This window comes from Meriones unguiculatus, chromosome 12 (genome assembly GCF_030254825.1).
Source record: "Meriones unguiculatus strain TT.TT164.6M chromosome 12, Bangor_MerUng_6.1, whole genome shotgun sequence".
Taxonomy (NCBI): Eukaryota; Metazoa; Chordata; class Mammalia; order Rodentia; family Muridae; genus Meriones; species Meriones unguiculatus.
In genome coordinates, this window is record NC_083360.1 from 35,383,930 (window position 1) to 35,672,287 (window position 288,358).

At 42.7% G+C, this 288,358-nt stretch overlaps 2 protein-coding genes and 2 long non-coding RNA genes across 5 annotated transcripts; 2 read left to right on the forward strand and 2 right to left on the reverse strand.

The window, feature by feature from the left end:
- Nucleotides 1-2,227: 2,227 nt before the first annotated feature.
- On the reverse strand, nt 2,228-10,062 carry LOC132646735 (uncharacterized). Of its 2 annotated transcripts, none has more exons than XR_009584986.1 (4): nt 9,940-10,062; nt 5,291-5,728; nt 3,797-4,013; nt 2,228-2,526 (listed from the first exon to the last, which is right to left on the reverse strand). It is a non-coding gene; the product is annotated as an uncharacterized LOC132646735 (long non-coding RNA). The 2 variants fall into 2 exon arrangements; XR_009584985.1 differs by having other exon boundaries at nt 9,827-10,044.
- Nucleotides 10,063-18,733: 8,671 nt separating this feature from the next.
- Igfbp1 (insulin like growth factor binding protein 1) lies at nt 18,734-23,106 on the forward strand. The gene is made up of 4 exons (XM_021648222.2): nt 18,734-19,291; nt 20,652-20,836; nt 21,707-21,835; nt 22,447-23,106. Exons 1-4 carry the CDS (start codon nt 18,919-18,921, stop codon nt 22,576-22,578), a joined length of 819 nt encoding a protein of 272 aa, XP_021503897.1. The 5' UTR covers nt 18,734-18,918; the 3' UTR covers nt 22,579-23,106.
- Nucleotides 23,107-26,663: 3,557 nt separating this feature from the next.
- Nucleotides 26,664-33,237, reverse strand: Igfbp3 (insulin like growth factor binding protein 3). The gene is made up of 5 exons (XM_021648238.2): nt 32,723-33,237; nt 29,738-29,964; nt 29,171-29,290; nt 28,659-28,815; nt 26,664-28,089 (listed from the first exon to the last, which is right to left on the reverse strand). The coding sequence occupies exons 1-4, from the start codon at nt 33,126-33,128 to the stop codon at nt 28,690-28,692; spliced, it is 879 nt and encodes a 292-aa protein (XP_021503913.1). The 5' UTR covers nt 33,129-33,237; the 3' UTR covers nt 26,664-28,089; nt 28,659-28,689.
- Nucleotides 33,238-55,534: 22,297 nt separating this feature from the next.
- LOC132646736 (uncharacterized) lies at nt 55,535-187,822 on the forward strand. Its single transcript, XR_009584987.1, has 6 exons — nt 55,535-55,672; nt 76,288-76,407; nt 78,384-78,593; nt 143,044-143,195; nt 185,897-186,073; nt 187,618-187,822. It is a non-coding gene; the product is annotated as an uncharacterized LOC132646736 (long non-coding RNA).
- Nucleotides 187,823-288,358: the final 100,536 nt, after the last annotated feature.

The window sequence follows — 288,358 nt, forward strand, 5'->3', positions numbered from 1 at the left end:
GAACAACTGGGAATAGACTGTGGCAGGCAAAGGGTCTAAGGTGACCCTCCACCAAGAGGGACTTGTAACAGCATGCTACGAGAATGAGAGATCCCACTCTCATCACTTGTGACGGTATGCTGTGTCGTTCCTAACTGTGCCAGGGGTTACATAGTCTGAAACATGGATCTTCCATGTTGTGTCTGGCTGGTGGCTGGAGGATAAGCTGCAGAGAGCTGAAGGATGATGGGTTTTGTCCAGCCGTTAGTGGCTTAGAAGTTTAGCTAGCTGCATGACTGGGAGAAGAGGGTCAGCATCTCAGAGCAGAGAGGCTCTCCTCTGGCAGACAGCAAGAGAAGAAAACCTCAGACTACAACCGCAGGCAAACAGACTGGAAGGACTAGCTTTCCCTGGGGCCCTGGAGCAGGGGCTAACCTGGGCTTCAGGTCTGCTGAACACAGTTAAATCACTCTCAGTGTTTGTGTTGGCAGTTTTTTTTTAAAAAGCACATCTTTTCAAAAGTTTTTATGTCCTTAGACTTTGAGGACATAATTCTAAGTTCTTAGAATCTTCCCAGCTATCTTGAAAATAGGGCTATCAGCTCTAAAGAGCCTTCACTCTACCCACAGAGCTCAGAGCTGCAATGCTTGTTGCTCTCTTCCTGAGCGTCCCAGCCTCCAAGTCTTGTTTGAAGGCTATGATGCTAGAAGGCATACCTGATGCCATGACTGCTAGCTACTGCTGAAGGCAACAGCCCTAGCAATAAGCCCACAGCCCTAGTGCATGGAAAATGGTCTCCGGCTTCTACAGCCTGTAGCAATAGGCCTTGGCTTGGAGTTAGTTGGTTGTCTGTCCACATCAGAGGTGCTTCCCCTTGTCTACCCATGATTCTACCAGGGTAATGCAGAAAGACCCCAGCCAATTACAGGTAACCTGAGGAATGGAATCAGCCAACACGAACAAACCTGGAGGTAGATTTCTGTCCAGCAATTCTAGGTAAGAAGTTACCTCAATCTCACCTCAAGAGATCCCTGAGAGGACCACAGCTGAACTACCAGAGCAGGGATGTGATAAAAGGGTGTGTCTGTGAGCCATTGTGTTCATAACACTTATCATTCAGCCATGGGAAATGACGAGGCAGTAAGAAGCACTCGCCTAACAGTGGCTTTTAATCAGAACAAACTCCACAGGGAAACTCAAACCCGACAGGCATATCATAGGATTAGAAATTAGTTCTTCAACGATACTCCATGCAAAATGGGTGCTAACACTGAGGCACTGTGTGGAGAGAAGTGTGATTGCACAAGATAGACAGGGGGAAAGACCTCTCTGCGACTGAGGGTACTGCGAGTTGGAACTGCTGGAAAGCAGAATGGGTTCTATTTTCCTTGCGGGTTTTAGGACCGCTGTGCTGCAAAACATGGTCTTGCAGACTCAAATAATCCGTTCTTACCTCTAAGCAGCCATTGTTGGCATCATCCCCAAGGACCATTACTCATCAATTCTCACAGTTAACTTAGGGATCCTGCTGTCCTGAGCTAGCAGCACCAGCCTCACACGTCTCAGTCTGGAAGGCTCCATCTCCGGCTCTCGGTTTCTCTCAAGCCAAGGCCTCCTTGTAACCCAGAGAGTGTCAGAATACAAAGGGGACGTTGCTCTAGCTGAATGGCCTATCGGTATATTGTTGCAGACAGAGTGTGGACTATTTAGATGGCCTTATCCTCCCAAATGGAACACCTTAAATAACCTTTAAAAAATATTTGTTTGTATGTGAGAGCATGAGCAGGTATTTTAGGTCAGAGGACAACTTGTAGGAGTCAGTTCTCTCACTGTATAGACTCCAGGGATCAAACTCAGGTTGTCAGACTTGACAGCAAGCACTGTTACCCCACTGAGCCATCTTGCCAGCCCCAAGGATGACATTTTAATCACTTCGGCTGGAGTGCCCATGAGTAAAGTGTGCCACAACTAGACAAGTACACAACAATCCAGAAAGAACAACATAAATATCCAGGAAATGATCTGTCTCCTAAGCCCTTCCTCTGGGGCCTACAATTCTTTCTTTCAAGAACACAGTGCCCCAAACTGCTTCTCTGAACTTGTTCTGTATTTGAATTTCAGTCTTTAAAAAGGGAGGTTGAAATAGAATTCTCTTGGCTCTATATACGAATTGATTTGCATTCCAGCACAAACTTTGGAAATAGTTCTCATGAAAAGAGTTTATTTTTAATAACGAAAATTGGAAGGACTTTTCTCTGATGTATTCAATCTCCATGTCACACAGTTCTAATCAGGTTTTAAAAATAGTACCCTGTCTTATTTGAAAAATTAATAAAGCTCTGACACTTTCACAAGACTGCTTTTATAGCCAGATAATTACACAAATGAAAATGGAGGCTTAGTAGGCAGTGGCTTGTAAAGCATGCAGATGTTTAAATATAAAGTAAATGATCACCTATAGAGAACATCACGTCACGTGAAATCTAAAGTTGCCCTTCACAGTTGCAGCTGCTGGAGTTGCACAGTGGCAGCTTCTGGTTTGCAGTCCTGGAGGCAGACAAGGAAACCTGTTACCTGTGGCTACAAGCAGACGGCCCTAGACCTTACATACACTAGACTTTATTATGCCCTATTCCTATTCTAATTCCTTGTGATTAGAAAGCCCTAATCACATGGGCTTTCTCCGTGTGATTCCACTATAGCACCAACCTTTTATCTGCAGCCAACCACTGCCCTACTGTGGACAGAGCAGGTGGGAGGTGGGGTAGACTGCATTGGAAATATAAACATCCATCCATCCATCCATCCATCCATCCATCCATCCATCCATGTATCCATCTATATTTTTTAGCAGGACAACAGCAAACATTTCTAAGACTAAAAAGGATCTCTGTATTTAAGTGGCCATATCACGTCCGCACAAAGAGGTCAGCCTGAGGGCACCTGCAGGCAGTCCGATGTGAGCCGAAGCTCCACGGCACCCATCTTGCACCTTCTTCCTTATGCTGTCTGGGATGGGGACAGCCACCACCCAGGGCTGGGATGCTTAATGGAGATAGAACATGGGGAGAAAGTGGAGAGGGTAGCTACCCGGGCTCTATTCCCCTTGCTCCATCCACAGAACAGCCTTGAGTAGCAACTGCATCTTTCCCACTGTCTAGAAATCAGAGCTTTCTAATCATGCTGCCCTGAAGATGAGTAGGAAATCAATCCAAGATATTCTTGAGGGGACCCTAAACTGTGCCCCTTTCCAGTTTCTCCTATCCTCAGGAATTCACACTAGTCCTCTCTCGCCATCTGTACCAGCCATGGTTCCGCGTAGCAGATGACCTTCCTCTCCACTATAGGCCTAGTTAAGTCCCAAAAGCAAGCTCAGAACCTCCAGTCAAACCAAGCTTGTACCTGGCCTAGTATTTCAGGATCTCCCATCCCATTTCCTTCTGTTCCCACCTCACAAAAGCCTGAATGAAATCAGCCCAAAGAATTAGGAAGTCCCCAGTGCACATGGCTTTTCCAGGGCAGAGGGAGCTGGGCCAGCAGCTGGGCCCATATGCTTTGTATTGCAGCTGATACCTTTTGTCATTTTTCAGATAAGGGAAACAAGGGTCAGAGGAGCATAGAGATTGTCCCCGAGGTCAAAGCCAGAGTGTAGAGGGCACAGGGCTCAATCAGGCCCAGTGACCTTTACAGGTTGCAGAACAAAATCTCATTCTCTTTCAAACTGCCAACTCTGTTCCTTGGCTTACTCCACCCTGACCCAGGCTGAGGCCATTCTTTCCATCATTTGGATAGCAAGATCTGCTCCCACCTTACTCACCTGGACCAGCTGGTGTGCACGAGTGGTGTAGACAAGGAAGTCATGCCAGGGCACCAGGGTCTTGGGCATCTACACTGACTGTGCTGATGTTGAATGGTTCCTGGGCTTGGTCAGGGATCCCAGTACTAGGGACACCTTCTTGGATGGTAAGCTCGTGATGAACCGCCTCCTCAATTTCCAGAAGCATCTGGGCCTCCCATTGCCGCATGCGTCGCATCTGTGTAGAAAAAGACAGCAACCTGCAGAACTGTTCTCGCTATGGGCAACCAGTGTGCACCCTGCACTTGGGAGGTTGGTGCCCAGCGGGCCTAGACTCCCATCCAGGTCTGAGACACCAGACAAACCCACAGGTTTCTCCATGACTTCTGTGTTACCCCGTGTGTGGAGAAGGGGTGGAGCCCAGACTCAGGCTTTCTCAGCCTCGGTAGAGGTCAGCATCTGAGGCTTATCAGAGTGAAAGACCAAAATCTGCAAATGGTGGGTAGGAGCAAAGGGGCTGGCTGTACTGACTTCTGCTACCCTAGAGGTTAGCATCCTCAGGAGGGATACAGGGAAGAAACAAGCAGGAAGATCCCTCCTAAGCCTCTCTATGAAGCCCACACATGCTACAGGCTTCCACTGGTCAGTTAACAGGTGTTTGGAATTGGGGTCTGTTGACAGGAACTGGAAAGTGGGCAGATAGCATGTTTTTGTTGTTCGAGACGGTTTCAGGCTGGCCTCCTGCCTCTGCCTGCCAGTGCTGGGGTTACAGCTGTTCACCACACCTGGCCTAAAGGTACACCTTCTTAGTGCTGTCTCAACTTTGGCCACTGTTCCTGTCAGGATGCTTTCTGGTACTCATCTGATCTTCAGGGCTCTGGTCAAGAGTGGCGCTGGCATCAGGAGAGGCAGAAGCACCTCAAAGAGAGGCAGGGTTAGGTGTGACTCATAACTGTCTGTGTGAGGGTGAGCTATTTGCAGTTAGGGAAGAGATGGGGCAGCTTAGCCAGCGCTGACCTAGGACCCTATGGTAACAGCATCCTGCTGTGTCAAGGCACAGTTCAAAGGGAAGTAAAGAACATAATGGCCCTTTAGGAGAACCTATGTAGTGATGTGACAAATGGGACAATTTCTGCCTACAACTGCTCTCCTGAATCCTCGGTGCTGAAGACTGTTGGTACCTGGAAGCCTGTGAGCTAGAGACCTGGGACAAGGACCAGCCAGAGCCTGCACTGGGGACAAGGCTTTCAGAGCCAGGGCTGGGAGTCATGGTGTACATGGGCAGCAGCATTCAAAGCATTGCTTCTGAGCAAGAAGCCATCTTATGACAGCTGAGCACTGGGTGTCAGAAAAGCTGCGGGGCCTTGTGACCTCATATGCTGCAGTGGGTACCCAAGCACAGGGCCAGAAGAACCCAAATGATGGAAGGTAAATGTCCCCATATGAAATCTGGAAGGCACACAGGGACTTGGAGCTCCCTGGGGACAAGGCTAAGTTGGGAGTCAGAAGACCTACTGCAGCTGCTTGTTTCTTTGGGTCCCGTCTCCTCTGCCAGGGACTGTCTGGAATCCCAGGCATTCCTGAGTTCCTTGGCCGGCTCGCTGCCTGCAGGGCCTCTGTCTTCTGAAGCTGCTCCTTGTTCAATGAGGCTGACATGCGTGGTTCTTCCTCTGCAGCTAGATGGTCTGAATGGGGCTCCACCTGCTCACTGGAACTCTCCAAGTCCTGAACAGTTGAAAGCCTTTTTCTGAAGGTGGCTGTGGGGCTGACCCCTGCCAGCTGGGACACAGAGTCCTGGAAGGAATCTTCAGATATCAAGGACTGGTGGTGTTGGAAGGTCCTTCTTGAGGGCCTTGGGCTCCAGCCCATAGCCATCTCCTTGGGAGTGCTGTGAATGGCAGGTTTCTTCCAGTCTGGCCTCTTTTTCACTAGAGAAGAGCTCAACTCAGGAACCTGGAGATAAAAACAAAAATCTGGGTCCTAGATAGTTGCACAATTTTCACAGGAAGAGAGTACACTCTTATTGAAGCACAACCACCCAGAGACACATACCCTAGAGTAACCCTAGAGGAGGGAATGTTAAGCACCCATGGCTGGAGACTTAAAGCACATACATGGGGGGACACTACCCCCCCCAGTTCCTTTACATTGATGGTTAAGCACAGGGAGCAATAGTCAGAGATGGGTCACCAGGATAGGGTCGAAGCACAGAGAATGTTCTAGCAAACTGCCTATCTTGGGGGTTGGGGGATAGTTAAATGTTATCAATGAAATGATATCAACACAGAAATCTCAGCCTAAAAAGACTAATGATGAACAGGGGAGGCCAGCTGGGCTGGAGGCTCCCTTGGGTGAAGGAATCAAACGACTCTTTCACAGGACTCACCTGTGACCTATTGGAAAACCAAGATATTTACATTATGATTCATAACAGCAACAAAATGACAGTTTTGAAGTAGTAACAGAAATAACTTTATGGTTGTAGGTCTCCATAACATGAGGAAGTGTATTAAAGGGCCACAGCCTTAGGGAGGATGAGAACCACCGCTGTAGCTGATCGCTGGAGGTATGTGGGCCATGCTGTCATTGGTTATCATATGCCAACGCCAGTCATTTGGATTGAATTTCTCCTCCAAGATAAAACCTAGACTTAACAATATCCTGTATGCACACCCTTTGCTTAGACACTAATGATAGCTTCCCACAGCCTTCGTATCCACAGGCCCTGCATGAGTGGATTTAACTGAGTGCAGGCAGAAAATAATCAAGAAAAAAAAAAAACAAAACAAAACTGTCCAGTGTAGGTAATTTCCAAAGTAGCAGCACGCATGTGAGCATGCAGGGGCTTTCTTATGGTAATTCCGAACACAAAGTGGTAATTTCCATGGCATTTGAGTCGTTTGTGCTCTCTGTTATGAGGAAGCAAGGTACGGCTAGGTTATGCACAAACACTAAAGCATTTTATGTAAGGAATTTGAGCATCAGCTGGTGGATGCTGGCATTTTGAAGAGAGTTTTGCAATTGACCATCTGAAATTAAACACATTTGTGTTTGCCATAGGGCATGCTTCTCTCCACCACTTGAGGCTTTAAGTGAAATGACCTGATAGCAACTAGCACTTTGTTTTCTGTACGGCTTGAGGATTTAGACAAATCCTTCATGCAGGCAGCACAACAACATTCCAACTGGGGTCAGCTTGATAGCAGTACCAGGTTGCCATTTTGCCCTAGTCCACCTTTATAAAGCAATTTCTTGCATTTTTGTAGTGAGAGTGACAGTGTCCAAGGCAAGTATTGACAACCCCCAAATGCTAAAGAAGCCATTGTTACTCAGGGGGTGAGAGGAACTGGAAGACTTCAATAACTGGATGTCGTAATTTTTTGTTTGTTTGTTTATTTAAGAAAATGAGTTTGACACTTGAGCCTGGACAGTCTGCTACCCACGGACAAAGCCTCCATCAGTAGGAACCCAGAGGGCTTCTACTCAGGAGCAGGGAGTGCTCCTGACTTCTCAGCAGTAGGCTGGGGAGACCTAGGAGGGAGCAGTCCAGAGCTGACCGCAGCGTGTGGTGTTGGGGCTTCAGGCCAGGACGCGATGCTATGACCCATCTAACGTAGAGCACACCCAGGGTCCGCAGCAGCTTCTCACAGGATAGGATAGGATTTGCTAGGGGCCTACTTGGCAGGCAGCCTGAGAGCAATCTCCAGAACTGCTCACAGCGTCTACGGGACGTCTCCTTCCACGTGCCACACTTTACTCCGAGCTCTCACTCCCACCAGCACCCCTCTATGCCTACCCGTGCATCTGACTCCATCCTGTCTTTCCTCTGGGCGTGCTTAGGCTGTTACAGCACCTGGTTCTTGGGACTAGAGAGCTTAGAAATACGCTTGGCAATACTTCCCACTCAGGCCTGGACAGGTGCATATGAACACACCTAATGGCCACGTGGCAGTGCAGTGCCAGGGTAATGTTCTCCTCACCCTGAGGGCTTTCACCTGGCTGGTTTCTTCTTCATGGACTTGAGTATTATCTTAGAATATCTCTGAATTCCCATAACACACTGTCAGGGCTATCAGGGCACCTAACCCAATAGAGACTCAAGACCTTTTCACATTCAGACAAGCCTAGAGCCACCAGAAAGTGCTAGAATCTCAAGTATGTCTGTGGCAGAGGACGCCTCCCTTCCCTTTCAGCTGTTCTCAGATTTAATTTGCTAGCTCCCAGAGTACTGGTGCAGCTAAATTCCCGATTAAGCTCATCTGGGTGGGTCTTATAATGGAATTTCTAAGGGTTCTCAGAAGATGACAATGAGCGGAGCCACAGTGTGGCCTCTACACCAGGCCATGAGAACTGCTGAGAATGGCAACTGAGTCACTCCCAGCCTGCACCAACACTGGGTTCCCAAAGCAATCATTAAATACCTGAGGGAATTTGCATGGAAGTAATAAGCAGATTTTCAAAATAGTTAAGCACAGCACACTAGTAAGCTCTGCATGGTGGAGCCTAGGTGCCTGGCTTTCCTGTTTCCCAGATTCACCTTGAAGTCTTTTTGTTTGTTTGGTGGTTGGTATAATGTTCTTTTGGAATGTATACAATTAACCCTTGTTCATTCAAATGCTGATTTCTCTCCCCCACTATCTGGCTTCAATCTGGACATTGCATTGTGATGCTTGCTCTAAGCATCACCTGTCCCAGGTTTGTGTAAACATGCCACCATTTGTTCTCTATATAGTCAATTAAACAACCACCCAATGCTGAGCAATGGAGAGGATAGGGATAGGGTGGGACATCTTGGTCCAGGAGAGAGAGAGAGGAAGCAGGAGGAGGGAAGGAGAATCCAGAGGAGAGGTCTTGGAACCATGTGGAGAGATGGACCAGACCTAGAATATGACTAAAAGCAAGTATAATGGGTGAAATCTAAATGTTAGGAAACTATGTGGGCTTGGAGGTTTAGGATGGAGTAACTATTGCCCACCATTGTGCTCTAGACTAAGTAAATAAATCCCAATCTCGATGATTTGGGTATACATCTAGTTTAGGACTAACCACTGATTGAGTAAAAGATATATCAATAGTAACTATTAATAACCACAACTTTTTTTTTTGAGATAGGGTTTCTTTGTGTAGCCTTGGCTATCCTGGACTTGCTTTGTAGACCAGGCTGGCCTCGAACCCACAGAGATCAAACCTGCCTCTGCCTCCCTGAGTGCTGGGATTATAGGCATGTGTCACCCTCAAGGCTTCACCTTGACTCTTCACAAGGAATCTTCTTGCCCTTTAGTCCCCTGAGTTGCTGAGACTACTGGTGTGTACCACTAGGTCCAACTAATAATTTTTAAATGTACCCATCTTCCTGTATCCCAGATACTCTAGATATTTTGATGAAACTAACTTTTTGATTTTTTTAAGGTTTTTTGGGGTGGGGGGAGGGTTGGAACAGGATCTCACTATGTTGCCCTGGCTGGCCTGGAACTCTGTATGCTGGTGTTAAAGACCTGTAACACCACTGGGCATGCATCTCTCTTTGAATATTCCTTTCTTTATCCTGATTTGCTCTGTGTCTTTCCTGGCTGTGTGCATGGCATCTAGTTGGGCACTTAAAAATGACACACCCTGAATCTAAGAGACAACTCAATCTGGTTGTCCCTGGCACGTTCAAGCAAGTAATATTGCTGGTTCAAAGTCAGGCATACTTGGAGGTTTATAGTGCATTAATGACAGATTGTACTCTCAAAGGGCTAGACCCCCGAGCTCCACCAGCAATAGAGTGTCAGCCACACACAGCTGTGTGTGGCAAATTAGCCAGCTGTGCTGTGCTGTGCTATGTACAGGGCAGATGAGCCCTACTTAATCTCCTACCATTCCCCTTCTTGCTCTCTGAAGCCTCAGGAAGACCTGCCTTGAGGGCTCTTGGTCTCTCTTGTCATAGATGCAGTCCCCAAAGGGTAAGAGTGCACACCACAGTCTCAGCTCTGGGCTGGTGCTGACTCCATGCAGTATCCCACAGCTGTATTTTTCTCAGGATTTCAAACAGGGAAAGCCCTCACTTACCACTTTGTTTTCTTGAGAGAGGAGAGATGAAGAAATTCACTCCGCACCTTAGGGACAAACCTCAGGTAAGTATAGATCAGGCAACATTATTGGGGTGAAAAGCATGGGCTCACCTTGGAAGTCCCAGGATTTTAACTTGGTGCTAAGTGCCCCCAAGTATGGAGCAGTGAACCCCACTCTCTGACCCCCTTCTCCCCCATTAAGCAGCAGATGATCCTCTTTGCTCCGGAAGGAACCAGGAAGTACATGGTATCTAAGAACAACCTGTCACCGGTAAAGCCTGGATGGCCACTAGCTACAGTTTTCACAATCACATTTGGTCCTTATGTAAATAATGTTTTGAAATTGCCTAAATGTGTTCTTCTGAGCTGTTTCCATTGAGAGGTTTTTAAGTTTTTGGTTGCTTGCTTTAGGAGCAGTGAGAGAAACATAGTAAAACTATTCTTCTGAGATGATGGAAGGAAGGAGGGAAGGAAAAAGGAAGAGAGAAAGGAAGGGAGGGGATGAGGGAGTGAGGCAGAGAGGGAAGGAGGAAAAAGGAAAGCTGTATCACTTAGTTTACATGTCCCTGGAAAGATCACGAGATGAGCACATACTCTCTTTAAATGGTGAAACTCCCCGTCTGAATAACTCAGGTCAGGGCTTTCCTGACCCCCACTCTCTGCTACCCAAGACTCTGCTAATGTGACTCAGTGATGTCTTTCTGGACAGTCTTGAGCTCCTGACAGCACATGAGTTTCAGAAAAGCCACCGTGACTACGACAGGCCTTAACAGTCTAAGGCAACAATGAGGCAGAGCACGTGGCAAGTGTTTGTCACCAGTATGACACGTGGCCCCAGAACTAGCCATCTGTGTCTCGGTCCCACCAGCTAAGATCTGCAGGCAGGGGACTTTGCACAGAAGTAAGTGTCAGGCCTTCAAAACAGTCAAGCACACTAGCGTGGCAGATCCGGAGGGGCCTGGGGAAGGCAGAAGACAGAAGTTGGAGGTAGAAGAGGCAGGCAGCCCACCACTCCCAGGGTGGGGCCTGCAGTCTCACAGGGGGATGAGAAGATGTGATGGCACTGAGACCCATCAAAACAGAGTCCAGCCTGGGAAAGGAAACAAATGCCCAGCTTCCTACACATAGCCATCCCGGTTTTCTGGAAGGTGAGCATGACCTTTTATGGTTTAATCATATATATATATATATGTATATGTATATATATAATTATAAATTTATATATATGTCTTATGTAGCAGGTATTAGTCAATTTGACAAAGGAGCAATTGAAGACATGTCAAGTAATTTGTTCAAGGTCATAGAGATGGTAAGGACCCAGCCTAGACCTCACCTCAGAGTCCTCAGTAAAGTACAAGGCTTAACATACCACGCCATGCAAGGACCCCCTCATATCCCAACTTTTACGATCTTTCAAGTTCTGGCCCCATGGCTTCTTTCTTTAAAATATAATTAACATATTAAATAACACTATAATAGAATGATTTGATATGGTTTGAACAGATTTGAAAAAAAAATCACTTTTAAAAATGGTCGACATGACACATGTACTCAGTGACTTGACTGGTCATACATGATTCCTGTTGCACTAATGGCTGACGGGATTCAGAAGCAAGCCTGGCTTTCACACTCACTGCCTGGAAGGGGTTACTTGCACTGGATTCTCTCGGGATACACAAATAGTTCTTGCTATATCAATACTGAAAATGTAGCGCTCATTTTAAGCTCTATTTGGGGTGGTTAGGCCTCAACCTTCCTTCCAATCCTCCCACCTAAGTAGGAGAGAGAAGGGTAGTGGGGGGAGGGGGCCCAGACCCCTTTACTTCTCCCGGCTGTTTAGGGTTGAGGGTTTTTTAGGGCTATACCGATCTCCGTCAACCGCAGACACAGCTAGTAGTCTCTTCCACGCTGCTGTGCTCCAAAGTGTTTCTCGCTGTCTGTCTGCTCCAAACGGCCACAGCATCAGTCTCTGGTCTCTCCAAACTACTACATGCCACACGCCAACACCGCCCATCAATCGTTCTCTTTCTCAGCTCTCTAGTTATAGCCTCAGAGTCCTAGGCCACGCCCCTCTCCATGCCGCACACGCACGTGGAAGGCCGTGGAAGGCTGTTACCAGCTGGCAAAAGCCACGCCCTGCACGAGACGATGAACAAGTGTGGACAGACTGCAGCCCAACTAAAATCCCACATAAACAATATTCAATCCCACTAAACAATAAACAATTCCACTAAAACAATAACATATTCATACAACATAACTGACAACGTTGAATTCAAATATCTGTCTCTAAAGAAAAAACTATGATGGATTTGAAACTAGAAAAAAAGAGGTTTATATTTTTCCCATGAGTCATGTGTCCTTATACCTACAGTCATTCTTTCCTCGACACTTCCTGTGTCTCCCTTGTACATTTTTAGAATTTGCTTCCACTCACACCAACTTATGTATGGACTTGAATACACTAGAGGCTAGGCTCCCCACACAGGGAGGCAGTACTGTTCATTTCCACCCCCTCCCAACACCCAGATGTAGCCATTGCTGGGTGTTGGGTGTTGTTTCTGAAGAAATGCATCCATTACCCCTGAACACTCCACTCCGTCCTCCCCTAAAGAGGTGGTTTCCAGTGAGGGTGGGACCACAGGGCTTTGTGAGCTGCTGACTCTGAACATGAGCTTGTGGGAACCCTGGACACATGTTAAAATAGAGTGGCAGGTACATCCCTGGACACCAAGCTTTGGAGGATGGCCTTGCTCTCCAGCTCTTGGTAGCTTTAGACTGCCTAGACCTCCATATACATTACAGATGTGAGGGAACAGGGTGCCTGAGCCCAGGAAGAAGACCATGAGTGGTTATGTTTGTAGGCTTTCCGAATGGCACTTAATCTCTGCCCTCTCAAACTGATCTCAACACACCCCTCAAATACACTGGAGGGGGTGACTTGGCTGTCAATGCCGAGGTTGAGGTTGAGGTCTTTTGACAAGGTCCCTGCTGCTCACAGTCTTTGGGAGCGTAGGTGTGGGCTAGCATCCCTCCCCGCTTTCATACAGTCCACACAGCGGTGCCTTTCATCTGCCCGGGAGCTAGCACAGCGGGCCAGGCCTTTGCATGGCTTTACATCATCCCCACGTTAATCATAGACTGTGGGCAGAACATCTTTTTTGTGTTTTTCTTCCCTCAGCTTCAAAACAACCTCTTCCGAGGTTTCCCCTGGATTGCGGCACTTTTCACCTTTGAAAGGTTCCCTTTTGCCCTTGACTCTTGTACCATTTTTTTTTTTTTTTCTGGAGCCCAGATTGCCTAACTTTGTAGCTGCCTGTGGGTAAGCAGCACCCTGCATGAAGGGAACAGCATGTGATGGAAGGCCTTCTGTGCTTTCATCATCCTCAGGCCCGGCGGCTTCTGTCCCTGGCAGCTGGGGGAGCCTGCAGGCAGCCCCAGTGCTATCCGCTCACATTTATTTAGCAGCCACTTTGCCAAGCAGCAGTTCATCTCTTTACAGCCTTGGCTATGCGATGCACTGGGGTGGGAGGATGGGGGTGGGGGTGCGGGTGGGGTGTGTGTTGTGTGTGTGTGAGGAAATCCGGGGTGAAAATGCAGACTTCTGCTCCCACATGACCCCCTCTTCTTCTGGTGCTAATAAAACTGTCAGAGATGGCTTCTTCGCTTGTGAGACTCAACACTGTTGTAGAAGTTGTCAAAACAAAAAGGCAGAGGTGTGAGGAAGCATCGCTGGTTGAGATGCTGCCGTGGCCTTTCACACAGCTCCCCCTGGAGTGCAGGCTGGGATTGCCAAGAGAAGGGCTCTGTCAACTTTCCTTCTGTAACAGAGAGTTTGCAATGGAGTGGGAGGGAGTGCCTCCCGAGTGTACAGGAAATACACAGGCTTTGATTTGGATGAAGCAGGAGTGGCACCCTCCATGCCAGACATCCCCTTTTGGCACCAGCTGTGTGGAAAAAGCACCTACAAGACACCGGGCATCAGGCTGGCACATGCCTATAATCACAGTACTTGGGAGGTGAAGGCGGGAAGATCAGGAGCTTGAGGCTAGCACTGGCTGCGTAGTAAGTTCAGTGGTAGCCTTGACAATGAGTGACCCTGTCCCAATCAAACAAAATATTGAAAACAACAAAAACAAAAACCCAAAGCATTATTTTCCTGTCCCCCTGCTAGTCCTGGTTGCTCCCAGCCTGGTCTTCAAGAATCTTAGCTCCTGGGATGTACAGTTGCTTATAGGACACTTATCATGTCCATTCCTGGTGATTACTCCAACTTGAAGTATTTCAATCATTATTAAGGCTTTCCTCATCAGCACACTTAGACCCCTGAGTATTCTGTGCTTCCAGGTGGAGAGAATTGCTGGCCATTCTCAGGGCACAATGAGCTTGGTGGGTTCTCTTGCTTTCTGCTATCTGTGCTTGGTCACATCACGGCAACCTTTGCTGCTTGGAGGATCTCACTTTCCCTCCAGCTTTTCCTAGAGGTGCTCAGACAGTCTTGATACTCTCTTCCTTCCTGCCACAGGCAGCACTGGATGGGCTTATGGGCCCTCCCTAGACTAACCTGCTTGCTGAGCTGTGAGCACGTGACTGTCTGGGACACCCCATTACCCCTTTTTCTCTCTGCCCGACCCTGTCTTCCTCACTCAGGAGAACGCTCCTCTCTGTTCCACTGTGGCGGGAGGCAAGGGCATGCAGACAGAAGCCCCGGGGAATAAACCATTAAGGAGCTGGGAGGAAGGGTCGTCTGCCACTCGAGGGAAGCCACAGGAATCTTGAAGGATGGCTTCTAGGGTATACTGAACACTGTGGACAAAGATAGAAAATTACCTGGAATATGGAAATTCCAGTGTGAAAATGCAAAGCCGGAGTGTGGAAGTGAAATTGAGTTGTTTAGGGCATCTCCTTGGAAAACGAGTGGGCTTCTAAGGTTCAGGATTAGAGCTAGGCATAGGCAGGTGGCTGAGTCAGGCTGTGACTCAGGAGAAGGGCCAGTCACCCCACCCCACACCGCACAGGCCAATGAACTGGCTGTCTACATGGGCCTGGAGTGGGGTGTGTGGGGGCTGGCTTCATGTGTGTTGACAATGTTGGGAATCAAAGTGGAGTCTGGTGGCTGTTTGGTTTGTGTGGCTGTGAGGTAAGCAATGGAAACATTGGGAAATCAATCTTTGGAAAGGAGGAAGAGCTGCTGTGCACAGGAGCAGGGAGGACCCAGTGGAAGGACAACTGGCTAAGTGCTGGGCAAGTGCGCAGCAGAGCAAACTACTGGGGTCCTGGCCACTGCCTGGCACAGAGTCCCAAATGCCTGGCACAGAGTCCCAAATATTTGTCTGTTTTGCCTTTCCTGTGTTTCATTAAGGAAACCTTTCAAATGAGGACAGTGAACATAAATCGAGGAAGCCAAAGTGAAACCTCAGAGCACAAATTCCCCATCCAGAAATGAAACTATTTGGGACTTACATTCAAGCTATCATTTAAAATAACTTAGAGTTAAGTGTTAGGGACTGGAGAGGTGGGGTACTGTTCTTGAGGAGGACCTAGATTCAGTTCCTGGCACTCTTGTCATCGGGTGGTTCACAACTGCCTGGAACTCCAAAGCCAGGGAGCTCAGAGACCCTCTTCTGGTCTCCAAGGGCCCCTGCACTCACATGTACACAAACCCCTCCCCCATACACATGATCAAAAATAAACTCTTCAAAAATCTGAATGTTTATTTAAAATAACAGTGTTTAAAAACGGAAATCACTTGATCAGGTTCTTCACGAGGTACTGAATTTGGGACATCTATGTCAGAAAAAAAAAAGTGGCATAACTGGGCATGGTAGCACGCTGTTGTGATACTGGCATCCAAGAAGCTGAGGCAGGAGGATTGCTATGTGTTTGAATCTGGTCCAGATTGTTTAGTGAGACTCTGTTACAAATAAATTAATCAGCAGAAATAATGAGAGACACACTCATGAGCTCATGAGTGTCCGGGAGCAGTGTGGTCACCTGACCTTACTCCAGTTACCCTGGCAGATGCTGGCCCAGCTGCTTTTTTTTTTTTTTTTTAAACTGTCCAAGTTGAACAAAATCCAGATTTGCAAAGTCTAGTCGCTTTTATGAGTCCAGGAAGCTGGGGAGGAAGGGGTATCAGAGTAATTCCATATTCTTTTTTTCAGGCCTGAAGTATGGAACCCAAGGCCTCGTGTATGCCAGGCAAGCCCTCCATCTCTTACTTAAATCTGCTGCCCAGTGTGATTATTCTTTATGTAACATAAGCACCTGGGGTGGATCCAGAAATCGGAGGAAGGGCATAGGAAAACCCACCTGTTCTCAGGCTCCTAAATCATACCCTCCTGTGGTAGTCATCCTGTCCTTTGTTTTGCATTCTTCTGAAGATGCTCAACACATTTAGAATCACAGCTGCTCTCCTGAAGCACATATCTTCTCCTCTCAACAATTTTTTTTTTTTTTTTTAGCATGGAGGAGGTACTGCTTAATTAAAGAATGCCTTAGTGTAAAGGTTTTCTATTAGGAAATACAGAACTTCTCCGCATGGCTCATCAAGGGCTGAGCTTTTCAGTGACTGCCCCAGGACTTCCTTATCCTGGGTCTACCTGTGGACATTCAGGCTGTGTTGGGGACAACTTTGGAGTGAGCTCTCACACTCATCATCCACAGCCACAGGCTTGCACAGACCCCTGGCTCCTGGACTTCAAAGTCCCTCTTTCTTCATACCCAGCCCCTTCAATGACGGCCACGGATAGGCAATGGCAGCACCAGAAGCAGAACAGGTTCAATTCCCCTGTCCCTCTCTGGTGACAAGAGGGGTGCTTCCCTGGTTGGATGGGAATGGTCAGCTTGCACCTGCTGCCTGCTGCTTTGTGATGGAGCTGAGTTTCTGAATCTGTTACCCCTCTGGGGGACTCTCCCTCAGCCCCTTACCTGACACGAACCTGTAGCACTTGTTTTTAAAACTCTATTTTGATAGGGCTGTTGAGGCCTCAACCTTCCTTCCAACCTCCCAACCCTATGTAAGAGAGAGAAGGTTAGTGGGGAGAGAGGGCCCCTTTACCTTTCCTGGCTCTTTAGGGTCAATGGGTTCTTTTAGAGATATACCCGTCTCCATCAATAGCAGATGTAGCCAGCCGTCTTCTCCACGCAGCTGTGGCCCGAACCGTTTCTCGCTGTCTGTCTGCTCCAAACCACCACACCGTCTGTCTCTCGGGTCTCTCCAAACTGCTACACACCACACACCAACACCGAACTCCACGCCAAACCTCTCCTTCTGGGATCTCAATTTATATCCTCAGAGTCCTAGCCCACACCCGTCTCCGTGCCGCATGTGAAAGGCAAAAGCCATGCTCTGCTTGAGACAATTAACAGCTGTGGACAACCTATAGCCCAACTAAAATCCCACACTTGGGATTAAAAACAAAAACATATTCATATAACATAACTGAGTTTACAAAGAAACCAAAACTTCCGTTATATAACTCCCCTTCCCCTCCCCACCCCCCGCATTCCACAACTCCCACCCATGAGTCCTCTCCTGGCAAGTGTTCTGCTGCTCACTGTGGCCTACTGGACAGTATCTCTTATCTCTGGTCCTTGGCAACCTATTTCTTATCTGGGGCTTTTTCTGTACCTGAAATTAAAAATCGAGTCAGTCACCATTGACATACCTGCTCTTGAGTGGGTGCCTGCACTGGCTTCTTCGAGTGTGAGAGCACACGTGTTTGGTGTGCCTTAGTGCAGTCACCCAGAAAGCCATTTCCCCAAGGCTCACACACAGAGAGCAGTAACGAACTGCCAGGTAACAGGAACGTCAGGTTTCGCCCAGGACGTTGCAGGCCAGTCTCTGTGCCCTTGACCTGAAATTTCCTGCAACCTTTGACTTCAGTGTCCTCCTCTAGAGCCAGGGGCTAAAGTTGAGATGGCCAAGACATTGAGGGGCTGGACAGGTGTGTGCCACAGTGATCCAGAACAGTTTGTACCTCACTCCCAAACAATACCACGAAGGGCAAAACAAGACGGCCCAAGCTGTTGCTTGGCTGTTGTTGGTTGTTTTGCTCTGAGCTAGCGCCTGGGTCAGGAGGTAGAGGTGAAGGTGGGTGGGAGACAAAATCTAGACCTGGGGGGGGGGTCACAGAAGACACTCAGGAGCAAAGGGGGTAGTCCCTGATCAGTTCCGTAGTGGGTGGTTTGGGGGAGATTCCAGGGTGAGTCCCATTTCTGATTGTCCTTAAAGGTTTCTGAAGTTTTTCTCGTGATATAAAAGAGTGAAAAATAGTGCAGAGAAAGCTGTGATACTTGATCAGTGATGAGTGTCTCACCTAAGCTCGAATATTAGACTGTCAGAGGAAGCTTGGGTCAGACTCCACGGCCACACAGAACAGGTCACTGAGGCCCTGGGCCTCTCTCCTCCTTGGAGGTACCATTGTTTTTGGGATTGCAGTCTTGATAGAGTCCTTTCCTTGCTGGCTAGGGGCTTCTTGGGGAGGAGGGAGAAACAACTATGGGTGCTGTCACAGAGAACCCCACTTCTGCCCCTCCCTTTGGGGCCTGGAGCATTCTTGGCCTAATCTGTCCTTTCTCCTTCTTAGTCTCTGAGGCTTTCCTTGAGTCCAGTTGAAGAGCCTGGTCGGCTAGGTCTTTGATGTCCCCTGAACAAAAACAAGTGCCCTCCCCCACCTGGCTACCAGCTTGCTGTTAGAATTGGACTTTAGCTCCTGTCCCAGTCCATCACAACAGGACAAACATAGTAGGAAATCTGATCCCTTTACCCCCTTTTCCACCCACGGTTTGTGCAGAGCTCACAAGCAAAACAAAGTTATTTTGAACACTGGGATCCTAGCACGCTGCCTTGACAATCATTAACCTATGCCTCTGAGCCAGTCCTTCATAAGGCTCTGGGTCCGACCAGCCAGCAACGTCCACTGCCCGCCACCACACGCCCAGCGAGCACTGAACACTGCACACGGCCATCTGCTCGGCGAGCTGTGAAGACTGTTGCCACTTAGCATCTACCCAGAGAGTTGTGACCGCTGCGCCACTGCTGCCTGCCCAGGGAGTCTCATCCACGGCCTGCCGCCCCTGGTTGCGATGCCTGAGTTCCTAACTGTTGTTTCTTGGCGGTTCCTGATCCTCCTAGCCTTCCAGGTTGGCGTGGCTACTGGAGGCCCCCAGCCGTGGCGCTGCGCGCCCTGCACTGCCGAGAGGCTGGGGCTCTGTCCAGCCGTACCTGCTTCGTGCCCCGAGATTTCCCGGCCTGCAGGCTGTGGCTGCTGCCCGACATGTGCCCTGCCACTGGGTGCTGCCTGCGGTGTGGCCACTGCACGCTGCGCCCAGGGACTCAGCTGCCGTGCGCTGCCAGGGGAGCCTCGACCCTTGCATGCCCTCACCCGTGGCCAGGGAGCCTGTGTACCAGAACCTGCCGCCTCCACCACGAGCACCTTGTCCAGCTCCGAGCGCGAAGGTACGGCAACCCCTTTCTGCCTCTAGATCTCTTGGCTGGGACTCATGTGCTACCTAGGCCAGCAGAGGCCTGTCCCAGATGGGACAAAGACCCACCGGGCCCACTAAGAGTTTTCAGCTGTGACAGGCAAATAAGTCACTCAATGAGGCCTATCATTGCGTGGTCTTAGAGGAAATATCCCAGAAGGGGGGCGGGGAAGGGGTCCAAGCGCTCAGTGCTTAGTGTAGCATTGTGAAGAAAGTTCACAGACTAGTGAGTAGTACTGATCCCGCCCGCCCGGTCTCTCAGTGGGAGTGGAGCGAGCTGCGGTGGGTGGGGTGGTGGCCCAGGCACCTCATGTCTCCTCCCGCGGGTCCTGCCCTTGGCAGTTCCAGTGGATCGAGGGTCCAGGAAGGTTTAGGATGGGAGCCCCCAGGAGGTTTGCAATGGCCTTTGTAGCATATATCCTGTCACACAGTATGTGCTTCCCAGATGTTTACAGAACATAATGTGAAAATTTAGGCCTGAACCTCCACTTCCATTCATTGCTATAGACAAACAGTGTTTGATGTGTATGTTGCCTGCTAGGAGTCTGACAATCAGGCTCTTTCCTGAATTTAGGCGCTGGTTTGTTTGTAGTAGGAAGCTTGGGAAATGCCTCTTCCTCCGCTCCAGCCCCTATCTCCCCATCTGGGCTGCATGCACGTCCTGTGTGGGTGTGGAGGAGCCTCGTGGTTCCATATTCTGCCAGCGTGTGACCCTTTGGAGTGAATGAAATTAGAGCTATCCCGATGGTCCTCAGAAACACACTTCCCCTGAGTCGGGTGGGGCCTCTCCATTGGTTCTCCCCCACGAGCCTTGGACTCTGTCTGCAAGGTGTCTAATGATGGCCTCCTCTGTGAGGGGCTGCACAGAGGTGACTTAGTGTGTGGAAAAACAGGGCTCCCAGAAGAGAGAAGGATGGTGGCGTGGGTGAGGAAGGGTGCATTCTAGATCTTGCTTCTCCTAAACTGGGGTCTTACTAGACTCTTATTGTGGATGGAGAGGAGAGCTGAGGGGCCAAGTCTCATCACTAGTCTGTTCAGGCATTGACCCTAGTTCTTGGCTTCTTCAGGGTTATAACCCTGCCTCGCCCCCAAGTGTGTATGATACGCTCTCTGCCACAGGGCTTCCGTTCCTCACCCTGAAATATACTATTTTCCCAGAAAAGGATTAGTATTGCCATTTGGTCATAATTGTTCCCAAAAGCCATTGGTGAAAAAGAAATCTGATCTCACCTGAGCATTCTAGATTGGTTTTAAGTGTGTGGGGGTATGTGTGTGGCTGAGTGCAGGAGTGATGCTTGCAGGGGAATCATGGGTCTGTGGTGCTTGTTTCTCAGGGGCAAAGGCTGCCGTGGGTTCTGAGGATGCGGTTCCTGAGAGCCCGGAGATGACAGAGGAGCAGCTGCTGGACAGTTTCCACTTGATGGCCCCCTCCAGTGAGGACCGGCCCATCCTGTGGAATGCCATCAGCACCTACAGCAGCATACGCTCCCGAGAGATTGCCGACCTCAAGAAATGGAAGGTGAGCGCCCTTCAGGCTTATCCCTAAGTGTCAGAGTAGACAGTTTCCAAAGGCACTGAGCTACAGCATGCCGAGGCTGCCTGAGCACAGGGGCATGCCTACCCCAACCCCTGCTGTGTCTTTGCCTTCTTAAAAACCTAGCAAAACATACAGTGTGAAACAGGCCATTTTTAGTCTAGGTCTCTTTCTCACTAAGCACATTCAGCAACTTTCACCACCATCCAGCTCTTAATCCAGCAAGAGCTTCTGTAGTTTAATGGCTGGCTTTCGTTTGACCACTTGGGGGTGACAGAGAACCAAAGTTAGAGATAAACTACTACAGAAGGGAAAGAATGAACATTTTCAGGGATGCTTTAGAATTTCATCTGGAAATTAGAGTAACTGTAAGGAACCTCATTCTGATCTTGAGCTATCCAGATCACGATCGCTCCACAATCAGTGTGACACAATGCCAGTTGCAAGGATAGTTGCTGAAAGCTCTAGGTATTCCTGATGCTAAACTCCACATATAGAGACTGAGCCCACTGTCATTTCTACTAGAGCTCAGGTGCCCAAATTATTCAGAATATACCATCAACCGGGAAGCATTTTACCCCATTGGCCAGGCTCTTGCCATGATGCTGTTAAGCAACAACATCTTCAGAAAATGCTCTCTAAGGAGGATGAGGTGTTCCCATCCTTTATCCATACAAGCCTGAGACCAACCTGTCCCACTCACAGATTTGGGAAACAAGGCCTGGAGAGGGCATGTTATTTGACCCGCAGCCCTATACTAGGTGGTGTGGGCCGTTCCTGCTCGGTCTCAGTCATTGTCTAAAATGATAATTCTCTGAGTCTTGTATTCATGCTAATATAAAATTATTGTTTTAGGAGCCTTGCCAAAGAGAACTCTATAAAGTGCTAGAGAGATTAGCTGCAGCTCAACAGAAAGCAGGAGACGAAATCTACAAATTTTATCTGCCAAACTGCAACAAGAATGGATTTTATCACAGCAAACAGGTAGGTGGCTTTGCTATGGCGTGCTCTCATGGGTCAGCTCTGCTCTTCTGGAGCCTCGTAAAGCCTCGTAGTTTTAGAGTCAAATGATTTGTGGGACCAAATACGCATCACGAATGGCTTTCTTAAGTGAGATCCACCCCTGTAACAGTTGGGAGAAGCTAATCCCAAGAAAAAAACTAGTGTGATGGATGAAGAGCACTCCAGCCAGGAGGGAGGACCGAGTATTAGTGTGATGAGTGAGGGGCCCTCCAGCCAGTGTTGGTCAGATTGAGCATTGGTCAGATGAGTGAGGAGTACTTTTAGCCAGTAGGGAGGATGAGGCATCAGAAAAACTGAGCTATGTGATAGAGGTGTTTGATCAATGAGACCTATTGCTGGGCTCCTTTGCTAGAAACAGACAATTGTCAAAACATTGTACCGTGGAATAAACAAATGTATGAGGTCATTGTCACATGTGCCACACAGTCAGTGTCTCCATTTTGTCATGACAACCAGAAAGGCATTGGCATTGCTGAGTCTTAGCCGGTGGGTGCAGTGTTGGGCCTCACTCAGGGACAGGGTGGGCAGGGCTCCATCTCCTGCCGCTCTTGACCTTGGTCCTGTCTTTGCAGTGTGAGACATCCCTGGATGGAGAAGCTGGGCTCTGCTGGTGTGTCTATCCATGGAGTGGGAAGAAGATCCCTGGGTCTCTGGAGACCAGAGGGGACCCCAACTGCCACCAGTATTTCAATGTACACAACTGAAAGGAGTTCTTTTCCTTCTTCATGTTCTTTCACACAAAATATTTAAGTACATAGTGTATTTATATTCTAGAGCACACCATTTTATATATGTGTATATGTATATATCCAGGAACTACTTTTTATACTCCACATACTGCTTGATATATGAAGCTGGTTTGTATTTATTCACTCTAAGTTTATTTTTTTCTACACAGTTCTTATGCTATATTAATTTATATATCATGACGTGCTTCTCATCACTATACATGTAAATACCATGTCTCAGCTCATCCTTGTGCATTGAAGGGGCGGAGTGATACTGCCTCAAACATGCACACGGCAGTCTGAAGTAGGGAGTTTTCCAGTGACTTAAAGGAGGGAAGTTAGCCTTCCCTTAGGGTGATTTCCTCCTTGTAGCCTACACATCTGTGTCTGATGCACATTTGCAAGGAGAGTTACAGTGTTGATTATGTGATCAAAGCCAAAGGTGGAAAGCTGCATCTGATACATTGTTAAAAATACATCTGGAATAAAGATTCTCCCTGGAAATACTGTGGTCTTTGTGGAATGCCAGCCTTATCTTTGTTCCTGCAGTCTGTCCTTCCTTCTCACCTGACTCTTAGTCTCTGCTTTGGGGATACAGTATGATATGTGGTGCTCCCTGAGCCAGACTAGAGACCCCTTCCCTCTCAACCCATCTCCCTTTCTCCCCAGGGCCCTCAGCCTGTCCCTTCCTTAACACTCTTTAACTTATTAGTAGGCCCAGACTTCCTCTAACTGAAACATACATTCAGAGAAGTAGTCATTGGATTGTTTTGCTTTTGAGATAGGGTCTTAATCTGTAGCCCAGGGTGATCTAAAGTCACAACAATTCCCCTGCCCCTGCCTTCCAAGTGCCTAGAGCCACCATGCCTAGATTTTGTATTGTTTTTGTTCTCTAGCCTTCTCAGGCTTCCAGACTCACCATCCACTTTTGCCCCAGCTGGTTTTCAGCACTTGCTCCTCTCACTCAAGTTTCCAGGCCAGAGCCCTGGCCACAGCTGTGTTCCCCACTTTCTATATTGCCTGTTTCTTGCCTGATGCTTGCGCTTGCCCCCTGCCCCCTGTCCCCAACTGATTGTTCCTGGCCTTGTGATCCCTGTCTTTCTATAGCATTCTGTCCATCCCAGATCAGATCATTGCACTCAGCCTGCCTCTAGGCCTGCCTGCTGATGTGTGACAGGGAAGCTGAGGCTTTTCCTCCCTGCAGGACAATTCCCCAGATGTTGTGGCTATTTCTAACTTCCTGGTCAGTGATATCTCTGAGCCAGGCCCTTTCCTGGAGCTGTCAACTTCTTCCCCAGCTATCTTTTCTGCTATCTTTTCTGTTGAGCTCGGCAGTCAGGCTTCTCATAAAAGTATAGCATCCATCTATCTAGGACAAAGCCAGGGGTCTGGGGGCTAAACACCCTTAAAGGCAGGGGCTCCTCGTGGCTTAAATCAAGCACAATATGGAGTAGGACCAGACTGGGGTCCTCAGGATCAAGTTTGGGGTAAGTTGTGCACCCTCACAGGATCATGGTTGGTTAAATCTCTGGGCACCTTAAGGTCCGGTCTGTTGATTTATAAAACTAGTCGTCAAAAATCTACTCCATGGCAACTTGGCATCCATACTCATCACTTTAAACCATACTTAGTCTCCAAATAAAGTAAAAAATAAGGTCGTAACTCACAGCATGAGACAACAGCCTCGTGTTCAACCAAAAACGGACTATACCCTTCCCTGGAAGAAGAAGCAAAGCTCTGAGCAAGGTCCACTCTTACCCGGATGTCACGCAGCTTAAATACTATAAAGTAAACGACATTCAAACCCTATCATGGAAAGCCACTATTTCATTCTTAGCAGTCCTCCTGTCTCTGCCCTGCCCCACAAATTCTGCAACTCTGAGCTTACAAGGTGCTGGGTTCAGAACTCAGTCCTCATGCCCACACAGCAAACCCTTCACCCATTGAGTCATCTTCTTGGACCCCCACCACCCCTACTGTGATTCTCCATAAGTGCCCCCGATGTAGCTCTGTAATTGGTGGTTCCTGCCGAACAGCTGGCGGCTGTAAACTTGCACAAACCAGATGCGGAGTATTATGCTTTAGTGTTTCTATCCCAAATGGATCCTGACTCAGCTTTCCAAAATGGAACCAGCCAGGGCCAGGCATGGCCCTAAAGCCCTTCTTCCTCACAAGAAGGAAGAGGCGGGCACAGCCTGACTCCAGGCCTGGCTGGTTGATCTTGATGTCTGGGTGTTGTAACTAAGAAAACACTTCACTTTACAGGATCCCAGTGTTCCAGACCCGAGCTTCCCTGCCATTTCTGCGTAGCAGCAGGACAGTTTCCTCGTGGTGGCTGGACAGATCTCTATTACCTGCTAGGGACTCTCTGCTGTATTTGCTGACTCAGACATGAGGATCTCAAAATGGTCACGTGGCAGCCCTAACTTCCAGTATAGTGAGCACTGTTGGGTCCTCTGGTAGAATCACTGGAACCAGTATCTCTAGGTCAATAGAGCACAACACTGTGGGAACAAAAAGCAAATGTGCTGTTGGTCAGGCGGAGCAAAATGAACGGTGCTAAACTTGCCCTGTGTGGCCGCCCTCCACCCCCAACCCCAAGCCTTGTGTTAGAGTTGAAATGATGTAGAGCCATCTGTAAAGGTCTGAATCTTCTTGTTCTTTGTCAGAGGAGACAGATGCATTCTGGCAGAAGGAAGGCAGTGGCGGGTACCAGCACTCCTGAATCTTTCCAGGTCATTGATGGCCGTACTAATGCTTAACAATTTTTGACCCAAACAGAGTTCCTTTCTCTCTTGGCATTGTGGCACCAAAAAAACCTGATTGCTAATTTAGCTTTGAAGGACTTTTATTCTTTTGTTAGAGAATAAGGAATTGCTGGGAGAAATAGCTCACAGATCAGAGGAGAGGGGGTAGCCTTAGCAGAGGAGGATGGGTAGCCTTTTGAGTCAGAGGGGAAGGGAATGGGTCTTAGATAATGAATAGGAGGGTTATTCATGACTTTCCAGGAAGAAGGTAGGTGTCAAGGTTATAGGAGATCCTTCATGGCTCAAACGGATTTTGCCCAGTTCTGTCCAGCAATACTGAAATCCCCTGCATCTGAGGGACTGGACAGGTGGCTCTGTCCCTGAAACCAAGCACCGGTTAGCAAAAATGACTTGTTCTCAGGTTTGCAAGGGTTTTTGTCTGATGACAGTTTCTAGGAATGTGCTGTTTTCAATCTTGTAATATACTAAAGTGGAGGCATTTCTCATAGCCTTTGCTTGGCCTGTTTGCAAAAGCCTCACACTCAAGAAACCAGGCTGCCAATAAAGCCAGCTGGTAAGTGTATCTTTTCCAATTATGCAGTCTGGAACTGGCACACATCCAGCCAACAGACAGGAATCTGCGCTAAATCTCAGCTGATCATCTGGCTTTCACAGGCTCCTACCTGTGATTATATTGTACAGCCCCAGATCTCCATGTGCCCATTGACCCAACTTCCTGTGATTCTGCAATCACTTCTGTTGAAGGACTTTAAACATGGCTCTAAACAGACAGTTGTATGTGGTTTGATGTCATGGTCCTAGGACATACTTGGAGTTATATTTGGCATGGTTCTCAAGTCATAGTGACTGAGGTATCAAAAGCTGTCACAGCATCCTTTGGGGTTCTCTGGACTCAGTCCACATCCCTTCTCCAAGCTCCCAGTGGCAGAAAGGCTAGCGACACCATTCATACCACCTGCACGGGAAGTTGCTTTGAAGACCTGGGGCACAAACTGGAAGGCCAGAACCAGAGTGTCATGGAAACAACCTACTGACCTTTTTTTTACCTGCCTAGACCATAATAGTTGCCAACACAACCTAATGGACCTAGATAGTCCTCTGCATGTGTCCTGATGCCGAATGGATGCCAGCGAAGGCCAAAGAACTGTGCCACTGAGTGTCTTCTCTTAGAGATGATATCAGCTATGATGTCTATTTATGTTCATGACACTTTTCTACTAGGTCTAGACTATCCTGCCCCCTCAGAGTAATCTCTTTAGTGACTCTATACCCAGAAGGAGACAAAAGAATGCATTTTTTTTCTTTTAAATGATAAAAACTTTATTTACTATTTATAAATACATTGCAAGACAAACTTTTCAAAAATACATTTTCCCCCAAAACTTAATTAAAAAAATAAAGAAAAGCTGATAGGCAGGCAGAATGTCTTGAGATTCCTTTGTGCTCTCAAGAAAAGCTCTGTACAGTTCATGTCCACCCTGTGGGATGCAGTACAGTCTCCTTGCACCCTGTGTTGCCAGACCTCCTTGGCCTTGGCCTTGGGGAGAGCAGCCCAGCCTCCAGACACGGGCTCCTTTCCTTGGGCGTGCCTGTGGTTACTTTCCCTAGCTTCTCTAACATTTTATCTAGGATTATCTAGTACAGATTCTATTATATTTGGGCTATGTCGTATACAATGTTAACAATTAAGAACATACTTTGTCTGCATATATGCGTGAATTATAAAGAAAGTTGAGAAGGACCCCAAGATTAACAAACAGGTGATTCTCTATGTATTCTTGCCAAGTTTTCCAACAAGCCAGCTCTCTTTCCTGTTTAGATAGGAAGAGGAAAACAAACCTTTCTTTTGAAAATCCCCCCCCATCAGCACTGCCCCACAATAAACTTTATTTTGAGAAATTGGACCAGAAAACACTGTTGTGATTTTTTTTTTTGAGTCATCTGAAGAGCTAACTGTACCATTATTTATGACATCTCTGAACTTGGAGGCTGACACTCACTGTTCCTCCCACCTGGGGCCTTCTGCTAGGCCAAGTCATTCAGGAAGCTGCCTGACAAAGGAAGGTCCTTGTCTTTGTCTTTATGGGCTCCCAGAGTGCCCTAGAACATTCGTGGTCATTTTCAATAAGAGAGGCTTCACCTATTCTCTCCCATAGTTCCCAAGGAGATCAGGTCACATGCAGATAGCGGGCCAGGCCCTCGATTCAGAGACGGCACCGTAAGGACCGTGAGCCTCAGGAGTACATGTCCAGAAGTCCGGGTGACTTGGTTAGGGGTTTCCCCATCCTCCATAGTGCCTGCACTTATTTACAGGGAATGGAAAGAGGGTTTTTCTCTATCAGCAACAGAACCTCTGAAATCAAGAAGGCAGATGGCCAGCAGCATTGAAGCTCATACTGGGTGGTTACGGGAGGGGGCAGATAGCATCCACGGCCCGGAGTAGGTGAGTGTTTTCATAGGAAGCAACAGGAAAATTCAAACCGCTTTTTGTTGACTATAGGGAAGTAGAAAGATGATCAAGTTTACTACTTAAACGACCAGAGGCATTTCAAAAAAATCTGTCTAAACTTTGGTTTTCTGTGTTTTCTTTTGTTTTTGTTTTTAATCAGTTCACCACAAAAAGAGAGAGAAAGAAATATAAATCAAGGCTGTAGCCAGCTGCTGATCACGTTGTTGCAGTCTTTTGTGCAAAATAAGGCGTATTTGAGCTCCACGTTAACTAAAAGAAATAAGGAAAAAAAAGTAAGATATACACTGAAATGATTACCTCCGAAATCCAAGGGAATGCTCTCCAAAATTGTGGCTTAGAGTGTCAATGCTACAATAGGTTTAAATAATCCTTTTTAAAATCATACTAAAGGAATGTTCTTAATTTTTTTTTTTTAAATTTACAACAAAACAAAAACTAGGAAAATCTCTAATTCACAAAACAGAGTGCTGATCAGTCCTGGATGAAAACAGTATTTTTTCCCAAAAGGCAAACCACAGGACTTCCTCAGATAAAGTTTTATTTAAAAAAGTCTTCACAGTGCTTGCTTGCATATGAAAGAGTGCATATTTTAAGCCATTTAGAGTAGAGCGGATTGCTTTTAAACCACACTGACTCCGGTCTCTGTCCTTGAGGGTATGGTTGCATTGGGGACCTTCTGCCTGAACAGTCCCTTTGCCTTCCTCTCTTTGGGCCAGTGAGCCCAGGTGGAGGGGTGGGCACCTGGTGGCCACAGTTGCTCCTAGCAAGTCCCTTTACCCTCCACCATTTTGAGAAGGAGCTGACCCCAGGTCCCGCACCTTTGGCTTACGTGGCGTGGCACAGCGGCATCTACTGGCTCTGCACACTGAGGCAGTGCACGTCATCTTTGCCCTTGGTGTCATAGCCCGGCAAGGGCTGTCCGTATTTGTCCACACACCAGCAGAAGCCCCGCTTTCTGCCTTTGGAAGGGCGGCACTGAGGGAGGGAGAAACAAGACCGGGACATGAATACCATGGGTGCTGGCTAGTTTTATGCCAACTCGACCCAAGCTAGAGTCATCTGAGAAGAGGAATCCTCAGCTGACAAGAGGACAAGCCTGTGACACGTCTTTTGATGGATGTGGGAGAACCTTGTTCACCAGACAACGCTACCCTTTGACGGGTGTGTGGACTGCCCGATTAGAGAGCCACTAGGTGATGCATAATGGTATCAGGAGAGGGGTGCAGTCAGAAGAGGATGCTGGGTGGGGTTCCTACAGGTAAACTGTGCAGCTGATTACATACAGAACCCGAGGAGACAGAGGAGGAGCACACCCTGGGGCCCCTCTCACCTGCTTCTTCTTATAGAAGCCCTTCTTGTCACAGTTTGGGATGTGGACACCTCTGGGACTCAGCACATTGAGGAACTTCAGATGATTCAGTGTGTCCTCCATTTCTCTGCGGCAGGGACCCTGAGGGCACAGTTGCTGTTTTGAGAATCCCATTGGAGAAAGGACCTTGTTGAGAGGAATCTGTGACATGCCTCTCCAGGACATTCTGCTTGGGTTCGTGAAAAGGTCCCTGGAGGATACTAACCATCACTCCCTGTCTCTTTTGCTCTCTCCAGAGTAAACAGAGGATCTGGAAAGTGCCCCAAGAATAGGCCAGTAGGCTTTGGAAAGCCCAGTGAACTCTACAAAGCCATCTTGTGGGAAGTCTAGTTCTTCCACTGTAGGGCCCACCACGTAATTTATTAGTGCAGTTCAGCGTGGACCTCCTAAGAGTCTCTGAGTAAGAGGCGGAGCTTGGAAGGGAGAGGCTGCCCACCCATCTGCTAGGACTCCTGGGACCTGCTGTATGAAGACTCTCTTGGGGTGTTCCCTTCTCCCCTCACCCCCAGCAAGAGGAAAAGTTCTCACGTATTCTGTCTCCCGCTTAGACTCAGAGGAGAAGTTCTGGGTGTCTGTGCTCTGTGACTCATAATCTACTTTGTAGCGCTGGCTGTCCTTAGCATGGCCTTTCTTGATGACATCCATCTTTGTATGGAGTGGATGGAACTTGGAATCAGTCACTCGGTGTGTGCTGGGGACAGCCTGGCTTTCCACACTCCCAGCATTGTGGTCCTCCTCGGACTCACTGGTGTTTCCTGGAAAAGAACATGGGGATAAGGAAATGATTATTATTGACAATGGAGTAATAATGTTTTCAGAACCAGGTCACACCTAAAAGGCAATGCCATTCAACAACTCTTAGCAAGAAAAAGATGACTGGATAAAGCATTCTAGAATATTACCTGTTGCACCCCAAATGCTTCGAACGTTTCCCTGTCAAGGGCTTTTACTATCCAGCTGCAAGTGAAGGCAGCTAGATGAGAAAGCAGCAGGCTCTACCTGCCACCAGCAGAGGGCAATCGTGCACCATGGAATGCTGCTGTCGAGGTGCCCAGAAACATCCTATAGGACTCCAAATATAGGACTCCAAATAGGACTCTCAGCCCCGGGGCACAGTTGTTGGGGGTAGGACAAAGCGGAGGAAAAATATATCATTCTCTACCCATTGTCAGCAGCAAACGGGCCTGGGGATTTTGACATTCACCCAGGTTTGCTGCGAGCTCCAGTTTCATCTTAAGTAGCTCACGTCGAGGACCCTGAACAGAATCATGTGGGCACTTAGGTTTGTGTCTGAGGTGCTGGTACACCTTTCGACTTCAAGGTCCACAAAGACTCTGCGCTTTGGGTGGGAGGGGCACCTTCTTGGGTGAACCTTTCCATCCTCAGCAGTGTAGCCCACAGCTTAGACCTCTTGGTGCCCAGGTGCATTCCTTACCTTGAAGAGGGGGAAGGAAGGGGAGGTGAGAAGCAAGCTCCTTCTTAAAGGGGCAACTTTCATCACCTAAGGGAGAGGGCCCTAACTGATACCGATGTTGCTGGAAGGTTAATGGATTCGTGTAACCAAATCTGTGGCTGGACAGGAAGCCAGACTTTGACACTCCATTTGCAGTAAGACCCCATGGGGCAAGGCCAGATGACTGGCTCCCAGTTCCCAGCTCTGAACTTTAAACCTTCAGGTTCAACCTTCAGGTTGCAGCCACAGAAGTCCTTTGCTCCTGAGAAAGGGGCTTTCATAGCTCTCCCAGCACAAAGTTTGAGGTGGCCATCCATCTGGTTGTGAATTTATTCTGTCTGGGTGCAAAATGCAGGTCTCCAGCTGGCCTCTCTTTTTCTATTTTGCGTTCTTCCCATCGGGAAGACATGGGTTTCTGGCTTTAGGTCAAGAAGAGCAAACACTCCATTCTCTGGAAACTGCCAGAGGGCTACAGACCACCCCCCCCCCCCCCCCCGACGCAGAGGAGCTGACCTGTAGAATCCCAGGGAGGCCCTCTTGCCTAGGAGCCTCAGCTTCTCACCTACCGAATAGCATTCCGAGTTCCGGCTGCAAACCCCTCAAGGAATTCTGTGCCCTCTCAAGCACAAATTCCCAGGGTCTAGCCCAGCGCCTGGACTTGAATTCAACTCTGTGTTAATCTGAGTGGCTGTTTGCAGGCACAAAAGAGATGCTAATATGGAAATGGACACATCTGCATTTGTCTTCCAGGAAGCTGGAGTAATTTCCTAGACTTCCCTGTCTTATTTTTATTTGATGTTATCCTTAGACCGAGGACTCTGGGAGAATATGGTTCAGCTTAAACAGGGTATTGTAAATTGTGAAATGGCCAGTTTTAAACCCCAACTCCAAATAGCAATGTTGTTATTTCTCGAGATCACTTCTTTCTGGTATACTACAGGTCTCACTAGAAATCAAAGCCACACAGGCGAAGGGCGGGGCATAGCTTTGCTTTTTGACTGAGTCAGCATAACAACTGGAGTCTTGCTTGCTCTGCCAGGAATCCGGTGTTTCTGGAGGCTGAATAAACCAGGACTTGCCCGTACCCACCAGAGCAGCTCTGCAGCCACAGAACTCATAAGAGGACTGTCTGCCCAGCTAGCCCTGGCCCCGGGGGCTCGCCCTGCGCCATCTGCCAAGCCTGATGTGGGGAAATCGGAGAATTCTAGCCTTCAGCTGTGCAGGGCACGAACTTGACTCATAACTTAGTGGCTAAGAATGCTGGACGTTTAGAGCAACAGCTGTCAAACCCATTTCATTTTTTTTTTCCTTTTTCTTTCCTAAAGAAGCAACGCGATGCCCCTTAGAACAGGCATCTGCTCGACAGCGCCTGCACTAGGAGGGGTCACTGCCACGGGTTTGCGATTTTCTTCGCCGGGCTGCCTCCGCTGCACCTCACTCCTGTGTGGGATTAGGAAGGGTGACATTCCCGGGTTGCATTTGTAGTCTCTGCTTCGGCAGAGACACTGCCTGGATCTGCATTTCCGGCAGCACGTGCATCTGGGGTGTGGTCTCCGAGCCTCGAAGGCGCCTAGGGCAAGGGAGGGTGCCTAGAGAGGGCAAACGGGGCTCTAAGGCTGCTGCAGCTCCCGGCGACGCCGCTTTCGGAACCTCAGGTTTCGCGGCCTTAAAGACACCAGCAGCTCAATTCCTAGCTAGTTTTTGGATGACCCGGGACACAGCGCCGCTTTGTCAATAGCCCACGCAAATGATAGCAGTTTTCAAGACAGGTACGGTTGCCAACAGCTCGCCTGCCCACACGTCTTCACGGCCCAAACCCGACCCGGGAGTCCCACGCTCAAGCTTCCAATATGTGGGGGAATGGAAACCCAACAAACCCAGGTCCACAGCTGGGCTCCACAGCCCCAAACCCAGGTATCCCCCCTCCCCCCTCCCGCTCAGCGAGGAGGCTCTGCAGAGACCCGGATTCATCCCCAGGCAGCCTATCTCGGTAGCGCTCGTTCTACCACGGACGTGTACCCATTCTCAACGGAAAGCCCTCTGTGGCGGGGCCAGCTTACCCGGAGCGGGCGGGGAGGGCAGGTAGGCGCTCAGGCTGCCGGCGGCGCTGGCGTTGACGCAGAGCCCGCGGCCGTTGAGCAGCGCCTTCAGCGGGTACTGCTCGGCGGGCCGCGGCTGGCAGCGGAGGCCGGAGCCGCAGCGCTCAGTGTAGACGCCGCACGCGTCGCCTTCTCGCAGCGCGCAAGTCAGGCAGCAGCCGCACCCGGGCTCTCGCACCAGCTCCGTGCACGCGGGCGCGGTGGGCGGGGGCGCGCACTGGGCCAGCGCGCGCGCGTCGCACGGTTCGCAGCGCACCACGGGGCCCGCGCCCACCGCGCCCGCGCCGGCCCGCGCCACCGGCGGCCCGCGGAGCAGGGTGAGGGCGGTGAGCGCGGCCGCCCAGAGCGCGGGGCGCGCGGGATGCATGGCGCCCGGCGGAGGGGAGCGGGGCGGAGAGCACGCGGGACGAGGCGGCGGGACGTGGGCGGCGAGCGGCAGGTCCTCAGCGCCCGGTCGCTGCGCTCGCTCGCATCTGGGCAGCCCCGGGCGCGCAGGCCGATATATAGAAGCCGGGGTAGCGGAGGACACGCCCCGGAACGGCGCGGGTGGGGGGTGGGCCGGCGCGGGCTGGGCGCCGGGGCTCGCGCCTCCCGGGAAAGCGGGACCGAGGGCGGGGGCGCGCTGCGCGCGTCTTCGCTGGGCACCTGCCTCCCGCGCGCACGCCCCGTCCCCGGGCCACCCCTTCGTCCCCGGGCACCGCGGGCGCTCCCTGGTCACCTGGATGTCTCTCGTGTCCTGGCCGCTCCAGGGCCTTCGAGTCCCATCCTCCCTCCCCCACCCCAGTGACTCCCAGCCAACTTGGCGCTCCCCACCCCGCAGGCCCTCCCCCTGGATGCCGAGCTTAGGTGGCTCTCCTGAGCTGGTTTATGTCTGGGAGGCTGGCGCGGACCCACTCAACTCTTGTGTACTTTTTGCAAAGTTGCTGCAGGCAGATTCCTCACGCGAGGCACCCTGCAGTGGGCATTTCCCACCGAGAACGCGCAGATCACGGTGGGGTCTGGAGAACCTTGGCGCTCGGGGTTTAAATTTGCACCGTCGGCCAGTTGGCACGTGACAGTCATGGGTTCTGAGGATTTGCTTTTCAAAGCGGTGACTCAAGTGCTCTTACTTCGCCGCACTTCCCCAGTTAGCAGAATGGTCAGAAACGGCGGCCTTTTCTCCGTTTTTTTTTTCTTTGGATGTGAAGTTACTCCCTATCACGTTTGGGGATTCATTTTAGTTAGCCTATACGTCTGCGATAGAATAACTGCCGAGACACCGGAGCGGGTGCCGCTGAAGCATGACTAATAGCCAGGCAGTCGTTAAAATGAGGAGTTTTCACCGCCGTTTTGTGCTGACCTTTCTGATGCGCTCCGGTGCGGACTGGGGCTCTTGCTCGTCAGCGCGCTTGCACTCTGAACCGAAATCCTGGCGGCAGGCGCAAGAGCTCTCCTGAGCTCTCAGCTGTCTACTTGCTCCTGTCTGGGTCCCTACACGCTTCTTCTGTGGGTGACCAACAGAGGACGCTGGTGGTCCAGGATTGAATGGACAAACCTCGCGGCTTTTTTTTTTTTTCTTTCTCTCTTTTTAACAATTCGTGGAGGAGCGGGCCGTGGTGGGAACGTGAGAGGCCGACTTGGAAGGAGACTTTCCTGGATGCCCTTGAATCGAGTGCTTATCACAGGGGCTGGAGACGTTGTCTTTGGGGAGACCTAGGCAATTTCATGCGGGAAGCGAATGAAGGTGACCTCCCCCACGTGTCCCTCTGTCCACCACGCAGCTTCTAGGGAGGCTGACGTTCACCCACCCATGCGTCTTTACGTCTACTTGTATCCGTGGTTATCTTTCCACGTATTTATATCCCTTTAAAAAAAAGTCTTAATTTTAGTTACATTTAGTTCTCCTTTATTTGTTATCACAAATAAGAATGATAAAATTTGGGTCTTTACAAAGGAAAAAAAAAAGATTGAAGATCGGACACGTGAAGGTTTGGGCTCCATGGTAGCCGGCCAAGGTATAGTACCCAACTTTTTGCACATTTCTTCCTCATAGCACTCAGGTGTGGCTAGACGTAAAACCGTCTACCAGAAACTGTCCCTTCTTGTCTCCCATGGGCTAACACCCAAGAACAGGGTCTCTGATTTCTTTGGAAAATCGAAAAAACAAAACAAAACACCCTAGGGTTACACTTGTTCTTTAAATAGCCACAAAGACCTTGTCTCCAAAATTAGAACAAGGTTCACTATCAAAAGTGATTCTAATGTGGCAGGCCTCCCCTCCGTTCGGTACAATGTTACACACAGAACCAGCCTAGCGCGTTTACCCAGCTTTCTCATCAGACTAGGAGACAGGGGATGTCTACAAGAAACAGCTTCTTGGAAAAGACAAGTCCTCTTGGTTCTCCCCATGATAAACTGAGCCCTGCTGTTTCCTGGTAGTTTTAGAAAATGCTTGTTTCAAGTGGGACTCCTAGGGGGCGCAAAAGCGCCAGGCCTCCATCTGCATTTAAAAGCATGACAGCGTTTTTTCTCCGGATGGGTTCCTGTGTTTTCTGTCGACTGTCATCACCTTTATCATAAAATCTTGCACTAGCCAACTCCATCCGTGGCACTGACATGAGGAGAATCTTGCTTTAAAGTTTAGCTGTTTTTTTTTTTTTTAGACAAAACTTCAGCCCCCCCCCAATAATTATTACAGGAAGGATTTGGACGGGAGAAATTGTAATTTAATGACATGCTGGTTAATCATGTCAAACGTTACGCCTGGTGTCTGTGGCTATAAATGTAACGTGCAGCAGGGAAGATGTGTTCCTCCTGTATGAAGGTACTTGGCATTCAGCTGTGAACAAAGACAAAAAGCAGAAGTCTTAACACCTCTGAACAGAGCCTCACCCACTGACCTGGTTATAATTAGTGATTCCGGCTGCCATCTTACCCAGATGACAGCAACTCCTCACTGTCTGGAGTCCATCTTCTTTAGTTGGACACCTTTGAGCATCATGTTGTTCTGCTCAGGGCTGACTAAGCAGAGACTCAAGTCCTTAGCCCTGTGGACAGCAGGCATTGGTTCCAGATGTCCCTTAGAAATGTGACTGTCATCCTTACTGATCACTATTCAGCTCTGGCTAGAAGGTCCAGACTCCTCGGGCAGGTAGTGTGAGAGACTTAGTTTCTGGGACTCAGTGTCACTCAGCCTAAAGCTTGAGAATTCCTTTAGGGTAAGTAGGTGGAAACAGGGAGCTTCATTCTCCCTCCCTCACATCATCCACTGGGTGAGCTTCCCAGAGCTACATATTCCAGACATTTTAGGGAACACTAACTACCAAAAGTTATTACCATTAATAGTATTTCATGTGACTTACCCAAAGAACACCACTAAACCCTGTGTCAGACACAGGGATTCACTGGCAGTTGAGAAGAAATCAGCAGAGACCAAAGGATCATGGGTTGTGTGGGTACAGAGTGAGCAGAGGAGCCTCAGAAGTGTGTTGTTATCCAAGCAGAGGAAGGACAAACCTGTTCAGATAATCAGGACAAGCTTCAGAGCAGTGGGGGTATGTGAGTCTCATAGAACAGAACAGGCTAGCAGAGGGGTCATAGGAGTAGGGAGCTCATATGATTTCCTAGAGAGTAGCTTTGTCTGGGAAAGATGGGTGGGCTTAGAAGAGTGTTGACCTTGGCAAGTGTACTGTGGAGTAGGTGGAATTCTGAAGTGTGGAAGAGAAGGTGGCTGGACAGTGTGAAATGGAGAAGATGACATTGGAAAGAGGTTGGGGATCCTCAGATGATTTGGAGGTTGTGGTGGTTTGAATGAAAATATCCCCCATAGGCTTGTTGGAGTAGGTGTGGCATTTTTGCAGGAAGTGTGTCACTGGGGCTGGGCTTTGAGGTCTCAGAAGCTCAAGCCAGCCCCAGTGTCTCTCACTCTCTCTTCCTGCTGCCCATTGGTCCAGATGTAGAGCTCTCAGCATCTTCTCCCACACTGTGTCTGCCTGCATCCAGCCATGCTTCCTGTCATGACAATGACGGATCGAACCTCCAAACTGTAAGCCAGTTCCAATTAAATGTTTTTCTGTCTAAGTGTTGCTGTGGTCATGGTGTCCCTTCACAGCAATAGAACACTGACTAAGACAGGGGTAGATGGTAGGTTTCTGGAGAAAGGGCTGAGACACGTTCTTTAGAAAACACAGTCTTTTCAGTGGGCTCTCTCCCTGAAAGGGCACTTCTGTGTAGTATCGTAAGGTCCTGGCTGTGATGTTTTCTCCCGAGCAGTGCAGCTTTCTACTCAGATACTTACAATAACACCGAGGCAACCTACTTGGAGACAGCTGTTTAATCCTTCTCCATTTGGGTAAATAAAGGCTATTCCTGTATACTTCACACCTCACTGCAGGCTCACAATCCCAAGAGAAGCATAGGAGGCTGGCAAATGGCTCAGAAAACACACAGGGGACTGCTGGCTCAGTTCTCCCCTTACTGGCTCTCTGCATGCAGCGAGTTCCAAACTATAGGATGCAGTAGATTCATAGCATGGCTAGAAGGAATGGCTCTCAGAATCATGTTGCCTGGTCCATGGGAATCAGGGTGTCATTTGTGTGTTCTAGTCACCTGAACAAATCTTTTTTTCCCCCATTTTCTTTTATTAATCAATTCAATTTACTTCTTGGTCCTAGGCCTTTTCCTCCTCTCCTCCCAGTCCCAGTCTCTCTCCTGCATCCCCCTCCCCAATTCCTCAGAATAGGGGATTCCCCCTACCCAGACACCTCAGCTCATCTATTCACATGAGGACTGAATTTGTCTTTCTCCCATGTGGCCTGGTAGGGAAGTCCCATCAGGGGGAAAAAAAAAAGCAGGCAATATAGTCTGTGTCAGAGATTTTCCTTGCTCTCCTAAGTAGTGGGCCTACAGGAATCCTAAGATACCCATCAGCTACTTACAAGCAGAGGACCTAGGTCCAGACCATGCATTGTCCTTGGTTGGTGCTTCAGAATCCGTAGGCTCCTCTGGGCCCTGGTTGATTGGCTCTGATGGTCTTCTTTTTTTTTCCCTTTTTTTTTTTCAATGCAGTTTATTCAGGAACCTTGAACAATCATCTGACCCTGGGAAAAGCCAGCCCACAGCTTAAATAGCCTCTGGGTAGCCAACCCCAGTGTGCCACGTGGGCAATGCAGATAGGTCCACATACATGGAAGCAAGCCAGATCCTCAGCCTTAGCCAAATGTGGAGTTGTTTGTGACAGAGAACACTCACTCTGATGGTCTTCTTGTGGAGTTTTGTCACCTCTAGGTCCATTTATCCTTCCCCCCCTCTTTTCCAATAGACTCTCTGTGCTTCACCCAGTGTTTGGCTGTGAGTCTCAGCATCTGTTTCAAGCCACTGCTGGGTGGAGCCTCTAAGAGGATGACTCTGGTAGGCTCCTGTCTGCAAGCACATCAGGGTATCCTTAATAGCGACAGGGGCTGGCTCTCTTCCATGGGGTGGATCTTAGGGTTGGGCCTGGCATTGGTTGGACACTCCCTCAATCTCTGCTCTATCTAGATGTCTACATGTAGAAAAATGCAAATAGATCTATATTTATTGCTCTGCCCAAAACTTAAGTCCAAGTGGATCAAAGACTTCAACATAAACCCAGATACACTAAATCTGCTAGAGGAGAAAGTGGGTAAGAGCCTTGAACGCATTGGCACAGGACACAACTTCCTGAACAGAACACCAACAGCTCAGGCTCTAAGATCTACAATTAATAAATGGGACCTCTTGAAACTGAAAGCTTCTGTAAAGCTAAGGACACTACCAATAGAATAAAATGGTAGTCAGCAGTTGGGAAAAGATCTTCACCAACCCTACATTCCACAAAGGGCTAATATCCAGAATATATAAAGAACTCAAGAAATGAAACACCAGCAAACCAAATAACCCAATTAAAAAATGGGATACAAAGCTAAACAGAGAATTCTCAACAGATGAATCTCAAATGGTGGAGAAGGACTTAAATGCTCAATGTCCTTAGTAATCAGGGAAATGCAAATCAAAATGACTCTGAAATTCCATCTTACACCTGTCAGAATGGCTAAGACCTGAACAAATCTTAAGTGTGAAATTTTGTTGTCAAGCAGATGCGAGCTCACAGCCTAGATACCCTTGTCTCCTTGTTTCAAACAACAACCTGATTATAATGGATGTTTCCAGCCTTGGAACGCCATGCTTATAGTCTTCACACTGACATGAATGTAACAGGTTTTTTCTTGATAAATCAATCTAGAAACAAGGACAAATTTTTAAAGACTGTATAACAGTCTTGTCTGTCCTGGAACCTTTTTATAGACCAGGCTGGCCTTGATCTCACAGAGATTTGACAATTTGAGAACTTTTTTTTTTTTTTTTTTCAATGCAGTTTATTCAGGAACATTGAACAATCCTCGGACCCCGGGGAAAGCCAGCCCACAGCTTAAATAGCCTCTGGGTAGCCAACCCAGGCGTGCCACGGGGGCAATGCAGATAGGTCCACATACATGGAAGCAAGCCAGATCCTCGGCCTTAGCCAAATGTGGAGTTCGTGACAGAGAGCACTCACCATCGGGAAGGTGGAAGGCGGAAACCAGCTCCATCTTTAAGGCATAGCATTCCGCAGCTCTCTACAGTTCCCCCTTTTTGTTTTAGACGCATCAGGCAAGAGTAGAGGTCTGATCTCTGATATTAGAAATAAATTGGGACTTTGTACAGATGTTCATTTAGGTGTCGTCCACCCAAAGAGCATCAGACCGCCCGATACCTTTTTCTCAGAGGCGGGACCTGGGGCATCAACCCGCATGCAATCAGACATGCTCTTCTCTGGGTCCAAAGCGGCTGACCCTGAGTGCAGTGCTTAGCCTCGCATCCTGAGCGTATCATTTTAGCTTTTTATGGTATCCAACCATGCTTGGGGAGAATGTCCTGCTTCAATGGTTGTAAAGGCCTGAATGATCATGGCTGCATCACACTGTTGTGAGACTCTAATCTTGCATATATACCACAGGCAAACCAAGGACACCAACACCAGAAGGCCTGCTAACGCTCCCATGCCCGCCCATTCCTTCAGATGATTCATGGCTGCAGCAATCCATGTTGATAATCCTGTGGCTAGTCCTGCGTCCACTCCGGTAGAATTTACTGTGAGAACTTTTATTTATTTATTTATTTTTAATCCAGCTGGTTTGCCCCTAGAACCATTTTTTTTTTCTGAGATCTTTGGGGCCTGTGTTCTCTGTCTGTCTTTCTGTATCTCTATGTCTGTGTCCTTCTCTTTCTCTGCCTCTCTCTGTCATTCCTTCTCTCCCTCTCCTTTTGCTCTTCCTCTCCCTTTCCTTTTGCTGGGACCCCTAAGCACAAGTCTTAGATTCCACGCTACACCCTTCATCTCATAGGTTGGTAGATAGAGTTTTTGTTTTTTCCCCCGATTAAATATAATCAACACAGATGACAGAATCAATGTATAGTCTGATATGCCTTGACTTATGTGACATTCACATGACATTTCTGAAGTCCTCCTTGCTGTTGATTTCTATCTTTATTCCACTGTGGCCTAATAGGGTATATTCTGTCTGTCTGTCTGATTATGGTTTATTTTGTGGCCTGTGATGGGATCAGTTTTGGAGAAAGTTCCATGTACTTCTGAGATGAATGTGTATTCCCTATTTTTTCAGATGAAATGTCCTATAGATGTTGTTAAATCCAGTTGGTCTATGATGTAAACTAGCTCTGAAGTCTCTGTGCTGATGTTTAGTTTGGAAGACATATCTAAATATGAGCAGGACATTGATATTTCCCCTTGTGTCAGAAACTATGTAATTTTTTAATGCCTTGTAGTGCTTGTTTTGTAAAATTCAGGATCTCTTATACTATGCATAAATAATTATAATTTTTAATCCAGTTGATCCACTTATTACTATGTAGTGGCCCTCTTTATCTCATCTGATTAGCTGTAGTTTGAAGTCTGTTTTACCAGTCACCAGGAGAGCTGTGCCTGCTTGTTTATGGCTTCCATTTGCCTACCAGTTTGGTTTCCATTTTTAGACACCTACTTTTTGGGCATCTTTGCTAGAAGTGTTTCTTGGAAAAAAAAAAAAAAACAGGGAATTGATTCCTGTTTTTATTTCCTTAAATCTGTTCTCTCTTGCTCTTTCTCTCTCCCCCTATATATTTTGTTGTGACATAGATGTGGAGGTCTTACAGTTTCAGAGGGCTAGAATTCATGACCATTATAGCAGGAAGCAAGGCAGCAGTCAGGCAGATATGGTGCTGGAAAGGTAGCTGAAAACTTATACTTTTTTTTTTTTTTTGCCTGAGGCTTTATTTGGCTTTAACATCAAAATACAAATTTGCAGAACAGAGAATGAATTTCACTGTTCGCTTATATGAAAGCACAAGGCAGAGAGAGCTAACTGGGAATGCAAGGTCTTTTGAAACCTGAAACAGTGCCCCCAGTGACACGCCTTCTCTAGCAAAGTGGTCGTACCTCTTAATCCTTCCCAAAGAGTTTCACCAATTAGCTATCAAGCATTAAAATAAATGAGCCTATGAGGGCCACATATTTTATCACAACAATGAAAAGGTAACCAAGACATTGGTGTACTACAAAATCCACTCTTTCTTCGTGTATAATTCAGTAGGTTTTGAATTTATTTTCTCTAGGTCTATTGGAGACAGACCTCTGAGGTCAGTTGATTACGCTCTAAAAATTCGTGCTAGTATATCCTTGTATCTTCACAGACATCAGCATCTCCTGTACGTGGTTTAAAGTGAAAATGATGCAGAGTTCAGTTCTGAATCTCCATAGCTGTCCTCATGAGGGTTTCATTGATGAAACACTCAGAACAAAAGCAACTTGTGGAGGAAAGGGTTTATTCATACATTTTCGGGTAACAGTCTATCAGTGAGGGAAGTCATGGCAGAACTCAAGCAGGGATGGAACTTGGAGGTAGAAGCTTATGTGGAGGCCAAGGAAGAGAGCTGCTCACTTGCTTGGATCCTCATGGCTTGCTTAGGCTGCTTCCGTATAGAATCGGGGTCCACCAGGTCAGGGATGGTGCCAACCACAGTGGGCTAGGCTCTCTCACATGAATCACTAATTAAGAAAATTGCCTTGCAGACTGGAGCCTAGCAAAGATGTTCTCTGAGAGGCAGCAGATAAAAGCAGATGCTGAGACTTATAGTTAAACATTGGGCAGAACAGAGGGAATGAATGTTATCAAAGAGTGGGAGAAAGAAAGAATAGAAGGACCTGGAGAGGGCTCCACACAAAGACCAACAGAGTCAACTAACCTAGGCCCAGGGGGGCTTGCGGAGACTGAAGCACCAATAAAGGACCATACATGGACTGGACCTAGGCCCCCTATGCATATGTAGCCAATGTGCAGCTTGGTTTCCATGTGGATCTCCTAGTAAGGGGAATGGGGGCTGTCTCTGACACGGATTCTGTTGCCTGCTTTTTTTATCTCCTTGGTGGGGCTGCATCATCAGGTCATAGTGGAAGAGGATGAGCTCAGTCCTGATGCAACTTGCTGTGCTAGGATGGGTTGAGGAGTAGGGGAGAGGGGATAGGGGAAAGAAGGGAGAGGAGACTACAGTTGGGATATGAAGTAAATAAATAAAAAAAGTAATAAAAGAGAGAATTTGACCAAGGGTAGGGGGATGAAAATGGCCTACAGACTTGTCTACAGTTTGATCATTTGGAGACATTTTCTCAATTTAGTCTTCCTCCTCTCAGATGACTCTAGCTTGTGTCAAGTTGGCATAAAAACTAGGCAGCACAACAACACCTTACAGATCTGCTTCTTTGTGTCTCACTACAATCACAGGGCTGCATTTCCTGCTTCCTGGTTATTTTCTTTTCTACTACTTACCAACACAAGTGATTCCAGAATGTATATGAAGATATAAAAGCCAACTCATGTTCTTATTTGGCAATGTGGACTCACCTGAGCACCCCAGAAAGCAAGTTGGCCAAACCCAGTGACCTTCAGATTCCCAAACTCTTTCATGCAGCGGTCTATGCATTGCATACTCCAGGAGAAACTCCAGTGCGAATGTGTGGAGACACACGTGCGAGTGTGTGGTATAGCGTGGCAGGCAGGAAGAAGCATTCCTCCATGAACAAACAGCTCTCTCTACTCTTGTCAGGATGTGTTGGAATGAAGAGGAATCTTAGTATGACAGTGGACATGGCTGAGAAGCATTGCACAGAATGAGCAAAACAAAATACTGAATGAGCATTGTGTCAGGTTAAGAGAGTGAAAGTGGAAAACTTGGGTGTGTTGTTTGTATCACCTTTGTGAAAAAGAAAGGAAAGAAGGAAGAGAGGAAAGAAGGGAGGAGAGAAGGAAGAAAGGAAGGAAAGCAAGCAGGTGGGTGTCCTTGTGGGCTTGGTCCTCTGAGCTGTGGTTCTGTTCTGTTTGGTCACTTCAGACCCCTTGTAGCCATGCCTTGATGCCATAATCTCTACAGCTCCAGATGGACTCAAAGAGCAAATGGTTCCCCTTCACACGTTTTCTTCAGATTTGTACCTAACTTTAGAGTTTGCTTTCTTGATGGAGATTATATTGACTTCACCAATAAATAAATTCAATTTGAATAGGCATTTTACACAGTCAAGCACCTGAAATCATGACCGTGGGACATCTGCCCATGTCTGTAGGCTTTTCAATTTCTTAGTAATATTAGAGAAATTTATTTTTAGAGGCTTTATCAGTCTTTTGTTCTACTTATTCCCTAGAGTTTTGGTGTGTGAATGGATGAACATATTTTTCACCAGGTTAAGAAAATTACCACAGAATACTCCTTTATACACACTGACATCCATTTTATCTTTTTTCTGCATCTCCTAAGATGGTCACTGAGATCCATCTTAGTTTGTTAGTGCTGTGACCGTGTCTTGTCCTACAGGTTAATTAGTACCGTGGTCCAGCTAGTATTCCAGCTCAGGACTCATACATGCTTCTTTGAAGAATTATTTGAAAATTTTATGTGTAGAGTGTTTTGCCTGCATGTATGTATGTGCACCATACGTGTGCCCGGTGCCAGCAGAGGACAGAAGAGGGTGTCTGATCTGTTAGGACCAGAGTTAGAGATAGTTATGAGTCATCACCATGGTTCTGGGAATTGAACCATGTTATAGTGCTCTTAACTGCTGAGCCATCTCTCCAGCTCCCACATTCTCTGTTTTTCCTCCTCTCCTTTCTCATTCTTCTCAATCTACCCCTCCTACTTTTTTCTCTTCTTTCTTCTCCTCAGTCTTTGAGTATTGCTGAATTAAATTTGCTAGCATTTAAGATGATTTGTTCATGGACTTGCCTTTTGGTTGACCTTTTTATTTTGAGATAGGGTTTCACTGTGTGCCCAGCTGACCTAGAACTAACTATGTAGACAATCTGGCCTTGAATTCATAGAGATCTACCTGCCTCTGTCTTGCAAGTGCTAGGATTACTGGCATACACTATCACGTCTGGATCATCATTTTTCAAATAAAATATTTCAATAATGAAATGACTTTATTCAGATTTGGCCAGAACTTTTTCTGGAGCACCAAGATCCCATTGTGCCATAACTTCTGTGCTGTCTTTGGCTTGTGAGTCTGTGATACTTTCCTTTGCTTAGGACTTTTTTTTTTTTTTAACTTTTGAGACAGGATTTTTCAATATAGTCCTGGCTGTCCTGGAACTTACTATGTAGAGCAGGCTGGCTTTGAACTCACAGATATCTTCTGCTTGTCTTTGCCTCCCAAGGGCTGGGACTAAAGGTATGTGTCCCTGAGCTCATCTTGTCGGTTTAAAGGTCAAGTGTTTTGAAGAGCACTGCTCAGTTTGTGTGTGTGATGCTTCTTATGTTAGAGAGAAGTAAAGGACACTTCTTGTCGCATCTTATCTGGGTGTCAATATCTCATCACAAGCCACATCATGGCGTGACGTCCGGTAGAGTGTCGACTGGCTGGATTTTATTAAAGCTGTCCCAGCTCTATCAAATATATTAGTGAATGTATTGTCTTTTTATTTTATTTATTGTGCAAGAGTTAGTAGAAAGCTAGAGTCATTTAAATGTTTCTTAAAACACTAATGAGCTTTTGGATTCTGAGTTTTCTTTATTAGAATATTTTATGACCCAATTTTATGCTCATTCTTACAACTTGCTTATGATTTTTCCTTATCGTCTTCCTTGGGCAGGATTTGAAATTGTGATCTCATTTTTTTTGGGTCATTCATTATTTTGCTCTCCCCTTCTCTGGTGAACAGTTTTGATTGTGGTTTGTAAGTTCTGTCATTAGTTTTTCCAAGACCTAGTATTTTCTTTTGAGGATGGAGTAGGATATTGTTCTGTTGCTTGTTTGCTATTTCATTAGTCTCTCTTCTCATTTTTATAATTTCCTTTTATTTTTTAAAAACTTATTTCATTGTACTGTAAAAAGTCTTTTTAGACAGATGACTGGAATGTTAATTGTTATTTATTTTTATTTAAAAAACAGACTTTGTTTTTTGTATAGAATATCAAATAATGCTAAAGTAGAGTGATCTGTTATAGACTTCAACAGAAGAATATGGGGAAGTGAAATGCTAAGGTTTAGTTGTTCTTTCTGACGTGCACATTTAAAATGAGATTCATTTTCTGTGAAGAGATGTTTTAAATTACAATCTAGTTTTGATATACCGAACTTTCAATATTTTCTCTGTTTTCTTCTTTGACACATATAATATTTAGAAGCACATCGAAAGGTTTTATGAAGCATGGTTAAATGTCATTTTGTCATTTATGTCTAGCATATACTGTGGTCAGAGAATGTGCTCTGGATGCTCCCACTGTACCATTGTGTAGTTCATTGATTAGATATCAGCCAGGACTTACATTGTCAGATATGTAAAGTTTGCTTTATTCTATTTTAAAATTACAATACACAATAAGATGTCTATGGTTTTTGTATGTTAGTCTTAAAAGCTCTTGGTTTGACTCCTGAGCATATACCCAAAAGATGCCCTACCATTCGGCAAGGACATTTGCTCAACTATGTTTATAGCAGCTTTATTTGTAATAGCCAGAATATGTCCCTCAATGGAGGAATGGATACATGGCATATTTATACAACAGAATACTACTCAGCTATTAAAAACAAGTAAATCATGAAATTTGCAGGCAAATGGATGGAACTAGAAAGATCATCCCGAGTGAGGTAACCCAGAAACAGAAAGACACGCATGGTATACACCCACTTATAAGCAGATATTAGTCATATAATCTAAGATAGTCATACTACAATCTACAGACCTAAAGAAGCTAAACAACAAGGAGGACCCTAGAGAGGTCCTTAAATCTCATTCAGAATGGCAAACAGGAAAGACACCAGAAGTGGTGGAAAAGAGGGAACAGGATGGAAGCCTACTATAGAGGCTCTGAAAGGCTCCACCCAACAGGGGATTGAAGCTGATGTTGAGATGCACAGCCAAACTTTGGGAAGAGTGCAGGGAGTATTATGGAAGAAGAGGGTGTAGAAGGACATGGAGCAGACAGGAGCCTCACAAGGAGATCAACAAAGCTAAAATAAAAACTGAGCCCAGGGGGTCCTGTCCCATTTATTAACTCTTGTTCTTAGTGCCTGTGTTATTGGTGTTCAGTTCAGAAAGTCTGTTCCTGTAAATTCAAGGCCATTCCTAACATTTTCTTCTATCAGATTCAGTGTATCTGGCCGTATGTTGCACTCTTTGATCCATTTGGTGTTGAGTTTTGTGTAGGGTGATAAATATGGATCTATTTGCATTCTTGTACATGCAGGCATCCAGCTTGGTCAGTGACATTTATTGAAAATGTTTTTTTCCATTGTCTATTTCTAAGCTTATTAAAAAAAATCAGGTGTTTATTGGTGTGTGAACTTATGTTTGGGTCTTCAATTTGATTCCATTGATCAACATATCTGTTTTTGTGCCAATACCATGCTGTTTTTATTACTATAGCTTTGTAGTACAACTTGAAATAGGGAATACCCCCAGCAGTTCTTTTATTGTTTAGTATTGTTTTAGCTATCCTGTTGTTGTTGTTTTTTTTTTGTGTGTGTGTGTTTTCATGCAAAACTAAAAATTGTTCTTTCAAGTTCTGTATTGGAATTTTGAAGAGAACTGCATAGAATCTGTAGATTGCTTTTCATAGGATGGCCATTTTTACTAAATTAATTCTAGTGATCCATGAGCATGGGAGATCACCCCATCTTCTGATATCTTCTTCAGTTTCTTTCTACAATGACTTGAAGTTTTTATCATACAAGTCTCTCACTTGCTTAGAGCCACACCAAGATATTTATATTATTTTAGGTTATTATAAAAGGTGCTTTTTTCTGATTTTCTTCTCAGTCTGTTTGCCATTTGTGTATAGGAAGGCTACTGATTTTTGTGTGCAAATTTTGTATCCAGCTACTTTGCTGAAGATGCTTACCATCTGTAGGAGTTTCCTGGTGGAATTTTTAGGGCCACTTATTTATACCATCATATTACCTGCAGGTAAAGATACTTTGACTTTTCCCTTTCTATTTGTATTCCTTTGATCTCCTTAGCTCCAAGTGTAGCTAAGACTTCCAGTATTATATTGAATAGAAATGGAGATAGTGGACAGCCTTGTCTTGTTTCTGATTTTAGTGGAATTGCTTTGAGTTTCTCTCAGCTTAAGTTGATGTTTGCTATGGGCTCTCTGTAATTTGCCTATACATGTCTCTTGTATCCCTAATCTCTTTAGGACTTTCATCATGCAGGGGTGTTGAATTTTCCCAAAGGCCCAGTCTCTATCCAATGAGATGGTCATGTGCATTATGTCTTTCAGTCTGATTATGTGGTGGATTACACTTACCAATTTATGTATGTTGAACTGTCTCTGCATCTCTGTGGTGAGGCCTACTTGATCATGGTGGATAAACTTTTTGATGTTTTCTTGGATTTGATTTGTAAGTTGTTTTTTTTTTTTTGAGAAAATTTCATCTATATTCATAAGGAAAATTGATTTGTAATTCTCTCTTTTTTTGTTGGGTCTTGTGTTTGGATATCAAAGTAACTGTGGTCTCATACCAACAATTGGGCAATATTCCTTCTGTTTCTCTTATGTGGGATTATTTGAAGAGTATTGATGTTAACGCTTCTCTAAAAGTCTGAATTCTAGCCTAAAACCATCTGGCCATGTGCTTTCATTGTTTGGTAGACCTCTAATGACTGCTTCTATTTTACAAAGGGCTATAGGTTTGTTTAAATTGTCTATCTGTTTTTTATTCAATTTTGGTAGGTGATATATATTGGAGAAAATTATTCATTTCTTCTAGATTTTCCAATTATTGGAGTACAGGTTTTTAAAGTATGTTCTTATGATTCTCTGGTTTTCTTCTATGTCTGTTGTTATGTCCCATCTTTTAAAATTTTGTTAGTTTGTATCTTCTCTCTTCATCTTTTAATTTGGATAGAAGTTTATACATCTTATTGATTTTATGAAAGAACCATCTCTGTTTCACTGATTCTTTTTATCATTTTTAAATTTCTGTTTTTATTAATTTTAGATACATTTTTTTCCAAAAGGCTTTACTGCTAATTATTGTGCCTAATTTCCTCCCTTCTCCCTTGCCCTTCCATCAATCACCCCAATTTAACCCTTCCTTTTCCAACATTCCCATTTAACCCTCTGTAGGCTATCTCCCCTTACTGAAAGCCTCTCCCCTCAAGGTCTCTCCCCAAATTCCTGATCTCTTGGATAATCAAAATGGGACACACATATCTGAGGATTCAGGCATTGTCAGATTTTATGCTTAAGTGCAATTATTGATTTTTAATACCACTGCAAAGTTTTTAATTTACTCTATTTTATTTTTCCCACTTTCACCATTTAAGTATGTCAATTAGCTGCTGATTTATAATTCAAACAACCAAACTATTTAGCACCTTTGTTGTTATGATTACTTACATATTAGAGGCTAACAAAATTAATCATTTAGTTACATCTTGTATGTGTTAGGGTTTTTTGTGTGTCTATTTTTTTATATTCTGCTTTTAGAGATGGTTATTTTTTTTTAAATCTCATTTAATATTTTTAAGCTTTTGTTTTATGTGTATGAGTGTTTTACCTGCATGTATGCACATGCATCATGTGTGTGCTTGGCACCTAAGGAGGTTAGGAGAAGTTGCCAGATCCTCTGGGACTGGAGCTGCAGATGATTATGAGTAACCGAGTAGGTGCTGGGAATTGAATCTGGGTCCTTTGTGAGAGCAGGAAGTGTGTTTATCCATGGAGCCATCTTTCCAGCCTTTTATCCTATTTCTTATTTGCATGCTGAAACATGCATGTGCAGTTCTGAGATGCACACACCTCAGAAATTTGCTCCCCCCACCCCAAGCTGTGTTGTATAGTAATCTTTCTCCCAAGCGCTAACCTCTGGTTACAACCAATTTGAGTACCTATGTTGAATTTTTCAGAATTTCATATGAAGCAAGTCATATTGTAGTTAATGTTTTCAGCAAAGCTGTTGTTTATTATAGCAATGTGTTTGAAATTTGTTATTTGGGGAATTTGTTTTATGTGTTTGTATCAATAGTTTATTCCTCTTTATTGAGAACAGTTTTGGTGATAACACCAACTTTGGCTATGTCATAGTTTTTTATTCCATTAACAAGGTGGAGATAATTAGGCAGTTTCTAGTTTCTTACAGTCAGGAATAAAGTTGATGTGAATATTTGTGTGGAGAGTTTTGGGTGAGCAGTGTTTTAGCTCTTCTTGGGTTAGAACTTAGGCATGGAATTCATGGGTCGTACCATAATCTGTGTTAAACTTTTTATAGGAATCTGTAAAACTGGAATTGAAAAAGAAGGGAGATGTCAGTGTGATGGCTCAGTGGGTTAAAGACCTTTGCTACCAAGCCTGGGACCAATACAGCAGAATGAGAAATCCAACTTCAGAAGTTTCCTCTGACCTCTACACACAGACACACACATGAAGGCATCCATCCCCACTAGAATAAATAAATGAAAAAAATGTAAAAGAATCTGTGAAACTGTTTTTAAAGGTGGCCAAACATTTCTTTGTCTATCAGCAGTACATAGAAATTCTACTTTTTTTTTTTTTTAACATTTCTTCTTTCATATATTACATCCTAACTGGTTTCTCCTTTTTCCCCTCTATCCATTATCTCCTCAACCGTCTCTTTCCCCGAGATCTATCCCTGCTTCACCTCCTCTCAGAAAAGAACAGCCTTCCCTGGGAAATCAACCAAATATGGCACAACAAGCTACAAATGACCAGGCACATATTCTCACATTAAGACTGGATCAAGCCACTCAGTAAGGGGAAAAGGGTCCCAAAGAGTCAGAGACAGGTCCTACTTCCACTGTTAGTAATCCCAAAAGAATACTGAGGTATATGACTGCAACACATATGCAGAGGGCCTAGGTCTGACACATACAGGCTCCCTGATCTCTGTGAACCCACTTTAGTACTGGCTAGTTTATTTTATTTCATGTTCTTGTGGTGTCCTTGATCTCTCTGGCTCCTCCAATCCTTCTTCCCCCTCCTCCACCTAATAGAAGCATACTTAAGCTTTTTTAGTAGCTGTGTAGATAGCTTATTGTGGTCTTATTTGATATTCCCTAGTGGAACGACCATCTTTTCATGTGCATATTTTACTTTCATATACGTTCTTGGCATATGTCCTTTGTGTATGTGTTTGTTTTGAAATTGTGTCATTTTTTAAAAATCATTGTATGTTGAGTGTTCTTTATATATTCTGGATACCAGTCTTCTGAAAGATAATCAGTAGAGTGGTAAGACCCAGGAAGATGTATGGAGCAGGGATATGATACTAGTAGGAGTCAATAGTAACAGGGAGGTTGGGAGCTTGAAATAGCTGACTACTTTTTTTCATTTGGGTATTAGCTGGTCTGAACTCAATGGTGGCGGTGCCCAGAAATCTTCACCAGCTCAGGAACTTGATAGCTCTCAGAAAATCTCAGCCTTTTTAGTGGATAGGGCTAGAAAAAGGCTCTTCAGGACAGGGACCAGGTGTAGGATTGTTCATTTATTTTCTCTTCTCTCCCATATCTATATGGGGTATTTGTAGTATATGGAAGAAAAGACAAAGCTGGCATCTAAAACTCTGAGGATCCAGAGAGCCCAAGAAATATGTTGCCACTGTTTGGGGCCTGGTTCTGGACATGAAGGCCTCAGATGCAGGGAGGCAATAGTGAGACCAAATGTTTGGCTCAAGGCTGACAGACAGATCAGAGAATGGATCTAACTGAAGACTTGGATGACCCCTCCCCCTTCTCTCTCTCTCTCTCTCTCTGTTTTTGTTACAGGATTTCTTTGGGTAGCTTGGCTGTTCTGGAACTAGGTCTGTAGAGCAGGCTGGCCTCGAACTCAGAGATCCATTTACCTTTGCCTTCTGAGTGCTGGGATTAAAGATTGTGCTATCCTCACCAGGCTGAACTTTTTCTGTTTAATGCTCTGCTATATCCAACTTACAAATAAGCAACAGTTAACATTGTTGTGAATCTGTAAGAATGATTGAGCAGTCTTCAGGAGCTATGCGGGCATCTGCCTCTTTTCCCAACTTTTTGTTTATTAAGCTGGTCCACTTAAGAAATTAAAAAAGGCATTCTTTTTTTAAAAACGTGTCTTTCCACGTATGCTGACCCCACATTCAGGAGTAAAAGGGCACAATACAAAGTGGATTTGATGAACTAAGACAGAGAGAGAGAGAGAGAGAGAGAGAGAGAGAGAGAGAGAGTGAGAGAGAGTAAGAGAGATACAGACACAGAGAGACAGAGACATTGAGATACACAGAGAGAAGATCTGATGCTGGGTGGGTAAAAAGATTGAGGAGGATCTTGGAAGAAGGATTGAGGGAGGGGATTAATATGATAAAAACGTGAAAGTATAAAAAAAATTAATGAAACATAAAATGTATCTTTAATTTTAGTTGACACACACAGGACTCACACACATTTATGAGCTACCAGGAGGCATATTACATACATGTAAATAATGGGTAATGATCAAACCACAGTAACTGGCATGCACACTTCCAGATATTTATCATTTTGTGTTGTGGCCATCCAATTTCCCCTCTTCAACCTATTTAGAAGTATTCAATTACTTGTTGCTGTCCATAATTACTTGGGTTATAGACTCTTACATGTTTTTTTTTTTCTCAAATTCAAGCATATCTGTTCTTGTTGGCCCTATTCTTTCTATGCCTGCCTTTTTCACTTCTCTCTAGAGTCTGATAATCATTGTTCAATTCTCAGTCTGTATCTTTGTGATCAATGTTTTAGCTCCCATGTATAATTGATATGGCATAATATCAATTTTTCTAAGAACACATTCCAGTATATTTCACATAATCCAACCTTCTTCAATTCCATGTTGCTGGGAAGGACAGAATCTCATTAATCTTTATTGCTAAATAGTATTGCTAAATAGTTCCTTTGGGCATATGTTCATCAGCAGGATGGCTGTACCAAATGGTAATGCTTTTTCTAGTTACTTAAGGAACTTCTACTACCTTTCATTTGTCTGTACCTCCATAAGGGCAGTATTTAAGTGTTCCTCTTTGCATCTCTATTAGCACTATATATAATGTATTATATGCACACGCAATAATTTATGTATAACTCACACACTGTTGTTTGATACTAGCCATCATAATTGTGTGGGATGATACCTTGTGGTTTTTATTTACACCACGTATGAACAAACATTTTCATATATTTTTGACTGTTGTATATTCCATTCAGAAAAGTCTATGCAGGTCTTTTGCCTATATGTAAATGGGATTGTTTTCTTTTTGTCTTTGAGTTGAGTCCTTCGTATATTATAGAAATTAATCTTTCAGTGGATGCATGGCTTCTCTCTTCACTTGCTAATAATTTCAGATGTGTGTTGAAGATTTTTTTAAGTTTAAAATTTTTTAATTTTTATTAATTACAGTTTATTCACTTTGTATCCCAGCTGTAGCCCCTGCTCCCATTCCCCTCTCAATCCCACCCTCCCTCCTTCTTCTTCTCCCATGCCCCTTTTCCCAGTCCAATGATAGGGGAAGTCCTCCTCCACTTCCATCTGACCCTAGTCTATCAGGTTTCATCAGGACTGGCTGCATTGTCTTCCTCTGTGGACTGGTAAGGCTGCTTCCTCCTCAGGTGGAGGTGATCAAAGAGTCAGCCCATGAGTTCATGTCAGAGATGGTCCCTGTTCCTATTACTGGGGAACCCTTTTGGACACTGAGCTGCCATGGGCTATATCTGTGCAGGGGTTCTAAGTTATCTCTATGCATGGTTCAACTGATGCAATACCATTTATCAGTTTGTTTTTGTTGTCAGCGCTTGCTTTTGAGTTCATATTCCAAAGGGGAAAGTGTGTTTGTTGATATTAATACCTGAATCATTTTTCTATATTTTCTTTTAATAGTTGTATTGTATTTTTAAGTATTTGATTGCTTTTTATAAATATTTATTATACAGTGGGAGAAAGAGCCAGTTTCTTCTTGTGTGGATAACTAGCAATTTCAAGAGAATGCGCTTTCACTAATGTATGTTCATGCTGGCTTGTTAAAAATAGCAGTTGTCTGTCAACACATGTATTGATTTCTGACTTCCCTATTCTGTTTTATTTTTCTGTCTTTTTTGTACCAGTACCATGCTTTTTGGTTTATTCTATTTCTGTAGTGTGCTCAAAACCAAACATTACAATGCTTCCTGGTTTCTTTTGCTCAGTATGTGCTTTGGCTATTCAGGTTATTTCATGGTTTTCATATAAATTTGAGGGCTGCGTGTTCTGTTTTGGTGAAACATACAATTGGTGTGTTCATAGAGATTATATTGCATCTATAGACTTCCTTGGATAGTATGGTGGCCTGGACATTTCACTGTATTGGTTTGGATATTCATGAGCATGGTATGTCTTATCTTCTAGGCCTCATCTTGCATTCCTCTCTCCAGTGATTGATAGTTTTCATTGTAGAGATCACTTACTTACTTCCTTGTCTAAATTTACTTTCAGGTTTTTTATTTTTATTTTTGTAGGTGTTGTGAATGGGATTGTTTTCATTTTTTGAGTATGCACCTATCTGGGATTGCACATGTGTGTTCTTGTGTATGGAGGTCAATGGGCAGCTTTAGATGGCACTCTTTAAGTGCTGTCTACCATAAGTATTTTGAAACAGGGTCTCTCACTGGTCTGTTGCTTGCCAAGTAGGTTAAGGGTCTGCCTTTCTCTATTTTCCTCGCATTGAATCACGACATTTAGCATTTTTTTTAAAATGTGGGTTCTGGGGTTCAAAATCTTGTTAATATGTACCTTATGCACTGAGCTGTCTTCCCAGCCCCATTTCCACAATTTATTCTTTTACAATTTTACTACAATATTTTTAAAGAACAAAACAAAAAAACCCATATTTTTTCCTACTATTTTTCATATGTTGAGTTGTTTATTACAATTTTACTGAATTTGTTTATCAATTCCTCCAACTTTTGATGAGGTATTTATATTTTTCTGTATAAAACATTATATTGCCTGTTAGCAAGGATATGTTAACGTTTCCTCTCCTTTTTGACGTCTTTATGATCAGTCAGTCCTACTTTTATGGGGATATATGGAAATGTTTTTTTCAAAAAGCAAATCTGGATATTTGTCTCATTCAATTTTCTGTTATTAATGAGATCTTTAAAAATATCACTGTCACCTGAGTGATTTTCAGTACTGGAGGAAATGTTTTAAAGCTTTATCTTCATTGTATAATATAATATAGTTCTTCTTAAAATATAAAATCCATATTTTTGTTATTACTATTATTGAGACGGGGTCACTATAGCTGCCCTGGAACTCACTAGGTCGACTAGGCTGGTCTCCTGCCTTCAGCTCAACAGAGATCCGTGTCCTGAGAGAAAAGGTGTGTACCACCCACTCAGCTTAGAACCATTTTAAACATTAGAGAACACTTTAACCTAGCGGACATGATAGAGTACTCCTATAACCATAGCACGGAGGCAGGAAGGCCATGAGTTTGAGGCCAGCCTGGCCCACATTGACAGGTCTAGGCATGCCTGAGCAGCATAGTAACAGCCTTTCTCAGAATGAATAACAATAGCCTGTAAGTGGTTTGTCTGAATAAAATTTTCTGTTATTTTTTAAATTAAAAATGATTCTTTTCTCATACAATATCGTCTAATTATAATTCCCCTCCCTCTACTCTTCTCAGTTCCTCACTACCTCCCATCTCATCCAGATCCACTCTCTTGATGTCTCATTGGAAAATGTCAGGCTGCTAAGAGATAAAAACTGAACATGACAAAATAAAATATAATAAGAGGAAGCAAAAACTTTCATATCAAAAGTTGGACAAAGCAACCCAAGAGAAGGAAAAAGAGTCTCAAGAACAAGAGTCCAGGCAAGAGTCACAGACCTGCTTGTTCTTATAGTCAGGGGGTCCCCTAAAAATACCAAGCTAATAGCCAATATATATAATTATATAATTATATATATAAATATATATATATTTATAATTATATATATAATATAATATAATATAATATAATATAATATAATAAAAATATATATAATTATATATATATTGGCTATTAGCTTGAGATATATATATATATATGTAGAGGACCTACTATGGATTTAGGTAGGCTCTGTGCTCATTGCTTCAGTCTCTGTGCATTCATATGTGCCTTGCTTAGTTGATTCAGGGCCATTCTCCTGGTGTTCTCCATCCCTCCTGACTCTTACAGTCTGTCCGCTTTTTCTTCCACAGGATTCCCTGAGCTCTGAATGGAGGGATTTGGTGGAGACCTCCAATTTAGACTCTCCCTCTGCATAATGCATAATGTGGTTGTTTGCATCTCATTTGCTGCCAGAAGAAGTCTCTCTAATAATGAGTGGATAAGGCACTGATCTGTGAGTATAGCAGAATATCATGAGGAATTGGTTGACTTTTGTTCAGACTAATTTTGTTTAGTTCTCTGGTTCTTGGTTATCCAAGCACTGTTGGGTATGTGCTCCTTTTTGAGGAGTAGGCCTTCAAGTCAAATAAGACATTGGATACTCACACAAATTCTGTGCCACTATTGACCTCATATGTATTGCAGGCAGGAGAGATTGTAGGTCAGAGGTTTTGTGGCTGCGTTGGTGCATATGTTTCTCTTTCAGTAGCCTACAGAATACATTCTCACACCAAAGAGAATAGAACATAGGGGTGAAGGCTCCAAGTAGGTACCAGTTCAACTTCTCAATAAATTGTGTGAATGTTGTCCTTGGCCATGGGGCCCAAGCCTGGATTGTTTGAGGATTTCCCTTGGCCAACAATTCAATTGAATGCAACCCAGCCTCTCCACTGGAAGCCTTGCCTGGCTACAAAGAGATGGCCAGTTGATGGGGAAACTCTGTTTACCTCATTGCTACAAGTCCTCATTAGGATCATTTTCCTAGATTCCTGTAAGGATCTACTGCATTAGATGGTCACACCATTCCCAAAGGTCTGCCATTTCCAGCCATCTATACCTGTACGCTCGCCTCTAACCTATCTCCCCAATCTGTTCCTTTTGCTCCTTGTTCCATCCACCCTTAAAACCTCTTCTATTTCCCTTCCCTAGGGAAATTCATGCATTCCCACCTAGATCCCTCCTCTTCATCTAACTTCTCTGGGTCTGTGGTTTGTAGCTTGGCTAACATTTATTTAATGGCTAATAGTAACCCATAAGTGAATACATATCATTATTTTTCTTTCTTGGTCTGGGTTACCTCACTCAGGATAATTTTTTTTCTAGTTCTAAACATATGCCTGCAAATTTCATGATATTTCCTTTTTATAACTGAGCAATACTGCTTTGTTTAAATGTACTACATTTCTTTATCCATTCTTCTGGTGAGGGACATCCAAGTTGTTTCCAGTTTCTGGCTGTTATGAATAAAGCTACAATGAACATGGTTGAACAAAATGTCCTTGAGGTAGGATGGAGTGCTTTTTGGGTGTATGCCCAAGAATGGTATAGCTGGGTTTTGAGGTAGATTGCTTCCTAGTTTTCTGTATCAATTTTTCATTCAATTCTAGAAAGTCATTTCTTTCTTGACCTATTTTTCATTAAGTAGTGAGTTGTTCACTTTTCATGAGTTTATAATCTTTCTTTTGTTTTTGTTTTTATTGATATTCAGCTTTAATCTGTGGTAGTCAATAGGAGGCAGGGTGTTACTCCAATTATTATTATTATTAATTATTATTTTGTATCTGTTGAGACTTTCTTTGTGTCTGAGTATGTGATCAGTTTTGAAGAAAGTTCCATGAAGTACTGGGAAGAAGGTATATTCATTTGTGTTTGTGTAGATTTGGTTTATGATGTCAGTTAGTTCCAAAATGTCTCTGTTTAGTTTTTTTTTTTTTTTTTTTTTCTGGATGACATGTCTTTTGGTGAGAGCTGGGTATTGAAGTCTACTGAGATCAGTGTGTGAAGATCAATATGCAGTTTAAGCTGTAGTGTTTTCTTTTCTTTTTTAAAAATTTATTTATTTATTTTATTAATTACAGTTTATTCACTTTGTATCCCAACTGTAGCCCTCCCTCATCCCCTCCCAATCTCACCCACCCTCCCTCATCTCCTCCCATGCCCCTCCCCAAGTCCACTGATAGGGGAAGTCCTCCTTCCTTTCCCTCTGACCTTAGCCTATCAGGTCTCATCAGGACTGTCTGCATTGTCTTCCTCTGTGGCCTGGTAAGGCTACCCCCCTCAGGGAGAGGTGATCAAAGAGCCTGTCTGAGATCATTTATTCCTTGTGTTTTATTGGGTGTGGTTAACCTTTTTAGGTTGGATTTTCCTTCTAGTACCATATGTAAAGCTGGATTTGTAGGTAGATACTGTTTAACTTTATTATGGAATATCTTATTTTCTCCATCTATGATGACTGAAAGTTTTTCTGGGTATAATATTCTGGGCTGGCATCTGTGGTCTCTAGGAGACTGCTGCATATCTATCCAGGCCCTTCTGGCTTTCAGAGTTTCCATTGAGAATTTGGGTGTAATTCTAATAGGCTCATCTTCATATATTACTTGGCCATTTTCCCCTTGCAGCCTTTAACATTCTTTCTATGCTCTGTATGTTCAGTGTTTTGGTTATTATGTGGCAGGGGACTCTTTTCTGGTCCAATCTATTTGTTGTCCTGTGTATTTCTTGTACCTTGATAGGCATTTTTTCTTTGGATTAGGACCTTTTTTTTCCTATGATTTTGTTGAAAATATTTTCTGTGCCTTGATCTGGGATTCTTCTCCATTTTCTATTCCTGTTATTCTTAGGTTTGGTCTTTTTATAGTGTCTCAGATTTCCTGGTTATTTTGTGTCAGAAATTTATTAGGTTTAACATTTTCTTTTACTAATGTATCCATTTATTCTACCATATCTTCAATGCTTGAGATTCTTTCCTCCTTCTCTTGTATTTTGTTGGAGAAGATTGTCTCTGTAGTTCTATTCACATTCCTAAATTTTTCATTTTCATATTTTCCTCAGTTTTGTTTTCTCTTATTGCTTCTGTTTCCATTTTCAGGTCTTCAACAGTTTTATTCATTTCTTCCAACTGTTTGTATTTTCTTGGCTTTCTTTAAGGGATTTATTTATTTCCTCCAATATTTTGTTTGGTGTCCCCCCTCCCCAGATTTCTCTAAAGGATTTATTAATTTCTTTTTTAAGGACCTCTATCATTGTCATATAATTTGTTTTGAGATCTTTTTCTTGTGCTTCATTTATGTTGAAATATCAGGGCCTGCTGTAGTAGCATACCTGGGCTCTAGTGAAGCCATATTGCTCTGGCTGTTATTGATACGTCTTTCACTGCTTAAGCATCTGGGTTTGGCATGATTATAGGTCTAGGTTCTGATTTCTTTGTTGGGTGTGTGTTTTGTTACTTGGTTTTCATTCCTTTCTGCATTTTTGGAGAGTGTAATGGTTGTGTGCTGTCCGTTTTACTGGGTTGCTCAGCTGGTGTGATTACAGGGAACATAATGGAGAGACAGAGAAAGCGAGAGTGAGAGAGAGAGAGAGAGAGAGAGAGAGAGAGAGAGAGAGAGAGAGAGAGAGACTTCTGACTGTATGCGAGTCTAAGGATACATTTGTAGTGTAGAGAGGCCAGTGGCTCTCCACTGGGACTCTGCACAGCTCACAGTGATTTTCCTGACATCCAGCAGAAAGGCTGCCGGTGCTTTAAACCTTCAGATGGACAGTGCTGTGAGATGTGATGCTGTGAACACCACCTTTGATATCAGAGCCTGCAGAAGTGCACATGGCATTGGAAGTGGCCGTGATAACAAGCGTCCACCTCCTAACTTCATCATATGGAGACTGTTGCATTTTCTGTGTATCTGGAGCCCATGGCTTCCACATTCTCGGGGAACATTCAGAAGTCCAATTTCTAAAGCTTAAGACATAAAGCTTAAGAATAACCTTGCAGTTCTGCTTTTGTCATTAGTGACAGGCCATGGGTCGAAAGGTCCCACATGGTGCATGCAGACATTGTGATAACTATTTGACCACTTAGAAATATTTCTAATCTGTGGTTGTCTTTCTAATCTGTGTCCGGAAATTCTCAGCCATTCACAGCTGTGTTCCATTTTAGGTAATGCGTTAGTCCCACTCTCCCAGAGCTTTAGTTTTTTTTTTCTTATTCTTTTTAAAAAATCTTTTGTTTTCTACAGCTTTATTAAGAAATGTTGAGGTTTTATATGGTTTTATCCCATTTAATCTTCCTTAATGTTCCCCTGCTTCTTTCTTATTGATTGAATTCATTTTTTGACATATATGTATATGATGCATTCTGTTTACTGTCATCCACACCTCCTTTATCCCTCCCTCCTTTCATCTCCTCCCTAGGAGTCCCTTTCCCACATTTGTCACTTCTTGATTTGTGACTCACTCAGTTTAACCAGGGCCCTTTGTGTGACCACAGGATTGGGAGTGTCCATTGAAGCCTGGTGGGCTCACCAGTGGATATATGATGGAACACAATGACTATCTCTTTCAAGAATCCATCTGTAGTCAATAATTAAGCAGGCAAAAGTGGGACCCCATGATCCCCTCCTCCATGGATGGTTGGCTGTTAATAGAGCCAGTCTTGTGTAGCCTTGTCCAAGTAGCTATGGCTGCTGTGGGTTCCTGTTTGCTCTGGCTGTGTCATGCCCTGACAATGGCATTTCAGAGCCACTCCTTCCTTTCCAGCTCTTAGGCTTCTTTTGTCCTCTCTTCTGCTGTGTTCCTTTGGGTCTTGTATGTAAATGCCCTCTTTAGGGCTGAGTACTCAACTGTCACTCTCCATACCTCTGGCAGCCATGAGGTTGACATCAGGTGTCTTCCTGCACTTGTGCTCCACTTTCTATTTTGAAACAGAGTCTCTTGCTGGACCTGAAAGTCACCTCTTTGGCTGGACTGTCTCACCAGATGACCCAGTAGCTTTGTGTTCCTGCATTCTCAGAGCTGCTGGGATTACAGGTGTGCTCTGCTGAGCCTGGCCTCTTCATTTATTTTTGGTTGGCAAATGCTAGGGGCTGAACTCGGGCCCTCATGCTTGTGCAGGAGGCATATTATTTACTGAGCTGTCTCCCCAGAGCCTCTTTTCCCTTTTTATATGTTCCACACACTTTGTTGGAGATTGCTTTTTAGAATGCCTTGTCATTTACTACTGCACGCTATCTGATGCTCACGGGTGTGATTTTAAAAGCTGCACTTAGTTTCTTCTTCTTGTAGATAATTCCTGCTCATGTGAAACACCGAAGAAAGTCAGAAAAGGGCAAATTGGAAACTGTTTTAGATGCTGTTGTGTAACAGAGGTTCTGTCTCACTTATGGTTTTAGCTTATGGGAAGCAACCTTGGACTCTTTCTTCCAAGTGACAAGTGTCTCTATTATTCTGGAAGAACGTAGAATTTGTGCTAATAAGTTATCTCATAGTGAGCACCCCTATTTGCTTCAGGATGGGACCTGGTCATGTTAGAAAGTCTAACAATGTGGATGAGGAGTTAGGGTTTTGAGCTGTATGACATTAGTCCAACTTCTAGGGAGGTATTGAGAGTGAAATTAAGTTCAGTCTTACTCCCACCGACACAATCAGTCATGACTGGGAAGTGACACTTGAATCTACTCCACAGCCCAGGTGGACCCCCTGGCGGGACCATACACGTTAAGGTGTCACACCTTGAGCGTGATGTGTCCTGGGGATAAGGACCTTCCAGATCTCTTCTTTTGACTGGCTATGATTTCTGTACTTGTACTTTTTTGGTGTGTAACAAATCTATAATTACAAGAAGTTTGCTTTTAGACTGTGAGTTATTATAATAATATTATAACAACATTATAATAACATTGTCAGACGGCTGTGAGAGCCCTTTGAGTCAGTCAGAAGTGAAGACTTGGGGGGAGTTTGAGCTTGTGGCTGGCATCTGAACCCAGAGGCAGTCTTATGAAGTCTTATGAAGTCTCCAGCTACACAGGGCCAGAATTGCATTATTGACACTTACCCCTCAGATGCCCTGCCTATTTGAGAAATTTTATTTTAGTCTTTATGGATTTTTCTTTTTCCTAGGTGAAATTATCCCACCTATACAATTTTGTTGGCATTGTATTTTTTGGTCAGTTGGAACTTCCCATATAAATGCAGGCATGTGGCATTTCATCGTGTTTCATTTTAATGTGCAATTTCAGTAGAGTGGAGGTTTGGGAAACCATGTCTGGAACACGTCCAACACCATTTCCCACTCTATGTACTCACTTCATATATGTTCCATCTTGCTGATTTTCACAATAGCTACCATTTTTATTCTTATATTGGTTATGATGGTCTTTGATGTGGCTACTATAATTGTTCTGGAGTTCAATACTATACTATTTAAGATGATGAACTTGACCAGCACTGTGTGTGTTCTCACTGTGCCTCTGGCCAGCTGTTTCCCTTCTTGGTCCTCCCTCTTCTCTAATATACAGAAATACTGAAATTAAGTCTGGCGAGAACCTTCTAATGCTCTCTAAGTTTCAACTTGAAGGGTCTTGACATCTTGATATGCTGAGGTTTCTATGGCACATCAGGCGGCATCTTCACCAGTAGCTTCTCCTAGGCTCTCTGCAGGGACTCTCATCCTGACTCATGCTGTCCCACCTCAGTTTCCCTCAATGACTCCTTAAAATCCTGGGGCCTCTACTACATCTGAAGCTGGGCCTTAATCAATGGCCTCTCTTAGTCTGTGATGGGATAGGCTTCAGGTTCTCCATACAACCCTCAATGCTTTAAAAACTACTACCATGAGAGAGAGACTCATTACCAAGTTCATCTGCCAGCATTCACTGCGGCCTTGTCCTACTTTGGACAATAGCTCTGAGGATATACATCCCACAAGGTTTTGTCTCAATGATGCTGGTCTTTTTTGAATCACAGTCTATTTCTTCAGCCCTAGCCAACCAGCATTCATTGTCTGAGGAGGCAAAAGTTTCACTTCAGTGGTGCTGGTCTCTTTTTTTTTTTTTTTAACCATTGCTGATTCTTCAGCCACAGCTTACTAGAACTAGATCCTTAACACAAATTATATGAACTGTCCAAATACAGTCTTTGAAAGACTCAAACCTCCCTCTGAAATTTCACATGCCAGGCCTTTATCGTCTATATTCTTCTCAGTAAGATCCCACAAAACATCCCATTTAACAAATAATATTCTGAACTCTCCAGCCCAAAGTTCCAAATGCTGCCATAATCCTCCCCCAAAATAACATGATCAGTTCTATGCCATCAACACTCCAATTACTTGCACTGATTTCTAGTTTGCTTTCTATTGCTGTGAATAACACCAGAGCCAAAAATAATTTGGGGAGGAAAAGGTTCATTTCATCTTAAAGCTTAAAGTCCACCAATGAAGGGAAGCCAGGGCAGGAACTCAAGGCAGGCACCCAGAGGCAGGAACTGAAGCCAAAACCAGGCAGAAACACTGTTTACTACCTCCCTTCCCATGGCTTGATCAGTGCGCTGTTGAATACACCCCAGGACCAGCTGCCCAGGGTGGCACATCCCAGTTGACTGAGCCATTTCACATAAATTATTATTAGTCTATAAATTATAGACTTGCCTGCAGACCAATGCTATGGAGACAGTTCTTCAACTGAAGCTCCCTCTTCTCAGATAAGGCCAGCTTGCATCAGGTTGACAAAACTGAGCAACATCAGCACCAGGGAGCCTATGATTCCATGCCTGGAAGTTCCAGACCTTCTCTATCATACGATCGATCATGTCTTTGTTGGGTACTCTTCAAGTATTTCCTTTTACTGCAGAAGAATTTTTTGTTTTTTAAAAAAAACTAAGTAGATGTATAGGTTATGCCCTTGCTTTCTGAATTTGTGACCTTGGATAAGAAAGAGGAGGCTGGCATTTGTTAGAGCCCAGTTCTGTATTCAAAGTTAGGGGTTGAGAGAAAACCTGAGAAGGTAAGAAGACAAGAGAAGAGGATGGTCCAGGTCAAAATCCAGGAAGATAATAGAAGGGAGGATGGTGGCCCAGGCAAGCATGCTAACCCAGAGGCTTAAAAGAAAGAAGCTTCTGGCATTGTGTGGGCATACTAGCTCCTTTTGAAGAGTTGTGTGGAATTTTATTGTCGGATAAAACTCCATTTCTACACCATTTAAACAAACTAAAAGTACATAGTAGGAGTATGAGTTTGTCTGTCACCCCTGTGTGAGTTTGTGTGAATGAATGTGAAGGAGATGGAAGTACATACATTTTATCACTTTATTTCATTTGTTTTTTTTTTTTTAATATTTGAGCACAGTATTAGCTGAAGGAATAGTTGTCAATAGTTAAGGAAGTAATTAATGTAGAATCTGGCATAGATGCATCAGTTCAATTTGAAAACAATTTTAGTGGCCAAAGAGATTGTATTTTATTGAAATGCAGGAGAAAAAGATTTAGTGAAGACTTCTGATTCTTTCTTTTTTTTTTTTTTAATGAAAGGTGTTAGATTACACAAGAGTTGTTTATAATGTGGTTGTTGTTAAGTGCATTACTTCTGAATAGGCAAAGTAGCACATGATAATGGGTGAGATTATAACAGTAAGAACAAGTAACTTCTCTAACAAGCTACAAACAAACAGCTGAGTGCCAGAAGCAGGGAGCCTATGAAGTCCAGTCTCCCCTTAAGATTTATAATGTGTTGATCCACCAGAAGGAAGTCACAGGGTTGGAAGCCCTTCCAATCTTGCCTAATTTGGCAATGCTTTCAGATTCTAGTTAGTTTGAAGAGGGAGGAAAAGATATTAGGCAAATCCTCCATCCCGCTGGGCTTTGGAAGGAGGAGCAGAGGAAACAGAGTGTGGACCCCACCTGTTCTTAGAGTCAGCTCCTGGCTCTGCTTCACTGCCAAGTGAGCCTTGGGCTGGCCCTGTTATCCATCCCAGAACGAGTTACCAGTGTACAGCATAGGGATCTAACCAGAAAAGTGTGTATACCCTCTTCCAGTGGAGACTTGCCATAGAGATAATTCTGAGACAAAGGGAATAAGGCAGAGATGGTTTGCCTTCGTCAACGGCCAGTCCCTTGCCAAGAGACCTCAGAGGGAGTGCTGGGTGCTTTTGTTGGGTTTTGATACCGCAGACCCTCGTGGGGAGACTGTCCATAGGTGGCTACCCGGGCTGATGTCTGGCTAAAGCTGGGAGGTCTCTAGCAGTTGGTAACTCTCAGCCTACCAGAGATGCAGTGTCTGTATGTAAAGCTTTTTCCTTCTATTTGTATTTGTAGGGTAGGTCTAGTCTTAAGATCAACTACCAAATGAGCAAAATCTGTTCCTGTGGAACCGAGTCCTTTTGTGCCCCTTGGTGTTCTGGTAGATGAAAAACAGTCATGAAGGCTTGGGAGGAGGACTAATTGAGCAATCCTATCTCCAGGAGAAATAGAAAATACGCCTTGGGGGCAGGAACAAAGCACCTGGAGCTGTCCCGTAAAATCCTGATCTAAAATTCCAGGATGGACCATAAGTCCTTTTAAAGTGAGAGAGGAGCGACCCAAAATAAGACCAACACTTCCTTCAGGCAGGGGGCCTTCAAACTCCACTGGGACAGGTCGCACCCCCATGTGTGGCATTAATAAGAATTGGGAGGTGGAATGGAGGTCCAGCCCTGCTGATCCTCTTGTTTCTCTACAGCTGGATAAACCCTCCTGTTGTCTGCCTGTGTCCCATTTTTTGGGGGGCCCTGAGACTTGGGGCCCTGAGACCCGTATTTTTGAATATTCTCATTCCTCTCATTAGGGGGGTTTTCATGCTGGATAAGTTTTCCCTGAATATCTCTAACTGAACGGCATTCATTAGCCCAGTGATTGCCTTTTTTACACTTAGGGCAAAGTCCAGGAACTTTCTTTTGCACAGACACACAACAGCCTCTTTTTAAATGACCCATTTTGCACAGTTAAAACAAACTTTATTGTTTCCAGAACTTGGGCGGTTATTGCTTTGTAATATGGCTGCCGCCAGGCCGGTGTTGGTAAGCGGGCCTCCGAGTCCTCGGCAAACTTTTATCCAATCTGTTAGTCCTTTGCTCTTTCTGGGGGTAATGACTGCCTTGCATTCTGGTGAAGCATTCTCATACACCAGTTGCTCTATCATTGGTCGGACCCTTTCCGGGTCTCCAAATATTCTGCCTGCTGCGTCTGTCATTCTGGCCAGAAATTCTGGGAATGACTCCTGAGGACCCTGGATAATTTTTGTTAAATGGCCCTCGGTCCCATCCTTCTTTGAAAGGGCCTTCCATGCTTTAATTGCAGCAGCAGATATTTGGCCGTACGCTCCCCAATCATAATCTGTCTGTTGCTGAACATGTGGACCTTGTCCTGTTAGTAGCTCAAATGTCCAGCTTCGTTGATTGTCTTCTGCATTGGCATTAGCCCAAGCTTGGGATTGACAGGCATCATGCCATAAGGCTTTCCATTCCAAATACACTCCCATATTAGGGAGGGCAGCTTTCACTACAGTCTGCCAATCATTTGGGGTCATTGCTGTAGAGCCTAGCCTCTCAAGCTGCTTAATTGTGAAATTAGCATCAACCCCGTACTTATTAACTGACTCTGTCAGTTCCTTGACTAGAGGGTAATCTACAGGTACGTGGACACGGCCTCCCTCCACATCTTCAAATACTGGAAAAGTCTGAAAAATTTTGTGTCTATCTTTTGTTGAAAAGAAGGAATCAGGACAGTGCCTCCCGGTGTAGGGTGGAGGAGCACTAGAGACAACGGGAGTGGCCGACTGAGAAAGTGCGCCCTTCCTGTTCCTCATACTACTTTGCTTCTGATACAACAGTAATGGCCACTCATCCGGGTGGTATCGTTCTTCCTCATAGCGGGCTGCTTCCCCCTCTAAGTCCTCTTCCTCAGAGGAATTTAGCTGCTCAGATTCAGAGCTATTAAGCCCCAAAGCCTCCAATTCTTTTATTGGATAAAGAGGCTTCTCTTTTGGGTTTCTCCTTCCCTTCTCACCTTTCTCTCCCAGGGCGTCTTTTCCCTTACCTCTCGCTCCTGTGGCTTTAACATCTGCAGAAGGGCCTTTTTTCTTAGAGATGTCTTTATTTCTATCCATTGGGGCCCCTAATCTTTTGTCACGTTCTGTTTCTGACATGCCATCTTGTATCTCCTCTAACACTCCCTTAGTGCCTACTCTTAGCCTTTTGTTAATCTCTTCCCTTCCGAGGTCGCCCTCAAGCTTGTACGAAACCAAAAGAAAGAGGGCGAGGGCAACAATCACAACAGGGAAAGCAATAAGGGCTTCTGCTAGCTGAAATGAAAGATGAGATAAATCAAGACCAAACATGCCTCTCAGAACTAACCTCGATGCTGCAGTTCTGAATCCTCCCCGCAAACGGGGGCTCTCTTTGGCACCGACGATGGCAGGCTCCCTGCTTCCCGGGTGGTTCAATCCCGGGTTTCGGCACCAGATGTTGCGAGCCGTGTGATCGTCTCGCCAGCAAGAATGCACACGGACAACAGGATCCTTCTGAAACAGGCTTTATTACAGTCAAGCAATGAAAGGAGGAGAGAGCGAGCCCCGAAATGGTGCTGTTTATATAAGCCCTGGTCGCACCTAAGTGACGTGAAGTGACGTGTCATAGCCTGATTGGCTGCTCACTCATCACCCCGTCTGATGGCCCGGGCTCGGGCAGTGGCTTGGTGTGCTTTCGCAACTCGCACATGTGCTCTAGAGGTTCTTTACAGTTCTGAGGGCGGATGTCAGCGCCATTAGATGGCGTCTGAATCTCAGCTCTCCACATCTGACAGCAAATGTTGCAGAGGATGTGGAGAGAGAAGAGCACTTATTTGCTGTTGGTGGGGGTTCAAATCAGCATTGTCACTATGGAAGCAAGCTGGGAGAGTCCTCAAACATTAAAAATAAAGCTACCATATCGTCCAGCTATTTCACTCTAAGGAATAGACCCAGAGAACTCTATTCCCCTCCATAGAGATGTTTGTAATCCCATGCTTATAGCTGACTTATTTACTACATCAAGGAAACAGAACTAACCTAGGTGTCTATCAATAGATGAATAGATACTGAAATTCTGGTACATATGTAAAATGGAATACTATTCAGCTCTAAAAAATGAAATCACAAAATTTGCAGGAAAAAGATGGATTTAGTAGGTATAACCTTAAATGAGGCCACATAACCTCAGAAAAAAAACTCTGCTCTATCTTGCATGCAGATGCTAGCTTATAATGTGTATACTGTATGTAGACAAATGTGCCTGTGGACACAGTATAAGATGCAAGAAGGAGAACCAGAAAGGGTAGCTGTTAGGGAATGAGGAAGGACAGAGTGCAGGTGAGAGACATGTATGTCATGAAAGAGGATATAAAGCTACTTATTTTTCTAGTTTTGACTCTATGATGGATTTTTTTCATTTTTTTGTGGTGTATAATTCCATAAAATATATTCGATAGTGAAAGTGTGAAATCCAATGGGAAGGTCCACAGCTTCAGAATGGGTGTTCTAGAAGTTCATTGAGATGCACAGACTTTGGGTCTGGTTAATTTTGCTCTGTGATGTTTTTATTTGCAAGTTAGTGATAATAAAGTTTAATAAATTAAAAAATACCCTAAATTTAAACAAGTAAAGAGGTGTAATGCTAGGTATTGGATGGGTCAGTCAGGGAGGGGCTAGATTTGATTTGCTGGAAAGTGTTGTGCAGGCTGCTGGGAAAAACAAGAAATGAGTAGTTTTACTCAGCTGTGGACCTTGCATACTGTACATACTGATTTGCTAGGCCAGATGTGCTCACTGATGCAATAGTGGCATGGGTGTAATGGGTTAACCAACTACTTTCTGATTGGACTTGAGGCCTACTCTACAAGAGAGAATTCACTGTAAACCTGGTCAAAAGTCTGTGGCGTGGGAAATCATAGGCCCTAGGGTGAAGCCTACTATTCTCGTTTTAATAAATAGTCATGTTGTGAAGCTACCTTCTAACCTTTTAAGTATTTGTTCATACTGATAGACCTGGGCTGTTCTCAACTTTAGCCAGAAACTTTTTTTTTTTTTTTTTTGCAGTGGGCAGCAATTATAATTATAAAGATGCATTACTGGTCAAAGTGCTGAGAATAACTGAGTGTTTAATTCTAAATGGAGCATCTTCATTAACCTTTCTGCCAAGGCTCAGGGGACATTGTGGAAGAGAAATCAGGAAGAATGAAAGTATTGGAGGATGCAGAAGAGTGCTGGGAAATATTGTCTTCTGAATGTGCCATCGGTATTATTATACTCATAAATCTCAATAGCTATGACTACCTGTACAAGGCCTCCACAAAGAAGCCAGCCCAAATTATAGCACAGGCTGGGGTTGACTTTGAGGTTCCACTCCTAACTAAGGAGCTCTTAGGAACTGACAGCCACTGGAGAGGGAGAATCATTATTTGTGTATGTTGCCGGTGATCCGGTGGATAGCCCCACATTCATGCAATTATGGGCAGCATTTATAGAATTAGTGGGTTATCGTGGGGGGAGATTTGAGTGTTGGACATGCCTGGGGGATATTTGGAAAGAGTTGGAGGGGGAAGGTGGGAGTGGGTATAATTATGTGTTATTGTATACACATATGACATTATCAAAGAATAAAAATAAGAGCTTAGAGGGTACTTTAATAGCATGCCAGTTTAACAGGATAATAGCATTAGAGTCTTCCCTGGAGGCTATGGCTTAGTCACCCACTGGAAGTCTGCCAATGGAACCATGATGGAAGGATACAACTGAACATACTGTGGCGTGGGTATGTGTTGTATACACATATGACACACAGACTGAGAGAAAGACATACACAGAGTGAATATGTGATGTGTGTGTGTGTGTGTGTGTGGTGCAAATGTGGTGTATGGGTGTGTATGTACATTGTATGTGTGGTATATGTGTGTTCATATGTGTATTTTATGTGTGGTGTATATATGGCATGTATATGGTATATGTATACGTGTATTTTGAGCATACATGTTTACATGTATTGTGTGCAAGGCATGTGCACATGTGAATGTGAGTATGTATGCTGCATTTGTGTTTGTGTGTATGATATGTATATAATGTATATATGTGTGATATGTATGTGTGTGTACAGGTATGTGTGTGCCTGTGTATGCGTGTGGCATGAATGTGTGAATATGCATGTAATGTGTACATGTGTGATGTATATGTGAGTGGTATATGTTTCTCTGTGTGTGGTTTATGTGTGTGTGATGTCTGTATGGAATATGTATATGTGATATATTTGTATTTCTGTGTGGTGTACATGTATTTGAGTGTATGTCTATGTGAATACGTGCCATTTGTGGCATATGTGTGTGTACCCTGATAAGACTGTAAATATCATGAAAGTGCCATTATGTCTATTCCAGTTTTGCTTGCATCCTAGGCATTACAGAAAATAAGTCACTCTAGATATGGCAGAGCTTTGAGCTTAGTTTGTGATTGTGTCCTTTAGTCGTGGTGTGACTGCAGGAAGTGACAACATCCTGAAGGAGTTTACCACATCTTAGCTGCACTCAAGGAGAGATCTCAAACTCTCCCGAGGGAGGAGGGAGATACTGTCTCAGTAAACAAGGGTGCTATGGGTGCTTTCCCTGGCCATTTTCCTGCAAATATTGGAAACCTACCAATCCTGCTTTTCCATACCACAGCTGCATATGGTACACCTCCACCATTCTAGACCAGACTGCTTGGACCTTTTGATGCAGCAGTTCCAGAAGCAGCCAGCCCCCCCCCCCAGAAAGTATCAGGGCTCAGTGACACATCTTTAAGAAGGGGTTGATTCCTAAGTGTGGGGTCGTTATTAATCAAAGATGCAGTTTGGAGCCACTGGCCTTAAGGAATTGCTTTGGAGAGAAAATAATATCTGAGCAATTGTCTTTGTATCAGAGCTTTGAATACTTCAGTGGACACTGAACTCAGCTGGGATTGTATGGTGCATAGGCCAGAGCAGGGTCTCAGGGCCAGGTGAGAAGGAACCTGTCCAGGAGGGTGCAAGACCTGGAGGAGAGCAGGTCAGACCATGCTAGGGGAGAGCAGTGCAGTGGTTGCCCAGAGAACAATGTGGCTGTGTTTGTCTGGCAGGTGTGGGAGGCTGAGCAGAATGGGCAGCTTTCTGCACTGGCCTTGAATAAGCTCAGAGTTTGCAAACTGAAGGGGCTCAGAGCAGACAGTCGACTATGCAGTGGGGGCAGGAGTTTAGAACCGGGAGGGACCCTTGCTAAGGTAGTGCCTTCCTTAGTAGCATGTTTTGCATGGAAACTCATCAACCAAGGCAGACTGACCTCCAGACTTCCCTTGACCCCTGTCTTCTGTCCTACTGCTTGGGATTGTGTGTGTATATGAGTGTACGTGATGTGCCCGTATGTTTGCACATGTACACATGTGCATTCATAGAAGCCAGAGGCTGCTGTCAAGTGTCTTCTTTTGGTCTTTCATTGAACCTAGAACTCAATTACTGGCTAGTCTGGCTGGCCAGATAGATCAGGGCCCTGTTGGCAGGACATTTTGATAGATTTATAAATCGAGACAAGACTCTTGTTCTGGAGGCCTTTGTGACAAAGTGTGAGTTTGTGAAGTACATTGTATCTGTAGGTTTCCATTTTAGCCAGTCTCCTGTTTTTGCTTGTTTTTTTTTTTTTTTTTTTTTTTTTTAGATATTAGCAGATATTAATTACACACAATAATGGACTTCATATATGCATATAATGTACTTTGATTATATTTACCACAGCCTCTCTTATAAACTCTCATTCCTGATTTTCTTTGCTTTCTTTCCAACCAACCCCCCCTGTACTATCATGTCTTAGTTAATTATGTTTTAGTCATGCTTCTGAGGAAGTTTTTACCAATGAGCTTTATTGGGGTTGGTTACATAAGAAGTGGCGTTGGTTTCTGTACAGGAGGGTAGTTACCAGTGGCTAAATCACTGACAAAACATCTCCTCTTTCCCAGAAACCATCAACTGTCAAAGGCTTCTCAAGGAGAAACGGAACCCTCCTCCTCTCCCCACGGCCATGTTAATAAGCCCAGTGTTACCGAGGTCTGTGTCCGTTTATGAGCAGAAGACCATATGAGCAGATGACCATTTGGTGCCCATAAGACCACATTGTACAGTACTCCTCTCCTTCCTCCGGCTCTTAATTCCTTCTGTCTTCTCTTCTGCCATGTCCCCTGAGTCTTGGAAGAAATGATATAGATGTCCTTATGGATGAGCGCTCAACAGTCACTTATTTTCAGCATTTTGACTGGTTATGCATCACTCTAGTAACCACTGCTTACTTCAAAAAGAAGCTCACCTGACCAAAGCGGAGAACAACACTAACCTATTGGCACATACATATATTTAGGCAGTTTGATAGACACAGCATGGCTAGCAAACCAACAGTTATAGTTTCTCCATTAGGCCTCATGCTTCCTCAGCCATGGGCTTCTATCCATGTTTATAGTAAGAGACATTAGTTCTCTTCTATGGAGTGGGCCTCAAATCCATCAGAACTTGGTTCTTTTTCCTTTTAACAGTAACCACTGTTGCTCTAATGGACATCTCTTGCTGGACAGGTTGGTAGTAGAACATACAGTGTCCATAGCTGGTTGAGACTGTTGATTTTTCTCTACCAGCAGCCTGAATAGCACTTCCTAGCTCTATGGATACTTGCTAATTGAGAGGAAGCTTCCAGCTTGATTTCCTTGTGTCCGGAAACCGGGGTGTCTCCTCAGCAATAGAGCCTTATTCTCCATCTGGTGGTGGCAATACCATGTATTGTTTGGGGCACTGAGGAGCCTCTCTGCCCAACAACTTATAGAGAGGTGGCTGTCACTGGCCCAGCTGATATTTCTGTTTATCTGCTTGCAGATATATATTTGCTCCAAATCCAAGCTTGGCACATACAACTATGTGATAATAGTTGGGATTCAGGTGAATGTGAGGCTTTCCCATCCTGTTCAGATCCAGTGGTCTTGGACCTGTGATGGAGACATTTAGATCATGGTGCTGATTATAGAGCTGGCTCACATGGGAACACCAGATAACTAGAGACAGTGTCTTTTTTCTGTTCATCTTCACTCAGCTTCCCTTTCTTCCCCCACTCCTGTCTGCCTTTTGCTTCACTTCTTTATTTTGTCAGTTTCTCTATTTCTGGAAGGATCTATTCTGTCTCTCCCTCATGCGAACCCTGCTGAGGCTGTTGGCCCATAGCCTCTCTACTTCAGTGGAACCTCGGCAGTCACCCTCTTCATTCTCCATAGGGCTCAGTTTCCACAGCATGTGGGGTGACTTCACACTGCAGTCTATATGGGAAGATGTCCTCTGATATCTTGAGGCACTGCTTCCCGTTTTGCCATAAGTACATTCTGGAGGATGAGGAATCCTGGTCCCTGGTCAATGGGCTCCAGGAAAAACCTTGGATCAGGAATTGGCGGGTCCCTAAGGACCCAAGGTCATAAACTTGAAAATTCCAGCAATGGGCATGCAGAACTGTCTGCCTAAGAATGCAGACACAAGGACCCAACAAGGAGAAGCAGACACAAGAGGCAGAGGCTCATCCCTTTTATAGTGCAGGCTCCTGTCCTTATTGTCTCACTATAATCCACTCTGTAGCTCCCATAAGCACTTTTTCTAAAGTGTTGGTCTCCTGCCATCTTCTCTTTAGTTGGTATCATAGTTAGCTTCAGCTGGCAACTTGGCCTAAACCTAGAGTCACCAGGGAAGAGGGAACCTCAACTAAAGAATTATTCGGATCAGATTGGCTTGTGACCACATTTGCAGCATTTTCTTTCTTTCTTTCTTTCTTTCTTTCTTTCTTTCTTTCTTTCTTTCTTTCTTTCTTTCTTTCAAGCATAAAGTTTTAAATATTTTAACATCAATTACATTTTATTCACTTTGTATCCAAGCTGTGCCTCCTCCTTCATCCCCTCCCAATCCCACCCTCCCTTCCTCATCTCCTCCCATGCCCCTCTTCAAGTTCACTGATAGGGGAGGTCCTCCTCCTTTTCCATCCAACCCTAGCCTATCAGGTCTCATAAGGACTGGCTGCATTGTCCTCTTCTGTGGCCTGGTAAGGCTGTTCCTTTATCAGGAGGAGGTGATCAAAGAGCCAGTCACTGAGTTCATGTCAGAGATAGTCCCTATTCCCCTAACTGGGGGAATCCACTTGGATACTGAGCTGCCATGGACTACATCTGTGCAGGGATTTTAGGTTATCTCCATGAATGGTCCTTGGTTGGAGTATCAGTCTCAGGAAAGGCTCCTGTGCCCAGATTTCTTAGTTCTGTTGCTCTCCCTGTGGAGCTCCTGTCCCCTCCAGGTCTTTCTATCTCCCCCTTCTTTCATAAGATTCCCTGCACACTGCCCAAAGGTTGGCCGAGTCTCAGCATCTGCTTTGATACACTGCTGGGCAGAGTCTTTCAGAGGCCCTCTGTGGTAGGCTTCTGTCCTGTTTCCTGTTTTTTCCCTCTTTTGATGTCTGTTCTGTTTGCCTTTCTGAGTGAAGATTGATCATCTTACTCAGGGTCCTCCTTCTTGCTTAGCTTTTTTAAGCGTACAGATTTTAGTATGTTTATCCTATATTTTATGTCTAATATCCACTTATAAGTGAATATATACCATGTGCGTCTTTCTGCTTCTGGGATACCTCACTCAGGATATTCTTAGTTGCTAAAAGATGTAGGAGGGCCCAGACCTCTCTAGGCAGTGCCATTTCTTGAGGTTGACCTGGGCTCTATAATAGTGGTAGCTGTGCAAGCCAGCAAGCAGTACTCCTCCATCTCGGATTCAGGTTCTGCTTTAATCTCCTGCCCTGAGCAGATGCTGAGACTTATAACCAAACCTTGGGCAGAGTGCAGGGAATCACATAAAAGAACGGGAAGTTAGGAAGATCTGGAGAGGACAGGATCTCCACAAGGACCAAATATATCTGGGCACAGGGGCCTTGGCTGAGACTGATACTCCAACCAAGGACCATTCATGGAGATAACCTAGAACCCCTGCACAGATGTAGCCCATGGCAGCTCAGTATCCAAGTGGGTACCCTAGTAAGGGGAACAGGGAATGTCCCTGTCATGAACTCATGGCTGGCTCTTTGAACTTACCCCCACCGAAGGAGGAGCAGTTTTGCCAGGTCACAGAGGAAGACAATGCAGCCACTCCTGATCAGACCTGATAAGCTAGGGTCAGATGGAAGGAGAGGAGGACTTCCCATATCAGTAGACTTAGAGAGGGGCAGGGAGGAGATGAGGGAGGGAGGGTGGGATTGGGAGGAAATGAGAAAGGGGGCTACAGCTGGGATACAAAGTAAATAAAGTTTAATTAATATGAAAAATAAAAATTATAAAAAACTCACAGGAAATAAAAAAGCTCCTGCCCTGAGTTCCTGTCTTTACCTCCCCTGTGACTGTAGCCTGTAAGAAGAATTAAACCCTTTCTCCTCTAAGTTGCTTTTGATCATGGTATTTATCACAGGAACAGAAAGCTTGTCTGCCCTACAAGGAGGACATTAAGCTGTTGCATAGCTTCTGGGGGAGATGGAAATGATGTCTATTTACCTCAGAGAGGGCACTGATGACAGACCAAAGAAATGACCCTACATGACCTTAGCCTGGGGAACCAGTGAGTTACTTACAGGAGCAAAGGTAGATGGTTACTTCCAGGAGCAGAGGTTCCTCAAGGGGAGTGGTGGTATCACCATGGAACCCACTCTAGCAAGACACACTTAGCTGTGTCTTTATTACTCTCTACAGGCAGCTTGTCAGATTCTTAATGCTTAACTTTCTGACTTCTCTCACAAATCTGTTCACATCAGGAAGGGATCTGTCACGTTAGAGGAAACTCTACCCAATGAAAAGCCCGTGTTTGGAGGACATTGATCTGTAGGAGCTTCTAGTTGAGAGTAGGGTGAGCGACACTTCTGGTGGGGACATCAGCTTCTCGTTCTCACCAACTCATTTCGTATTGCCTTCTCCAATGCCCTTTGGTATTTCAATGGCATCTGGTCATTTTTCGCTGTTCCTCTTTCAGCAATTTTACTGCTGCCATGGGTGAGAACAGTGATAACAAGGATGACTTGGGCGTATGATACCTGCATGTAATGATCAGAGTTGTGTCAGTTCTGTGACCTAATAGCTATGTTTCCCCCACTGCAGGCCAGGTACAGGTCTAAGAAGAGACCTTTCTGGACACCTTGTTCATGTTACCTATAGCAGTACTCCAAATTATCTGCTTTGTCCTGTGTGTTACTTTTGTGATTCTTGTCTGTCTCTCCTGTGTGGCTGGACTCTAGGAGGCTGGGTTCAAGTTTGTCTCTTTTGGCCAGTCAGGGATGCATGAGGGCTGCCAGGGATGATGGTAACAGCTCAGAGATGGGATGAAATGGAGTGACCTGTGACATGAGCAGGTCTCTTGGATGGACTACATGACTGGATATGCTAGTGTCAGAATGCTGACTACTGGTTTGTGTGGAGGAGGAACACAGGAGCAGACAAGGGATGATCTTACTGCCTTTGAAGCTATAACATGAAAATGAGGACCCTGAGGGAGGCAGGGAAGGGCAAACCACCAGTATCCACAGTCCACAAGAGCCTGGGGTGACAGAGAGCCACTTCTCATGTGAGAACTGAAGACAGATGTAATGAAAAGAGGAGCTGAGGAGGCTAGTGAGTCATGCTCTAAAATGGCTGATTTCTTGTTCCTTCATGCCACACCCTTTTTCCCCATCCAGGGAAGACTTGAGCAGAGAGTCCCCAGGGTCTTTAAGAAACACATACCATGACTTCTGGGACTTTCTCACTCAGAAGCTCCCCAGCCAGGCAAAATCCTGAGCTGTGGACAGTCTTCTGGAAAGCCCCTACCCTCCAGAATATGGCGAGTAGACACAGCCAGAATTATCAGGATTCCTACTTGAAATGCAAGCATACTCTGATTTACATTTGACCAGCTAGCTGTCTATTCATATAATATGCATGCAAGTCTTTGATTATATGCTGTTAGTCAAATTTAATGCTCTGTCGTGTCATTTAAGGTATACCTTAGAGTCACACCTGCCAGTAGTACTACCACGAGATCTATGTCTGACCTTCAAGTCGTTGGAGAACTTCAGAGACAATGAGGATCGGGCCTTCTGTTCCTAAAGAGAGCCCAGGTGAGAATAGCACTGAATCAGAGTAATGAGGGCTGAATCCTCCTAGAAGCAGTGTGTAGCTCTGGCCATGACTTCTTTCTTTTCTTATTTTATAATGATGTCCAACAGGGACAATGGCTGTCCTGATTTTTACAGAGAAACTGGAGAGCAGATGTAGGGCCCCTTCTAGAAATTGCCTTGGAGACAGGCCCACTGTAGCTGTCTCTTCCCAGATGGGTTTCCAATGTTGGTCACTTTTCTCTGGAAGTAGGTTGGGACTTAGAGGACTATCTTAGCCCCCTCGTCCCTCACGTCCCCTCTCCAGTCATTTGCTAATTACATTTCCCTTTCCCAAAGTCAAGGAACAATGTATATGGCCCCATTCATTCTAAAGAATTGCTTATTTGTTTAGATAGTGTCTTAGAATTGCAGCATCAACAGAGAAGCCCTGACTTGGTCCCTTCCTGTTCCCCAGCCTTCTGCCCTAACAGGAAATGGAAATGCACATAGTCATCCTGTTGTGTGAGATTCCGAGATGACCACTGGAAGGTGGCTGTGCCTCTTGAGATAAGGGTATCAGCAGCACCTCCAGTTGCTCCAAACTCACTAACTGCCTTGATTTCCATCATAGATAGTATTATAGCAATGACACTTTCTGCTTTCTGTGCCATAAAGCCACCCTAAGTCTAAGCATACTTACCAGGATCCCTTCTGGTCCCTGGGAAGTATCTGCAGAGCTCTCCAAACAAATAGTTGGGAGCTGATAGGCAGAACTCAGAGCTCCAGGTTCCATACTGCCATCTGTCCGGAAAAGATTAATGGATTTCCACTAGTCTTCACCATCACTGAACCATCAAGGGCTGGTCTTGGAAATAATCGATGTAGAGGTGAAAGAGCTACACCCAAAAGCTGAGTGGAGAGGGTATGGCTTCAGTAAGCCCTTGAGAAAGCACAGTGCTATTTACTGAACCCTCACTTGGCCAGGCACCATCATGCCAAGAGCTTTTCGTTTGTCAGACACCAGAGCTGCTGGGAAGTCCTTTGCCCGGCTCACCTGTGCTTGAAGGTGTCTTCATTCTCAGTGACCTGCTTTTACTGGGAAGTGGGGAGGGGCCGGGTCTAATAAGAAAGAGCTGTGAAGAAAAATGTGGAGAAGTAACTCTTTTCTTAAGGGATAGAAACTCCTGGTAGTTGGCTTTCTAGGACCAAGTGGATACACGAACCTCACTCTCTGGCTTGAAGGGAGGCTGATGGCCATCACTGACATTTTGCGTCCTGTAAGGGCTGGGGTCAATTGGTAGGGGAGGGAGGGTTCTCCCTTTCTTTGGACAGGGGGAGGGGCATAGGAGGAAGAGGAAGGGAGTGTGGGACCAGGAGGAGATGAGGGATGAGACTACAATTGGGATATAAAGTGAATAAATTATAAAAATAAATTTATATTAAAGAAGATAAGAAAAGAAGACCTTAGAATGGGGAGGACTGGAAGATGAAGGCATGTGTGGACTGAAAACAACCTTTCATCACGATTTGACCACTGGTTTCTTTAGTAAAACTTGTTTTATGATAATAATAATAATAAAAGAAATGTGGTCTGTGGGGATCCCTTTTTTAACAGAAATTGGAAAGAAATCAAGGTCTGCAGAGGGTGTCGCAGTGGCAATGGAAGATTTGTCTACAAGGATAATTTCATCAGACATTACAGGGGCCCATCCTAATCGGGCCTATCAGGACCATTGTGGTTGAGAACTGGGGCAGCTTCAGACTGGTTAGTGGTTTGCAACTCTCCCTTCTTTGTGGTGCTTTGTTCTGGCTCCCCAAATCCCCATCAGGACCCGATGCCTGCAGTCCAAGTGGCTAGTCCTTGGTTGGCATCACAGGGTTAATGCAGGCCTGTGCCACCGTGAATGAAGCCAGCGTGAGTCACCGCTCAGGCATCTCTCCCCAGTCCTCCTGCACTTTAGCAGTTTCTGATATTCGATTTCCTCACTTTGTTTCAGAAACAGAGACTGTTGATTCACCGTGCAGGACCACACGTCTGACACGTCAATGTCTGAATGGCCTGTGACAGTGTGGTTGTCTTGGCAATAGCACTGGCCACCCACGTAAACATCTGGAGGGCAAGCTGAGACTCACCCAAATGAGGAGGTTTTGACTGAGATTGCCAGCAGGTCAGCCCGAGTGCAATAGAGGGAGTGCACGTAGGCACGGTACGTGGACAGACTCATGGAGCGACTTGATTGTGGGGAACCTGAGCGATCTCAGGCTCAGGGGAACCAGAGACAGCAGTCTGTCTCCTCCTCAACCTTACTACACTAAAGTTCTTTAAGGCACAAAGCATTCAAGTTCTTTTTCTGCTGCAGTTTACAAGGTTAAAGAGTAGTGCTTTGGTGCCCCTGATTTGCCCTAAGCTCGGGGGGGGGGGCATAGGGCTTTTGTGGTGATTTTAGTCTGGGCCACGGCAATGAGGCCCCAGGAGGGGTCAGTACTTCTAGGCAACTGCATTTCAACTGCAAGTGTCTGTGGCTTGGCTCCTTTGGAGGTGGTTGTCTGGTGTTGAGAGAGGGAGGAGCAGAACCCTGTCCCTGCGGAGCTCACCATCGTTTCGGTAGGCTGTAGCCACCTGATCAGTGTTCAGGAATCAGAGTGCACTCCAACTCTTAGCTTCTGTGCCTCGCTTTCTTACCTGACTGTACCTCTGGAAGTTCTGCAGGAGCATGTGCCTTGATGTGGAAGTGTGTGAACTACTTCTGTCCTCATCTGGAGGTTTGCGCCAAGTGCTGGAGGGCTTGGGCACATATCATTGAATCCATGTTTGGCAGGGCTCAGGGATTGTGTCAGACTGTGTAGGACCTAGCCCCAGGATCACAGCTATGAAACCAGGCACCATGGTGGCTCAAAGGATGCCATGCTCATGCTGCCATGTATAGACTCACGGCTTTTTCTCTGTTGCACCATAATGGGGTTGTCCATATTCTCCTTGCTGCCTCTGGCTTCTGTGACCCTCCCTGTACTAGTTCACTTTTGTAACTGCTGTGTTTCCCCATGCTAGTGGCCAGGAAGAAGCTGAGCAGCTTCTTGAGGGGTGCAGAACAGCTGAGATGTTTGGCAGAGCAGGTGGAATGAGAGACCATGACTTCGATCTTGAGTTTTCTCATCTGTGGTCTGGGCAGGGTCAGGCTTCCAGTTATGTGATAAAAGGATATGGACCAATCCATGCTTCTAAAAGAGTCACCTGACTGGTGATGGGTATCATTGGCTTGCAATAGGGAAAGACAAAAACTGAGGGTAAGTCCATTAGAATTCTTGCAGCAATTCGCCTGAGTAACTCATATCTGTTGAACCTGTCAGGAGCTGAGCTTTGCATTTTTTTTAATTATTATTTTTTAAAACTTTTATTAATTACATTCTATTCACTTTGTATCCCCCCATAAGCCCTCCTCCTCCCCTCCTAATCCCACCTTCCCTTCCCCTTCTTTATTCATGCCCATCCCCAAGTCCACTGATAGGGGAGGTCCCCATCTCCTTCCTTCTGATCCTAGTCTATCAGATCACATCAGGAATGGCTGCATTGTCATCTTCTATGTCCTGGTAAGGGTGCTCCTCCCTCAGGGGGAGGTGATCAAAGAGCAGGCCAATCAGATTATGTCAGAGGCAGTCCCTCTTCCCATTACTATGGAACCCACTTGGACACTAAACTGCCATGGGCTACATTTGTGTAGGGGTTCTAGGTTATCTCCACACATGGTATTTGGTTGGAGTATGAGTCTCTGGAAAGACCCCTATGTTCAAATTTTCTGGTTCTATTGCTCTCCTTGTGGAGTTCCTGTCCTCTCCAGATCTTACTATTTCCCACTTCTATCATAAGATTCTATGCGCACTGCCCAACAGTTGGCCATAAGTCTCAGCATCTGCTTTGATAGTCTGCAGGGCAGAGCCTTTCAGAGGCCCTCTGTGGCAGGTTCCTAACTTGTTTCCTGTTTTCTTCTTCTTCTGATGTCCATCCTCTTTGCCTTTCGGGATAGGGATTGAGTGTTTTAGTCAGGGTCCTCTCTCTTGATTAGTTTCTTTAGATGTACAGATTTTAGTAGGTTTATCCTATATTACATGTCTATATGAGTGAGTATATACCCTGTGTGTCTTTCTGCTTCTGGGACAGCTCACTCAGGATGATCCTGTCCAGTTCCCACCAATTACCTGCAAATTTCATGATTTCCTTATTATTCATTGCTGAGTAATACTCCATTGTGTAGAAGTACCACAATTTCTCCATCCATTCTTCGGTTGAGGGGCATCTGGGCTGTTTCCAGCTTCTGGCTATTACAAATAAAGCTGCTACAAACATGGTTGAGTGAATGTCCTTATTGAGCCTCTTTTGGATATATGCCTAGGAGTGGTATGGCTGGATCTTGAGGAAGCGCTATTCCTAGTTGTCTGAGAAGGCGCCAGATTGATTTCCAGAGTGATTGTACAAGTTTACATTCCCACCAGCAGTGGAGGAGGGTTCCCCTTTCTCCACAGCCTCTCCAGCACGTGTTGTCGCTTGAGATTTTCACCTTGGCCATTCTGATGGGTGTAAGGTGAAATCTCAGGGTCTTTTTGATTTGCATTTCCCTGATGGCTAATGAGGTTGAGCATTTCTTTAAGTGCTTCTCTGCCATTCGATATTCCTCTATTGAGAATTTTCTGTTTAGCTCTGTTCCCCGTTTTTTAAGTGGATTACTTGGTTTGTTGCTTTTCAGCTTCTTTAGTTCTTTATATATACTGGATATTAGCCCTCTGTCAGATAAAGGGTTGGTGAAGATTCTTTCCCAATCTGTAGGTTGTCGTTTTGTTTTGAGGACGGTGTCCTTTGCTTTACAGAAGCTTTTCAGTTTCATGAGGTCGCATTTATTGATTGTTGCTCTTAGAGCCTGTGCTGTTGGTGTTCTGTTCAGGAAGTTGTCTTTTGTACCAATGAGTTCTAGGGTCTTCCCTACTTTTTCTTCTAAGCGATTTAATGTGTCTGGTTTTATGTTGAGGTCTTTGATCCACTTGGACTTTAGTTTTGTGCAGGGTGATAAGTATGTATCTATTTGCATTTTTCTACATGTAGACATCCAGTTAGACCAGCACCATTTGTTGAAGATGCTGTCTTTTTTCCATTGTATGGTTTTGGCTTCTTTGCCAAAGACCAGGTGTCCATAAGTGTGTGGGTTTATTTCTGGGTCCTCTGTTCGGTTCCATTGATCCACCATTCTGTTTCTATGCCAGTACCATGCTGTTTTTATTACTGTTGCTCTATAGTATAGCTTAAGATCAGGGATGGAGATACCTCCAGCAGATGTTTTATTGTAGAGGATTGTTTTAGCAATTCTGGGTTTCTTGTAATTCCACATGAAGTTGAGAATTTTTCTTTCCAGGTCTGTAAAGAATTGTGTTGGTAATTTGATGGGAATCGCATTGAATCTGTAGATTGCTTTTGGTAAGATGGCCATTTTTACTATATTAATCCTACCAAGCCATGAGTGTGGGAGATCTTTCCATCTAACCAAGCAAGTCAAAGACTTGTACGAAAAAAATTTCAAGTCTCTGAGCTTTGCATTTTTATGTGCTGCTTTATTTCTTGTTTCTAAAAATAGATTATTTCATACTACAAAAAAAAATAAAAACAGTTCTCAAAGAATTGGGAATTAAAACACATATGTTGTCTCTCTTCACTACAAGGGCTTTGAGAGGCAGTGGGAGAACACGGGAACAAAACAAATACAACTACTCATGCCGCTGATCTGAGGTAGGGGCCCAGCTGGCTGGGGACAGGGGGTGGGCACTGTTTCAGGACGCACAGGAAATGCAGGTGAATGTGTGGTGGCACACAGCTTTGATCCCAGCAGTCAGAGAGGCAGAGGCAGAGGCTGGTGAATTTCTGTGAGTTCGAGACCAGCTTGGCTTACAAGGATGTTCCAGGACAGCCAGGGCTGTTACACATCGAAACCTTGTCTGGGGGGTGTGGGGAGGGAGTGATTTAGATGGTGACATCCCTGGGGTTCCCTTGAAGTAGACCAGTGGCTTTCCAGGGCTCCTGTTGAGAGGAGCTCTGGGTGGGGCGTCCTTAGACCTGCCTCAGCCTTTGGGGCAGACATTCTCTGTGTGCTTCACCACAGCCCCCGGCTCCTTCTGTGACCTTTCATGTGAGTTAGGAAGAGCCTGTCCAGGCCAGTGTGCCTGACCACACTGATATGGAGGGAAGCCTTTGTTTGCTCAGCCTCTCTGCCTTTGTTCATCACATCCTGGTCACAGAGACAGGTTCTGCATTTTCACACATAACCCTGTTCTGAGGGGACCGTGAGACTGAGAAAGAACACTTCCCTTTCCTGAGTCTGTTCTGTCCATGTGTATACGTCAGGACATGGTGATGCGGCCTCCGAAGTCCCCTCCTGGCCCAACACTGAGGAAGTCTGCAGGTAACCTTGGTGCTTCCTTTTTGTCCCCTTCATGGTCTTTCTGGGCATTTTCCTGGGCTTAGGTGCTTGGGTCTGCTCACTGATGGGAAACTCAAATGGCCAGGAAGCACTTAAAGAAATGTCTAACATCCTTAGCCATCAGAGAAATGAAAAGCAAAAAATACCAAACCAAATAAAAAATAACAACAACAACAACAAAAAAGCCCTCTGATATTCCATCTTACAGCTGTCAGAAAGGCTAAGATCAAAATCGCAAGTGATAGCACATGCTGGTGAGGATGTGGAGAAAGGGGAACCTTCCTCCATTCTTGATGGGAGTACAAACTTGTACAGCCACTTTAAAAGTCAATACGGCTGTTTCTCAGAATATTTAAAATTGATTTACCTCAAGACCCAAAAGATGTTCCACCATACCCCAAGGACGCTTGCTCAACTATGCACCTAGCAGCTTTATTCATCATAGCCAGAAACTGTTAACAACCTAGATGTCCCTACACTGGAAAACGCATATAGAAAATGTGGTACATATACACAGTGGAGTATTACTTAGCTGTGGAAAGCAATGACATCCAGAAATTTACAGGCAGATAGATGGGACTAGAAAAAAATATCATCCTGAGTGAGGTAACTCAGATCCAGAAAGACACATATGGTATTCACTCACTTATTAGTGGATATTAGTCATAAAGGATAACCATGCCACAATCCACAGACCCAGACGAGCTAAGTAATTCAGAGGGAATCAAAGGGGGACACACATGAATCACACCGTGAGGGGAAATAGAGTAGATATCTCAGGTGGGAAGGGGGGGAGTCTGTTGGGGAGGTAGATGGGAACAGGAGCGATCAGGTACGGGGAGCACGGAGGGAGACACCTAGAATCAGGGGGCGTCTCTGTGATGGGCTGGAAACCTAATGCAATCTCCCAGAATCTGTGCGAGTGACCCTAACCAAGACTCCTAGAAATAGGGGATATGGAGTCTGAACTATCCATCTCTCAGAGTCAGGTAAGACTTCTGATGGAGTCCAGCCACAAAACCTTTGACTCACAATTTTTTTCTGCCTGCAAGATGTGCCAGGGTAAAGGTGGCACAGAAATTGTGGGATTGGCCAACCAATGACTAATAGAGCTTTAGACTCATGCCAAGAGAGGGACCCCTTCCCTGACACTGCTTGGAGGTCAGAAACCAGAGGCTCGATTGCTCAGAGATCTAGGATAGAAGTAAACAGAAATGGAAAAAAGAGTCAATGAAATGATTCCTAATGATAATTTGCCATATACATAGATTGGTGCCTAGCCTAGCTGTCATCAGAGAGGCTTCAGCCAGCAACTAATAGAAACAGATGCAGAGACACACATACACTAGGCAGAGCTTGGGGAATCCTTCAGAAGAAGAGAGGAAGGACTGCAGGAGAGGGGGAGAGGGACTGGGAGGAGACGAGAGTGGGAAAATTATGGAGTCAAACAAACAAACAAACAAATAAAAAACAAACTAGAAAACAGAAACTTTTAGAATAAGCTGGATAAAAGGTTTCCAATCTCTATTTCCCTCTCAGGGAGGCTCTCAACTTAATTCATAAGGTAGCAATACAGTAACATTAAGGTTTTTTTTTTTTTAAATAAATTCTGTATTGAATTTAACCAAGACAAGAAAATACAAAACAAAATAAAGCAACAGCAACAAAAACCTCTAAAAGTTTTAACCAAAAGAATTTGAAATATTCTTGATTAAGAGAAATGAAAGTTGTATTTTGTTATTGAGTTAAAATTCAAACACAACATCAAAGTAACCAGCTTGGGCCAGCCACTGTAGGAAGTATGACTGGGTGGATGTCAGGCCATTCACAGTGCCATGAAACCATTATCATTGGCTAATTGTGGAGCCTTTCATCATTTCAAAGAACCCTCCTAAGTAGGCATAGTCTCATAAAAGTATTGATGTATTAAAAAAGGTATTTGATTTCCAGAGTGGTTGTACAAGTTTACATTCCCACCAGCAGTGGAGGAGGGTTCCCCTTTCTCCACAACCTCTCCAGCATGTGTTGTCACTCGAGTTTTTCATCTTGGCCATTCTGATGGGTGTAAGGTGAAATCTCAGGGTCTTTTTGATTTGCATTTCCCTGATGGCTAATGAGGTTGAACACTTCTTTAATGTTTTTCTGCCATTTGATATTCCTCTACAGAGAATTCTCTGTTTAGCTCTGTTCCCCATTTTTTAATTGGATTACTTGGTTTGCTCCTTTTCACCTTCTTTAGTTCTTTATATATACTGGATATTAGCCCTCTGTCAGATAAAGGGTTGGTGAAGATTCTTTCCAAATCTGTAGGTTGTTGTTTTGTTATGATGATGGTGTCCTTTGCTTTACAGAAGCTTTTCAGTTTCATGAGGTCGCATTTATTGATCGTTGCTCTTAGAGCCTGTGCTGTTGGTGTTCTGTTCAGGACATTGTCTCCTGTATCAATGAGTTCTAGGGTCTTCCCTACTTTTTCTTCTCACCAATTTAATGTGTCTGGTTTTATGTTGAGGTCTTTGATCCACTTGGACTTTAGTTTTGTGCAGGGTGATAAGTATGGATCTGTTTGCATTTTTTCTACATGTAGACATCCAGTTAGAGCAGCACCATTTGTTGAAGATGCTATCTTTTTTCCATTGTATGGTTTTGGCTTCTTTGCCAAAGACCAGGTGTCCATAAGTGTGTGGGTTTATTTCTGGGTCCTCTGTTTGGTTCCATTGATCCACCATTCTGTTTCTATGCCAGTACCATGCAGTTTTTATTACTGTTGCTCTATAGTACAGCTTAAGATCAGGGATGGAGATACCTCCAGCAGATGTTTTATTGTAGAGGATTGTTTTAGCAATTCTGGGTTTCTTGTAATTCCACATGAAGTTGAGAATTTTTCTTTCCAGGTCTGTAAAGAATTGTGTTGGTAATTTGATGGGAATTGCATTGAATCTGTAGATTGCTTTTGGTAAGATGTCCATTTTTACTATGTTAATCCTGCCAAGCCATGAGCATGGGAGATCTTTCCATCTTCTCATATCTTCTAATTCTTTCTTCAGAGACTTGAAATTTTTTTCATACAAGTTTTTGACTTGCTTGGTTAGGGTTACACCAAGGTACTTTATGTCAATCTGGTGCTTTCACAGACAACTAGGAATAGCACTTCCTCAAGATCCAGTCATACCACTCGTAGGCATATATCCAAAAGAGGCTCAATAAGGACATTCACTCAACCATGTTTGTAGCAGCTTTATTTGTAATAGCCAGAAGCTGGAAACAGCCCAGATGCCCCTCAACTGAAGAATAGATGCAGAAATTGTGGTACATCCAAACAATGGAATATTACTCAGCAATGAAAAATAAGGAAATCATGAAATTTGCAGATAAATGGTGGGACCTGGAAAGGATCATCCTGAGTGAGCTGTTCCAGAAGCAGAAAGACACACAGGATATATACTCACTTATATAGACATGTAATATAGGATAATCCCACTAAAATCTGTACATCTAGAGAAACTAATCAAGAGAGAGGACCCTGACTAAAACGCTCAATCCCCATCCCAAAATGCAAAGAGGAAGGACATCAGAAGAAGAAGAAAACAGGAAACAAGCTAGAAACTTGCCCATGGAGGGCCTCTGAAAGACTCTGCCCTGCAGACTATCAAAGCAGATGCTGAGACTTATGGCCAACTGTTGGGCAGTGTGCATGGAATCTTATGAAAGAAGTGGAAATAGTAAGATCTGGAGAGGACAGGAACTCTACAAGGAGACCAACAGAACCAGAAATTTAACACAGGGGTCTTTCCAGAGACTCATATTCCAACCAAGTACCATGCATGGAGATAACCTAGAACCCCTGTACAGATGTAGCCCATGGCAGTTTAGTGTTCAATTGGGTTACATAGTAATGGGAAGAGGGACTGCCTCTGACATAAACTGATTGGCCTACTCTTTGATCACCTTCTACTGAGGGGGCAACAGCCTTACCAGGCCACAGAAGATGACAATGAATCCACTCCTGGTGAGATCTGATAGACTAAGATCAGAAGAAAGGAGAGGAGGACCTTCCCTATCAGTGTACTTGGGGAGGAGCATGTGTGAAGAAGGAGGTGGGAGGGTGAGATTAGGAGGGGAGGAGGGAGGGCTTATGGGGGGATTCAAAGTGAATAAAGTGTAATTAGTAAAAGTAAAAATAAAAAAAGGTATTTGAATGATACATAAACTGGCACAACAGAGATAATTCTGGGCTGTGACCTCTGCTGTGGGGGTAAATGCAGAGAATGACATGGAATTAGAGTGACCTTGAGACTTAATGAGGTGTTGGCCACACAAAAATCAAATCGGGGAGACTGTAGAACTCTGCTGGATGAAGTTTAAATCTGACATTTCCAGTATCCTCCTGCTCGCTCTAAGATGGTGGCTCCTTCTTCTCAGCTAGATTCTCTCTTCACCTCACAACCATCCTGCTACCCCAGGTCTTGTAAGGAACATCACATAGCCTTCAGAGAAAGATCACAGGCCCAACCCTTTCCTGATAAGAAAACCTGTTTAGCATGCACCTGGAGACACATACCCTATGGTAATAAGATGTCTTAGTGTCTTGGATTTCCACCCATGACCTTCAGTCATATTTGAAGATTCCCCCCCCACCAACACACACACACACACACACACACACACACACACACACACACACACACACACAACACAGGATACTTAAGTACTGTGTTCTCCTCCTTGGGACACCGTGCTCCTGCATGTAAATGAGATACTGTACCACTACATGTAAACCAAATATCCCTAGCACTTCTAGCCCCATCAAATTGAACACACTCACCCTCAAAACCCCTCCCACTGCCCAAGGCTTATAAATCCCTGATTTCAATTAACGGTGCTGGGTGCTGTGTGGTGCTGCATGATACCATCAACTTTCCACGATGGCCGCTTGAGATTTGTCATTTATTCTGGGGAGGGAATGGCTCCTCACCTTCCTGGAGATTGGCCACCCTGACCTCCTTGAGATTCTGTAACTCCTGTTCCAAAGAATGCAACATAGACTTACATTAAGTCAAAAACCAATATATAAAATAAAAGAAAGAAAGAAAGAGATTCTGGGTGCCTGGGCTTGACTGCCAGTTGGCTAGCCACATGTTGCTAGCTGCAGTGAGCTTCCACCATTCATCAGTGTGTGGCCCTGCCTCATCAGTCAGCCATTGACCTGCATCTCAACCTGACCTGCCTTCAGGTCAGTTTCAGGCCTCTGCTGTGCTTTGCATAGCATTTTAACTAAAGAGCGGAAACATTTCGACATTGCCATAGGCTTTGGAGTGCTTAAGGTTCCACTGTCACCGGTGATCTCATTTAAAGAGCTAACTAACCGTAACACTCTGTGGAAAACTCCTTCCACACCCTGGCTTAGCACATGGGATTTGCCCTAAAGTGCTCTAGCCATTCCTGGAAAACCTGGGATCTCATCTTATCCTTTCTGGTGCCATACCCAGCAGCAGCAGCAGCAGCTTGGGAAGGTCAGACTGAGGCTCCATCCTGAGGACCATCCCAGTCTCTTACCTAATGGAGAAGGACAGGAGATGATGGTAGAAAAGAGGCAGATGCAAAAGCTTTGAGGCAGGCAGCAAACTTAGCCAGTTCTACGAAAAACAAGACCCATGTGTGTAAAAGAGAGCTTATCCAGGAAAGAGGGCAAGGGCTGGGCTGGCTGCTGGAGCCTGAGTTACCTTTTAGAACCAGATGGTTATCATCTCTAGGCTTGATGAGGTGATAGTAGTTTCAACTCTCTGATATTGTTTCCCAAGATGCTTGTGTAGCCTACGTTGGTACTTCTTGACAAGTTAAGAGATGTTGAGCTAGATTATCTGTGGGGGAAGGTCATGCAGTCCTAGCTGACTCCTGCAGACCTCATGCCCATGATACAAATCAGATTTTGCTAGGCTGTCCATCAGTGGATCAGGAGTTACTTGAAAGTGACCCAAAATGAGACTCTAGTCTAGATACCACCTGCCCAAAGTGATTTCATGTCATTTCTATGCACAAGCACACACACATATAGGTATCTACACATATGTATGTAAATGCATACATACACACATACAAGCACATACACTTATATATGTGGGGAGAGAGAAGGGGAGTGAGCTTTACAAGGCTGTCACTTTCTAGCATACCTCTGAGCACAGTGAAGCCTAGTGTGAGTGGTACATAGAACAAGGATTAGTCAGTGTCCCAACTCAGAGTGGCTACAGCACAAGTGCCACATACTCAGAAATTCAGGACACCCTACGTTTTGGGGACCTTGGTAGATAATCTGCTGCCTTGGAGCCTCAGTTTCCTTTTCTGGAAAGGGAAACAATTATAGGAGCCGTGTCTAATTGAATTTCAGCTGTACTTGTTTGGCACTCTGGCCAAGTTCTCTAGCGATCTCACTTGGTCACTCCCACCTCCAGGGATCCTCCCAGTGGGTGTTTGTCTAGTTCTCCTGTGGACCCAGCTGGGGATCCTCATGGTGGGTACTTGTCTAGTTCTTCTGTGGACCTAGCTGGCTAGGCAGATGTCCGTATGGACCTCTGATGGAGCTGAGCACACTGTGGCCACATGCCCTGACAGGCCTGCTGCATCATGGCTCATGCTCTTGGACATGGAACAGAAATTTCATAGGAGGCTCTAAGAATAGAGTTCTTTCCGAGACTCACACCAACATCTGAACCAACTTTGCAATAGCAAACAAGTACTAAATGATGTTGACTATCTCTTTCTCTTGCCAAAAGATTGTAGCTTCTCTTTCTAAAATTAATGCTTAATAGCTTCCCAATCTTTTCTTCAAGAAGCATTCTCTTTTTCCAGAACACTTGTTGACAACTCATATGTCATAAAAGAAATACATTAAACTCCTAGGAATCAGGAAGTCTAATGGTGTCTGAGAAAAATCATAACTCAGTAGAAAAATCTTCAAAAAATGTCTTTATTAGCTTTTTGAATAATGGAATTTATTCAGGATGTTAGACAGAGCCTAATATGAAATCTTTTCTTGTTTAGTTTTAGTTAAATACAACTAAAAAAAAAAGCAAAATAAATTAAGCTCTCCATTTTAAGAGGTGGCTCCAATATTCATTTTCCTTAGAGACACTTGATTTTCAGAAAAGTAAGTCAAATCTATCCATCATGAACTTGACTAGGTGATTATTTTTCTTAATATTTTTTGGGGGGGATGGGGTTGGAGAAATGGCTCAGAAATTAAGAGTGCTTCTAAAAGAGGCAGAGGACCTGGGTTCAGTTCCCAGCAGCCACATGGTGGATCACAACCATCTGTAACTACAGTTCCATGATATGTGGTGCCCTCTTCTGGCCTCTGTGGGCACCAGCCATGTTAAACATACATACAGGCAAAGTACTTACACACATAAAAAGTAAAATTATTGAAGGTGCTCTATGTCCCTTAGTAAAAAATGCATTTAACTCATCCAGATGAAAATTTAAATCTTTAATATATAGTAAAAATGCACGTGTACCAAATATTTACTTTAAATTAGTTTTAAATGATTTATTAGTAAAGAAATAGGTAAAAAAAAAATCTTTAAATAATCCATGCAAGACTCTCATTCTTCCTTTGTGAGAATCCTAGCTTCGGAAAGAGGCTTCTCACCTTTCAGTCTTGGTATTGATCACCACCTACTCACTGCCACCCATTGTGCTTCTATCCCTAAGGTAGGTAAGACTGCCCATAGGATGTTGGTAGTCTTGGGCAACTCTGCATAGGTTGTGTGATGAGGACCAGATTGAAAAGTCTCACCTTTTTTGCAGACTGTCTTGTGGTCTTCCCAGACCATGGGCCCGATCATAGCTGTTTATGGGCTGGTGCAGTTTCTCCGTTGTCTTCCTGGTGGTGAGGATGCTGAGTTCTGACTTCTGATGGGTTGTGACTTCCCACCTTCTTTCTTTGGGCACATCTGGGGATGCTGTGTGGAAGGGTACCCTACTCCTGATGCCTCTGTGTTCTTGTACCAGTGCTCAAGGATCTGGGGATTGGTTTGTTTGAATACTTTTCTGGTTCTGCTGTACACTGGTGAACTGACTCATCATAAGGAAGACGGTTTTGTAGCTGCTGAATCCTTCCCATCAAGCTCTACCTTATTGTACGTCACAGCTCCCTGGCTCCCACCCCAGGATTCAGGTCTTTGCTTGCTCCAGGGCTCCAGGGTATCGGTACCACTATAGTGAATAATTGTGCAGTCTCAGCTTTCTATAGTGTCCATGCTTTGCTCATTAGCCTGCTATCCCAGAGATGCATTTGACATGGTGGGTCAGTTTAGAGAGTCATCTGTGAAATTTGGGTGTCCACTGCAACTCCAATAGCTACAAGAATCATAAACAGTCTCGTGGTAGAACAGCAGTCTGGTGTGCTGGATCTGAATGACAGATCTTTCCAGGGGAGATTCGGAGCAGGGGATATGTGAAACCTCCTTTGATTTGGGTGTCAAAAGTATAGACAATGCTGCTTCTCTGTGGGGTACTCCACCACACCCCACTCTACAGTCACCTCAATTTATCTTAGCATTTCTCTTCTACCTATTGAAGTAGTCCTAGAAAGAGATGTAGGACACTTGGCCACTGGAGCCATACATACCACAGGAATGCAGGGATTTGTATCAGGGTTCTGGGTCTCGTTCTAACTTTATGCTTGGCCAGATGGGTTTAAAAACCTGGGTTTGATCTGTCCTGCTGAGATAGTAACAGCTGTTAACATGAGAAGATTTTGAGGATGGTTATTGGAGAAGGCTCTGAGGAGAGTGGCCCTGTATCTCTGGTTTCCACATCCTTTGATGTGTTGTGGTTTTCCATGCCCACCATAGACTTGGAGACATACATGACTGAGGTGGTGAGAGAATGAAGAAAAGGTAAACACAGAGACACACAGGAAAATGGGACCAGGTGGACCGTCTTCTCTGGTGGAGAAACCATGCACTCTGGAAGCTCAGTGTGTTTGGTACATACAGTTGAACAGAGAGGCGTGGTTATTACACATAGAGAAACAAGAAGTCAGGGTTGTTGCACACAGGTGACAAACGGCAGTTTTACCTAATCTTGGTAGTAGCAGTTTATGTAGGGGAACGGCCTTTAGGCCATACATATCCTGGGAGAGAAATTCTGTGTGTGGGTGTATGCTCTATCAACACCCACACACAGAACAGAGGAAGGCTTTGCCATTCCTCTGCACCTCCCCTTGGCTGAGGGTGGGGATGAGGGGAGCTTTGCCATTTTCCCATGCATCTGAGAGTATGGTACTTGATATGTCAACAGCAAGCATTCATTCAGGACTTCACTCAGGCTTTTCTACTGCGGTTGGTATGAACAATGATGCTGTCACTTGCATTTGCATAAGCTGTCACTGTCATTTGCATAAGCTCTTATGGTTCTCCCTGTATCGCCTCCTTGCATTTCCCCTTAACTCAGAAGTAGACAAGACTTCCATACAAAAAATAAGTCAGCAGAGCTTGTGACTGACTAGTCATGCTTGCTGGCCCTGAGAACACATTTCAGACAGAGGAGTGGCACTACTGTCCAAAGAGAACTGGGTTGGGACTGCTCATTCAGGTGAGGTCAGAACATGAGACCAGCAGGATTGTTAGCCTTGTTAAGAGGGTTGAGAGTCAAAGGGGACCAAGAATGTTGTTGGGATGGACCACAGTTGCTGGCAATGGGAGGGGCCTGTGCAGGAGAGCTCAGTCTGAGCTTGCGGTGTAGAGTGTTTAAAGAAGAGGGCCCAGCTTACTGTGGGTGGTGACATCCCTGGGCAGGCACTTCTGTGTGCTGTGGAAAGGCTGGCTGAGCAAGCCATCGGGATCAAGACAGTCAGCAGAACTCCTCCATTAATTCTGCATTAGCTCCCCGCCTCCAGGTCCCTGTCCTGACATCACTGGATGATGATAGAGTACAAACTGTAAGATGAAATAAACCATTTCCTCTCCCAAGTTGCTCTTGATCATGGCGCTTTGTCACAGCAATAGAAATCCTAGCCAATACACCCTTGTTTCCCTCAGTCTTGGAGGACCTGGAAGTGCAGGGAGGCTCCTGGATTGTCTAGTGTCAGGGGACTTCTTAGGGAGAGAGGATGTCTGTGTCCTTGCCCATTTCTGCCTATTGTAGAGGATAGGATGGGAAAGACAGGGGCAGAGGTTGGGGCTGAGACTAGCTTGAGCACTTACCTGTGCAGTGTTTACACTTTAGATCCCTAAGAGTAGCAGTGAAGATATGGAGATGTCGAGGTTACATTCTGGACTCCCCAAATTGAGCTTCCTCCTGATGTCCCTGGACTCTTTACCTGCTTCCCATGTCATTTGGCTTCCCAGCCCATGGAGAATGGCTTTCATGTGTTCTGCCAATGTCTCATAGATATCCTAGCTATAAAGTCTTGGGACAGGCCAGCCTGAAGACAAAGCCACATTTAGGCCTATAACACCCTTTGCAAGCTACAGCAGGGATGCTCGTAGGCTAACATTGTACTCTATCTAGAAGATTCTGGGCCATGGTACCTAGTCCCCCTGGGCCAGTATGAGGGTAGAGTGTGAGTTTTGATGCCAGGGACCACCTAGGCTTCATGAGTTGCTTCCTGCTCGTGGATCACGTTTCATCCCAGAGAGGTTATTTCCCTTTGAACTTTTAAGGCTTCTGGCTGAGAAAGTTCACTCTAGACACAGTTTGCTTCAACTCTGCTTGGAGTCCAAGGTTTGGGTGTCTCACAAAGTCACCCTTCTGGAAAAAAAAGAAAAAGAAGAGCTTTTGTCACTGAAATGATAGCAAAGGGTGGAGTCATTGACCAGCTGGAAGGTGGGTAAGGAAGAAAGGTAACAGGCACATCCCAAATGGCTGGCTGTGAATGAATGCTCATGATACTAGCCCACAGTGGGCATTATCAGAGGAGGAATAGCCCCAGCATTCTGAGGAGTGTCATCATGTGACTGCCAAGTTGGAAGTTATCATGGGGGCTTCTGTGTTGAGGATAAAACTTTGGATGTTGTGAGGCCCATGAGAAGCATGTGACAGGAATGCAAATGTGGGCTGAAGTTGAGCACAGTGGTAGATGTTAGACAGTCAAAGGCTATGACAGCAGGTTAGATAAGGGCCTTGAGAGGAAGGTCAAAGTCAAGGAAGGTACCAGTGTTGATGAGCATCTGAAATGGCAGAATCACCCTTAGCTAAGGTGAGAGCCTGTGTTAGGGAGAGGTTTGTGCTTGAGCCTGGGCACATTGAGTCTGAGATGTCATTAGACACATGCATAGAGCAACTGTTGTTTGGTGCTCTGACCTTTGTGTGGAGTTTTCCCCATCTTGTATGTCTGTCTCACCTCTCCCCTGTTATGTGTTTTCTGATGGATCTTCAATGTCCCTACCATAGGCTGTGCCCTGGCATGCTGCAGTCACTTTTTTCTTTATTAATTGCACTTTATTTACATTGTATCCCCCCTGTGGTTCTCTGAGGTACAAGTCCCCTACCACAGAGTTGACTCCTGGAAACTGGATGGTTATGTGGGCCTTAGTGTGTCCACAGAGTTGTACAGTCATTCGTGAGCTCAGTTTTGAAATCTTTGTCTCCCACTAAACAGCACTCTGTATTTATTAGAAAACACCCTCCATTTGCTATAATGGTTATTTAAAATACCAATCACTCCTATTTTAAGCCTGTCTGCAAGCCACTTAAAGAAAGAAGTTCCATGCTATTTGTTTTTATATTACTAGCTTATAATAATTATCAAAAATAGCTCTTGAGTGAATAAACAATAGTTTGAAATCAAAGTGCTCACAAATGTGAACACAGGGTTGTATATCTTTAAGAGAGAACGACCTGTTTGCATTCCTCTGTGTGGCTGTCTTTAGTTATTTTCAGACCTACTTGAAAACCCAACAGGAGTCTATGGAGATAGATGATCATTACTTTTTGTTTCTTGGCTACATTTCTCTAGCATCTGTTGTAAACAAAACAGAAAAGCGTCTTTCCAATCCAGTGCAGATTATCTCAAATGCAAGGAAGCCAATGATGAAAAATGTAGTATCAAAGGTCAGACTATTATAAACTTACAACATGAATCACATCTGCTCATTAAACTCAATTCCAAAGAACAAGGATCAGAGCACAGAAATGTCTGCAAGTCTCCTGGGGAAACAGAGTTGTTGATAAGTTCTTGGTTTAACCATTACACCTCTGCACTATTCACATTATCTCTGTTCTAGATTCACACTGCTGGAGGCCAGTAGCCAGCACAGGGTAGGCCTTCTCCAACACCAGTTTTTTATTTATTTATTTTTTTCAGAATCCAGGAGATAGAGTCAACCTTCTGACATGGTGTATTAAGTCGAACAGGGAAATACCGATTAGGCCTTTAGGGGTTGAGTAGGGCTTTCCCATTGTTATTAAAAGGCTTAAAAATCTTTTGGTTTATTGATGCATTACATGGAACAGTAATGGTGCTGGTGAGAGGTAGACCTGCCTGCTTTTCCGAGGCTGGGTGTAGTGATTTCTGACAGTGATTTCTGGCCACCTCTCTTGGCTCTGCTTTCATGGAACACCTAGCACTCAACCACAGGCTATAACTCTGGCTGTCTTGTTTTTACCCCCTCTTTGGCTGTGTCTCGGTAGTCCCATCTTGTCTTGTGCAAAACTGCACATCTTAGCATCTGAGCTCAGGAAATAGTAACTGGCTTTCTGACCTGCTAGGTCTTGCTTAAGGTGCTGATGGTGCAGATGTGAGCAAAGAAGTTGTTTCTTGACTGTAGAGCTAATATCCTAAGGGTCAGGGGTGACCAAAAGGACAATAGAGAAACAACAGTAGGCATATGGTGTGGAGAAAATAAGTCAGAGGAAGAGAAAGCAAGTGCCAGAGCAACCAGAGTAGGTGAATTTGATTGTTTACACAGGATAGTCAAGGAAGGTGTTTCTGAGAAAGTGGCATGATGATACAGATAAGGAGGACCTGTGAACACTGTGGCATTCAAGTGAAAAAGTTCCAAGACAGGAGCTCGTATGGTGAGTCACTGAAATGTTACTGTTATTTTTGTAAAACTGTGTTTGTTTCTCAGTTTCTCTCTTAACCTGGCTATCACCCCAATAATTGAGACTCCATTATTTTAATAAGTTTCACAGCACAAGGACTGAGCAGTTATTAATGTATTCTTAACTCTCTAAGCTAGTTTGGCTTTCTCCCAGCTTATATCCCAGAGATTCTTGGACTTTGTACCTTTTTATGTTCCAGCTATTTCTCTTGATGTCTCCAGGACCTCTCTCATGGCTCAATCTCCTGGATGAATCCCCTACTTTCTCTTCTAACTCTTCCTTCCCTGGATTGCAGCAAGTCCAGCCCTATTCTCTCCCCTTTTCAGCAGTTGGCTGTAAGCTGCTTTATTGGCATATCAGAGGAAATTGGGGAGCAGTTTTAACCCAGCATTGAGACAGGAGATTCTCAGAACAAGGACTGAAAATGGATATGGGGGTGGGAGGAGTACAGAAATCAGCATTTGAGTTACACAATAACCTTATGCCTACACTAAAATGTGAGTTAGAAGATGAGGATACAAAGGTTGTAGGTTTATTTATTGTGTAGAGCCTATGGGCCATTGGGGAGATTATGGGATGAAGGAATTGGTGCAGTGGGGTCAGATAATCCCATACTACAGGTGTGTGTGTGTAAAGAGAGAGAAAGAATTATATGTTGGTATGTATGTGGTTTATACTCACATGTGAGTGTTGGTGTGTGAGTTAATGTGTGTGGCTGCCTATGGAGGCCAGAAGAAGGTATCCTCCTCTGTCATTCTCCCCTTATTGATTTGAAGCAAGGTCTCTTTCTAAACATGGAGCTCTTGTTTTTCAGCTAAGATGGCACTGGCACTGGTTTTACAATTAAAACCATAAAACTAAGCATTGCAGATTTAGACCAAGAGCTTAATGAAGATCATTGATAGAGAACAGAAGGAAGCCAAGGAAATAATGACTATCTGAGTATTACTGAAAATGCAGGAAATGGAAGAATGAGACTAAATTCTTAAGTTATCCAGTGCCTTGGCTGAAATGGAAAAATCAGAAGAGACTCAGCAGTAGATCTGAGCTGGAGGAAGACAGGATTCTCAGGAGTAGCCCAATTTGCACACACACACACACACACACACACACACACACACACACACACATATATATAATTATTTTATGACATGACAATCAAAATAGTACTATTTGGAGAAAAGTCAGGGAGTAACAGGGGTGGGGAAGGAAAGGACTCAGGGGTCACCATGGTCCAGTATAGATATGCTTGAATGAAAATGCCTTCACCATTACTGTGTGTAATTGCTACATATCAATAAGAAACTCATCCATGATGTTACAGCTAGACTTTAAAACACAAAACTACTATTGGGAGACTTCATTAGGAATGCCTTCATATATTCAGGAAGTTTCCATTGCACCAGGTTTCCATATTCCCCCCCCCAAATGTTCCTCAGTTCTAGCTGTCTCTCTACATTTCTTCCTTCAACCACAATTCCCCCTCCTCTTCCACAACTAACCTTCCTGTTCCACTGCCCTCTGTACCCAGTCCATCCATTAACTATATTCTAATTTCTTGTCCCACGGAGATCCATGCATTCCCCCTAGTCCCATCCTCTATACCTCGCTTCTCTGGGCCTACAGTTTGTAGCTGGGTTATACTTTATTTAATGGTTAATATTCACATATAAGTGAATATATACCATGTTACATTTTCTGGATCTGGGTTACCTTACTCAATAATTTTTTCCTAGCTCCATCCATTTGTCTGCACCTTTTATGATGCCATTTTTAAAACATCTGAGTAATATTTCATTGTTTAAATGTACCACATTTTCTTTATTCTTTGGTTGAGGGGCATCAAGGTTGTTTCCAATTTCTGGCTATTCTGGATAGAGCAGCAATGAAATGACTGAGCAAGTGTCTCTGTAGTAGGATGAAGCATCCTTTGGGTATATTCCCAAGAGTGAAGCAGCAAGTGCATCTTCATGGGTCTGCACCGGGTCATTTATGTGCATATTATGGTTTTCAGTTTAGTTTTTGTGGGGCTCTGATTCGAGTGCCTTCTCCTGAGCGCCTTTCCTTCTGTTAGTTTGCCTTGTCCGACTTCAGTGTGACTTTTTTGTTTTATCTTATTACATTTTATTTTGTCATGTTTGGTTGTTATCTCTTAGAAGCCCATTCTTTTCTAATGAGAGATGAAAAGGGGGAGCAAGCTAGCCCTCAGTATTCCTCGCTCGTTTCTGTTTCAGTTCCTTGCCTCCATGTTCCTGCCTTGAGCTTCCCTCCATGATGGACTGTGAAGTATAAGATGATATAAACCCTTGCTCTCCAAATTACTTTTGGTCATGGTGTTTATCACAATAATCAAAAGAAATAAGTGTACCTTCTGGCAGTAATTACTTTAAATTTAGATGAACTAAAAAGCAGAGGTTCATATAATGTGTTAAAACTGATGTAATTGTATCTACAAAAGACCCATTTTAAAATAAGATATAGAAGGTTGAAGCATAAGGATGGTTCAGATATTCTATGCTCTATCAATACTACTAGTATCAGACCAACAATGAGCTTTAAATTAAAATTGGTCAGAAGACAGAGGAACAATATAGTTATAAAAAGAATAAATTCATCAAGAAGACATAATTGTAATAAACATATGTGAATCCAGATCAGAACCATAAAATATAAGGAACAGTACTGACAGAACTAAATGAAAAAGCAAAGCGCTCTAACATTAGGAGGCTTTAACATTCCACTTTCAGCAACAAATGGAACATTTAGACCCGATGTCATCAGAGGGACAGAAGCCATGAAGAACACTATAGACAACCAGAATTAACATATGTAGACAGCATTCCAGTCAGCACCAGGAACAGAGTGCAAATTCTTCTGAAGTGCACACAGGATACCATGAAGGATAAGCCTTGTCTATGTTAGGCCCCAGAATAAGTCTCAGTAAACCACTAGGTTGAAATCATATAAAATATCATTTGCCTATAAAGGAATGATACTAGAAATCAATAACAAAAGGATAATTAAAAAATCCATACATATGTAGAAATTAAGAAAAGTACTTTTAAGTAAGTTGTAAATCAAATGAGAAATTAAGGAATGCTGTAAATGAATGAAAACATATCACAACACCCAAGAATAATGAATTCAGAGAAATTCAATGGTCACAGGAAAATTAATAACTAAGTATCTAAAGTAATACAGCAGACAGATATCAAACCAACAATCTAACTCTAAATCCTAGGTAACTAAACACATGAATAGTAGTCTAAAAATAAAGCAAGAAGGTGGAACAGTAATAAACAGAGGTAAACAGAACAGAATATATGAATTTTTTGATAAAATTGATTAGTCTTTAATATACTAATTAAGAAAAATTTAAAAATCAAATAAAACTATAAATATAGGACTATCTCAACCAGGACCATAGAAATAGAAAATATCAAGATGGATTACAATGTATTATGTGCCAAAAAGTCAGATAGCCAAGAAGAAATGGACACACTCCTAGAGACAGACAACTGGCTAATCACAAAGAAACAGAAAGTGAAAAGGTCGATGTGCAAGAGATTGAAATCATTCAGTGAAGACTGGCTTAGAGCCACATAGCTTATCCAATTATGTCTGTGAGTTATATAATAAAAGCCACCATTGATCATTCTGAATGCTTTCAAAAGCTGAAGAGGATTGAACACTTCAGAACTCATTTCATGAGGCCAGCATTATACAGTTATACAAGAGCCAAAGACACTACAAGACTCTCCCTCACAGTATTCTGCCACAAAATATTAGCAGACTGAAGGGAACTGACTATTTAAAGGATTATAACCAAGTGGGCTTTATCCAAGGAATCCCAGGGTGGTAAAAATCAATGTAAGGCAACATGCTAATAAATGTAGATGGCAGGAGCCATGCTCATCTCAACTGATGCAAATGAAAATGACTGAATGTCACTTTGGCATCAGGCACCTTCTGGCAGAAGGTGTCAGGGTGGAGAATGGTCTAGAAATGTCAGTAAAGAGACACCTATAGGATCAGTGACTTGAGAGCAGCATGTGTGTGTGTGTGTGTGTGTGTGTGTGTGTGTGTGTGAAGGCTGGGGTTGGGAGCAGGTTCTGGGAAGGTGACAGGAAATGTGTTCTCTGTATGGAGACCCGGGTGAACTGGAGGCTGGAAGAAGAGGCCCAATATTTTCTGATGAGAAACTGGGTAAGGTATGCGGGTTAGAACAAATGAAAGCTGGGACCAGCATGTGTGCCTGCACACCAGAAGAGAGCACCAGATCTCACTATAGATGGTTCTGAGCCATCATATGGTTGCTGGGAATTGAACTCAGGACCTTTGGAAGAACAGCCAGTGTTCTTAATCGCTGAGCCATCTCTCCAGCCCCCATGGGGAATAACGGACCTGAGGTGGACAGGAGCTCCATAAGAACACCAACAGAGCCAACAAATCTGGTTCCAGGGGGGCCTGCAGAGACTGATGCACCAACCAAAGACCATCCATAGAGAGGACCCAGACCCCTTGCTCAGTTGTAGCCAATAGGCAGCTCAGTTTCCATATGGGCTCCCTAGTAAGAGGAGCATGGCTGTCTCTGACATGGACTTTGTTGCTGGCCCTTTGATCACTTTTCCATGGTCTGGAGCAGGGGCGGGGGGTGCGGGGAGGCTTCCCAGGCCACAGGGGAAGAGGATGCAGGCAGGCCTAATGAGACTTGATAGGCTGGGGTCAGATGGTAGGGGAGGAGGGCTCCCCTTTCTGAGTAATAAGAGAGGGGGAAAGGAGGAAAAGGAAGGGAGGGTAGGACTGGGAGGAGATGAGGGAGGAGGCTACAATTGGCATGTAAAGTGAGCATAAAAAGTAAATTTAAATTAAAAAAGAATGGAAGGAAGAAAGGAAGGAAGGAGGGAGGGAAAGAAAGAAACAACAAAGGAAAGGAAGAACAAAGGAAAGAAAGCTTGGAACAGAGAAGGCTGCATGGGCAAGGGCCAGTTATGGAACTTCTGGAGATCATACAGAGAAGTTAGCCGCTGACTAATACACTCTGTGTAAGTGAATGGGTGAACACATGGGTTCGTGAATGGAGCAATAATGGCCTGAGTGCCCTGTTGAATTTATCTGGAGCCTTGGCTAGAATTGGAACTGGTTCATCTCTCTGGATAACTGAAAAAAAAAAAACAAAAGAAAAGATGCCCATGACTCTGTATCTATGGCTTCCTTTCAGCCAGGTGAGGATCCAGACAGATGTGTGATGTCTTTTAGAGCTGCAGATTATGAGAAAGGCACAGAGGAATGATGCTCTCCCATTCGGGAAATAAGTAGAATACTAAACACAGCTGCTTGTCTGGCTTGCTTGCCTGGAACCGGAGCTGCACACATGTTCATAGACAGTACCTTTGAGCCCTCAAGTCTATGTTCAGCTGTGGCGTCACACAATGTGAATGCACAAATGTCTCCTTCATTTTTTTGTGGCTGACAAAGGGAAGCCAGTTGTGAATACTTACACATGATCTTTCAACACAAGGTTCAATTTGATTCCTCTCATTTCTGGGGAGATGCAGGCTAGGGTTCCCCATTGCAGCTGGGTCTTGGTTCATTGGATCCCTTCAGGGCTAAAAGACAGTTCCAGGAGCCCATGTCTGGGTGCTGTTTGAGCAGTATCCTTTAAGGTTCTTCCTGAGACCAGTTGCGTCTGCTTTTATAAAATGAGGCAATTTATTCACTTAGTCTAAACTTCAGATCCTTCCATTTCAGATACCTCCCTCCTCTCCAATGCCACAACATGCCAAATTTCAAAGCACTTTCTCAGGAGTCAAGTGAGCAAATGTGTCCAGCTGTTCTCATCTTCAAGAGGGGCGGTGGAGAAATGAGAAGAGCCAACTGTTTCTGAGAGCACACTTTGTCTTCCTTCCTCCTTTCTCATGCTCAGTCGATTGCACAGGATTTAACATGCCTAGAGCAAGACTTTAGTATGAAAGGCAAATGCCGGATCCAGGTGTACATCCACACTGAGTGAACCACAGCCCGAAGAACTGAAACCCGGGAGAGTCAGAACTTACATTTTGTGGTATGCAGGAAGAATGTCTTACTTGGTCCTAGGCCTTCCCAGGGTGGACTGGGAGAGAAAATAGGACCTCAGTGTTGCTTGGCTGCACTGAAAGAGGATGTGGCTTTACTTGTCAGGCTCAGGATATGGCCCCCTCTTCTGGAGGCAGGAGTTTCAGCCACCCAAATACCGAGTCTGCCCTTGTACACTGTATTGTGTTCTTTTCTTGAAAGCCCCGGGTTTAATCCCTAGCCCTCAATGTGGTGGGTTATAGGTGGTCATGAGGGTACAAGTCCTCAGTGTGGGATCAGTTCCTTTGTAAGAAGAGAAACAGGTAACAGAGATTGCTGTCTTCTATTTAGGAAGACAGAGAGGTGACCATGTGCAAGACAGAACACGAGCCCTCACCAGTGACTCAGGCAGCTGACACCTCCATCTTGGACTTCCACAGCTGTGAATAATGCATGTGCACTCTTGAGCCTCTTGGTGTGGTGTCCATGGCATCTTTGCCAGGCTGATGGACACAGGCTATCTTATGCTCGAGCCTTCCTCTGAATTTCTTTTGGTGTCCTGTGGGGCACCTCAGTCCTATTCAGGATTTCAGTTTGGAATTGTGAGAGGTTCTGGAAAGTTCTCTCTGTGCCCCGGATGGGCTGTCCCCTTAGAGTGTATCTAGCTATGGGGTGGACCGCACGTGCAGGGCCAATCTCTGGATGTGCTTTACCCAAAGAGCCTGAAGATCTGCTCATCATCTACCCCTGTGTTCTCAGCATCCAGAGCAACAGCCAGGACCCGGGGTATGCTCAATAAACACGTTCAGAGAAGGAACCCAGTGAATTTCAGTGGTAAACCAAGGAGAGAATCCGAATGGTAAATTATCACCAATGTGTACTGGTCTATTTTTGGGAAGCGCAGGCACAGGACTGGTGGTACTCTGGCCTTTTGGTTTGAATCAACTTTAAAACCCTTTGATGGTCTACTTCACTTCACATGCTTGATATGACTATAAAGTCACTCAAAGATAAACAGACCCACTAAGGAAGGCTTCTGTGAACTGAGGTGAGGAGACACATATTCTCAAGCTTTTTGATGCCTATCAAAACATCATACTGACTTTTCCTTTCCAGAAAGTTAGGATAACACTACTGTATCTCAGAGCTTATTTACAATTCCCAATGACTTTTTGGATATTTTTTTTTCCTACTAGAAACACAGATTTCTCATCAGATTATAAATTTCTGGTAGAAAAAAAGTTTCTTTGTTTGCATGTCATTGTGAAGGAAAAAGGCAAAGCAAGATTGCAAACCTCAGAACTGTGAGGTGCTTCAGTGCTGAAGAAAGCAGAGGAAGTCATGTTTTTAATGTCACCCTCATGCTTCTTGGGTACATTCTTTGTAGTGACACACATTACAGCCACTTTGGGTTAGGAAGGAAAATTTTCAGCTTCTAGTTTGGTCATCAGATCCCCTTGGCAGCCCTGTAACATACCTCCAACTTCATGACTTTGTAAAACAGCTCTGCATTTTAAGTATTAAGTTGTGCTTGGACTTTGCATGGAGGAGAAATTTGGAAGGATACAATCCCCAGAAAGCCATGTTTATCCACCCTGCCCTGCCCTTGTTGTTCCTCATTCTTTGGACCTACACAGTACTTCTTACAATAATTAATTGCTTAGGGTTTATTTTCTTGTCCTGTTGACTTCATGTTTACTGTCTGTTTCCCAGGATACTGACAAGTAAATGGGGTGAAAAGGCCCTTGACATGCTCTGTACATGGTCCTGTTCCAATATATTTGGCTATGGCATCCCAAGGTCAGAGCATGAAAATAGAGGTCAAAGGGGTCCTCTTCAGCATCTTGGCTGCATTATCAGATGACCTCGGGGTGTATCACCCTCTCCCTGTATGTCAGTTTTAATCCTGTTCTCATCCAAATGGACCACAGGTCATCTCTGATATTAATGAGATTGCTAGACATGTAGAAAACAGAGCAACTCAAGAATTGGCAGTGTTATTGTAGAAGATGCAAGAATGAGTTTCCAATCTGAAACTGCATCTAATTATGCAGGACCCTTGTGAGTCATTGACTGTATGTGATATTAACATGTATTGTCTGGATTAAAAACATTGGGGCAGGCAGATGAGAGGAATCTTGGAGAAAAGTGTGTGTGCTGGGATGGTTTGTGTGAGACTCATTACTGTGGCCTGGCAAGGACTGATGCCCAGTCAAGGATCAGCCTCCTTCACCCCTCATGATTCTCCAGCCTTCAGTCTCAAGCCCACATTTCACGCCATGATGAGTGAGGTGTGGTCACTGCGAAGGACCACAGCCCTAAAGTTAAAGAGGGAGGGTTTTCCTCATCTTAACCATCTGTGGGATGACTGTCTGCATTAGCCTGTGTTCTTTTGCTAACCACACGGCTCTCAAGACTACACACATTGTAGAGAAGAGCAAGCCTTTTTAATTCTGCAGGGACTTCATCTGGTAACTACTTTCTTGCTGACGAGTTCCAAGGCAGTGCAGTAAGCCAGAGGCAGGGAGTGTACATGTGCGTGTGTGTGTGTGTGTGTGTGTGTGTGTGTGTGTGTGTACATGTGCATATTGTTCTGGTCTGCCACTTTTCTCTTGCTGTGGTAAGATGCCCTTACCAAGACAATTTATAGAAGAAAGAGCATATTGGGGGCTTACAGTTCCGGAGAGTTAGATTCCAGGACCATCATGGTGGGGAGTATGGCAGCAAGTAGGCATTACACTGGAGTTGTAGCTGAGAGCCTACATCTGGTCTGCAAGTGTGATGCAAGGTGGGGGGTTAAGTAGAAGAGAGACTGGTGCTTTGGAAACCTCAAAGCATTTTCTTAGTGACACACTTCCTCCAATATGTATCCATATCTCCTAGTTTTTCCCAAGCAGTTCCACTGCTTGGGAAAATATATATGATCAAATATATGATCCCACGGGGGCGGCATTCGCATTCAACTCATCACATCTCTCTCTCCCAGTTTTCAGGAGATATTTAAAAAGAAGGGTTAAACTCTAAAAACTGTTAAATCTTAATCAGTTCACCAAAGCGTAGATTGTGTCAACTTTAATACTTCACAGTGGGATTAAATTCCAGTTGAAGGTACAGAACTAAGGCATTGCCTGCCTTCATCGGCCTCAGTTTCTCCTTCTGTAAAATGACCAAAGTACATGGAAAATTGCTCCTCCTAGCTCATCATAGGTACTCTGTCCATGACAACTGTCATTTTATATCATATATAAATAAAAAATAAAAAATATGTATTTTCTAAAATAAGGCTTTTTGAAAAGCATTCTTATTTTACTTTTTTGAGTTTTAGAGTCACCATATGCCCAATGTATGTGGATACTCTGCATTAGTTTTTCTGGAAGTTAATTCACAGACTGGATGGAAAAATTTTATTTTCCACCCCTTTACTATATTATTTTACTGTCTTTTTATAAGGTAGAAAACTCATCATTGGTAGTCCTGGTATAAAATGCCAATAAGCATAAAGCAAGTGGGATTATTGTTTTGAGACTTTAAAACTGTGAGCAGTGAAAAAATGGCATAGGCTAGGAGTCAGCATGTTTCTGACAAGGACCAGCTGGGTCCTCTTGTCTCAGTTCCGCCGTGTTAGTGAGAAAGCAGCTGCAAACCAGTGTGTAGTTACACACCAGTCAAGCCTTACAAACATAGCGAAGGATGCAGGTGGGCCTGCAGCTGCATGCCACAGGCTTATCGTGTTCTTTCTCTGTCTCCTCTTTTTCGTTTCATAAGGAGGGCCAGCTAAGGCTCTAAAGCAATATGTGCTGATTTTCCTCCAGCAAAACCAGAACAGACAAATGGAACACACCCTGGTCTTTTTGCCATGGGAGGAGGATCCATGCTCCTATTTATACAGGTTATTGTGGAGAGATGAATGCAGGTCACATCCCATCCATCTGTGGAGGCAGTAGTGAGGGTCTGGTTACAAGGCATTCTCAGATTAGAGGAGGATGACCCACGGCTCCATTCCCTGGTTAGTAGTGAACACTTTCTCCCAGATTCTTCAGACTGACTTACCTTTGACTTTGCCTCATTCTGTCCTTGCTTATGTGTGGTTGGCTATTGACAGATGGAGACCTGTTCAGACCAGGGCAGGCAATCACATCTGCTGTGAGTGAGATCATGCTTACAATGGCTACAACATGCCTTGATGACAGCATTTTAGCCCTTCTCTTTATCTTCTAACCCTTACGTCCTTTGCATTTTCCTCTTCTTAAAAGAATGTCCTCTTCAGGGATGAGCATCCGACCATCGCTTTGAGCAGCTTAAGTCTCCACAGGTTTCACCTTTCACTGCAAAGAGAAGCTTCTCTGATCTTTGGACCAGGCATGGCTTCCTTCCCATAGAGTAGGCCTCAAATCTAATCGGAGAGCTCTATAATAGAACCAAGTGTTGTGACACCAACAATATTGGTCTTTTTGGTCAGGATTGCTTTGGAATGGGTTTGCTTTCTTGATTTCTTTCTTAGCGTGCTGGTTATTGGTATATGGAAAATCACTGTTTTTATGTATTGATTCTATACCTTAGTACTTTGTCAACAGTGCTAGATTTAAGAATATTTCTGATAGAGACTTCAGGATTCTTTTAAGTGTAGGATATGCACATAGGGATAATTAGATTTCTTTAACTCTTGTATTCCCCTCTTTTTTTTCTCCTTGTCTTATTTCTCTTGTTAGGATGTGAAAAACTATGTTGAATAGGAATGGAGAGAGTATTTTATTCCTAATTTTAGAGAAAATATTTCATTTCCCCTATTTAGTGTAACATTCATTATAGATTCGCCCAATAGAGGCTATATTATGGTGAGGCATTTTTCTGCCTTCCTAGTTTCTTCTGTTATGATGGGATATTGAACATTGTCAAATTTGTGTCTATTGACATGTTTATGTTCTTGAGATTATTCATGTACTGTATTACATTTATTGATTATTATTTGCTAAGCGATCCTTGAGCTGAATCCAGTTGGGCCATATTGTTTTACTTCTTGGATGTGTTGCTGAATTCTTTTTGCAAGTATTATATTCAGAATTCAATTCAATAGTATGTCTATCTGGTTCTTAGTTATTTTCTAATTGGGGAGACTCTCTATTGCTTCTTCAGTCTCATTGCTTATGATGATAAGTCTGTTTGTATCTACTTGGCTTAATTTTATTAGGTCATATGTGTCTAGAAATTTCTTAATTTATTCTGAAATTTTCACTATATTAAAATATAAGCTAAGTATTCTGTGATGATACTTTGGATTTCATTCATGTGTATTGTAATTGTTCTCTTTCTACATCTAATTTTCTTAATTAATCTGAGTATTCTCTGTCCTTATATCTGGCTTGGCTAAGGGGTTGTCAATTTTACCTTTTCAAGGAGCCAACTTTTTGTCATATTATTTCATTGTATTATTCCTTTAGTCTCTTTTTTAAATTAATTTCTTCATTGGTTCTTAATATTTATTTTCATCTGCTATTTTTGGCTTTCCTTTCTCTTGCATTTCTAAGATCTTAAGCTGTTTGAGGTTTCTGATTTTTAGTTTTTTTGGTGTGGACATTCTAGCTATGAAGCTTTATTTTAGAGCTGTCTTTTCAATATCTTGAAGGTTGCAGTAAGTCATATTTTTATTTCCATCTGATTCTAAGAGATTTTTTGATTTTTATTTATTTTTATGTTTTGTTTGTTTTTTCAAAAATTTTAATTTATTTTTTTTGCAATTTATTTATTATATATCACCATTGAAGCCCCCTCCCTCAACTACGCCCAGTCACACCCTCCCTCCTTCTTCTCCTATTCCCTTTTTCTAGTCCACTGAAAGGGGGAGTTCTCCTCCTTTGCCATCTGCCCATAGCTTATCAAGTCTCATCAAAACTGACTGGATCTTCTTCCTCTGTGGCCTGTTAAGGCTGCATCACCAGAGGCAAGGGAGCAAAGAGTGGGCAACTGAGTTCATGACAGAGGCAGCCCCTGCTCTCCTTACTTGGGGATTTTAAGTTTATTTTCTGATTTATCCAAGGATCTTCGAAAATCTTTCAAGAGTTTTGTTCAAGTTACATGAATTTGCATAGTTTCTACAGTTATTCTTGTTCTTGGTATCTAGTTCTATTCCATTATTATTTGATAAGGTACAAGAAATTATTTCAATTCTTTCCTTTTGTTAAGAATTGACTCGTGTTGTTACTTGAGTGACAACACATGCTGGAGAGGATGTGGAGAAAGGGGAACCCTCCTCCATTGTTGGTGGGAATGTAAACTTGTACAACCACTTTGGAAATCAATCTGGCGCTTTCTCAGACAATTAGGAATAGTGCTTCCTCAAGATCCAGCTATATCACTCCTAGGCATATAGCCAAAAGATGCTCAAGTACCCAACAAGGACATTTGTTCAGCCATGTTTGTAACAGCTTTATTCATAATAGCCAGAATCTGGAAACATCCCAGATGTCCCTCAATGGATTAATGGATACAGAAATTGTGGTACATTTACACAATATAATACTACTCAACAATTAAAAACAAGGAAATAATGAAATTTGCAGGCAAATGGTAAGACCTAGCAAAGATCATCCTGAGTGAGGTATCCCAGAAGCAGAGAGACACACATAGTATATATACTTACTTATAAGTGGAGGCTAGAACTATAAGATAGGCTAAACATACTAAAATCTCTACACCTAAAGAACCTAAGCAGGAAGGAGGACCCTGGATAAGATCATCAATCCTCACTTAGAAAGACAAATGAGATAGACATTGGAAGTAGGAGAAAACAAGTAACAGGACAGGAGCCTACCACAGAGGACTGTACCTAACAGTGTATCAAAGCTATGCTAAGACTCATAACCAAACTTTGGGCAGAGAGCAGGGAATCATATGAAAGAAGGGGGAGTTAGTATGACCTGGAGAGGTCAGGAGCTCCACAAGGACCACATATATCTGGGCCCAGGGGTCTTTGCTGATACTAATTCTCCAACCAAGGACCATGCATGGATATAACCTAGAACTCCTGCTCAGCAGCTCAGTATCCAAGTGGGTATCCTAGTAAGGGGAACAGAGACTGTCTCTGACATGAACTCAGTGGCTGGCTCTTTGACCTCCCCACCCCCGAGGGAGGAACAGTCTTGCTAGGCCACAGAGGAGGACATTGCAGCCAGTCCTGAAGAGACCTGATAAGCTAAAGTCAGATGGAAGGGGAGGAGGTCCTCCCCTATCAGTGGACTTAGAGAGGGGCAGGGAAGAGATGAGGGAGGGTGGGTGGAATTGTGAGGGAATGAGGAGGGGCTACAGCTGGGATACAAAGTAAATAAACTGTAATTAATATAATAATAAAAATTTAATAATAATAATAATAATAAAATAATTAACTTGTGGTTCAGAAAGTAGCCTCTTTTAGAGAAAGTCTCACGGGTTGCTAAGAATGTTCTGGAGAGGCTGGGTAGAACATTCTGTATACATCTTTGATTCCATTTGACCTACGATTTAGCTTAAGTCTGAGTTTCTTTTTTGAGTTTTCTTTTGGGGAGGGTCTGGAGAATCTATAAGAGGGGGTATTGAAGTCTCTCACAACTTTATATTCAGCAGCATTTGTTTCATCAAATTTGGTGAACAAATATTTCATACATGAATTTGCATTTTATATCTTCTTGGTGAAGTGTTCCTCTTGTTAATGTGTAGTGACCTTCTTTATCTCTTTTGTCTTGAAGTTTGCTTTGTTGAAAATAAGAATAGGGTGGTTTTTGTGTGTGTGTGTGTGTGTGTGTGTGTGTGTGTGTGTGTTATACTCCCATTCGTTTGGTGTACTGTAATCCCTCCTTTGCCTTCCCATCTGTGTGAAATCTTTGCTAGCAAGGAATGGATTTTGCAACAACAGATGACTGGAGCTTGTATTTTGATCCAATTAGTCTGCATCTTTTCACTGGAGATTTGAGACCATTAAAGTGTAGAGTTGTTATTGAGCAATATTTGCTGAGTCCTTTGTGTTTTTTTTTTTAATTTTTAAAAGTATTCCCAGGAATTATCAGAAATCTTATTATTATTTTAAATACATGTCTAACAATCTTCATTTTCTATCATTTGGATAGATAAAATGAGTGTCAAAAGAATAAAATACATTATTTCTAGTGGAGTTCAGAGAGCACTGCATGCTAAGGAATTCATTCACATAGTGAATACAGTGTTTAGTGGAGAGAAGCAAGCAGCAGTAAAAAGAAAAACACGGCATTAAGATGCAGTGAAAGCATGTGAGGTTTATTGTAGCCTTAATAAAGGTAAGAAGAGAAATAGAATACCATTAGAGTAAATAGGGCTTAGGAATTCTTATTAAGGTGGAAGTAAACTGTAACTGAGAAGTAAAAAGACAAGGATGGGAGGGCTGCAGAGATGGCTCAGCAGGTAAGAGCACTGGCTGCTCTTCCAGAGGATGCCAGTTCAATTCTCAGCAGCCACAAGGAGACTCACAACTGCCTGTACCTCCAGTTTCAGGGGATCTGACACCTTCTGGCTCTGCGGGTGATGCACCACACACAGATATACATGGCAGTCATCCTCTCCCCTCCCACCCAGGACAGAATAAGTCAGGAAATAAACTGGTAAATGTTGGGAAAGTACATAGGTTGAAAGAGATAAATGATTGAATACGATGGGTATCGAAAGAGACAGAACAAACGTAAAATGTAATCAAGAAAGAAAAACTGAAAAAAAAATACAAAAGTGAAGATTACAAATTAAAAATTAAAAAGCACAACCACAATGAAACTCCTTAACAGCAGTTCATAGTCCTTCCAGGCTGGGGTATGCATGTGCCATTTCACTACCTAAATTGTCTTTTGGAGCTGTTTCTGTTAGTGGGAGGACAGTTGCTGGTGGTCAAACCCCTAAGACCAGAACGGCCTCCATGAACTGTCTCTCTGGTTGTCAAGCGAGCTAGGCCAGGCTGGCCTGTCTGTATGTGGGGGTGACTCCCGTCTCTCTCGCTGGCTACTGGACGTCTGTGTAGAGATCAGCTCTTCCTTAGGACTTTGCCCACCGCACAGCAGGTGTTTCACACGTGGGTTTCTGGGGCTCTGAGGGGCTGCACTGGTGTGTCTATTCCCCTTTACAGCTGAGTGTTCTTGTCTTGCAGGGCTCAGGCTGCTCTCCAGCCTGTGTCCTGCAGCCTTTATCTGAATTTATTCGCATTTGTGTCTGGTCAATTTGCGTTCCGTCAGCTCTCCTGGGGGCATTCTCATGGTTTGTGGAATCATGTCTTGTTCAGTAGGTGGAAGGTGAGGACTTTGGGGGCTTGAAGATGAAACTTGTCCACATTCTCTGATAGAAAGAAGTATATAAAGTTTTTCTCACTACAGCCAGTGCTCTTTGCTTCTTACTACCCTAATTGGTAGAGGGCAGGACCTCAGCAAGCTTCTCCTTCGTGCAGCCTGCTGATCTGCTGTCTAAAATTTTGTTTTTTGGTTGTGTGTGTGTGTGTGTGTGTGTGTGTGTGTTCTTCCACGAGACCTTCACACCTCTCTTCTGACTATAAACTGTGCTCTGTCTTTAGTAACTAGGGTTTGTCTTGATGAAGCAAATATTCAGTGTACTGTTTTAGGAATGTTCTGGAGTTTTCTTTCCTGTGGGGATTGGATGAAGTCCTGAGTGGATGTGTGTTGTTGACATGAGCACAGCAATGTCAAGCCCCTAGTGCCTCAGACCTGTAGAAATGGTGGAGCCTTCCCCGGGTGAGCCTCAGAGAAATGGCAAGGTCCTCTTTCAGTCTAAGTACTGGTGTTTTTTATGATTGACCAGTGTGTGCAAAAACTTTCAACTGCAGCTTTCTTCTCCTAGGTGACTGCAACCTACGACTGCCTGCCCACAGAGACCCCCGACTGAGACTAGACCGTGCTGTAGACAGTACTCATGCCCAGGTTTTGCATCTGGTAGATGCACGACCCCAAGTTTCTGCATGCAGGTGTGGTTTCTTCAGCGTTTGTCACTTCTTCAACCCAGTCAGGTTTCCAGGAACAAGCCACACAGAGCATGGCATTTTGTGTTATTAATTAAAAAAAAAATGTGTGAGGATGTTTTAGCGGCGCGTATGTCTATGCACCACATGTGTGAAGCGCCCATAAAGGCCACAAGAGAGTGTTGGGTTATCTGGGACTGGAGTTAACACATGGTTTTGAACTGCCCATGGATGTTCTGGGAATCAAAGCCGGTCTTCTTGGAGAGCAGCCAGTGCTCTCAGCATCTGAGCCGTCTCTGCAGCCCCTATAGTAGTTAGTATTAGTGGATAACAATCCAGTTCTTCCTTATGTCTTATGACCACTGATTGAGCTCAGCTGCTAATCATAGCTATTTTATATCAACCTAATGGAAGAGCAGAGATCAACGCCCTGTCAGTTCCAATGGTGAAACTAAGGCATGGTGTGTGTGTGTGTGTGTGTGTGTGTGTGTGTGTGTGTGTGTGTAGATGCTCTGTGTGCTAACACCACGTTCAGATGTGCAGGTAAATGTGCAGCCTATAGGAGCAAGCTGGGCCTGCGTTTGAAGACTGCTGAAATTTCTCAAGTTTCATGTTCCGTGTTCTTTCTCAGATAGCATGAGCACTGTTTCGTCCTAATGATAGTTGGTAGGGGCAGGGTTTTTTGTTAGTTTATTTTTAAACCTTGGTTAAGTGTTTTTTTTTCTATTGAAAATGCATATGAAATCACAGAAATTGTGTACACTTGGCAGTGCTTGAGCATATTCAGTCTTTGTTTCTCTCAAAAAGTAAGAGAGCTCATGGGGACTTCTTGGTCCTGGCAATACTTTATATTATTTTAACAGCCTGACAGTTTCTCAGTCATTTGTTTATAGTTATTTGCCAAGCCATACATTTCTGTTTTATTGCTATGCATCATTTTTTAACATCATTGTTGAATGAAATAAATACATGTGTCTTGTTCATTAAAATTAATGTACTTCGAGGCATTTAAAATTAATAAGGCCGAAAAAGAAAAAAAAAACTGCACTCATAGTCCTATGGCCTATCTAATACTCATTAATACAAGTGCTTGCAGTTTCCCAGACTTTATTACATACATTCAGACAGACAGCAACAGAGGAGACCACAGACACCGATCCCTATCATCACGCCACTGCTCACTTGCTCCCTCACCTGCCCTACAGACACTTTAAATTAAGAAGTTGATGCCAAGCCAGGTTGGTGGCACACCCCTCATAGCCCAGCACTTGAAGGACTGAGGGAAAAGGTCCTAAGTTCAAGTCCAGTCTGGACCACCCTGCCGTACCCTGTCTCACTCATCCTTGTCTAAGGGAAAAGACATAAATTAATATCAGCTCAACGGTATTAGAGACACTTATTCATACAACCTGTTTCTCTAATAAATCCCCTCCCCCCAGGATGCCACCCTGCATTTGGCCATCAAGCCTCTTTAGCAGTGATGAGCTTGTGCCTGCTTTTTGTGTTTGTCTCTGTTTTTAAAATGAATGTCCTGGGAGAGAGGGCTCAGTGGTTAAGAGCCCTTGCCGCTCTTGCAGAGGACCTGGGTTTGGCTTCCAGCGCTCACATGGTGACTCATGACCATCTCTAATTCCAGTTCCAGGGATCTGACAACCTCTTCTGGCCTCCAAAGCCTTCAGGCATGCACCTGGTTCCCAGACATAACACACACATACAGGCACACACACAGGCATACACACACACAAACATACATACATACATATTATATATCTATGTACACTATATATATGTATGTGTACATGTATAAGTATGAGTATGCACACACACACCCACCCACCCACCCACCCACCCACACACACACACACACACACACACACACACACAGTTATATGTATATGACCCTGGTGATCCTGAGAAAACTGGCAGATCTAGTCACCTTCCCCCTAATATTCTCTCTGTGAGTTTTCAGTCTGTCTTCATCTTCCATGGCCTTGGCAATGCTGAAGAGGTCAGAATGTTCCAATGTTGGCTTTGTCTGGGGCTTTGTCATGAATGACAATGGCCATGGATGCTGGAACTCCGGAGGAGACCTGCCTTTTTCATCACCCCACAGGAGCATTGTCCTTTAATGCTGTCCAATAACAGTGAGGTTGGTCAACCTGGATCACATGGCTGATTTCTGTGCTATCACATGACTTCCAGTTCCTCCAGTCTTTTCTTCACTGCAGCCACTGGGTCCAACCTCCATGCCAGCATGCCAGGGAGAGGGAATCAATCTTACTTGCTTGTAAGGCAGAGAACTTCAAGGGATTCGTGGGCATAATTAAAACTATTCTATGCCTGATAGGTCTTTGGGGACAGAAACTTGAAGTTAAGAAAAATAGCCTGCTCTTGCTGTAAGTTCTAACTGATCACAACCACTGTCAGTAGGCCCTTTCTGGAAGGATCATTATGCAAGGTTCTAAGGAAGAGCATGCCTGTCTTCAGCATTTCTGCATTTCTTGACCATAGTTCTTCTGCTTAGAAGATGTGTCCTTTCATGCCTGTTTCTTTACATCAGGAAAGATTTAGGGAGACTTGATGTGGGGTCTGATACAATGCAATTATATTTAATTTGTTGCTCAACATTGTTGCTCAACATCTAATACCGTTAGCTAAAGGGCTAAGGATTGGGAGGACTTTCAGGTCATCTCCTACAACCCTTGACTCATCTCCTCCGCTTTACTCCTGCCACCTTTGAACTTGTTTAATCTCACTCACAGGAAGGCTTTCCAAATTCCTCTCCTATTTTTTAGTCCTTCATTCTAGAGAACACCCTTTTCCCATCTAGCACCATGGCTCTGGTTTTTCTGGCTGGAGAACAGTTTTAAATCAGGAGTCTAGATCTTAATTGTCACACGGCTTTTCTAACTGCAGGCACTCTCAGTGCACAGGGCTAGAAAATATCTGTACACCTACTATCCCCTCCCCCACAGCTACATTCACTTTGGCGTTTCTCTGTTTTATATTAAAACAAGCAAGTGTTCATACCAATTTCTCTTGCTACAATCCAAACCACAGTATTTTGTCTAGCCTTCTCCTCCTTTCCCTGACAATGAGAAACTCTCTACTTGTTCTACTGAATGATTAGTTCCATCCTAGTAAGATTCTTTCTATATAATGCTGCATCTATGTGTCTTAATGACGGTTCTTGCATTCCTGTTTCTCTGCAGTTCTCTTGGAATGTATTTTGTCTCCTCTAAATGGTTGGGAAATGACCCCCTGAGAAAACTTTTATATTGGTCTGGACAACTCCTCCTCCTCTTCGTTTAATCCCATTCTAAATTCATAACATTTTTGTCCCATTTATTTTAACAATTAAATTTGACCCCTGGATTGGAATTGTCCACTGAATCATGGAGGTGTCACCAATGAGTATACAACCAAAGACAATAGTTCTCCCTATCTCCCTGAATCAATCAGCAACAAATATCTCAGCAGCGATAGATAAGGCCTTCACTCATTCCTGAAGATTGACAGGCCCATTCTTGTGCAAACACAGTGCAAGCACTCACAGCTGCTTTGATTTTTTTTTGTTGGTTTATGATGGTTGTTGCTGTGTCCTGTCCAGAAGATGCCATTTTACATCCCCTCCTTCACATTCATTTCCTCTTCCTTGATGTTACCCGATGTTCAGAGAAAATGATATAATATCCTGTTTAGTGCTAAATTCATCACTTATGCCCAGCATCTGGTCTAGCCAAGATTCTCTGCATTTATCACTTTTTGTTGGAAAGAGAGGCTTCTCTGATTATCACTGAGTGACATTTGTCTATAGGCACAAACCTAAATATTTAGAAGGCAGTTTGCTACTGTGTCACTGGAGCTAAAAACGAGTATTCAGTTCTGCCAAGGTCCATGGCCTTCACTGCCACTGATTTTTGACTAGGTTTATGGTATCATGAATGATTTCCCTTCTGTGGAACAGATCTCAAATCCAATCAGAATGGTTGGCTACCCCTAAAGTGGTAATATCATTATTGACTAAGTGAACACATTTCCTCTGGCAGGTTGGTCTACTGGTACATAACGTTTACAGCTGGATAATGCTATTTGGAATGATAAAAGCTAATCCAGCGGGGAGGAATCTTTTAGTTTAGTTCCCCTTGATTTCTCTCTATTATACAACCAAGTATACAATATCTTCAAAAATAGGGTCTTATCACCTGGTTCTAGTGAGCAAGGAAGAGCAATGGCAGGGATATTATTGGTTGAGGGAAGTGGTCTCTGAGGTTTCTCTGACCAACGGCTCATAAAGATGTGTCCTAACCTTGTGGTGATTACAAGAAATTGGTGACCGCTGGGGAGGGCACATTGTCTTTATTTTTCATATTACTTGTGTCTTTGCTATGGGGTCTTGGCATTTGGAGTTAGATTTTTGGTTGTATCTTTTGGTATCAGCATTTAGTTCACAAGACCCGAGCCTCAAGGCAGGAGAGTGGGCAGGAGAGCTTAGGGGAGTTGTGGAGGTTCTGGGGTTGAGGAGCAAAGGATAGTAGGTGTCTCACCTGGTTATATGGTGTGGCAGCTAGAGGGCCTCTCCAAATTGGGCAGCGGGTTGTGTGGAATGGGCACACGAGGGGCCTGAGAGCGTCAAGCCAAAGGGAGTCAGGAGTTCTTTTGTAGAGGTCAGGTGGGCTGCTTAGCCTAGAGAGGGTCCTAGCTCAGAGGGTCGAGAGAGGAGGGTGAAGTGGGACTGGGTCTCTACTGGGGACTGGCTGCATGAACTGGACACTCTCAGTACAGAATCCTGCAGGATGTGGTCAGGGTCTTGAGCAGACTAGGGTGAGGGAAGGATAGAACCCTTCCAAGCAGCCTGGTCAGTGTGGTGTCCTGAGAGATGATCTTAGGCAGTCTTCCAGGTGGAAAGGGAAGGTCCTTACCAGTTTCAAGGTCAGTGTGAGATCTAGGAAAGGTAGACATTTTTCTTTCAACAGTATCCATGGAACTGACTCTGTAGACCAAGCTAACCTTGAACCCATAGAGATTTGCCTGCCTTTGCTGGGATTAAACACATGTCTGTCTCAACAATCAACTTTTGATTAAATTAAATATCTTTTTTGGAAGGGTTAACTTCACTGACTTCTGGCTGGGCAGTGGTGGCAAATGCCATTAATCCCAGCATTTGGGAGGCAGAGACAGGTGGATCTCTATGAGTCTGAGGCCAGCTTGGTCTATAGAGTGAGTTCCAGGACATCCAAGACTACACAGAGAAACCCTGCCTCAACCTCCCCACCCCTTCCAAAAACCTTCACTGACTTCTGGTCTAATCTTTAATATGTCCTTTCTGTTTCTTACCTTGGGCTCATGTTGCTGCTTTCCTGAATTGGACATGAGATATTTAGCTTTTTAAAAATATATTTTGGATGTTACCAGTTTTCCTCAAAGCATTGCTTTGGCTTCATCTGCCATGATTTTTACAAAAATAAAGATATGTCCATATTTGTTTGAAAGATACTTACCTAACCAGATATTATTTCACATACTTTTCTGAAGTGTGAAGACCTCTGACCTCTAGGGGGCGCCCCTTCTCATTTTGTGGTCTCTAATTCATGATGTTGGAAGAGTTTGAAAGCCAAAAGAATACACTTTCTAATAGTAGTTGGTGACCTCTCAAGGCTAAATATTTTCACTACTCTTTCGTAGCAAAGAAAGTTCTTTCTTTTGTTCCTGTCGAATGGCTGGAACATTCAACCTATCAAAGATTTCTGCTAGGCTGTTGCAGGGCCTTTGATCTCCTTTGTTCATTATTCCTGATCCTGGAAAACCACGCCTACCTTCTAGAACTTTCTTTCTTTCTTTCTTTCTTTCTTTCTTTCTTTCTTTCTTTCTTTCTTTCTTTCTTTCTTTCTTTCTTTCTTTCTTTCTTTCTTCCTTCCTTCCTTCCTTCCTTCCTTCTTTCCTTCCTTCCTTTCTTGCTTTCTTGCTTTCTTGCTTTTGAAGGGACTTATGAAGTCAGGGACTTCAGACTCAATTCCAGACACTTTTGTTGGAACTGTAGCTTAACTTAATACACAGAAGCAACTTCCATGACATTCTCCCTCCCTACAAAGCTTTTTTGTTGTGTATATTATGTCCTGCTTTTTTTCTGTTGAGGAAGTGGTTACCAAGTTCCAGTGAGACCCAGAGAGTCAAGGGAGACATCATTTTCTCACTGCCATAGGATAAGGACTGCTGTTCAAAAAGTCCTTTGCTGGGTTGCTTCCATTGGACCAAGTTCTTTGGGTGATTTATGTAATTCCAGAAGCACCAAGAGAAGAGGCAATTTGTCAACTGAGACCCCAGATATGACTCAGATGCCCTGTGGGGAATCAGAGGGACTGAGCTTCATCAGAAAAAGAAACATGAGCTTTATAGGTTGCGGAGACTGAGATAGGCTACTATTCAAAAGGGGATGAGACAAGCTAAGACAGCTGGTATGACTGTCTTGTGACGGAAATGTCAAGTGGTGTAAGTTGGTTTAGGGGTTGACAAGGAGATGAGGCTACCTCTAAATCCTCTGATGTGACTGAATACAACTGAAGGAAAGATGGGGCTGAGACCAAAAGGAATCATGTCTCATGAAGGTGTGGATGACCAAAGGCCCAGCACAAGTGAAGGAAACCAGGTATGCAGTTTCTGTAGACACTGTCAACAGGAAGAGTTAGAAGCTAAGAAACTTTCTGAACAGAACTGCACATGTTGCGATTTGTACATGTTGCAGTTTGAATTCTCTAAGACTTTATTCAACTGTCAGGGACAGTCAGAGAACCTCAGGATCCTTATGGACACTAGAGCCATAGCTCAAGATGCTCGAGTTCATTTCAGTGTGACACTGGCTGAGGACCACACTCACTCACTGCTGGAGCCCAAGATATGGTGACCACAGGGATATAACTCTCCCGAGCTTACAGTCTGAATGTGGCTTAAGGAGAATTGTAGATTGAAGTGATCCCAGTATTCATCAAGCGACTCAACACGGCACATCAGATCTCTAAGTGAAGTCCCAATGTAGGCAATTTGCGTCCTTCTTTTCTTGGTCAAGCTACATACCATCATGAAAAGTTAATTTTATTAGCTAATTGTGTATATAATTTTTCTACATATGCTTTGTAGAATGTCTCAGGGTTTCTGAAATAACTCAGGAAAAGTAGGCCATAAAATCAGTGGATCACAGCTCTGAGTGCATGGCTTTACTTTTGTGAGATGCATTAAGCCACAATTAGATAAAAGTGTTGCGTTAAATTTTGGTCCCTGTAGGCACCACTAATTATTATTAGTTTTTGTTGACTTATATTCAATTGCAGGAAAGAAAAGCATCTAGTCAGTTGGTTCCAGAAAGAAACGAAGATAATGCAAAAGGAAGAATATGTAGAGGCAATTTGGGCCCAGCTGTTCCGAATTTGAAATCCTTGAGTGTGGGAACAAAAGCTTTGCAGTCAGTGAAGTCTCCGATTTCAAGCCATTAGAGGAGAATGCAAGTATGGACTTCAAACAACCAAAGAGAAGTCTATACAGGGAATTAGGATTACGCCCGAAAGTCTGCAACACTGGATATGGCACGTTCCCAAGCATAATTGTTGCTTCTTAAGTAATTCTTTCTCAGAAAGACTTTAGTTTAGGCAATTTTTCTGAAAAGAGTCAATGCTTTTAAAGTTAAGAAAGAAAAATTGTAGTTGAAAAAGTGCAGGATGAGAAGGAATGTTAAAAATGGAAAAAGCGGCCAATGTTACACATCACAGCATGATCAAAGCAGAAAACTGTTCAAAACCTTTTATTCTGTACTCCTAGGTCATGTGAATGCCAAGGCCAAGTCCAGGCAGTTATTCAATACATTTCATAAGATGTTCCTCCCATTTCTTTCTGTATTTGCAAAAACCTAGACACAAACTGTGGTTCTTAGCAAATAAGGATGCCAAGGCCAGCCACTCAAGTCAGATTCACTAATAGACAAGCACAGGTGGCCTGTCTCCTGCAGATGTCTGTCACATGTACATCTCCAGGCCTGGGCCCCAACCACTGATGAAAGAGAAGTGTCTATAAGTCTCATTTTATGATACTGTCTTGGGTCTGGCAGCTTTTCTAGGTGGTATGATAGGAAACGCTTGTAAATCGTGGTGGTTTGAATGAAAATGCTCCCACAGGCTCATAGGGAATGGCACTATTAGGAGCTGAGGCCTTGTTGAAGTAGGGGTGGCCTTGCTGGAGGAAGTATGTCCCTGAGGGCAGACTTTGACGCTTCAGATGTTCAAACCAGGCCCAATGTCACTCTCTCTTCTTGCTGCCTGTTGATCCAGATGAAGAGCGCTCAGCTGCCTCTCCAGCACCATTTTTGCTTGCCTGCTGCCCTGCTTCCCACCATGGTAACAATGGACTAAACCTCTGAAGTGTAAGCCAGCCAAAAGTATAAGGTGTCTTTTCACAAAATAGAAACCCCATCCTAGACAGCAGTGGATTAGCAGGTCCCAGGTTTCCCAGTGCCTTGATGTCAGCATCCAAATCTATCCCAGCACTTTTCTTATCTGTGGTGTGGAGTAAAATTTCCATGTGTGGTTTGTGGAAGCAGATGCTGTCTGTACTCACACATGCGTTCAATGCTGTGTGGAACTGGACCTGTTTTGGGAAACTGGCAAAAAGGCCTGATGCCATATTTCTACTTAGTTTTCATATTCACTGAATAAGAAAAGGCAGAAGATAAACAGAAAGCAGGCAGAGGCTTATCATATCAGAGAGGACTAGGGAGAGCTGGGAATATGCATTTTAAGTGTAGGCAACCATAATGTCATAGGTCCTTGAGTAAGGATACACTCAGAATAAATGTGGTCCACATAAATCTGCTCATCTGCATCCCTTGGGGCCCTGATCATGGAAGCTCTGATTCCAGAGGTCAGGTGTGACCAAAGAGTCTGTGTTTATAACTGGGTGCCCTGGAATCAGTGATGATTCTGTTCCAGACTTCACATTCTGAGAAACCCTAGGTCTGAGGAAAAACAAGTCCAAGTGAGTGGAGTCAGAAAAGCAAACAGAGACACAGAGAGTGTGTGCTGCGCATTCAGAGTTTAGATTTAATTGAGTGAAGTGCAAAGCTATTAGTAAGAGTGCCCCAGTGCTTTGTGGAGAATGGTCCACACCACAGAAACAGAGGCTGACCAGGAGCTGTTGCAGTGGGTCAGTGGCTCATACCCAGGGCAGACTCAGCAGGAATAGCAGGGATGGAAGATTGGTATTACCTTTCAGAGATGGTAGTGTCAGGACTTTCCTGTGTGTGGGACCCGGCACGTACAGGAGAGAGGAATTGTGGGTGAGGATCCTCTGTGTGACAGTGGTTCTCAATCTGTAGGCCATGACTTCATTTGGGTGGAGTCACATATCAGATATCCTGCCTATTAGATATCTGCATTATGATTCATAACAGAAAACTACAGTTAAGAAGCAGCAATGAAAATGTTATGGTTGGGGGTCACTGTGACATGAGGGTCTGGATTCCAGTGTTGCAGCATTAGGAAAGGTGAGAACCACTGTTCTATGGGGTCTCAGCAACCTGAAGTTAAGCCTGCGGCCAAAGATTATGTTGTACTTACGAACACCAAACAGTGAGCATGAAGAGTTGTGTGGCAGGTGCTAAAGGGAATAATTTGCATTCCTCTCCTCGCTGTGGCATGGAGGAATAATAGCAAGACATCTGACATACGCTAAAGCACTGCAGCGTGCCTGGGTTGGGCTCTCCCTGACATCCCTCCCTGCAGATACAAAACCTTCTAGGCAGCTCTGGCTTACATGTTAGTCTTACCCATGTAATTCAAGGACAGGTACCTTGCTTGACAAATTCATAACTTTCTCATTGATATATCCCCTCTGCCTAGCATCACATGCTATCTAGAAATCTCTATTATCATGTTTATTTTTGTTTTTGAGACAGAATCTCACTTCTTAATCCAAGCTAGCCTTGAAGTTGCTGTGCAGCCCAGGCTGACATTGAATGTATAACCCTCCTGTGCCAGCCTCCTGAGTACTAGAATTACACGCCTGGCCTGTAAAAGCCACTGTTTAAGTGAAGCCTTTAATAGTCATCCTTGGTGGCTATTGGAGTCAAGTTTAACTGGTATGGTGTGACAAAGAAAAAAAAAAAAGAGCATAGACTTACTGAAAAATCCAGGGTTCTATCTCTGTGTCTTCTTCTGAGGTATATTACTTAACTCTTCTGTATCTTTGGGATTTTTTTGTTTGGTTGGCCGATTTTGTTTGTTGCATTCGAAGATAGGAGTTAACACTTTGTACAGCCTTTGAAAGATGAAATGAGTCAAAGAAGTGTCAGGAGGATGTGTTCATCTAAAGGTTTGAGGGGAGGAGGCCTTTCATTTTATTAATGATTCCATTCAGATGTTGTAAAAGCGCTTGGTGAATTGCAAATTACTCTGTAACTGGAAGATGTGGCTAGGAGTTCATATCATTTCCAGCACAGTGCAGGGCTCCTGACTGGCTGGTTTTATGTCTCACAGCTCACTGATGGCTTGTCAGACAAATTGTCTGGTCAACTTGCATTTCTGCCACAGGTAATGAATCCTTTTTCTTTCCTTTTCTTCTTTTTCTTCTTTTCTGAGGGTGGAACAAGGCTGTCTTGGGTTTCACATTCCTTTGCTTTAGCCAAGATGTTTTCTGAGGGCTGTGGAAGGAGGTGGTTCTAAATGCAAAGGAAGTCTGGTATTCACATGGTTGTGGCATTCCGCCGAGAAATCCACTAAATTACCACAAGGGCTGCGGTGGAGGGCGTGCACAGTTCTTCTGGTTCAACTGCAAAAATTCTGGATGTGATTTATTCAAACCTGCAAATAATTGTAGGACTTGATTTATAAGGAAAATATAGTAGCACAGGAAGCCTCATTGGATTTGCGAAATGAGATCACAGAAGCTGTGTGTTTTCTGTGTATTACAGAGGGCCCAAGCCTGGGTGGGAAATGCAGGAGAACCTTCAATGCCTTCAAGAAAGCACTCAGCTCCCAGGACACCCAAAGGATGTCAGCCTGTGCAATGTGATTTCTGTGATGCTCATATCCTAGGGCTAACTCACTGTAAGGGCACTATGGGTGCCTGTGCTCCATCACTCAGGATGAATCACCCTCTAGGACTTATCCTGTGTTCCTGGAGACAGCTATGTCCAGCTCCTTCCAGCTCCTGCTGCCTCAGTTCTGTGCATCCAGAACCAGATCCCCATCATAACAGTTCAAAGAAGTTGAAATAGCAGCTCAGGGTCCTTGGCCAGCAAGATGAAGACCAGGCTTTATTCCTGATTTTCAGATCCCTTCCAAGGGATGAAATTCGAAAGCAGAGTATCTCCCCTCTTTCTTCTCTATTTTGCTCCACTAGAGGAATTGATCCCAAACCATGCTTTCCTAGAAACCTCTCTGGAGGTTTATTTTATGGTATTTAGGAACATGCGACCCTGAGAGGTTGCTGTTTTTCATTGTATCAGGTTCGATGAGATACCAATCCACCCTTTAATAGCAATGACAGTGCCTTGTGCAGTTATGAAGCACAGACTTTTCTTCACTTCCCAAATCTTAGAATCTGTAGTCCCTCTTCTGACCTTCTTCAGTTAAAACAGGATTGTAATGATTTTTTAAAAAATATAGATATGTGCATGCATGGATACAAACTAATGAAAAGAAAAAGAGAAATGGACAGGCATGGGGAAGAAGCTCTTTTCTCCTCATTTGGGTCTCACTCAACAGCTGACATTCTCTTCCTTTTTCTCTAAGGCCTCACTTTAGGGGTTTTGTCCATGTGTTGTCTATGTGTAGCTCTTCTGGAAAGCTAAGTTCAAAGTATTTGTGACTACATTCATCTCATATATGTGTATGGTATGACTAAAGTGACATCATTGTTCTGTCCCTTTGTCATTCCCTTCGATCATAAAAGTGAGCCTCAGTGCTTGCCTCAGCAAGGAGAAGCAGGTATCTACTTCAGGTTCTGCCTCCACATTCCTCAGATGTGGTACTGAGCCTGGTCCTACCTGCAAGCAAATGGTTTCTACTGTACAGAATTTGTTAGCAAATATTGAACAAGTTTCAGGATATTTTCATGGTGATGGCATTCCATGTGCCATTTGGGTCTGGCTCAGTTTGGACTCTTTGACAGGAAGGGGTTTTGGCTTGACAGCCAAAGGTCAGCTAATGGTCCGTTGAAGTTATGTTTGTATAGGGAGACACCTCTGGGACTCAGGTAGAGAGGTCCAGCCTCAGAGGTACCTTCCCCACTGCTGAGTTCTCAGCCAAGTGGGAGCCTTTAGAGGAAAAGGTGACATTATCCCCATGTTTCTTCCCCAAGGAAGAGTGTAGAAAAGGGAAGTCCAAACACAAATCTCAATTTTCTCATTGACTTAGGCAGATTAATTTACGTATCTTAAAACAGGCACTCCTTATTTAACATTTAAGTTAAACATTGTATATAAAAATGAGTATAAAATGCTTACATGCACCAAGTAGGGAAGTCCCCCATGTCAATCACCCTCTCCTCTCTGCTGAATGACATCAAGACAAGACTTTTCTGGATCTGCCGTCCACTCCGTGAAACTCACAAGACATAAGCATGTTGTGATGGCTAATCTTGCCTGTCAACCTGACTACGCCTAGAGTAAGCTACCCGAAACAGCTGGGCCCACCAGTGAGGGACTTTCTGATCTGATTACTGAGGTGGGAAGACCCACCCTAAGCCTGGGCTACACTTTCTGGCAGCAGCCCGCAGAAAAGGACACGGAAGAAGGAATCTTCTGCTTTTTGCCTTTTTGCCCTTGCTGTCTCTGGCAAGTTCATCACCTTATTGCTAAAGCATTCTTTTGCTGGTGTCAGAACCCACATCTTCAGGATTCCAACATAGCCAGAAGAGCAACAGCTCTCTAGGAATTCCTCAGGACTCTAGCCCCAGGTTGGGACTGCTGAGACACCCAGTCTTGTGGGCTGAACATTACTGGATTCTTGGCCTCTCTGTTATAAGATGGCCACTGTTGGGCTAACTGAGCTTGTAGGCCACTCTTGTACCTCTCTGCCTCTGTCTGGTTCTGTCTCTGTCTGTCTTTCGTTCTAACAGTTCTGTACCATTAGCGAACCCAGACTAAACACACATCTATAGATTGGCAGACGTGTTTGGCACATGTATCTTACCCACAGAAGGCAAGAATGGCAATACTGCATGTATTTGTGTCAGAACTGTCTTAGAAGCTATCCTTGTTCGGGTAGCTTCAGCAACAGCCTGCATTATCCCTCAATGGGGCAGTTACATACTCAATGTAAAAGTGGTAAATGGTGGTGAGGGAGGTTTTATTCCAGCCTTTGCTTCCACTGGTTTAATCTTGTCTTGGTCTCCAGATCCTCCTTCCCTCCAGGTGTGAATGGCTCCAGTGTTTCCTTGTTTAAGAGAATACAGTTACGATAGTTTTATATTAACCTCTCCCAACAACCTGAATGAGGTCACATCTTGAGGTGCTGGGACATTAAGACTTCAGTATCTAAAATTTGAGGGAACACAATTTAGCTTGTAGTACCATCCTACATCAGTGAAAGAAGGTTCAGGACTGGAAGGATACTTAGCCTAGTGTGGCTGTCCCAAACTCTGTGGTTGGTGGCTGGCTATGTGACTTAGAGACAGAGAAATGACATCAGCTTGGTGTTTCCACAGCCTGCTGCATTTGTCCATGAGTACAAGGGAGAGGATCAGAGCTGGAGACACCAACATCTGTCTGTGGTACTTAACAAGTTCCTAGGTCAATACCTGTTAAAGTGCTTTGGGCTGCTGAGCATTGTCAACAAGGTCCTCGTTCTGCACGACAGCTGATGCTGGATTCAGCCCACACACACTAGTGTTGGGCTGACACATCATGTGTTTTGTGAACTTGGATCATCAATTTGTATTCTTGATGGCCTGGATTTCTATTGTATTTGGAAATATATGCATCATTCTAACTGGATAAATATTTGTGAGAATAACAGGACTGAATGGAGGACTCAGGGCAGTGGCAAATATTCCTTGAAACTCACATGTATATATGTGTGTATATATGCATATATGTACAACCTAGTTACATATATGTAGCTCTCCTAGTTATATATCCAACATATATATTACACAAACACACATATACATACACCCTAGCCTACAGGGTGATGCTCTTGCCTTGCTACTGAGTTCGTGCTTCCTATCAGCTACCAATCAGCTCAGAGATCAAAGACTCCCTCATATGTTACCACCAGTGTGTTCTGCCATGTGACCTGTTCTTGTGTTAGTTTTACATCTTTGTGTTTTTGACTGGCTTGGTTGATTAGACATATACATTCACACACAAACATATGTGTACATACACTCACATGTAAAGTTTGAGATTTCCATAGTTCCCTTTGGTTTAACATATTTTACAGACTAAAGTGCAGCATGAAAATGACTTCTCATTAATAATTAGCATTTCCTTGCTTTCTCTAATAAACAAAAGGCATCAAAAAATCACAATTCTGAGGAGCTGGAGAGATGGCTCAAGGATTCAGAGCACTTGCTGAGCAATCATGGACAGGAGTTCTGATCCAAACACCATGTTAAAGGTGGAGTGTTCCATGTGTGCCTGTAACCCCAGCTTGGAAGCAGGTGAAGACAGGAGGATCAATAGGGGTTTGCTGGCTTCTAGCCTATATGAGGAAATATAAGCCCCAGTTTCAGGGAGAGATGCTGCCTCAAAAGAATAGGTGGAGAGTGATGAGGAGGTCACCTGGTGCCATCTTCTGGACTCTCTGTGCTCACATAGAAGCAATGTAACACACACACACACACACACACACACACACACACACACACACACACGCACACACACACACATACACACACGAATGAATGAATGAATGAACGAACCCTGCTTCTGCTTTGGTAGACTTATATTGCCATGAAGAATAGCAACATCTCACCAGTTTTCATTGGAAAGACTTCAAACCACCTCCTTGGGTTATAAATTAAAAAAAAAGTTATTTCTTCCGTAATGAAGTTAGTTTCAAGCTGCCAAAAGCACATGCCAAGAAAACTTTCATTGCTCTGACTCTGCAGCTCTCATGGCGGCATTCCTGGGAATCAGGATTGCATCTGTAAGCCACATTCTACACCCCATGTCCATGGCACCTGGACTCCTCTCTAGAGCTACTTAGGTAGGGACCATGTCTGAGTCCTCCAAGAAGCAATGTCAGTTACCATCACAGCTCCTCTGTCTGAGTGTATTCCATCTGTTTCTACAAATGCCTGGGCAGGATCTTCAATGCGAGCTTGGCTCATAGTCACTGTTTTCGTTTCCAGCTTCATTAGCAATGGCATTTCCATATCCTAATGTACAGCACAATGCAAAAATTCACCAGGGTAACAGAAATAGATGTGGTAAAATGTTTCTGAACCTGAACTGACTTTAAATAACAATGGATCTGAGATGACACAGGGGCTTAGAGCCATCTTCTCTCCTTAGTAAAGAGGACTTCCGGTCTGCGTGGTAGAAGTCTCAAGCCAGTTAGTTAAGACAATTGCCTAGGAATGATGCAGACTGTGGCGGTCACACTAAAGATTTTTTTCTGAAAACAACCTTCCCGGTTTTCCTTCTCCCAAATCATCTGCAGCATTGCCTGTGGAGCAGCTACCGGGAAGCATCTTGGTTGAGCTAATGACGTGGATCTTGTTGAGGAAATACATTCAGATCATGCTGAAAATGCAGAGGTCAGCCCTCTAAAGGGGAGGAAGCTCAGTGTCAGGTCTTAGGACTCAGTAGCCTGCTCAAGGTAGCCACTCTCCCACTGTGTGATAGGCAGATCTCTTTTCTACTGACCCCTTTGTCTGTCTTAGCCAAGCAACACCTGGCAGACATTGCTGCTTTCCCTTAGGGGTTCTTTCCCCTTAACCGTCAGGGGTTTGTCAAGAGCAGTGTTAAATATACAGGGGCCCAGATACCATGAGAAGTAGCAGAGCCATAGGGGAAAGAAAAGTGGGGATTCTGGAAGCAACAAGGGATATTCTGGGTACATGGTTTCATGTAAGTATGTTCCCCTGGGAGCCTAGGAGGTTCCATGTGATAATTAGAATGGAGTTATTGCTCAATTAACGGCATCTATGGCATTACTGTTTCTTAGAGAGTAATCTGCAACATGGCCTCTGCACCCATGAATTTGAATTCCGCATTTGCAGACCCAGCAAGCTGCAGGTTGAAACTATGTAAGTGGTAAAATAAAAGTTCTGTCTGTACAGAGTACATAGGCTTTCTTGTCCCTGAGTCCTAACCAATGCAGTATAACAACTATTTCTGTGGTCTTTAAATTGTGTTAGGTATTTATAAGCCATCTAGAGATAATTTAAAGTACACTGAAGGATGAATGAATACTCTGCCATTTAATCTTTATATTAGAAACTTGAGCATTTGTAGATTTGGGTAGCTTTAGGGAGCTCTGAATTTCTCCATTGAGATTATGTGTGTATCACACACATACACACGCACACACACACACATACACACACACAAATCCCATACATATATGAAAAATATACATTCTCTCATTTTGGAACCAGGAAGTAACTATAAGCTTATATTTCTTCTAAACAAGGTGGGGCTAGGGGAATTTGCAGATGCCAGGTGCTCACTGACCAAATGTAGTCCATACTGGTTGATGGCTAGAAAGGGGAGAATAAGGATGAGGGCTTGGTAAAGTGTAGGAGTGTTGATAGTGTTGGAAGAGGAGGAATTTGGAGCATGGAAATGGGGAATGAGGACATAGGATGGTAGTGGGTTCACGATACACCCACTACCATCGCTAGAAACACCCCAGTGAATATTTGCAGGGGTTGTGTATTGTAGTTTGAAGCTCAAGAAAAGAGTTGGTGGTATCACCAATGTGTAGAGTACCCAGTGTGCAGATAAATGTGTGAAGTCTTCAACTTTCAGAAACGAAGGTCCAGAGGACACTGGTGATTGAGACAGAAGAGGGGATGAAGACCCCACAAGAAGACTCAGACTCTGTATTTGGCCCCTCAGAGCCCACTGCTTGCCAGTCCATTCCCTGGTGTGTCTACCTGTGTTACTGTCATCAATGTGAAGTACCACCACTGTTGTAAGATTAACTATGGTTTCCATTAAAAAAAAAAAAAAAGCTCCAGGACCATTTACTCCTCATATTTTCATAGCTAGCTTAATAGACTCACATCTTTTTTTAAAAAAATTCTTTATTAATTACACTTTATTGACTTTGTATCCCCCCCTGTGGTTCCCTCCCTCCTCCCGTCCCAATCACTCCCTTCCTCTACCCTCTGCATGCATGCCCCTCCCCAAGTCCACTGATAGGGGAGTTCTTCTTTTCTTTCCTTCTGATCCTAGTCAATTAGGTCTCATCAGGAGTGCCTGCATTGTCTTCTTCTGTGGCCTGGTAATGTTGCTTCCCTCTCAGGGGGAGGTAATTAAAGAGCAGGCCAATCAGTTCATGTCAGAGACAATCCCCGTTCCTATTACAATGGAACCCACTTGGATACTAAACTGCCATGGGCTACATCTGTGCAGGGGTCTTAGGTTATCTCCATTCATGGTCCTTGGTTGGAGTATCAGTCTCAGGAAAGACCCCTGTGCTCAGATTTTTTGTTTCTGTTGCTCTCCTTGTGGAGTTCCTGTCCTCTCCAGATCTTACTGTTTCTCACTTCATTCATAAGATTCCCTGCACTCTGCCCAAAGGTTGGGCATAAGTCTCAGCATCTGCATTAATAGTCTTCAGGGCAGAGCCTTTCAGAGGTCCTCTGTGTCAAGCTCCTGACTTTTTCCCTCTTTTCTCCTTCTTCTGATGTCCATCAAAAAATCAGTAGCCCTCCTATATACAAAAGACAAAAGGGCCGAGAAAGAAATTAGGGAAACAACACCCTTCACAATAGCCACAAAAGACATAAAGTACCTTGGTGTGAACCTAACCAAGAAAGTCAAAGACTTGTATGAAAAAAACTTCAAGTCTCTGAAGAAAGAATTAAAAAAAGATATCAGAAGATGGAAAGATCTCCCATGCTCATGGCTTGGCAGAATTAATATAGTAAAAATGGCGATCTTACCAAAAGCAATCTACAGATTCAATGCAATTCCCATCAAATTACCAACACAATTCTTTACAGACCTGGAAAGAAAAATTCTCAACTTCATATAAAACAACAAGAAACCCAGATTGCTAAAACAATTCTCTACAGTAAAAGATTTTCTGGAGGTATCACCAACCCTGATCTCAAGCTGTACTATAGAGTAACAATACTAAAAACTGCATGGTACTGGCATAGAAACAGACTGGTGGATCAATGGAATCGAACAGAAGACCCTGACATAAATCCACACACTTATGGACACCTGATCTTTGACAAAGATACCCAAACCATTCAATGGAAAAAAGACAGCATCTTCAACAAATGGTGCTGGTCTAACTGGATGTCTACATGTAGAAAAATGCAAATAGATCCATACTTATCACCCTGTACAAAGCTAAAGTCCAAGTGGATCAAAGACTCACATCTTTCAAACCTCCCATTCCTGTACTTCCTGGGTGAACTAGGGTGTCATTTGTCTGAATATGCATTGTGTATGTTAGTTATAGACCATATACAACCACGTTCAGATCATGTCTGGATTCATGTTTTTAATTAAAAAATGCTTTATTTTATGTACAGCAATGCAGTTTACATATTAACCAACACTATAGTAGAATGATTTGACATAGTTTAAACAGAAGAAAAGGGGAAATTTCAAGTTACAACCACCCCTAAAAACCAAAACAATCCCATGCTTTTGTCAGTGTGACAACTGCATTTAGTGGCCAGTTGAGTAGCAATTTCCTCTGAGGTAAAAATGCTCCATTTTGAAGGGAAACTCTTTAAGATCCTTATTTCAAAAGGAAGGTGAGACTTTCAATCTTTCTGGGAAGCTCTTTACAATTCAGGAAGTACATAACTCAAAAGCTTCAAGAAGTCCCTGAAGCTGACCAGATTCACTAAGCCCTTCCCTCTTCAAGCATGTAATAAGCAGTAGGGACTGCTGAGAGATACGCTCAGACAATCTGAAGCATCAGGATAGAGAGAGATTAGCCAATCTGCCTAGAAGATACTCAGAGCAACTGAGCCTCCTGGAAGAGAAACTTTACAACCTGTCAACTGCCTGCAGGTTGTGTACTGAGCTTCAGGTATTGAGATCTAGGTATCAAGCTTTTGTTAGCCATCACCCATGCTGGGGTGGGGCTTTGGTGATGTATTGTTTCTTCTGCAATCTGAGTAAGTCCTGTAAGTAATCCTCACAAGGACCCCCTCCTCACATTCCTGTCAGTGACGCCAATAACTTTGTGAGTTCACCCAGTTAGGCTTTGATGCTATACTTACTTGATTTGTCACCAGTTCCCAGCTGGGGTATGTAGATATCTTTGCATGTCTCGCTAGGAAGCCTGTCAGCATAACAATAGTCATATTGAAATCTTGTTGCATTAATGGTAAATGGAATGAATAAGGAAAATTTGACTTTCAAACTCATCACCTCAAAGGAGGAACAACAGACACTGGGTTCTTTTGGATCACACACTAATGGTTCTTGCTACTCCAAAAGGAGAAAGTAAATTCATATATCCATCATGAAAAGAGAAAAACAAAACAAAAACAAACAAACCAAAACAAACCACCCTAACAAACAAACAAACAAACAAACCCAAAACTATGATGGAGTTGAAATGAGGGGAAAAATTTAGATCCTCTTTCATTACTTATGTTTTCTTTTTGGATTCTTATCAATAGAAAAGAATATTATTCTACTCTGGCAATTGAGAGTTGATTGAACTTCAGTTTTAAAAATCATTTTGTTGGCATGTTTCTGTTCAATCTCTTTTAACTGTGCCCTTTGATAAGAAGTGATATAGAACTGTCATTTTGTATTATTATCGTGCTGTCCTTTGCTCCTCATGAGAGTGACCTCATTTTAATTGCTAGTGAATACATTTGTGAAGACATAAAAATCATGAGTGGAGGTCCAGCAAGATAATGTAGTAGGTAAAATCACCTATCTGACAACCTGAATTCTATCCCACAAACCCATGTAAAGGTGAGAAGAGAGAGCAGAACTTACAAAGTTGTCCTCTGAATTCTCTCTCTCTCTCTCTCTCTCTCTCTCTCTCTCTCTCTCTCTCTCTCACACACACATACACACACACTAATATAAATTAAAAAAAATCACAATGGACTTCAAAATAGAACCATGAATAAAAGTTAGGAACTGCGCTCAAGAGAGTGTGTAAGGCAACCAGTTCAGGTGTATATAGTAATCCTGGACTCCATTTCCACCCAGCAGGGATTTTATCCTTTATCATAGAGGACACAGTGGTGTTTCCCTTGTTACTAGCATGACCGGAAATGAATAGAAGTCCTGAAGCCTCCGAGCAGCACTGAATGAATGTGTACATATTAAACGTGTCCTTCTCAAATATAAGAGGATGCAGAGTTGAGGAGGTCTCTCAGTCAGGAGTCCTTGAAGAAAGTGTCTATTACCCATAGTGGATGCAAGACAGCAAGGGATACATGGGTGAGAAGCTCTGATATAAGCATGTGGAGCCTTTCTTGTTCCCTTGAGCATCATCATTAGCTGTGTGTGCTTTGGCTCCCGTGCGAAGTCTAGAGCTTCATATCTCTTTCTTTCCGGGCCTTTCCCAGAGCCTCTCACATTCGTCCTGGTCAACCAGGTTACACGATCATACCCAATCTCATTGTCTAAAATGATTTTAAAATTTTAAATGTAAAAGCTCATGTTAATGTTTTCAAGAAAAGATCTAGGACCATCATCCATCCTAACTTGTTTTCTCAAAATGATCATATTGCTAGAGCATCTCTGTCCTTCACCATTTCTCTGCCCCCTTTATTGTCATACTGGTTGTGTGACCAAGCTTACTGAGTTGTTGGTACCGCTTGAGTTGGGGATTTCCCCATTATAATTCCATTGTCATTATGAAGCAACAGGAAGTTGAGGGAATTTAATGACTTTACATGAGTACTTACTTCCAGGGCAATTTAGTGCCAAGTAGGATGATATAAAAGTCATGTAGACAGCACATACATACAGAATCATAAATAAGAGATTTTTTCTTTTTTCTTTTTCTTATTTTGAATTTTTATTTTTTATTTTTATTAATTACAGTTTATTCACTTTGTATCCCCCCTGTAGCTCCCTCCCTCCTCCCCTCCCAATTCTTCCCTCCCTCCCCCTTTTCCATCCATGCCCCTCCCCAAGTTCACTGATGGGGGTGGTCCTCCTCCCCCTTCCTTCTCATCCTAGTCTATCAGGTCTCATCAGGAGTGGCTGCATTGTCTTCCTCTGTGGCCTGGAAAGGCTGTTCTCCCCTCAGGGGGAGATGATCAAAGAGCAGGCCGATCAGTTCATGTCAGAGAGATGGCTCAGCCTTTAAAGGCTAGGCTCACAACCATAAATAAGAGATTTTTCAGAAGCCATTATTTTATAGCTTTCATTTACATTCATTATTCATCAGTTTCAAGTTAGATCAGTGATCTGATTATTTCTGCGTAGCATTGAGGTGTTGTTAAACCCAATTATGCTCTTAATTTTTTATTAGTTCTTTGAGTAAGAATTTATACAATGCATTTCAGTCATACTTGCATACCTCCAAAACCGTTTCCACACCCACCCTTATTCAATCCCCATCCAAGTATATGTCTTCTTTAAAAAAAAATCATCTCATTGACGGCTGTTGGAGCTACCACCAGGGCATTAGCCATGAGTCACACTGGACAGACTGCTCAGACCCTGAATAATCATTTAGCCAATGTAGCTCATGCCTTAGTTGTACATAAAGGAATTAATGCTCAACTAAAAGGAAGCTTGATGGTGTTCAATCAGAGGATTGACCTCTTGCAGGAGCAAATTGATACCCTATGGCAAATCGCTCAACCTGGCTGTCAATGAAAGTATGCTGGACTTTGTGTCACTAGCATACAACATGAGAATTTTTCCTGCGCTGCAAATCTGTCTAAACAATTGTCGAGCTATATTTTAGGTAATTGGACTGGAGAATTCGATACTACGATGGAGCAGCTGAGAGTGGCCATTGTCACAGTAAATTCTACCAGAGTGGACGCAGGACTAGCCACAGGATTATCAACATGGATTGCTGCAGCCATGAATCATCGGAAGGAATGGGTGGGCATGGGAGTGTTAGCAGGCCTTCTGGTGTTGGTCTCCTTGGTTTGCCTGTGGTATATATGCAAGATTAGAGTCTCACAACAGTGTGATGCAGCCATGATCATTCAGGCCTTTACAGCCATTGAAGCAGGACATTCTCCCCAAGCATGGTTGGATACCATAAAAAGCTAAAATGATACGCTCAGGATGCGAGGCTAAGCACTGCACTCAGGGTCAGCCGCTTTGGACCCAGAGAAGAGCATGTCTGATTGCATGCGGGTTGATGCCCCAGGTCCCGCCTCTGAGAAAAAGGTATCGGGCGGTCTGATGCTCTTTGGGTGGATGACACCTAAATGAACATCTGTACAAAGTCCCAATTTATTTCTAATATCAGAGATCAGACCTCTACTCTTGCCTGATGCGTCTAAAACAAAAAGGGGGAACTGTAGAGAGCTGTGTAATGCAGGGCCTTAAAGATGGAGCTGGTTTCCGCCTTCCACCTTCCCGATGGTGAGTGCTCTCTGTCACGAACAACTCCACATTTGGCTAAGGCCGAGGATCTGGCTTGCTTCCATGTATGTGGACCTATCTGCATTGCCCCCGTGGCACGCCTGGGTTGGCTACCCAGAGGCTATTTAAGCTGTGGGCTGGCTTTCCCCGGGGTCCGAGGATTGTTCAATGTTCCTGAATAAACTGCATTGAAAAAAAAAAAATCAAACCAAACCAAACCAAACCAAAAAAACCAATCAAGTCTTACTTGTCATGTCCATATACTCTTGAGTATGTAGCCTACTGGAAGATGCTAGACCTACAAGGGATTGAACCCTTAAAGAGAACTGATTCTCCTTTTTCTATAACTGCAGATGGGACTTCTTGTCTACCTTCCCTCTCCATGCTGGGGTTTTGTCTGGCTTGAGTCTTGTGCGTGCTGTCACAACTGCTAAGTTCACATGTGCATCTACCTTGTTGTGTCCAGAAAGAATTGTTCCCTTGTAACCACCTGCTGCCTCTGGCTCTTATGATCTTTTGTCCCTCTCAGCTGCAACAATTCCTGGGCAATGGAAGAACTCTATATAAATGTTCCAGTTAGGGCTGAGAAATCCATAGTTTGTTATGGAGCCTAACCAGCCATTTCTGTCAATTACCTTCTACTGAAGAAAGAAACTTCTCTGCTGAGGGTTGGCAGACTGGCTAATCTATGGGTATAATGCTAAGTCATTAGGAGTTGGTTCTAATGTCTCATCTCACTATGTCCAACTAGCAAAATAATAGCAATAGGTTCTCCACTATGGCCTATGACTTATCTAGCCACAGATTCTTGGCTTTGATAACAATGCTAGATATGGGTTCCATCTTGTGGAGCAAGCCTTAATTCCAACACAAAAATGTGTTTGGTTAGTTCATGGTTGCCACAGTGGTCCTGTGTCACCACCCCAGTTGTTATTGTAGCTTACAGTGTTCACAGCTGGGTAAGACTGATGGCTTCTTTCTCCCTCCATGAACATGTATAGCACAGTCAGATGCTCTGAAATCTAGGCAGTAGGAATGAAGCTTCCACTTTAGAACCAGCTTGATTTCTGCATGTTCTTTGACTCAAGTATGTGCTGTCTTAAGCAAATAGGATCATAACTCTCAAGCTCAAGAGGGTAACAAGAACAATGGCAGTAGCCTTCAATATTTGGGGGTCAATGGGATCTCACTGCTCAACAACTCAGCTATTAAAAACAAGGAAATCATGAAATTTGCAGGTCAATGGATGGAACCAGAAAAGATCATCTCGTGTGAGGTAATGGAGAAACAGAAAGATATGCATGGTATATACTCTCTTATAAGTGGATATTAGCTGTATACAGGATAGCTGCACTAAAATCTACAGACCTATAGATGCTAAACAACAAGGAGGACCCTAGGGGGGGATGCTTAAATCCTCTCAGAATGGCAAACAGAAGTGATGGAAGAGAGGGAACAGGATGGGAGCCTACTATAGAGTGTCCTCTGAAAAGCTCCACCCAAGAGGGGATTGAAGCAGATGCTGAGAACTTTGGGCAGAGTGCAGGGGGTCTTACAGGAGAAGGGGGAATAGAAGGACAAGGAGATGGCTGGAACTCCACAAGGAGAGCAACAAAGCTAAAATATCTGAGCCCAGGTAGTCCTGCAGAGACTGATGTACCAACCAAAGACCATGCATGGAGAGGGCCTAGACCCCCTGTTCAGATGCAGCTGATTGGCAGTTCAGTCTCTATGTGGGTTCCTGAGTAAGGGGAGCAGGGGCTGTCTCTGTCATGTACTCAGTTGCCTGCTTTTTGATCACTTGCTCCTGGCAATGGGACCTTGCCAGGCCACAGAGAAAGAGGATCCAGACAGTCCTGATGAGACTCAAAAAAAAAAAAAAAAAAAAAAAAAAAAAAAAAAGCTATGGGCAGATGGCAGAGGAGGAGGCCTCCCCCTTTCAATGGACTAGGGAAAGGGGATAGGGAGAAACAGGGTGGGAGGCTGGAAATGAGAGGAGTGGAGGGAGGGGGCTTCAATCAGGATATATAATGAAATAAATAATAAAAATAAAAAATAAAAAAATAACTTTAAAAAAAGACTTCAAGGAAGTTATGCACTCCCAGCAGTTTGGTTTAAAAATGACCTTAAAGCCAAAGTTGTAGTTAGATGGTATAAGAACAGTGAAAACCTAGAGTTTGAATAAAGAGGGATTTTATCTCTCATAATCCTTTCTCATTATGAAAAGGAAACAGCACACTCAAAGATATTCCACAAGTATATAAAAACTTTACATTTAACAATTTTGTATTAAGACTATTTCTGAAAAAGAAATCATTTGACTTTTTATGTAACCCATTATTATTACACAAATGAAATTTTAATAAATATGTACATTTTTAAAAATTTAGCAGCTGTTTTGTAAGGAAATAAAAATATGTACACATGTAGGTGTATAATATAACATTGTATTTTGTGGCTTAATAAAAATTTTTATCTCATGACTACAAGGAATGATATTTTTAAAAACAAATAGCATTTTAAGGTCTTACTAGATACTTAATAAACCCACTCAGTGATAAAATTTTAATAGGTTTTAAAAGGTTTAGAGTATCCATGTTTATAAGGCAGTATAATTTATCATGCCTTTTGATATATTACAAACTAATATGTACATCAGCATTTTAACTGAGCATGTCAAAATAAATATAATAATTTTTGCATACAATAAAAAAGAATAAAAAAACTGAAATGGACACAATTTTGTTGCATAGCTCTTAGGGCGGGCATAAAAGAACACAAACAAACCATTATTACAGACGCACATGACACAATTAGATGACATCTCAGAATATCCAGTAAAAAAGGTAAAAAGTCCGAATCTGTATCTGTTAGCAACACAAAAGGTCAAAATGTGTTTTTTGTCACGTGGACTTATAGAAGTGTCTTTTCCTCTTTTGAGAGCTAAATAACTGGGAGGGGTGCTTTTACTGATGAAAATATCTTTCTTCGTACTACTGTAGGCCCAAGTTTTCTACTCTTAATTTATGGTCCATCTAACTTACATTTTCCATACTTGTGTGTGTATCTAAAAGAAAATGTAAAGGAAAGAAATAAAAGAAGTATAGTGTCTTGGCTCAGGTATCATCTACTGGTTTAGTGTCAATCATTGATATGGTGTTCTACCTAAATCTGGTAATGTCAGCTTGTCTCTTGTCTTAGTTCAGGCAATTTTGCTCATTACCAATGCTCAGTGTGGCTATGTTAGATTTTTTTTTTAAATTATTTTTTGTAAATCAAAGATATTTATCCTGGCAAGGATTCATATTTTCTGAACCTTCCATTCATGACAATTAGAGAATCATGTCAGACTATGAGATCAAACTCCCAGTAATGGGAGGGGCCATTGCCACCTATATCAGAGATTTAAAAATAGGATTCATCTTGTGTCTAGTGTACCTGAAAGCTTGGTCTGGGTTCTGGTGCACCTTTTTTTGCAAAGCAGAATTGCTTTGCCTAGCTGCTTTCACTATGTTTGTATGTCCCTTCCTTTGAGTGACAATTACTCTTTGTTTCTAGCAACTAGTTTTCCCTCTAGGCCTCCGTAGATGACTAGATCCATAGATGAGTGGATCAGAAATGATACTGTCCAGCATCAGATTTAAGGACATGGATTCACACAGGGGAAGATGGTTTTAGAATTCATTTATAAAGAACACAATGAGCTTAAATTAATCTATATTGTCACTAGAAGACACAGAAGCCACTATATTACTGAAAACTGGTCATTTTGCTAAGAGAAATATGGTCACAAACCTCACTCAGGAACTGACCAGGAGACCCAGATTTCCCGGGGGAATGGAGTCTGTGCAATTAAACTACGTGTTTCCTTAAGATGTTAGTTGTAAAATAGATTTACGCCTGCTTTTGCCAGCATTTGTGGGGTGCAAATAAAAGGGGCCCAGCGTTCCATACTCATCCTCACAGCCCCGAGAGTTTTCAGGACCTCAACTCAGGCCAACCCAAGATTTGTGACTTTGATACTGAAAAGAATTTCAGGACTGGGCAGTTAATGAAGCAGAGTTAGAGATTTATTGAAGATGTTTTAATATGGGCTTAAGCAGGAAGATTAGAGGAAAAGGGGTCCTTACAAGAAATAAGGCAGACTTTGTTGTGCTGGACTTTTCGCAGAGCCACTAATGGTTTAAACGATGACACGAAGAGCTCTAACACAGGTTAAAGCGTAGGCCTTTTGCTTGGCCGGCCTCCTTAGCCTGATGACTCTTACCTGTGACACACCACGTGGCGTGTTCTTTACCACCCTGCTCTGCTTCGGTCTGTTTCTGTTGTCTTCTGTGTCCTTTCTGAATCTCAGGCCTCTGCTTTCTTCCCCCCAGTCACTCTCTCTGACTGGAAGTTCCGCTCTCACAGTTCCTGCCCCACATATTGGCCATCAGCTCTTTATTATACCCAACCCTCAACACCTGATACATTTCTTAGGTTGCCTTTGGGCAGGTGAGAAAGAGTAAACATTTACAAAATAGAAACAGCGGGCCGTAGAAATGACAGCATCGGAATCCTGCCGGCACTTGGCTGTCTGCTGGTACGGAATTAACAAATGAAAATGCAGAGAACACCTTCATGCAAGGTCACCCCAACACACCTTCGTGTGGGCATGGACTGCTCATGGGACAGGCACAAGATCATTGTTTTTACAGTAGTCATGTGCTGGATTTTGGTGGCGTTTGAAGCTGCTGTTTCATCACTGGGTGATTCTTGGAGTTACCAGTATCTGGCTGTCTTTGAGATCGGTGGAACATTTCTGTTGAGTTTGGCTCAGGGAGCTAAGTTCCTGGAAACTCCAATGTTACCAAGGCTGCCAGGCCCTGTGGCTTTTGGGTTCTCTTTCTTGCAATTCCAAGAATAAAATTCATGGACCAGAGACGGTGGGTTAAAAAAAAAATTTTATTTTATGGAGCTTAACTGAGAAAGAGAGCAGAGCTCCAGTGTAGCAGGGGTCCCCAGACCCTGAGCCTCAAAGCCTTGGGGTTCATAAGACTTCACTGGATGGAGGAAGGGAGCTGGGGTGAGTATGCCAGGCTGTTTTGCTTCTCAGGTGTCGAGGTATCTCCGTTTCAGCCACATTCTCAGTATGGTTTTCCTGGAAAAAGGTATCCCTTTAGGGGAGAAGAGATAAGGCTGAATGTCCAGTCTCTGGCCGTGTGACCCAGAGATAGTTTTCGCTCAGACAGATCAGTACACCTACAGGCTCTAAGACATTTCTGGCGTTTAGCTAAGAAAAAAGAAGGCATCCCTTCATTTTTATAGGTGTGTGTGTGTGTGTGTGTCCTTTTGCTTTAAACTGCCTACCCAATTTGTACCTCCTGTTCTCATCAGCCCCTGGCAGGATTTTTCAGTTGCTGTGGGGGAAAAACATCTAGCTCTTGGGGATAGAAGGAATGAGATTTCTTTACCCAGTGTGGCTCAGGATTTTCAGGTAATGTCAGAAAGGAATGAGGCCCCACTCAACCTGGAAGTAGGAACTGAAGCAGCAACCATAGAGAAAGGCTGCTATGGCTTGCTTCTTCCAGCTGAGGCGCTTCATGGGGTCCAGACTCACCTTTTTGGGAGTGGACCATCTGCAATGGTCTGGCTCCTCCCAACCAGAAAATGCCTCCAGGAACTTGCCCATCCGCCAGCCTGATGGAAACAATCCTTCAACTGAGATTCCCTATTCCTAGGTGACTCTAGGTCAGGGGAAGCAGATAAAAACAAACCAGTCCAAAAGGAATACTAACTCTTTGTTTATAGCTTTAAAACTGGAACTCTGGCTCCTCAGCTGACAAGAGGCTTTAATGAGACTCTGGGATGATGGGAGCTCCTATCCCTCTCCATCTATCTTCTGTAATCTCTCCATCTTTCTAGCCTGTATCAATGTAATGTCATTGTGCTGGCTAATTTTTTTTTTTAACTTAACACAGGTTAGAGTCATTGGTAGGGGGAAACCTCAGTTGAGAAAATGTCTCTGTAAGGTACGTCTATAAGGCATTTTCTTAATCAGTGATTGCTAGGCAAAGCCATTGTGGGTGGCGCCACCCCGGGGCTGGTGGTCCTGGATTCTATAATAAAGCAGGCTAAGCAAGCCATGAAGTCTAAACCTCCATGCTCTTGCCTCCAGGTTCCTGCCTTGTTTGAGTTCTTGCCCTGACTTGCTTCAAGATGAACAGAGATGTGGAAGTATAAGCCAAATAAACCCTTTCCTTCCCAGTTTTCTTTTGGTCATGGTGTTTCATCACGGCAATAGTAACCCTAACTGAGCCAGCCATCAGCTATAGCTGAAGCTTGAGTTTCTATTACAGATGCTTTTCTTTTCTCACAATTGTCTGAAATGGTCCAACTGAGCAAGTATATGATACACTGATATCTGTATTCCTAAAATCAGAATATAGTTTGCATTGATTTGGAAAAGAAATCTGCCTTTTAATTTGAACCCACATATGGAGCATAAAACTTGGCTTCCCCTTACATCTTGGGCTAGCTTTCTTGGAATTCTCTTTCGAGTAATGTTCAGCTGCAATTATATATGGATCCATGTTCAGGCTTTGGAAAGTGTAATCAGAGCTGCTACTACAGATGAGCCAGCTCTGGGCCTCAGAGACTCTGGAAAATATGCAGGAAGGCCTAAACAGCAAACTACATGCAGCTTGATTATACAACAGGCCAGAAACAAAGCCATAGCCTGAGGGGCCACAGATGCCCTGGGGCAGGGCCATGAAGCTGAGTGTAAGGACCTCACTCCCAGGCATCTAGACTGTTCAGGCAGCCTAGCTGGCTAACTGTAGGACCTTGTCAGGTCTTGGCCGTAAACCTGAATGTTCCTAGTAATCTCACTAAAAGCCTGCTGTATGAAAAGGGCACAAACACCCTGTGGGACCCTGGTGGCCTCTGGCTTTATCTTATCAGATTGTCACTCAGTCCAGGGAATTTGTGCTGCCATCTTAGATGACTCTCTTACTAAAAAGAAAGAAGAAGAAAAAAGTTTTTTTTTTTTTTTTTTTTTTTTTAAGAAACTTTGGAGGTGTAACCTGAAAGCTACCAAAATAGTGGCTGTGACTGATACTGACAGAGTTGTGACTCACCTTTGAGACCCTATACTCCTATTGGGGAATGCCTTACTTTTTCTGCCCTCTCATGGGAAGCACACATTTCTTCCTGGGTGTATCTTTCTCCTGAGCACCATTTTTCCTCTTAACCCTCTAGCTTAAGTCTGCATTATAGTATTTTATTACGTTTATTTACTTGCTGTCTTTGTGTGTATGTGTGTACATGTGCAATCATGCAAATGCCCATGTGTGTTGGTGTGGCTAGTGGTGTACATGTGGAGGCCAGAGGACAGCTTGTGGGAGGTGGTTCTCTTGTGGGTGCTAGGGACTGGACTCAGCAGGTCGGGCTAGGTGGCAAGCACCTTTACTCACCGAGCCATATTGCCAGCCCTAGATTATCTTTAACAAAATCTCCATCTGTGCTTCACTATACCCGCTAGTTCTGGGATTCTTTCCAGTGTTGAAGCTAAGGGGTTTCAACAGTGCTTAGGGAAAGTTCTCAGAGTGCCAGGGGATATAGTATGGAGCTGTGCCTTGTCCCCTCACCACTGACTATATGGCTATATGAAAATATAATTATATATAACATATATGTTATATAGATAGCTATATGACTATACATATGACTTTATAGACTATATGACTATATAAATATATACATATACCTTAAAATTCAATTTTTACAGTGAAAGGGGAAATATTCTCTTGCCTCTTATACTGAATAAAAAAAAACAAATCAGAGGAAAGTGGCTTCAAAATGTATGAATATTACAGCCATTTATTAGTAGAAAATGTGAGATTATTTTTGCTTAATGCTATGGGAACAGAACAATATGAACAATAAAATAGAGCTAAAGTAAAAAAAAATCAGGGAAAATAATACTCTTAAGTTTTGACATGTGATATCTCTCTGTATGTATACTAAATATATATACTTATATATTTTTAATCAAAACTCTTTCTTAATTCCCCTTGTGCTGTGATTTCTTTTTTACCCCTTGGCTATTTGCAGTGTTGTTTCACTTCCAAATGTCTGTGAATACCCCCATTTCCTTTTGCTATTGATTCCTAATTTAATTCCATTGTCATTAGAGAACATACTTGGGGGTTAAAATCCTTTTAATTGTGCTGGGGCTCATTTCATGGCGCTACACACAGCCTGTTTTGGAGCACATCCCATCATTCTTGAGGAGATTGTGTGTTCTGTCGTAATCCGAAGTGTTCTAAATGCCCTGCAGGTCTATGGCATTGCTCACGCAATCTGTCTTCTTGTTCTCGCATTAGTGAGATTTGAGTGAAGTTGCAGCTGTTACCATTGGACAGCTTATTTTTTCCTGCCTTTCTTGTCAGCTTCTGCTTCGTGGACTCGGGGACGTGGTTTTCAGGTGTGCACATGCTTGGTGCGTGACCTGTGCTGACGGACACCTGCACCAACACTCCTGGGAATCTGTGCTGACAGACACCTACACCGACACTCCTGGGAATGTCCTTTGTTATTTCTGGTAAGGGTTTTGCCTCAGCGCCTCCTTCGTAATATAGCTTTGGACCTTTCTTTTGCCTGTTGCTCGCATGGTAGACCTCCTTTTAGTCTTTAATTTTAAAACTGTTTGTTCCTTGGTATGTACTCACTTATAAGTGAATATTAGACCTATAATAGAGGATAATCATAATAAAATCTGTACACCTAAGGAAGCTAATCAAAGGAGGACCCTGGTAAGATGCTCAATCTTCGTTCAGAAAGGCAGACGAGATGGACATCAGAAGAGGGAGAAAACAGGGAACAGGACAGGAGCCTATCACAGAGGGCCTCTGAAAGACTCCACCCAGCAGGGTATCAAAAACATATGCTGAGATGCATAGCCAAACTTTGGGCAGAGTGCCGGGAATCTAATGAAAGAAGGGGAAGATAGAGAAGATAGAAAGAACTGGTGGGAACAGGAGCTCCACAAGGAGAGCAACAGAACCAAAAAATCTGGGCACAGGGGTCTTTTCTGAGACTGATATTCCACTCAAGGACCACACATGGAGATAAGCTAGAACCCCTGCACAGATGTAGCCCATGGCAGCTCAGTGTCCAAGAGGGTTTCCCAATAATAGGAACAGGGACTGTCTCTGACATGAACTCATGGGCTGGCTCTTGGATCACCTCCACCTGAGTGGGGAGCAGCCTTACCAGTCCACAGAGGAAGACAAAGAAGCCAGTCCTGATGAGACCTGATAGACTAGGGTCAGATGGAAGGGGAGGAGGACCTCCCCTATCATTGGATTGGGGGAGGGGCATAGGAGAAGAAGAGGGAGGGAGGTGGGATTGGGAGGGGATGAGGGAGGGGGTTACAGCTGGGATACAAAGTGAATAAACTGTAATTAATAAAAATAAAAAAAGCTGTTGTGTTGTCACCTAAACACATTTCTTTAAAATGAAGACAGATTCTTTAAAATCTGTCTCTGTTTTTATGTAGGCACTTAACTTATTAATACAGGATGACATTATTGGAGTCACAATTTAATTTTGTTACTAGCTGTTTCTTTAGAGATGTCTAAAGTCTTGTTTCTTTATTCTTTGATTACTGCCTTCTTTTGTATTAAAATATTTTCTAATACAATTTAATTTCTTCATTATTTCTTCTGAGTGCTTGCTCTTTAAATAACAATAAGAGTCTTAAAGTGATCTAGTTGATTAATAGTTTAAACTTCTTGTTAGCTTAATTTCAATGGCATAATGAAGACTTAGCTCCAATATATGTTTCTTCTCCCATGCTTCGACTATTTGTTCACATGTGAATGATATTTTTATGTGAACTTCAACATGGTTTAATAATATTGACATGTGCAAATGTCTCTTTAAAAATAGAAGGGAAGATTTGTAGAGGAAAATATGTTTACAGTATCTTTTGTCACACCTGGGTACCTGTGTCTGTATCACCACTCATTGTTCCTGCTTCAGAACCCCTTTCTAGAGTGTTCACTTGAGCCCAAAGGATGCCCTTTAACACATTTTATTAACATTGAGTTCCACTTCTGATCACCTAAGAAATGCATCAGTTTCTTTTTCCTTTTATTGAAAATAGATTGTTTTTCTTCCATTATGTCTCTGGATTATAGTTTCCCCTCCTACTCTTCCTCCACACTTCCCCGCCCATCTGGACTCACTCCCTTTCTGCCTTTTTATTAGAAAACAAGCAGGCTACTACGGGATTATAATAAAACAAAACAAAAACTATCATATCAGGATCAAACAAAAGAAACAGAAGAAAAAGAGCCCAAGAGAAGGCGCAAAAATCAGAGACCTACACTCCCATTAGAACATTAAACTAGAAGCCATAATATGTATGCAGAGGAACAGGTGGAGACCTGTGTGGGCTCTGTGCTGGATGCCTCAGTTTTTGTGAGTTAGTAAGTGCTTTGATCATGTTGATTTGGAGGACCTTATTTTCTTCATGTCCTCCATCTCTTCTATCTCTGATACTCTTTCTTCCTCCTGTTTCACAGGGTTCCCTGAGTTCCAAACAGAGGGGTTTGATGAAGAAATCCCATTTAGTACTGAATGTTCCAAGGTCTCTCACTGTCCGCATGATGTCCGCTCTGCATGTTTACATTAGTTCCTATCTGCTGGGTGAGAAAGCTTCTTTGAAAATGGCTGAGCAGGGTACTGATCTGGGAGTGTAGCAGAATGCATTAGGAGTAATTTTATTGCTACCATGCCCCCCCCCATTAAAGAAAAAAAAAACAATAGTATTTGGCTTTCCTCCGGATCCCTGGGTTCTTGGTCACCGGCTTTGTGCCACCATTCCACTAGCACATCCTGTAGACAGAACAGCATTGTAGACTGAAGGGTTTGTGGTTGTGTTGGTGTTTACATTTTTTTTTTTAGTAGCATTCAGAGCACCTTCCTGAACCAAAAGCACTAGAAGTTAGTGGTGAAGGCTCTGTAGGCACCAGCTCCCCTTCTCCATGTTTAATGAGTTGTGTAGCTGTTGTCTCCAGCAATGGGGCCTTGGCGTCTGTTTGTGGAGAACAATCTATAGTCCTGGCAATAGTCTGGATTGTTTGGGGACTTCTGTGGGGACCCATTCCATTTGGCCAACGATGTAGATGTAACCCAGTCCTGGGGCTGGAAAGTTCATTTGCTGATGAAAGATGGCCAGGTGGGGTGTTTTCATTTAGATTGCCTTAATTTATGCTTATATTTTAGGAAGCTTCTACTGTATACGTTTTTTATACTCTCAATGACCTTAACTTTAACTGTATTTCTTCCTTTTCCCCCCTCTCTCCTTCCCCTCTTCACCTGATCCTCCTGTTTCAGCACCAACCCTGATCCACCCTTAACTATCTCTTTTGTTTGTTTACTTTTTTCTAATGATATATAGCTCCCCTCCCTGTAGTCCCTTACTCTACACTTAACCTCTGTGGTTCTACAGGTTGTTGCTCAGTTATCATTGACCTAGCAGCTAATATATGTGAATACATACCATATTTGTCTTTCCAGGTTCGGGATACTTCGCTTAGGAAGTTATTTTGTTTTTCGTTGTTTGTTTTTTTCCTAGTTCTATCCATTTACCTGCAGATTTCATATTTTTTTTAAACAGCTGAGTAAATTTCCATTCTGTAAATATACCATATATTTCTTTATTAATTCTTTTGTTTAGTAATATCTAGGTTGTTTCCAATTTCTGCCAGTTATATATAGAGCAGCAATAAATATGGTTGAGCAAGTTTCTCTGTAGTAGGATGAAGTGCCCTTTGGGTATTTGCCAATGGGTGGTATATGTGGATCTTGGGGTAGGTTCCCATCTTCCTGAGGAACCACCACACTGATTTCCATCGTGCCTGTACAAATTTGTACTCCCACCATTAATAAAAGAGTGTTTTCTTACTCCACATTCTCACCTGCATGATCTGTTAAATATTTTATTGTTCTTAGCCATTCTGATTGATGTAGAATAAAATCTTGAAGTTTTGATTTACATTTCCCTGATGACTAATGTTGATGAACATTTATTCAGGTTTTTCTTAGCCATTGTGTTTCCTCCTTTGAGAATTTTTTGTTTAAATATGCAGCCTGTTTTTAATTGGGTTGTTTGTTTCCTTGCCAGTTTTTGGAGTTCTTTATGTTTTGATATTAGCCCTCTATTACATGAGGCAATATGTCACATGATAATATGTCTTTTCCCATTCTGTATGCTGCAAATTTGCCTGAATGATGGTGTCCTTTGCTATAAAGAAGTTCCTCAGTTTCTTGAGGTCCCATTTATTAATTGTTGATTTTAGTGCCTGTGCTAAATGGTGTCCTGTTCAGAAAGTCTTTTCCTATGCCAATGTATTCAAGGCTATTCCTCTCTTCTTCTTCTTCTTCTTCTTCTTCTTCTTCTTCTTCTTCTTCTTCTTCTTCTTCTTCTTCTTCTTCTTCTTCTGCTTCTTCTTCTTCTTCTTTTTTATCAAGCTCAGTGTATACGGTTTTATTTTAAGGTTGTTGATCAATTTGGAATTCAGTTTTCTGCAAGTTGAAAAGTTTGGATGTATTTAGATTTATTTACCTACTGCCATCCGGTGTGGCCAGTACCATTTGTTGAAGATGCTATCTTTTTTTCTGTGTATGTTTCTAGGTTCTTTATAAAAAAAAAAAAAACAGGTGTCCATCGGTGTGTAGACTTATGTCTGAGTCTTCAATTCTATTTTTGTTCAATGTCTTTGTGCCAGTACCATGCTGTTTTCATTACTATAGCTCTGAAGTACAATTTGAAGTTGGAGATGGTGATATCTCCAGAAGTTCTTTTACTATTCAGGATTGTTTTAAATATCGTGTGTGTGTGTGTGTGTGTGTGTGTGTGTGTGTGTACTTTATATGAAGGTGAAAATTGTCCTTTGAAGAAAATCTGTGAAGAACTGTGTAGGGATTTTGATGGAGATTGCACTGAATCTGTAGATTGCTTTTGGTAGGGTGGCTATTTTTACTAATATTAATCCAACCAAACCATGAGCATGGGTGATCTTTCTATTTTCTAATATATTTTTCAAGTTCTTTCTACTAACTTGAAGTTTTATATACAAGTCTGTCACTTGCTTGGTTAGAGTTACCCTAAGATACTTTATATTAATTGAGGCTATTGGAAAAATTGTTGTTTCCCTGATTTAGTTCTCAGTGTAGTTGTATAAGAGGCTACTGATTTTTGTGAGTTAATGTTGTATTTGCCTACTTGCTGAAAGTGTTTATCAACTGTGGGAGTTTCCTAGTGTAATTTTTAAGCTCACTTATCTATGCTATCATGTCATCTACAAATAAAGATACTTTGACTTCTCCCTTTTCAGTTTCTATCTCTTTCAGTTGTCTTACAGATTTTAAGTACTGTGTTGAATAGGTATGGGGAGAGTGTGCAGCCTTGTACTATTTCTGATTTTAATGGCATTGCTAAATTCTTAGTTGATGTTGGCTATTGGCTATTGGGTTGCTGTAAACTGCCTTTATTATGTTTAAATATGTTCCTTATATCCTTAATCTCTCCAGGACTTTGATCACGAAAGGCTGGGTTTTGCCAAAGGCTTTTTGTGCATCTAATGAGATGATCATGTAGTTTTTGTCTTTTACTTTGTTTTTATGTTGGATTACATTTAACCATTTGTGTATGTTGAACCATCTCTGCATCTCTGGGATAAAGCCACTTGATAATGGTGGGCGATCCTTCTGATATATTATGGAATTCAGTTTGCAAGTATTTTATTGAAGATGTTTGCATTCATATTCGTAAAAGAAATTGGTCTGTGATTCTTTTTGTTGTTGTTATTGTTGAGTCTTTATGTGGTTTAGGTATCAGGGCAACTGTGACCTTGTAAAATGAATTGGGCAATTGTTTACCACTCTATCATGGTGGTGGGACCTGGGAAAGTGGAGCATGTAAAAAAAGACAGACGAAAGTCTCAGGCGATAGCCAACTTTATTCTGGACATCAGACAATATAGATTTGGAGGGTTAAAAAGAAGCATATAAATAATGTGAACAATCACAAGGACAAATGGCATGTGCCCAAAACATCTTTCTTCATAGGGGCATATAAACAAATAACAATAGTCAGTTGTAGTAATCTGAGTTAAACTCACTCCTATCTGCTACACCATAGAGGGGCAAGAATTCACATTCCAAGAACAATTTTGTGCTTTTGAAGAAACTTAGGGTCATAAGACTCTTGTCTTGTTTTCTCTCAAGCACCTAGAATTCACTTTGTTTGGCTTCGTTCTTGGGCAGTGTTCTGACAGGCAGTGTTTGTTCTGTTTCTGCTTTGTGGAATAATTTGAGGAGTCATTGTCATTAACTCTTTGAAAGTCTGGTAAAATTCTGTCCTAAAGACATTCTGTCTTAAAAAAATCTGTGGTTTTATTGGTTGGGAGACTTCCTATTTCCCTGTGTTACAGGTATGTTTAAATTGCTTATATGTTCTTGATTTATCTTTGGCAGATTGTATATATCTATTTCTTTTTGGTTTTTCAATTTGGTGGAGTACAATCTTTTAAAGTATGTCAACAATTGAGTCTCAGGTCAAATCGGCACCCGTTGTACCTAAGCACATCGATTTTCTAGGGACATGCAAGCTCAAGCCGAACACTAATCAGGGAGCTATTTTTGTTAAGTCTCCATCGACGTTCAATGTATCCTCTGTATGCTGAGCTATTCCAGGAATAGGGAAGAATGGGCATCATCCCAGACGAAAATGTCACAGAGCCTGCTGTCTATGCAAGCATTCTTGACTGCATGATTTTATTTGGATCTGAAACTTGATTAATTTTAAGAATTATGAAACCCATATTTATTTATTTGGCTGTTTTATAAGAAGCAAATAATTGATGTCTTAACTCAGGTACAATCCTTGTGATTGGAAAGGTGGCAACTTAACGGGAGCCATTAATCATCAGGGTGAGTTCTTCCCCTGTTTACCTTGCTGAGTTTGCTTTCGTTCTCGTCACCGAATCTTTGGGATGGTGAGATCAGCCGGGCAAGAGCACATGGGCAGCTGCAGCTCTTCCTAGACTATTTCCTCCTTTAAACTTTTATGTTGACATTGTTCACTTTCATCGCTGTTATTAAGCAGTCTGGAGCCTGCACATGTAATAAAAGGAGTCTAGACCCTGTAACAGTCCGTATAAAACTAACTGCATGCATGTTTTCAGGGCTGACCAGACTATTCTGGAACTCACAGAGATACATCCTTCTGGCTTGGTTCCCCAATTGCTAGGATTAAAGGCATGTGCCACCATGCCAAGCTAGAAGTATCTCCATTTTAAAATGACAGTAAAAAAGCATCACGGATTTCAGCACCAAGGTAACTAGTCAAGGCCTGCCAAGCATGTGTTAGATTTGTGAAATTACAGAAATTTTAAAGTTGTTCTCAGACCAGAGTTTTTTTCTTGCTTAAAGTAGATACCATTGGAAACTCCTTATGGAATCTTCCAGGTTACTCTAAATGTATCCTTCAGTCTATATCACAATATTGTATGTAGGTTTCTTTCTATATATTGAACTGGAGGGGACAGGAGCTCTACAAGGAAAGCAACAGAACCAAAAAATCTGGGCCCAGGGGTCTTTTGTGAGACTGATACTCCAAACAAGAACCATGCATGGAGATAACCTAGAACCCCTGCACAGAAGTAGCCCATGGACACTCAGTCCCCAAGAGGGTTCCCTAGTAATAGGAACAGGGACTTTCTCTGACATGAACTCATGTGCTGGCTCTTTGATCACCTCTACCTGAAGGGGGAGCAGCCCTGCCAGTCCACAGAGGACGACACTGCAGCCAGTCCTGATGAGACCTGATAGACTAGGGTCAGATGGAAGGGGAGGAGGACCTCCCCTATCATTGGATTGGAGGAGGGGCATAGGAGAAGAAGAGGGAGGGAAGGTGGGAGTGGGAGGGGTGGGGGAAGGGAGCAATAACTGGGATACAAAATGAATAAACTGTAATTAATAAAAACAAAATAAAGTAAAAAAAGCCAATGTCACAGAATTGTTTGGTGTGGGCAAAATGCATGTTTTTTTTTCCATTACCATGTGTCAAAGTTTGAATGATCATACCATAAAAAATAACCATAACATTTACCATCTGTGATGGTTAATATGGGTTGTCCAGTTGGTAGGATCTAGAATCACTCTGGAACAAATCTGTGAGAATGTCTTTGAGGAATTCTCTGGATTAGGCTAACTGAGGTGGGAGGACACCATAAGGTGAGCAGCATAATTTGTGAGTATGGCCCAAGACTTTCTGAAAAGGACAATGGGGGCTGAGCACCAGGGTTCATTTTTCTCTGCCTCTTGGCTATGGAGGTAATGTGACCATTGGCCACAAGCCCCTCTTGTTATTTCTGCCTTTTCCATCACAGTGGAATGTATCCTTCAGTTGTGATCCAAAGTAACCCAGCCCCCCTTCAGTGGCTTTAGTCAGGTATGCTGTGACAGCGGAAGGAAGTTAACTAAGTCACCATTTTAACAACAATGGCTGACAATTTGCAAACAAGGTGAGATCATTTTCCAAATCTTTCAGAAATGGAAATGCTTTCAGTTTTCAATGACCTCTGTGAATTGTCTACAAGGATTTTTAAGCCTAGCTTTTGCTCCATGTTGCTTATTTTGTTATCATTTTAATGTCTACAATGTTGCACACATTTAGAAGACACAGTGTAAGAGCTCTGTGCAGGGGTACAGGTGTCACCATGAACGAGGTCGCCTGCGCTTTTGATTCCTTCCTTTGGGTCTTTCCTTTGTCCATTTCCTCCATCCTCCCTGTGCTTTTGCCTCTGGCATCAGCACCGCTTCCATTTTGACACACATTTCTAATGATGAGGCACATTTGCTTTTAAAGCTGTATCTGTTAATAATTTTGCTGAAACAGAGATTTATTTTTTTGACGTCAACAGAACTGTCCTTTTCTACTTAGTGTATGGTAGCAGAATCAATCACTCTGGACTCCAGACTCCATTTTATGTAAATGGGCACTCTCTTGGTGTCTTAAAACAATTTTCTTCCTAAGGAAAACGTTTACAGTTTCATTGCTTGTTCTTTTTAATACACTCTTGTGTGTTTTATTGTCCAAATGCCTTAGAGAATCTTTTTTTTTTAATTCTCAAATATTTTTTTCTCATGCAAAGACAATATCATGCTGGAGATCTGAAAGGTTTTCCTGTTTTGCTTGTTCTAAAATTCTAGAAGAGAGATCACTTTTTTTTTTTCCGAGTTACATTCGGCTTCCTATTGCTTTCATCATTCTGGTCTTCCAGATTCATCCTCCACTCACGTTGCTAGCTGGTTTTGACCATTTGTCCATCACCATACTGCTGCAAAGCACTTCCATCACAACAGATGCCTGACGGCAGGTGGCTGCTGTGTCACTCGTGATAGTCTTCTGCATTTGTTCATACAGGCGGCCCCAACATTTGCTGTGACGAATGTTAGAAATCTATAGTTATGTTCCAAATGAGCTCAAAGCAGGCATTGTGGAGGAAAGGTGTTTATTACCTTGTAGCATCTGACTGACCATGAGAGGTTCTGGAGGTTTCCCATGCTTTGCTTCACAAGGTAGTCCTATACTCATTACACAGACAGGTGGTACATATTGACTCAGTTGGGGGAGAGAGAAAAAGAGAGAGAGAGAGACAGACAGACAGACAGAAAAAGAGAGAGAGAAAGAGAGAGTGAGATCATGATGTGTGGAGGAAAACCTGGCAGGGATAGGGAAGTAATGGTAGTGGTGGGAAAGGGTGTGGGTTTGAGCAAAACAAACTATATGTATAGATATTAAACGAAATATTTTAAAATTTATTTTTAATGCCTGTAAATAGAAGTGTGCAGAAAAAAAAAAAAAAACCATCCAGATATCTAAGACAAGAAAACTCACTGTTGGATGTTCTCGCTTGCAGTGTTTTCTGCAGTAGCTAACTCTTTGCTAACTTTTTCATGAGGTTTATTTACATGTTCGTTTATTTATTTTTAATTTTATTTTTCTTCACAGTTTATTCATTATATATCCCGACTGAAGCCCCCTCCCTCAACTCCCCCAGTTCCACCCTCCCGCCCTCTTTCCTTTATCCCCTTCCCCTAGTCCACTGAAAGGGGAAGTTCTCCACTATTGCCATCTGCCCATATAAAATATTTTTAAAAATTAACAAAAGAGGCTGAGAAAGCCATAGCGATGTGGAAGTGAGACTGGGAGAGGAGGCATTTCTGTAGATCCTCCTGTGCCCCTGGGTGTTAGATCCTGTGAGAGTCAGGGCTGGTGGTGGGTGCTGGCAATTGGATTGGGGTCTTTTACAAGAGCAGCAAACGCTCTTAACCACCGTGTCATCTCTCCACCTCCATGTATTATTATTTTTTAAATAGTTGGCATATGCTCATGATTTATTTTGCCTTTTTTCAGATATGTCATATAGTATTAATTTAATTTTGGATGGCAAATGAAGAAAAACAGAAAATCACTGGAAACAATAATCTCGAAAAATTCTGCAGATAACTAAAAAAAAAAGAAAGAAAGAAATATAAGCAAACAACAATTTTGACAATGAAAGAAAAGTAGCATTTATTCCTGTCCTTAACTTCATCACTTTTTTTTACTGCTGCGATGTCTTGAATCTATTTTTAAATATCTAATTACAACAAAGCACCCCTGCTTTCTTCTGTCTGTCTGTCTTTCCCTCTTTGTTTTTTGAGACAAAATGCCATATATTCTAGATTGACCTCAAACTCACTGTGTACCAGAGTATGAGCTTTCAGCTTCTTTTTTTAAAAATTGTTTTTATTTTTTAAAATTATTTTATTGTTTTAAGTGTACGGGTGTTTTATTGTTGCATGTGTGTCTTTGTACCACACCTGTGCAGTGTCTGCAGTGCCGGAAGATGCCAGAAGATGGCGTCTGGTCCCCTTGAACTGGAGTTGCAGACAGCTGTGAACTACCAAATGGGTTCTAGGCATGGAACCCAGGTCCTCTGGAAGAGCATCCAGTTCTCTTAAGGAAGAAGTCAAAGTATCACTGTTTGCAGATGATACGATAGTGTACATGAGCGACCCCCAAAATTCAACCAGAGAACTCCTTCAGCTGATAAACAACACCCTTCACAACAGCCACTAATAACATAAAGTACTGTGGTGTGACTCTAACCAAGCAAGTGAAAGACCTGTTTGAAAAACAAAACAAAACAAAACAAAAAAACCAAAAAAACAACTTTGCATCTCTGAAGAAAGAAATTGAAGAAGATATCAGAAGATGGAAAGATCGCTTGTGCTCATGGATTGGTAGGATTATTTTGCTATTTTCACACCATTAATTTGTGGCAATGTCCAAGAGACTACTAAAGAACACTGCAATAGCCAAGGCTCTGGTAGAAGAGACCATTGCGCATGAAAGCTTGGTTTTGCTGAGATATGAAACATCTGATGATGAGATAAATAAATGTTTTATCTTATATTTCTAACATTCATAATGCTCAGAGCTACTTAACATATGATATACGGTCACCTCATGTCACTTCATAGAACAAATTAGGTCTTGACTATTTAAGCATGGACTAACATCAAACATTTTTGGGCATTTTCCAGCTGTATCTACTAAAAGAGTTAACATCATTAAATATGTCAGATACATGTAAAGCTGCAAAATTGTCAATTCAAGAATCATTTCGGTTTTTTTAAAAAGTTACTGTTTCTTGGATTGTCACTTACAGATTTTGTGCATGGAAGACTATGCCTTTCATGTACAAGTGTTTCAGCTGTAAGGGTGGGCTACTGTTACCAGAAGACAGGGCCTGGGGCATGCTGATGGCATGGCAACAGCTGCCAGCAGATATGTTAATCTGAACTCAGGTTTCTTTCTGTGTTTCTGAACCTTTAACTCTCTGTGTCCACATTTCCCAACCAGGCTTTTTACAAGGGACCTCAGCTCACTGAAAACCTCTACACTAACAACTGTGCTTTAATTTGTTCAGGATGACCCTATTTTCCCCAACTTGTCTAATTGCTAGGCTAATTTTTTTAGTACTCAGGATTTTGAACAACATAATTTCCCAAGAAATGTCAGGGACGAATTTCCACAGGGAAATGTTATTATTCTGTTTGCATTTTTGAAGCCTTGCTTTCCAGTTCTTAACTAGACTTCCAATAATGTTGTTCTCTCTTCCCCTTCTCTATCTTATCATCTCCTGCTCTCTTTCTTGCTCTCTTACACCACACACACGCACACACACACATACACGCACACTCCAGAGCATGCCTCTTAAAAGGCTTGGACTTTGTAAATATGTGAAAAGATGGACTCTACAAAAAAATAAACCTGGCTCCATTCTCTATCAATTTATAGTCATCTAATGTAGGGAATTTTACCTGCTTTCTTGAGATTTACATCTTGTAGCTGAAACGTGTTAACTGAGTGGACTCTGTGTCGGCGATATGTGTGTGATTTCTCAGCTTTTCACAATGACTGATGGCTAGCAGTCAACATCTGTTTTGAGTCAGGGTCTCACTAGGCAGCTCCAGCTGGCAGTAACTGTCTTTGTGGGCCCAGGCTGTCCTGGAATTCACAGAGATTCACCTGTCTCTGCCACTAAGTGCTGGGATTAAAGGCATGTGCCACCACGCTTAGCTTAGCTCATCCTTAAACGTCACCTAAGACAACATCCTTAAAATGGCTAATTTTTATTTGAATTCATAATAATACATTTATCTCTATTTGCTGGCATTTCCAAACCTCCAGTTAGCGTAATTTAATTGTTATCAACACAGAAATACTTAGGTAGAAGTATATAAAAATAATAAAACAAAAAGGAAAACAGAACATATCTCAAGAGGAACAATGTGCACTAAATTTTCTTGGGGAAAATAAAACCGAAAAACACAAAGTGAAAGCAAAAGAAAACATAATGTGAAATTTTGACAAGAAGGAAAATATGCTGTGGGATTTGAAGAGATAGGCTCAGGAAAGCCTCTTCCTGTGGTTTCTGACCAAGTGGCCAGACTTCAAGAGGGCATCCTTTCAGTTTCCTTCCACAATTACTGTAACTGCTCATGACACAAGAGGCTCATTAGGCTTAGAAAACGATTGTGCACTTGATTGTCATTTTTACTGTAAGTGAGCATGAAGCTGCAACCGCAGATGCCTGCACTTTTATTTTCCCCAGTGACTCTATGTAAGGAAGTGAATAACAGCAAAGCACCATCCGTAGAAAGATCCCAGAGAACCGGATAAACAGACATAGGCTGCCCACATTCGGCACCCGTTCCCTTTTCATGGAAAATATTAAATATCTAACCAACTCTCCCTGAGAGTGTGTGTGCGTCTGTCATCTGTTTAACATCTCCTACAGTGTGTCATGCATCCAAGAAGAGCTGAGTGACTATTTTCAGTGGGTCTTTCATTTTGATCCAATAATAGATATATGGGCAGTGGTGGTACCACTTCTCCATCCTTGGCTTGTTCGGATGCATTTTCACCTTTCTCAGGGTCTCTGATACCCAAATGTATCTGGGAAAGACAGGCTTTTGCACCTGGGGCCATTGCTTGATACTTTGTTTCCGTAAGTGTTCAGTTGGTTCTCCCCACTCCTTTCTCTTTCATTTTCTCCCTATTTTTCTAATTTATTTGATAAGAAAACTAGATTATTCCTCCTTTGTTCCTTTATCTCCTATATTCCTTGTGAACTGGCTAGGAGAGGTTTATCATACTCAAATTCAGTTTTGTGGAAGCAACTTTGCAACATAGTCCCCTGAGTATGGATTATCTGTGGGTTTTTGTGAGAACTGAGCAAACTTGGTGAACATTTCACCTATCCTTTATATTGAGTAGTTGAAAATGATGACATTTTGCTATTATTAATTATTTTTATTTAATTTTTAAAAATATTTTTATTATATATTTTTTATTTTTTAAATATTAATTACAGTTTATTTACTTTATGTCCCAGCTGTAGCCTCCTCCCTCATTCCCTCCCAATCCTACCCTCCCTCCCTCATCTCCTCCTTGTCCCTCTCCAAATCCACTTATAAAGGAGGTCCTCCTCCCCTTCCATCTGACCCTAGCTTATCAGGTCTCACCAGGACTGGCTGCAATGTCCTCCTCTGTGGCCTAGCTAGGCTGCTTCTCCCATGGGGGGCTGGGGAGGTCAAGGAGCTAGCCATAGAGTTCATGCCAGAGACAGTCTCTGTTCCCCTTACTAGGGTACCCACTTGGATACTGAGCTGCCATGGGCTACATCCAAGCAAGAGTTCTAGGTTATATCCATGCATGGTCCCTGGTTGGAGAATCAGTCTCCGACAAGCCCCTGTGCCCAGATATATTTGGTCCTTGTGGAGCTCCTGTTCTCTCCAGGTCTTACTAACTCTCTCTTCTTTCATATGATTCCCTGCACTCTGCCCAAGGTTTGGTTGAGTCTCAGCATCTGCTTTGATACACTGCTATGTAGAGTCTTTCAGAGGCCCTCTATGGTAGGCTCCTATCCTGCTTTTCATTTTCTCACACTTCCAATGTCCATCCTATTTGTCTTTCTAAGTAAGGATTGATCTTCTTACCCTGGGTCCTCCGTCTTGCTTAGCTTCTTTAGGTGTACAGATTTTAGTATGTTTATGCTGTCTTATAGGTCTGTTATCCACTTATAAGTGAGTATATACCGTGTGTGTCTTTCTGCTTCTGGGATACCTCATTCAGGATGATCTTTTCTAGGTCCCACCATTTGCCAGCAAATTTCATGATTTCCTTGTTTTTAATTGCTGAGTAGTATTTCATTGTGTAAATGTACCACAATTTCTGTATCCATTCCTCCACTGAGGGTTGTTTCCAGATTCTGGCTATTATTAATAAAGCTGCTACAAACATGGTTGAACAAATGTCCTTGTTGTGTACTTGCAGGGTCTTTTAATACATCTGCGGCAGACTTGAAATTTGCGATATAGACCAGGCTGGCCTGGAACTCAATAGTTAAATATTTTTTAAATGATCTGTTCTTCATAATTTATTTGCCATTAGTTATGCTCCTTTAAGTAAAACTAGATAAATGATTATCTTTTTTCCCTGTTTATGTTCTATTTTTTCCTTTTTCATTAATGTATATTAACTGTACAAAATTATAGTTTCAAGATAAAAATTTGATACATGGATATAAAGTATATTGATCATATATTTTATTTTTTACATGCATTGGTTACTGAACCTCATTTTGAAGCGACCAGTGAAGGATTTGCTTTTTCTATTTGATTTTCTATTTAAGGTTGTATGGATTTAAACATACATAGTAGATTTCATTTCACACTATGGGAGGGGCAGGCCCTCTTGCACCCCTCCCTCCTCCATGATGAAATGTTAATTTCCTCTGATGCAACCGTAGCATGGGTGTTAAGGGGGGTGGGATCCAAGTTTTCCAATTGGGTTTGCGTCCTTCTTCCTAGGAGGGAACTTTTTACTGATTGTATGAACTTGGTCAAGAGCCCTTGGTTCATGGTCATGAAAGGTTGCATTGGTCTTGATATGAGAATAGTCACTTCAATATCCATCTTTAGTTATGTAACACACGCTGAAAACCAACACAGAAACTTCAGAGTCAAACCTCGCCACAAATGAAACTGACTTAACAGATGCCTACAGCTTATTTCAACCATTAGATGTGGGCTGCACATACTTGTCAGTAACCCATGGGACCGTCCCTAACTTAGACCACAGAGCATGTCCCAACAAATAAGAAGGAACTGGAATTATCTCCTATATCTTGTCAAAATCTAGTAGAATAAAGCTAGAAAACAACAGCAAGAGAAACTATATTTGAATACCTGGAAACTGCAGAGTACTTAGTTAAATCAGTGTTGTACTAATGTGTCTGGGTGTAAGGCTATCCATTGGAAAACAGGCAACCCAACAGGGGCCCTGTCCCTGAGAAAAATTGACTCTATCTGAGAAGCCAAGGATTTTTATGAGACATGTCACCATCTGTGTTGAAATTTTAAATGGTTTAATCTTTTGTAGGTCTCGTATAGACAATCACAGCTACTTTGAGTCATGAGTGCAATGGTCTTGTCTGCTTGAAGAAAACATTGCTTGACAACAGTTTTTTTTTTTTGGAACTGATGGCTCTTAGGATATTTCTGTATGTTCCCTGAGCTGTGTGGAGGAGGTTCTATGATTTACATATCCCATTTAGGGCCAAGCACTCCAAAGTTATCTATTTATTTATTTATTCATTTATTTATTTATTTTTGGTGTTGTTCAATAGCCACAAATTTCACTGAGAAGTTTTCCAAGTGTTCCCTTTTTGGTTTGTTTTTATTTCAGGTTGTTTATAAGCAGTTTTTGTACCTCAGAGGTAGAAGACCTTGACGGTTACAGATCAACTACATACTACATAGAATGCCTAATTTTCTAGTGACCGTAATTGCCTTAAAAGTCTGTCCACTTTCAGTTATCTCCAGATTATGTGGGGTCTTAGTAAGCGCTGTTCAGTGCACTATCATCCAGTCCCATAGCGACAGGACCTTTTGAGGGTAATTAGTTGTGAGCCTCAGTAGACCATGGCTTAAATTCTGGTTTTCTGCTAAGGAGGAGCTTCAATTCATCTCTGAGCCATTTAGGGCTGCAGTGTTTGTGCCTCCATCTCACAGATGTACAAGCCAACCAACATCTGTGCAGGGTTCCTGCACTAAGTCTGCCCTAAGTTTCTGCATTTATGCCCAGGGGATAACCTATTATCTTCTATGTGACACCTTCTTTGAAGCCGGTAGAAATCTCCCAATATCTTTCTAGTCATAATTGCTCTTGCCAATAGATACTTCTCCACGGATCATTAAAACTTTCTGGGTCCTCAGGATGGGGTCCTGTGGCTCCTGGTGATTATTCATTATACTGTTTACCCTGTCAGTCATATTTCATATTTCTATTTGCTAAGTACTTTACGTCCTAGCTTTTCATCCTTTCCTCTGTTCTGATCAGTTTGTGACAGGCTTTTAAGCAATCTGTCAGGTACTTCTTCCTTTGCTGCTCTGTTAATGAGCTTACATTATTAGAATTTTTTAAGTATAATTGTATCTTCCCAGGGATTATTACCGTAATTTCCCCCCCTAAAGCCCTACTCTGTGGGGTTACATTGATCCATGGAGGTAAGCACTATCTCAGGATGTTACTTTTTTTTTTTCTTAATCTATCCCTAGTATTTTGCCAAGACTTTTTTTCCAGACAATTTTCCTTGGTCTATTAAAACAAAAAAATTCAGTCTAGTTCAAGTTTATAGTCCATCCAATACAGGAAAAAAAAAATCCTAAAACGTGATCTGAGTGTTTTTTCTTCCTCTTACAAAAAGGCATTGAACATAACCGTTAATTCCCAGTGCTCTAACCTTTGGCCCTTGATGAGCACAGAGTGGAGGCACTCAGGTCAGTTACCATGTTGAATATTGCAAGGTCGAATATAGATGAAGCAGGCCTTGGGTGAGTACTGAGTAGACTTAGTCCTTGTTCATTGATTTTTGGTAGGATGTAGAATTTTATCAATATCATCAACGAATTACTTTTTTGTATATTTTATATTACCAATTATTTTTCAAATAGCCTGGGTTGCTTTGGGAATGTATGACATCTTCCTAATCACATCCATTGCCGTGAGTGCAAAAACATACACATTGTCTTTCCACAATGCCAAAACTGAAAAAAAAATGAAGCTATAATTGCTGAAATACAAAGTGCCACTGACAAACACGACACCCACGCCAGTAATTCACTGATTGAAATTAACACAGACTTTTCAACAATACTTAAATATAATTTTCCAATCAAAAAACATGGACTGGATGAATATATCAAGAAAAAAAATTCATCCATCTCTCTGGTGTCTATAAGAAGGACATCTTTTGTGGCTTTAGATGGGGAGAAGTACCCATTTGAATGGGATCAGGAAGTAAGTAGGCATTGTTGTCCTAATATCTGACAAAACAGACTTCAAACTAAAAGTAACCAGAAGAGATAACAAAGGCCACTTTATTCTAGCCAAGGGAACAATTAACCAAGAAGAAAACATTCTCCTAGGTATGGGAGGGTGCACCCTATTTCCTAAAAGTATATACTATTGGAATTAAGGACGGATTAACATCAACCTTATATTAAGTGATTTCAGTACTTTCTCCAATAGATAAAAATTAAGTAAGAAACTCAGCATTGATTGACATCATATACCAGTTGGACTTAACAGATATCTACTGGATATTCTACCCAAACACCAAAGAATATACATTCTACTCAGAAGTTCATGGAAGTTTCTCTATAATAAACGACATCCTGAGATGAAAAATAAAATTTAAGAAAACGCAGAAAGAATGGCCATTTTCATTATTTTAATCCTACAAAACCATAAGCATTAGAGGTCTTTCCATCTTGTGACGTTTTCTTCAATTTCTTTTCTTTTTTTTTTTTTTTTCTTACAGGTCTTTCACTTGCTTGGTTAGAGCCACACCAAGGTACTTTATATCCTTTGTAGCTATTGTGAAGGGTGTTGTTTCCCTAATTTCTTTCTCAGCCCTTTTGTCTTTTGTGTACAGGAGGGCTACTGATTTCTTGGGTTAATTTTATATCCAGCTGAAGGTGTTTATCAGCTGAAGGAGTTCTCTGGTAGACTGTTTGGGGTCACTCATGTATACTATCGTATCACCTGTGAATAGTGATACTTTGACTTCTTCCTGTCTAATTTATAGTCCATTGATCTCCTTTAGTTGTCTTATTGCTTTAGCTAGGACTTCAAGTACTATGTTGAAGAGATACGGAGAGAGTGGGCAGCCTTGCCTTGTCCCGGATTTCAGGGGGATTGATTTAGGTTTCTCTCTATTTAGTTTAATGTTGGCTATAGGATTGCCTTTACTTGTATCCCTGATCTCTCCAAAACCTTAAAGGGAGGAGGTCCTCCCCTATTTTGGACTAGGGGAAAGGGGGGAAAAGAGGGAGAGAGGGTAGGATTGGGCAGAGATGTGGGAGGGGGGCCACAGCTGGGGTACAAAATGAATAAATTATAATAAATGGTAATTAATAAAAATGTAAAAAAGAAATGCAGAAAGAGTGAAATATCACCATGTATTCTATTTGACCATAATGCAATAAAACTTAACCCTGACAGCAAACACATCTCTAGTAAGTATACAGAGTCATGGAGTTTAAACAATTCATTACTGAATGATGAATGTGTCAAAGAAGAAATCAAGAAAGAACTAAAACTTTTCCTGGAACTAAATGAAAACTAAAATACAACAAAACCTCTGGGACATATTGAAAATAGTCCTATAAGGGAAATTTATAGCTCCAAGTGCCTAAGTTAAAAAGTTAAGGCACAAATAAATGACTTAATAACAAACCTTAAAAATGTAGAAGAACAGAAACAAAGCAGACCCAAACCCATTATGTGGCAAGAAATAATAAAAATCAGCTGAAATTAATTAAATGGAAAAAACAATTAATCTATGAGCTAGTTCCTTGAGAAGATAAACAAAATCTATAGACCTTAGCCTAAGTAAAAGGAAAAAGAAAGAAAGAAAAAGGAACCAGAATAATAGAATCAGAAATGGGCAGGGAAATAAATATTAAAACAGACACCAAAGAAATTCAGGATAGTGTAAGGGAATACTTTGCAAACATGTACTCTGTAGGAAGCAGCAGACCTTGGATGAGTGAAGTCCCAAGTAATGTGTGACATTGACAGCCACATCAAGGATCCCAGAGCCTCAGACCCATGGGGAAATGGCAAAATTTCCCAGGGTGAGGCTCAGAGAGAAACAACAAAGTCTTTCTCAGGTGTGTGTGTGTGTGTGTGAGATGTTGATAGTGTGTGTAGAAAATATACACCATAACTTTCTCCTCCCAGATATTTATGGTCTAAAGACCATTCCCCTACAGAGACTGTTTTTCCTGAGCTTAGCTAAACCGGTCTCATTTTTTCAGCTGTAGACTTTGTCTCCTTGCTTATTTCAATGTAATAACCCTATTTCCTTGTTCAACTGGGTATATTAACCCCACTGCTCTGTTCAACTCTGTAAATAAACACACAGAGATTCTGGAGTGCTAAGGCTTCTCTGGCAGAAAGCACAGACCACCTGACCCCAAATTTCTCTCTGTGTGTCCATCTGCCTGTCCTTTCTTCCTTTCCTTGCCACTCCAGTCAGGTCCATCACTGGAGCCAGGAAGGACATGGAAGTACTCCATTAAGCTGGAAAATCTAAAAGAAACAGATGGGTTTACAGATTCAGCTGAACTACAAAAATTAAAGCAAGAAGAGATAAGCAACCTTAACAGACAGATAACAAATATTGAGATTGGAACAGTAATAAAAATCCTTCCAACTAAAAAATGTCCAGGACCAGATGGATTCTCAGCAGAATTCTACCAGGCATTCGAAGAAGATCTACAGGCAATCCTTCTGAAACTACTCAAAAAAGCAGAAATAGAAGGAGCACTCCCAAGATCCTTCTATGAAGCCAGCCAATATCATTCTAATATAAAAACCATGTAAAGATACAATAAAAAGGAGAAAACTATAGGTCAATATCATTGATGGACATAGATACAAAACACCTCAATAAAATAAACCAAATGTAGACATACATAAAGAAGATTTTCCATTATGACCACGTTGGCTTTATCCTGAAAAATGGAGAGATGAATAAACTTACAAAAAGGGGTTTAAAAACAAGAACCACATGATCACCTCAATAGACACAGAAAAAAAAATGTGGCAAACTCCAACTATGTAAAAGTCTTGGAGAATGTGGGGCTAGAGGAAACATATCTCAACATACTAAAAGCTATATATAAGAAACCCACAGCCAACATCATCCTAAATGGAGGAAATCTTGAAGCAATACTACAGACAAAGGAATGATACAGAGCTTTCCAATAACCTTACTCTTTTTTAATATCATGCATGAAGTACTAACTGGAGCAATAAGGCAAGATAAGGAGATTAAAGGGACACAAACAGGGGAAAAAAGTTGAACTCTCCCTGTTTACACATAGCATGATATTATACACAAGAGAGCCCAATGATTCTACCAGAGAACTGCTAGAGAAGACCAACAATTTCAGGAATGTGGCACAAAACAACAAAAAATTGCAAATATTAATAGTTGTGCCCCATCAGGAGATATGATGTAAAAACAACACACGTAAGGAGTTTTATAATTTATGCAAATCTGGGGATCATGTATGAAAATAGCTTTTAAGAGTGTAGGATAATGGTAGAAAGAAGATAAAGCTATATTAGGCTGAATTTGTCACTTTGGCTCCAGTAAGTTTCTGGCTTAATGTTGTGCCTTGAACAGTTATAAAAGGTGCTAACAGTTTATCCATTTGCTTGGCTGAAGTATGGTTCCAAGTTTATTGTCTTAGTTAGGGTTTCTATTGCTGTGCTAAAACACCATGACCATAAGCAGCGTGAGGAGGAAAGGGCTCATTTTGCTTACCCTTCCATGTCATAGTCCGTCACACAAGGAGTGCAAGAAGAGCAGGAACGTGGAAGCAGAAACTGAAAGAGAAGCCATGAGAGACTGATGTATGATGGCTTGTTCCCCAGGGCTTGCTTAGAATGCTTTCTCATAGTACACAGGACCACTGGGCTAGGGGTGGCACTACCCACAGTACACTGGACCCTCCCACACCAATCACCAATTAAGAGAATGCCCTACATGCTTACCCATGGGCCAACCCGGATGCCCTTCTCAAAGGACTCTGCTTGTGTAAAGCTGACATAAGACTAGGCAGCGCAGATGACCTACTGTGAAGGGAAATGCCTGATACCAATGGCTTAGTGTTGATGATGGAATTCAAGAGCTCAGAGAAATTGAAATGGTAGAGATGGTTTGTCATCTGAAACTTTTTTTAATTGCAATGGGAGGGTCCAGAAGACACGCCTTTTAGTAGCACTATAAGAAATAGATACATTAGAAGATTACCAGCATATCTGAGAAACTATTTTATTTTTACTATTTCACTTTTTACTATTTACTTAAAAGATTTTTCTCCATATCTTCTCCAGCATGTGCTGTCATTTGAGATTTTGATCTTAGCCATTTTGATGGGTGTAAGATGGAATCTCAGAGTTGTTTTGATTTGCATCTCCCTGATGACTAAGGGCATTGAGCATTTCTTAAAGTGCTTCTCAGCCATTCGATATTTCTCTGTTGAGAATTCTGTTTGGCTCTGTACCACATTTTTAAACTGGATTATTTGGGTTGTTGATGTTGAATTTCTTGAGTTCTTTATATTTTCTGGATATTAGCCCTCTGTCAGATATAGCATTGGTGAAGATCTTTTCCTAGTCTGTAGGCTGTCATTTTGTTCTATTGACAGTGCCCTTTGCTTTACAGTTTCATGAGGTCTCATTTGTTGGTTGTTGATCTTAGAATCTGAGAGTTGGTTTTCTGTTCAGGAAGTTGTCTCCTGTGCCAATGAGTTCTAGGCTCTTCCCCACTTTTTCTTCTAACAGATTGAGTGTGTCTGGTTTTATGTTGAGGTCTTTGGTCCACTTGGATGTTACTTTTGTGCCGGGATGGAGGGCTGCAGAGAGTGATGCATCAGCCAAGGACCATGCATGGAGAGGACATAGAACCCCTGCTCAGATGTAGCCTATAGGCAGCTCAGTCTCCAAGTGTTCATCCTAGTAAGTGAGACAAGGGCTGTCTCTCACATGAACTCAGTTGTCTGTTCTTTGATCACTTCTTCCTGGAGGAGAAACCTAGCCAGGCAACTGGGGAAGAGGATCCAGGCAGTCCTGATGAGACCTGATAGGCTAGGGTCAGACAGTAGGGGAAGAGGACTTCCCCTATCAGTGGACTAAGGGACAGGGGCGGGGGGGGGGGCGAGATAGGGAGGGATGGTCGGACTAGGTGGAGATGAGGGAGGGGGCTACAACTGGGATACAAAGTAAATAAATTGTACAAAATAATAAACAAAATCAAACAGCTTTTTAGGTGGGCTCTCACTCTATAGCTGAGGCTGTCCTGGAACATACTATGAAGCCAAGGTCGGTCTCAAATATTCAATCCTCCTGCTCCAGTGCTGAGATTACAGTTGTGACCAACTTCCTCTGAAGACTTCTTTTCTCGTACATGAGTATTGGTAGAAGCATGATTGATAATAGCCAGGAAGTTGAAGCACCCTAAATGCATGTCAACAGAGGAACAAATAAACAAAATATAGGCTAGCCACAAAATGGGATATTAAACATAAAAATTGGGCTATAACTAGAAGAATGTTGATAACTTTGGGATAATTTAACAAGGTTAGACATGAAAAGGGACATAAGGTTCTATTAATATGGGATACCCAAAACACACACATCCATAGGGGTGGAAAGAAGATTTGCACTTCTTGGAGTCAGCATGGAAAAGAAACAAGGAATAGTGTTCATGGGTTTATAGGATTGAGGGTGTCAATATATTCTAGAATTAGGTAATAACAATGCACAATTTAATGACTGTACTAAAGACATTAAATAACCTCCAAGTCTAAAAGGGTAAATTTTATTTGTGAATTATATCTGAGAAAAGGACAGATGCTCCTAATGTATAATGGGTTTATATCCCAATAAATCTCTAATAATTGAAAACATAGCAAGCCTTTTCATTCAATATTTCATAGCCATCAATAAATCCATAAATATAGTAAAAATATTACAAGTTGACTCAGAGTAAACACATATATCCCTTGGTTTATAATATGAGGGCCTATAAACTCTGATAAAGATGAAAAGTTGTAAGTCAAGCCATGGTGAGTTGGAGACTATTTCATAAATTAACTGAGTCCAGTCAGTATTTCATATCTTACATGTTCTAACTGATCAAAGAGTTCAGTGTCTATATTGCTAGTAAAAGCATGATGTTAATACCTCAATCTGATATTAGTATTTTGCCAATTTTCCCCTTAAGTTAGGCCACTTTCATTTTATGGGTAATGTAGCTACGTTATCAGGTACATGTATGCATGAAATGACATGTCTTCCTGATAAAGGGAGAAGTTCATCTTTGCAAAATGCTTATTTGTCAGGAGCAGAAATTTTTATCCTGAGCTTGAATTCACTTGCTTTAAACCTGTAAAGGCAGCTCATCTCCTGTTGGTTATAGCTTCAAGTTAATATCCTTCCTATCTTTTATCTTCAATCTGTTTGTGCACATGAATTTAAAACATGTATCTTATAAATAATATTTGCAGGGCCATCTTTCAAATCTATTCTTCCAGTGATTATCATGTGACGAATGTACTTAATTCAGTCATACTTAGTATAATTATTGATATGAAAGGTCTATAGGAGTAAATTTTAGATTTATGTTTGGTTTTTAATTATCTTTTGATTTTTTTTCAGTTTTTTTCTTCCTTGAGTTCAATAGAGGCCTTTTAATTTACAAGTTTACCCTTTTTTGCCTGCTTGCATGCATACATCCATGCTTACTTTCTATTTATTTGGAGATAACATTTCAGTTTATACTCCCAGGCTGTCCTGGAACTCACTGCATAGTAGGGTAACCTCTAACTCATTCCAATTTCATTTCCTCAGCCTCCCAAGTGCTGGGATTATAGACGTGAAATCACCACACCCATTTTCTCTATTACATTGAAAATTATTTGAATGCCTATCAGTGGGTATTTTAGAGAAACATCTTCACTCACAGTACAGTTTAAAATAATGTCAGCTCAATTTTAACAGAACACAAAAATAGTGATTAAATACAACCCTGTTTTCTAGCCTCAACTTTGTCTCTCAATTATTATTCAATTTAAATATGAGTATGAGATTATATACACTAAGCACAGATTTAAAATTGTTGCAATCAGGTGCAGTGGTATAATTCCAGCAGTCTGGGAGACAAAACACACACACACACACACACACACACACACACACACACACACACACACACACACCATACGCACACACACACACACAAAGCACAAACAAAACACAAAAAACAACAAAACCCCATCTGAAATTGTTGCTATGTGAAATCGCCTTTCAAATCAGATAGAAAAACCCACACCTCACACATATGGAGCCCCTTACATTTACACACCTAGCCACCTTGACTGTGGATTTTCTTTCTATCTGTGAGTGTAGTGTCATTTCATGCTAAAGCACTTCCTTTGCTGTGTCCCACAGAATGCTGTGTTAGTGAAGAATTACCTCACCCTAGCTTTTGTTTCTTTGGGGGAACATCTTCACCTCTGCTTCGTTTTGTAGGAGAGTATCGCTGTGGCTTGCAGCATTTTATTTCAACCCTGTGGCTGTGTCACCCAGCTCCTTCCATCCCCCATGATCCGCGGTGAGAAACCGGCTCTTGGTGTTGTATAAGAGTCCTATGAGGACAAGCTGGCTCTGTCTCCTGGGACACTTTCTGTGACGTATTCCCTGAGCGGTCCCCTAAGATGTGTGCTGGCAGGGGTCTCATTGAGCATGCTGGGTTTTGAATACATAGATTAATATTTGTATCAAATTTGGAGATTTGGGTTTTTTTTTCTGAATATTCTTCTTGATTTACACACACACCGTCTCTCTTTTTCCTGCTTGTAAGGTGCACATTATACATGAACTGTTACAATTTATGGCCTTTGAGGTCACACTCATCTTTCTTTGTGTGGTGAATAATGCATGTCTGTGTATATGTGTGTGTGTGTGTGTGTGTGTGTGTGTGTGTGTGCGCATCTACCCATGTGTGCCTTGAGAAGGCCAGTGGAGGATGGTGGGTCCCTGTCTTATCATCAGCTTCCAGTTGGTGCCTTTGAGACAGAGCCTTGCAAGTGCAGGCTTGTATGCTTTTTTTCTCTCTCTTTCTTTCTTTCTTTCTTTCTTTCTTTCTTTCTTTCTTTCTTTCTTTCCTTCCTTCCTTCCTTCCTTCCTTCCTTCCTTCTTTCTTTCTTTCTTCTGCTGTGTAGCCTTGAACATGAATTCACATCTAAACATGAGTTTGGATGTCTGAATTCCAGGAATATTTTGGAACTTTTAAAGGTCCATCTGGATATCTCATTAATTAGTGTTTTCTTTTCCGATTTTGGCGAGGTTGTTGCCTGCTTACTTCAACTGCTCTCTGTCTAGGGATTTGAAATGTTAATTGCTTCTGTTTTTTTGCTTATTATTATTATTTACCAAATGCACCGTGGAACAGGTAAAGTTTGTGTTAGTCTAAATTCAAATAGCCTTGTACTTGGGGTCTCCCAGTGAGACCTATGGCAGCCCCAGAGGGGTGGTTCTCTGGGAAGAGAACCTTAGAAGCTCCCCCAAGTCCATTCTCCTTCCTCAGAGGCTGTAAGAATGCTACTTCTCACTGTGCTGCTGAGTTCCTAGATTCAGGGGGTTGAGTAGTAATAGGAGGACAGTAAAGTCTTTCTCAATCTGGATTTTTCCCACTTAATTTGATGATCTCCAGTTCTATCCATTTCCCTGAAAATTATGTCTTTGCACTTTTTTTTATTAGCTTTTTATTCTGTAACAGATATTGTTGCAATCCTTTGTCAAATTCCAGGGTTCTGAAAATGGAATCTGGAAGGATCTGCCCATGCTGCGGTGCTGTATAGACGCTAAGGATGGCATTTCACTGATGTCATCCTTAATGTGGTTTTAGAGTGCTTACTGCAGTGACTGAATAACACACATTTACAAAGAGTAAATATGGATGTTTATAGTGGGAGAAAACAGAAATCAACCTGAGAAGAAAACTTTAGGATCCATAAATATTTGGAAATGTACAAATTTTGAATTGTGTCACAAAGAGCAAATCAGGAGTGGAAGTACATAATAACTGAACTTGAATTGAAATTATTATTTAACATATACCAGAATTTAAAAGGTGAAGCCAATGAGGCCTTAAAGGCACTTTTGTTTTCAAGCCTAACAATCTGACTGTAAACCCTGGAATCCACTGTGGAAACAGAGAGTTTCTTAATGTTGTCCTCTGATCACCTCACATACATTGTAACACACACTGTAAAACATGCACATACTGTAACATACATACATACACTGTAACATATATACACCCAGATACTGTAGCACACACAGTAACACATATACATATACACTGTAACACACATGCTGTAACACACAGTGTAACACAAATACACTGTAACAAAAACATACCGTAACAACACTGTAACACATATACATACCCACTATCTCACACACACACAATGGCAACACTGTAACAGTACACACAAATAATAAAAGCATTGACACATGAAGTCAAATCAGTGTTTAGCCACAAACTGATAGCTGAGAATGCTAATGGTAGGAAGGAAGTTGGATGTCAGTGAATACCTGTTGAACTTAACACTGGAAAACTGAAAGAAAAAAAAACAAAACAAAAACCAAAGACAGTAGAATGAGGAAAAGAATAAAAAGGATGAGACAGAAAAAAAAAAAAAGAAAGATAAGACAGCCAAACCAAAACTTTAATTTAAAAGATAAAAAATAAATTGAGAATTGCTTAGCTACGCAGAGGCTGCAGGGAGAAATGAGAGGAATTATCCAAACATACATGAAAGAGGCCAGCATGATTGCTATTAGGAAGAATTAAAATGATTACGAGACAATGCCAGTTATGAAGTTGAATGCATCTCAATTAACAAATTAGACAATTTCAGTGAAATGAACCATTTCCTAGAAATACACAGATTGTTAAAACTGACTTGTGAACACAAAGGAAATTTGAAACACATACAAATAAAACATTGACTTATTTTCACACACAGACATAGACAAACACGCAACCCAGAGACATATATGTCTGCTCTTGTGAAGCTCTGGAAACCTTTTAAGAAGAAATAGTCTCCACCCTTAACAGAATGGGAGGAATAATGACTACCATCACTTTACAAGGTCACTAAGCTTCTTGTGCAAAAGCCTGGTAGAGACCTCATAAGAATGTTCCACAAAAATAAATTTTAAGACTCAAAACAAAATATTCCTTAGTAGTTACCTCCAACATCACATAAAAGAGTTATACTTTATGTTCAAGTATTCAGCCTCTGGAAATTAGTTAATGCAAATTGTCACATCAGTGGAAATAGGTAAAAATCCAAATGGTTGTGTTTGTGATGGAGACTTTCAACCAAATAGAATAGAATTAACTTTGCTGATCTGAGAAAGATCACTTGGGAAAGCCCACAACTGATATATCTTAGTAGCAAAATACTGAGTTCCTTTCTCCAAAGACTGGGAAATCAAAAAGACATCTGTTCTTTCCACTGCCATCCTTCTCTGCCACAGCTTCCAGCAAGTGATGCTGGAGGGGAAACAGAAGTTGAAGGTACTCAGACTGGGAAGCAGTGCGCCTGCTGCCAATTACTTATCAATGCCAGTTTTAGCTATAGAAGTTCTGGAAAACTTAAAAAAACTAAGCAACTTGATCAGGTTCAGAGGATTTGGGCTGAATATGCAAATATCAGTTGCATTTCTAAATACCAGTAATGAATAATGTTAAAGTAAAAATGAAAAAAAAAATGAAGTTAGAGCCAAAGCATTCTTAAACATGATGAAATAATAGGGTCGTATGCCATAGGGAAATACTTTGAATGATTTCAGCCACACTGTAGGGGTGATGACAAGAAAGGAAAGGAAACTCTGAGGGCGAAATTTGAAAAAGAGCAGATGTACTAACGTATCTTGGGAGGTTTCTTGCTGTGTACAGATGGTACCTGTGCCATATATTACATTTATTTTGGTTTTAAATTTGTTTTCATCATGGCTGACAAGTTATAACTCAGCTAAGCTCTTCTCTGGTGCAGACGCTGACACAAGTGATGCCAAGAATGTCATTAGAATTACTTCAGATGAGTGTGGAAAACCAGAGTTTGCTGATTTATTTTGAAGATCCCAGTTCCTCCTTCCTTTCTTTTTTTTTTCTTTATTATTTATTTATTTGTTTTCGAGACAAGGTCTCACTGTGTAGCCTTGGCTGTTCTGGAGCTCACTCTGCGGACCAGGCTGGCTTTGAACTCAGAGTCTGCCTGCCTCTGCCTCTAGAGTGCTGGGATTAAGGCAAGTGCCCCCCGCCACCAGTTCCTTTCATACTAACCAGTGATTACTTAACTAGTTGCTGTGAGAAGAAGTGGGAAACTACTGAGAGTGGGAGTCCTGCTGGCGAAGGTGTCCACTGTGAGGAGATGGACTGTGAGGCAGCATATTTGTGATCTTCCAAATTCTTTCACACAGGCTTAGAGGGCGGAATGCATGGCCAGCTGGTCCTGAGGGGTGTGGCAATGTCTGTCGCTCCATGGAAAGTGCTGCCCTAGGATTAAGAAGATCTCTGTGAGAGAGGTGGAGAAGCATTCTGCTCAGCTGTCGTCCAGGCTTTGGGAGCTGTGGAAGAAGTCCGAGGATCCCAACAGCAGAGTGGACCAACAACGGAGGGCCAGTTAGAGGCTGATTCCCGAAGACCAGAACATAGGATCTTGTCAGTGAAATAGGAAGTGGGGAGATTCTCAGGGAGCTGAGCCCTGGGAAAGGGTCAGTTGTCGCATCTCTGGGACTATGTATAAGGAGACTAGACACCGCAGTGAAGAAAAACTAGGCCCTTCAAAACCCTTCTTGTATCTGGCTTCTTATTGCTGTCAAAAGTGCAAAATAAAATAAAATAAAATAAAATAAAATATAAAATAATAAAATAAAATAAAAAATAAAATAAAATAAAATAAAATAAAATGAGGTGTTCCAAACCCTGTTTTTCTTGTCACCAGAAACCGTCCAGAAGTAAGATCATTGTACATTTTTTTTTTTTTTTGTAATGAATCCTGGTGTGGCCTAAAAGTCCTCTCAGCATCAACTGTGTGAGGAGTGTTAAATAGTTTCAGAAGTATGTGTGAGGCAACAAATCCCCAGACTCCTTTATCAGTTTCTTTGAAGTAACAGTAGATAATAAATATGAGAACATTTTCAGAGCATTCCTTTTTTTAAAATGCTTATTTATGCAAGTGAATGTGTGTGTGTGTGTGTGTGTGTGTGTGTGTGTGTTTGTGTATGCGTGTAGCTCCTTAGGCAGCCAATAGGGGACAGCAGCAGATTCCTTGATGCTGGAGACAAAGTTGAGTCATCAGAGATGGGTGCTAAGAACCTAACTTGTGTTCTCTAAAAGAGTAGGAAGCACTCTTAACCTGATGGCTTTTTGTGTAGACACCTCTCCAACCCTTGGGGTATTCTTTTTAACCACACTGTTTACCATATATTTAAATGGACTCATAGAAGAATTTCTACAACACATGTGTATTCATGGCTCATTGTGCTTGTCATTAGGGCCCCAATTTTTGAGTATCTGTCTTTTGAGGCTTCTGACTTGGTGGAAGGCAGACATGAGACATGAGGATAAGGGAGTGCATGGCAGTGTGTCTGGCCTGGCTTAGCACTCTGGAGACTGCCAGGATTCAGGGAGAGACCTCGGTGATGCCTGCCAGCCCCTCGTGGTCAGTGGGTGGTTCTGCTTCACTGTCATCCACAGGGATGACATCATTCTTTCCAACGATGATATCATTCTATCCCACCCACCCTCAGGTGTGAAAGCTGGTGCTCCTCAAATTACCTTCTTTGTTTCTGAAAATTATTTCATTTGCTTTATATGGCATTTAATAATTAATAATAATAATAGTTAATATTATTAAGTGGTTTAAAAACTGTGAAATCCAGAGTTCTCTTCCCTTAGGATGAGCCATGGGGTCAGGTTCCCAGGAGCTGGTGGCCAGAGATGGGCAGTAGGAGGAGAGTTTGGAAGCCATCGTGCAACTCAACACTCACTGTCATTGAAAGACTCCATCTTTGGACCTAGGAGAAACCCATTCAGCACCCTCAACAGTTGCTCTCCCTAGGGAGTGTCAGGTGAGCTGGCTAATGGATGGCGCTCCCTTCCTTCAGGATCTGTGACACCTCCATGAGGACCCAACACTCACCTGACTGCAGGAGCTCCTTTTGTAAACTGACTGCATTTCGTCATGGGAAAGGCAGTACTCCAGGTCGCGCTTTTTCATCTCTCTTCCTATTGTTACAGACCTTCTGAATTTCCTCTTTTGTCAATTGATCCTTCTTGTTCTATGGCCTACTTTTCTCTTGGGATATTCTTTTTCCTGCTGACTTGAAAAAGTAGCCATGTTTTAGATTGCAAGGCACAATCAAAATCTCTTGAATTACCCCTTTCTCAGCAGCCTTTCTGGATCTTGCTGTACAACTGTCCAGTGACTTTAGTTTTTGTTTCTCAAATTGGAGGCAGTCAATTGAAATAATTTCCTTCATAGATTTCTATATCTTCTTGAATACGTTCTGAAATCCCACTTCCCCCTGCACTGGAGATGCACCTAATTCAGCAAGAGGTTAGAATGGCAGGTGTATCTAGTCACATTACAGGAAATAAAAGAGATGAAAGTCACTTCATTTTATAACTGCATAATCTGTGCTTATGAACTCCTTCCCATCTGTATGTTTAAAAAAATGAGCAAATAGTGATGATAATGGTGCTGGATGTGGTGACAATGATGACATTGATTTAATCTGGGTTCTTTAAGCTGTGTTTCTCAGGTATTTGTCTCAGTATGAATATTGGCACCAGCCACTGCCCAATGGCAGGCATTCTTTGCTGTCTAACTGAGACTTTAGAGCAGTGGTTGTCAACTTTCCTAAATGTTTGCTACCCTTTAATACAGTTCCTCATGTGGTGACCCTCAACCATAAAATTATTTTTCTTGTTACTTTACAACTGTAATTTTCCTACTGTGATGAAACATAATGTAAGCATCTGATATGGAGGATATCTGTTTTGTGTCCCCCCGTGAAAGGGTTGCTTGACTCCCAGAGTGGATGTGACACGTAGGTTGAGAACTGCTACTCTAGAGCATCTCTTCATGGTGTCCTAAAACACATAAGAAATGAGTGTGAGACTTTTATATATTGGATAATAAGGACAGATGGAGGCCATTCTGTAGTGGTCTGCCTCACCAGAGGTCTCAAGCAGAGTCACCTCCATTTTGCTTTATCATGGGCATTCATCAATATCCATATGTCTAGAAACGTTTCCAGTCCCCTGCACAATGCAAACAATGTTTTAATTCCCACATCTCTGGGTACAGAGGTATAGTACAGTGGGAGAACACTCACCCGGGATACAGAAAACCCTGGTTTCTATTACTAGAAGGGTAAACAAAACAAACAAAACTAAAAGCAACTGCGCGTCTTTCTGGGTCTCTGTCTCTCTCTTGATGATGATGTCAACACTTCATGAATATGCTGAATCATAATATGCTTGTGTTTGACTATGGAGCCTTTAAACCAACTCCAGTGAATTTATGCTGCATCTCTAGCCCACAGGAAAGGTATCCTAGTTAGCCTCATTCTTCAGGTGTCACCTGACATTGGTGACTTTCACCATAGTTGTATGTCTACATAGTCCTCCATGATTTAGTTTTAGGGACCTACAACCATAACTTACTGTGTTTCTGCAGAAGAGGAGGTGTTTCCTAGAGAGATCTCATTCTTGGCTCCTTGGCTTTAGGCAATAAGAGCATCCTTAGACTCTCATAGCAAAAAAGATTCCTGTTTATATTCACATGGTTGGAGGGGATGGAAGATCAAAATTAAGGTATAGTAGAGGTTTCTGGGGACAGCTGAATGAGGAACACATGCAGTTGAGTATGATGCAAGCCTATAATCATGGCAGTTGGGAAGCTGTGGTGGGAGAATGCCAAATATGACGCTAACCTGGGCCATGTGGTGATGCTTTATCTCAAAAAACAAAGGAAGACGAAAGCCCCGCAGTGTCAATAGCAAACAAAGAGCTTCATATCCATCTGACCACTGCAGAATATGAGTGCTTCCCAACAGCTCATAGAACTCTCTAAAATACATCTTATACAGTGACACAAGTCTTAACAAACACTGAAAAAGTGCAGTGATGTTTTGTATCCTCTCTGATTAAATGTAATCAAAGCCAAGAGAAATGGCAGATTCATACACAAACTCATGAAGATTGAACAACACACTCTATCATGGTGAATGCTTTACTAATAAATCAAGAAAGACATTACAAAATTTATAGAGTTGAAAGTGAAGAAACAACCCATTACATACCAAAGGGTGTGCTATATGATACTGACAATCTTTAAAAAAAGAAAAAAACTTTTGTTCTCTCATACATTATTACATCCAGATCATAGTTTTCTCTCTTAGTAGTTCACCCCACTTCCTCTTTCCCCCAGATTCACTCCGCTTCTGTTTCTCTTCAAAACAAAGAGCAGGCTTCCAAGAGATATTCACCAAACATGGCCTAACAAGATAAAATAGGCCTGGGCAGAGACCCTCATATCAAGGCTGGACAAGGCAGCCAGGTAGGAGAAAAGGGTCCCAAGTGAAAGGAAAAGAGTCAGAGACACCCCCATTCCCACTTTACACTTTAGAAGGTATCGCAGATAGGAAATCTTAATCAGAGAGTAGGTTGTAGTTTGGATGGTGTGTGAGAGGGACAGTGGGTAGGCCGGTGCAGATAAATTTTCACTTGCACAAGGTATGAAGTTTGAGAGTTTGCTGCACAGTATATGTGGTCAAGCCTGCTGAATTATACAGAGGTGTTAAGAGGGTGGATCTCGCAATAAGTGTTCTTGCCATGAAAAGGCAAAGAGCAGAACAGAACCACATAAAAGAGGGTGGAGGAATGTGCCTCTGATGGATTTGCTTGCTGCCTTGTTGTGGTTACAGGCAAGTATATGTGTGTGTCCAAACTCCTTGTATTATGAATGGGAATATTTTATTTTGTATAGTTTTTTCTTTACTTTACTTTTTTTTGTTCACTTTACATCCATTCCTCCTTACCTCCTAGTCCCACCCTCCCTCTCTCCTCCTTGCCTCAGAAAAGGGCAGCACCCTTCCCATCCACCCCATCTCATCAAGTCACATGAGGACTGAGTGTGTTTTCTTTCCCTGTGGCCGGACAAGGCAGTTCCACCAAGGCAAAGTGATCAAAAGGCTGTCAAGAGAGTCCATGTCAGATGCAGCCCCTGCTTACCATACTTGAGGATCCACAGGAAGCCTAAACTGTCCTTTGGCTACATCTTTGTAGGGGTCTAGGTCCCATCAATGCACGGTCCTTGGGTGATGCTTCAGCCTCAGCAGGCCCCTCTGCCCTGATTAGTTGGTTCATCTGGTCTTCTTGTGGAGCTCCTGTCACCTCTAGGCCCTTTTCGCTTTCCTCCCACTTTTCCACAAGACTATCCCAATGTTTGGATAAGAGTCTCAGCATCTGTTTTGAGGTGTTGCTGGGTTGAGCCTCTCAGAGGAGAACTCTCATAGGCTCTTGTCTCCAAGCTTAGCAGATTATTGTTCATAGTGTCAGGGGTTGACACTCTCCCATAGGTTGGGTGTTTGGTTGGGCCAGGTGTTGGTTGGGCATTTCCTCAATCTCTATTCTATCTGCTCTATCTTTATCCTTGTACATCTTATAGGCAGGGTAAATTTTGGGTTAACGTTTTTGTGGGTGGGTTGGTGTTCCCCTCCTTACACTAGGAGACTTGTCTACCTAGAGGATGTCCTCTTCAGTATCTATGGCCTCTGCCACTGGCAGTCTTTATTTGAGTCCCCCTTATATTGTCTGAGGAACCTACCCTGACTTAGGTCTCCAGCTTGTCACAGAGATGCCCCATAGGTGAAAAGCCACCTGTTGTGGTCTTTTTCTTAACCCTATTTTATTTGGGGTGTTCAAACCTCTACCTCCTTTCCACCAACCCCGAAAACTTAAGTGGGAGAGAGAAAAAGTTAGTGGGTAGAGGTGGTTCAGACCCCTTTACTTCTCCCAGCTAGTTAGGGTCAAGGGGTTCTTTTAGGGCTCTATACCAATCTCTGTCAATCCCTCTCCTACTTTGTTCCCTCTCTTCAGCCACTACCTCTGTCTATTCTATCTCCCCTTCTAAGCGAGATTTAGGCACCCTCCCTTGATGCTCCTTGTTACTTACCTTCTTTGGGTTTGTGCCTTGTACTGTGCTTATTCTGTGCTTATGGCTAAAATCCACATATAAGTGAGTATATATCATGTGTGTCTTTCTGGGTCTCAGTTACCTCATTCAAGATGATCTTTTCTAGTTCCATCCATTTGCCTGCGAATTTCATGATTTCTTTGTTTTTAATAGCTGAGTAGTATTCCGTTGTGTAAATGACTCACAGTTTCTCTCTCTCTCTCTCTCTCTCTCTCTCTCTCTCTCTCTCTTTCTTTCTTTCTTTCTTATTTTTATTTATTACAATTTATTCACTTTGTATCCCTCCCAATCCTGCCCTCCCTCCCTCATCTCTTCCCATGCCCCTCCCCAAGTCCACTGATAGGGGAGGTCGTCTTCCCCTTCCATCTGACCCTATCTATCAGGTCTCATCAGGACTGGCTGCATTGTCTTCCTCTGTGGGCTGGTAGGGCTACTCCCCCCTCAGGGGGAGGTGATCAAAGAGCCAGCTACCGAGTTCATGTCGGAGACAGTCCCTGTTCTCCTTACTAGTGAACCCACTTGGAGACTGAGCTCCCATGGGCTACATCTGTGCAGGAGTTCTAGGTTATCTCCATGCATGGTCCTTGTTTTGAGTGCCAGTCCCAGAAAAGACCCCTGTACCCAGATTTTTTTTTTAATTCTGTTGCTCTCCTTGTGGAGCTCCTGACCCCTCCAGGTATTTTTATCTCCCTGTACTTTCATAAGAGTCCCTGCACTCTGCCCAAAGCTTGGTTATTAGTCTCAGCATCTGCTTTGATACACTGCTGGGTAGAGTCTTTGAGAGGCCCTCTGTGGTAGGCTGCTGTCTTATTTCCTCACTTATTTCCTTATTTCCTGTTTTCTTCCTCTTGCTATGTCTGTCCTGTTTGCCTTTCTGAATGAAGATTGATCATCTTACCCAGGGTCCTCCCTCTTGCTTAGCTTCTTTAGGTGTACAGATTTTAGTATGTTTATCCTATATTATATGTCTAATATCCACTTATAAGTGAGTATATTCCGTGTGTGTCTTTCTGCTTCTGGGATACCTCACTCAGGATGATCTTTGAACATTTCTTTAAGTATTTCTTTGCCATTCGCTATTCCTTTATTGAGAATTCTCTGTTTAGCTCTTTACCCAATTTTTAATTGGATTACTTGATTTGTTGCCTTTTAACTTCTTGAGTTCTTCATATACTCTGGATATTAGCTCTCTGTCAGTTATAAGGTTGGTGAAGATCCTTTCCCAATCTGTAGGCTGTCGTTTTGTTCTGATGACAGTGTCCTTTGCATCTCAGAAGGTTTTTAGTTTCATGAGTTCCTGAGTCACAGTTTCTTTATCCATTCTTTGGTTGAGAAACATTAAGATTGTTCCTAGATTCTGGTTATTACAAATAAAGCTGCTATGAACATAGTTAAGCAAATGTTCTTGTTATGTTGTGGGATGTTTTTTTTTGGGGGGGGGAAGGGGGCGGCATATACCCAGGAGTGGTATAGCTGGGCTGGAAGTAGAATTATTCCCAATCTTCTTTTCTTTTCTTTTCTTTTTTTTCAATGCAGTATATTCAGAACCTTGAACAATCATCGGACCCAGGGGAAAGCCAGCCCACAGCTTAAATAGCCTCTGGGTAGCCAACCCCAGCGTGCCATGTGGGCAATGCAGATAGGTCCACATACATGGAAGCAAGCCAGATCCTTGGCCTTAGCCAAATGTGGAGTTGTTTGTGACAGAGAGCACTCACCATCGGGAAGGTGGAAGGCGGAAACCAGCTCCATCTTTCAGGCGCGGCATTACGCAGCTCTCTACAGTTCCCCCTTTTTGTTTTAGACGCATCAGGCAAGAGTAGAGGTCTGATCTCTGATATTAGAAATAAATTGGGACTTTGTACCAATGTTCATTTAGGTGTCATCCACCCAAAGAGCATCAGACCCATCCAATACCTTTGAGAAATCATTTCTTTAAGTGCTTCTTGGCCATTTGATCTTCCTCTGTTAAGAACTCTCTGTTTAGTTCTGTGGTCCATTTTTTAATTGGATTATTTTGTTTTCTGGTGTTTCATTCCTTGAGTTCATTATATATTTTATATATAAGCTCTTTGTTGGATGTAGGATTGGTGAAGATATTTTCCCAATCTGTAGACTGTAATTTCATTCTATGGACAGTGTCCTTTGTCTTACAGAAGCCTTTTGGTTTTAAAAGTCCCATTTATTAATTGATGACTTTAGAGCATGAGCTGTTGGTGTTCAGTTCAGGAAGTTGTCTCCTGTGCCAATCAGTTTGAGGCTTTTCTCCACTTTCTCTTCTAGTAATTTAGTGTATCTGGTGTTATACTGAGGTATTTGGTCCACTTGGACTTGAGTTTTGTGCAGCGTGATAAATATGGATCTATTTGCATTTTTCTAAATGTAGACATCCATTTAGACCAGCACCATTTGTTGAAGATGTCTTTAGTCTATTGATTGGTTTTGGCTGCTTTGTCAAATTTGAGTGTCAGTTGGTGTGTGGGTTTATTTCTGGGTCTCCAATTCTATTCCATTGATCAACCAGTCTATTTCTATGCCAGTACCATACAGATTTTGTTACTATTGCTCTGTAGTATATCTTGAAGTCAGGGATGGAGATACCTCCAGAAGTTCTTTTATTGTATAGGATTGTTTTTTTTAGCTAATATGGGTGTTTTTGGTTTTCCATATGAAGTTTAGAATTGTTTTTTCAAGGCTTGTAAAGGACTTGATGGGGACTGCATTGAATCTGTAGATTACTTTAGGCAAGATGGACATTTTTACTGTGTTAATCCTACCAATCCTAAGCATGGAACATCTTTCCATCTTCTGATATCTTCTTCAATTTCTTTCTTCTGAGACTTGAAGTTCTTGTCATACAGGTCTAGGAGTTTCCTTTAATATCAGCACTTGGGTAACAAAAACAGGTGGAATTCTATCAATTTTCAGCCAGAAAGAGCTATGTGGCAAGACACAGATCTCATTATAAGTCCAAATCTTTTTAAGTATTTTCTTTTCATATAATAGAAAGTAGGAATTTTTGCCATCTGAAAATAGAAAGTTCTCTTCGTTCATTTCCTATTGTTATTACTTTTCTTTTTTTTTCCTTTGCTGTTTCTAGGGTTTGCATCTACTTTCTCTATTATTCTCTTACAGTAGTGCTAGTTTTATTCAAATAACAATAAGTACCTATACATTAATAACTAAATGCTGTGCTTCATACAGGTCTATCTCATATTCCTGCATGGTATCTGAGACCCTACATGGCATGTAGCCAGCATGACTCCTGTTGGTTTTTACAGGGTCCCAGCCTTTGTTATTGGGGCTTTGGCAATGTTGAGTAAATGGTTGGGTGTGTCATTATTTCTATAATTGGAAAACATCCAACGTTTCTCTCATAATTAGAGTAAAGCTGTAAGTTACATAGAGCCAAGATTAACATTTTTTTTCTACTGGATTGTTCTAGGGACACATTTCAGGAATGTAATGCCACTGTCATGTTGACCTTGCCTACATATCTAAGGTCATGATTATTACATCTCTCTGCTGTAAAGTTACCTTTTGTCTTTTGTGCTGCTTAGAAGAGAGTCTCTATGTGCAACCTTTACTTGAGGAATGGAGAGTCATATCCTCGAAGGAAGACATTGCACAAATCCTTTGGAATTATTTTCTATTTTAGTTAAAATTCTGCGATTTGTACGTGTCAACATGGTCTTGTGGGTATTATATTACAGTTTAGGCCATTAAACATTCTGTGCTCATCACTTCTTATAATTTTTTTTCATGTCTAGCTGTTGAGAACTCTTTTAGTTGTCTTCTCTGTCTCTTTAAAAATCCTCATTTCCCCTTTCCAAGTAATAACTAGGGCAGACCCTGCTTAGCTTCTGAGAACAGGTACATTCAGAGTAGAGTACCTTAGACCAAATCAATCTTATTTCTCTAGCGCTTTCTGCCACTGAAAGATGCCGTAGGCCTACTCTTTGTATTCCCTGCTATAGGCGTACAGTTGCTGAATTCTCCAAGAGGTCTGCTTTATTTTATCAGAGATGGGTTATAAACATGTGGCTATATCCATTGCTACTTGGATATAGTGTCTGATTGGTCCCCCTCCCCCAGCTGATGGAGCAAGGGTGTGCTTGTGTGTGTACTATCTATGTACACATATCTTTTTGATGTAGTCAGCTATCTCATATACACTAAATTTAAGTTCATAGGGTCAGTTACAACTTTAATTCATTACTGAGTAAATCATATGTATATGTAACCACTCCCCCAAACCTTTTCCAGGTCCTACTGTCCATTTACTAATTAACCTGTCCAGTTCTAGCCTGAATGTGGAACAGTTTTAGACTGCTCATCTATAGTTTTGTGGGAAACAACTTTACTCAGTATTTTATTCAATGTTTGGCCTCTTTAATCTTTAACCATAGGCTTTATTCACTTCTGAAGAAATATAGGCCAGTACCCTTTCCCTTCCCCCCCAAGTGTTTCAAACACATACAATGATTTTTTTTTCTTTTCACATTCTACAATCCATGTTGGAATCCCCCAAGCTTCTAAAATGATTACTTTTTGAATAATGATTCCCTTTTTGGTGTTCTAAAGTTCTATTAGTTTTGACAAATGGGAAAGTTCATGCATGTGTAAGTTTGTACTACAAATCTCATCCCTGCTAGATGAGATTACCACTCTGGCAACTCATTTTTTATAATCTCTGTGGCTTTCTATTGTCATATAATTGGAATGATAACATATACTTCCTCAAGAGTGGTTTGGTAGCCCAGGCTGGCCTTGAACTTGTGATTCTCCTGTCTCTGTCTCCTACAGCAAATCCTACCTCCCCCCTGAGGAGGGAAAGCCATACCAGGCCACAGAGGAAGACAATGCAGCCAGTTCTGATGAGAACTGAGAGACTAGGGTCAGATGGAAGGGGAGGATCTCCCCTTTCAGTGGACTTGGAGAGGGACATGGAAGGAGAAGACGGGGGGCCCACACCTGGGATACAAAGTGAATAAATGGTAATTAATAAAAATAGATTAATTAATACAGTAAAAAATAGAAAAAGGAAAAAAAAAGTGGTTTTGGTTAAACTGAGCCTTCTTTCATGTAAAAACACATATTTGAGATTGATGCTGTTTTGTGGCCATTTTCCCTTTTCTCATTCAATGCTATTTTGCTCTGTGGCTCTGGCCCCATTTTTCCATTTATCTACTGGAACATGTACCATGGTCACCTCCACATGTCCAGTAGGATTCCCATAGCAATTCCCATGCAGGCATTTTGTAATCCTGCTGACCACGAATAGAATCCATTCGGGGTTCAGCTGAGTTCCTGCTGTTCTCTGTGTCTCTACCAGCATTTCTCACTGCCAGAGTTTGGATCTAATGCTTCCTGTTTAGTGGTATTTCATTACTGTTTTAATTTGAAATTCCTTAGTGACAATGATGGTGAACATCTTTTAGTAGACTGTCCTCAACTCTACATCTTCTCCACTGAGGTATCTGTTCAGATTGCCCAGTTTTCCAGTGGGTTATTTGTTTTCTTATGGTTGAGTTTTAAGTGTTCTTTTCTTAAGAAAGTTTCTTATCAGATATGAGCTCTGCAAACGTTTTCTTAAAAAATTTTTGACTTGCATTTTGATTTTTCTTAATAGCAACTTGGGCAAAGCAGATGTTGTTAACTCTAATAAAATAAAGTTCAGTTTTCATGGGCTGTGGTTTTGGTGCACCGAATGGAAGGTCACCTAGGCTCTCTTGTTTTCTTTCATAAGTTTTATGGTGCTGTGCTTTAGAAATAGGCCAAGTTCCATTCTGAGTTAGTTTTGTGTACACTTGTGGGTGAGGGCAGTATCTAGGTTTACAGTTGTTGTTTTAATGTGTTGTCCCAGCAGCACATGTTGAAGACTGTCCTTTAGCTCCCGAATTGCTTGCTCTTGTCAGCGATGACTGACTGTGTTTGAGCAGCCCAGCTTATGGAGTCTCCATTTATTTTTATTTATGTTTTTGTTAGTTGCCCAACACTATACTGTCTGGATTACTGTAGCCTCGTAGTGAACCTTGTGTTTGGATTGCTTGCCAATATTCTTTTCAGAAGGACGCTTGCTATTCTAGGCATTTTCTTTAAATGTTAGGTTAAGGATAAAACCACTATTATACACAGAATATTTTGAGAACATTTGTAAGGAAACCTATAAGATCAAGTTTAAAATATTTGACATTTTAATATGCTGTCTTTCAATCTGAGAAGAAGAAATATTGAAATGAGCCTTGATTTCTCACACTAGAATTTTGAGATCTCTTCCACAGAAGTACTGTACTTATTTTGCTACGCTTATGCTTAAACATTTACTTGTGCATTTTTGTTTGCTAGGTTTCTTCAACTCAAAATATACTTATTTATCACTTAGATAAAAAGAAAACAATTGACTTGCACATTCTAACCTCACATCCTCTTAGCTTGCCCTACTGTTTTATTGCTTACTCAGTATGGAAATTGTGCTGTTATTGAGGCTGATTCAGTTCTTTGAGGTAGTGTGCACTGCTCATCATGCATAAACCGAGGCCATTTTAATCCTAGCTTCCCAGTGCTTAGCTCTTTTTTCGTTTGCGCTTACATCTGTGGACACACCTCCACTGTGTGTTGAGCTAAAGAGGAGGTAGAAGTCTTGCTGGATTTTGAAAATCCAGTGGTGTGGAGGGTTCTAATTTCTTACCATTAATTTCACTAGTTCTGTGCTTTTGTGGGTGTTGTTTTTAAAAACCGAAATGAGGACATTTGCCTTCTATTTCTAGTGCTTTAAAACATATAGAGAATTATAAATATGCCCTCGATTTTATCTGATGGTTTCACTGCATCGCTGCTTTTCCTCAGTCTATGTGTGTGAGTGAGTGCATTAGCTTTTTAATGCCAATCCAGTCTTGAATACTTACAGCAAATTCCATTGAGCAAACCTAGCAAATAATTTTTATACTTTGCTGGATGTGATGTATAAGGTTTTTTTGTTTTTTGTATTTTTGCTTCCATGCTCATGGGAGGGATCTGTCTACAGTTTCTCTTGTTGTATCACTGTTTGACTTTGGTATATTGGTATCAGAGTAATGACAGCAGCACTGAGCAATGTAGTCAGTATTAGAATGTATTCAGTCCCTTTTTACTTTTTGTATAAGTGTGAATAATTCATTTTATTTCCTCTTCAATATTTAGTAAATTCCTCTGGTTTTAGTTCTTTGCAGAAATCCTTGAAGTTTTGGGTGAATCTAGTGGAGATAGGTAATACAGTCCCCCTTTGCGAACAGGATACTTGATTCTCTAAAGAATTTGTGTGTTTAATTTACCACACTTGTGGACATAGGGCTTTGTCAGTTTCCTGACTCTCCCTTAACCACTGTTAGAACCTGGGTGATGATCTTTTTATTATTATTATTATTTTTTATAAATTATGCTTTATTCACTTTGTATCCCCCCCTGTGTTTCCCTCCCTCCTCCCGTCTCAAGTCCCAATCTCTCCCTTCCTCCACCCTCTGCACACATGCCCCTCCCCAAGTCCACTGATAGGGGAGGTCTTCTTTTCCTTCCTTCTGATCCTGGTCAATTAGGTCTCATCAGAAGTGGCTGCATTGTCTTATTCTGTGGTCTGGTAAGGCTGCTTCCCCCTCAGGGGGAGGTAATTAAAGAGCAGGCCAATCAGTTCATGTCAGAGACAGTCCCTGTTCCTATTATAATGGAACCCACTTGATGATCTTTTATTTCTTTCTGATATGGGTCATTTTTTGCTGCTTTTTTGTTGTTGTTGTTGCTGTTTTGTTTTTCTCTGTTTTCTTCTTTGGTCTGACTAGGGCAGTTAATGATTTAATTTACTTATTCCTTAAATAATTGGCTTTGGTTTTACTGTTTTTTTCTTCACTCTGTGTTTTCAGCCTCACTCCTTTCAGCTGCGACTTTTATTACTGCTTTTCTTCTGTGTGGTGAATGCTCAGAGGCTGCCCTTTGCCAGTTCAGTAAGCAGGATCTTAGAGGCCTTGGAGGGACTTCTCTTACCCATGTGTTCGTCAAGGTGTCACGTTCAATTTTTAGATGCATGTGGGCATTGCTGTTGTATTTCTGTAGTTGAACTGAATTTCATTCTGCCCTGGGAACAGAGCTTGCATACTTTGTACCATTTCACATTTGTTAAGCTATTTCTTATGCTCTTAGTTTTCATCACCTTTGGACAGTCTGGAAGCAGAATTTGAGATTAGTTTAATTTTTTTTAACTTCTTTTTCTTCTAGCAAGTTTTCGAGAGAATAGCATTACAATTCATATTTCTACATAAATACGTTTTTCATGGCTTCTCTGAAGATGTTCTCTTTGCCATTGGATTTCCACAACAAATGTGATTCATCTGCTCATGGATATTTTGATATTCATCTTGCTTTGTTTCTGATTTGCTACATGTAAATGGTTTGGTGAGTACCATTTAAAAATATTTCTTTAACTGACAAAAGTTGTGTGTTTTACACTGGATGACAATGCTTGATTTGCATTATAAGGTGGCTTAGTTTAGAGCTATTCAAAATATTGCTGCCTCCATCTATAAATTTTGCCCATTAATTATCATTGAATTGCCATTTTCAATAAAATAATGTGAAAAAAGCAAACACCTGCACACACATACAAACAGAGGTATGTACACATACATATATGGAGAAAGTTTAAAAAATTAATTTTACTCTTTAACTGTTGGTGACATTTGTTCAGGTAATGCCGAAAGACACATAATTCTAAGAGCCATGTCTTGTACACAGATATATATGACTTTCCAGGTATAAAGCTTGTTGATATGAACTGTGCTTGTCTTGATAACTATAGGTTGTAAATCCTTATTTTAACTCACCCAGGAATCTACAGGTTTATGATTTATGGGTACACAACCTGGAGGAGGAGCAGCCCTGCTAGGCCACAGAGGAGGACTTTGCAGCCAGGCCTGAATATACCTGATAAGCTAGGGTCAGATGGAAAGGGAGGAGGAACTCCCCTATCAGCGGACTTGGAAAGGGGCAGGCAGGAGATGAGGGAGGGAGGGTGGAATTGGGAGAGAGCGGGATACAGCTGGGATACAAAGTTAATAAACTGTAACTAATATTAAAAATTAAAAAAAATGGTTCTTAACCTACACAATCTTTTAGATTGAGAAAGAAATCATGTAAGTGCTGGTGGCTCTCTGAATAAGGAGAGAATGCTGATATAGAATGAAGTACTGCCAAGAACCTGTGGAATGGCTCCTTATCTGACAATTTCTTTTGGACCTCTTGTTTATCAGTTTCTTTGTAATTATTAACAATGTTAGATACAAATATTATGACTTTCAGTTTTTATAATGAACAGTTCATAAGGACTTTTGAAGTATGAAATGTGAAATTATGAGCTCAGGAGTGCAAATTTTATCCTTATTAAGAAACCTTGAAGAATATTTCTAATATTCTTAAGTCAATGGGTTGGAATTGCTTTATGTAGCTTGAAATTTTTGATAATATCCAAATCATAAAGACAGTATGTTTGTCAAGTCACCCTTTCAACTTCCTTTAGCATCATTTTATTATGTTTAAGTTTATTATCAATGTTATGATACTCTTCTATATTCTGTCTGTAGTTGAAAAAACTTGACTTCTTACTTTTCAAATTGTGTACTCTCTTTGTATGTATTTATCAGATAGAATTATCAGGTCTAGGAAATCTCATTCTATCCTGAATAAAAGTTTACTCATGAATACTGTTTTTTACACATTTTAGCAAAGTTCCAGAAATCCTCATTCAGCATGTTATTTTTGACCTATTATTTATTCCCTTTATTGTGTTCAGATGCATTTCTTCTTTATTAAATACGTTCAGGACTTTAAAAAAAATATTGCTGCCTCACATGAGTATTTTCAGGTACACAATGTATTGCTGGCTTCAGTTGCCAAAATGTGTAATAGATATTTTGTTTTATTTTCTTTGATCTTCCTGAAAGTTTGGCACACAACTTTTGAAGAGCAATTGCACAGAAGGAAAAGAGTAAATGATCAATAAATGGTGTCACCAGACACCAGGAAAACACATCAACGCTGCTATGAAGTATTATTGTGCATCCCAAAGAATGCCTTGGTTTTCAAGTCTGGCAGACCCTGTTTACTATATAGAGAAGGATCCATCTGGTACTTTGCAGATGTGGAAAAAAAAAAGGTACAATCACTTTGATGTAAGGTCTGGAAGTTTTTGTTACAGTGGTACAAAAACAGGCACCTTATGGCTTAGTACTTCTAAAATGCTCCCTCAGAGAAACTAAAACTCATTTTTTCTAAAAGTAACTATACAAATTATCGAAAGAGGCATTTGTGTAATTTCCACCAATTTGATAAAACAAAATTTCAACAAGAAAAACGTTCTGCTCAACAGTTATGAGGAATGCAAAAGCATGGGTTGTTTTTTTTATAAAAAACACCAAGTGAAAGAAGCCAGCCACTTCATGACTCTGTTTATGTGAATTATTGGCAACAAGCCAAAAAAAAAAAATGGGAGGGTGATAGGCATCAGAACATTAGCTACCCTGGGAGGTGGGGACTGATTAGAAGGAGGCATGAGGGAACTTTTAGTTTGACAGTGATCTTTTATCTTTTTACAGGAGCATAGATTGAATATGAACACACATTTGCTCAAGCTCACTTTATTGAATCAAGAAGACATGAACATTACAATATAAAAAGATTTAACATCAACGGAAAATCAAACATATTTTCAGGTCAACAATCATTCTATTCTAATTGTTCTCTTCTAAACCCAGGATTCAACTCCTTGCTTACTAGGACCATGGCCTTGGCATAGGCTGTCTGACAAGTATTTGTTCTATGACCTCTAGGTAGCAATGTCATCATTGATGCTATTGGTTATCACAGCTAAGTTCTGAGGCTGAAATTCATAAAAGATTCCCTTCATGACAAGTGTGGCACTGTCCCCATCCTGCCACCAAGGCCAAGTGAACTTTTGCTACATGTCTCCAGTGGGTAGTTGTTTGATGTGAACTTGTTTTTCTCTACTTGGGGACTCCTAAAGCTGGTAAGAAAAAAAAATACCGCAACATTATAATCCCATAGCCTTCAAGCAATGTATATGTCAAACATACTCTGTAAAGAAATATGAGTATGGAAGGAGGGGGATAAACAGAGTTGAGGAGAGGTTTTTACATTCATTCTAAACTACGCACAATATATAAGAGCAAAATGTCAAACACAGCATGTTATTATGACTAGTAGAAAAATTGTACATTCTTCTTCAGGGGAGCAGGGCGGTCCCTCTTTCTAGAACAGTCTCAGCCAGGATAGATTACACTTGTTAAAAATGCAAGAATTGAGCACACAGACAGAGGTCTGACGGTTGATCTTTACGGTTTCTTGCAGCTTTAATTCACGTCTCTACCATCCATTCACCCCATTAATCTCATCACTCACACAAGCCCTAGAATATACAAGAGATTCTCAGTGGCCTTCAGTGCATAACCATTGGAACAGCTGGCTCTGCAAATCTACTTTATCTTAAGCACACACTTCTTTTTCCAACAGAGGGGACAGGTGTGGCGGCCCACTCAGCTGCCACCTGCCGTTGCTGCTATCTGATGGCCCATTTGTCTTCATGCCTACAAAGTAGATTCCTCAGAGGTGAGGCTGTGTTTAGCTTTGGGCTTTTAGATGGAATCGGCATTTGTTTGTTCCCACATAGGAGTCTGAAGCTCTTGCTCTGGCCTACTTTTGAGAATGTTCCCCAATCAGAAAAATGTGTTGAAGTTCAGCTTCCAGAGATGGCCACCCTGATGGAGTTAGGACTCAGTAGGGTTCATGGCATGTGTACTGGCACTGTGTTTCTTGAGGAAATGGCATCAAGCCTGACAGGTGGAGCCCAGCTCAGCTCTTTGCTGTACCTGGGTCCAATGGGAAGATTATGGTCAAGATACAGATACATAAGTGCTTCTAGTTCCTCAGCTAGAAAATAGACATTATGAGTATGTTCCCTATTGGGTCGGAACAGCTGTTCCACGAAGCTCTGTGTCTAAGCCCTGTGAGCTGTGCCTGGTAATATTTTCTGATACATGCTCACTAGTTTATATTTGCGGTATTGTCATCTATGCTAACAGTGGATTTTGACATTGAAAAGTGGCTCAGGAGATGCGTGGTCCTTACCAATCTCAGAACAGGACTCACAGATGCTGGGGTGTCAACTGACAGCCCTCACGGTTCCTTCCATGTAGGATAGATGAATCCTTAGATTCAGCTTTGTGCTCAGACTTGTTTTCATTCCATGTCAGTTATATTCTACTCAGCAGCCAAATTAAGATGACCCTGCATTCTATCAAGCATTATAAAGACATCAGTAGTCTGCAGGCCGTTTGGAACTGGCTGAAAGTGAGCTCATTAATTCAATGCCATTTGCTCCCTCTGGCAACAGGAGCTCTGCAGATGTCTGCCTCAATTTCAACTCCTGGCACTAGATGGTGTAATTGTGTGTAGCAGTGGCTTTAAGACATCGTCAGATGATGCCAGTGGAAAGATAATTGCCAGATGCTCTGTTAATTAACGGGTCAAAGAGTAAAAAGAGAAATGGAAACGCAAAATACCAAACACAGCATATTATCTTGGCTTACAGAGAGCTGAGAGGAAGCATATTTGTTGAGAAGAATGTTCCCACTGCACCTCAGAATTTAGCACAATTAAAATAATGTTTAATAGGCAACTAAAAAATTAAAGCTAATTGACTTGGAAAAACACAGTGTTCTCAATATTAGATAACGATCCATGTTTTCTGCTCAGATACACTATCTTTAATTTTAAGTGTCACATAGATAAATCCACCCCCTTTCTATCCATCTCTAGCTCTTTCTCATCTCTCTCCTTTGCTCCCTCTTTGGATTGTTCACACGCCAGCTTTCAAGAGTGATGTCCAAGTGGCAGCATTATAATTTAATGGGTAGTGAGAAACGTTGCAGAGCTAGCAGGAGGCTGTTGAAGGAATCCAGGACCCTGGCTCCCACGGGCCCAGAACCATGGCTAGGAGCACTGGCATGGTCTTGTGGGACCAGCCATGGACATGGGAGCAGAGGAGAATTTCAGAGGCTTCTCCAAGGAACTAACTGCAGAGCGTGTGGGATGTCCTACGGGGAAGGTTGGTGAGGACCTGAGGGCTATTGGCAGCCACTGAGCTGGGCTAACGAGCTTTGGTTCCATCCTGGAGTGGGTGTACAAACACTGGCTCCTTTCCTTTTTCCTTCTATTAAAAATAGATTTGTAATACAATATGTTCAGATCAATTTCCCCTTCCAATTCTTTCCCACCTCTCCTTTCATCTGGATCCACCCCCTTTTCTGCCTCTCATTAGAAAACAGGCAGGTCTAAGGGACCCAAGCCTTGAGAGGGAGCCCACCCCTCACACTGCCTGGAGGATCAGAAACCAGAGGCTGAGTGGCTCAGAGGCCCAGAACGGAACCAAATATGCCAGGAAGAAAGCAAATGAAATCATTCCTAATGATACTATGCTGTACTCACAGACAGGGGTCTAGCCAAATCACCATCAGAGAGGCTTCCTGCTTATATGTAGCAGATCTTTACCCAGAAACTGATACCCAGAGCCAAACCTTAGGCAGAACTTGGAATTCTGGGAAGGAAGGGGAGAAATGATTGTGAGGGCCAGAAAGGTCAAGGACAACACACACACACAAACCCTACAGAATCAACAAACCTGGGCTATGAAGGGGCTCCTAGAGACTGACAATCAGGGGACCTGCGTGGTCAAACTTAGGCCCTCTGTATACATGTTATAGTTGTGTAGCATGGTGTTTTTGTGGGACTTCTAACAGAGGGAGTGAGGAGCTGTTTCTGATGCCTTTTGTGCCCCTTGTCCTCATACTGGCTTGCCTCATCTCACCTTGATATGAGATGTGGGGGTGCTTACTCTTATTGCAACTGAATATGCCATGTTTGGGTGATATCCTTGGGAGGCCTGCTCTTTCCTGAGGGGAAAAGGAAGAGGAGTGGATATCAAGTGTGGAGGGGGGAAGGATGGGGAGTGGAAGAGGGAGAGGAAACTGTAGTTGGGATGTAATATATGAGAGAATAAATTAATAAAAACTTAAAAGTTTTTTAAAGCCCGGATTTAACATTATGAGACAAGGAACTTGCAAAGACGCCATTAAGTTTTGTTTTCTGCTTACATTCTCTGACGGGCACGGGGTCTACCCTTAAGAGTAATTTGTTTCTCCAAGCGAGAAAATGAATTTTTCATTTGCAAGCGGTTATCGACTGGAGATTGCTCCTGGGTTAGGGAAGGGTGGATGTGCCTGCTTCTCCTTTCATCCCTAGGACCCCCATCTGCTGCAGTCCTGGGCAGACCATGTGCATGCTGCCACAGTCTCTGTGATCTCATCTGTGTGCCAGCCCTGTTGTGTCTAAAAGTCCTTGTTTTCCTTAATCCCCTCCATTTCCTATTCCACAGGGCTCCCTGAGCCCCGAGGGGAGGCATTTGATGGAGACGTACCATTTAGGGCTGAATGTTCTGGAGTCTCCCACTCTCTGCATGTTGTCTGCCTGTCTTTGTTCCCATCTTCCTCAGGAGGAGGAAGCATCTCTGAGGTTGGCTGGGCAAGGCACTGATTTGTACGTATAGCAGAATATCACTAGGAGTCCTTTTATTGCTCTGTTCCTTTTGTAGACCAGTCCCACTGAATTCTTTATAATTTGGCCTTATTTTATTTTTTGTGGAATATGCATGAAAGGATATAAACTGATTCAGATTGCTTCAAGGACAGCGGTAGAATGAAAACCAATGGACAGAGCACCTGGCTTTGGCAGTCTCAGTGGAGCTTCTGGTGATGTCGCCACAAGCTTCTTCAGTGGTGGGCCTAGACCCCCATTAGGGCTGCTCTTTCCTGGTTTCCAGTCTTCTTGCACATGCTCATATCTCCAAGGAAAGCATTACTCTGCCTTTTGCGAGACTGATCTTAGTGTAACATCTTACAGAATATACTCTTTGGGCAGATGTCTCCAATGATACAGAGACAGGTTCAACGTGCTGATGTCACTTGGTGCCTTTACCCATGACTGTGTGAAAGTAGAAGCTGCTTGTCCATTGTATGAGAAGGCCAGCAGGCATGTGCACTTTGTCCACCTTTTATTTAATCAACTTCCTTCTTTAACCTTGCTGTGTCTCACTGTTCATATTTGTCACACACACATACAAAAAAAGATTTTTCAATAATTGGTTGTCCAACTTAGATCCAAGTAATACTGGGTGTGAAGTGTTAGCTCATGTTTATCTTAAGTTGAGGAAGGGGTGACAGAACCATCATTCTGCCTTTAGAATGGCTGTCAGGTTAAAACAAGAATCCAGCCAGTCAGGAGTCCGAGGGTAAATGCTGGTTCCCAGGTATAACAGACAGTAGTGGCACTATGTTTGGAAAGGAGGTTAGCATTTGGGTTTGTAGATGGACAAACTGCTTTAAGAGCATCCAGGTGGAGGCAAGGGATGTTTGAAGTTTGCTGCAGACATGGTGGAGAGTGGTGCTGACTGCTGAGCCAGGCAGCCCTGTAGGAAGTCAGAGAGTAGGCTACGGAAGGCGACAACCGCATTCCCTGGGTTCTAGACTTTCCTGTCCCCCTCATAGATAACAAACAGGACACTCTTCCCCAAGTGCCAACCCATGGTCCATGAGCTGTGGGAAACCCAGGCTCAACAAAGAATTCTAAGCTTAGTTAAGGTATCACATGAATTTCTTTCTTTTTTCTTTTTACAATTTTTTAGTTTGGTAACTTGGGTGTGTGTGTGTGTGTGTGTGCATGTGTATATGTATGTGTGTGTGTATGTGTGTGTGTGAGTGTGCATGTCTGTGTGAATGTGTGTCTTTGTTTGTTTAAAGATCTTAGTTTTATTTTACGTTTGTGCATCTCTGTCTGTGGGCCACATGTGTGAGGGTGCTCACAGCGGCCAGAAGAAGACGTTGGGCCCCTTGGATCTGGAATTACATGTGGTTGTGAGCCACCATGTGGGTACTGGGAACTGAACAATTCCTCTACAATAGCAGCAAGTGCTCTTAACCACTGAACCATCCCTCCATCCTCAATCCTGAGGTTTTTGAGCAAAAACTGGAGATGACAATATTATTTCTCAGCATCAAATGGTTGGACTTGCCTGATCCCTAAGTCATCTGTGGAACACAGAACAGCCTCAGTATATGAATCATTCATTCTTATTCCCAGCACATCTCAAGAGAATAAATATTTCCAGTAACTCTGAGAACTAATCATTTAGTTCTTAGGGTCTCAAGGAAAATCAGGGGAAACCAGTCATTGACATATGCATAGCTAATATGCCACTGTGATCCTACCCAGAAGCCAGAATCTGCTCTGTGTGGTTCCCCATTCACAGGATAAATCATGGGAAGAAACAGCAAACAATGGTCAGCTGCATGCCCTGTTTGCTTGAAACATAATTAAAGGTGAATGTTCCATCTTTTAGTGTAGATTGAGCAGGTTTCAAAAATCTCACGAGGCATTTTCTGAATATATAGGAGCAGCTTATACGTTAGTCTACATGCACAGGGATGCACAGTTCATTCCCAGTGTGGTGTGAAGGACCTCTGAATTCAGAGTGTGAGATACACACAGGCCAATGGGGCAGGCCCAGTTGGCTGACTTCATCAGGCTCCATGGTCCTGAAACCTGGATGCTTTGATGAAAGTCAGCACCTCCCTGTTTCCTCTGTGCCATCTCCTTCTGTGGCTCTTCTTCTTTCATGTACCATCTCTATTTTTGATGGCTACGACGTTCCACCTCAGAGATACATTCAGCTCCTGTCTCCACAAGGACCTTGCCACTTCTGCCTCCCTTCACACTCATGGTGTTGGATTCTCAATATTCCAGCCACCCTTCTTCTATCCTCTGCCTGCTCATGGGACCGGTATTGACCGCTGAGTCATGTTCTAAAAATCGGAACTAATGACTTATCAAAATTGCGCATAAAACTCCTGAGAATCCTCATCCCACTTTCTCCCCACCTGCCTTCCTACAGAATGAAGTTCAGGCTTCCCAGCCTGAGAAGCAAAGTCCTTGAGACTGAGCCTGGTTATCTCTTGACCCCCCCTCCTTTCTCTCACCCATTCTTGCTTCTATCTCCATACATTCCACACTGCACATTTTTCCCCCAAGTTTCACCTATTTCTGATTGTGTCAAGCTTTTCTCTACTTCTGGAATTCTATGGTATTCTAGCTTTATACCTGCTGCAGCTGAGATCTGTGTAAGAGTCATATCTTAGGACCATACTGAAGTCAGACCTTGATCAGGATCTTAACACCTACCTTGTTACCAAGAGACTTATCAACTCATACCCATGCTGTCTGTTTATTACGGCACCTTCCACTCTACGTCACTCAACAATTCCAGTGTCATAATACAAATTTAAGTGTTTAACATCATTTATTCGTTAAGTTTATCTATAAATATTTATTGATTGTTTTATTCAAGATACCAGTTAATAATAGCCATGGAGTGTGTACTTCCCAAAGACATATGCATGTAAGACAATTACCATTTTTTTTGAAAGTGCAATGAACACTTGTATGATTGAGCCCAACCAGAGAGAAAGAGAAAAGGTGCCTCCCTTAGTCTGGAGGAATCAGAGAATGGATATGGGGTAAGGCCAAGAACAATGAAACCATCAACTTTAATTGTTTCATTGTAAGAATCATGCTGCTCTTTGATGTAAAAGCTAGGACTAGCATTCTGGTAGCCTGGCCATTCTGCATGTGGACAACTGTAACTTGGGGGCATTTCTAATGTGTGGCTAGCCTGCTGTGTCACCATCTTTTGAGAATGAAGTATTACCGGAAGTTTTGTAGGTGTCAGCAAAGATAGGTGCTCTCACAGCTATTCAGGACATCCACAAGGTATCATCCGTTGGCCATTCTGAGCTGCCATAAAGGCTGACATATGTGGTCCAGTGTGTGTGTGAGGCAGGAATGAAGGACATTTGTATATCTTTATTGGTCCAATGAAGATGTTTGCCATCCTGGCAGAGCTCTCAATAAGCAGCTCTGAGCTGAAGCAGAGTGGAACCTGCGGACTGGGGGATGTAAAGAGCTAGACCTGGGGAAGTTCTAGGTAGTCCTGACAGCAAGTGCCTTAATTCCAGGGCTGGAAGGCCAGCTGAGGGGAGTGAAAGCTTCTCAGAAGAGCCAAGTTTTTAGCTAGTGATCTCATGGGCAGCTTTGTGCTTTTGTGTTATCCCTTGGATGCATCAGGAGCCTGTGCAGACCTGCACTGATGGGTTCTCTCTAGCAGGGCAGGGCAGAGCCTAGGAGCAGGAGGCAGCCGACCTGGGCTATGGGTGGGGAAGGAGAAACACAGGTCCTCTGAGGCCAGGTATGGGAGGGGTCCTCCTACTGTCCATTACACATGGGTCCCTTTGACTTTCATATGCCCTTTGTAAGCCAGGGGAATAACCCTAAACATTTCAAGTAAAAGCAAGATGCCAACCAATGAAAGGTGAACCATGGCTGTGCAGCACTGGAAGACTTCCGTTTAGAGCAAACTGAGAAAGGCAGAGCTTCTGGGTCTGTGATAGCGTTTTGAGTTATCTACAAACACGGAATTACAGTATATTCTGAAGAAAGAGCATGCTTTTACAAAAAGATTCAGTAATAAAATATGCATTAATTTCCCCATCAGGGAGAAAGACATTATGTCAGGCAGGAGGACAAACAGATGTTTGCAGGTGACTTTTCCTGGGAAGTTTCTTTGCTCACATCCTGAAGCCAGCTCTCCCTCTTGCCTGACTTATTTGATGTGTGCTGTCATGGATTTCTCTTCCTGCAGTAATGCTCTCTGGCTCTGGAGCACTAGGCTGGGCAGGCATCTTCATGCTCCACTCCAGTACCACAAGAAGGAACAGGCTGGTGTCTTACTCAGCACACCACAAAAATGCTCTCTCCAGTGACAAGTGACTTCATACACATGGCTGAGGCAAAGAATAGCTTTTCCATTTAGGGCCACCACAATCTTTGGAGGCCCTTTCAAAAGTGAGCATTTTGGCTCACATCCTAATGATAACTTAGTTTTAAGGCAGCACAGATTATCAGTCATTCTTTTCTCTTTAAGCAGATCTGGAAGTCTATAGGATTCCAGCTTGCTGGGACACTAGCAGTAGCCAAGCTCAAAAGGATGGGGGAAACACACACAAGTCCCCATCACACACACACACCACACCATACCACACCATTCCACACCACCACCACCACCATCAGATTCAGGAACTTTGAATTCTCTGAATAGCTTATGACTATAGCACCAGCAGCCACTTAGCTAGGCAACACTAGGACACGTCAACCATCCCTGTGGCTAAGGAGTTTGAGGATTTTCTCCCTTGGCCTATGGCCAGGGGCTTATGAGTACATGGCTCAGACCAGGTTCCAGAGGGAGCCATGGGGCTGCCCCTGCAGAGAATAACAATGCCAATACAAGGGCCTCAGTCTTTTGTCTGCCCTGTCTGTCTGATGAGGATACACAGATACCAAATATCTTCATTGGAGATAAGTGAGCTCAGCTAGTGTCCCTGGTGATAGATGCTAGACTGTGACAAGGGCACCTGTCTGACACTCATCATGGCCTCTGGAGTTCTCCTCTCCCACAAAGCCATGTTTGTTTAGTGTATCCACTCTTGAGCCCAACACAGAGAATACAGGTTAGGAGGAGCCCCACCCTAATGCTTTCTTGACTGAGAGAGAAAACTGATGGCATCCAGGCCCAGGCTCTGGATTATCTGTTCCTAGTCCCATCTTGTACACCTGGCTCTGGGAACAGGGGTGGCAGTGGGGACAAAGGCAGGCTGCTGAAGAACAGGGAGATGGTCACAGTAGTGGAAGAATGTCCAGGTTTCTGGACTGTGGGTGTGGCCTGAACAATTTTCTTAAGTGTGGACAGGTGCGCTGAATACCCAGCATGCTCCTTTGTCACCACAGAACCCCTATCCTACTGCTCAGCCATCATCTCCCACCAAGAGTACCTGTGAATACACACAGTAGTGTGCCCTTTGGTGTTAGACAAGCTTCCAGGAGAGACATTACCCTTTCTGCTCCTTTTCACAAATACTAGGAAAAGCAGCAATTTGCACACATGTGGCTCAGAATTGTCCACTCATTTTTCTCAAAGCTTATTCCTGTTGTGTGTGCACACACATCAATCATTCTTTTCTTAAAACACAAGACTAAAGGGGAGAAATTTTTATTATGGTTATAAATAAGGACACATATATGTATGTGTCTGACACACACAGATGTACCGTTTTAAGTGCACATTAAGATACACTTTAGTAAAACTGTTTGTCTATACAACCTTCAAATAAAATGAAATATATCTCCAAGATCCCAAAAATGTTTGTGTGTCCTTTGTTGCTTGCTGTATTCTGCATCTGGAGTGTTTTCCCAAGGATTGGTACCTAGCTTTGTGCTATTTCGAGTGGGTGGAAATTCTGAGACGTGGGGTCTAGTGGGAAGTTTCATTTGTTGGAGAGTTTTTGAAGGGGGGTTGTGAAGTGTGGTTGTCTCTCTCTTTCCTTCCTGGCTGCAGGGTAAGATGGTAGGTTGCTGTGCCCTGTGCCCTCTGTGGCATAGAGGTGTCTCCTGATAGGCTCTAGTTGTTCACTTTTCCATGGGCAGAACCCTCTAAGACCATGAGCCATACTAAACCTTTTATCTTGATAGGCTGATTATCTGAGTTGTTTGCTATGGTAACAGAAAGCAAACACACCCACCTTTCTGCGTTCCACAGTTCTAGCACCAAGAAACTGCTGATTTGCTTGCTTTCTCTATGGATCACATTTCTCACCCTAATTTTCAATAAAAATGGACTAATTCAGTATGCAAATGTGTCTGTCACTAGCACGCTGTTTTGGAGATTAATTCTACATGTGTCCTTATTTTTGTCTGTTCAACAAAACATATTCATTTTGATAATAAATAAACAGCAGAAATTCATGCCTCATTTTGCTGGAGCTAGGAAGACTAAGATCAGAAAAGAAACAGCAGATTCACATATCTAGTGAGGGCTGCTTCCTGGTTCATCAGAGGTGTCTGCTTGCTGTGTGCTCACATTGTATAAGAGGCAGTGCGGGGGTGGGGGGAGAACACTACCTCTGAGGAGCAGGACAACATTTTCCATACAGCAACCAAGAGGCTGAACTCTGGGCCCTAAAACAGCAACGATTGTGTTTCCCAGGTGAGAGGAAACCCCCACCATGTGGGAATCAGTCGAGTCCACTCTCAGGTCCCCCAGCCAGAACCCAAAGAGATCCTGGGTCGCGCAGGCACTAGGTCCCCAGACCAGAGCCACAGGCCTCCATGTCCTGATCACCTTCCCAGGCTGATCGGTGGGCACAAAAACACCAGGGACTGGGAGTCCCAGTCGCAAGAAAAACCCACAGGGAAGGAAGGAAACAGGACTGACCTAGGGTCACCCAAATTTTCCCTGGAAAAGGTCTCGCCAAATTGTGGGTGCAAGCCGTCATCACTGAACTGGGTTCCAGCCTCGAGCACAGAGACAGAGACTTGCTGCTTGCCCAGCTCTCCAGCACAGACAGAGCTATGAGCCCCAGGGCAACAGAGACTGGGAGTCCCTGACATAAGAAAACCCCACAGGGAAGGAAGGAAACGGAAACCCAATTAGGTCATCTAGTATGTCCCTGGAAAAGGTCTGGCAGACTGGAGTGCGCATGCCACCAGCCCAGAGACCCAACCTTAGACCTACAGAAGCTTAGAATCCCTGAGATCAACCCCCAGATACTGCTCCAAGGAGCAACCAATTATCCCTAATAAAACTGACCAAACCATGGGTCACCCAGTTTACAGCAGGAGCTCACTAAATTTACAGCAAGAAACCCAGAAGCAGGGCAACTGTCTCCAGGACTTCTCTGAGTGAGAGGAGAGCCCTCTCAATGAACAAGGACCACGGTTACCACTCAGGTCTCTACGCCTGAGGTGAGCTGTGGCAACTCCTGAAAAACATCAGCAATAAAGTGACCATACCCAAAAAGCTGAGGAAGCTTCCTCCAGGAAAAACCATCTTCCTGTGAAGGAGATTCTCTCCACCACAGGATTCCAGGAACCACCAGAAACTAACACCCAACACCTAAGAGAGTCCAATGGGTAGAGGCCAGCGTAAAAGCTCAACCAACAAAAGAGAGAGCAATATAACAACTCTAGAACCCAGTTATCCAGGGGCAAGTAGCCCTAGACACCCCAGCATAATTGAAATTCAAAAAGATGACTTAACATCTATGCTCATCAAGAAGATAACAGAGGAAACAAATAAAATACTTAAAGACCTGGAGGAAGATAAACTCAAACAGATTATGGCCATCCATAAAGAAACAGAGGAAGATAAAAACAAACAGATTATGGCCATCTGTAAAGAAATAGAAGAAGATAAACAAACAAACAAACAAAAAACAAATGATGTCTATCCGTAAAGAAATACAGGAAGTTGCAGCCAAACAGTTTGTGGCCTTTAGAGAGGAAATACTTAAATCCCTGAAAGAAATAAAAGAAACAGAGGATTGTTCAAACAAACAGCTGAAGGAATTGAAGGAAAAACAGGAAAATATAGTCAGACAGGTGAAGGAAATCAATGAAACGGCTCAAGATCTGAAGATAGAATTGGAAAAATTAAAGAACACACAAATGGAGGAAATTGTGGAGAGAAAGAACTTAGGGAAGAAAACAGGAACTACAGAGGTAAGCATAACCAATAGACTACAAGAGATGGAAGAAAGAATCTCAGGTGTGGAAGATACAATGGAAGAAATCGATGTATCTGTCAAAGAAAATGGTAAATCCAAAAAATTCCTGACACAGACCTTCCAAGAAATTCAAGACAATATGAAAAGACAAAACCTAAGAATAATAGGTATAGAGGAAAAGAAGACTCCTTTCTCCAAGGCCAAGAACATATTTTCAACAAAATCATTGAAGAAAATTTCCCCAAGTTAAAGGAGAGGCCAATAAGAATACATGAGGCCTACAGAACACCCAACAAATTTGACCAGAAAAGAAAATCCTCCCACCACATAATAATCAAAACTGTAAGTATACAAAACAAAGAAAAAATACTAAAAGCTGCAAGGGAAAAAGGCCAAATAACATATATGGCAAACCCATCAGAATCACACCTAACTTCTCAACAGAGACTATGAAAGCCAGAAGGGCCTGGACGGATATCATGCAGGCCCTAAGGGAACACAGATGTTAGCCCAGGCTACTATAACCAGCAAAACTCTCAGTCCTCATAGACGGGAAAACAAGATATTCAATGACAAAAACAAATTTCAACAATACTTACACACAAATCCAGCCTTACAGAAGACACTAAAAGGGAAAATACAACCCAAGAAAACTAGCTACTTTCAAGAAAACACAGGAAATAATTAACCTCACTAGAATAAAACAAAAAGCAACCAAGCACACAACCGTATGACCACAGCCAACATCAAAATCAAAAGATCTAATAGCCATTGGTAATTAATCTCTCTCAACATCAATGCACTCAATCCTTCAATAAAAAGACACAGACTAACAGAATGGATGCATAAACAAGACCCAGCAATCTGTTGCTTACAAGAAACACACCTAAGTCAGAAAGATAGACATTACCTGAGGGTAAAGGGCTAGAAGACAGCTTTCCAATCAAATGGACCCAAGAAGCAAGCAGGAGTAGCCATTCTAATATCTGATAAAATAGATTTTCAATCAAAACTAATCAAAAGAGATGGGGAAGGACTCTTCATACTCATCAAAGGAAAATTCCATCAGGAAGACATCACAATCCTGAACATCTATGCCCCAAATACAAGAGCACCCACATTTGTTAAAGAAACATTGATAAAACTTAAACCACACATAGATCCCCACACATTAATAGTGGGAGACTTCAACACCCCACTCTCAACAAAGGACAGGTCAACAAAACAGAAATTAAACAAAGAAACAATGTCTCTAACAGAGGTCATGAACCAAATGGACCTAACAGACATTTACAGAACCTTACACCCAAACAAAAAAGAATTTACCTTCTTCTCAGCACCTCATGGAACCTTCTCCAAAATAGACCATATAGTTGGTCACAAAGCAAGCCTCAACAGATACAAGAAGATTGAAATAATCCCTTGTATCTTGTCTGATCACCATGGAATAAAGCTGGACCTCAACAATAACAGAAATAGCAAAAACCCTACATACACATGGAAACTGAACAACTTGCTAGTAAATGACAGCTGGGTCAGGGAAGAAATAAAGAAAGAAATTAAAGTCTTCCTAGAATTCAATGAAAATGAAGGCACAACATACCCAAACTTGTGGGACACAATGAAAGCAGCGCTAAGAGGAAAGTTCATAGCACTAAGTGCCTTCAAGAAGAAATTCTAGAGAGCTCATTCAAGCTCACCTAAAAACCCTATAAAAAGAAGAAGCAGACACACGAAAAAGGAATAGATGGCTGGAAATAATCAAACTCAGGGCTGAAATCAATCAATTAGAAACAAATAAAACAATTCAAAGGATCAATGAAACCAAGAGCTGGTTCTTTGAGAAAATCAACAAGATTGACAAACCCTTAGCCAAGCTAACTAAAAGGCAGAGAGACACCACCCAAATCAACAAAATCAGAAGTGAAAAAGGGGACATAATTACAGATACTGAGGAAATCCAAACAATCATTAGGACTTACTTCAAAAGTCTGTTTGCCACAATATTTGAAAATCTAAATGAAATGGACAATTTTCTTGATCAATTCCACTTACCAAAGCTGAATCAAGACCAGGTAAATCAATTAAATAGTCCTATATTCCCTAAGGAAATGAAAGCGGTCATCATAAGTCTCCCATCCAAAAAAAGCTCAGGACCAGATGGTTTCAGCACAGAATTCTACCAGACCTTCAAAGAAGAGCTAACACCAATTCTCTTCAAACTATTCCACAAAATAGAAACAGAAGGAACACTACCAAACTAATTCTATGAAGCCACAGTCACTTTGGTACCTATACCTCACAAAGACTCAAAAAAGAGAATTTCAGGCCAATCAATCTCCCTTATGAACATTGATGCAAAAATACTTAATAAAATACTTGCAAACCAAATACAAGAACACATCAAAGATATCATCCACTATGACCAAGTAGGCTTCATCCCAGGTATGCAGGGGTGGTTCAATATATGTAAATCTATCAATCTGATTCACCATATTAACAAATTGAAAGAAAAAAACCACATGATAATCTCCTTAGATGCTGAAAAAGCATTTGACAAAGTTCAACATCCATTCATGTTTCAAGTATTGGAGAGATCAGGGATACAAGAATGACAAACCCTTAGCCAAGCTAACTAAAAGGCAGAGAGACACCACCCAAATCAACAAAATCAGAAGTGAAAAAGGGGACATAATTACAGATACTGAGGAAATCCAAACAATCATTAGGACTTACTTCAAAAGTCTGTTTGCCACAATATTTGAAAATCTAAATGAAATGGACAATTTTCTTGATCAATTCCACTTACCAAAGCTGAATCAAGACCAGGTAAATCAATTAAATAGTCCTATATTCCCTAAGGAAATGAAAGCACATATCTAAACATAGTAAAGGCAATATACAGTAAGCCTATAGCCAACATCAAACTAAATGGAGAGAAACTTAAAGTAATCCCATTGAAATCAGGGACAAGACAATGCTGCCTACTCTCTCCATATCTCTTCAACATAGTTCTGGAAGTCTAGAGCAATAAGACAGTTGAAGTAGATTAAGGGGATAAAAAATGGAAAGGAAGAAGTCGAAGTATCACTATTTGCAGATGATGTGCTGGTATGCCTGAGTGACCCCAAAAATTCTACCAGGGAACTCCTACAGCTGATAAACACAGAGAGCAAAGTGGCCATATACAAAATTATTTAAAAATTAAATTCAGTAGCCCTCCTGTATACAAAAGACAAAAGGGCTGAGAAAGAAATTAGGGAAACAACACCCTTCACAATACCCACAAAGGACATAAAGTACCTTGGTGTCAACCTAACCAAGCAAGTCAAAGACTTGTATGAAAAAATTTGCAGTCTCTGGAGAAAGATGTAGAAGAAAATATCAGAAGATGGAGAGATCTCCCATGCTCATGGCTTGGCAGGATTAAGATAGTAAAAATGGCCATTTTACCAAAAGCAATCTACAGATTCAATGCAATTCCCATCAAATTACCAACACAATTCTTTACAGACCTGGAAAGAAAAAATTCTCAACTTCATATGGAATAATAAGAAACCCAGAATTGCTAAAACAATCCTCTACAATAAAAGATCTGCTGGAGGTATCTCCATCCCTGATCCTAAGCTATACTATAGAACAACAGTAATAAAAACTGCATGGTACTGGCATAGAAACAGAATGGTGGATCAATGGAACTGAATAGGAGATCTAGAAATAAACACACACACTTATGGACACCTGATCTTTGACAAAGATGCCAAATCCATACAATGGAAAAAAGATAGCATCTTCAACAAATGGTGCTGGTGCAACTGGATATCTACATGTAGAAAATGCAAATAGATCCATACTTATCTTCCTGTACAAAACTAAAGTCCAAGTGGATCAAAGACCTCAACATAAAACCAGAGACATTAAATTGCTTAGAAGAAAAAGTGGGGAAGACCCTAGAACTCATTGGTACAGGAGAGAACTTCCGGAACAGAACACCAACAGCACAGGCTCTAAGACCAACAGTCCATAAATGGGACCTCATGAAACTGAAAAGCTTCTGTAAAGCAAAGGACACATCATAAAAACCAAATGACTGCCTACAGATTGGGAAAGAATCTTCACCAACCCTTTATCTGACAGAGGGCTAATATCCAGTATATATAAAGAACTAAAGAAGCTGAAAGCAACAAACCAAGTAATCCAATTGAAAAAATGGAGAATAAAGCTAAACAGAGTATTCTCTTTAGAGGAATATAGAATGGCAGAGAAACATAAATAAATACTCAACCTCATTAGCCATCAGCAAAATGCAAATCAAAACAACCCTGAGATTTCACCTTATACCCATCAGAATGGCCAAGGTAAAAAACTCAAGTGATGACACATGCTGGAGTGGTTCTGGAAAAAGGGGAACCATCTTCCACTGTTGGTGGAAATGTAAACTTTTACAACCACTCTGGAAATCAATCTGGGCTTTCTCAGACAACTAGGAGTAGCGCTTCCTCAAGATCCAGCCATACCACTCCTAGGCATATATCCAAAAGAGGCTCAAGTACATAATAAGGACATTTGTTCAGCCATGTTTGCAGCAGCCTTATTTGTAGTAGCCAGAAGCTGGATACAGCCCAGATGCCCCTCAACTGAAGAATGGATGCAGAAATTGTGGTACATCTACACAATGGAATATTACTCAGCAATGAAAAATAAGGAAATCATGAAATTTGCAGGTGAATGGTGGGAACTGGAAAGGATCATCCTGAGTGAGCTATCCCAGAAGCAGAAAGACACACAGGGTATATACTCACTCATATAGACATATAATATTGGATAAACGTATTAAAATCTGTACATGTAAACAAATCATGATGGAGGACCCTGACTAAAATGCTCAATCCCCATCCTGAAAGGCAAAGAGGATGGAAGAAGAAGAAGAAAACAGGAAACAAGTTAGGAACCTGCCACAGTAGGGCTCCTGAAAGGCTCTGCCCTGCAGACTATCAAAGCAGATGTTGAGACTTATGGCCAACTGTTGGGCAATGTGCATGGAATCTTATGAAAGAAGTCATAAATAGTAAGATCTGGAGAGGACAGGAACTCCACAAGGAGAACAACAGAACCAGAACATTTGAACACAGTTGTCTTCCTAGAGACTCATACTCCAACCAAGTACCAGGCATGGGGATAACCTAGAACCCCTGCACAGATGTAGCCCATGGCAGTTCAGTGTCCAAGTGGGTTACATAGTAATGGGAAGAGGAACTGCCTCTGACATAATCTGATTGGCCTGCTCTTTGATCACCTCCCCCTGACGGGGGAGCAGCCCTACCAGACCACAGAAGATGACAATGCAGCCATTCCTGATGTGATCTGACAGACTAAGATCAGAAAGAAGGAGAGGAGCACCTCCCCTATCAGTGGACTTGGGGAGGGGCATGCATGAAGAGGGGTGAGGAAACTTGGGATTAGGAGGGGAAGAGGGAGGGGCTTATGGGGGATACAAAGTGAATAAAGTGTAATTAATAAAATTTAAAAAACAAAATAAAACAAAACAAAACCAAAAAAGAGGCAGTGCAGCCTCTGAGGTCTGGTTCATCAGGGCAGTAACCCAACATGAGGACTCCACCTTAATGATTTTATCACTTCTTTGAAGAAAAACCTCCTAATATCCTTATATTTCAGGCGCAATATTTTGACACATGATTTGGAGTCACAAGAACTTAGACCTCCTCACCTCCTGCTTTGGCACAGCTGAGCATCTCTCTCCTCTGGCCACAACAGGGTTTGCTTTGCCTCCCAGTGTTTACCATTTGGGGCTCTTCTTATTTGGAGCTGTTATCAGCACAGCTGCTCTGAACCTTTATGGAAGAGTTTTACTTGCATTCATGTCTGCTTTTATATGTTTGGAGTGAAGACCCAGATTGGTTTTTGAATGAATTAAGGCCGTAAATTTCTACCAAGTTGCTTTTATGGTCATAAATTTCACTTCATGAAGTTCACTGTATTACTGGTTGACTTTGATTTTTATTTTATTTTTTGCCAATTACATAATGAATATAGCCATTTCTATCCTTCATTTCTCTCCTTAATCCCCTCAGTTTCTCAAAGGCATCCTTCTACTCAATGATTCCTCCTTCATTTTCTTTCTTTTTTTCTTATTATTAATTACACTTTATTCATTTTGTATCCCCCCATAAGCCCCTTCCTCCTCCCCTCCAGATCCCACCCTTCCTCCCCTTTCTGCATGCATGCTCCTCCCCAAGTCCACTGATAGGGGAGGTCCTCTTCTCCTTCCTTCTGATCTTAGTCTATCAGATCACATCAGGAATGGCTGCATTGTCTTCTTCTGTGGCCTGGTAGGGCTGCTCCCCCCTCAGGGGGAGATGATCAAAGAGCAGGCCAATCAGATTGTGTCAGAGGCAGTCCCTCTTCCCATTACTATGGAACCCACTTGGACACTGAACTGCCATGGGCTACATCTGTGCAGGGGTTCTAGGTTATCTTCATGAATAGTCCTTGGTTGGAGTATGAGTCTCTGGGAAGTTCCCTGTGTTCAAATTTTCTTATTCTGTTACTCTCCTTGTGGAGTTCCTGTCCTCTCCAGATCTTACTATTTCCCACTTCTTACATAAAATTCCATTCACTCTGCCCAACAGTTGGCCATCAGGCTCAGCATCTGCTTTGATAGTCTGCAGGGCAGAGGCTTTCAGAGGCCCTCTATGGCAGGTTCCTAGGTTGTTTCCTGTTTTCTTCTTCTTCTGATGTCCATCCTTTTTGCCTTTCAGGATGGGGATTGAGCATTTTAGTTAGGGTCCTCTCTTTTGCTTAGTTTGTTTAGATATACCGATTTTAGTGGGTTTATCAACTATGTTGTATGTTTATATGAGTGAGTATATACCATGTGTGTCTTTTTGCTTCTGGGACAACTCACTCAGGATGATCCTTTCCAGATCCCACCATTTACCTGCACATTTCATGATTTCCTTATTTTTCATTGCTGTGTAATACTCCATTGTATAGGTGTACCATGATTTCTGCATCCATTCTTCAGTTGAGGGGCATCTGGGCTGTTTCCAGCTTCTGGCTATTACAAATAAAGCTGCTACAAACATGGTTGAGCAAATATCCCTTCTGTGTACTCGAGCCTCTTTTGGATATATGCCTAGGAGTGGTACGGCTGGATCTTGAGGAAGCGTTATCCCTAGTTGTCTGAGAAAGCGCCAGATTGATTTCCAGAGTGGTTGTAAAAGTTTACATTCCCACCAGCAGTGGAGAAGGGTTCCCCTTTCTCCACAACCTCTCCAGCATGTGTTGTCACTTGAGTTTTTGATCTTGGCCATTCTGATGGGTGTAACGTAAAATCTCAGGGTTGTTTTGATTTGCATTTCCCTAATGGCTAATGAGGTTGAGCATTTCTTTAAATGCTTCTCTGCCATTCAATATTCCTCTACAGTGAGTTCTCTGTTTAGCTCTGCTCCCCATTTTTTAAGTGGATTACTTGGTTTGCTGCTTTTCAGCTTCTTTGGTTCTTTATATATATCCTGCTCTCATCAAAATTTTATGAGAGCAATGGAAAGAGACAGTCCTGTTTTTCTTGAGGCAGGGAACTTTGGGGTCTTTCTGTCCAACAAGTCATAGAAATTTGTCCTTCACCTGGCACAATGTTTTTTTTTGTTTAATATCATATCCCTTTTAGAGGGTACCTCCATTCAAATTCTTTTTTTTTCTTTTACTTTTAAAATGTGTTTTTAATTGCTGAGTAGTGTTCTATTGTATAAATGTACCACAATTTTTGTATCCATTCCTCAGTTGAGGGACATCTGGGGTGTTTCCAGATTCTGACTATTATGGATAAACACGATATGAACACGATTGAGCAAATGTCATTGTTGTATAGTTGAGCATATTTTGGATATATGCCTAGGAGTGGTACAGCTGGATCTTGAGGTAGCACTATTCTTAATTTTCTGAGAAAGCGCCAGAACAAGGAAATCATGAAATTTGTAGTTAAATGGTGGGAACTAGAAAAGATCACCCTGAGTGAGGTATTCCAGGAGCAGAAAGACACATATGGTATATACTCACTTATAAGTGGCTATTAAACATATAATATAGGATAAACATACTAAAATCTGTAGACCTAAAGAAGCTAAAGAAGGAGGACCCTGGGTAAGATGCTCAATCCTCTCTCAGAAAGGCAAATGGGACAGACATTGGAAGAGGGAGAAAACAGGGAACAGGACAGGAGCCTACCACAGAGGGCCTTTGAAAGACTCTACCAAGCAGGTTATTGAAGCAGATGCTGAGACTCATAGCTCAATTTTGGGCAGAGTGAAGGGAATCATATGAAAGAAGGGGGTGATAGAAAGACCTGGAAGGGACAGGAACTCCACAAGAAGAACAACAGAACTAAGAAATCTGGGCCCAGAGGTCTTCTCTGAGACAGATACTCTAACCAAGGACCATACATGGAAATAGCCTAGAACCCCTGCACAGATGTAGTCCATGGTAGCTCAGTGTCCCAGTGGGTTCCTTAGTAATGGGAACAGAGACTGTCTCTGACATGAACTCAATGGCTAGCTCTTTGATCACCTTCCCCTGGGGCAGGGGTAGTCAGCCTTACCAGGACACAGAGGAAGACAATGCAGACAGTCCTGGTGAGACCTGATAGGTTAGAATCTGAAGGATGGGGAGGAGGACCTCCCCTATCAGTGGACTGGGTGAGGGGCATGGGAGGAGAAGAGGGAGGAAGGGAAAGATTGGGAAGGGATGAGGGAGGGGGCTACAGCTGGGATACAAAGTGAATAAGTTGTTATAAATTAAAAAAATATTTTTTAAAAATTTTATGTTGTTTTATTTTTAATTACACTTTATTTACTTTGTATCCCCCCTCTAGTTCTTTCCCTCCTCCCCTCCCAACCCCTTCCATCCTCCCCTTCTCCATGCACACCCCTCCCCAAGTCCACTGGTAGGGGAGGGTTTCTTTTTCTTCCTTCTGATCCTAGTCTGTTAGGTCTCATCAGGAGTGGCTGCAGTGTCTTCCTCTGTGGCCTGGTAAGGCTGCTCCCCTCTTAGGGGGAGGTGATCAAAGAGCAGGCCAATCAGTTCATGTCACAGGAAACAAGTTAGGAGCCTCTCACAGAGGGCCTCTGAAAGGCTCTGCCCTGTAGACTATCAAAGCAGATGTTGAGACTTATGGCCAAACTTTGGGCAGAGTGCAGGGAATCTTATGAAAGAAGTGGGAAATAGTAACATCTGGAGAGGACAGGAGGTCCACAAGGGGAGCAACAGAACCAAAAAATTTGAGCACAGGGGTCTTTCCTGAGACTCATACTCCAACCAAGTACCATGGATGAAGATAATCTAGAACCCCTGCACAGTTGTAGCCCATGGCAGTTCAGTGTCCAAGTGGGTTCCATAATAATGGGAACAGGGACTGCTTCTAAAGAAATATTTTTTTCCTTTTTCTTTTTTTATTAATTACAGTTTATTCACTTTGTATCCCCCCATAAGCCCCTCCCACCTCCCCTCCCGGCCCCACCCTCCCTTCTCCTTCTTCCTGAATGCTCCTCCCCAAGTCCACTGATAGGGGAGGTCCTCCTCTCCTTCCTTTTGATCACTTCAGGAATGGCTGCATTTTAATCGAAAGAGAATCGCACTCTTTCCTCAATTCCTAGCTACCCTTTTTGCGATCTCCCTCAAATTGACCGGTTGTTTTTCTTTGCTTACTATTGTTAAATAGATACCTATGTGTATATCTATGCTCACGTGCATGCACACACGTGCACACACACACACACACACACCTGCTGAGCCCATTTTGTTTTTTTGTTTTGTTTTGTTTTTTGTTTTTGTTATATGGTTTCAGGGCTGACTACTCTGCAATGGCACCCATCTTTGGGAAATGCTATTCTCTTTCTCTCTTTTTTTTTTTCCCCAGCTGAGCTGTGATGTAGATATAGCCATTGGTTCTGGGGTCTCTATGATTTGTTGATCTTAGTATTGTGTTTGCTTTGGTTTTCTGTGATGGTCTCCATTTGCTGTAAGGAGAAGCTTCTTTGATAAGGGATGGTAGTTACACTTCTCTGTGTGTATCATGATAAAAATTTTGAATTTGGTAAAGAATTGTGCTATTTTAGCAAAACAATGGCAAAAAATTCTTTTCTAATGTTCCTGACCTCACTAGTGCTGGGAAGCTGGCCGTGTTTCCAGTATCAGAAATTATTTCTTTCCTGTTGGGTGAGCCTTAAGTCCAGTTAGACAGCTCTTGGTTATCACCAACCTGTGAGTGCCATTTACAGCACTTTTATACCTATCTTGCCATTTTGACCCTTGCTGTGGTTCATAGGTGCTGCAGCTGGGTAGGATTGTTTCATTGCTTCCTTCCATTGGCAGCATGCATAACATCTTTAGAACCGTGGAAGCTGGACCACAGGAAAGAGGCTTCCAAATAAGAACTACCTTGAATCGTCTGAAGTGTGTGGTATAACCAGCAATAGGGCACATCCTCAACCCTTGAGAAGTAGCTGAGGTTATTACATCCACAATATACATTATTCTGGGAGTCACTTAGACCACCTGATGGAATGCACTGACAAGCCATCGGAAAGGGGGCTTCTTATGTCTGGGACCATGTCTGGGACCAAGTCTGGGACCAATTTTATTTTTGTTTTTGTTGTTGTTAGTCTACAGCTTTTGTGAGGAACATTGTCAGCTCAAGTGGCTTAACTTCTTTTAAAATGTTTAAGCCAGTCCTGAAGACACCTGATAAACCAGTATCAGATGTAAGGGGAGGAGGTTCTCCCTTATCAGTGGACTTGGAAAGGGGCAGGGAGGAGATGAGGGTGGGAGCGTGGGATTGGGAGGGAAAGAGGGAGCGGGATACAGCAGGGATACAAAGTTAACAAATGTAACTAATATTAAAAAAAATAAAAATTAAAAAATGTATTCATGTATTTTATCTATCTATCTATCTATCTATCTATCTGTCTGTCTATCTATCATCTATCTATCTAGTGTGTGATATTAATTTTATTTTGATATTGGGCTTTCTAAAATAAATCAACAAGATCTGATTGTTTTTTTTTTTTTTTGGTTTTTTTTTTTTTGCCTTTCATCTGAAGCTAGTCTAATTAGACATCAAGGGCTCATGCTCTACCAGTGCAATGTCTGCATTGGAGAAAAGGTCAGCTGGACTGCACTGTGTTGTCTGTGGTACAAACTGATGGCCAGATTAAATGCAATATAGTGTGGCAATACTTCCGGCAATATTATTGTTGTTCACGATTGTTCTGGCTATCCCAGGTCTTTTGTGTTTCCATACGAATTGTAAGATTAATTTTTCAATTTCTGTAAAAAACTGAGTTGGTATTTTGATTTATATTGCACTGCATTATAGACTGCTTTTGATGGGATGATTGTTTTCATAATATTAATCTATGAGTACATGAGTGATCCTGGGAAGTCATTTTTTCTTGTATTCTTCAATGTTTTGAAGTTTTCAATGTTTTGCAGAGGTTTAGTCTAACATAACTGTTTCTTAATTGCTAATGAGATTATTTGCCTGTTCTATTGATTTGTGTATATTGATATTGGATCCTTCCACTTTTCTGAACATGTTAATCAACTTTAATAATTTCCTGGTGAAGTCCATAAGGCTTGGTATGTATTGGATATTATCATCTGAAAATAGTGATATTTTGGCTTTCTACTTTCCTATTTGTATCCCCTTTATTTCCTTTTATTGTCTTATTTTCTATCTAAGACCAGCAGCACTATAATGGATGGGAGTGAGGCAGTGGGATTCATCCTGTTCCTGATCTTGGTGGGAATGCACTGAGTCTTCTCCTTACAATATGATGCCAATCTTAGATTTTTCATATCCAGTTTTTAGTAAATTGACATATGATTTCTCCATTCCTAGTCTCTCTAGGGCTTTTTATCACAAAGGAATTATGCATTTTATCAAGGCCTTTTCTGTATATGAGTTTTCTTTTGATTTTTTTTTCCTGAAGACCATTTATCTTAGATTACATTTAGATCGATTACATTTAGATAGATTACATTTATTGATTTATGCATATTGAACTATCTCTGCATTCCTATGTTGATGTTAATTTGATAATCATGACTAATCTTTTTGATGTGTTATTGAATGTAATTTGGGAGTATTTTATTGAGGATTTTTGTGTCTGTGCTCACTGGGGAGGTTGGTCTGTGTTTCCTTTTATGCCTTGTCTTTGTTTGGTTTTGCAATAAGGATATTTACTGGCCTTGTACCAATAGCTGGGAAACATTCCTTCATTTTCTACTTTGTGGGATAATTTGGAGAAATAATGGTGGTAATTCTTATTTGATGGTCTGGCAGAATTCTTCACTAGATTCATTTGGACCGGACTTGTTTTAGTTTGAAAGTTTAAAATTATTGCCTCTATTTTCTTTTGGTTGTTATGAGTCTATTTAAATTATTTATTTCATCTTGACTTAATCTTGGTAGGTTATATCCATCTATAAATTTATTCACTTTTTGATTTTTTTGGTTTAGTGGAATATAATATTTTAAGTTATGTACACGTGACTCTTAGATTGTATTGGTATTTGTAATGATTTTCTTTTTTATCTCAAGTTTTGTTTAAATTGGTTATTTCTGTCTTTCTTTTGGTTAGTATGGCTAAGAGTTTGTCAATTTTATTCATCTTTTTAACAAACTAATTATGTGCTTCATTGGTTTCTTTTGTAATTTTTTTTCATTAATTTCTACTTTTATCTAAGTTACCTATTTCTGTCTAGTCATTTGTGGTTCTGTTTACTTTTGGTTTTGGAATGCCTTAAGGTGCCTCATTAGGTTGCTTATTTGAGATCTCTCTGATATTTTTTCTGTTTTTCCCCTTTTTTATTATTATCATTTATCACAGTTTATTCAATTTGTATCCGAGCTGTGGCCCCCTCCCTTATCTCCTCCCAATCCTACTCTCCCTCTCTCTTCTCCTCCCATGCCCCTTCCAGAGTCCACTGATAGGGGAAGTTCTCCTCCCCTTCTTTCTGATCCTAGCCTATCAGGTCTCACCAGGACTGGTTGCATTGTCTTCCTCTGTGGACTGGCAAGGCTGTACCCCTTAGGGGGAGGTGATCAGTGAGCCTGTCACTGAGTTGTTGTCAGAGAAAGACCCTGCTCTCTTTACTAGGGACCCACTTGGAGACTGAACTTATGAGCTACATCTGAGATGGGGTTTTAGGTTCTCTCCATGCATTGTCCTTGGTTGGGGTATCATTCTCTTTAGGGCCCCCAGGGCTCAGTTTTTATGTCTCTGTTGGTCTCCTCTTGGCACTCCTATTCCCTTCAGGTCTTTTTATTTCCCCCTTCTTTCATAAGATTCCCTACACTCAGCCCAAAGTTTGGCTACGAGTCTCAGCCTCTGCTTTGATACCTCGATCAGTAGAGTCTTTCAGAGGTCATCTGTTCTAGGCTTCTGTCCTGTTCCCTGTCTTCTCCTCCTTCCTATGTCTATCGCATTTGTCCTTCTGAATAAGGATTGAGCATCTTCACTAGGGTCTTCCTTGTTTTTAGCTTCTTTAGGAGTACATATTTTAGTATGTTTATCCTATATTATGTGGCTAATATCTACTTATGAGTGAGCATATACCATGTGTGTCTTTCTGCTTCAGGATTACCTTACTCAAGATGATCTTTTCTAGTTCTGAACATTTGTCTACAAATTTCATGATTTCCTTGTTTTTAATAGCTGAATAGTATTCCATTGTAAAAATGTACCACAATTTTTGCATCTATTCCTCCATTGAGGGACATCTAGGTTGATCCCAGCCCTCCACTCTGATATATATATATATATATATATATATATATATATATATATATATATAATTTAACGTATACACTTACAACTATAAATTTCCCTCAGGACTGTCTTCATTGTGTCTCAGTGGTTTGGGTATGTTCTTTCTTCATTTTCATTCAGTTTTAGGATTCTTGATTTCCTTAGTGACCCATTCATCATTCAATAGTGTGATATTAATCTCCATGAGTTTTCATATTTTCTTCAGTTTCTCTTGCTGTTGATTTGTGGCTTAATTCATTTAGGACCATAAAAAACACAAGAAATTATTTCAACTCTTCTAAATTTGGTGAGAATTGCTTCATGTCTGATCACAAGATAGATCAATATGTGATTTCTTTTTAAGAAAGTTCAATGGGCTGCTGAGAAGTATGTGTGCTATTACATATTTGGAAAAATAGTCTAAAGATGTCTATAAGTTCTATTTGGTTTATGGTGTTATTAAATTTTCTGTTTATGTTTTGTCTGGTTGATAGGCTTAACGGTGAGAGTGGGATACTGAAGTCGCTGACTGTTACTGTATTGGGACTAATCTGCTGCAATATAACTAGATAGTAGTATTTTTTTATGAAAATTGGTAAGCCTGTGTTTGGTGTGTAAATGTTCGGTATGCTGTGGGCCTCTTGTAACTGCACCGGCAGCTCTTTCTCTAGATTGGCAGAATTTTACTCTATGATTTGATTGAAATTGCAAAGAGCATGGCTGGCTGGTAGGATGTGAGCCAATTAAGATGTCCACACAAGATTTTTTTTTAATATTCTTGGTTTATTCACACAAACATTCCTTATAATATTATGCTAATATAAAAGTTAAACAGATATATCACCAAGTGGGAACAGTTGTTAGGCAGAAATGCTATTGTAGGATTCCACTGGGAAATCTTCTCCAATGAGGACACTTTGGAAGCTTGTAGATTTGACACCTGTCCACTGTGGAGTCCTTCAGCTGGGGGCAGCTGGGAGTATGGCACTGATGCAAGTTCCAGGAAGTCCTTGAGAGTACTCTCCAGCAGATAGCACTGACAAGCATGCCTGTGTGGGCCCAGTTACAGTGCAGAATTTCAAGAGTAACTGAAGACAAAACCACACATAGAGTCTCAAGTCCTTTTATGGATCGGTATCAACACAGAGGCTGGAGAAGTCAGGTTTCTCAATAGTATGACAGTGCGATCCTAGAGGCCATTTCCAAAGATTCAGTTTTTGTTTCATTTTATTGGATGGTAACTTTGTGCTATCAGGGTTCACATCTTTGAGATGGTTCACTGACCATATCAAGACTGCCTTGGAATAAGTTCATTGGAATATCAAGGGCTATCTTGAGCTAGACTCAGATCTGAGCTGCAAGTTGGCCTGCTTGAGGCTTGTTTCTAATAACTAGCTCTTATCAGAGCTTCCTGGTGGCAAGCTCAGGAATCATACTATTTCAAGTCACATAAAATGGCTTCTTAAGTTAGCTAACAGAAACTTTTCTTATTCTTTTGACACGAAATTATTCTTCATATTGCCTAACTGAAATTAATATTTTTTTCTTTCTCATGGTGCCCACCAAATATTACATGTTCCTTTTATAGGACTTTAAAAATTATCATTGACCTTTACTAAGTTATGTTTTTCCTCTATTCTCTCTTAAAGGCCTGAAATTATACTGTCCATATGATCCATTCTAATGGTGAGGCCCTCCTCCGAACTTCTTATTCAGCTTTATTGACATTTCTGTCATCCTTCCAATTTGGCTCTTCTTCACGCTTGTTTCATTGCAGCCTATTCTAATATCCTGAATTGGTTTCTTATCGAGTTGTAATTTGGGGATGCTTCATATCCTCTTTGAGTTGTTTGAATATATTGATGGTTGTTCTTTGGGGTCTGTGTCTGAAATTTCCTATAGGCCATTCTCACTGGATTAGTTCATGGAGTGGGTAATTTCTGAAGGAGATTTAGTTGTCTCATTTTTACTTTCTCAGTATTTTTGCACTGGAACCTGCTCTCTGGAGCTGTGCTACTAGTTAAGACCTTTGTTGGTTTTCAGTTCATAGTGTTTGTCTACTTTTAGAGACTAGCTTTTAGTATGCTTGAGTTGGCATTCTCTTAGACTGTGCTTTGTGGCACCAGGCTGTATTACCAGATATCTGATTGAAGTTGAGAATTAACTGTAGGTACAGCCACTGTAACAGTAAACTGACCACGAAAATGGAGTGTCAGCTGACTGTACCAAGTCATTCTTTAAATACCTGCTTCTATTGGGAGCCAAGGGGTACCCATAGTACCAGGTATTATTTTGGGTGTAGGCAGACAAATAAAGAAAGAACTCACACGTAGTAAGTGATTATGTTAGATTGCTATAAAAGAAGTGAAGGATAGGGGTATAGAGAGAGCAAGGAATGATAGGTTCAAGAGTGTGCGGATAAGGTGTGAGAGTGTTAGTTAATGTAGACGGAGATAAAGACATGTCCTCAAATGATGTAGAACATTCTTGTTTCTAAGGCAGTTGAGTCGCAGGTGCTCTGCCTGATAGACTATAAAATAAAATAAAAATGAACTAGCTATCAAACAAAAGGTGAGGCGTGAACCACTAAGCACAGAAGTCACTTCCTACATCGACTAGGGATTTTTATGTAAGAACATGAGAGCTATGGAGGAGAATAAAAACTGGGTGGAAAACAGCCTTTTAGGCCAGGGTCTCAGCTGACCTCTTGGCATAGCAGGGTGATATAGGGTAGGGGCTGAGACACAGACAGGTTCTTCAACTTCAGTTGGAGAATCTAAGCTGGCATCAGAACATGGGTGGACATTTTCTCCTCAAAGGGTAGCTGTGGGACTCTGCTGAATAAGGTTGAAGTCTGTCTTCTCTGGATAGCCAATCATTTGTGCTTGGTCTATGATGATAAACTCCTTTTTCTCAGTGGGATTCTGAAAAGTCTCCCCTGATCTGGGAGATTCCAGGTCTTGTAAGGTGCTCACATAGCCCTCAGGACAAATTACAGACCCTTCTCTGACAAGGAAAGTGCTCTAGCAAGCATCTAGCAATTCCTAAAAACGCCCAACCCTGCTAAGGATCTCAGTCCAGAAATGACCTTCAATTGTAGTTGGAGATCCCTATGTTATAGATAATTAAGTACTATATTTTCCTTCTTGTGATAGGGACCATTTAAGTATCTCTGACTCCCTGACTCAAGTGAATCAATCACCTTCACCCACGAAATCCCTCCGTTTGCCAAGGGGTTATATTGCCCTTGATTTCACATGAATAAAGGCACACAGGTACATGCTTTCTCACTTCAAGGCTGCCTGAGATTTGTCATTCATCCCCTGTTGGCCAGCAGCATCTCACTGGGCCTGCCTTCAGGCTGCTGGGCCTGGGCTGGCCAGGCCTGGGCCTCATTGAGCCTGTGTCTTGGCTGCAAGTCAACCAGGCATAGGCCTTAGCCTGCACCTCTGCTGTGGTAGCACAGTAGCTTGACCAAGAGCTGTAATGTTTGGTATTGCCCTAGGCTTTGGAATACCCAAGCTTCCACTCCTAAAAGTGCTAAACTGTAACACTCTGTGGAAAACCTTTTCCACACCCTGGCTTAGTGCGCTCAGGCCTCACTCTAAGGTGCACTAGCTGCCCTTGAGAGAAACAAATGAAGAACAACAGGAAACTAGTATTGGGGGCTTGGTCTCTGATGGATACTCTGACCTCAAAAATGAACTGGAGATGAGGCCAGAGCCTAGGTGGGCACTGTAATCTCAAATAGCAGAGCAGACCAGAGCTGAGGACAGAGCATGGGCAGACATTCCAACCTCAAAGGTTAAACTGAAACTGGCAATTTCATTTTCTTTTCACACTTTCAAAACAATTATCCATTGCCTTCCAGCTTATGTAGTGTCTGCCACAATTATGTGGAAATTGTTAGATTTACTTCCTTGTAAGTTGCGGGTTATACAACTTTGGCCCATACGAAAAGGAAGAAGTGAAGTTCAGCAAAATCTTTTATAAAGAGCTCAGCACTAAATACTTTTAGTTCTGTGTGCCATATGGGCTGTGTTGCAATTGTTCAGTTCTGTTGTGACAGCAGAAATGCTTTCATAATCTGTGTCAATGGATACCACAACTGTGTTTCCTACAGCTTGGTTTACACCAACAACTGGCTTTACACAAACATATCTATCTGTAATCTTGTCCCTGGAGATTGGGAAAAGATGACACAGCTTCATCTACCCTGCTACTCTCCACTGAAGAGAACTTAGAGTAGTGAAAACACTGTATGACAACACAAATCTAATGTTTCTATTCTTAGAGTCTGAGGCGGGGGAGAGTGGAGAGAGGGAGAGGTAAAAATGAAAAGCTAATCCAAGAGATGACAGCTGAAAACTCCCCACATATTAAAAAGCATAAAACCTACACATTCAAGAAACTGAGCAAATTCCCAAGTGAATAAACTGAAACAAGTACATACAAAACACACATCTTTATTGGAATTATGAAAACAGCTTGAAGATCTTTAAGTCAGCTACATGTTACCCAAAATACAGCTGACTTTTGTAGGAAACACAAAGACCAAAGGAGATGTGACCATGTATTTTCAGTCACTCAAGGAAGGATCAAACTCATGAATTCTGTGCTTGATAAAAGAACACAGCATAAATACAGACAAAATATGGACATTGTAAGATGAGAGGGTACAAGACAAGAGCAGCTGAGCAGAAGAGAGGGTGGGATGAGTGAGGGGGCTACAGCTGGATACAAAGTGAATAAACTGTAATTAATAAGAAAATAAATTAACTGGAAAAGAAAATGTGAAATGAAAAAAATTAATTGAAAGGAAAGAAAGCAACCAAAGATTTGAAGGTCAAACAATAAGACAATTGAATAGCCAAAATAAACCTGAAAGCAATATACATACAGTTGACAGAAAAAACAAATAGATCTCACAACTTCCTACCTTGTGTTTTCATGATTGAAGAAAGCATTGGAACACTAACTGGTGTGCTGCTTGTTGTAGATGATGAAATATGTTTGCAGTCATCCCAGATCTGAGAAGGTGCAGTACCTAGGAGCACCATGGAGGAAAAAGGTGTGTATGGGTGGCAAAACTTAGACTAAGACAAGAGGCTCCAAAAATGAATACCTCTGAAAGCCTTAGGTGTAAACTGGTGTCAAAAACAGGATTATAGTTGTTGGTTAGCACTGAGACCTCAAGTAATGCATGTTACATGCTAAGAACAAAATAAAAAATTAGAGATTTTTATTGAATTTTAGCTTACATTATAACCATCTCCCACCAAAATAGGAGATGGCCAAGAAACTTAGAAAAAGTGGCTATAGGATGTAAATCATTATAGTCAAGTTAGGGTATGAGGTGCGTTTAGAGATGGTCAGAGAACCACAGGTCAGTGGAGTTGACAGTCCACTGTCTTCCATAGCAGAAAGTGATGACTGCCTGTAGGCACTCGCAGCTCATTCCAGGCTTGGAAAGTTGCAGACAGTCTGCTACATGAATGATCCCAAATCAGAAGAGGACAGACTCTGAAGGCCCAGAATATGTATAAGATAAGGGTTTTCATACTGAATCAACAAGAGGGGAAATTTGGGAAAAGGGCAATACTAGTGTGTCTCTACTCCCAAATTATATAGAGTCAGACATGAGTCCATATTGATGCTTTAATTCTAACCTGCCACTATGAGGGTCATTTTAGCATCCTGAACTCACTTGTCTGTGAATTTTCCTCTAACTGTGGAAACCCTATTTCCTACCATCTATCAAACACTTACCTAATTGTTCATTGAGCTGCATAGGTATAGTGATTTCAGACTTGTTACTTGTTGAACCTGTCCATTATCTTCAGCCTAACTCATATGAATGTTTTTGTGGCTGTGTCCACTCCTTTGTAAGTTCCCATGGACAGGTGTTATATTAAATTGATGCCTTTTGCCATAGGACCATTTTAGGATCAGGTGCTCCATGCATGTGTGAAGGATGAAGGCTAAACTTGAGAGTGACATTCACAAAAGAACATGTGGTGGTGGGTATGAACATGGATGGAAGGGGTTGGAGCGAACAGGGCATTCCAGAATAATTATTGGAAGTTGTCTGTGTGGGGTCTCTCTAGAGTTTATGTTGTTTGCACAGGAATGAGAGATGACAGGGCTTCAGCCCACTATCCCTAATTAGTTCTGATAGCTAACGTGAAGTTATAACTTTTCCCAGGCTGCTCGTATAAAGGAGTGTGCAAGGTAGATAAATGAAGCTATTCCAAGGGTAAGAATAAATCTATTATTGTAAGAGTCAGGGCTCCTGGGTTTAGGAAGGAGGCTCAGTCCTTTGCCATTGAAGCCTGAGGAAATGAGTGCTATCTCCCAGAGTCCATATAAGATGCTGAGTGGGATGGCATGCGCCTGTCACCACAGGCAGCTGGTCAAGCTGATCACAAGGTTGAGAGAGAGAAATCCTGTGTCAAAATAGAGAGCAATTGAGGAAGATACTTCACACAGTCCCTGATTTCTATACATCTTTGCAAAAAATGATCACGTGTTTCACTCTACACAGATGCATACATACATAGCCATGTATATGTGTGCACACAAATTGTAGCCGTCAGCACAAATAAAAAATTTCAATGTTTCTTTAATAAGATATGGAGGATATTTTTCCTTATTCATTTCCTATAGTTCCCAAATGTTGCCCTCAACTCAAATGACACATTATCTTTATAATGTAAGGGAAACTTTGCCTAAATAACATTTATCTCAGTTGTTTAATTTTACTTCTTTGAGAGATATAATTTAATTTTCATTCTTTAGCATCTGCCAAAAAAGCAAAAAGAACAACAGAAATAGCAAACAGAATGATGTACTTGAATATTCTTTCTAGTTCCATGTTCCACATCAAGAGAAGCCACACTTCTGATGCCAACTGTAAGGTCATACGGAAAGAGCCAGATTTCAACTAATGTTACTTTGATCATTCTACTAACAGATGAAAAGAAAGAGCCCGATAACCCTTTGACATGGATTCGTCATGCTGCAGACATCGAGTGCCCAGAGCCTGATGTGTTCCGTGCTGTTGTTCTCATGACTGAGATCGTGGAGCCCCTTGTACAGCACCAGGGAGCACCCCCACCTAAGATGCTGTTGTTGCCATGATTATAAATGGCATGTGCCACAGGAGACATCGGATATGAGTATAAAAGTGCAAAACATGTGCTGGAGGTGTAGCTCAGTGGCAAGTCTCTTTTCTTGCCTAATGTGCTTGAGGTTCTGTGTTCAATCCCCAGTCCTGTAAGATTAAAAGAAGACAAAAATGAAAAACAGGAGTCCCTGCTGCTAGCCTGCACCCACTCTTTAGCAGGAATTCTACATGTGCATGACTGAAAAACAGAGATATGTCTGTTATGGGCAGAGGACTGGAAGTCAGCCCATAGTCTCTGCGTAGATGGCTCAAGTACTGCAGTGTGACTACAAGGGGAGTACCGTGACTGAACATTCAGTCTGATAAAATTTGACACATATGATGGCAGTGGAGCTTCTACTAAACTAAGACACAGCACATTTCCACCAATTCCCAAATTCTCCTTGTGCCTTTGGCTACCGATCCTCCCATCAATCCCAGCTTGCAGAAAATCAAATATATTCTGTCACTACACATCAGCTTTGATGTTTCAAATTTCCCCAAAAAGGAATTCTGCTTTATGGAGTCTTTATTTCATGGATTTTGCAATGACTATTTTTCAGGCTTTCATGTGGTCAGAGCTTTTGAGCAAATAATCTTGGAATCTGTGTTGAAGGATCTATAACAACATCAATGTCTAGGAAGTAGAAGATAGCTACACAGCCCAGAGATGTTTACAGTTTATCTCTCTCACCCATCCATTTATTTCCCAAAGCTTTTCCTTTCATTACCATGGAATAACTAGTCAGATGACAAAGATACATTTCCTTTTTTTTTCCTTAAAAAGAAAATGGGGGCTCATGGCCAAGATGATCTTGACAGTATGTCATTTGTCTTTGCATCCAAAATGTAACCCAGAGAACAATACCAGGTGTTCTGTGAGGCATGAAGTCTGACTCTGATCCAGAAGTAATGATGAACCTTCCCACAACAACAACCAACCCACAGTGCAGAAAGAGTTTGTGGTTTTCCCTCAGCCTAGTGGATTAGCATCACAAGTTCACAGAAACATCTGTAGTTAAGAAGTATTGAACCATGTGTGCACACATGTGTGATAAACTGCTTTTCCTTTTTCTGATTTATAGACATTTATAGATCTTTCTGGTTTTTTAAAATGTATATTATGAATTCAATACCTACCTATCCATCTATCCATCCATCACCATCATCTATCTTCTGCCTATTTAGCTCTTTCATCTATCTACATATAATCTATGCATCTATTCATCTGTCTGAGGGAAATTTTTGTGTTTAGCCATTTGTATCTACATATATATGTTATGTCTAGGTTCATTATAAGAAGTTTGGAGTTTTGTGCATTTATTTCATGGTGGTCTATCTTTAGAATTTTTCTTTCTATTTCTTCTTCATGTCTGGGTCACCCATTTAGTGCTACCAGACAGATTTTTCTATTACACCCCTAATGGATCTAAACAAAGCACATTTAGCTTCTGTACATGAGACCCCAAGAGTTGGATGATATTTTAAATGGAAAAGTAGGTGGACGTAGCTTTGGTATGTAGCAAAAGCACATGGAGACTTTGTCAAGGAGTCTTCTTAAGTTTGTGTGAGCACACACATTATATGTGTTCTCTGTTTCTACCCGTTATTACTTTGCATTTTATTTTGAGTCATATAGACAGGACTTCCTGAAGACTTCTTTTTCATTCTGCTTGGGTGAATAGTTAAGAACAGACATGGTGCACATGGCAGTTGCGTATTTAACTTTGTTAGCAAAAGGTGTCTATCTATTTTATTTTCCCATCAGATCTTTGTCAGTGTTTAGGGTAGTAAAGATGTTTGAACTCTACCCACTGTGGGAAGGTGCATAATGCTACTGTGCCTCCCTAATTGGTAATAATTTGCATGTGAAAGCTTTGTTGCTGACATCTTGCTTCAGAGGCATTTTATTGACAGTTGTCCTGGTTGGGGTTTATCTTACTGTGATGGAACGGCATAACCAAAAAGAGCTTGGAGAGGAAAGGGTTTCTTTCCTCCTAAACTGCTAGGTAACAATCTGTTACTAAGGGTAGTCAGGGAAGAACTCAATCAAGGTAGGAACCTAGGGACAGGAACTGATGCAGAGACCATGCAAGAGTGCTGCCTAACTGGCTTGGCTCTTTATTGCTTGCTCAGCCTGATTTCTTATGCCACTCAGAAGCACCCCTCTAAGGACAGCACCACTCACCTTGGGCTGGGCCTCCCACATTTGTCACAAGTCGAGAAAATGCCCCATACACTTACCTACAGCCAATCCTATGGAGGTATTTTCTCCATTAATTTTCCTTCTTCCTGGGGAGGAGGACCTCCCCTAGCAGTGAACTTGGAAAGGGGGAGGGAGGGGGCTACAGCTGGGATACAAAGTAAATAACCTGTGATTAATATAAAAAATAAAAATAGCAGAATGATACAAACAAACAAAAAAAGATAGTGACCAAATTAGTGAACCAGAGTAATTGTCATGATTCTTATGACAACCAAAAAAAAAAAAAAAGCCTGGGATTATTGTTATATAGCTGTGTTAATTATCCTGTAAACATTGACTTCTATGACTTTTTATCTGCACTATACAGAATTTAAACTTTAAAGAGCAATAAAAAAAACAAAAGATTCAGATCTTACTGTTTCCAAAATCTCAGCATCTGCATTGATAGTCTGCAGGGCAGAGCCTTTCAGAGGTCCTCTGTGTCAGGCTCCTAACTTGTTCCCTCTTTTCTCCTTCTTCTGATGTCCAGCCTCTTTACCTTTCTGGATAGGGATTGAGTATTTTAGCAAGAGTCCTCCCTCTTGATTAGTTTCTTTAGGTGTATAGATTTTAGTAGGTTTATCTTATATTATATGTCTATATGAGTGAGTATATACCATGTGCATCTTTCTGCTTCTGGGATAGCTCACTCAGGATGATCTTTTCCAGATCCCACCATTTACCTGCAAATTTCTTGATTTCCTTGTTTTTTATTGCTGAATAATATTCCATTGTGTAGATGTATCACAATTTCTGTATCCATTCCTCCACTGAGGGGTATCTGGGCTGTTTTCAGCTTCTGGCTATTACAAATATGGCTGCTATAAACATGGTTGAGCAAATGTCCTTATTGTGTACTTTAGACTTTTTTGGGTGTATACCTAGGAGTGGTATAGCTGGATCTTGAGAAAATGCTATTCCTAGTTGTCTGAGGAAGTGCCAGATTGCTTTTCAGAGTGGTTGTACAAGTTTACATTCCCACCAACAGTGGAGGAGGGTTCCCCTTTCTCCACAACCTCTCCAGCATGTGCTGTCACTTGAGTTTTTCATCTTAGCCATTTTAATGGTTATAAGGTGAAATCTTAGGGTTTTATTGATTTGCATTTTCCTTATGACTAAGGATGTTTCTCTGCCATAAGGAGAGCAACAGAACCAAAAAATCTGAGCACAGGGGTCTTTCCTGAGACTGATACTCCAACCAAGGACCATTCATGAAGATAACCTAAGACCCCTGCACAGATGTAGCCCATGGCAGTTCAGTATCCAAGTGGGTTCCATTATAATAGGAACAGGGACTGTCTCTGACATGAACTGATTGACCTGCTTTTTAATTACCTCCTCCTGAGGAGGAAGCAGCATTACCAAGCCACAGAAGAAGACAATGCAGCCACTCCTGATGAGACCTAATTAACTAGGATCAGAAGGAAGGAGAAGAAGACCTCCCCTATCAGTGGACTTGGGGAGGGGCATGCATGCAGAGGGTGGAGAAAGGGAGGGATTGGGATGGGAAGAGTGAGGGAACCACAGGGGGGATACAAAGTGAATAAAGTATAATTAATAAAGAATTATAAAAAAACAACAAAAAATAAAAAAGATCCCTTCTTCCCAGATGATATTTGCTTGTGTCAAGTTGACATAAAACCTACTCAGCACAACAGCCTTCTGGATGCTGGCCTGTTGACAGTTAACTCTTTCTCCTGTAGCATTGTTTGCCTGAGTGAGTGAAATGTTCAGTTTTTAACTGATAAGATCTGGAATCACCTGGGAGACTGAGCATATCTGTGGGTGACCATCCAAATTTGTTGGTCCATGTCCATCATTCCATGGACATGGATCATGGACTAGATTAAAGAAGAAAGTGAGCAGTCACACTACTCTTCTTTCTGACTATGGATACGTGACTATTCATGTCAAGATCCTGCTACCTCCACCTCCCTAAGATAATGTGAACTGTACCTTGGAACTGTGAGCCAAAATATACTCCTTTCCCTCTTAAGGTACTTTTGGCAGCATGCCTTTTTTGTTCATTTTTGTTTTTGTCACAGGAATGGGAAAGTTTTCTAGGACAGTAACACACACACAATAGCAATCAATAGGCACATGCCACACTGGAGAACTGCCCTTTGTCTTTTCTGTGTGACAGCTCACAGTTTTCATTAGTCTCTTGTCCATACATAGATTGGTTTTGGATGGCTCTTCTCTTCTAACAGTGGCATGTATTCCAAATACTTAGATCTTTTCAGATAGCCAGGGGACATAGAATCTTGCTTTTAGTCTACAGAATTAAAGTTGGCTTATTGCAGGTAATGGGATGTGACCCACTGGCTCATGGGTGTGGGGGCCACATGGGATCCTAACTCTAGGGACTCTTCTCAGGTATGCCTTGCAGATCGGTTTGTTCTTGACAATGAGATTCAGCAACAGTTGGGATAGGATGGATTTTCTAAAGAGGTTCAGAGGGTCCCTGGTCTGGGCAGAGTGCTCTGTGGGCTCAAGTACTGGCCCAACCATTTGAGGGAGAGTCATGAAATACTGCACCCCTTCAACCAAGCTGCAGGCTGACATTCAGTCTGTGGACAGAAGGTGTGGACTGGTAACATTCCAGGCTGGCGACCTGGCACTAGCGTCTGCTGACTGTCTCTACCAAGGCGACTGAAACACACACAGAAACCTCCTTTTGTAACTGTGCACATGAACCAGGGATTGGAATGGCTGAAGAAGATTAATGGGTGCCTGGGGCGGGAGATTAGTGAGATTTCAGCAAGAAAGCAGGGCTGGGCTTAGTAATGCTTGTTCGGGGATTTCCAAACACAGTGGAGAGGACACACAATGCCTCCTCCACCTTGCTGATGAGATCACCTGTGAGCAAGGGGAAGGAAACTGAGACCCTGAGGGCAAGTCACTCAGTAAAGAAGGGTTCTGAGCAAAGGATTCCCATCAAGCAGGGAAGCACTGTGTGTGTGGATTGCTCCAGGAAGAACTCAGACTTGGGCCCTTCTTAGGCTGGAAGACCATATCCCACATTTAGTGAAGGCTAAAGTGACATCTGGATACAGGGCCGCTTCTGTGTCAGAGGCACCAGGGACTGCCTCCTCCCCAGTGCTTGATGACCGTTCCCTCAACCTTCTTTGGAACATTCTATTTAAGTCTTAATTCATATCAACCGATGTCATTTGTTCTGCCCAAACATACTATTTCTGGGTCATTTTCCTCTTTTGGTAACAGATGAAGTCCTGAGTGAATGTGTGTTAGTGACACGAGGATGGCTTTGTCAAGGACTCCAACGCCTCAGACCCATCGAAATGGCAAAGCTTTTTCCTGATAACGTGCCCTGAGGAACGGCAAAGGTGTCCCCTGATGCAAGTATAAATGTTGACATAGCATGTAGAAACTATCAGCCTTTACATTGTAGAGAAAACTATAGCGCTTCCTCCTCCTGGATGTATAACTGGACAGGGGCTCCCTACAGAGAAATCCTACCAGGCTTTAATTAACCCACTTCCTCTTCCTTTCTGCTGAGTTCCCACATGGCTGTGGCTGTTGTATTTCCTTCGGAGCACATGGTTCACTCAGTCTCAGCTTTTCTGTATGTGCATTTCTCATTCCTTCCTTCTCCATTGCCTCAGTTAAGTCAATCTCAAAGCATGCACATTGTGGCTGCCCACTTGTAAGCAATCTGTAAAATTAGGAACAAGGTGCACTTATCTGGCCCCTAGGGTTGCCCTGGACAAAGTTTCACACCTCCCCCAAACTTCAACTTATGGGTATCATCCCAGGATCATTTTAGGTATTTTTTTTTAATTTAAATATACTGTATAGACTCCAAGAATGTACATAAGATAATAGATAAATAATATGTTTAACTTTTGTTACTTTAAGTATCAGGGGAAAAGTATTTCCTCTTGAGGATCAGTGTTTGATATTATATTTACAGATATTTTTGTCCTGTGTAGACTTTTCCTTAGATTTTGAATATCTTTTTGATTTCTATATTCATTTTTTCCATAAAATTCTGGAATTATATCTTCAATTTTCTCTCTTTGAACCTATGTAGCTTTTAAAGACGGACTAGTTACGTTGTGAAATTCCCTTTTCTTCTCTTCCTGTATCTTATTTTATCTTTGTTCCAATCTATTTTTCCATTATTTTTTAAAAAAATCCAAGTATATACTATAATGGATAATCCAAAGTCACAGTCATTAGATGGCTTTTTGTTTGTATGTGTACAAAGAGCAAGGGACTGGCATTTGGAAAGGTATAATTATCCTTAATTATAGATGAGGCATATCTTTTGACAGAATCTGAAATTTCTTATTAATTACACAATTATAGGTAAAATATAATAAACAGATACTTGTGTATAACATATCAAATCAAAGTAGTTAACATTTACATCTCCTAACTACTTTAATTTTATTAACATGTGATAAATATACATAATTTTGGAATTCATTGAATTCTTTTATTACAGGCACATGATATGTGCTGATCAAATCAGTGTAATTAATGTCAGTGCCTCTTTACTTTCATCCAGAAAAATAAACACCAAAAAATCTCTCTCTCCTATGAGGATGATAAGAGAAAAGTCTATGGATTGTTCACAGATCAATGTGAGAAGCTGGGGAGGTAGGAAGGAGGACAGCAACGAACTGTATGCTTAGTACCCAAACTCTGTTAGATGGTACACTCCAGAGCTCCTTGAAGAGGGAGGCCTCTTGTTGATAATATCCTATTTCAAGGGGCTGCAGTGATGGCCCAGTACTTAGTGACAGGAGCTGCTCTAGCACCGGAGCTGGATGCAGCTCTCAGCACCAATGTGGCTGGCTTACAAACCTCTGTCCCTCCAGTTCCAGGGGATCTAACACCCTTTTCTCTCTTTCATGGACATCAGGCATGGACAGGGTGTGCACACACCTAAAGTAAACACAAAACCCTTACAAAACATTTACAGGAAGAAAAGGAAAGAAATTCCCCATTCTCTATTTCTATTTCCTTCACCTCTATGTAAGTGCTTGTTTTATCTGCTTATTCATCTTGGTCGTCCAGGCTCTTGGACTCTCCTTTGAGCCTTTGGATAGTCTCATTCATACTTTTAATTTTTTGGTGACTATGTTTTCTAGAACTTTCATTCATACTTGAGCAAGTATAAATAAAGATCTTTCTAATACGTGTTTTTTCATCTGCTTAATATCAGGGCATGGAGGGTCCTCTATGAAACTGTTTCTCCAACCAAGGACCAACCATGTATGGATATAATGTAGAAACCCTGCTTGGATATAGCCCATGGTATCTCGGTATCTAAGTGGGTTTCCCTAATAAGGGGAACGGGAACTATTTCTGACATGAACTCAATGACTGGCTCCTTTATGCCCCCCCCATCCGGTGGAGGAACAGCCTTGATAGGCCACAGAGGAGGACATGGCAGCCAGTCATGAAGATACCTGATAAGCTAGGGTCAGATGGAAGGGAAGGAGGACCTCCCCTAGCAGTGGACTTGGAAAGGGGCAGGGAGGAAGGGTGGGATTGGGAGGGAATGAGGGAGTGGGATACAGCTGGGATACAAAGTAAATAACCTATGATTAATATAAAAAATAAAATTAATAATAAAAAATAAAATAACATAATATTTTCTTAGAAATACATATCCTGTGTATTGCTTTAAAATGACTAAATTCATGAAGATCTGTCCAGTTTTCTTATTTTTTTCTCCTTGGTTCAAAGTACAAAAACATAGGTGACATTTGCTACTGCTGTATATCTTCAATGTTCTACCAAAGTGAAAAAGTATCTTTTCTAAATGTCTACCTAGACACAAATTATGACAGTGTCTGTGATGGCTGCAATTGCTCTGAGGGTCCCAGAGGGTCAACATGACCTTGAGGCTGACAACTGCCCAGAGCTCACTCTGTGGGAACAAAGCTTTGGTTGAGCCACTGTGTAGATTAAGTTTACTCTAATCCTCTGTCAGGAAGTCTAGGGGCCAAGTAGGCTTCCTGAAATTTCCAAGCAGAGAACTTGAAACAGGTGGAGCAAAGGCAGAGCCTCGATTTCACCCGCCACAGCTGGTCCGAGCCGTAATGGTTCTGACTGACAAGGCACAGGTGGCCTTATTCATGGCTGCTTCAGGCAGGCAGTCTCCTGATGATTTCTCCACTACATTCATGAACTTGCAATACACAGTTAGAGGGGAAAGACAGCAACTCTTATAATTCATAAATTTTTGTTTTTTTGAGACAAGATTTCTCTCTCTAAGTGCCCTGGCTGTCTGGAACCAGGGCCCTTAAACTCCACTTGCCTCTGCACTCCCTGACCCCCTCCCCAGTTTTTAAAAGAAAATCTCGAAGAAAGCACACATTAAAATGCGTTGATGTCTTCTATTTCTATCAGAATAAGAAAAACAAAGCAAAGCCAGTATTCCCAAATCTTTCCTGAACTGGCCCTTTGTTCATTTATGAATTCACAAAGGGTCAGTTTGCACAACCATATTATCCTCCCTGGGTTTGGGCGAGCTGACATGTGGATGTATTGCTCCTTTTGTGTTAGGTCCATATTGCATCTTGCTATAAATGATAAAAAATCATGAAAAGACAATTGAAAAATTATCTTCCCAAAGTGCTCTTGACATATTTTTCAGCCATAAAACTCAGTTAATTTATCAATTTGCCACCCTGAGTGCTAAGTTCCTGGCTGACAGCAGAGGGAACTTCCGGCTTGTGAAGCCATCACTGTGTCCCTCTGAGGAGGGCATTCCACTCTGCCATCCTCTCCTGATCCATGGTATATACAGGGAAAGTGGCCTCTTCAGAGCCCTATCCCGGCTAGACTGCCCACATCGATCTTTAGGAGAAATAGCTCTTTTCTCTTCTACCCCCAGGACGGCATTAGAGACACAAGGAATGTAAAAAAGAAATGTAAGCCAACTCTCATGCAACCTCAGAGGGAGCAAATGGCTAGGAAATGACCAGGAAGACATGTCTAAAATCAAACAGTGGATGAAATAGAAACTTGTTACATGCAGAAGAGGTCTGTAGGCAGGTGTGGCTTCTCATTCAATTGCCTGGCCCCCTTTATGAGTTGCTTATGACTAAGATGCTCATTAAACACAGACAAATAACCCCAACCTCACATTTATGAGCATTAAAGAAAGGCATTCCCATGAAATCCCAGCACCTCTCAGGGACAGCATTTTCCTAAGCTGGAGAACATGGCAGCAGGTTAACCTGAGCATGGGGTTGCCATTAGTCTTTGATGACTATAATGAAATGACAGAGGCTGGACTCACAGAGTAGTGTGTGTGTGTGTAAATATATTTTAAAGACATTTATCATTTACACACCATTCTGCCTGCACACCAGAAGAGGGCACCAGATCTCACTATAGATGGTAATGAGCCACCACGTGGTTGCTGGGAATTGAACTCAGGACCTTTGGGAGAACAGCCAGTGTTCTTAAGCCATGTCTGTGTTCTGAGCCATCTCTCCAGTGTGTAAATATATATTTAAAATGTATATTTGAAATAGTTTAGTTTAAATCAAAGCCCCACATTATCCAGGAGCTGAATCTGTGGGAACACATCAGAAAAATTTGCTGATTTGTGTCATTTGTGACGATGCCAACTGATGAATCAGCCCATGTTCTATCAGTAGATGAATGAGCAGGGGGACCAAGATTGTGGATGCACTGGAGTACTGCTGCACCTTGATCAAAAAGAAATTCTGTCATTTTGGCATCAAGGATGAATCTGGAAGAAGATTATGTTCAATTAAGTCATCCAGGAACAGGAGGACAGATGCTGTGTGAGCCCATGTGTGGAATCTGGATGAGGTGGACTCAGAGCAGCAGCAATCATCTTACCAGGGGCCAGATGTTGAGTAAGATGCCAGCTGAAGAGTATGAGTTTCAGTTAGGTGAAAGAATGAGGTCAGGAATTTATCATACAACAATATGGCTATGTAAATATGGCTAATAATATATTGTATATTTGAATAATACTGAAATGATAAATTTAAATGCTTTTGTCCTTCTTCATTCTGTGGTGCCTGGATTTCCACAGGTGGCTTGGAGCTTGGCTTCCAGATGAAGAATGGGTTCTGTTTCTCTCAAGAGCAGCTGGAGTGCTTTAGGGTGAGGCCCAGATGCATGAGGCTGGGTATGGAAAAGGTTTTCCACAGAGTGTTACATTTATCCCTTTTTAGAATGAGATAGCTGGTGGCAGTGGAAACTCGGTCATTCCAGAGCCAATGGCGATACCAAAGTGTTCCAGCTCTTGGCTGAGCTGCTGGGCTAAGTACAGCACTGACCAACCAGAAGGCAGATCTGGTGAGATGCAGGTCATTGGCTGGTTGCTGAGGCAGTGCTACAGGCTGGCAAACTGTGGAAGCCTGCTGTAGCTGGTAGCACGGGAAGTTGAGCCTCAGGCTGCCCACCAAGGCACAGAGGCAGGCAGGAAGTTTCCTGGACAGGCAACCCAAATTTAGGTGTCCAGCAGCAATTCTTACCCCTAGTAGATGGGTCTCAGACGGTGTTGAAGTGTGAAAGTTCATATGTTTATTCCTGTGACATCAAAGGCAATATAAACCCTGGGCAGAGGGAGAGATTTTAAGGTTGAATGTGTTTTATTTTCTCCTGTCAGGGGGTCAGGGATACTTGATTTATATGTAGTGGTACGGTGTCTCATTTTCCATACAGTATCATGGCCCTATCACAGGAAGGAAAACACAGTACTTAATCATCCTTAGTGTAATTGAAGGCCATTGCCTAAAACTAAGATCTAGCAGGGTGGGGCATTTCTAGAAATAGATAGCTGAACTGATTTTCCTTATCAGGAAAAGGTCTGGCCTGTAATCTTCCCTGAGAGTTATACGGTGCTCCCCCAAGATTGGGGAGGATTTTTAGGGCCTCGCTGAGAAAAGAGTCCACTATCATAGACTGAGCATAAATAAATGGCTATCTGGAGATGTCAGACTTCAACCTAATCCCACAAGGCCCCATAGCTTTCACCATAGAAAATATGTGAAGTGATGGATATACTAATTTATCATATGTATGCATAAAGAGCATCATGTTGTACAGCCTATATGCAATTAGCAAATTATCATTTGTCAATAAATAACACTTTTGGGGTTTATACATCGATCTGTATTTATCCCCTCAAATTAAAAACTTGCTCAGATAATATAAAATAATATAAAAAGGAAGTATGTTTAGAGGTACCTTTGATGGTTGGACATGGCAACTTAATAAAACTCTCAGTGCCAGAAATGGGATACCTCCCTATGAGCTGTTGGTCAAAAAGAGCCTGATATAATACAGGCTATTACCATCTCTGACCATTTTCTGGAGATACCACCCACTTTAGCTGTAGGGCATCAAGAAATCAATTTCAATCTGACCAAGAAACTGTTCTGCTAGAAGGTGCAATGCCCGTATTCTAGCAGATGCTCCTATCCTCATGCCCATATGGTCAGTCCTGATTGGACTAAGTAGGCTAATAATAATAGCAACAGTAATAAAGATGACTTGAATTTAGATGAGACAAGCAAAATCATGAGCCACTGCTTACTAAGCATTTGCTCTACCCATCTTGCATTTGCTGGCTAGAGACAGCAACTCAACAGAAATGCATGCTGATGCTTCCCATGTGGTCCACTTCATCTGTGGACTGTGATGATGACTATGATCATCCCTCAGTCAAGGTTTCCAGAATTAAGAGGCAAAACAAACAAACAAACAAAGAAACAAACAAAAAACCTTAAATACCAGTAGCAGCCAGAAAAATCTCAGACAGGGTAGAGAGAGTCAGCCAGTGAAAAAGGCTTTACCAGGGGGGTGAAGAAACAGACAGACAGTGAAGAACACACAGAGAAAGACCCTCTGCAAAGCTGAGGGAGCACTTGGAAACCCCAAATCCAATCTCTCCTGGAAGGATTTCAAGGGTTCCTGAGAGGTCTTCATCCCCAAACTTAGGGTTGGTTAATTTGAGCAAAGACAGGGAAGCTGGTAGGCCCTCCACTTTGGAGAAACTGTCCTGGTTTCCACCTTGAATTTAGACTTGTTCACCACAAAAAATTTCCCTACTGGCCAAAGGAAAGACTTCCTTGACTTTAAGACTCTATTTCCAATTAAGAGTATGAGACAAAGAAAGATTAAACTAATCAAGACCTCTAGATAGTCTATGACTCAAGCCATGGTCTACCAGGATCTAGCTCTACTGTGTTAATACATTGTTGTTAGGAAAGGGACCCTGTATCCCCAGTATCTCTAAATAGTCACCACATCCTTGTTGTACTGGCCTCTCTGTCCTGTCAGTTTGTACAAATGCCTGCCTCAAAGCCTTTGGGCTCTTCTTGGCATCTCTGTAGGCTCTTCTTGCATCTCTTGGCAACTTCAGATCTCATCTCAGACTCAAATACCATCTCCTCAAGGGATCTTTTCTCACTTCTGGTGAAAAGGATCCTCAGGTTAGCTTGCACTGTCTGCTGTCATAAATTATTGATCTTAAACCAATATAAGAAAGTGATGCCCAAAGCCACTACTGAGTTGTTCCTGTGGCATCCCTGTATCAGAATGCAGAGAAAAATAAACCCAAAGAAATGCTGTAATTGAAGTATTGTGTGAAGTATCTATTGAGACAGTAAATATTTCATCATTAAAAACATGTATGCTAGCTGGGTAGTGGTGGCACACACCTTTAATCCCAGCACTCAGGGAGGCAGAAGCTGCCTGATCTCTGTGAGTTCAAGGCCAGTCTTGTCTACATATTGAGTTCCAGGAGAGCCAAAGCTACACAGAGAAACTCTGTCTTGAAAAACCAAGCAACCAAGCAACCAACCAACCAGTTATCCCGCCCAACAAAACAAAACAAAACAAAACAAAACAAAACAAAAGCAAAAACCCACCAGCAACAACAACAACAAATGCATGCTTCAACCTTGCCGAGCTTTGGAACTTAGCTTCTCTAAAAACCATGTCTCTCATTCTCAGGTTAGTGAGTGGAAGGCATGTTCCATAGCAGCATGTTGCCTAGTTCTGTAAGGAAGAATGCTGAAGCAAGGACATTCAAGGGCAAACACTTTTCTCTGGATTCACTGGGTCCATGTCTACTTCTTAACCCCTTTAGTCAGAGGGCACAGGTTGGTCACCAAGAATGGAGACAGAACAAAACGGAAATTACGAAGAGCTATGTATATTATATAGCCAAAGTATTAACCCCACGTTTGTAAGCAATGTGCATCTGGACTCCCAGCTTGCGTCAATGCAGGGCAATAACTTTAGCTGTGTAGTGCTCACGTGCAGGAGGAGGACGAGGACACCGGCATTGGCCCGTTCCTCCTTTAGCATCTGGAGATCTGGGGAGGGGCGGAGGCTGCATTGTGCCATGTTGAATTGGTCTCCTTCATTATCTGAAAGGAATCCATGAGGTGAACCCCAGCAACAATGACATGCTAAAATCCCACACAGACTTTTTCTAAGTCCTTCACTTTTTTTTTTTTTCAATGCAGTTTATTCAGGAACCTTGAACAATCCTCGGACCCTGGGGAAAGCCAGCCCACAGCTTAAATAGCCTCTGGGTAGCCAACCCAGGCGTGCCACGTGTGCAATGCAGATAGGTCCACATACATGGAAGCAAGCCAGATCCTTGGCCTTAGCCAAATGTGGAATTGTTCGTGACAGAGAGCACTCACCATCGGGAAGGTGGAAGGCGGAAACCAGCTCCATCTTTAAGGCATAGCATTCCGCAGCTCTCTACAGTTCCCCCTACGAGGCTAAGCACTGCACTCAGGGTCAGCAGCTTTCGACCCAGAGAAGAGCATGTCTGATTGCATGCGGGTTAATACCCCAGGTCCCGCCTCTGAGAAAAAGGTATCGGATGGGTCTGATGCTCTTTGGGTGGATGACACCTAAATGAACATCAGTACAAAGTCCCTATTTATTTCTAATATCAGAGATCAGACCTCTACTCTTGCCTGATGAGTCCTTCACTTTTGGGACAAATCACATCACACCTGATCTATGAACAGTGCTCATGCCTGTGGATGACCTAATGCTCAGGCCTTGGGATGGCAACCTCCTTCATGCTGTGGAGCCAGGTTCTGAGTGCAGGGCAGCCTGGTCACTGTGGGGAGGGTGAACCAGGAAGCAGGCAGTATGAGAGGTCTAATGGTCCTAGTGCTCAAAGTGTTACTCAGGGCAACGGACATGTGGGAAGCTCTGGGAGTTCAGAGGTAAGTTCAGAGGGGAGGTTTGCCCCCAGAGGGAGGAGCATGTGACATCGAGGGTGGCATCAGGTTCCAGGAATGGTTGGACCTCATCTCACTGAGAACTTTTCTCCTTAATATTATTTTATTTCACAAATAAAAAATTGCAAATATCTATAGTGCACAGCAAGATATTCCACAGCACAATGTATAGTGTAGAAAGGTTGGGCCAAGCTATTGAAGTATTGTTTTACATTTATTTATTTTGTTTATGTGGGCACAGGTACCATGGTGTGTGTGTGGAGGTCAAAGAGCAACTTACAGGAATCATTTCTCTTTCTGTGAAGTGGAATCCAGGGTTGAGCTCAGGTTGGTTAGCAAATACCTTTACCCACTAAGTCATCTGGCCCGTCCAGGGCTCACCTATTCTTATACACATATCCATTTATGGTGAAGACATGACACAGGTGCCAATCTGGCAGTTTTTTAATTTTCCACCTATTGCTAGTATCTAGAGTCACTGTGCTAGACAGCAGATCTCTTGCTGACTATTTCTGGCTACATTTACAATACACACACCTCTCAAGGCAATTCCTGGCTTGTCATGGGAACCAAGGGAGTCCTGGCCCCACAGGGCAGAACTGGGCTTAGTTGGGACATTGGGGCATTGCCCAAACTTTCAGACATTTCTTTCTTCACCTTTGCAGCAGGGACATCAAACCCTACCCTAGGGCTATGGAGGGGATGAGCCAGGACACAGCCTGGCTCTGCCACACAGGAGGTATGTGAGTTTTGGTATGTCTAGATCTGAAGAAATTTCTCCTTAAGGAATCCTAGAAAAATGGCAAACACAGCGATTTAAAATCAAAGCTATGCTCTCTGGCTGGGAGGGAATGTTTATCTTGTCTCTCAGTTTTCTACGCAGTGTTTAAATCCTCACAACAGTCCCTGCTAATTGCTTCAGCTATGCCAGGCAGGGTCAAACGCGATGGATATAACGGCAAGAGAGAGCATTGCGCATATCCTCAAACACAAAATTGATGGGCTGTTTCTCAGAACAGGGACTGGGTCAGTCACGGTGGGAGAGAGGAACAGCTGAGACATGGCTGGTATGGTCTCTGCAGTCATCTGGTCTCCTCAGCTACAGAGGTGAGGGGCTGGGTATACTGATGACGCTCTGGGGGCTTGGCTTGGTACAGCACATCCTCCGTGTTCTTTAGGGGCATCTCCTGGCTTCTTGGAGTAGATTCACACACCTTGTTGGAAATGGCTCAGCTTACTAGTAACTCTGGGGCTGATGCCAAGTATAAGAACTGTGTTCACAAAGACTTTGTCTGCCTCTGCCTTCCTCATCCCACTCAAGGCCAAGGGCTCACCCTTTGCCCCACCTCACTCTGATTTTCTGTTGGGTTGGGCTGATCGCTGTGACATGCTTTGCCCTCACAGCTCAATTGCCCCCTAGGGTCCTGTCCTGGTCACAGGCCCAGAGGCTCTGCCAGCATCGCAAACATGCAGACACATGGCTCCTCCTTTCATGTTGTCTCTTGTGTTATCATTGCTGACACACTCAGATTTCCTTTGTCTCTGCTACAGAGGAGTTCTTGCTTATGTCAGAGCCTCCTCCCAGTGGCCTCTCTCCCTGCTCTGTGCCATTTGTACTGGCTCCTATACTTTTACATGTGCCATCTACTCATGCCTCTAGCTTGAAAAAAATGTTTTCAGGGCCCTGAGGGGACCAACCAGAAGCTGAGAATGTTCAAGTTCCAATATGAAATATGCGCATAACCAATGCACATCTCATAGTTTTAGTCACACCTAGACCACTTGTAATAGCTAATACTGCATAGACAATATGTAACTCATCAGTATACTCTATTGTGAAGAAAATAATGGCCCAAAGACGTCAGTTTTGGTACTGATGTAGGGTTTCTTCCCAGATAGTTTTGATCCACACCTCTCTCTGTGGGACCCTGACTCTCACATACTGGTCCCTTCTCTCATTCCCAGTTAGTCTTTTTAGATATGTGGCTCCAAGTGGCCTTTTCAGTCATCAAGTCTGTTAGACCCGAGCCCCACTGGGAGTACAGACTGGGAATTCACTCTTATTCCCAGTATGAAAAGCAAAGGAGCTCTGTGGGTAAGCGCTTGAGCTAATGCAGCTTGGCATCTCTACCCCAAGACCTGGGGGTGCCTCTCGACTGGTACCATCTTTGTTCCATGTCCATGTGTGTTGGAAGCTGGAGGTTTGGAGGAATGTGAAATGTTAGCCACTAGCATAGGAACAAGAGAAGCACTCAACTGTTAGGTTGTAAGAATTCACCCTTTAGAGCAGAAAGAAAACGGGTTTATTTCATGCCACTACCCAGAGAGCAGCAAGCATGGCAGTAGCAGAAGCCACATAAATAAACAGAGATTGTGTGTGTGTGTGTGTGTTGTCTCTATTTTGGCAGAGTGCTGAGTCAATTAGGACGAAGCACATCACCCATTTTCTCATCATGCATATGAGGCTAGCTCTCTGTTACCAGTGCTGCTAAGTTTGTTTAGTATTAATGAATTGCTGTTCTGCTACGCTGTACTTTTGGACAAAGTACAGTCATGTTTGTTTGTTTTCTTGTTAAAGAGATACTTGGAAGTTAGCATTGGAGACTTATTCCACTTGGCCTCTCCTTTCCTTCATATATAGAACTTCTCCCAGTAGCTTGCTACTGTTTCCACCAAAACCCAGAAAGGCCATGAGAGATCATATCTCTCACCAGCAACCAAAGTGGTGAAACTCTCCATCACTCATTTTCTCAATAGAAGGATGTGTTCTGGTTAAGCTCTACTTCATATCTGTCCTAGAAATATCTAGAGAGAACAGCTGGACTCTCAGCTCTAGGAGGCTGCTTCAAAGCACGCATCCCCAAAGCCATACATAAGGTGTTGTTTCTTGCCTCAGTGTCCACACTCTGGCCTCTTGGCATTCCATCAGTAATCCTAAAGTGCAGGTTCCTGTCTAGCCTGTGAGTGTTAACTGGGAACTTTTTGGAAATACACATTCTGAAGCTCATCTCCAGGTTGTTAATCAAGAACTCCGGAAGCATTGCAAGGAACTGGGGCCTGGGCCTGTCCTGCAGGGACTTTAGCACAGGCTCCCTTTGCCCTTATCTGATGCCATAAAGATAGACCCACAGAAGAGTAAGAGCATGTGATGTCAGGTCTGCCATTGGAGGTTGTTCATGAGTCAGATGAGAGATGACGTGATGACCAGAAGAGAGCAGGAAGGTGGTTGGATCCATAACAGGCTTACAAGATGAGGGTGTTCTCTTGACCAGTAGGAGGGCAGTGCCACTAATCTAAAGGCTTATTGGTCTGCCCTCCCAAGGCCCCAATAGCTGGCTCTGGGTTCCCTAAGCTTTTGTGGGGTCTCCTCAAGGCTCCTCTGGGATCTACTGCCAGCTTCCTCCTTCTAGCTTTACTGCTATGTCCCCTGTCAACACAGTTCATATTTGGATCCTTCTCTCACTCAGAGTCACCTGGAGTCTCTTGTGGAGAGACCTATTTTCTCTCTCACCCCAGATCAATACATATTATCCTTGCATTGGTGCATATATTCACGATCTCCCTGCTGACTGCTTGGCTTTCACTGTGTAGGCGTCTCTGCATCTCTCAGAACCTTGGGGTTGGGAGCATTTTCCTGGTTCATATATATACATATATATAAAATAAAATAAAAAATAAAAAAAGAGCCCCAGATTTTTTTTAGACTGCCCATTGGTTGTTTCTACAGTGACCTCAAAAGCAGATTAAAATGACCATAATTGATACTTGGATTAATTTATGAGTTCTTTATGGAGATCCCTGATCATCAGTCTTGCCATAGCTCTCTGACATCTCCTTATGGTTAAGAAAACAGTGGGCACAGGGTATAGTGTTCAGGTTGGGACTAGGGTGATAGGTCACTTAGATATAAATCTGTCATTAAGTTGTCTTGTGTCTTGACCAAGCTTTGAGGGCAATGAAAAGAGATTTTTCTCCTGGGATTTCCAGCAACACCACATCACATTAAAGCCAAATATGTTTTTTCGGAAGAACTTTGATATTTTCATTTTCTTCTTGGCTGAACTTCAATTTTTAATTCTTTAAAGGGAATTAAAACTTTTGCAAAAAAATGAAAAGAAAGAAAGACAGAAAGACAGAAAGAAACCTAACCAACCCAACCCAACCCAACCCAACCCAACCCAACCCAACCCAAACCAAAAAGCCTCAATGCATCTTTGTTTCATGACATGGGCAAACATTTGGGGGTTCTTTGTGGTCTAGTCAACAAACTGTTTCATCTCTAATAAAAGAAAGAAAGAAAAAGAAAAGAGCATTTTTATGAAGGTGAGCATTCTCCCTGCCTGGCAGATACACAACCATCTCAGGGAAGGATGGTTTTTACTTAACTAAGACATTTTTCAGTTGTAACAACTAAACTTTTTAAGCATTTTGGAAAATGAGTTTTGTATGTGTGGGGGGTGCTGCACGCACGTGGGACTGCTGACTGACCCATGTGGCCCTGGCCTGGGCTTTGCTTGCCTACACACTCTGCCCATTTAGGAAACCAGCACACACTAACGAGGGCCAGAGTTCCAGCCTGCAGTGAGTCCAGTGTCTCCTCATTTGTTTGTTCACTGACACTTTCTTGTTGAACCACTATCCTATAGAAGCTTCTAGTGAAGGCTTTTAAAATGCGCCATGGGACAAAAGAGACATTTCTATGGATTCTGATTCTAAGGGAAAGAAAGCCAGAAAGCCATCAATGGAATACATGTGTGTGTGTGTCACATGGTATTTAGAAACCAATGGGTAGAAAGTGCTCTTTTAAAAAAAATGTTTATTTATTTTTAAGATGAGAGACTGAAGAGTTAAATAAAGGGGTAGAGGAGCCTCACTTGTTGGAAAGAGATTCCATTGGTCCCTATAGGATCCAGAGGCTGGAGAAAATGCTTGAGGGGAGGGGGCTCCCCTGGGGAGATGCTTCCTGGTATCCTTCAGGAAGAATGAACAAAGGGCTGCAGGGGCCTGGGGTGCACACTTGCAGGGAGGAAGGCCTGGGCTTCAGATCCCAGGCTGGGCTCATTTACACTCAGAGTTCCTTTGTGGGTCAGTGTCTTGTTTCTTCCTCATTCGGAGGGAATCTCTTCAGCAACAGGGTTATGCAAACCAAAAGATGACATTGTTTTGTTTAATTCATATATGATATATGAATGTAGGTCACATGCTTCCTTCTCTAACTACATTTCTCTGATAATTGGTTCTCCTTAGCAGGATTTTTTATAAATAAAATGTATTTACTTTAGATTTTTTTTTCAATGCAGTTTATTCAGGAAGTTTGAATAATCATCTGACCCTGGGGAAAGCCAGCCCACAGCTTAAATAGCCTCTGGGTAGCCAACCCAGGCATGCCACATGGGCAATGCAGATAGGTCCACATACATGGAAGCAAGCCAGATCCTCAGCCTTAGCCAAATGTGGAATTGTTCGTGACAGAGAGCACTCACCATCGGGAAGGTAGAAGGCGGAAACCAGGTCCATCTTTAAGGCACAGCATTCCACAGCTCTCTACAGTTCCCCCTTTTTTTTTAGATGCATCAGGCAAGAGTAGAGGTCTGATCTCTGATATTAGAAATAAATTGGGACTTTGTACAGATGTTCATTTAGGTGTCATCCACCCAAAGAGCATCAGACCCGTCCGATACCTTTTTCTCAGAGGCGGGACCTGGGGTATCAACCCGCATGCAATCAGACATGCTCTTCTCTGGGTTGAAAGCGGCTGACCCTGAGTGCAGTGCTTAGCCTCGCATCCTGAGCATAACATTTTAGCTTTTTATGGTATCCAACCATGCTTGGGGCGAATGTCCTGCTTCAATGGCTGTAAAGGCCTGAATGATCATGGCTGCATCACACTGTTGTGAGACTCTAATCTTGCATATATACCACAGGCAAATCAAGGAGACCAACACCAGAAGGCCTGCTAATGCTCCCATGCCCACCCATTCCTTCAGATGATTCATGGCTGCAGCAATCTATGATGATAATCCTGTGGCTAGTCCTGCGTCCACTCTGGTAGAATTTACTGTGACAATGGCCACTCTCAGCTGCTCCATCGTAGTATCGAATTCTCCAGTCCAATTACCTAAAATATAGCTCGACAATTGTTTAGACAGATTTGCAGCACAGGAAAAATTCTCATGTTATATTCTAGTAACTCAAAGTCCAGCATATTTTCATTGACAGCCAAGTTGAGCGATTTGCCGTGGGGTATCAATTTGCTCCTGCACGAGGTCAATCCTCTGATTGAACACCATCAAGCTTCCTTTTAGTTGAGCATTAATTCCTTTATGTACAACTAAGGCATGAGCTACATTGGCTAAATGATTATTCAGGGTCTGAGCAGTCTGCCCAGTATGACTCATGGCTAATGCCGCGGTGGTAGCTCCAACAGCCGCCAATGAGATGGTAGTAACAATGGTGGCTGTAGTTCCAAGATCCCTTTTCTGTCTGAAGAGAGTCATAGCGTGAGGGACATCAATGGGCACAGGCACCCAGTGAGGCATGCGAGTAACCAGGGCATACCTAAATTTACTAGCATTCCAGCATTGGGCAAAAAAGCAAGTATCATTACCACAATTACTTGGCTCTATCTGGCTAATAATGAATAAAAATGGGGGATATAGACAAACAGGTGTGGGCTTATAGGAAATATTATGAGAAGCCTTAACCCCCTCGTTGAAACATCCTGCGTCAGTTCTAGAACTAGCAGTGGTAGTGTCCCAGGTCTGAGTAGGTTCAGGAGACCATTGCCCCCAGGGGCGAGACGTGCTCCATGCTAATTGACTAACTCCATGTTTTCCTCCACTTTTGAAAGTCATTTAAGGTTCTTCAATTATTTTTTTCCCTTTTTTAAAAAAATTTTTCATCAATTACACTTTATTCATTCTGCATCCCCCCATAAGCCCCTCCCTCCTCCCCTCCCAATCCCACCCTCCCTCCTCCCTCTGCTTGCATGCCACTCCCCAAGTCCACTAATAGGGGACGTTCTCCTCTCCTTTCTGATCTTAGTCTGTCAGTTCACATCAAAAGTGGCTGTATTGTCCTCTACTATGGCCTGGTAAGGCTGCTCCCCCCAAGAGGGAGGTGATCAAAGAGCAGGCCAATCAAATTATGTCAGAGGCAGTCCCTCTTCACATTACTATGTAACCCAATTGGACTCTGAACTGCCCTGGGCTACATCTGTGCAGGGGTTCTGGGTTATCTCCATGAATAGTCCTTGGTTGGAGTATGAGTCTCTGGGAAGTTCCCTGTGTTCAAATTTTCTTGTTCTGTTGCTCTCCTTGTGGAGACCCTGTCCTCTCCAGCTCTTACTATTTCCCAGTTCTTACCTAAAATTCCATTCACCTGCCCAACAGTTGCCCATCAGGCTCAGCATCTGCTTTGATAGTCTGAAGGGCAGAGGCTTTCAGAGGCCCTCTGTGGTAGGTTCCTAGGTTGTTTCCTGTTTTCTTCTTCTTCTGATGTCCATCCTCTTTGCCTTTCCAGATGGGGATTGGACATTTTAGTTAGGGTCCTCACTCTTGCTTAGTTTCTTTAGATGCACAGGTTTTAGTGGGTTTGTCCTATGTTGTATGTCTATATGAGTGAGTATATACCATGTGTGTCTTTTTGCTTCTGGGACAACTCACTCAGGATGATCCTTTCCAGATCCCACCATTTACCTGCAAATTTCATGATTTCCTTATTTTTCATTGCTGAGTAATATTCCATTGTGTAGATGTACCACAATTTCTGCATCCATTCTTCAGTTGAGGGGCATCTGGGTTGTTTCCAGCTTCTGGCTATTACAAATAAAGCTGCTACAAACATGGTTGAGCAAATGTCCTTTTTGTGTACTTGAGCCTCTTTTGGATATATGCCCAGTAGTGGTATGGCTGGATCTTGAGGAAGCACTATTCCTAGTTGTCTGAGAAAGCGCCAGATTGATTTCCAGAGTGGTTGTACAAGTTTACATTCCCACCAGCAGTGGAGAAGGGTTCCCCTTTCTCCACAACCTCTCTAGCATGTGTTGTTACTTGAGTTTTTGATCTTGGCCATTCTCATGGGTGTAAGGTGAAATCTCAGGGTTGTTTTGATTTGCATTTCCCTAATGGCTAGTGAGGTTGAGCATTTCTGGGAAACAATACCCTTCACAATAGCCACAAATGACATAAGGTACCTCGGAGTAACCCTAACCAAGGAAGTCAAAGACTTGTATGAAAAAAATTTCAAATCTCTGAAGAAAGAATTAGAAGAAGATATGAGAAGATGGAAAGATCTCCCATGCTCATGGCTTGGCAAGATTAACATAGTAAAAATGGCCATCTTACCAAAAGCAATCTACAGATTCAATGCAATGCCCATCAAATTACCAACACAATTCTTTACAGACCTGGAAAGAAAAATTCTCAACTTCATATGGAATAATAAGAAACCCAGAATTGCTAAAACAATCCTCTACAATAAAAGATCTTCCGGAGGTATCTCCATCCCTGATCTTAAGTTGTACTATAGAGCAACAGTTTTAAAAACTGCATGGTACTGGCATAGAAACAGAATGGTGGATCAATGGAACCGAACAGAGGACCCAGAAATAAACCCACACACTTATGGACACCTGATCTTAGACAAAGACGCCAAAACTATACAATGGAAAAAAGATAGCATCTTCAACAAATGGTGTTGGTCTAACTGGATGTCTACATGTAGAAAAATGAAAATAGATCCATACTTGTCACCCTGCACAAAACTGAAGTCCAAGTGTATCAAAGACCTCAACATAAAACCAGACACATTAAATCGGCTTGAAAAAAAAGTGGGAAATACCCTAGAACTCATTGGTACAGGGGAAAACTTCCTGAACAGAACACCAACAGCACAGGCTCTAAGAGCAACAATCAATAAATGGAACCTCATGAAACTGAAAAGCTTCTGTAAAGCAAAGGACACCGTCATCAAAACAAAGCGACCACCTACAGATTGGGAAAGAATCTTCACCAACCCTTTATCTGACAGAGGACTCATATCCAGTATATATAAAGAACTAAAGAAACTGAAAAGCAGCAAACCAAGTAATCCACTTAAAAAATGGGGAACAGAGCTAAACAGAGAATTCTCTGTAGAGGAATACCGAATGGCAGAGAAGCACTTAAAGAATTACTTTAGATTTTTTAAACCTTTAGAATACATTTATTTCTTTGTGCTGTGGTGGTGGTGGTGGTGGTATGTGTGTGTGTGTTCCCAAGTATGTGCACAAATATGTCATAGCATGTGAGTGGGTGTCAAGGGACAATTTGTAGGAAGCTTTCCTCTTCTCTATTCAATCATGTAGGTCCAGAGAGATTCATTTTGCCAGGCTGCCAGGCTTGGTGACAAGTGCTTTCATATGCTGAGTTATCTCACTGGACTCAGGTTTTCTTCAGAGACTTAAAATTTTTTTTCATACAAGTCTTTGACTGGCTTTGTTAGAGTCACACCAAGGTACTTTATGTCTTTTGTGGCTATTGTGAAGGGTGTTGTTTCCCTAATTTCTTTCTCAGCCCTTTTGTCTTTTGTATACAGGGGGGCTACTGATTTTTTTGAGTTAATTTTGTATCCAGCCACTTTGCTGAAGGTGTTAATCAGCTGTAGGAGTTCTGTGGTAGAATTTTTGGGGTCACTCAGGCATACCATCATATCAACTGCAAATAGTGATATTTTGACTTCTTCCTTTCCTATTTGTATCCCCTTGATCTCCTTCAACTGTCTTATTGCTCTAGCCAGGACTTCCAGCACTATGTTGAAGAGATATGGAGAGAGTGGGCAGCCTTGTCTTGTCCCTGATTTCAGTGGGATTGCTTTAAGTTTCTCTCCGTTCAGTTTGAAGTTGGCTATAAGCTGGCTGTATATCGCCTTTACTGTGAAAGATGACACCGACGTCAATTTGTATTCTCAACATCTTCAGCACTACATATGTTCATCAGCTAGAAGAGTATTTAAATATGTGGGTTAAGAAAAGAGTTCTTGGGGTAGATGTCTCAGTGGTTAGAGGATGCAAATTCAGTTTCCAACACTCATATGAGGAGTCTATAGCTTCAGCTCCAGGGGATCTGACATCTTCTGGCCCTCACATGCAAGTATCTGTACCACATACACACACAATTAAAAGCAGAGTAAATCTTTAAAACAACAAATTTATTTACTTTACATCCTGAGTACTCCTATTTCCTCTCCTCCCAGCCTTCTCTTCTACTCCCCCTTTTCTTCCCCCTTCTCCCCAGAAAAGGGGAGTCCCCATTCCCCCCATATCAACCCTCCCCAGCACATCAGGCTACATCAGGACTGAACATATCGTCATCTCCTGAGGCTAAGCGAGGTAGCCCTGCAAGGAGGAAGTGATCCAAAAGAGTTCATTTTGGAAACAGCCACCCCCCCTCCACTTGCCAGGTGCCCCATGAGAAGACCATGCCATTCATTGGTCATATGTGTGCAGGGGGCCTAGGTGCAGACCATGCATACTCCTTGGTTGATGTCTCAGTCTCTGTAAGCCATGTGTCTGGGTTAGTTGTCTCTGTTGGTCTTCTTGTGAGGTTCCTGTACCCTATAGGTCCTTTTATCTTTTCTGCAATACTTTAAAAAGACCCCTAGAGCTCCACTCTATGCTTGGCTGCAAGTCTTAGCATCTGGATCAATTTGCTGAACCCTCCTGATGACAGTCAAGTTAGGCTTCTGTCTGCAAGCATCATTAATAGTGTCAGGGCCTGGCTGTCTACCATGGGTGAGTCTCTGGTTGGTCCAATTTATTGATTGTAGATGCACTTAATCTTTGTTCCCTTTATCCATGTATTTCTTGTTGACAGGGTAACTTTTAGATCAAAGTTTTTGTTGGTGGGTTGTTCTTCTCTTCTTTCTACTAGTCCTACCTGATTAGGAGGTGGTCACTTCAGTCTTCATGTCCTCTCCCCCAACTCCATTGGGAATCTCAGATAGAGTCACGCCCATATTCTCCCAGGAGCCTGCCCTGTTTTAGGCCATCAACTTGACAAAGAGATGCCCCCTGTTCAGTTTCTCTTCTTGTTGCCAGGTCTCTCACTTCCTACTCCCACGCTCCCCACATCTGATCCCCACCCTTGTTTCTCTCCCCATTCCATCTCCTACCCAGGTCCATCTTTTCACCTACTTCAATATCTATTCTAATTATGGTTTTGAGTGACATTCCAGCACCCTCCCTTGGGCCCTCCTTATTACTTAGCTTCTTTGGGTCTGTGGATTATAGTATGGTTATCCTGTACTGTAGGTCTAATATCCTCTTACAAGTGAGTACTCACTATATGTGTATTTCTGGTTCTGGGTTAGCTCACTCAGGTTGATCTTTTCTAGTTCTATCCATTTGCCTGCAAATTTTATGATGTCTCCCCCTTTTTTTTAAGTAGCTTAGTAGTATTCCATTGTGCAGTTGTACCACAATTTTTGTATCTATCCTTCAGTTGAGGGACATATAGGGACATATAGGTTTCCATTTTCTGTCTATTACAAATAAGGCTGCTATGAACATAGTTGAGCAAATGTCCTTGTTGTGTGGTGGAGAATCTTTGGGAGAAAAACAATTCTTAAAGGGATGAAACCTCTTTTAAAGGTAAGAAAAATACTGTAATAATTATTAATCTGGAGGCAGAATTTCCCTTATGCTTATAAGGAATCCTGTTTCTTTTAATAATATTTGCTTTTGATTACTCCTTTGATTCAAGCATCAGTTTGCTTTAAATGAAATAATGGTATTTTCAATTTGCATGATCCTTTTGTTGGAGGGATCTTTAAACTGAGGAACAAGAAATGAGAAAGCAGTGAGGTAAAGCAGCTCACACCTGTCATTCCATACTTGGGAGGCAGAGGAGAATTGCTAGAAATGTGAGATCAGCCTGGGCTACACAGTGAGGTCCAATTCAGCCAGAGCTGATGAGAGAGACAGGGAGAGACAGAGACTTAGAGAGACATATTTCACTTAACAGCTTACATAAATAGCAAATATGAATTTTGGAACTCTTACCCCCCCACCCCAGAATTAAAGTGATTTCACTACTTCAAATAAACTGCTTCAAATAAAAAGCAAAGATTCCCTCAACTGAAGTGGTAAAGAAAGCAGGGTTGGTAATGATAGGGAAACATATATCTCAGATTGCCAGAAAGATCACAGTAGTCCTTTAATATCATGTCTCAATAGGACTATTTCATGACATTTACTTTGATGCCAATAGGCATTGAGCCAGTTTCAGAAAGACAATTGCATTTTTTTTCTCTCATTTGAGGTTCTGGGTGCATAAAATCACGGATGCATGTATATATGAAATAAAAAGGGAGATAAAGCTGTCTAAGGGGACAGAGGAGAGACTAAGGAGACAGGAGAGGGGAGAGAAAGGGAGGGCAGTGGGACACAAGGGGGAAAACACATATCTAAAATTTCTTAAAAATAAAGGCTCTCTCTATCTAGCTATGTATCTATCTCTATATATTTATATCTATATATCCATCATATCTATCTGTTGTCTGTCTGTCTGTCTGTCTGTCTCTGTCTGTCTCTTTGTCCTAAAATAACACAGATACTAATTGAGCAGCATCTAGTGGAATACAGGGATGACAGCCGTCCCTCCTTGGAATGGCATGTGCTTGTTTCAACACTGAATCAGCACCTGCTGTCCTTCCACAAATACCAGCAGAAACTTTGTGTGTATCATTTTCATGCAAAGCAGAGCAGATTTTTTTTTATTAGCTCTTAACTCATCAAGAAGATGCTGAAACTTATGGGTAACCTTTGGGCAGAGTGCAGGGAATCTTATGAAAGAAGTGGGAAAAAGTAAGATCTGGAGAGGATAGGAACTCCACAAAAAGAGCAACAGAACCAAAAAATCTGAGCACAGGGGTCTTTCCTGAGACTGCTATTCCAACAAAGGACTATGCATGGAGATAACCTAAGCCCCCTGCACAGATGTAGCCCATGGCAGTTCAGTATCCAAGTGGGTTCCATTGTAACAGGAACAGGGACTGTCTCTGACATGTACTGATTGGCCTGCTCTTTAATTACCTTCTCCTGAGGGGGAAGCAGCATTACCAGGCCATAGAAGAAGGCAATGCATCCATTCCTGATGAGACCTGATAGACTAGGATCAGAAGGAAGGGGAAGAAGACCTCCCCTATCAGTGGACTTGGGGAGGGGCATGCATGCAGAGGGTGGAGGAAGGGAGGGGTTGAGACTGGAGGAGGGGGGAACCACAGGGGGGATACAAAGTGAATAAAGTGTAATTAATAAAAAATGTAAAAAAAAAGAATCAGTTCTTTCTGGGGTCTCATCAAGAACATTGTACTTACAATAAACTAACTTTTCTGCATTGGGTTGTGTGCACTTGGGGCTGTGCAATCAGAAGTCAGAGCACTGTGTCATTGGATAATACATAATGTAGATGGGGCTATCCCGATGCTAGCGACTGGTAAGCTGTGCTTCTGACATGCTCTTCTTTGCTGTCTCCCTGTCTCATGGGAGTAGACGCTTGATTAACTGGGTGGTTCCCACTGAATGATTAGCATACCCTTAGGAGCTTTTGCATGGGGCATGGTTGGATTTGGGCCTATGGATCTGGGCAAATGACCTCTTGTAGCACTGTGACTCAGCAGTCACATGGCACTGCTCTTACTAAATTCCACAACGTGCAAGGAGGATTCGAGAATTACTGGGCGACTAAGGGGTATTTTCCAGTCTGCGTAGCTCTGCTGTTGGAACTTGTGGGTTCCATCTTGGCCTGGATTAGCTATGACACACAGCTATGACTTACTGCCTAAAGTGATGTGTGCGTTACCCACAGCTCCAGGTAGGAGTCAGCCTGACTCAGGCTTTGGCAGGTGCTAGGATCTCTCTCCTCCTGTCTGTGCAGCAATTGGCAATTCAGTGGCAGTGCCAGGAAAGATATGCTATCTGAGAACATTAGGAGAGCTGTCACTCCTCACAGCTCAGGGCTGCTGGAGAATGGAGTTGTTGCCCCTGATCAAAAACACTTGCCGCTCCTTCAGGAGGCGTCTCAGGTGAAGGTGAGTCACGGAGAAGTTTCAGGTTTCAGCTGGTGAGGGATCACACAGGCATCAGGCGTCATCTCCTTGAGCTGAAAGAGACCTCAGGGCATCAGAATGCAAATCTTCCCAGATGCCAGCATCCCTCTGAGGCATCTTGCCAGAGGGTGTCAGCATGCTTACTTTAAATATGGGTGCAGAACCTGATGCAGTTGTAATTGGTGGTGATGATACCAAAACAACTCTAGGGGTACCTCATAGATGGTATGGAATTGGGTGACACAACCTGATGCCTGTGACAGGCTTGAGAACCCCGCTAAGCATTGTACATCCATCCAGGTTATGGACAGAGCAGCCAGATCACGCACGTGTGGCCATGTCTTAATTTTTTGTGGAATACTCCACTCATGCTTGGTTAATGTATCGGTGCTAAGCACTGCCTTCCCAGTGTCCCAAATGCCCCCTCAGAGAAAGAAAGCATGATTTCTTCTGGATGGAAAAGAAAAGACAGTCTTTGTTTCATCCAGCCACACTTGCTCCTTTGCCTTAGTTTTTCCAGTTATGCCCTTGTTCTTACTCTCAGCCTTGCCTTTGGTCAATTCTCTAAGAGAAGACGTATGGGATAATAAGAGATTTCACAAGGACTTGTTCTGAAAGAGAATCAGAAAAGGTCTCAGGGTAGCAAATATTCAGTGAAAGATCCAGACCCTGGATGCATAGGTCACTGGGAAGGACCACAGTCAGCATGTGTGTGCTCATGAGGTGAGAAAGCGGGCTCACATTTCTTCACGGAGCCAGGTCAGATTGGAGTCCTGAATTCTTGATCATCCACCTCAAGTAGGAAAGGGTTCTAGTAGCAGATAGGCCTGACTAGGTTTCCCAAACCAAGCCATTAGCATTACCTCTGGCCCTTTGTATCCAATGGCATTTTGCGTGGTTTTCCTTGCTAAAATCACACCTTTGTCACTGGGTCACTATGACACCTACAGGACAGAGCTGAGTACACAAAGCCACCAGAGCAGGCTTGGAAGCTCCAGCACTGTGTCTATAGCTGAGTTTGAGTTTTCAGTGAAGAATTAAGATACCTTTATCTTGTGAGGCCATCAGGGTTCGGGACATGGCTGGTGGAAGCATATCTCTGGTGTAGGCCTTAGAAGAGTACAGCCTCATCTGGTCTATCCCTGTCTGCTTCCAGGTTGCACCATCACCATGGAAGAAGCCGTTGCTCATTGTGCCCCTGCTACAGCTGCTGTGGACTAAGCTATGCACACATGCCTGCCTTTTTTTGCAGTGATAGGTTGAAAGTATTATGAGACCAATTGTTTTTATATAATAATAATAACAATAATAATGACTATTATATAACCATTATATAATAACATATAATGACTATTATAATGTATGGATAACAGCTATTATTATTAATTATTGTGTGTGACTCTGTGTTAGGGCCGGAGATTGGTGTATAGTGTGCCCCCTCCTTCTTTTCCCACCTTATTTTTTTGAGGCAAGCATTCTCACTGACCCCAAGGCACACTGATGGACTCGGCTGGTTGGCCAGCAACCTGCTGTTCTCACCCTGTCTGTGCCTCCCAGCAATGGGGTTCTAGGCATGGACCACCACACTTGGACGTTTCTGTGGATTCAGGTGCTCACATCTGTGCAGCAGGCTTTCCCCCAGCCAACCAGCTTTACTTAGCAATGCCCTGTGAGAACAGTCAGCTTCATCCATGGGTGTAAGTCCCCAGAGATGGTTCTATAGAGTGAATGAGTTCCAGACACGGGAGACTATCTCTCGCTGACATTGGTGGATGACCCTCAAGAGCCACAGGGAGAGCAGAGACCTACAGACACCCTGCTCAGTTGTTCCACAGCCAACTCTTGGTTGCTGTTCTGTTGTGCATGGAAGCTTCTGGGTGGTCTTGAGCTCTGACTTGATGCTTTAATTTTTTATCCTGTTTATTATCTTTTCACAGCTGTATCTTGACTTGACTCCAAGATGTTAGGTTGAAATGTCAAGTGGGGAGATGGATTTGGGGATATGATCACATGGTCCTCATGCATTCTCGATGATAAATACAAACCAGCTATAATGCTCTGTCTAGAATCACTTCCTGCTCCTAGATTCAAATACAGTTTGTTTGGCCAAAGAATAGAGGCCATATGACTTTTAGGAAAGAATATGAAATCTAGGAGCATGGGTAATACATTTGTTTAGGTAATAGTTTCTACTACTTTAAAGCAAAATATAAAAAGCTAGAAAAAGTGGAGCTTTTTATATTGAATTGGCAATTGTCAACCATACCTTTTGAGGCAAGTTAAGCTATGTGCTCAGTGGTGTCAGTCAGGGATTAATGATAAATGGGTGGGTGCCAATTGACTCCAAAGTTTAGTTAGTGGCTCCCAGCTAACTAAACAGCTATTATATCATCCTGAGTTCTGACTTTGGCTAGGCTTGTCTGGGCCCCACAGACAGCTGCAATCATCTGGAACTGTACTGCAGAAAACAATAGTCACTAGCCAAATGTGGAAAACATGAATTCACTGAAAAATTAATCTCTGTGCCTTAGCTACATTAGTTACATATTCAGTGCTTGCAAGGTCCTTGACAGAGAAAGCTGCCAAGCAAGGAGGTCCAGTTAGAGAGAAACCTCACTATTGCACAGAATTCCACAGGGAAGCCCTGGCTCAGAGGCCTAGTAGAGCCTGAAAGCCCAGAACACCCTCTGTCTATCTGTTTGGTGGGTAATGCTTGTCTCTCTTCCACTACATGTCTTCAAAGGCAGTTCTGGTTTCATTTTATGTAAGAGGGCTTCAAAAACAGAAATGAGAAGATGATACCCAATACCCAATATTGTCTAGAACCTCTGTTGACATACGTACACTCCTGCCTCACAGGCAATCAGTTCACGGTACCCAGTCTAGAGTTTACAAAGGAGAAGCTGAACACACCATGAAGGGTATGACTCACTGGGGACCATCACAGGGTCCCCAGAAGTAAGACCCCCATCCTTTTCTGAATAAGTAGTTTGTTGAGCACAGTTTGTTTTTGAAGCATTCTTTAGTTCATCACCTATGCTGGGCTCACATCATACAACATCTCAAGATTATACTATCATACCAAAGACTGTCTCAGCACCAACAACTTTTTGTTCCTTATGTAAGTCTGTGCTGATGGTGGCCATTCATTTGCTCCAGAGACCCCCTTTCCTCCAGACTCCAGACAGATAGCAGCCATTATTTAGAGCATGCCATTATCTAGCAATGGAGAAATGACCCAAACTGTATACCATGATGAGGCTAGTCAAATGACCCTTACCACCATGGCCCACTACCACAGAACTGGGATGTTCCTGTCTACTGAGGGCCATTCTAGAAAGACGCCCAGGGCAGGGGCATACATGCTTCTCACAGTAAAATGGAAAAATCAATCATTGCAATGACTAGTGGCTCCGAGAGGTGGCACAGAGCTGGTGAAGTCCCCATCATGTCGCCAGCCTTCCTTTGGTTCTCTTTCTCCCACTCTGTTCCTTCTGGTGTGGGGAAGCTAGCTTTTTTCCTTAGCCCTTTGGTCTGCAAGTGTCTCCACAAGCCATACAAATGAATAATAATTAGTTTTCTCCTGAAATTCTCTCTCTCTCTCTTACACATATACATACATAGACACACAATTTTGCATTTGAACTTAGTATAATACAGCAAAAGATTTCATCATCACTCCCCTGCTTTTATGCTTCGACAGCAGGAAAGTTAATAGTCAAAGAATACTTATTCAGTGAAAGAACACATGTATATATGTAAGAGAAGAACCATTATTTTATTTTTATCACACGGAAATGCAAGCTCAAAACTATACATAGGAAGTAAAGCTAGAAGGTACACAGAAAGAACGCGCATCTGCGGCAACCCAGCAGCCCGGTAACATCAGCTTCTCCAGCAGCAGTTCTCAACATGGGCGTCGTGACCCCTTTGGGGGTTGCAAATCAGATATCCTGCATGTCGGTTATTTACATGATGATTCGTAACAGCATCAAAATCACAGTCATGAGGTAGCAACTAAAATAATTACATGACGGGGGCCACCACAGCATGCAGCATTTGGAAGGCTGAGAACTGCTCTCTACGATCATCTAGCATGTGGTACTTACGTGCTCTTGTGTGTTCTGGTAAGCTCAGTGGGCTCCACCTTATCCAAGCACAGCCTGGCATCAGGTGTGGGTTTAGATCCCCAGGTACCGCCAGGAAACAAGCTGGACAAAGATACAATGTTTGTAGAGAGGAAACAGTGCTAAACTCAATAAGAAAATAAATGACATGATAAATTAGGGGGAGAATAAATAGATAAGGCCTAATGGGATTCTGAGAATTGGGGGATTTGGAATTCAGTTTCTTCCCATATGCAGGATAGATGGGTCCTAGCAGAAGGGGTCCTGGCGGAGGGATGGTCATTAAGTCTCAGAGAAGGAGGAGGAATGTATGTGGAGAGGGAGAGGTCTGGATTCTCAGGGGAGACAGAGCTAGTAAAATGGATGGGTGGAGAGACAAGCAGACAGATGGCGTCTTGGTTTCTTTTCCTATTGCAGTGATAAATGACTGTGACAAAAGCAACTTGAAGAGAAAAGCATTTGCTCTGACTCATAGTACAAGATTATAGCTCATCATCGTGGGGAACAGGAGCCTGAAGCCCTAGACATACAGTATGCACAATCAGAGGGCTTTCTGTTTGAGTATCCCTAGATAGAATCAAGTTCAAGGTGACATCTACAGTCAACTTCTCCAAGTGCTTATGGGGCTTTTACTGTGTGAATTGAGCCTCAACTGTGTGCATAGATGTAGCCAGCCCTTTTCCATGTTTTAAGCGTCCCTCTGGAGGAGCTGCACATCTAATAAGCCACTGAGTCTTAATCTCCGTCAGCGTTATTTCAGTGGCCTTTCACTTCAACCATCATGCTAAAATCATCCTCTTCTGGCAGTTTCAAACTCTTTCGAGTCTTAACATTACAGCCTCAGAAAGCTTTCTGCAGACTAAACCATGGGAAGCACACAGTCTCATTTGGGCATGGCATTGTGTGTTTAAGGCCACACATGCAGGACAGCTGATTAGGGGCCAGAGAACCACCTGGCCCCTAAGCAGGGAAAGGTTGACTCTTTCACCCATCTAGAATTTTATATCTACCTCTCCTTTTCTAATTATCTACCTACATACTAACTGATATCTGTCTATCTCTGTCATCTCTCTGACTATCTATCTACCTACCTATCTGTCTGTCATCTATCTATTATCTAGCAATACACCTATCTAAGTGACCTTTCTGTTGTTGTGAACACAGTTCCTGACATATACACCTTAGGGGAGAAAAGATTTCTTTTGATCATAGTTTCATATATTTCACCAGGACAGAAAAGTCTTGGTAGAGGTACTTTTCTCATGGTGGACCAGGAAACAGATGATTCTCTTCTTAGACACAAATAACAGTACAGAATAAATCCCAAATGAGGAAAAGTGAGATTCTTTCTCAACTGTGCCAAAACATAGACACGTTCACCACAGAAGCATGACGTATCGACCATCACCCTTAGTTGATCGGTGTTTGTTCCTTCTTAATCCAGTCAGAACTGCCTGCTTTCTCTGACAGTATCCAGTCTAGGACAAGCCCTGTTCCCGTGCATCTTCCCTTACATCACCCGAACCAAAGACCCTGCTCACTTCTTCCTCACAGCTTTCTCCTGTGCTCAGATGCATGTGTCTCCATGCTGAGTACTCAACAGGGCATGCAGGTGCATCCCTGGGATCTGTTGTATGAACTTGAATGGTCATTATACGCATGTGCATTCAACATAAACAATTCAAACATGTGCTTATGTGCTCCTGAGCACGTGTATGTGAGAGATTTTTGTGCATGGATGTGCATGTGTGTGTGTGAGAATGTGTGGCAAATGTTTGAGTGTGTGTGTGTCTATATGTATAGGTTGGCATCCTCCATGTTCAAGCTTTAATCATTTGCCAGGTATGCTAATACCTCCAGGTGAAAAGCATTGTTCAGTAGAAGGAGTGGCCAATCTCTTGATCATCATGTTGTGTAAGAGGCTATGGCCAGTCAATGCTTCCTATTATGACTGTATGCAGTGTCCAGGTGGTGTACATGGGGAATGAAGAACATATAGCAAAGCAGAGTACACCATGTATGGGACATTGGACAAGGATGTTTGGGCCTCTGGTGAGGGATTAGATGCTAACCATCATGAACATCTGAGTCAGGAGTGAAAACCTGAGGTTCATAGAACAGTAAGACTGCTCCTTGATGGAATGCTGGTGACTTGTGTGGCACCTTTAGCCTCTATCCAGTTCCACAGAAGCACTTAAAAGCCAGTTCTGAGACACGATATCCACAGGCACTGATATACACTGTACAGACCCATCTCACTTCAGCTGACATGTTTTCCTGCATTTCCAAGAAATGACTTAACATAGGCCTCCTTGGATTTCAAAATAAGTTTGTTTATGAAAAATAAAATTTATGTAGATGGGGACACAGAAAACAATTTAATTCTTTTTCTCAAGAGATTGGAGTCTTGACAAGAGTGAACTGAGAGACTGCATGGAAAGTTTCTCCGCTATGGTTGTTGGCATGCAGACACAGAAGCCACCAGGGCCCATTCCTAACCACACTGAAAGGGTGGACATAGCTTCAAAAAGAGAAAAGCTGAAGCAGGGACAGTGTCAGCTCTGCAGACACAGACATGAACGAAAGCTACCAGGAGAGCATACTGCCCCAAATGAACAAGTCCTGACAGGATCAGCTGCTAAGACATAGCAGAACACCCTGCTGTCTTCTTGCTCAGACCAGCTTCTTGGTAATGAGTGCTGATCCATGTCAATGACATTTTCTAAGGTTCCCACATGATGATCATTCCATAGCCTTGTGTCAGGAGAAGGATTTGGTGGAGTGTTAGGAGGTGATGGGAGAGTTTCTAAGAGAAGTGATTTGAAGAGCTGTTGGGAAGCACAGGTCACAATGGCTCTCTACCCTTGAGACTGAATGGGCAGACGAAAGGACACAATGCTCACATGACAAAGTGGGAGGGAAGAGAGAAGCTGTTTGCAATGACAGGTTTCATGGCATCATTTTTACCTTAGCACCTCTGAGGACGGATCTTCACTGTCACCTTGGTAGGATGTAGAATGAGAGGCAAGGTAAACCTCTGGGAATATCCATGAGGCTGTTTCCAGGAGGTTTAATGGAAGTTGAAATACAGGCCTTGAATGTGGGGAGTGCCACTCTTGGTGCTGAGGTTTTGAGCTGAGTAAAAAAGGTTGCCTTGTGTTTCCTCCATGATTGCTCCACCATGAGAGACCGTGCCCTCAGACTGAGCTAACATAAACTCTTTCCATAAATCTCTTCTGTGGAGAATTTTGTCATAGTAATGATAAAAGTAACTAATATAATATCTAATGGTATTTAATAACTTATGTTTCTTTTTGTTGAGAATAATGAAAACGTGGTCATTCTCACTCAATTCTTCCCCATGTTACCTTACAGATTCTGTGGGAAAGCATAATCCAGAGTCTCTCTCTCTCATCTCTCTCTCTCTCTCTTTCTCTCTCTCTCTCTATTTATATATGCTCACATGACAAAGACATGTTTTTCATATATATGAAAAAGTATTTATTTGGGGTTATGGTTTTAACACGGTTTGTTCCATTACAGCAGGGAGTCTAGTAGAGAACTGTAGCTTGCTTCACAGTGTCCAGGAAACAGAGAAAGGAAGAACTATCGAGAGAGAAGGAGAGGGAGGGGGGCACAGAAGTAAACACAGACGTTTCTTCATTGCCTGTTCCACGGAGCTCTTACAGGATAGTACTGCCCACACTCAGCAAGTCTCCCCTTGCTGGTGACTTGTCTCGGGAAATACCCAGACTTACCTAGATAAATAAGATCTTTATTTATCTCCATGCCACATCTCCATCCAGTCAATTTTATAACCAACATTAATAAACGGAAACTGTATAATTATACACATTTGCCAAAAGTGACATATTTAGCTCTTCTGTTGTTTTATAGCAAAGATCTCAAAGATCTGTGGTTGGCTATCTATAATATTAGGGAAAATGTTCTCTTGGATCCTAGGAACCCCATGTCTGCCTCTGGTACTTGCTATCTCTGTGATCGAGTTCTGTCCCTGGTTAAGTTTTTCTATTTGTGCAATTGGATGATAGACTATTGACACTGTGAGGTTCATATTTTATACACATCCCAGCTCTCTAGAGCACTCTCAGCAGACCATGAGAATTTACCAGGGGTCAAAATCTGCAGAACCCTGGTCCTCTGCAAGAGCACCCAAGGTTCCTCTCCATAATGCCATGTCTCCAGCCTTCAATGGGAATTTTACTAAATACATTAAAGCAAGGCATGGCCTTGCTAAAGTTGGGTTCAAATTCAAACTGGAGAATGATAATTAATGCCAAGGACTTGTGATTTCAAAAGTATAGAGTGAATAATGAGTTTTTATTGTTTCATCATGACAATAAAGCCCTCGTTCACCATTGTTTCTTTTGGAGGGGGTCTCCAGTTGGTCCACAGTTCTGGCCTGCTTAGAAGCAGGTACTTACCCTGTCCCTCTAGTGTGCTGCCTATCGGGACTTTTCACACAAGCCTCTGCACACCCGTGCTTTGGTTTATCAGTTTCTGCCTTACACCTCCAACCAACAAGGAGTGGGCAGGAAGAGTGGGTATGAGCACAGTTGGGCTACCTGTCCTCATGAGGAGTCCATGGATGACTGCAGATTTTCCCCCACCTGTCCTGTGCTGTGCTCTGCTATGCTGTGACTACAAATGTGTGAGGTGACACACAGACCTATTTTATGCCTAAAGTAGGACGCTGTTAAACCTGCATTCACAGAAGACTTGTAGCAGGGTGATATTTCCCATAGTTAAAAAAAATGTGTTGCTTGGGTATAACTTTCTATTAAAATTATCTTTGAAACCTAGCAGTGGCTGAATATTTTTAGCTTTCTAATGCCCACAGCCATACCCTTCAATGTTGGGCACCATAATATACCATGAGAAATGCTTCAATAAGCTGGTAGGCCAAGTACTTCCACAGATCATTCAGATGGCAAGACATGTGACCTGAGCTGTGGTGTGTAAATATTTAAGTCACCTGCTCTCCCGTAGCCCAGCGGCTGTGCTAAGATCAGGAAGACAAAACGTGATAGCATTAGTAGTTTGCTCGGTGTTCCTAGCAGAAGTCACTGAGAGCATTTTAAACATAACTTGTTGGGTGTGTTGTACTGCTGCTCTTCTAGAAGACCTGAGTTCAGTTTGCAAACGTCCCATCAGGCGGCTCACAGCTGCCTGCAACTCCACCTCCAAAAGTTTCAGCACCCTCTTCTGGTCCCCATGGGCACATATTGCACACACATATACGGAGCAATAAAAATAAATCTTTAAAATCATCTAAGTGTCAGAAGTCAGAGCATCCGCATATTAGAATGCCCGCCTTTTACTTCATTTTGTTTTCTCCCTAGCGCTAACCTTCAGTAGGAGTTATGTCAGAGCTGTGGGGTTTGACTCTTATGGTTCATTTCTCTGCTTCTCTCTCATGGATTATGGTGGACTCTTGTGGGGCTGCTCAGAGTTTGTGATTCTTTATTCCAGCTCCTCTGTCCCTTTTCTGAGAGCTCATCTCTCTGTATATATTACCCTTCGTAAACAGGCTAGAGTTCATATTGGCTTGGCCCTCATGGTCTTCCTAAAGATGCAGCCTCCTGCCTCAGATCAAGTCCTCCACAGGACTTTTTATGGCACTTAGCTGCAACCAGAAGACAGTATCCTCAGCGGGATGCCATTATCAGTTTTAACATCAAGGACGACATGCCAGATCATAATCTTGCTCATCCTGATAGAAGCACTGTTCTGTGATTTGACATTTTCTGTGAATGTGGAAGGTGAGAAGCAGTCGAGGGCAGTGGTTGGGAAGGCACAAGCTGGTCTGGTTCTCAGTAGCCCCATGACCTCAGTGGGGAAACTGATGCTGTTCCTCTAGTCAATCATCTTAGAACACAGACAAGGACACCTATTTCAGAGATCCACAGGGAAGCAGTACTGAGAGGCTGTGGAGCATTGGAATCCTTAAGGAGGCAGCACATTTTTGGGGGGTGGGGGAGATGTGGGAGAAAGAAAGAGGGTGTTAACAGTATAAAGGAAGGTTAGGGGGACCCCAAGATTCTGCCATTGGAACTGAAGATGCTGCGGTGCCAAAGACTGAGATTCCCAAGGTAAGATCCCTTTGCATAGACAAAGTCACAAAGATGAGGCGAGCCACCCATGGTATGTGTATGTGAGAGACGGATGGGAGAAGACAATGGTTTTTTGATGACATGCTTATTTAAAAAGTTTTAATTTACTGTCATTAGTAATCCCAATAGAAATTTCTAGAGACTATATGGGTTTTATGTAAGTTGAATCTCAAGTTGGACTTTTAAAATATTTTTCCTCATAACTACTTTTTTTTTTTTTTTTTTTTTTTTTTTGAGACAGGAACTCACTATGTTGTCCAGGCTGCCTATCTTTCATGTAGACCAGGCAGACAGTGGAAGTTGGCCCTTCACTGAGTTTACACTCTAGCTTCCTCAGTCTTCCAGTATGGACTGAGACCACCAACAACTCTCTAGAGCCACCCTGGGGCTGTGGAGGCATCCTGCGTTGAGGACTGGGAAGCTCTCAGGATCTCTGCTTCTCCAACATACAGATGCCCATTGTTGAACTGCTTACCCTATAGTGAAAGCTTACCTGGTAAATCCCCTTTTGTAGCACACAGAGAGAGGGGGTATGGGACTCTCTTGCTTCTGTTCTTCTCAAGAGGTGGTTTAGAAATGTGAGTTTTTATAAGATTTTAACAAAGAGAGATAAATGTTGGGGGTAAAAACACATGGGAAAGGGCAGACATGCTGCCATGCATGATAAATAGTTTTAGGGGAATATGGGCTCTTCTCGGCTCGCCTATGTTTGTATCAGCGTGGGATTCTTTAGATGATCAGGTATTAAGCTGTCCTTCTCAGGAATCTAGATGAGTTGTACCTTCACAGAGAGACATTGTAATTTAGTTTGAGACAGATGGTGTTATTATTATTCTCCTTTCTGTGAGACAATATATGACAAGAATCAACCTAAAGAAGGGGTTTATTTTGGTTCATAACTTGTGGGATGGTCTATCATGACTGACAGCAGAACAATGAGATGGCTGATTACTTTGCAGCTGTGGTTAGGAAGCAGGAAGATAAATGCTTTTGTCTTTGCCTCTTTTTATTTATTCCAGGAACTTGGTCCATAGAATTGTACCACCTACACTCTGAATGGGTCTTTTACCTCTGCAAACAAACTTTCCTGGAAGTACTCTTAGAGAAATACTCACAGTTGCGGCTCAGTAATGTCCGAGGCATTTCTCATCCTGACCAAGTTGAAATTAACCATCACAGGTAGAGATTTTCCATGAAATCTGCTGCTTCTTTCAACTCAAACCATCCTCATGTCAAAAACGGTATACTTTGATGGTATTTTCTGATCTTTCTTAGGGGAAGCAGAGGCCACACTGTATTCATTCATGCAACCCTACTAGAAATTCTCTATAGGAATAGTTAAAGATGGTGGAGGCACCAGTAGATGCTGCAGGCTCAGGAAGACAAGTCAGAGCATACCTTAAAGGAACCTTCAAGGATTCAGGCACTATGGCTCACTGTAGCCAGAAGCTTAAGCTAGTGAACGTAAGCCTGGCCAGCTTCATAAGATGACAAACAATCTCAAGGTGACCCATGGATGACAAGAAGAAGGGGAAATTGAAGTTTTGTGTAATTGGAGAACATCCTTGTAAAGAGTGAATGTGTCCAGATTCAAACAGAGTTCTCTCTCTATATTCAAACCTCCTGTTTTCCACATGTGTCTAGATCATTAGTTTTCTCTGTTCCGTGATGACCCAGGAGTCTCTATCACCCCCTGTGCTCTATGATAGATCCAGAAACGGCAAAGGTTTTCACACCATATTCACACGAATAGCACCATGTTGCTGCATTTCTTCCCACTGTGAAGCAGACTCTCTTTCCCATCCCCGAGTTGGGGTGACTGGCACCTCCCCACCCGACTATGAAATGGAGCAGAAGTGATGTTGTACAGGCTGAGCCAGGCCTCTCTGAAGGCAGCCTGTTTGTCGAGGGAACAAGACTTATTAATCTGTGGAATTAGATCATGTGGAGCATGCATGAGCACGCAGATAAGACCTGTCTATATCAACTTGCCTCCGGATGATGCAGCTGACCACTACAGGCACATGAGCAAGCCCATCTACAGCTGGAAGAACCACACAGCCGAGCCCAATACTGCACACCACACCCCAAATCATAAGGTAACAAGCTACTATTTTGTCAGTAACTTTTAAAATAAAATAAAACAGTATAGCTAAATAAAATGAGCACAGAATTTTCCTTATATGAATAAAATTATATTTAGATGCTGTCTTAGAAATTGAATCTTTCCCCCATGTCGGTTAAGTTTTTTCTTCCATCTCTCCTCATGAAGATGGATATCCTTTAAACTCTTACTATTTCAGGGGGTGGCATGAGAGTCAGCTGTTGATATCGAGTGCTTCTCTTGATTCATGTTGAGAACGTTATCCTTACTTGTGTTCATACACACCAAAGGTCATTTCTTCCTCATTATGGGATTGTTCCAGTTAAGTTTGTTTTAGATATGCTTATGATTATATTCAATGGTAGTTTTCAGCCATAAATGGGACATTTATGTCACATTCCCTCATCTCAAGGCTCTGGGAGCATTTTGGAAGAGGGGACAGAATGATTTGAAACACCAGAAGCATCAGGTGACTTAAGGACACTGTTTTCTGGACGTAATACGGGCATGCACATGTACATGCTCAGGGATAGTGAGAACATGCACAAGACATGTGCAAACTCAAGCCAGACAAAAGCCCAGCATGGAAAGAAGTGGTAAAAGTCCCACAAATAGGGGCGGATGCATTGGTAATTGATAGCTGCTGGCAGTGCAGATTCAGTTTGTCCTTAGGGTGTGGCCCCTGGTGGATCTAGCATCCTCCACTGAATGGCCTCACTCCTAAGATTACATAGACAGAACTAATGGGGCTCAGAAGATATTTCTTAAAAATGAGGACACAGAGCAGGGTTATTTCTAGAATGGCAAATGGATCTAGGAGGAGATGGGGAATGAAAATGCTCAGAATACAAAGTATGTTATTATCTAAGAATTCCTAAAAGTATCAAGAAATAAAGTTGAAAGTATGGTTAATATCTCATACAGACTAAATCCATATTAAATGAAGAGATGTCAAATGGACAAATGGACAAGCGCCGTCCTTCAAATCTGACCATTCACAAATGCTGCTTGCTTCAGAGGAACACTTTGTGGAAGCCTACTCTGTACGTTAGCTATCTAAATGTATGCCACCACCATTCCTGTGTGTGTGTGTTAAATAAATAATAGCATCTCTAGAAATAAGTTTGGAGGTCAAAACTGTTTCTCTTCAACATTCTGCAAAATTCTCCATTATTATATAGTTTGATGTTGTGATATTTTAAAATTAAAATATACCCATCCAGGCTGAAGCTCCAAAAGCAGACAAACAGAGGCAAAAACAAACAAACAAACAAAAACAAAACAAAACAAAACAAAAAAAAAACTGGGCCCTGGGGACCCAGCAGAGATTGATACCCCAACAAAGGACCATGCATGGAGTGGATATAAAACCCCTGCTCAGATGTAGCCCATAGATTCAGTCTCCAAGTGGGTACCCTAGTAAGGGGAACAGGCACTATCTCTGGCATGAACTCAGTGGCAGGCTCTCTGATCACCTCCCCCTGGGGGGTGCAGCCTTTCCAGGCCACAGAAGAAGACAGTCCTGATGAGACCTGATAGGCTATGGTCAGATAGAAGGGGAGGAGGACCTCCCCTATCAATGGACTAGGGGAAGGGCTTAGGAGGAGGAGAAGGAAGGATTGGGAGGAGAAGAGGAAAGGGGCTACAGCCTGGATACAAAGTGAATAAATTGTAATAAATAATTAATTAAGAAATTTAAAAAATATACCCATCCATGCTAATTTTGTATATGACCTTGTTTTGTTAATCTATAAATTGTTAAGAGATTTAAAAAGTCAAGATTATCTCTGGCTTCTAACTAAATTTTCCGGTACCTAGTCTTGAATCTTTGCTCACACAATGTGCCTGTGTGTTCCTTTATCATTGTTCTGATCCCATCATCAGTCTGCTCACTGAGAGAATTATCCTTTCTGCTCTGGATTTCTTCTTTTTTCTTTTTTTAAAAATTCTTTATTAATTACACTTTATTCACTTTGTATTCCCCCTGTGATTCCCTCCCTCCTCCAGTCCCAATCCCTCCCTTCCTCCACCCTCTGCATGCATGCCCCTCCCCAAGTCCACTGATAGGGACTTGGTCTTCTTTTCCTTCCTTCTGATCCTAGTCAATTAGGTCTCATCAGGAGTGGCTGCAGTGTCTTCTTCTGTGGCCTGGTAATGGTGCTTCCCCCTCAGGGGGAGGTAATTAAAGAGCAGGCCAATCAGTTCATGTCAGAGACAGTCCCTGTTCCTATTATGGAACCCACTTGGATACTGAGCTGCCATGGGCTACATCTGTGCAGGGGTCTTAGGTTATCTCCATGCGTAGTTCTTGGTTGGATTTCCTCCTTTTTAAGCACAAGGTTTTCAGGTTTCTGCCTATTCTAGTGCTCCCTCTTGACTGCCTTGTGCCTGTCATCCATTTAAACAGTTATCTCAATCAACTCCATTTTCTGCCTGTGAGTACTGCTTTACGTTTGCTCTCCCTGCTTCACTCTGTTTTCCTGGTTGTCAATGTTTCCTCCTTTTGCCTTTGTTAGTTAGGTGTCTGTCATGGTATGTCAGTCTTGTTAAGAACCACTTAGAACCACTTAGGACTACTCCTTTCTCTTGAGGAAAGGCTCCCAAGCCTTGCTTTGTGTTCTGTTGTTCCTCTCAATGAACTCTCAGAGGAGGACAAGTAGACAGATGTCTTTGCTTAACTTTTTAGGAATTTCTGAACTTTTCCTCAATAAGCAATCTTGCTGGAGAACCTCGTGGCAAAAAAAAAAACAGTTGGAAGGAATTCAATATGTCCATGAATGTGATTGAGAAGTCCTAGACATCCGTCAAAGTGCTGAGTAGGTGTCTGCAGCCATTTGTGCATGTCTGCCTGTGCATCATCCTGCACCTCTCTCAGTTCGTCTCCATTCTCTGTGAGATGGAATTCTGTGGTATGGACATAGGAGTAGGCCAACAAGTACCTGCATGTTTGTGCTAGCTCTGCATTCCTTTGAGAGTCGATTGAAGAATAATTTCCCGAGTGACCTTTTATACTTTCCACTCGACAATCAAGAATAAATCCCAGGAAAGTAGCTGTGAAAGCTCTGCATCAAGCTATAATGAGCATTCTGCCATGTTCCTCTTTTAAGAAAAATGAAATTTTTTGACTGGCTGTATGAAAACCTCTTGCATTTTCTACCATGCCTACACATGTTTAAGGACACAGTTGATCCTTTTAGATCTGTGGCTTCTTGCCATGTAGAGACTAGACTTCTAACCAACCATCACAGTCTTCTGTCTAAGCATTATAAATAAATGACCTTTCCTGTCTAAGCATTGCTCACTATCAGCTTTTCAGGAACGCATGCAGAATGAGCTGTTTTCCTCTGGACTTTGTATATTTGTCAGTTGCATTTTTTTTCCAAATCATCTTTTGTTTGGCAAAGACAGTTTTCTTTTGTTTTCACAATGGCTACTTTTATTCTCCTTAATCCATCATTTTCTGAGTGCCTAAAGCCATCATGTTGCATTATAAGGCCAAATACTGATGTGTGCAGTGTCAAATAAAAACACGCTTGTAATTTTTCAAACCCAGGGATCTCAGATGTGCAACAAGCACCCTCTCAGAGCATGCAGGCAATTACCTCTTCTGTTAGTAATCAGAGGAGAATCAGGCTGACTTACATTTTAGCACAAAGGTGTGAAGATGCCAGCTGTTTTCTGACTCCATGGCACCCAGCCTGCTAGTGTCCAATCTACTGTAGGTGCAACACATCTTTGCAGGTACACAAGAAAGCTGATGGTTGGAGCTTGAAAGCATTGGAGAATGCTTTCTTTTTTCTTTTTAATTAAAAATGAGCAATACACAGTCCTCTGATCCAGCAATTATATTCCCAATGTTAAATCTACAGATCTGCACTATACTAAAGCTGGATTTTTGACTACTTTATTGGCTATTTTTTCTTACCCCCCTATAACATTCCTGTCCCTTCCAGCCCTCCAACATTAGGTAGGTTAAGGTGGGAAAGGGGGTATTGATACATAGTTAGACTTCTTCCTGCTGATTAGGGGTATTGAGTTCCTTAGGGCAAGTTTGATATTCGTTGTCAGGATATCTCTGACCAGCAACCAGTAATCCAACAGTCCAGCAAAACAGCAACTAACAGCAACCACCACCAGCAGCAGGAGGAGCAACAACCTCTGTGCTTCTCGGGGCTTTGACATGATATGCATTCTGAAGAGTCCGGAGAATTTCAAATGTAAACTATCCTCAGCTGGCAAAATCATGTCCCTGCCAGAGCATAAGACAAACCATAGTCATGTACTGTAGATACTCTGAAGCAGCCCCATAATCCACACCTGGGGTCAAAACAAAAACACATTCCTATAACAATTCTGTGTTTTTAAAGAAAGCAAAAATTTTCATTACACTACACACCTAACCAAAATTTTGTTAGGAGGAGTGTCTCAGCTTTGTCATTCTGTCTGCAAAGTTTCTCTGTAATGGAAGTTTTGGTTTCTTGAAAACTCAGTTATGTTCTGGAAACATGTGTTTGCTTTAATCTCAAGTGTGGGATTTTAGTTTGTCCTTTAGTTTGCCTATGGTGAGTCACTGCCTCATGCAGGGGCATGGTCTCTGTCGGCTGGAGTTAGTTTAATCCTGTGGAATCTGAAGGGTAGAAATACAAGGGTCCAGAGTGAGAGCAGTGGCTTGGAGGAGAGAACTGGAGAGAAAGCTTTGAGGACATGAACAGAGAAAGATGGTGGCTGGTTACCTGGACGACAAGATTGGTATTGCACCCCCCCCCCCAATTCTGATGACCCTAATCAGCAGGAGTCCTCTTTAATTCTAAAGAGGACTACTTCCCCTCTCCCCACTAGCCTTTTATCCTACATGGTGTTGGAGGATTGGTGGAGGGTAGGTAGAGGCATCAAAGAGCCCTAAATAAACTATAATTTAGAAAATGGTGCCTACGTTTCTCCAAATTGTCAACACTGGAATGTTACACAGCAAGGGAAAACAAAACAAAAAGCTTTACCTATTCACATACTTAGCTTGCATATCACCCACCAAGAACCTCTCTGTGTGTTACCGGAAGGCAGATGGTGATGGGTGTGTGAGCCGCCTGAGGCGAGCCGCTTGCTTCTAACTTGCCGGTATGTCTGCCTATGAGCAGAGACCTACATGTATTTTTCCATTTGGAACTGTCACCAAACTCTTCTCTCTCTTGACCCTCATTGTGTCGTGGGATTTATCCTGTCCCTTTCTTACTTTAATTCAGCTGCCTGCATATCCCTCTTTGCTCAATTCAGCAGGGGCTACTTCATTTTCAGCAAAGTTGGTTCCCTTAGTGAACTATTTCCATCACTCAAAATTCCTGTTTATTGACTTTAAACCTTTCACGGCACAACGGGACACCAAGCTTTCGTGGTACCTTCAGCTCTCTGCTAGGCTCAAAGCCTGCTCCATACAGTAGACTTACTCTCTGTGGCTAGCTCCTATGCTCATCTCATCTGTCTTGACTGTGCCATCAGATGACTGGCTGCATCCCACACTTCTTAGAACCGAGTGTAATCCATCTCCTACTCCCTGAGGTCTCCCTCACCCAGTCTCCTATTTCCTCAACTCCATCTAGAAAAGTCTCAACACCGGCCTGAGTATGATAATGAGTGGAGGGGCCGCTACTGTCCCGGCCCTTTGATGGTGTGGTGTGCGGTGTGTGTTCATGTGCATTGCTGTGCAACTCTGTGTGTTCATATGCAGGTTGCAGCTATGTATGTGTGTGTTATCGTGGGGTAGGACCTTGTGTTCTAGTGTTCACGAATGCAGGCACATGTAAGTACATGTGTGAATGTGCGCACGCCGTTCAATGTGTGCACACACATTTAAGTTGCGTCATTTCACCATTTTACCTTTTCATTGGAAGGAGAAAGTGACATAACTCTTGTCCACTGGAGCCCCTCTTAGTAAACATGGGGTGACGTGCTGATCATGCCTGTTTGAGTAAGGCTGTCACAATTTCGGCTGCACTGTTAACAGGCAGGCAGACATCTCTTTGAATTCGTATGAAGCAGTGTAGGAGAGTCACTGGAGAAGGCAGTCCTGGCAGATCATACTGTCCCTTGACTTTCCACCTGCTTTTAGCTTGACTCTCTGCCTCCACCTACCTCTTCTCCTGTGAAAGTGTGCCATGCCCTACCCAAAAAGCCTTCAATGGCTCCCCTTTGCTCCTGGGATGAGATCCTGACTTGCTCCTCTGTCCCACTTCTCGCCTTCACTCCTACAATATATAACCTGCCGAATATTCTAGAAGAAGCCTTTGAGCTTGCAGTTTCTTGGGGCCACTCTCTAAATGTTCCTAGTTCTGACTGTTTTCATTCCAGAAAGTCCTTGTCTATCATCTGTGACCAGCATTCCCTGCTTCTCCCTCAGGATGCTATTTCTAGACCCTTTTAAACTTTGTGGTAGAGTACTCATCTTGCTTTTATTGGAGTCATTAATGCACACATCTGTTTGTCCTAGCAGACAGAATCCCAAGATGCTACTTATTTTAAACTCTGGCTTTTCACATCATCCCACCCAGCTAACACTAAAGCCATCATGAATCACCCACAGGGACAGCTGCACTTCCCATCACCGTTTTCACAAGTGTTCTTCCAGACACTGTACACATGCTAATTTTCACCCTCTTTTCAATTGTTGGCCCAGATGGCAAGGGACACTGAGGAGATGCAGATCTCTGTCTTTCTAATTCCAGGTCCTTAGCTCTGTGTGTGTTGTTGCTGTTCTGGGTCATTCTCAAGCAGGGCACCATCCATGGAGGTATGAAGTTGAGGCCACTTAGCCCAAGGCACAGTCTTCTGACTGCCTCTTCAGCTCTTTATTTCCAGAACCTTAGAGAATTATCTGGAATGTTCAAAGGATTAGAAACAGCATGCAGCACAGGCTTTAGCTCTGGGCAATGCCATACCGACATCAACCCCCACGAGAACAAGTTGTTTTACAAGCCTGTAAAGAAATAGTCTGTGCGCCATTTATACACAGTGGCTTGGTTTGGGTTAGCAGTGAGGAAGTACCAAATTCCACCTTAACTTTCTAACATCAAACTTCACCAATTTCCATCATCAACTTTGGACTTTTTTTTTTTTTTTTAATTTGTGGCTCCTCTTTAATTTTCAACCCAAGATCACACACTCTTAAATAAATGTTAAACTCTTGTACTGGCATCATCTCTGACCTCCATTATCTTAAAACAACCCCAGTCACCTGCCTCAGGTAAGCAGATTTTTAAGACAGGGAAATGCATACACGCCTGCAGCCTGCTTTACTTAAATGACCAGACAGATGTCTCCACACAACCTTCACGACTCCTCTCTTTGCCAAAGTTGCAGCTAATTCTTCCTAGCAGTACCCACCATTTCTCTCTTCATGGGTCTCACACTGGGCAGTTCCTTTCCCCAGGGACTAGAACAGTCTGCTGAATGTATCTGCCTCTCTTATGTGGCAGAGCTGGAACATTCCCTTTCTTTATGGGAGCTCAGGCTCTGTGGGCCAGTTATAGGGAACAAGGCTCATTGTCTGACATTCAGCAAAGCCCAATGCCTGCCTTCATGTCAGGGACGAGCCTTTCTATTCCAGCCTTCTTGGGTCAAATTACACATAGCCATATGGGTTTAAACAAGATCCCTGCATGTCCTAAGACAGGAACACTGATTTTGAGCTGGTACATGGACTCAAAGTGGTTTGGATACCCATTGGAAACCTGTGGAAAGAGAGGGGAAACAGACAGGAAATCACTCACCTCCAAGTTGAAACTCCATGTTCTCACAAACCACATGATTTCAAATACTGTTTTCCATTTGCTGGATTGTTTGGCAAGTTGATACTGGCCTCAGTGGCCCTTAGATTTGGCTTGATATCCAGCCTTGGGATGCTGATCCTCCTTCACTGTAGACCTGACACTTGGCCAGAACTGCTGCTGTGGTTTGAATAGGTGTGGCCCCATAGACTAATGTATTTGAATGCTTAGCTCATAGGGAGTGGCACTATTAGGAGGTGTGGTCTTGTTAAAGTAGGTGTGGCCTTGTTGGAGAAAGTGCATCCTTAACAGGATGGACTTTGAGGTCTCCTATGCTCAATCCACACCCAGTGCGGCACAGTCTCCTTCTGCTGCCTGTGGATTAAGAGGTAAAACTCTTGACTCATCCAGCACCATTTCTACCTCCATACCGCCATGTTTCCTGCCATGACAATAATAGACTAAACATCTGAAAGTGTAAGCCAGCCCCAGTTAAATGTTTTCTTTTCTATGAATTGCCATGCTCATTTGCATAGTCTGGACTCATTTCTGTATGACTGTAGCTGGTAGACAAGTCATGGATACCCACTCCTCAAAGCCCAAAGGGAAGCTTCATTTTTCTGGTGAACACACAAAATTACTTAAATAATCTTTTAAAAGACCTAGAGTTGAGGGTATGTTGGGAGGGGATTGGGGAGAGCTAGAGGAAGACAGTGAGGGTGGTTATGACTAGTATACTTAAGTTTTCAAATAAAGACAGAAACAATACGTAAAGCTGAAAAAATAATTGTTATAGTAAGCTGCAATGTATTATTAAATTGCTTTAGCTTCATGGAGAGAAGGAAAATGTCCATTTAAAACAAAACTGCATGTACATGTGATAACAGCTTAGATGTCAGTAGAGGTCTGAGTCCTGTTAGCTGATGGGTGGCAGGTTGTGCCTTCTTGCTGTTCTGACTTCTCCTGCCCCTGACACCCCCATTTATCAGCCTTGATAAACACTGGCCAGTGCTCTCCAAGATTCACACTCCTGCCTTTCAAAACGGCAGGGAGGGTGGGGAAGGGGGTTATTGTGTGTGCTGGCTAGTTTCATGTAAACTTGACAAAGCGACGATCATTTAGTGGAGGGAACCTCTAGGAAATGCCTCCACAAGATCAGGCTGTAGGTGGGTCTGCACGGTGCCCATTAGTAACTTGTGGGGCTGGGTACAGCCCGTTCTGTGTGGCACCATCCTTGGGCTGGTGTCCAGGAAGCAGCACCTCTCTGCGGCATCTGTATGTCCTCCTGCCTCCAGGTGCCCACCTGGTTTGGATTCCTGCCTTGACTTCCGTCAGTGGACTGTGATTCAGGATACATAAACCATACAAACTCTTTCATTCCCAACCTGCTTTTGGTCGTGGTATTTTATAGCAGCAATAGTAACCTTAAGTAAGGCACTGTGTCGTTAGGTCATTAGTCCATAATGCTGTTAGTCCATATAACTAATTAAAAGGTTTCAATACCTAGGACTTATCCTGACTCCTAGCCCAGCAATCACTCTACAGTGTGTTGTCTTGATATTATTTCAAGCAGATTGATTAGAAGCTAAGGTCCTGGGACGCGAAACCCTGAGACACAGATGCTAATGACCAGATCAGCATCTTCTAGGTCTGGTTAGTGTCCAGTGAGGAATTCTTTACATATTAGAGTTCAAGATTTTGCTTCATTTCACAGAAGCAAGATAAGGCCTGTCTGACTGATGCCATTTGACTTGGAGAACCAGACTTCTGTGCCCTGGCCTCTTGCTCCTAAATTCCAGTTATACTGACCTTGACATAGATTGTGACCATGTTGTCATCCACTGCACTAGGCCCACTTCCCTGGTCATAAACTTCCCTCCAGTTTGTCCCAATCACTTCCAGGGGGTTTCTTTGGTCCTCTCTGTATCAACTTATTTGTTTTAATAGACTTAGAGTAGAGTAAAATACACACACCAGAACAATATCTGAACTCAGAATGGCTGGATTAAAACATACTGGTAAGGGCTGGCATATAGGCAGGTCTTGCTAAGCTGCTTAAAGATTGAAGAGCAGTCTAAGTTTGATGTTAGCCTGGCCTACAGACTGAGTTCCAGGATGTCAGGACTACACAGAGAAACCCGAATTTGGAAAACAAACAAACAAAACAACAAAGATCCAGGAGCAGAGAGCCTGAGATCTCATAGTGCTAGAAAACAGCACATCACAGTTAGCAGAGCAAACTGTTGGATAGAGCACTCTTCACAGAAAAGACAGGTCAGCCAAGCACAATGGGATGCAAGGCCATGAGTTTAGCATTTCTGGACCCGAGATCCAACTGTAAGAGTCATGTGGCAAGCTTTTGAGAGACCCTGGACTTTACCTTCCATCTCCAAGTCTCTGGGCACAAGAGACCATTGGAACAATTTTTTTTTCTCTTGTGCAAGTTAGTAGGTAGGACCTTCACTGTGCAATTACTTTCAGCCCATCGTAATGACGTGAGAGATGCCGAGCACACACAAGGGATGCTGAACACATGTGATAGATACTGAACACACATGAGATATTCTGAATACATGAGAGATGCTGAATACATGCAAGAGTTACTGAACACGTGTGAAAGATGCTGAACACACATGAAAGGCCGAACACACAGAAGAGATGCTGAACACACAGAAGTGATACTTAAACCTGGGAAAGATGCTGAACATGCATGAGCGATGCTGAACACATAAAGACCTTTTGGCTCCATTCCATTTGCGTACTGTCTTTGTCTGTTTCACTCAGGACCTTTCAGAGCCCCTTTTAGGCAAGGAGAAAAATATGACAAGCTTTTCTCCTTCTGGGATTCTTTCCCACATTCTAAATTCTATGTCTTCATCATAAATTAGCAAATGAGCTGGCCAAAGTCCACACACATGCAATGCTGACTTGTAACTGATAAGCAAGCCCAAGTGGGCCTCTGCTAGCCAACAATTGCAAGGCCCATCTTCAAAGTCTTTTCTTATTTTTTAAATTTTCATTTTTGTATAAAAGATTTGCTTCCCAGTCACCATCTAAATGTTAGGAAACATTTTCTAATTAGTTTCACAAAGTTGTTTTTAACTTGGCAAGCAAAGTTAAATTTTAAAGCAAAGTCAACAGAGGGAGTAAAATATTCTTTTTTTGTGACTGTTAAGGTAGTTCTTTCAATGGAAGATAATTGCTGGAATTTTGATGAATTCCTGTTCTTCTCTGTATGTTTTTGGTGTGTGTGCATGTGTGTGTGTGTGCTTGAACATGTGCATGTGAGTGTGTGTGTTTGAAGTGTGCATGTAATGTGTGCACACATACAAATCTCAGTCCTGAATATCACACTAGCAATCCCTGGCACCCAAACATTTCTTAGCCATGTCAAGTTCAGGGATCCTTGGACCTCAGGATGTACTAGGGATTCAGCCCCTCACTGTGGCCCCTGATTCCCTTTCACCAGCTTCACCCCAGCTTTGGTTGCCTCAGGCACCCTGTCTCATCCACTCCAGCTGAGCCAGAGAGTCTTCAGAGCATCTCAGAAAGAAATCACTGTGTATAGCTAACTCATTCTATCTTGGTGGCTTTATCCTGCTCTTCCTCTGAGGAACAAGATGTTTCTTCTTTGTCTCCTATGGATGAATTTAGTGGTTAGCTTTTATATTCTGAAAATATCAAGGGATATTTAAGCTCTAAGGGAGGTTATAATTAAGTGCTTAGATTACAAACCACGGACATTCTAAGGTTGTCACATTTTCTCCCTGTAATGTGGAAGTACTTGAAGCCATTTTTTCTGAGAAGAAGTGAGTGTTGTTTTTGTTTCATATTAAGTCATACCCACTTTTGCCTCACATGCAAGGCTCCTAATCTACATGCAAGATACAATACCATCTCAAATTCTTCTAGGATCCATCATAATGCGAACATCTCCCCCCAAGTCCTCTTCTCTTTGCATCTCCCTCTTCCACCTGTGTTGTAATGTTGTTTCCTAGAATCCTTCCTTATTAGTCTGATCTCACAGCTATAATGCTAGTCCTCCACAGAAGATTGAGTGTATACATGGCAATGGGTATACTTAGCTATATACTTAAAAGTGCATCATTGGTTGTATAAACTAGCACTGTAGGAAGACTGAGGACCAAGGACCTGGCCAGGCTTCGAGAATGGCAGCTCGCACCAAAGCCTTACCTGTAAATTGGCACTGTCATTGCACAATCTCAGTCCTAGGGCACCTCCCTCTCTGCATCAAGTCCCTTTGCCTCATGAGCTCCCAAGTAGGGAAGAGAGATGCAGAAGCACTGAGGTGGCCTTTTCCCTGTGTCTCCAGATATGTTAGGTGAATGGATAAATTAATGGATGAATCCTATTTTAACCATTTCTTCTGAATAAGGTTGTAATTTGCTTTCACCTTTGATCTGATTATGACCCCCTGCAACTCATGCTGAAAGGGTTCAATTCTCTATTCTGAAAAATATTTTCATTTGTTTTTATTTTAACATTTTCCCCTCCATGTTAGATTCCTTCCTTCCACTGATAATAACTGTCCTATTGAATTTTGGCTGTGTTGGTGATCTTACCTGTAATTTTCCAGTTAGTGGTCAGGTTCCAGTTACAAACTTTCAATGGTAAGTTGCTTCAATCCCAAACCATCTTATTGCAGAGCACGGTAAGTCCTGTGCTGGCCACTGAGTCCCCCTTCTCCTGGATAGCTGGCAGTATTTATGTGGCAGCATATGTGAGGGATGTGGGTGTGTGACAGAGTTCCTCAACTGTACAGATGCCATTCAGGGTCAGTATCATTGATTGGTGTGTCGTAGCAGAATATCCAGGCATCATGCTGATCAGGAGCAACTGATCTTTATGTTTATACTTTCTTTTCATCAGGTGACCAGGGTGTGTCTAATAAGCAGTCACCAAAGGTCCCGTAATTCTGCCTTTTTTTTTTTTATTTAAAGTACCCTTTGGCCTGCCACCCTCATAAACTACCACAGCATGAGAGAGAAGGTTAAGGGTTATCTGTGGACTAAAGTCATACACAAACTGCTCTGTCCAGGGTTGCTGTAGAATTCAAGTGCATTTTCTCTGAAGAATCGTTAAATATTGCAGCAGTGTGTGACGACTCAGGATAGCCTCAGGGAACATTGTTTCATCCAGTGACTGCACACCACCACGAGAGGACTGTGCACATCAGTGACTACACACCACTCCAAGAGGACTGTGGCTCAGTAACCACACACCACTCCAAGACGGCTAGGGATCAATTACCACACACTACTCTGAGAGGACTGTGGCTCAGTAACCACACGTTACCCCAAGAGGACCACGGCTCAGTAACCACACACCACTCCAAGAGGACTGTGGATCACTAGCCACGCTTCACCACGAGATGACCTTGGTTCAGTAGTGGAAGTGACAATAGACAGAAGGCATATGACTCAGGACAAAAAAAAAATGATTTATGGACACCTGTGTAGGTAAAGGTTTTATAGATGTCTTCAAAGAATGCCTTCTTCTCTACTTTATTTTATTTTTAAGCAAAAACTGAGTTTCATTGCTGAAAGTTTTAGAGGTGACACATTAACTTAATTTAGAAGCCACTAAATAATTTTATATGTTAAAAAAGTAATAATGATGTTGAGCATTTCTTTAAGTGTTTCTCTGCCATTTGATGTTCCTCTTTTTGAGAATTCTCTGTTTAGCTATGTTCCCCATTTTTATCTTATATATTCTGGATATTAGCCCTCTGTCAGATATTGATTGGTGAAGATCATTTCCCAATCTGTAGGCTGTCATTTTATTCTGACGACAGTATCCTTTGCTTTACAGAAGATTTTCGGTTTAACGAGGTCCCATTTATTGGTTGTTGATATCAGAGCCTGTGCTGTCCTTAGTCATCAGTGAAATGCAAATCAAAATGACCCTGAGATTTCACCTTACATCCATCAGAATGGCTAATTCAAAAACTCAAGTGACAACACATGCTAGAGAGGCTGTGGAGAAAGAGGATCCCTACTACATTGCTGGTGGGAATGTAAACTTATTCAACCACTTGGAAATCAATCTAGTGCTTTCTCAGACAGTTAGGAATAGTGATACTTCAAGATCCAGCTATACCACTCCTAGGCATATATCCAAAAGATGCTCAAGTATACAACAAGGACATTTGCTCAACCGTGTTCATAGGAGCTTTAGTTGTAATAGCCAGAATCTGGGAACAGTCCCTGTACTGAGAAATGGATACAGAAATTGTGGTACATTTACACAATAGAATACTACTCAGCAATTAAAAACAAGGAAATCATGAAATTTGCAGACAAATGGTGGGATCTAGAAAAGATCATCCTGAGTGAGGTGTCCCAGAAGCAGAGAGACACACACAGTATATACTCACTTAAAGTGGATATTAGACCTATAAAATAGGATAATCATACTAAAATCTGTACACCTAAGCAAGTTAATCAAGAAGGAGGACCCTGGGTAAGATGCTCAGTCTTCATTCAGAAAGGCAAATGAGAAGGACATCAGAAGATGGAGAAAACTGGGAACAGGACAGGAGCCCATCAGAGAGGGCCTCTAAAAGACTCTACCCAGCAGTGTATCAAAACATATGCTGAGACTCATAGCCAAACTTTGAGCAGAGTGCAGGGAATCTTATGAAAGAAGGGGGAGAGAGAAAGACCTGAAGGGGACAGGAACTCCACAAGGAGAACAACAGAACCAAAAAATCTGAGCACAGAGGTCTTTTGTGAGACTGATACTCCAACCAAAGACCATGCATGGAGACACCCTAGAACCCCTGCACAGATGTAGTCAATGGCAGCTCAGTATCCAAGTGGGTACCTAGTAAGGGGAACAGGGATTGTCTCTGACATGAACTCAGTGGCTAGATCTTTGATCACCTTCCCCCTGGTGAGGCAGCCTTACCAGGCCACAGAGGAAGACAATGAAGCTAGTCCTGATGAGACCTGATAGACTAGGGTCAGATGGAAGGGGATGAAGACCTCCCCTATCAGTGGACTTAGAGAGGGGCATGGGAGGAGATGAGGGAGGGTGGGATCGGGAGGGAATGAAGGAGGGGGCTACAGCTGGATACAAAGTGAATACACTGTAATAAATATAAAAAATTTAAAAAGTAATAATAAAACAAATACAAAATTATTGCTTTCTTTTTTAGAATTTTTGTGTTCTGAATCTCAAAGCAATGATAAACAGTGGGGAACTCCCCAGCTTTATCCTGTGTCACCCCAGTGTACCACAAACAACACCAAGCTCCTTAGATTTAGTGTCCTGGAATCAAAGCAATCTCCCTCCCCCTTTCTGCCCCTGTCCTGTCCCTGTCCTGTCCCTATCCTTTTTCCCTCTTCCTTTTCTTCCCCTACCTGTCACTATCTGACTGAAGTTTCACATAGTGCACACTGGGAAATTATTTTCTGCAAATAATAGAAAAATATCAGAGTGACCTACCTACCCTCGAGGTACCTGGATAAATTATAGAACCGTGCAAGGCTTAAAATGGCATTTAGAGTTGCTAGAGAGATGTTTCAATAGTTAAGAGTACTTGTTGCTCTTGCAGAAGATTCAGGTGAGATTCCCAAAGCCTACATGGCTCGCTCACAACCATCTGTAACTCCAGCTGCAGACCCTCTTCTGTTTCTACGGGTATTGTACGTACAAGATGCACACACATCATCCACACAGGTAAAACACTCAGGCACATAAAATTTAAACAAGTATTTTTTTTAAATAGTCTTTAGAATTTAAAAGGAGATGCTTATTATTTAGTGCCAGGGACTGAATCCAGGGCTTTGTGGATGTTAAGTAAGCACTCTATCACTGAGCCATGCATTCAGTTCTAACAATTTTAGATAGACTTTAGTATATTATTTTATCTTAATTATTTCAGTTTACTGAGATACAGCTGGCAAATAAAAGTTGTGTGTCTCTAAGCTGTGCAACTTGCTGGTTTGCTACTCAGAGGTATTATGAAATATTCATGACAACCAGCATGTTTGTTGCTTTCCTTTGTTTTCTTTGTGAAAACACTTCAGTTCTCTCCTCTTGCTTAGGTTCAAGGACACAACATAATGCTTTGCAACTCTACAAGATCTCTACAAGGCATGCAACTGTTTAATTCAAAGGTTTCCTAGAGTACCAATGCCACCTGCTCATCATAGCTGAAGGCAGAACAGGACCTGCTTTTACATCCTCAGGGAGCCTGGGTTCCAGGCAGGAGCAGAATAGATGGCAATGACTGGGTACATACACCTTGTGATTGCTAATGGTGGTCACACAACTGATAACAACTGTGCATACACATTGATGATGATGACAGTGGACACACCCCAGGCCCCTACAGCATGATGAGCCTCATGAAGGCATCTCAGAACTTCATTTCAGCAGAGGTTGATCAGCCAGGCCTGGTGTTTGGAAGATTGACTTTTTATTGCTTTCTAGTCAATATTAGCTTTTGTGAATTAAAAGAGAACTCAATCGGGGCAAGAAGCATTCAGAATATATCAAGGCATCCTTAACTTTTCCTCTGAATATGACAAATAAAGTTCCAATGTGCTACCTATGTAGCCATGAGCCCTCAAACCATTGATGCCAGGTAATAGCTGATCTCCCTATCCTAATCCAGGGAGGAGCATTCAGAAAACTGGCATCATAGGCTCTGGCTTTCTGATCTAACAGTGCATAGTCATGGCATCATAATTAGCATCAAGCTATTTCTTGAGGAAAGAGAAAGACCTTGTGTCCTAGTTTGTTTCTGTTGCTACGATTAAACATTATGACCAACAGTAACACAGAGAGGTGTCTTAGTTAGGATTACCACTGCTGTGTCATCACCCACAATGGGCTGCATTATCTCCCATGAATTACTAATTAACAAAATGCCCTATAGGCTTGCCTGCAACCTGCCTTATGAGTCTAGCGTGTGTCAAGTTGGCATAAACCAGCCAGTACTGGAGATGGTTTGTTTCAGCTTACAATTCCCAGGTCATAAGCTATCATTGAGAGAAGTTGAGGCAGTAACTCAAGGCAAGACATGAAGCAGAAACCATGGAGGAATGCTGCCTACTGGCTTACTCCAAGGTTCATGTTTACTTAGCTTTCCTGTACAGCCCAGGCTCACCTTCCCAGGAAAAGCACTACCCGTGGTGGGCTGGTCCAACATCAATGAGCAATCAAGAAAATGCCCCACAGACATGCTCATAAACCAATCTGATCAGGCCAACCTCTGATAACTCTTATCTCTTAGATAACTCTGGGCTGCATCAGGTTGACAGCTTGATGCTAATTATGATGCCATGACTATGCACTGTTAGATCAGAAAGCCAGAGCCTATGATGCCAGTTTTCTGAATGCTACTCCCTGGATTAGGATAGGGAGATCAGCTATTACCTGGCATCAATGGTTTGAGGGCTCATGGCTACATAGGTAGCACATTGGAACTTTATTTGTCATATTTAGAGGAAAACTTAAGGATGCCTTGATATATTCTGAATGTGATTGCCATTTGCTTTTGAAGTTAAGTGGAGGATACTGTGTGCGATGCTGGGCATTCAGTTAGAACCCAGAGTTACCAAAATACCACAAGGAGAAAACCTCTGTCTCGGTAATAGGCCTCCATAATACAACTGTGGTAAATGCCCTGATGGGGCAGGAAGAGGTGTTTGAGAAGCATCCTTAGAGAAGCTGTAGTCTGGGATAGGTGTTGGGGTGGGTGTTGGAATAAGATGGATTTCCCACAGGCTCATGGATCTCAGCACCTAGTGGTGGCGTGGTTTTGGAAGGTTATGGAACCTTTTGGAGGAGGAGCCTTGCTGGAGGTCATACATCCCTTGGGGTTGGCTCTCAAATTTCATAGCCCAGCTCCACCTTCTGTTCTTTCTCTCCCTCTCTTGAAGTCCATGCCTTTCCTTTCATGGTAGACTGTATCCTCTCTGGAACTGTGAGCTCAAATGAGCTCTTTCTTACCAATGTTTTCTGACCATGCTTTTGATCATGGCCTTTAAAAATATTTATTTATTTTATGTGTTATGGGTGTTTTGCCGATATGTACATTTGTGCAACCTAGGTGCCTGCCAATGGCAGAAGACAGCCTCTGATCCATGGAACTGGAGGTACATGTTTATGGAACATTATGTTGGTGCTGGGAATTGAACCTGGGACCCTTGGAAGTCCCTGAGCTTAACTGCAGAACTGTCTCTCAAGACAGCTGGTCATTATATTTTATTATAGCAACAGAAAAGTAATGAAAAGAGTAGAGGTTGGATTCTCTCAGAATCAGGTGGCAGAAAGGTAGTGGGACAGTATGTGATGGAGAGTCCCAGGAGAGAGAACGTTGTCTAAATAGAACGTTCTAGTTTGCTTTCTATTGCCGAGATAAATTCCATGACCAAAAGCAAACTTTGGAGAAAGGAGTTTATTTGGCTTATAAGCTCAGGTCACACACAGTCCATCGTTGAGAGAAATCAGAGCAGGAACTCAGGCAGGAACTGAAGTAGAACCCACGGAGGAGTGCTGCTTGCTGGATGCTCACTGGCTCATACTTAGAGACCTTTCTACTATAGCCCAGAACCCCCTCTCTAGAGATAATGCCACCCACGGTGGACTGGGACCACACACACCAATCACGCTTCAAGTTGATGTCTCCTATACATGGCTACGAACCAGTCTAATATCAACAATTCTTCACTTGTGGTTTCCCTTCTTCAGCTGACTTTAGCTTGTGGCAACTTTACAATAACAACCGACATGAATGTGGGATAACATCAGTTCATGGGATCTTGTTCTAATTCTCTAGTTTTTTCATTTCCAAACATAGACTTATATTTCGTATTTTCAGCAGCTATTCTAAATGTGATTGAGCTCGTTTGGGTGATACAGAATGGATGGGCTGGTATCAGCAGCAGCTGCTGCAACTAATTGCCAGACTTTGGTTTGAAGTTATGGTGATGATTACTGTGTTAGTCAACTCAGGCTCCTATAACTAAACACCACAGACTGGGTGGCTTAAATCATGGAGATCAGTTTCTCTCAGTTTTGGAGATTGGAAGTCCATGGTCAGCCAAGGATGCAGCTAACTTAGCATGTACTAGGCCCGCATTCTGTTCCATAGGCAGGGCATGTGTGTATGTGTGACATACGCTTGCATGTATGTGTGCACACGTGTTGCTCACCTGTTCACATATGTATTTCTGTTGCATAGCAATATTCTCCAAAATGAAATACTCTGTTTTGGAGGAAAGGTAATCTAAACAGAGGTGAAATATTCTGCCATACAGTGAAGTTCCTTAAAAATTCAAGAAGTGAACAAGTCAAAAACTTCAAGTTCCTGAAACTGACCAGATGTGCCACGCTTCTCCACCCACAAGCTTGTATAAGGAATAAAGGCTGTTGATAGACACTCCCAGACTAGCTGAGCTGCCCTAAGTACGAAGACTGCATGAATTGTGTAGGAGACAAACATTTCAACAACTTGCATCTGTCTCCCACAAGAGACAGATTCCTGTTTGCTACACGCTGACATGGAAGTATCAGTTCTGACTTCCCTGATGAGAAAGAACACACGAACGTCCATGAGCTCCCCAGCTTCTTTCCGTGTACCCACAGTTCACCCGTTGCTGACCTCCAGCCTCTATTTGTCATGGTCTAGAGCTGGGCCTCTCTGGAGGAACATCAGATGAACAGGTAGGGTCTGGGTTTTGCAAGGCTCACCCTCTAATGCAGAAGAGAGAAAACATGTTGCGATGCCCTCTGACATGTATGAGAGTAGCCACTGTGGAAACAATAGCTGGGGTTGTCTGGGAGGGCCTTTAGGTTGGGCTGAGAACCCCAATAGTGGGGCAGGAAGTGGGTGAGAACATGATTCAAAAGACCCCTGGAGCCAGGCTGAGAGGTTACCATGGGCATGAGTGAGCTATGTTGTGCTGCGGAGCCAGTTCTGCATGTCAGGGCTACTAGTGGCCAGTGTGTCCTGAGCAGCAGGCAGGCTACATCTTTTCTAACACCTCACTCTCTGGATCTAGCAAACACTTAACTTCTTACCCAAACTGCCAGACCAGTGGTTCTGCATGTAAGGTCTAGGTCTCTCTCAGCCCTCTTGTCACCCAGAGTAACGTTCAACAGGCTGGGTTTGGAGGCGAAGTACAGTCATAGAGATAGGTTTTAAAAATATCCTGGGACAAAATTGAGGCCTTGAGGGTCATAAAATCAAGTCAGTGTTTGAAGACCACATTACAGAGCGTTTTACCTCTGGTGGACTGGCAGTGAATCTTAGCACAATGAAAGTTCTGGGAGACGTTGTCTTACTGTGTATCCAACAAGGTGCCAACCAGAAATCCGTGGCCCTGGCTAAACTAAGTGGGTCACAAAACAAAACAAGAAGGCATGAATATGGTAAAGGGACTTGTAAGGAGGAGGAGGAGTTGGCAAGGCTGAGAGGGAGATAAAGGGAGTGCTGAGTTAGAGTAATCCTAATACGTGATGTGCATGCATTAAATCATCAAGGGACAGGTTTAATTTTCAAAAAGCTCCCCAAAGTCCTACTCCTTTCAGTTTCATTCCATTTACTATTAAAGACTACTTATGACCTCATAACCTTGTCCAGAATTTCACTGTGGAAATGTGATCAGAGCTCATATCTCATTCTTGGTGATACAAGCCTGAGAGCACGTCCAGGCTAGCCTGGGTTGGGTTCCAGGACATTCCTCAAAGATATAAGATGAGGAAGTTATGTGTGTGATATAATTCAGAGAGATGTGTAAAAGAGGTCCAATGGGAAGGCCCCCAAGAGAGCCACGTGATAGTATCTCTTCAGCATGAACATTGAGATAGATCCAGAGACCTGGGGGAGAGGGGGCTGGGAGGAGTTGGCTGGCACATCTCCCTGAGAGACAGAGTACATGAGTCCCACTTAGAGTAAGAAACTAGCAAAGAGAGAGAGTGGGGTGCTGATCCCAGCTCTAAGACAAAATTGTGTGAAACCCTGAGGAGTCAGTGAATGCTGTGTTTCTAGCACATGGGGACAACAATAAGCTTAAGAAATGTGCCTGCAGTCAGAAATTACATTTTTTAAATCAAATGAAATGCAGAATTTGTGGTTTGAGATAAATGGCCAATACAGTTCTCCCTTGGTAGCCATAGGGAATTGATTTTACAGCAAAAGCTGAAATTGTTGCAGTCACCTTGTCTAAAGAAGTGATGATACGTGTAACCTGTTCAGGCCTCCTAGCTGCTTCGAATCCTCTGTTGACTTACAACATCAGCTAGAATGAGATGCTCTGTGTGAGTTCTTCATACTCCTTGGTCATCTAGTAATGGCTGAAAATGGCACAATTGTGGATAGAAAGGCCAAAATCATTGTTTCCTCTTTAGTATTTTTTGATGCAAAGCCCATGAATCTGTGTATGTGAAGCTAATGGACACAGTAAACCAGCTTTTCTTATTGTCCTTGTGCCCGACAGTGTGCCCAGCACATCATAACCATGCAGGCACGGAATCCTCAACCTCTGCCAGATAGGTATTGTTGTTCCCATCTGCCAGATGTCCCTCACCACCCAGGGACGTAAATTATGTGTCGGGCATCCTTACAATTTGTGTACCTTTTCTCCACTGAGCTGTTGCGTTCACTACATCCTAGGGATCCCATGTAGTTTTCAAGTGTAACACACAGCCTCTCCATGAGCTACTGCAGCCAGCTCCTGCAGCTCTTAGGAACACGTGTAAACCTCTGTCTTTGAGTTCTAGCTTGGTGCTGTGTGAAGGGCTGCGAACTCCAAGCATCTTTGGAGTTGGTTCTGTGTGCCTATTCCCCCATGAATCAGCTTGGTCACAAGCCCCAGAGGTGGCAGTGTAATCTTTCATCTGTGTTCTCAGGTATCCGCTCACCTTGCGCTCTGTGATACATCACGTGTTCAACAGGCAAGGATAGCCTGTTATAGTAGTCTGTTCCATGTGGTTCACAGACCATAGGTTTCTTTCTATTGAAAAAGCAAATGATTTTAATTGGCGGTCGAGATATTTGGCCAAGCAGTATCCTGGGTGTGACGCTGATGGCCTCTCTGCTTAAAGGCAGGTCTGAATCAGTGGACTGAGTGAGGCAGCCCTCCTCAAGGGGAAGTCTTCCCAATCTGGCCTCCAGGAGGCCGGAATAGGAAAGACTGAGTAAGGGGAAGCTTCTCCTGCATGAGGTGGGATGGAAGCATGAACCTCTGACTATCTTTGGATTAGACATGTAGCCATAGCTTGTCCCTATTTACAGAAGACTCTAGGGCTTTGTCAGTCATGTGACCCTATTTGTATTGGTTATTTCCTGCCGGGTCCCAACTGACACAGCAAATATGGAATAGTGGTAACACTGGACACAGCAGTCACCTTTGCCCTCCTTAAGCATCTGTGACCATTTTAGGGTCTTAGTATGAGTTTAAAATAACACAAGAGATATTAAGAACACTAAATACATGCCTCCTACTGTTGCTAGGTGTTGGGATTTCCTCTAATCCAAGTCTGGCTAAAAGAGACAAAAACTTCATGAAGATTCTAAAAGCAGTTTCATAATGACTGAGATCAGCGCTCTTCCAGAATTCTGTCTCTGTAATTTTCGTCTTAGAAGTTGAGGGGTTACTTGTGGTCTGTATCTCAAAGATTTGGGATTTCCTGACTCGCCATAAAGTTTCTCCGCTCAACATGAGTCAGCAAAGTGATTGGTGACACCACACTGGAATTGTCTTACTGACTTTTGGGGTTAGTGCAATGAGAGAAACCATAGGAAGAGGGGAGCTGGGGTACAAATACATGCCCAACCACTGTGCCCCAGAGACACTGAACTACAGGCAGCCATGGCAGACAACTACAAAGCTTCCTTCAGCTCCTCACCACTAACTTCAGGTCTGAAGACTTGCCCAGGAACAGTCAGGGGTTGAAGAGCCCCATATAACACACAGGTGGAGGAGGGGCTGCTGATTGTGAACTGAGTCATTAGGTCCAATTAACCTTAATTCTAGACAAGCTGAGACCAAGATGCACAGCGCACAGGGAGTTTTCCAGATGTGCTCTTTCCTGAGAGAGCACTTATACCTGACTGTACGGTCGTCCTTTATAGGAGAGAGGGTTCTCTTTATTTTACTCTATGATTCTGGGCTGTATTCAGTGTCAGAAAACACCACACCTAACCCGATTGTTTTTCATACTCTTTCCTTCACAGCCTATTGCCCTTGATACAATTACCTGTCTAATACATAATACATACATAAACCCCAGCTCTTCCCTAGGATGACCTTGATCATGACTAAAGACCATAAGGGAAGTTCTCCCATAACTTTCTCTTGCCTTCTGTGGAAAGATGACTATTGCTTTCCTTCTCTCATACACTGTGTCTACCCTGGATACTCTCCTCCTCACTCCTCTTCCTCACCCTCCAAATTTTGCTTTAGGGTATTCACATTTTATTGTCTGTGGCTTTCCTTCCAGAGTCTTCTTTTCCATTGTGCAATAGAGATTGTATAGTATAGAGATAGAGTAGCTCTGTCCATTAGCCTGTCATCAAAGCTTTGGGCCTGTCATCCTTTTTTGAGGTTTTAAGATTAATTTTGTTGGGTTATATTTTTAGAGTCATCTATAATAATTAGGCTAGCCTTGAAATACTATATATCTGAGGATGACCTTGAACTCTTGATCCTCTTCCCTTCACTTTCTCAGTGCTGGGTTTACAAAAATGTACCAAGTCTATAGGATGCTTCAAGTATCCTAGGCAAGTATTCTACCAGTTTGAGCTATACTCAGCCCCAAATATCGAGTAATTCTTTCACAAGCGGTCTGTTATAGCAAGTTTCCTTAGTTCTCATCTGTGTAGAACATCCCTCCTCTACCCATTCGCATCCCCCTTCTTCACAGGACTGTTGGGTTGCATAAACAACAGCAGGCTCACAGCCTTGAAAATGCCACTGTACTTTAAATTAATGTTGCTATAAATTTCTGTACTACTTTTATTTTCATTTTTGTATGAATGTATTAGCCTTCCTGTGTTCTCAGACCCTTCTGGAAGTTACTCAGCTTCTTTGACATCAGGAAATCTCCTTATTTCCAAGTATTCATTGCAAGTTAGATGGAATGTAAATGCTGATTGGGTACTTCCCTGAATTTGGGTCTATAATGAGTGAGAGAGCAGGACTGGGAAGTGGGAAGGGTCAATTCACACTATACCATAACCTCAGAGAGACAGTAAAGCAGTGAAGGAGGAGCCTTCCAGTGGAACAATAGCTTGCTCTCATCAGGCATCTGCCACCTTAGGAAGGCTGAGCCTCTCATGAAGGAAGGTTTTTCTGCAGCTCAGATACAATGGCCCCTGAAGCTGTAGGCATCTAGAAGATACAGCCCAGTAAATCTGGGAGCCCCTGTATTCAGAGTTAGTAGTCATCAGAATGAGGCAGCTTTTCACACCAAGGCTCCTGAGTCTCCACTCTGGGACATTTTCTCTATTAGAATTTTTGTGTCTAATTTCTTGTGTGTGTGTGTGTGTGTGTGTGTGTGTGTGTGTCTGTGTGTGTGTTGTTGTAGTTTTGTTAACTTTTTACTGTTGTAATCATTTACTGGTTTTGCCTTTTATGTTCTGATTTAAAAAGAAAAATCTCCCTTGATCTTTCAGCTTTTGTTTTGTCTTTAAAAAAAATCTGGGTTGGTCCATCTATTGATTTTTTTAAAAATATTTCTTCAATTTGTAAGACTATTTGGTGTGTGTGCATATGTGTGTGTATGTGTGTGAGTGTGTGTGTGAGAGAGAGAGAGTGAAAAAATGCTTGTCCTCTTAAATCCTTTTGAAGATATTAATCTTAATTCAAATTTCAAATGAATTATTTCTGTGGAGATGAGCATCACACACACAGGTTTCTGTCAAACATGTGCTGACTTGAATATGACGCTTCTGCGTGGAGGATCTTCAGAACAGAGGCTTCCAGCACAGCGAGGCTGCACCCTCTGAGGGCCTGGCATCTGCTCTGGCCTCGTGCCTCCCTGAAGCTGGGTGCCCAGCTGCTCCTTTACTTCTAGAGGCTGTGATGCTGAGGGAGGAGCACTGAGCTTGGCATCCTTGGCATCCTCCTTGTGTGTGTCAACTGCCTTCTCTGGGAGAAAATGTTCACTGCTGCTGAGGCCCTCTCCTGTGTGTCCATACAGTTCCTCACTCTAGGGTTTCTCTCCCGGTTATATCCCACCTGTTTCCAGCCCTTCAATCACGCAGAGTTCTTGTCTGCTCCATGATGATTCTGGTCCTTATTTTTTTTTTTTGTCCTGATATAGATTTATTCTTTCCAGTGTTTTTGCTGTCCTGTTTTAGCCTTCATTTCCTAAAACTGACATACACACGTAATACAACAAGCAAGGCTGTGTGCCCAATCCCCTTCTCCTTATCTACCACAGTTCCCCTGTTCTTCACTGCTGACATGCACAGACTGGAGCCTGCTTTCCTGTACTTTGACCATCCCTACAGAGCATGCATGACCTTCTTGGATGAGCTGCCTATGGAAGAACTTTGGTCTCTGGAAGGTGGGCTCTTCAGGGCCAGAATTAACCTATGGTCTGGTTCTTAGTGCTGATAGCCAGTTTCATTTCCAGCAATCTCATTTTATGTGAACGAATAAGGGGGATAAAACAAGAATCAAAGAGCAACCTACTGAGCTTTGAAACTAGAGATGCTAAATGTGCACAATCCCTCTACTTCGTTAGGAAACTTCACCCTGGCTTGTTTTCATCAGCTGACCAAGGCCCACACTTGAGTCCAGCCTGGCTGCCTCCTAGAATTATGACCTTCCACACAAGCTGAGCTCTTTCTGTACCTCTCAATTTTACTCTTTATCTACAGAGATACCAAATGAAGCCACTGCTTGCTGTGTGTACTGTAGAATGCTTAGGGTTGTTTCCTGGGTAGACAACTGAGCAAGCACAATTCTGTCAGCCTGAGATAATGTCTTTAAATGTCCCTAGTGATGGATGTGCCTGGTATAAAAATGCCTACAGGGACAATTTCTCAATTAAGCGGTTTCTATTTTGGTGTTGAAACAAAGAAAGAGAATCCAGAAACATGTTTTCATGTTCTCTACTTTGCATAAACAAGCCTTTCGTGTGTACCTCTAGGGAGGGAAGGCACGAGAATAAGAGAATAAGGATTGACATACGTTTGGTTTGGGGCTCTTACAAAGTGGTCATATGTACAGGCTGTAGTTGCTAGGATAACTGATTGGGAGACTGTCAGGT

Coding starts and splice junctions, on each gene's coding strand:
- Igfbp1 (XM_021648222.2), top strand. CDS start 18,919: ATGCCTGAGTTCCTAACTGTTGTTTCTTGGCGGTTCCTGATCCTCCTA. Junction 20,837..21,706: donor CCGACCTCAAGAAATGGAAG/GTGAGCGCCCTT, acceptor TTATTGTTTTAG/GAGCCTTGCCAAAGAGAACT. Junction 21,836..22,446: donor GATTTTATCACAGCAAACAG/GTAGGTGGCTTT, acceptor CTGTCTTTGCAG/TGTGAGACATCCCTGGATGG.
- Igfbp3 (XM_021648238.2), bottom strand. CDS start 33,128: ATGCATCCCGCGCGCCCCGCGCTCTGGGCGGCCGCGCTCACCGCCCTC. Junction 29,965..32,722: donor GCCCTCCCCGCCCGCTCCGG/GTAAGCTGGCCC, acceptor GTTCTTTTCCAG/GAAACACCAGTGAGTCCGAG. Junction 29,291..29,737: donor CTAAGCGGGAGACAGAATAC/GTGAGAACTTTT, acceptor CTGTGCCCTCAG/GGTCCCTGCCGCAGAGAAAT.